We start from the raw sequence: 288,358 nt of genomic DNA, 5'->3' as shown, positions 1-288,358 counted from the left end.
CTGCTACCGGACACTGCAGGTCCTGGCTTACACTTTGCCCACAGCATATCCACCATAAGTGAGAACTGAGCACCAGCCTGCTGTAACAGGAATAAGGGTGTAGGCAAAGGATTGTTGTAGGAGAGACCGCGCAATCCCCTTTATGTCCTAATGCACCTGACAGTTTATTGTGTGTGTTATATAATGTTATACAGTATGTTATATAGTGTAGCATAATACGAATTGGGGACAAGGTACTGTACTGTTTTGATATAAAATTTGAGTACTCTGTTGCATGCATTATAGCAGACGTTCAATGGGACATAAGGGGGTATTCCGCCAATGGAAATAGCGGCACTTTCCTATTCAATGCTTCTGTTTCTGACAGAACTGAGGACTTTCAGATTCTGCATTTTTAAGTTCGAATATAAATTGTCGGAAATTTACTTTTTTTTGTCTAATTCACGGCCGATTCCGACAATTTAGCATCCATTTCCGACAAAACACTGTCTTTCCAACACTCGAAAGTTGGAACATTGAATACCAACTGTCGAGTTACAATTGGAGCAGGTTGAAAACGGCCATGAGTCCGACTGTAGGAAACGTCATATACACATAATGTAAACTAGGGCACTAGTATGGTGCATAAAATAAACTAGGACACTACTATGGCACTAACATTAACTCAAGCACTTCTATGGTTCAGAAAAAGAACTAGGGCACTGTTGTGGAGCAGAATATAAAAAAACTGCACGGAGAGGTACCTCTGGAAGCATTGAAACAGGGGCCTCTACAAAATGTTGCTATGGGACCCACAGTGTTCTAGCTGATCTCCACCGCCAGCGTATATAGTATTTAAAGAATACATTTTTGACTAGTACAAGAGTTGTGTGCACTGTACATATTCTGCGATAGTCATTCTATTTCAGTCCAACATTGTCCCCTTGTACAGTAGCATTGAAATTAACAGTGAATCCATAAAATTCTTTGTATACATCGATACCACATGACAAAGGTTTGGAATGTATTTACCAGGTGCTCTCCTGTGATCCGACTATGTAATCATGTCTAAACCCGTTTAGCCATCTGATTACAATGTATAAAAGGTATATCGACGACCTGATTCTAGTGTGGTCGGGTACTCAGGAGCAATTTGCTGATTTTGTGAACTATATACATACGAACACCTATAACCTGTCTTTCACTTTTAAGTTTGAGTCAAACACTGTGGATTATTTGGATTTAAATATAAAGGCATTCGAGAATCCAGAAACTAATGAGTTTGGAATTGAGACCTTCCTAGCACAGCGCCTACGATATTCAGTCGTATTGGCATCGTATACATTGTATAGCATCACATGCCATATGTGTGTTTGTATAGAGCCCAAAGCGTGGGGAGCGCAGCGAGCGCAGCGAGCCCAGAGAGGGGACGCCTATTACTTTACATATATTCCGCATCCCCTCGCGGGGCTCGCTGCGCTCCCCACACTATATAAAATCAACTCCACGCCGACGTGGAAGGTGGGGGTATGAAAAGGTCCGAGGACGTGTACCGCCGCCCTTCACGGGCTCGCTGCGCTCGCCACACTTGGCGTTGATAGTAGGGGTGTCGTGGGGGTGATTTTAACATTGTAAGCACCCATTACGGTGCTTATACAATTAATAATCTTATAGGGGGGCCATTTAACATTGAAAGCACCCATTAGGGTGCTTATACAATTTAAAATCGTATACTATCGCATTGTATGGCATTGTAGGCTATATACAATGGTATACGATTTTAAAATTGTATAACATCGGGTGCCATCGCGTCACCGTCTGTGGTTCTGTGTGATTTCTTAAATAAACATCGCTTTTTTAACAAGTGGTAATTTGCACTATTGGAGCGCCCACATTGTCTTTATATATATCTATATATATATATAGGTATAGATATATATATATCTATATATATAGATATAGATATATATATATATATATCTATATATATAGAGAGAGAGAGAAAGGGAGAGGGAGCAGGGTGGCATTCCACAAATAAAACATCCTTTAGCAGGGTGGCACTCCACAAATAAAACATCCGGTGCCAGGTCCATATAGGGAACGTATAAAGCACTTACCCCCCCCCCCCCCACACACACACACAGTGAAGAATCCAGACCGGCACTCAGCAGCAGATGAAGAAAGAGGTTTTTTATTCCATGATGTGCAGAAGCAACAAACAGCAGCTGTACCCGACAGCCGTTTCAACTGGAATATATAAATATAGATATAGATATAGATAGATAGATAGATAGATAGATAGATAGATATATCTGTCTAGTTCTGTTTTGGAATATGTTGTATTAGGACAAAATGTAATGTAATTATAAATAAATACCCCTGAGGAAGTGTCTTTCGAGATGAAACGCGTTGAGTTTTGCTACATCTATGAGAACAAACAACTGTCATTAAGAAAGAATCACTCCAACAACAAGGAGCCTTTAAAATTGCACTTAATTATTGTACTTTTTAATAAATGTTTTAATACTTCTTAAGTTGTTGTCATTTTTGAAAGGATCTCGTATATATCTAAAGAATTACGAGGCGCTGATAATACTATTGTTTGTAATATTTAATGTTTGGGTTCTTACTAGTAGAGAACCAAGTGTTAATAGCGACCACAACCTATAAGAATAGTGCAATCCTAGAGAGTTCTTCACAAAATCAGGTCACATATTTATTTATTTATTTTATTTATTAACAGTCTCTTATATAGCGCAGCATATTCCGTTGCGCTTTAATCAGTCAGTCGATATTCAAGACACATGCAGCTAAGACATCATAGTCACAGCAAACTGCATATATATATACCGGTATATATATATATATATATATATATATATATATATATATATATATATATATATATATATATACTGCAGATATACTATATATATATATATATATATATATATATACATACATACATACATACATACATACATACATACATATACATACATACATATGTATATGTACATTTTAGGGAAACTACACTGCTTTAGGCTTCCTGAGAGGTTTAATGAGATTATGCTAATGAGACATCTTTCATTAGATGCCCTAATGCCCTTAATGTTCTTTCATTTCATTGTTGCCTACCCTCCTGCATTCTGCAGGAGACTCCCTGAAATAGCAGCAATCTCCCTCTCTCCCTCTCTCCCAGTCTAGCAATCTCCCTCATTTCTTTTAGCCCACATTACACTGTTCAATTTTTTGGTGGAAAAAGGAATGAGAGATAGATACATTTACATTGCATCATCAGCACCATTTCCCAGCACTTTACCAAGTATAGTAGCTCTTACTAACTGCATTGGGGATCATCTACATTTGGATCTAAGTCAGTTTAAAAGATTCCTCTCAGATGTAGCAGTACACACCCACTAGGTGCCACATTCACAATCTCTTTTCACAATCTCTTCATACATGGAACTAGGCACGCCCTTTGGGTGGAGCATGACACACACCCTCAATGGGGCACTGTGAAAATGTTTATTACCAACTATAATCTCCCTGAAAGTAGTTTTCAAAAGTAAGCAAGTATGTTTAATTTCCAAGAACCAGTTCATATAATTCATCAATATCTGAATTATAAATGGAATATATTTTCCTCTCCAACATGTCCTGAATATCACACACTAGTTTGTGACATGTGACAGAATGCTCCTGCATGGGAGACTGCTCATCAGAGATTCATATGGTTTCCTGTATTGTTTAGTACACACCACATAGAGATCTGCCAATGTTTGCTGCTTTATTCTAGCTCACTGGAAAGTTAATCTAGTTTGCATCTAGTGCCACATCTAGAGAGCATGCATATTGTGTTTCATTAGAGAAATAGAGAATTTGAGCTCGCATCAACCTCCCACTATAACATGTGGGTTTCCTTTACAGCTATCGAGTCTTCACACCGCTCAGAGCATGCAGTTCGCAGAAGAGCTGTCTACAAAAGACTCCACATTCACATTTTTAGCATATTTACCGTATGAGATGCTCAATTCTTTGAAGTGGATAGCCAAGCCTGAAAAACCATCTCCAATAGTTTCCATAATTATATACAGATAACTACAATGTAATAAATAATACAGTTTAATAATAATAAAACACTGGCATAGAGAAAGAAACGTGTGTGTTTTTACAAGCCCTCGGACTGCTAACTATTGTCATCCTCAGGGAATAGTCACCGGACCTGCAACTTTGCCTTGTATTCTTTGCAGAATTGCACTATTCGGTAATTAAGAAGCATTAGTTACTGTACTAATATCTTAAGATTCATCAAGACACGCAATTACATCACAGCAGACTATATGGCAGTATATCCAGTGAGCAGGGCCGCCAACTAGGGGGGTGTCCTGGGTACAGCTGTCCCGGGCTCTCGAGGGGACCGGGCAGCTGCCCACAGACACAACAGGCACAATACACAGTGCAGCCTGCAGAGCGCCGAGCCTAGTACACAGAGTGGCTCGGCGCTCTGCAGGCTGCACTGTGCAGTGGGCGCGCCGGACCTGACTACTGTCACTGTGGACACTGAAGGAGCCGGAGGACGATGTGCCGTGAGTGATGGTAAGTAATGGGGACGGGGTAGGGAGAGGCGGGGTACTGTCATGCGGGGGGAGGGGGCGTGGCGGGAGTGTTGCGGGGGGCAGAGGTATGGCGCTGTGCTGCTGGGGGCCCGGACTGTAGCTTAGTCCCGGTCCCCAAAATTTCTAGTGGCGGTTCTGCCAGTGAGTGATATTACTAAGATTGGATTTATATTTGAGTTTACACTAAACTTTAGCAACCAATTATACATTTCCTATAATAGACTAATTTACTCTAGACAGATAACTGACAATTGCTGATGGGTTACTATGATGTGGTGTGAATGATAAAGATATCCTCTGTGGTCCAGGTCAGATTAAGGAACATTGACCACTCAAGCTTACAAAAGTAGTTTTAATTATTTTAATTTGTAGTATGATTCTCCATTTAAAGCCACCTACATCTGCGCAGTGAGAGCTAATTTATATTTTTTGTAGTTTGCATTTTTTTTTATTGAGCTTTATATTTAAATTCAAGTCTGATAAAGTCATTCAAATCCTTATCTTCAATGAAATCATAAAAAAATGTTGGAGTTTTTAGTCAAGAATTTTCTACTTAACAGACAATTCCTCTCTTTTCCTGATCATCTATGGTCTGCAGAGAGAAACGAAAACTGAGGAGATGACAATTAATGACCTCTCCCACCCTATCAAAAGTCATTTTTCATATTAGCCCTTAGCAACAACCAGCGGTTCAGCTAATATTATTATCTACAGACAGATATAAACTATATTGAAGCATAACCTCATGAAGTCAAAGGTAATGTTCCACACATGAAAAAATGTCACATTATCTCTGCAATGGTTAAATGTTTTTAAACTGTGTGGTATCTGTTACCCGAAACAGCTTCTTGTTTCTTAGAATAAAGCTGTAAGTTCATAGAAAGATCCGGCAGCTCTTTATCTATCCTATACAGAGGAACTATGTCTGCTTCTGTGAAAGCATCACACCCTCTATAATCAAAAATACACTGCCTTTGTGATTATATATATTATATAAAACCACACTGGCCTCATTACGCACACACTCACAGTACTTTTGGATAGAAGAATACCGATATACTGTTTATGCGCAGTATATCTTTGGGGGCATAAATGTAAATGGTATAAATTTGAAAAACAGTCATTTTTTATGCAAATGCATAAATTGGTTGTTTTAGTCTGAATGTAGATGTAAAAGAATTCAGCGGTGCAGCTAGGTGTCACGGTGCCCGGAGCAAGGGCATGTTTCGTGCCCCACACACACACACACACACACAATTTGTAGCAGGCTTTCAGCAGGATGCCACCTCCCCCCCCCCCCCCCCCCCCCAAAAAAAAAACACCTGCCCCCTCTCCCCCCCAATCAATGATTATTACATATACCTTTTTTTATTTTATTTCAGGAAGCAGTGCAGCACTAGCATGTGACTTAATATGTACACGCTTGGGAGTGTGTGCCGAGGGAGGGGGAAGACCGGGGAGTACATGGAGCCTTTAGGGAGTGTGTCTCCTGACTCCTGCGCCGCCTGGCCGTGGCTCACACAGCCGATATTGTGAGCCACGGCCGGGTGGCACAGGAGTCAGGACACAGGAGACAGCGGGCAGTGGCACACAGCGCAGGCGGGGAGCACACAGGGCAGGGGAGCGGCACACAGGGTAGGGATGCCTTTTGCAGTGCATGGCTACAGCGGGCAGCGCCCTGTGAACTCTTGGCGCCCGGAGCTCAGGCTCCGCCTTCGCTATGCCCCTGAAAGGATTATTATATTTTTATTTTAAGCTGCAAGTAACTGAAAAATGTTTATGGCAGTCTGCATAAGGATGGAGGAGGGCGCAATTCATTAGGAAGTTGTCATTAGGTTGGTGGTTCCCAAACTGTGCACCAAGGCACCCTGGGGTTCTACAAGGCTCTTGCAGGGGTATCGCTGGTTGTGCTATGGGACCAAATCAAATAATGTATGGTTAAAGTATTAAGCAAAACCAGTGCTAGTGGCTGGCAACCATATAACAACCAGACGCACAACTGTACATAACTGTCCCAAGGATAGCAGGTGGGCACAATTTACTTAATATAATATTTATTCCCAATAAAATAAAAAACTTTTATCCGGGGGTACCATGAACAAAATGCTGATACTCTATGGCACCATGATTCAAGGAAGTTTGGGAACCAATGCATTAGGTCCACATTGACAATGTTGACATTCATAATGTCAACACCACAATGTCAACAACTATGGCACATACATTGCTACATTATTGACAGGCAACATGTTGACATTCTTAAAAAAGTTACAGAACAAGGTATGATATGCTTCTCAAAGTGCGCTCTCACCACCTGGACCAATAGTTGAGAACATAGAATATAGTCAGTTCTTAATTTTTCTTTGTCCCTTCTGGTTTTCTTCAAATTCTCTTCCTAAGGTTTTTCATAAAAAACAATGAAAAGAAGATATCATAGTATAGCAAGTCTGATAGAAATGTTATGGAGATGTTCCCAAAACCGGAGCTGAATTATTCCACTATGGATCGTGAGGCTGGTTTTTATGGGACCGCCGTTATGTTAAAATAGTAACAGCTGCTTACAATGTGCTTACATTAAACCAGATATCACCATACATATAAAGGTATCTTTTTTCAATACACGCCTATTCCATAGGGTTTATAAGGATGCTCACACGTATGCTTACTTGCTTTCTTTTAGGTCCTAAAATAAACCATTATATGAGGATCCACGGTCACTCCAAGTAAAAAAAAAAAAAGCAGTACGTATCCTCGGTAACAGCCCACTAGAGATATTTGATTAATTGAATGGGATGGAAATCCTTCTGCCCATGCGCAACTGGCTTAAGCTGTACCACTCCATTTTAATTGGCATAGCACTGGCCTCTCATAGAGATGGCGACAAAGTCTCGCCTTGAGAAAGCGACAATCTAGACATTTTCCATGAAGAGATGCTGGGCAAGCATTATTGCGCCACTAGAGGCTACCGAATAGCACTGATTACTGCCGGACTGCACCCCACCTTTGTTATTAACATACAATATAAAAGTTTCATACATATCACATATATACATATACATTTTTTGAACACACATGAGTAGTTTCTTAAGCTTTATAGGCAAATACTGCAGATGCCACAACTTTCCAAGAAACTATTTTAAAGGTGTGTACACACGGGGGAGATTTTGTATAATATCGCGGGAAATATGGTCGCTAAGCGACCATATTGCCCGCGATGGGAGTGTGCACCGGCGATATATATCGCCGGGTGCGCGCTCCCGTTTTTACCCCTGTAGTGATCGCTGGTCGCAGGAACATGCTCCTGCGACCAGCTGATTACCACTGCCGGGCTCCCCCCGGCAGTTTCTTTTTCATCAGCGACCATCTCTGGTGGCTGATGAAAAGAAGAAACTGAGCAATATATTGCTCAGCCATATATGTCTGAGCAATATAACTCCCCCGTGTGTACGGGGCTTTAGACTGGTTACAGGCTAAGCCTGAAAAAAATAACATAATAAATAGAATAGACAAAACATGGGATTGAAAATGTGAACATTGCTTGTACGGAGCACCTTGTAGAGAGCAAAACTAATCATAAGAAAAACACAAAGCAAGAAAAAAGGGTAACTAAACAAACATATACATATGCTTTTTTGGATCACAATTTATGGGATTTCTCTAAACTTGTGTTGACACGGCTAGAGACTGCTTTTATAACTGTATTGCCTAACTAGATAGGATTATAATATCTTGACATTTGGTGTATATGAGGTTGATTTACCACAAATGCATTTCCTGATACTAACTACACGACAAAAAATCAGGTGTCAAACGTTATTTTCTTTTTAAACAAGGACTGATGTAAAAATATATCAGATTAAAAAATGTGGTGAAAAAGCATTAGGTTAGACACTACTAAGCTGTAAATTTACCAGCACAGGTGAACTGGAAGGGTAGTTATTTAAAGGCTGGGTAGCCAATCACATGGAGTCTTAATTCCAGCCTTCTAAGGAATGACCAAAAGGACCTTAGGGATAGCCCAGGGGCGAAAAAAAAGCTGTTGTGTTTCCTAGGCAACCTGCAAAGCTGCACAGATGCTTCCACCCAGTGACATGAGAGGGCAGGGAATCGCCTTTAGTGTAAAGAACAGTGATTACGATAATGGGCATATATAAGGGTCAATTTACTAAAGCAACCAATCAGATTCTGTCTATCATTTCTCTATTGCATCCTAGAAAAAGATAGAAGCTGATTGGTTTCTATGGGCAACATCACCTCTTCTCATTTTTAGAACCTTTATTAACCCCTTCCCGACATTTGACGTACATTTACGTCATGGCCGGGAGGTACTTCCCGACACATGGCATAAATGTACGTCATGACTTCTAACTGTCACTGCGTCTAGAGACGCAGTGACAGTTAGGTGATGTCTGCTGTCCCTGACAGCAGACATCCCCCCTCGCCGCCCAGGGGGGGCAGGGGTGCCCCCCCCGGTCGGCGATCGCTGTGATTGGCTGTTCAAATCTGAACAGCCATTCACAGCGTTTCCTGTGTTACCGGCGGCTAAGCCGCTCGGTAACACAGGGATCGGTGGTGATCGGTGCTGTCAGGTACAGCACCGATCACCACCGATGTGCAGCCCACCCCTCGCACCCGCCGGGCACTCACCCGGCAGCAGCAGCGGCTCCCACGGCTCCCCCGGAGCGTCTGGAGCGCACGCAGCGCTGCCCTCCTCCCCCCTCCCCCCCGCAGCAGCAGCAGCAGCATCAAGCTGCTGAAAAAGTTGTAAAATAAAATATATGCACTGAAAATATATGTATGTATATATATATATATATATATATATATATATATATATATACACACACACATATATATATATATATATATATGTGTGTGTATATATATGTATATATATAAATATATATATATATATATATATATATACACATATATATATATATATATATATATATGTGTGTGTGTGTGTGTGTGTGTGTGTGTGTGTGTATATACCCCACCGATCGCCAGCCCCCCCCCCCTCCCACCCGGCAGCCCCCCTCCCTCCCACCCACCCGGCTGCCGCAGCGCCAGCACCCCTCCCACCCCCCCGCCAGCCGCAGCGCCAGCCCCCCTCCCAAAGCTGGTGACTAAAATGGGGTCACTTGTGGGGGGGTTCCACTGTATTGGTGCTTCGGGGGTCTTGCTAATGCGACATAGCACCCACCATTCATTCCGCCACCAAAAATCACTCCTTCCCTTCTGAGTCCTGCCATGCACCCAACTGGTATTTTTTGGTCACACGTGAGGCATTGCCGTACTCGGGAGAAATTGGGGCACAGATTTTGGGGTGCTTTGTCTCCTTCATTCCTTGTGAAAATAAAAAATTTTGAGCCAGAACTGCATTTTTGTGTAAAAAATTACATTTTTTTACACAAAAATGCAGATCTGGCTCAAAATTTTTCATTTTCACAAGGAATGAAGGAGACAAAGCACCCCAAAATCTGTGCCCCAATTTCTCCCGAGTACGGCAATGCCTCACGTGTGACCAAAAAATACCAGTTGGGTGCATGGCAGGACTCAGAAGGGAAGGAGTGATTTTTGGATTTTGCAGCACAGATTCTGGTTGAATGACCCCTGAAGCACCCATACAGTGGAACCCCCCCACAAGGGACCCCATTTTGCAAACTACACCCTTCAGGGAATTCATCAGGGGGTATAGTGTACATTTCAAACCCCCAGGGGTTTCACCAACTTTGATACAACTGGGCAGTGAAAATGAAAAATTACATTTTTTTACACAAAAATGCAGTTCTGGCTCCAAATTTTTCATTTTCATAAGGTACGAAGGAGAAAAAGCACCCCAAAATCTGTGCCCCAATTTCTCCCGAGTACGGCAATGCTTCATGTGTGACCAAAAAATGGCAGGACTCAGAAGGGAAGGAGTGATATTTGGATTTTGCAGCTCAGATTCTGGTGGAATTTTGGTGGGTGCTATGTCGCTTTAGCAAGACCCCCGAAGCACCAATACAGTGGAACCCCCCCACAAGTGACCCCATTTTGCAAACTACACCCCTCAGGGAATTCATCTAGGGGTATAGCGTACATTTAAAACCCCCAGGGGTTTCACCAATTGTGGTACAACTGGGCTGTGAAAATGAAAAATTACATTTTTTTACACAAAAATGCAGTTCTGGCTCCAAATTTTTCATTTTCACAAGGAATGAAGGAGACCAAGCACCCCAAAATCTGTGCCCCAATTTCTCCCGAGTACGGCAATGCCTCACATGTGACCAAAAAATACCATTTGGGTGCATGGCAGGACTCAGCAGGGAAGGAGCGATATTTGGATTTTGCAGCACAGATTCTGGTGGAATGAATGGTGGGTGCTATGTCGCATTAGCAAGACCCCCGAAGCACCAATACAGTGGAACCCCCCCACAAGTCACCCCATTTTGCAAACTACACCCCTCAGGGAATTTATCTAGGGGTATAGTGTACATTTCAAACCCCCAGGGGTTTCACCAATTTTGATACAACTGGGCTGTGCAAATGAAAAATTACATTTTTTACACAAAAATGCAGATCTGGCTCAAAATTTTTCATTTTCACAAGGAATGAAGGAGAAAAAGCACCCCAAAATCTATGCCCCAATTTCTCCCGAGTACGGCAATGCCTCACATGTGACCAAAAAATACCAGTTGGGTGCATGGCAGGACTCAGAAGGGAAGGAGTGATTTTTGGATTTTGCAGCACAGATTCTGGTTGAATGACCCCTGAAGCACCTATACAGTGGAACCCCCCCACAAGTGACCCCATTTTGCAAACTACACCCTTCAGGGAATTCATCAGGGGGTATAGTGTACATTTCAAACCCCCAGGGGTTTAACCAATTTTGATACAACTGAGCTGTGAAAATGAAAAATTAATTTTTTTCATTTTCACAGCCCAGTTGTATCAAAATTGGTGAAACCCCTGGGGGTTTGAAATGTACACTATACCCCTAGATGAATTCCCTGAGGGGTGTAGTTTGCAAAATGGGGTCACTTGTGGGGGGGTTCCTAACTTTTAGCATCTTATGGTGCCTAGAAACCTACATGGTGCCTAAAAAATAATCTCATAAAAAGGAGGCTCCAAAATCAAGTAGGTGCTCCTTCTATTATGAAGCCTGTGGTTTGGTCACCGTGCACACTAGGGCCACATATAGGATATTTATGAAAACAAAAGAATTGGGGGAATCAATTTTTAGTCACATTTCTCTAGTAAAATCTACTGTATTCGTTAGAAAAATGTATTAAAATTGAAACTCTGCAAAAAAAAAGAAATTTTGAAATTTCACCTACACTTTGTTTTAATTCCTGTAAAACACCTAAAGGGTTAACAAACTTCCAAAATGCTGTTTTGAATACTGTGAGGGGTGCAGTTTTTGAAATGGCATCATTTATGGGGGTGTCTCACATACAAGTCCCTCAAAGTCACATCAGAACTGAACTGGTCCCTAAAAAAATCAGTGTTTGAAATTTTCTTGAAAATTTGAGAATTTGCTATTCATATTGTAAGCCTCCTAGTGTCCCAAAAAATTAAAAGGAAGTTGAAATAATGATGTCAACATAAAGTAGACATATGGTCTATGTTAGTTATTCACTATTTTGAGTGGTAAGATTATTTGTCTCACAAGCAGAAAATTTAACATTTTGCAAATCGCAAAATTTTCCATTTTTTTCCGACATTTTGGTATTTTTCACAAAAAAACACAGACTGTATCGACGAAAATTTACCACTAACTTGAAGTACAATGTGTCACGAGAAAACAATCTCAAAATCACTGGGATAAGTAAAAGCAAAAAAAAGTTATCCCCACTTAAGTGAGACATGTCAGATTTGAAAAAAATGGCTCTGTCAGGAACGCAAAAACTAGCTCTGTCAGGAAGGGGTTAACTTTGTCCCCTATACTCCGGTCTTACAATTGAAGTTATAAACAGTTAATTAACCCCTTCAGTGGCACTCCCGAGAATTTCCCGGGGTTTGCTCCAGTGCGCAGACTGGCAAACCTGGAAAATTCTCGAGAGTGCCACTGCCTGTGCTCCCTCTTGCCAGGCAGCGCTGCTGAGCTGAGCGCTGAGATCAGCGTCGCACTCAGCTACAGCGGCTGCCCGGCTCCTGCTGCCCAGCCCTGCCTCTCTCCCTCGGCTGTGTGCGGCCTGACCCTGTAACGTCACGCCGCACACAGCCGGGTTGCCGGAGGCAGGGCCAGGATCGTTAATTTATTAAAGGGTTACATTTTACTGTCAGTTGCTCCATGGCCCATTGATTTAATGGTAGTAAATTGGCCAAATCATGCAACATAGCACATACAGACCATCAGCTGATGTTAGCACTACATGTTCCTATGATACTATATCACAGTGTAATAAAGCTGCTTTCTTCACAACTGCTACACATACCTCTGCTAATGTTTCCAAAAACCCACATTAAAAAATCAACCAGAACCACGGAACCACAGAACCATCAGGTTCATTTGCAAGAATTGTATTTTAATTTAGGATGCATTACACCGTGCACTCATTTGTCTCTTCTAGTAGATATGCAATGTTTATTGGCATTGGTTACAAATACATATTAAAGAAATACAACATATCTGAATGTCATGCATTGTAAAACTAGTAAGAAAAGTGATGCAAGATGTATCAGAATCCTGCGCCCTACTTTTCTTTCCTGGGCCGCTTTGAGGCACATTTTGCAAGTTGAATATAATCATTGCCAAACTGTTACTGTAACCTGTGGTTTAGGAATGTTAGCTTTGGCTGTTATATTTTTTACTAAAACAATAATCAATTCACCAATGATAATGCTGCATAAGAGAAGTAAAAAAGATTTTCAAGGACAGCATATTTTATAGAACAAGACGTAAATAACCCGCGGCTGAAGTCACTAGAGCATGCTCAGTGCCTGAGGCTGTAGCCTAGCATTTCAGGACTTGTTGGCCCCATGCAGTTGCCGCCTGGGGAATAAATTAAGCTAGAATTAATTCTGTGGTGGTAGTTACAGAGTTTAATTAAAGATACTTGTTAGTTATCTATCCAGAGATGGTGTCAGAGGCATACCTAGTTATTCGTAGGCCCCATAGCAAAAGTTTATAAGGGCCCCCTATTTAGCAATTGATGGTGATAAATGTATGTAAAACATATTACTTAGACAGCAAAGATGGGCCCCCTTCACCTCTGGGCCCCATAGCAGCTGCACCCCTTGCACCTATGGTAGTTACACCTTTTGGATGGTGTTGTGGGAAGTTCTCATAGTGACCATGTAACTTAATGGTCAATGTATAATAGATGGAGTGTATGGTGTACATGGGTCCTGGGTCCATGGTGGCCAATAATACATATCCTGCACTCATATTTTCAATACTTACCTCTTTAAAGTCCTGCATTGGCAGCAGTAGTGCTGCACAAATCATTGGGACATTTTTGATAGGACTATTTTCCCAGTGTTTTTATGCATGTGAAGTACAGTAGGAAACCCCTGGGAAAATGGCTACCACAACATTTTTCCCTGAAGACCCTAGTATGCGCTGTAGACTCTAACACAGCACCAGAGCCACAGCACCAGAGCCTACTAGTTTGGGCTAAGTGCTACCAGCTGGGGAGAGGATGGGGCTTAACAAAGACTGCACATGGCTCCTCTCTCTCTGAAACCGCCCGTTAATGCTACAATATTTGCTTTATTAACATCGTGCTACATCGCCATTTGGGAAGCCAGAAGAGTCTTCCTTGTATTCCTCAGAAGCCAAAGTCTCCTTCACACTGGTCAGAGACATCTTTTCCATTGGGCTCAATGGACAGTTGCTCAAGGGCCCCAGTATTCCAAGGGCCCATGACCAACATACAGGGCCCATACAGGGGGGACCGCGACGCTGCCACTCTCTCTTTCACTCTAGCAGGGAAGTGTTCAGGCAGCTGAGAGCAGAGTTGGGGCTAAGGCAAGGGGGAGGGAAGGTGGGATGCAATGGTACCTAGCAGCAGCACACTTCTCCCCCAGGCTGCAAAGCCCTATCATACAGATACAACTTACACTGTAGTAGGCACATTATTCTGCATCATAGTGCCAGGGCTGGTGCAAAGCATCTCAGATAAGAGTTGCTCCACGAGGGGGGGGGGGGGGGAAGCACCCTATTGCTCACCTGCTCCATGGTGGGAGGGGTGTGTGACCACGGCCGACCTGTTAAATCGGCGAGTCACTCCATGGACGGGCAGGGGGTGCTCACCCGCTCCCAGTATGGGACCTGTTCCTCCTCGAGTCATTCCACAGGAGGCGGGGGTGCAGACGCCCCACTGCTCACCTGCTCCACGGGGGGTGCTGGGTGCAGCAACCGCCGAGCTGCTACACGGGGCCGACCTGCTCCCAAGTGCCACCCTCCAAATGACTAAAGCTGCCTAGTGGTGGCGCCGGCCCTGCATAGTGCTGCTTCGCCCACACCCCCTACCCTACACAAGTCTGGTACGTATTTAATTACTACTTTAAGGAATATAAGTGCAAGGTAGTTATAGGACAATGGGATAGAATTTAGCACCGGGTTTGTGTTCATAAGTGTAGAAGCAAGATAATGGGCATTGCAGAAGAAGGAGAGATCCTAGCAATGCATGTGGTAAGGTAGTGGCTGGTCCCATAAAACAGCCAGCACCAGCCACCAACAAGTGGATCAATAGTAGGCTAGACTCCAGCATGCAGGACACAATCCAATACCCCCCCCCACACACACACACACACACGCCAGTGCAGTTAGTTATTGTTATTTATATTAGGTGCAGCCCCTGTCTCTACAGATGAGGGCTGTGCACTCAAAGAGCCAACTGGGAATATCCACAGCCCCCAGCCGGTCCAGTCTGATTCCGCATGTAAATATATAGACTGTTGTATATGAAAATCCCAGTAGAGTCTGTGACGCTCAAACTTCCCCATCTGGCATACTTCCCATTTCGGTGTTTGGTCTATTTATTTATTTATTTATACATTCACTAGCCACAAATGATACTGTATGTTGTCTCGCACAAGGTGCTTTCCAGAGTAGTTTCACAGTTATTACCCATAACTCTTTGTAAACTAGCCTATGGTCAGTCTGTAGAATAATTCCGTAAACACCCCAGTCTGTTTGCCCCTCCCCTTTAGAATTGAATTTCTCACAAGCAGGGCCCTCTCTCCTCGCATGCTTGTCTTAGAATAGATCTTTGCTACTTTGATCATTTACGTCAGTGTCCTCTCCCCTGCTGCAACTCTCTTTATTTACCATGTGCTTTTTTTTAAACTAATTTACCTCATATAGGCCCTTATTCTGATCTCGGCGGTACGGCCCGCGTGCGGCCGTACCGCCGATGTTTTCACTCTGCACATGCGCAGAGGTCACTCTGCGCATGTGCAGGCGAAATCGCCGCACAAAAATTTTATACGCCGCAAAGGGGGCGTATAGGGGCGTGAGGGGCTTAATAGCCTCATTTCCCTATGCATACGCCCCGCGTTTCATGGGCGTTCCCATGCAAACGCGGGGCGTATGCATGGTAATGAGGCTATGACGCCAGTGATGGGGGCGGAAAGCTGACATCGCCGGATGTCAGCTCTCCGCCCCCATACAAGCTTTCACACGGACGATTGTCCGTGTGGTCTAAGCTTGCGGGAGCTGGTGGAGCGTGCGGCCCTGCCTTCGATGGTCGTCGACCATCGAATGCAGGGGGCAGCTCCCACCATGGTGGAGGCGTACGCCCCACCATTTTCATGCGGATCGCCAGCCGTCCGCGTACGGACGGCCGTGGCGATCCGTCTTGTAGGCGGGGATTGGTTTGTGCGGCCGGAGCAACGTATGCGGCTCCGGCCGCACAGATCAGAATAAGGGCCATAGTAATTTGATATTTTCTTGTCTTTTGCTCATCTATGTATTGTTAGGCGCTGCGGAACCATTGTGGCACCATATAAATAAAACGATAATAATAACCAGCTCAATGATAAATGACAACCCCATTACACAGTCGGCAGAACTGAAAGGTTTTATGTTTCTATTGACACTCCCTTGGATCAAGGCTCACTTTCACATCACTTTTACATCACTTTCACTTTCATACGTTTAGCACAAAGAAACATTCTATCACTCCTTTGATTGCCTGACTATCAACAGTTTCCATCAATTGCAGGGTTGCCTAACCTCCTGGAAAGGCCGGTAGGCTCCTGAAAATCGGGTCCCCCTCCGTCCCCCAGAAAGGTGGGCAACCCTCCCGGATAGCGCCAGACCCCCTGTATCTCCCTCGCCTCAGCACTAAATTAACCCCAGTTGAGTGTTGAGGTACCTGCTAATTGCGGGATTTTCCATACTGGGGCGGGGCTTGATGATGTCTCTATCAAGCCCCGCCCCCAGAAATGCTACTGACAGTCTCCTCCATGGCGTTCTCCTGGAGAGGAGACTTTAAAAGTAGGCAAGTATGATCAATTGTTATATGGATTATAGTATCCAGACAAGCTCTTATTCTGGGACTTTTTAAATGTAAAAAAGAAGTTCAAACTTAAAAGGTATTGGTTTATTTATAGAGAAATCATAGCATAGCACTACAATGTGAACAACCTTTCTACGACTGCAGACAGTGGGGCCGATTCAGTCCCGTTCGTTTGGGTCCGAATTCAGCTCCAACCCAAATGTTCGGGGTTTGTGCATCCGCAAACCCCGGGATGAACGGCTTTGGCAAGTTTCACACTGGCCGAGCATCATGAAGGGAGGGCCGGGGTGGGCAGGGGGGTATAGCAGAGGAATGCTCAGCATTTTATGAGTGTCCCTAAGGGCGTGTCCATGACTGCTCGGGGCAGGCAGCTGACATCTCATGACATCAGCACCCCCCCAAATTCGGCAGATAGCGGCCATAATAATAGTCAGACTAGACCGACTTTTATTACCGAAGGGGAGAAAAATCATTCAATGGGGAGCGACCATCAAATGACTTCTCTACCACTCAGCCGCATGCGAACACATCCCCTCGCATGTTAGAGAGGGGATTAGCACGTGGGGTGGGGGGCATTCGGTCAGACAGCCTTTACCTGTTCACTAGGTTGCAAACATCCACAGCCTAGCGATCAGGTCTGAATCAGGCCCTATTGCTCCTGATGTGCTGCATAATAAAGGATATGCTGCAGTGCATTATTATCATTTGTATGGTGCCACAAGGGTTCCACTTAGCCCAACAAAGTACATAAAAAATGAGCAAAACAAGAAAATAGTGACTTACAGTACAAGTCAATGTAGGACAAGTACGTGTTATATAGCTACTGCTGCATCAGCGGACCTGTCACATGCAATAAGTATCAGTATAGGAGAAACCAAGGGTTAGGTGCCGTTGTATGCAGTGCTGTAACTAGCGCTTGCAACTCCCTGTGCAGGCCCCGCCCCCTTAGCATGTGACATCATGCACAAGGGGTGCCGTGCTGGCAACTGTAAACCACAGCAGTGCCCATACATAGCTACGGTTTTTACTGAAATAAAATCTAGGCAATCCAGTGACAAAGAATTAGAAGGGATTAGGTAACTACTGGAACATCCGGACCCTGGAACGCTGTAGTGTCGTAGAAAAATAGGAATATTTACTAGAGCCCTCCCCTCTCATGCTTATCCTTCTCTTACTACTGTCTTCTCCATACTCCAAATAACCAGAGCTGTACTGAGGTGCGGGAGAAGAGGCTCCTTGGGTGCACGTAAGGGCGCCGACAGGTCGGCCGGGCTCCAGTAAAATGGAGGGGGTGTGGCCAACAGCAGGTATGGGACTTCTGGGAGGGGACATGTCCACGCCTCTTTGGAGAAAAAATGAGAGGGAGAGAGATGACAGGCTGCCACTGAAGCTGTCTCACAGCACATAGCACCAAGCAGCGTGTGCTGAGCTGGAAAAAGAGGCTATGAATCCAGCAGACCTAGGCCCGAGTGAAAAGTACCCACTTCCCACCCCCCTCCTCTCAATGCCAATGGGCGCACTACCACCTGCCCCAATGTCCGCGCTTCTATCTTGCAGGTTGCAAGCACAGTGGCGCAGACTATGGACACTGCTGTGGTTTACGGGTGCCAGCACTGCACCCCATGTGCATGATGTCACATGCTAAGGGGGTGGGGCCAGCAAAGGGAGTTGCGAGCGCTAGTTACAGCACTGCCTACAACGGCACCTAACCCTTGGTTTCTCCTATGCTGATACTTATTTCATGTGTCAGGTCCACTGATGCAGCAGTAGCTATATAATCTGTACTTGTTCTACATTGACTTGTATTGAAAGTCACTATTTTCTTGTTTTGCTCATTTGTTTATGTACTTTGTTGGGCTATGTGGAACCTTGTGGCACCATACAAAATATAAGAAGACGAAGAAGAAGAAGAAGAAGAAGAAGAAGAAGAAGAAGAAGACTATTGAATGGCAATTAGTTTAGCAGCAATGCACCTACAGTATAATATATACTGTATTTATATCAAAATGAAAACTCCAGTAGTACAACTTTAATAGAACTGTTATTTAAAAAAATACAAGTTTGTTTTGCTGTATCATGAAGAAAATAAAGGATTGGGAATGATAGCATTGCTATATGTTACAGCATTACAGCATCTGGCTAGGATAAACAGCAGGGCCAAATGTAACGCTGTACTTGTGTATGAGTATAACTTGACAATTCCTCGTGAGAAAAACAAACATAAGGAGTACAGGACAATCTTTGTAGAGTGTAATCACATCACAAGACTTCTTGTGACATTGTTATGAAAAACAAGTCTTTCCAGCACCATTGGTATCCTTCTCACTCACTTGACTACTGTGCAGAATATTATTTGATACGGATGGAAATCTGTTGCGGTGCACCGCTGATTTTTATACCTTTATGGTAAGATGACCAACTTTTTTACAATGAAAAGGAAAAATATTGTAAATAAAAGAAACAACGAGCAAACCTATATAGACTAGCAGGGTGGGCAGTGGCAGAACTAACGACTCGTAGGCCCAGATGCAAGCATATGCTTTGGGCCCCCAGCAACCCATACCTCCCAACTACTAATCCACGGCAGGAGGGACATCAATGCGCACTGTGGGCGCGTGCCTGAAATTTGGGGACGTGGCCTGGTGGCAAGGGACGTGGCCTACAAACCCAGTCAGTGAAAAATAAGAGCAAACCCCATTTTGTACCTCCCCATTTAAAACATTTTTACATATCAGCATTGACAACTACCTACCCACCCACCACCACCTTTCCCATTCTCTGTTGCCCCATCTCCAATATGTTCGCTGTGCCCTGAGCAGTCACTTACCGCCTCCTCTGAGACAGGGCCTGGGCTGGACATGCTGCGCAGTTAGCTGGAGTCTGTACTCAGAACCGCCGGGTGCTGCTGCTGTGGGCGGGTGTGCGCAGCAGCTCCCACGTGGCAATTACATTATGACCACATACAGTGCTTCTGCGCATGTGCAGAAGCACTGTACATGGCAATAATGTAATAGTATTATGGTTGCATACAGTGCTTCTGCGCATTTGCAGAAGCTACTGGGTTTGAGCCCACGAAAGGAACAGCACTGTGTAATGAGGGCGATCTGATCACGGAAGCCGCCGCCGCCGCAGCAATGTTATTATGGGCCATAAAGGAGGAAATAAAGGAGGACACTATCATCCCTAAAGGAGGATGGTTGGTCACCTTATTTATTGGTATGTGTGGAGTGAATGGGGCAAGGGGTAGAGTCACAGAAGTCTGTTGTTGTTGTATTGGAAGAAGCAGGGTTCCCCAGTAAGTATATGTGACACATTCAATGTGCAATCTATAAAGTAGCTCAAAGTGATTTAGAGATTTGAATACAGGATTTAAAATTCTCAGGGATGAGCAATATTTGTATATTAGCTTTATTACATTTACCTTATTATTACTTTCTTTTAGTATCATTTGTTTTTAGCTCATAGTTTCCAAGAGGCAGCCATATTGGTGTATCAAACACCATAAAGCCATTAGTTCTTATTACAATATCAACAATTGGTGGCTTATTTTGTCATACAATAAGTGAAATGTGAAGGGTCATAGCAATATGCTGAGCACATGAAAATCGCAGGCCAGAAAATCGCTCAATGTATACATGCTGAGCAATGATTCGGGAGTTACAATAGCCCAATGTGTATGGGCCTTTACACCTTGATGAAGAAGTTGGCACTGCAGTGGTGGAGGCCCAGAGTATTAACGATGAGTGGAGAGAGTTGGCAGTGGGATAAGTATGAGCAGGAAGCAGTAAGAATTGAGCTGGTCCCGCTTTGCGCATATCTAATGAGCGGGGACCCAGTGCAGTGCATATTTAATGAGCGGGTCCCTGCCTTTTGCATATGTAATGAGCGGAACCCGCTCATTAAATATGCACTGCACTGGGTCCCCGCTCATTAGATATGCGCAAAGCGGGACCAGCTCAATTCTTACTGCTTCCTGGGTCGCCTGTCAGCTCAGCCAGAGGAACCTGTAGTCCATCGCCTCGCACTTTATTGGGGGGGGAGGGGGGGGAAGGGGCGCCGGAATTTTTTTGGCTGGGGGAGAAAAATTTCTAGGTATGCCACTGGTACCCATGCTGTCCATTGATATTATGTTACCTGCCACAACTGCTATAGTTAGCATCTGATCCAATCTATCTGCAAGAGCTCTATCAGATACAGGTTTCCCTTACCCATAAACACGACTCGCACAAAACTTTTTATATGTATCCATGCCACACTCATGATATTACCAAAAGTTAGGTTGGTTACACACAATCGCATTGCAACCACACAGTTCACACAAGTGGCGTAACTATAAAATTTGCTCCCCCAAGCCAAAAAAAGGTGGGGGTGACACATGGGCAGAATGCAGAAGGAGGGGGGGGAGGGGTGACAGGTACAGAACAAAATAGTGGGGGGACATAAGAACAGAACACAGAAGGGACAAAGGGTCAGAACCCACAGCAAGACCTCAGTAGGTATGCTAATCAGCCTACTTGCACTTACTGAGCAGGGACCAGCTGTGGGGACTCAGGGCTTGATGGAGGCCTTAACTTGGAGGAGCATGGTGTGTCCAGCAGCAGCAATATGAGATGCTGCAGGATATAAGGGGTGGGAGCTGGCTGTAATTGTGGGGCGGGGGTGGGGGGACAAACACACATAACTTACTGTAGATGGAAAAGGGGTATATGTCTGAACTTATACAGCTGACTTGGGTGCACTAATTAAGTTTTGCGAGTTGCCATCCAGTAACCACACCTTCACAACTGAGAATATAGACCTGCTCTGACAGCATCCATGTGACATCACACCTAAAACTATTTTGTATCATAACAGCACATTCTAATTTTAAACATTTTATAATAATTCCAAACATTTCTATTACTGAAACTTGAAGTTGATTGATCTAGGTCAGACATTCCCAACCACGGTCCTCAAGGCACACCAACAGTGCAGGTTTTAGTGATATCCAGGCTTGAACACAGGTGACTTAATTAGTACCCGAGTGATTCTGATTAAACCATCTGTGCTGAAGCCTGGATATCACTAAAACCTGCACTGTTGGTGTGCCTTGAGGACCGTGGTTGGGAAAGCCTGATCTAGGTGGTAACAGCGTTGCCATTAGGGATGTGCATCGGTCACTTTTCGGGTTTTGGGTTCTGATTACCTTGAGGTTTTGGGTTCTAATGGGTTTTGGCAAAATACCTCCTAAGTGTTTTGTGTTTGGATTTTTGGGGTTTTGGGTTCTGATTTTTTTGTTAAAAAAGCATAAAAACTGCTTAAATCTCAGAATTTGGGTTTTTTTTTTTGCTCCTACGCTATATTGACCTCAATAACATTAATTTCCACTCATTTCCAGTGTATTCTGAACACCTCACACCTCACAATATTGTTTTTAGGGCAAAAGGTTGCACCGAAGGAGGCTGGATAACTATGCTAAGCCACACAAGTGTGCGGCACAAACACGTGGCTCATGTAAGAGTGGCACTGCAGTGGTAGATACGGCAGTACTAGGCACCAGACAGGTAGATACGGCAGTAATAAGCACCAGACAGGTAGATAAGACAATACTAGGCACAAGACAGGTAGATACGTCAGCAATACTAGTATGTGCACCAGCAGAATTTATAATAATTAATTTTATTATTAGGTACTGCTTGGCAGTGGCACTCAGTGGCACACGTCAGTGCACCAGCAGCATGGAATTATTTTTTACAGTCCCACGCAGCACAGGTATTATTTTTTAATTAAATTATATATAGCAGCCTAGTATGTAGTTGTACTACTAGGTAGGTACACTTAGGCAGTAACACTGCCAGTGGCAACAGTGGACTGAGTAAATAATACTGGCAACCTCTATTCACAGTATTCAGTGCAGGCAGCACCAGTGGACTATATATAATTCAATTAATTATTAATAATATAGCAGCCTAGTAGGTAGAGAAACTAAACTACTAGGTAGGTAGGCAGTAGCACTGCCAGTGGTCACCACAAAAGGTAGTTACACACCACCAGTAGCATTATGCAGTGCACCAGCAGAATTTATAATAATTAATTTTATATTAGGTACTGCTTGGCAGTGGCACTCAGTGGCACACGTCAGTGCACCAGCAGCATGGAATTATTTTTTACAGTCCCACGCAGCACAAGTATTATTTTTTAATTAAATTATATATAGCAGCCTAGTATGTACTAGGTACAGATGGAGCCGGCCTTGTCTTTGCAGGGGATGGCGGCAGAATCGCCAGCAGCCATCCCCCGCCAGCCGCCATCTGCTCTTCCGACGGCGCTTCCCCCGGGTCCCCAACGCCTCCCCCCCGCCTCCCCGCTCCCCCCCCCGCCGCCTCCCCTAACCCTTTTTCGTCTCCCTGAAGCGGAGACGGACAGGGTTCCCGTCACCCCACCGCCCGGAAACTGAGACGCGCGTGCGCGTGAGACGCACGCGCGTCTCAGTCAGATGGAGCGCCGGACTGCTGGCGGATCGCCAGCGGAGACAGTCTGGCGATTCGCCAGCAAGAGGGAGCCCGGCTCCATCTGTAGGTACACTTAAGCTGGGTACACATATATACAATCGTCGGGCCGTTCTTCCAATCTGGGGGCAAACGGCCGTTCGATTGTATAGGTGTGTACGCTGTCCCAATTGCTGCTGTGCGACCGATAAACGGCCAAAAACGCTCTTGGCCGTCCACGGTCGGTCGGTCGAAGGTTCTTTGCTGCTTAATATTTCATCCGACAGGACGGCTCCATATCGGAACAAAAGTGAAGTGTGTACGCACGTTCGATCGATATGCTTGACAGTTTGACAAAGCACGGTGGTATGCTGCATTATGAGAGACCCTGTAACCCTTTGCCTGCTGTTTTAACTAATGTGTGTTTAATGCCTCACTGCTCAACACTTTAGAGGCATCACTTTAAGACATTAATCAATGTTGAAGTTTTAATAGAGTGGACTGGAAGCTCTTTTTAGGGCACCATAACACACTATTAAAACTTCAAAGTGATGCGTCTAAAGTGTTGAGCAGTGAGGCATTAAACACACATTAGTTAAAACAGCAAGCAAAGGGTTACAGGGTCTCTCATATACTTCTTCTTGCGATTGTTTGGACGGGAGTACATCGGACGTCGCAAGTAAAATTGTACATATGTGTACGCGCAGAACGGTCGTATGTTTTGGACGGCCGAAAGTGTATTCGGTCGATCGAACGGTCGCAAGAAAAAGGAAATTGTACATATGTGTACCCAGCTTTAGGCAGTAGCACTGCCAGTGGCAACAGTGGACTGAGTAACTAAATAATACTGGCAGATTCAGTGCAGGCAGCACCAGTGGACTATATATATATAATATAATTAATTATTAATATAATATATAATATTACAGCACAGCACCAGAGGTAGGCACCAGCGCAGAGGAGACAGTAGTACTACAAGCAGGGGCGGATCCAGGATAAAATGACAGGGGGGGCACCATGATAAAAGACGGTTTAGGTGGGGGAGGGGCGGTGTTAGTGGTGCCAGTGTACATGCTAAGAGAGCGGCAGAGAGAGGGTGGGCATGGGATTGAAAATAGGCCCTGGCATTTAAAATACGCAGACCCACCATGGCGACAAAAGCGAAGGATGTAGTTGTGTGCGCTCCAGAAAAGGGGATGTGGCCACTCAACAGGGGGCTTGTCCTTGAGTGTAGTGTACAACACCATATACAACTTCTACACATTATGCAACAAAATACTAGACTCCATTATACTTGCCCCTTACACATGATGCCAAATGGAATGAGCTAAAATTCACATAATGCCACATGGATTGAGCCAAAATTCAAATAATGCTAAATGGATTGTGTCAAAATTCACATAATGCCACACAGATTGAGCCAAATTCAAAAAATGGCATACGGATTGAGCCAAAATTCACATAATGCCCCACGGATTGAGACAAAATTCACATAATGCCACACGGATTGAGACAAAATTCACATAATGCCACATGGATTGAGACAAAATTCACATAATGCCACACGGATTGAGCCAGAATTCACATAATGCCACACAGATTAAGCCAAAATTCACAATGCGCTTCATAAACAGGGACATTGTTCACCAAAGGCGTGTATTAAACATTTACACCATAATGTCCATTACACATTAAGGGCCTTATTTTGGTTCATTCTTTCTGACAAAATCCTTCTTAGATGGGCAAAACCATGTGCACTGCAGGTGGGGCAGATGTAACATGTGCAGAGAGAATTAGATTTGGGTGGGGTTTTACTTCAAAGTGAGATCTATATTGCAGTGTAAAAATAAAGCAGTCAGTATTTTCCCAGCACAGAAACAAAATTACTCACCCAAATCTAATTCTCTGTGCACATGTTACATCTGCCCCCCCTGCATTGCACATGGTTTTGTCCATCTAAGAAGGATTTTGTCAGAAAGAATGAACCAAAATAAGGCCCTAAGTTACACGCCATTATGTCCATTATGTATTATGCCAAACACCATAATGCCTATTAAAAATCATGCTACATAAGTGCATCTTATCTATATGCTCATTGCCAAGGGTTCCATGCTAGTTGCCATGTGGGATTACATGCTCATTGCCAAGGGGGAATACATGCTTGCGGTAAATGGGGGAAAGCCGCCGCCAGGCAGAAGTGATAGCCACTGACAGTGGCAGAGCCTGGCTGTATTCAGATCACTGCAGGTCCCGGCTATTTGAAATAATACCCCTTTCGCACCAGAAAATGCATTCCCAGGTTGGTCCCTTTTACACCAGCCTAGTCCCTGCATTTTCTGGTGTGAGGGGGAGAGAAAACCACCCCTCCCCTCTTTAACCAGTTATCTCATTTAACCGGCTATATCTCTGGTACCAACTGACCCATTTACATGAGACAAGTATCATATTGAAGAACTTTTGAGTGGGCTTTGAATGATGTTGGTCCAGTGAAACTGGAACGTTTGGTTCCAGAGTAATATGCCCTCAAAGAACATGAACAGCCATGAAATTACATTTCAAAAATAAATAAAATCGGTTTACATGCAATATCTCTGGAACCGATTGACCGATATGGACCAGCCTGGTATCATATTGAAGGCCCAGCGATTTGAAATTGAATGAGATCAACCACAAGCTTCTGTGATGCCAGGGGGGGAACTGGCAGCCGTCGGAACCGGGTGGGGGTCGGAATTAACGGGTCCCATATTATCCTATGGGGAAAAACGTTATAGCTTTGCCAGGCGATATCTCCGGTTCCCGGGGGGCTAGAGACACGGGGCTGGGCTCGTTGGAAAGCCCTGGTCCTCAGCTACAAAATAAAATGACAGGGGGGGCACGTGCCCGGGTACCCCCCCCTGAATCCGCCAGTGACTACAAGTACACAGTTAGACTGTCCTCCTTGCTAGGGAAATCTCAACCTAAGCAGAGAGGAGAACAGAGTACACAGCAGCACTGAGGGAGACAGTCCCAGCTAATAAAATAATTACAGCACAGCACACCAGAGGTAGACCGCACAGAGGAGACAGTAGTACTACAAGTACAAAGTTAGACTGTCCTCCTTGCTAGGGTGATCTCACCCTAAGCAGAGAGGAGGAGAACAGAGTACACAGCAGCACTGAGAGACAGCCCCAGCGAATAAAAAATAATGCGTTCAAGGTCAAGCTCAAGCTCAAGTTTAAGCCCCAGCAGCAGCACCAACACACCCTCTCCCAACCCACTACTAGACTGGAGTGAAGATGGCGGGCGCAGCAGCCGCTATTTAAAGCGGCTGTTTTCCCTCGTGGGGGGTCCACGACCCCCATAGAGGGAGAATAGAATAGGTGGCTCGCATAGCGAGCCACCGTGCCCGCAGCGTGGCGAGTGCAGCGAGCCCGCAAGGGGCTTTGTTGCGCTCGCCATGCTGTCTGGGTCCAGCCAGTCGGGATCCAGACGTCAGGATAATGACTGTCGGGATCCCGACTGTCGGACCCCTATACCACACCCATTTATTCTACAGATCAGCGCCCAGTGCTCACACATGTCAGTGCTCTCCCCATGCTGTCACTACTACATCAGACACACAGCAGCAGCAGGTGTCCCTGTGTACATCTACAGCAGGTCTCTCACCTTGGAGCTCCTCGGTCACCTGCCATATTCTCTGCGCCCAGTTCTTGGCAAGCTTGAGGTTCTGGTCTTGGTCCCTGGAAGCCTCAGTGCGGAAGGTCCAGGCGGGAGATGCGCATGACTGCACTGGCCGGGCAGAACATGGCACCCTGCTCTCCTGGCCCAGCCGCCACTGAGCGCCGGGCAGCCGAGAGGGAGCACCGGGCAGCTGCCCAAATTACATAGAGGGAGCGCCGGGCAGCCGAGAGGGAGCACCACACAGCAGCCGCCGGGTTACATGGAGGGAGCGCCGGGCATCAGGGGGTAACATCGTCTGCTCCTCCAGTGGCCACCACAGACCCCGCTCCTCCAAGCCGCCACGGGGCCTGCCGCACGGTGGCTATGCCACTGGGTCACACCCAGAATACCTGTGAAGCCAAGTTTCAGGGGACTTAAATATATTTGCATCTGTGCATGCTCTGTATGCAAACACTCGCTGCTTGTGTCCATGATGACCGAATCAGCCCCTAGGCTAGAATTGTTCATTGCAAACAAAGGATTGTGCATCTCCCAAGGTTCGCAACAAGCAGCTAGTGTAAAGTTATATCTTCAGGGTTTTCCTTCCCCTTTCACCACTATAAAACACACATCCAAATACAGAACTAACTTATCCGGCTATTCCCCTGAATAATATATGCCGCTACTTCATTATGTTTTACTCCATGCAAATTTTAATTGTTTAATAAATGAGCTGTGCTTCACTATATTATCTCTTCCTTTACATTGCATGTTTAACTGGATACGGAGATATTGGACCTTATTCTGGTTCACTCGCAAAGGCAAATTCCTTCTCAAACAGACAAAACCATGTGCACTGCAGTTGGGGCAGATGTAACTTGTGCAGAGAGAATTAGATTAGGATTTCACCCAAATCTAATGCTGCTTTCACACTGCCAAGCCGTTTAATGAACCGGTATTTTTGAATGGTATTTAAAAAGGGTATTAGCTTTCACATTGCAGGAGATTACCATTTCAAATACCGTTTAAGTACCATTCACATCACAGTGAAACCGTTTAATCCCCTAGTGTCCCCTGGTACCTGTCCTGCCCCCCCCCCCCCCGTACCTGCCAGCTGGTACCCTCGCTTGCCCCCCCCCCTGCCCTGGTACCCCCTCCCCCCCTGCCCTGGTACCTTGCCCCCCCCCCCCCGCCTCACCTGGTACCTGGCAGCAATCCATCCAGGCAGCGGGGCAGTACAGTAGGCAGCTGCATGCCATGGCTCCTAGTCGGCAGGTCCCCCACTGATGCAGGAGCATGATTCAGGAGGAGGCTGCAGTTGGTACACAGACAGCGGGGGCACTGGGGATCCGGGCAGGTCCGTGCTCAGGAGGAGGAAGCAGAGGAAGGTCCATTAGGAGATTGTCATTTCATCAGCGGGGGTCCCTGCCGCGAATGGGAAATAGCGGGCCCGAAAATTACACATGCACATATCTAATGACCTGCTAATTAAATATGTGCATATTTAATCAACGGCTTCGCTATTTCCCATTCGCGGCAGGGACCCCCGCCGATGAAATGACAATCTCCTAATGGACCTTCCTCCGCTTCCTCCTCCTGAGCACGGACCGCGCTGCCCGGATACCCAGTGCCCCCGCTGTCTGTGCACCAGCCTCCTCCTGCATGATGCTTTCATGCATCAGTCTGGGACCTGCCAACTAGGAGCCCTGGAATGCCTGCTGCCTACCCTGCAGCAGGCATTCCAGAGGCCTTCCTGAGAAGGAATTTGCCTTTGCGAGTGAACCAGAATAAGGGCCATTATAAAGAAAGGCAACGGACTGGAAAAAAACAAGAATATGAGCGCTGGATAAGTTATTTCTGTAAATTTGTTCTTTATTCTACATGAACTAGTTGTTTCTCAAGCGACATTCATTAGTCTTTATAGATGAAATGGTTTTAAAAGTTAAAAGTAAGAATTCCTTCTTTCACCTTTTTTCCACATCGTCTGCAAGGCTCTTCAACTCTATTTTTGGTTTCAGTAATGTGTTTATAGAAAAGGAGCCAATCAACATGTTGATATATGCTGTAAGAACATCAACATTACCCCAAAATGTACTCTCAGCACGCATTACATTTACAGTGTAAATACTGATGTAAACAATAAAATGAGTGTTATACAGAGACTTGTTCTTATGTTTTTGTGAATGTTTTTATGAACTGTGCAGGCATATCCTCTTCAGAATTCCCATTTATGTGGTGTGCATATATGCACTTAAACTCCATGATTCCGAATTGGATGGATTTCTGTACACGGATGACTATGCACCTGTATCACTGGACTGGAATTATACAGCTGTACTACTGGACTGGAATAATACAGCTGTATCACTGGGATGCAGTTAAAATCCCGGCGGTCGGGATCCCGGCGTTCAGAATCCCGACGCCGGAATCCCGACCGCTGAAATCCCGACACATTCTCCCTCCTGGGGTGTCCACGACACCCCTGGAGGGAGAACAAATTAGTGTGCCGAGCGTAGCGAGGCACCGGGCCCGCTGCGTGGCGAGCGCAGCGAGCCCGCAAGGGGGGGCGATCCACGTCCCCCCCTTGTCGGGATTTTGGCTGTCGGGATTCCGGCGTCGGGATTCTGAACGCCGGGATCCCGACCGCCGGGATTCAATACTGAATCCGTATCACTGGACTGGAATTATACAGCTGTATCAGTGGACTTTAACAGCAGTATCACTGGACTGGATTATGCAGCAGTATCACTGGACTGGAATTATGCAGCAGTATCACTTAACTGGAATTATACAGCTGTACCACTGGACTGGAATTATACAGCTGTATCACTGGACTGGAATTTATACAACTTTATCACTGGACTTTAACGGCAGTATCACTGGACTGGATTATGCAGCAGTATCACTGGACTGGAATTATGCAGCAGTATCACTGGACTGGAAATATACAGTTGTATCACTGGATTGGAATTATACAGCAGTATCACTGGACTGGAATTATACAGCAGTATCACTGGACTTTAACGGCAGTATCACTGGACTGGATTAGGCAGCAGTATCACTGGACTGGAATTATACTGGACTGGAATAGGACTTTACCGGCAGTATCACTGGACTTTAACGGCAGTATCACTTGACTGAATTTATGCAGCAGTATCACTGGACTGGAAATATACAGTTGTATCACTGGATTGGAATTATACAGCAGTATCACTGGACTGGAATTATACAGCAGTATCACTGGACTGGAATTATACAGCTGTATCACTGGACTTTAACGGCAGTATCACTGGACTGGATTAGGCAGCAGTATCACTGGACTGGAATTATACTGGACTGGAATTGGACTTTACCGGCAGTATCACTGGACTTTAACGGCAGTATCACTTGACTGAATTTATGCAGCAGTATCACTGGACTGGAAATATACAGTTGTATCACTGGACTGGAATTATACAGCTGTATTACTAGACTTTAATGGCATTATCATTGGACTGGAATTATGCAGCAGTATCATTGGACTGAAATTACAACTGTATCACTGGAGTGGACCTATACAGAAGCACCACCAATGGACTTTTATGGCAACACAGGACACCAGCAGCACTAGGTAGCACAGGACACCAGCAGCACTAGGCAGCACAGGACACCAGCGGCACTAGGCAACACAGGAGTGGATTTATATACACCAGGTCACCACCCCCACAGACCACCACAGATCACCACAGACCACCCCAGCACCGGAGAACATCCACCCATTACCTTCTCCAATGCCGGAGTGAAGATGACGGCGACAGCGTGGGACTTATATCGAGTCCAGATCTACGGTGCGATGATGATGTTTTGGTTCGACCTGGGAACCGATCCTGGTGGGAATCCCCAAACAGTGCTCGGGTCTGTACTCAGATCGGGGTGTGCGGCGGTATTCAGATTCCAGAAAGCCGAACACGCTCACCCCTGGGTGATTTTGCCCAGTGTGTATGCTGACCGATGATGGGGAAAAATCGCTGGGCTGAAAACGCTCAGTGCGTACACACTAAGCATTTTTTGGCCGTTTTCGCAATTTTCCTGGGAACTTCCCATTATATGAAGCTATGGAAAGCCGTCCAGTGCCGGTAATACTAACAGATGAGTAGCCGGGCCAGCGATAATGCAGAAGCGTACATCAGCGCTCACCACTCATCGCTGTACCCATACACAATGGGCTGCTTTCGAGGTGAAAGCAACTTGAACGAGTAAACTGTACTGCTTTCAGCTCAAAGTCACCCAGTGTGTATGAAGCTTTAGTCTGTGTAGTTAAGATGCTCAACACTGGGCACTTCTCACTCTTGCCAAGCATCTCACTCCATGGTATATTGAGTCTAGGTGTATAAGAACAAATCTGTAGTAATTGAATCAGGTGAACTTACATATAGTGGTTTATTGGAGGGATGAGTTAGCAACGTAATTTTGCAAGTAACAGACAGTGGGGGAAATTTACTAATGTGAATACAGCTATTTTAGGCATATCCGTAGGCAGTCATATTCAAATACAACTGTCTACACGTATTTTCGGCATTACTCTGCCCAAAATACGTCAATTTCGTATTCATGCCACATTCATATTCATATTTAGGAATACAAATGCATACGCAATTGAAAGAATACGAGTAGAAATCACCATTCAGTAGAATGTGATTCCTAATTTGCTAACCAGCCGTATGCAATATGGGGCCGCTAATTGCCATGAAAATACGCCTGGAAAATACAGCTAATTTCCAGGCGTATTTGGCTTTAGCCAGCACAGATTAGTAACATCCGTGCAGACTTCAATGTAAAAAAAAATAGATTAAATAAATAAATATTTTTTTAAAAACGGCGTGGGGTCCCCCCACCACGGCCATAGCCAGCCCCAGGCTCAAAGAGCCGGTCCTGTTTTTAAAAATGTAGAGAACAAGCCAAAAAGTTGCTCCTTGTCATTTATAAAACCAGCACCAGGCTCAAGGGCCGGTCCTGGTTCCCAAAATATGGGGGACAAAATGACTAGGGGTCCCCCGTATTTAGAGAACCAGCAGCAGGCCCAACCAGCCAGCGGGCTAATACCACAGCTGGGGGGAGACTTTTAATACAAGTCCCCCAGCCAAAACATGGGTATGGATCATTGGGTAGACACCATGATGATCGACAAGCATTAGGTCGACACCGTTAGGTCGACATGCATTCAGGTCCACATGCAAGAAGGTTGACATGACTGTAGGTCGACATGGGTTAGGTTGAAAAGGTCATTAGGTTGACATATACACATATCACAGTCACCTGCCTCCAATCTCTTGGCTCATTGTTTATTGCCAATCGCTGTGACAGTCGTCTACCGACACTGGGGCAGATGTATTAAGCCTTGTGAAGAGATAAACTGGAGATAAAGTGGAAGGAGATAATGCACCAGCCAATCAGATCCCAACTGTGATATTTCAAACACAGCTGATTGGCTGGTGCATTATCTCTTCCAAGTTATCTCCACTTTATCTCCAGTTTATCTCTTCTCCAGGCTTAATACATCTGCCCCATTATCTGCTGTGCTGCAAATAGTAACTTGGAACTAAAACACTTGGTTCTGGCTATCCAGGTAACTATACCATCCATAAGCCCTTGCAATATTCCAGCTTTCACACTTCCCTAACAGCTAATTACAAAATGAAATTAAAATGCAGCTTTAGAATTTCATTTGCACATGTCTGAACAGATCAGCCTTATTCCCAGCCAGCAGAACAATGGTAACAGATTACCAGAGCTTTCTTTGAATCATTATTATTACACGTGTTTTAAAATCTGGTTTGCCATGTGATACATGTGATACTGTTTTCATTCCTCTGACATGAGGTTGTGGCATGCTTTTCTATCAGATTCTTTACATAACTGGGATTGCACAGCCGTGTTGACTGTTGACTATCAAAGAATGAATACTAGTATTTTCCATTTATCTGACAGTAATGATAAGGACAAGGCTTTCTTGGATTTAATTCAGGGTTGCCTACTTTTGAAAAATAATTTCAGGGAGAAATGTAATAGCCGGGGTGAGCGGGCCTTAGGCCGGTTTCACACACTCCGGCTCCTGCCGGACGGTGATATCCCGCACGGCCAGGGAGCCGTGCCGCACACATTAGTTGTGAATGGACACTATTGTGTCCATTCACACGGGACGGCCACGGCCCGGCCGCACGGCTGCAGCCGGATCCCGCCACTGGAAGGGACGGCTGCCGGGCTGTGGCCATCCCCTCCATGATAAACTAGTGTGTGCGGCACGGCTCCCTGGAAGTGCGGGATATCACCGTCCGGCAGGAGCCGGAGTGTGTGAAACCGGCCTAAGGCCCGCTCACCCCGGCTATTACATTTCTCCCTGAAATTATTTTTCAAAAGTAGGCAAACCAGCCTAACGCATGTGTGAAACCAGCCTAACGCATACCTCCCAACTTCTGTGCTGATGAAATAGGGAGCGGGGCGTATGCAAATGAGGGTGCAGCTTATGCTAATTAGCCGCAACCTCATTTTCATACGAGAATAGACGCTGTGCGCATGCGCACAGCGTCTATTCTATTAGATGGGGGGTCTCCCAACTGCCACCCCCCGCAGCGGGACAATGCCTGCCGCGGGTGGGACAGGACCCGAAAATCGGGACTGTCCCGCTGTGATCGTGACAGTTGGGAGGTATGCCTTACGTCACCAGGGGGCGGGCCTTACATCACCAGGGGCCAGGCCTTATGTCACCAGTGGGCGGGCCTTATTTCACCAGGGGGCCTCTACAGTATTTTGATAAGCAAGCCACCAGATTAGTAGTGTAGACAGTGCTGGGAGACCAGGCAGAGGGGGAGTCAGGGGGAGGGCAAGGAATAAGTAGTGTAGTGGGGACAGTGCGGGGAGACCAGGCAGAGGGGGGTCAGTGAAGAAGGCAAGGAATGAGTAGTGGGGTCAGACTAGTAGTGCTGGGAGAGCGGGCAGAGGGGAGTCAGGTCGGAGAGAGGCCGGGCAAGGAAGAAGTTGTCATGGGGACAGTGCCGGCCGCCGGGAGAGAAACAGAGCGCCAGGGAGTGAATACACTTACCCCGCCCCGTAAGACACACTGTTCTTTCCTCCTAAGTTACTGCTCAGGCAGCATCATCTCGTTGACAGCACCAACGCGCTGACGCCGGTGTCATTATGACGGCGGCATCTAGCGCATGTGCACCACATAACACGCAAGCGAGACGGCAGCAGCTGCGGGAGAAAGGGGCCCTCTTCTGGGAGTCCGTGAGATGTCCCAGGATTCCGGGAGTCTCACAGAAATTCCGGGAGAGTCGGCAACCCTGACTTAATTGACAAGCGATACTAGACTATACCTGGGGCATCTGGGGGCAGTGTTTACCCACATGCAGTTAGGTTGCCAGTCACTGAAAGCTTTATTGTAGTAGAGGATGGGATGAGATCATTTAGTCTACAGTGTCTAGGTTGACAGTCGAAAGGTCGACCACTATTGATAGAAAGTCAAAAGGTCGACATATTAAAAAGGGTGGACATGCATTAAGGTGATTTGGTGAAAGGTCGACACAAGCAAAAGGTCAACATGAAAATGGTCGATATGACAAAAGGCAGACATGAGATTTTCATGATTTTTTTTTTAAATCGACTTGTTCATTCTTTACCATCCCAGTGGGCATAGAGGGAGAATAAAAAAGTGTGCCCAGTGCAGCAAGGCACCGCCCCCAAAGCAGGGTGATCGCCGCTAGCCATGGGAGGGGACGCAGTACACATACAGTGTCCATGTTGGCATAGACACAAAAACCGTGAAAACTCCATGTTGACCTTTTCCCACGTCGACAATTTCTATGTCAGCCTTTTGCTTGTGTAAACCTTTGTTGACCTAATGCATGCTGACCGTTTGGATGTGTCGACCTTTTGCCTGTGGACCGATAGTGGTTGACTTTTTGACTGTCAACCTAGACACTGTTGAACTAACAACCAGAAACCGTAGCCTAAAACATTAGAACATTTTTGTTATTGTCGTAATTCATGGAGAAATAGAATTTCTAAAGTACAACTGTACTATTAAACTATTAATAATATATGGAAAATGTGTCAAGCACTCCAGGAACATGTGGAAAGGACTTTTTTTTTCTAATTGTCTGACACGTTTTCCTAACATATGACACACTGAAGCCAGCAGTCTCAGGTTTCCTCTCTTGTGGCTTTGCTACGCCAGAGCTCAAAAGGCAATGCCAGTATATTCCACAGGACATCATTACTGAATGGGATTTAGGGGCCTATTTAGCATCTAGTCTGTGTCACCTTTATTATTTTGTTCTGATTTATCTATGTTCTCTGACTATGCTTGCTTGATGAGACAGAGTTTCCTATAAAATGGCTGTCCATGGGAAGCACTTCTTCCATTGTGTAACATACCTCCCAACTTTGAGGAGGGATGAGGAGGGACAAGGAGGGACACTCACATGCATGCCGTAGGTGCGGCCAGCATTTTGGGAGTGTGGCCTAGCAGGAAGGGGCGTGGCCTATATTAGCAACGCTCCCACGAGGCCATGCCCCGTTTTCACCACTGTGGGGGCCTGAATAGACCGCACAGCGTCTATTCACGGGTGACAGGGGGGACTCCCAACTGCCCCACACACACCGCGGGACACTGCCGGCACCGGCCGGGACGCAGGAACATCCCAAAAAAATTCACGCTTCACGTTCCCATGGAAAGACCGCAGCAGACATCTCCAATATCTGCTGCCATCCATCATTCATACATTTGGGGCATTCTTAATATTTGTGAGTGTCCCCTAAAAACAGGCATTTTAGGAGATATGATGTAAGTATTCAATAATAAATAGGGCTCTAATTAAAATATTTTGCTTTCTTTATGGCCGTAGCTTCCAGAGAGAGGTCAAAAGATCTACTACCAGCAATACTGTAGCCCGCAGGAAACAATGATATATTAAGCCTTCACAAGAGATAAAGTGGAGGGAGGTAAACAGATAAAGGACCAGCCAATCAGCTCCTAACTTTCATATTCCAGGCTGTTTGAGAAATAATAGTTAGGAGCTGATTGGAGGGTCCTTTATCACTCTTTATCACCATCCACTTGCACTCTTGTTAAGGCTTAATACTTTGGCCCAGAGTCTTAATAAAACCACAATCACTATTTTAAAAGTTGACTGAGAGTGTGGATCTTAAATGTAAATTGATCAGTTAGTCAGAGCCACAACTAGGGGAGGGGACAAAGGGGTGCTGGATGTGGTACCCTAATGTGCATGCAGGGGCGGATGGACAGAGCGGAGCCAAATAACTACCCGGTTCGCCCACTTTATTTGCAATGTGAGCGGCTGGATACAGAAGCTCTGGGATGTTGGGTGACTTCTGGGGGGGCAGGAGGGTCATACGATTTTCAGGAGAGTAGGCAAATATGGCATCATTAGACCTGCAATAAATGAATTTGTGTAGTTTTGGTCTGTGTATGTACAATCCAGTAATTATAAAAAGTGTGACTATCGGAGTCCATGATTTTTCTGCACTTTTTACTTTATAGATATAGGGAAACAAAATATAGGCTAAACTCATACTTGACTACCCTCACGGAATGGCCAGGAGGATCCCGAAAATTGTGTCCCCCTCCCGGCCCCCTTGGAAAAATGGGCAAGCTTCCACCATGCTCCGTCGTGTCAATGTAGCCACGCCCCCTCATCATAGACCCAAGAATCGCAGCATTTACTGCAATGGGGCAGGGCTTGATGATGTCAGGTTCATTCCTGCCCCCTGAAGTACAGCTGAGAGCCTCCTGGAGAGGATTTTAAAGAAATATGGTGAAAATGATGGAGAAAATGTCATTTATATTTTGTTAATAGACTCCTTAGCCATTCCTGTGGAATAAGACACAAAGCAAACAATACAGAATGAAAACATACACTGTATGAATACACTGTGACCACTAGCAGACATGTACTGCGCAGGCTGTACTCATAATACCTACATGCCATCTGCTGAGCGCTGGGTTTATGTTTAACAACCTTTATCTAGCAGGATGTGTCTAATCTTGTAATGACTGTAAGTAGTCCAATTTACCGTTTCCTTATTTGCTTAAGTCACAAGCACAGGTCTGACCTGTTAGCATGACACCTGTAATAATTCATAGAGAGGCAGCTGCATCACACTAAGCAGCATGTTCATTTTCTACTATAGAGGTGGACCTAATAATGCTAAATGAGTCACAATCAGCAATTTACTCATCTGGTTTGGAAATGCAGTCATTAAGACATTCAGTTTGTCAACATGAACATTATGTCAAAAGTAAACATGTCAACAGTCACAATGTTGACATTACACATTTAGGATTATGACCAGTGATAGATGTACACTTAAAGGTAAGTTGCAGTTAGATTTAGGCTGTGGTGAGGTTCATGGGGCAGTATGGATGGTGTAATGTTAGCATTACTGCCTCACAGCACTGAGGTCATGGGTTCCATTCCCACCATGGCTCTAACTGTGCGGAGTTTGTATATTCTCCCCGTACTTGCGTGGGTTTCCACCCACAATCCAAAAATATGCTGGTAGGATAATTGGCTCCAAAACTAAATTAACCCTACAATGTCTGTGTGTGCGTGTACATGTGGTAGGGAATATAGATTGTAAGCTCCACTGGGGCAGGCTCTGATGTGAATGGTCAAATATTCTCTGTACAGCGCTGTGGAATATGTGTGCGCTATAGAAGAAACTGTTACTAAATAAATAAAAAAATGGTACAGCTTTAATAGTAGAAAAATATTATGCAGACTAGTAAGACCACAATGACATCCTAATTGACCTTATTGGATACCACACCTGTGTATTGCACCAATACAAATGTATTACAGATTGTTATTTATGATATGCAGTAATTAGGTCAGCATTCAAAAGTGCGACCACTAGTGGTCAACACATGAAAAAAGGTCGACATGATCAAACGGTCAACACAAGCAAACAGTCAACATGGAAAAAGGTCAACATGAGTTTTTCAGGATTAATTTTTTAAACCAACTTGTTCAATCCTTACCTTCCCAGTGTGCATAGAGGGAGAATATAATATTGCATTGGGGCACCATGCCCGAAGCATACTGAGTGCAGGGGATGTGGTACACTTATACGGTGACCACGTCAACCTATGCCGACATATGCACCAAAAAAAGTGAACAGTTATGTCGGCCTTTTTCCACAGTAACAATTTTTCATGTGGACCTTTTGCTTGTGTCGACCTTTTGACCATGTTGACCTAATGCATTTTGACCTTTACCATGTGTTGACCTTTTGTCGGTTGACGAATAGTGGTCAACCTGTTGACTGTCGACCTAATGACCCCTACCCGGAAGTTATTGGGTTATGTATTTATTTAACATGCTCTATTTTAGAATTTCCCATATAAAGCTGCAGTACCTGTTTGTACATTTAATCTAAGTTCATTGCTTAAAAATGGCTCAATGCATATTATTAATGGGCACAGGTACCAGTGATATATTAAATAAAATGGCATCACACAACCAAAGATGTTTATATATAGATGGTAACAGAACGTAACTATTCTATCTTAGTACCTGGGATCATTAACCCTTTAATTGTCAACGTTGCTGTGAGAGATCCTCAAACTATCCACTAAAAATGGCAGCATCGCTCACCGAGATTGTGATTTCAGTACAAATAAACACACATACAGCCAAGTCAGCTAATGGAAGTTCCGTTAGATATTGCACCCAAAAAAGAACAGTCGCTGTGAGCGGCTCTGGCATTTTTAGCGGATATTTTGAGGATCTCTCCCGGCAACATTGGCACTCAAAGGGTTAACTGGTGTTTAAAAAAAATCAGAAAAAATTCTTCTCATCAGTTAATTCATTCCCACAGAATAAGCGATGCCGTACATATTAGTACCAGACTGTACTTAGCATATCGCAATTATTCCATAGTCTACAGCAAGTACTCAAATAACGCAGGCAACATCTGCACCTGACAGCCCTAGGGAGGCATGGCTTCTAGAAGATAATCATTGCCAATGCTGTAATCACTTATGAGAGGAAGAAGCCTGTGTGCTGCCTTCTCTCCATGTGCCCCATCCTTTCTGTCAACAGCAGCACAGGGCTATAGAGTCTGAGCGCTAGAAGGCTCAGACTCTAATGCGCAGATCTCTGGGAAAATGCCACCATGGTCACTTTTCCATCAATTTCCGCAGCACTGCTGTTGTCATCACAGGACTTCGGAGGAGTATTAAAAAAAATTAGTGCACCGTGTGCCCCCATTATAATACGCCATTGGCTATATTACATATTGTAAACAGCTTGGCTATGTGCCTTTTCAATTCAATACAAATTAGCTGCAAGATTTAGGAAAATGTGAGACGGGATAATAAAAGCATTGCATAAATGTGAATAAATATATAGAATAGCCAATACCAATTCCTAGAGGATGCCTGCAGAATTGTATACCTTCACAATGCCCATGCTAATAATAATAATAATTTATGAAAAATTAACAATGCTTCCAAAAAAAAAAAAAAAACGGTTCTAGTGAATCAAAGAGACGTTGTGAAACATTCTTCTTTGTAAAGTTTCTTGTACAAAATCTGAAACCCTGTACTCTTCTCTTAAAAATCAATCTTCTCCTTTGAGGATCAACAGACCTTAAACATCCTTTACTCATTTATTTATTTATTTATTTACAGTTTCTTATATAGCACAGCACATTCCGTTGTGCTTTACAATTGGAATAATGGATTTAAATCTGAAAACAAAATTCTTGAACCAACACACCCATGCAAGAAGGTCGAAGGCCACACGTTAGAATACTCAAATAAACTTTATTTTAAAAATATTTCAAAAAGTTCCAAAAATAAAGGCCCCTATCCGCTAGCAGGAGGTATAACATGTGATACCTTGCATGCGATACCCTGCCAACTAACCTGACAGGTCCCCAATGTATTGGATGCGATAGAGTCTTGGCTGCGGAATGCGATGAATATTCATGGCGATCTGCGACTCTGATCTGAGGGCCACAAGAATGTGCCTTGGATCGGAGCTGGAGGAAAATGCATACGAAATGGCCACTTTTCATCTGATCCCTCGTTCCGGGAAGCTCTGAATCGGATGAAATTGGCCATACCGGACTAGAGTTTACATAAAACTCTGTCTTCCCAAAAACTTGGGAATAAGATATTTTATCCTTCTGTCCACCTTTTCCAGAGTGTCAGCTCATTACAGTAGTGACCAATTTTTGCACCCTTCCCCCTTATGTATTTCGACTTGCACATGATCTCATCAGGGGTCTTTATCAGTAATTTGAATGTACTGTACCTTTAAATGTTAGTAACCAAGCTGGTTGGCTCATCTGTCCTAATGCAATCAGACATTTATTTTACAAAACAAGGAACCAGAATCAGTTTTTTCAGATAAATACAGAGCTGTGTACTGGGAATGTACATAGCTGGGAATGTACATATTATATATTTGGGTACAAGAGTGAATGAGTGCCAATTGGAATTCCAACAGAGTTCTTTGCAATAGGACCTTAATGTCAAAGCACAAGACTGCACCATACCCAACCGATTCGACTCACACATGTGTGGAATCTTGGCATTGTCCTGGATGGTGGCTTGATATATCAGCCACAATCGAATCCTCATTTTTTCATCTGAGGAACATAGCCAAGTCAAGCACTTTGTTCCTTCTGAAGATCTGCCAAAAGTCATACATGCATTTGTATCTTGTCGATAAGACTACTGTATTGCTATTCATCTTGGTCTCCTGTCTAAACAATTGCACCGCTTACAGCTGGTATAAAATGTAGCTGCTAGGCTGTTAACCAACCAGCCAGATCCTGGCTGCCTGTAAGTTGGCAAATCGTCTTCAAAATTGACCAGGGCACAAGGTACCGGAATTTCTCAGAAAGAGTGAAAGTAGAAAAGTTAACATGACAACATCATTCATTGGTGATGGGAATAAGTCCCCAGCTCACCATTAAAAACAGATATTTAGGTACTTATGTAGTAGCAGGGCGCCCACTAAGCAAATTGCTTAGCGGGCGATTCTGCATAAGAAAATCGCATCGCATGCGATTTTTGCATGCAAGGGCAATGCGATTTCCCTATGTAATTTATTCACTTCACTCTGGCCGTGGGTGTGATGCGATCACATTGCATGCGATCGCACCACACCGCAAAATCGCATGCAATCACATGCGATTTTATAGGGTGCGATGCTATTGACTTTGCTATACATGAGATGCAATGAGATTTAGGCACCCCCCCCACTATCCACACCACCCCGAAGCATGGCGAACACAGCGAGCCTCGCGAGGGGCGAGGGAACACGTCCTCCCGACCTTTTCATACCCCCACTATCCAAGTCGTCGTGGAGTTGATTTTATATAGTGAGGCGAGCGCAGCGAGCCCGAAGTGCGGCGAGCGTAATGAGCCCCGCGAGGAAATGCGGAATACATTTGAGGTAATCCACGTCTGCTCACCCGGCTTCGGGCTTGGTGGCTCGCTGCGCTCGCCACACTATATAAAGTCAACTCCACGCCACCCCCCCACTATCCACGCCACGCTTTGGGGTGGCGTGGATAGTGTGGGGGGGTGCCTAAATCTCATTGCATCTTATACAAAAGTATTGCAAAGTCAATGGCATTGCACCCTATAAAATTGCATGCGATTTTGCGGTGCGATACGATCGCATCGCACCGCCCGTGGGCAGAGAGCAGTGAATAAATTACATAGGAAAATCGCATTGCATCGCATGCGATGCAATGAGATTTTCCTACAGTGCCGTACGTATGCTAATTGGGCGCCCTGATAATACATAAGTACCGCAGCTTCTGATTCCTTATGGCCCACTGTATTACTGAGATCTGTAGATGGACTTTAAGAAGTTCTTAGAATCTGCTGTAATTCATCTTGGGGTTGAGGTTTTAGCACTGCAGCTCTAACTCGATGAAACACTCTTCCTGGCAGAGACTAAAGACTTTCCTGTTTATTCAAGCATTCCTTTATGTCCCCTAAGTATCTCCATGTTCTTTGCATTTTTCTGAAAACCTTTCTGTACTTTATTGGTTCTGTTCTGTATTGTGTTGATTATTTTAAGCACCTTGAGTGGGGGGTGATTCTGGTTGGTTTGCAAAATCAAACTCCTTCTTTAATGGACAAAACCATGTGCACTGCAGGTAGGACTGATGTAACATGAGCGCAGGAACTTTCTGTACATGTGCCAGCGTCTGAACTCAGGAGAAGCTGCATGGGCTGCTGGGATATAGTGGGCAGGGCGAGAGCACAGATGGCCTGATTTGTACTTACTTAGAAATCTCATGGTCCTATGAGCTGCTCATGTCAAGACCCATTCTGCACTAGTGCCAAATGGGTCATGTGATATCCCTTGCGATCTTCCTGCCAACTCTTAGCTGTAACTCTTAAGGCCCCCATACACTACGCGATTTGGCCCCGATTTCACCCGATTCTGGAGGATTGGACCGAGAAATCGGGTGAAATTGGCCAAATTGCGTAGGGTATGACATCTGATCTGATCCGATGTGCAGTCCCGTGCGCATCGGATCAGATCCAGATGTCGGACGGTCTGCACATAAGATTAATCATGTGCAGCCGTCTGGGGGGGGGGAGCATCAGGAGCAGGCTGGGAGTGGGTACCTGTCCGGGGAGCGGCAGGAGCAGGGACTGGTCCGGGGAGCGGCACAAGGTGTAGCGGCAGGCAGAGAGCGGGGACCGCGGCGCAGATGCTGAGCAGAGACCGGGGGCGCCGCGGGAGAATAGAAGGAAATCCTATTCAAAAGACTGAGCGGCCGCTGATTGGCTGGGAACTCAGCCAATCAGCGGCCGCCCGGTCTTTTGAATAGGAAGGTTTCTATTCTCCCGCTCGTCGTGGGGACCGCAGAGCGGCGGGAGAATAGAAACCATCCTATTCAAAAGACCGGGCGGCCGCTGATTGGCTAAGTTCCCAGCCAATCAGCGGCCGCTCAGTCTTTTGAATAGGATTTCCTTCTATTCTCCCGCCGCGCCCCCGGTCTCTGCTCAGCATCTGCGCCGTGGTCCCCGCTCCCTGCCTGCCGCTACACCTTGTGCTACTCCCCGGACCAGTCCCTGCTCCTGCCACTCCCCGGACAGGTACCCACTCTGGGCGACAGGTACCCACAACCATCCGCTGCCTGCCGCTACACCTTGTGCCGCTCCCCGGACAGGTACCCACTGCCAGCCTGCTCCTGATGCCTCCCCCCCAGATTTTTACATGTGATAAATCGCATCCGATTTATCACATGTAAAAAATGGCACATCAAGTGCCAAAACTTATCAAGCTCCCCCGTGGAGCTGCCCGGGAAGCTCAGGGGAAATCGGGGCTGACTTGTCCTTAGGACAAGTCGCCCTAGTGTATGGGGGCCTTTAGAGTTATCCTATAGATTGTAAGCAGGGCCCTCCTACCTCTATGTCGGTTTGTTTCTATAATCACTGTTGTTTCCAATTGTAAAGCGCAATGAAATATGCTGCGCTATATAAGAAACTGTAAATAAATAAACATACTGCTGCATTGGGTGGGGGGCATCAAGCACCATTCACAATCGTGATTGTGATCTGAGGCTGCGTCCTCAGACGCACAACGCCGATCCACAGATGCATGCTGTAAGCTTCTATCTCCCTTCCTGCTGCATTTGAGGAATGAGGCTTAGAATCTTTTCTTCAAATCATTTATAATTGTATAATTCCACCTTAATGTACAGTATATAGGGCTTAGTTCAGAGGTGAAGGTAGGTACATCTAAAATCTTTTCATATTAATATGCATGCACAGAAGCCACGCTTATCATGTGCACATCCGGGGCAGCAATGTCCCTTACCCTAGTGAAGGGACAGCGACAGGCAGTATTACAGAGAACAGGAGTGATGGCTTAGTGTTCTGAGCATTCTGAGCCCAGGGTTTGTCTTTGGTAGGAGCTTCACTGACTTTAGAAGATTGAGGGCCAGATGCACTAAGCTTCAAAAGTGAAAAAATGGAGAGTGATAAACATCCAGCCAATCAGCTCCTACCTGACATTTTTCAAACACATTTTACAAGAAAAAATCTCAATGTCACTGACAGTGGCGCTTGAAGATAGTAATATATGTTTACTCTCCTGTATATGTCTTTGTGGGATCCTTTTCTCCACTTTTGTGGTCGTTCAGTCGAGTATATGTAAAATATAAACACACAAATATCCTTGTGTAATATTGTTTGATATTACTTATAAGTATAGGAATTTTCTTGGAAATAAGAGGTATATAATCCACCAATCAAGATGTACTATATTGCGGAGGATACCCTCCTACACCAATTACTCACAGAAAATCAATGTAAAGACAGCATATCTGTGGGATCCTTTTCTCCACTTTTGGGGTCGTTCAGTCGGGTATATGTAAAATATAAACACACAAATATCCTTGTGTAGATGACACCAGCACGTATAAGAAATTAAAAAAGGACCCCACAACAGAATTCCTACAGTCTCTGGGTAACCTAGTGAAGAAATATGAAATGGACACCACCCTTAACCAAAATTAATGCAAATTCTTAGTGATGGAAAATCCACAGATCCCGGCGATATACATTTTGCCGAAAATACACAAGGACCCAGTTAACCCCCCGGGACGACCCATAGTCTCGGGGGTGGACTCATTAACGGCTAATTTGTCTGAATTGATCGATTATCATCTGCAACCACTGGTACTCACCAACAAGTCTCACCTTAAAGACACCGGAGATGTAATCAACAAGTTGAAGGACATCCCGTGGGAGGGTGACTATTTTTTAGTCAGTGCAGATGTAAGTAGTTTATATACTATAATCGAACATTCACAAGGATCTACAGCAGCTAAAGAATACCTCACAAGAACAAACTTGAATCCATCCTTACAAAATTTTATCCTAGAAGGAATTTTATTTATCTTAGAGCACAATTATTTTACCTTTAAAGGAGATTTTTACCTTCAACAGAGGGGGACAGCCATGGGCACTAGGTTTGCCCCATGTTATGCAAACATCTTTATGGGTTATTGGGAAGAAACTATGGTGTGGAACAATAACCCATATAGGGCAATGTCAGTAACATTGAGATTTTTTTCTTGTAAAATCTGTACTTTCCTGGAGGTGTGGTGGTACCTCCTAAATCTCTTTTTGACATCAGGCCGCTATCCTTAGCGCAGATATATATATATCCTATCTTTCTTCCAGTATTTTTCAAACACAGCCTGTGACATGGCAGGTAGGAGCTGATTGGCTGGCTGTTTATCACTCTCCATTTTATCACTTTTGAAGCTTAGTGCATCTGGTCCTATATTTCCAGCCATGGCAGCCGAGAGGTATGCTGGGCCCTGGTAAAATATTGGGCCGTGGCATAATTGTGGGCATCATGGCCACCACCCACGATTAGGCCACGCCCACAAAATGTTTAAAGGGGGGTGAAAAAACACACTAAAGTCAAGGGGAGTGTTACTGTGTGTCCCCCCACCCAGCAGCAGTACACACCTACAGCATGTGTACACATCTACAGATGCTCATGCTGAGCCTGTTGTCAGCAAACCACATGCTGTAGAGGTGTGTGCTGCTGCTGCCCAAGAGGGACGGGGGGGGGTCGGACCAGGGCCCCCAACCGGCCCCTCCAGCAAGCCCGGGCCCAGGTAATTAGTACCTGCTCACCCCTCCTCTCGACAGCCCTGTTTCCAGCCATACTGAGAAACTGGACACAGCAGTGGATCACAGCAGCTGGCAGGAGGCTTCTATTTACACAAGACGCATCCTGTGCTTTAGAATACAAAGTCATAGCGGTGGTGTGATCTCTATACATCTCTGAATCAGACCCATAATCCATAACAATTATAGGGCTTGCTCATAGCATCTGTATATTGGATTGTTGTCCAGCTACAAAATGAATGTGTATATATAGTTATAGTTCAGGTTTAAGGAAGCAGCATTTAAAATATTTATTATGGTGTCTATTCATGTATTTTTAAAATTCTATAAACACATCACACTGCATATTATTGCCAAAGTATCATTTTATTATATTATGTGTTGTGTTACATTGCATATGCTGTTCATGTGGCTAGGTCTGGCTGGTAATGAGTTTCTTCATTTATACGCCTCTGGACGCCTGCTCGAGAACAGGACCCAATCTGCACAAGGGATTCATGAGTTCCCATTACATTTGGTGGATTCTCCTGGAGAAGAGAACTTAGAGGCACCAGGGACAAGGTAAGTATATGTGAGTGTGTCTATTAATGGTATATGCTCTGTGTGTGCTGTATTTATGGGGAGACTATAGGTACAAGTTCTCCAAGTACCGGCGTGTGGGGGACACCTTCCGCGACCTGTACTCCTTTTGTAGAAGACATTATTATTCTACATTTAACTGAAATGCTATCAACTCAGCACCCACTGCTCACAGGTTCCGGAGATATCCCTAGGATTTAGCCCAGGCCTTGGGTGCCCTGGAGAGGGGGACACCTTTATTAGGGTGTTCCCACTTCCCCAGTACTCCCCAGCCTGGGTTGACCCCTTGGCCAATGCCGAAAGTAGGATCTTTGTCACACGGGGTGACAACAATACAAATAGTACAACAAATCACTTGCAGAAGCGAGCACAGCCGAGATTGGCCGCATTCACTGACATTCTGCTGGCTCCTGCTTTCTGCTTGCCAGACTGCCTACTGTGGAGTGAGTGCTGGCTCTAAATGAGCATTCAGCTGCGGACAGCGCGCAGAGGCTGTGCATTGGCAGATCATTCAAGGTGATTGACACCTATGAAGTGTCTGTGCCCCAGCTCTGTCCGGGGTCTGCCTCTCACTATCGCACAGCTCCCATTTTCATCTGACAGTCTGGAAGTTTGCACTTGTAATGCAGCTGCTGGCCGAGTCTACCCCCCCCCCCCCCCCCCCTTCATGCCCATGTGCATGTAACGAAGGTTATACAGCTGGCATGTAGGATACAATGCTGGTGACATTCTTGCCTACTTTGCTAAATGCCTCTCCGGGAGAAGCCTTGGTAGGCAAGTATGGCTTGTGGTGTGGGAAGGAGGCTTTGGCTGTATGCTGCTCGGCTGCTGATGTAGTACAATGTACATAAAGTAATGGCTCTATCAGTAAGTTACATTGGCAAGCCATCTGCCAGTCACTTTAAGATCTTTACTCCCTCCCCCCCCCCCCCAATCGGGATGGGTGACAGCTAAGAAGCAAGGAATAAATCAGGCCTTAATTGTATTCCTCAGCTGTCACCTGTAAGGCAGAAGAGCTGGCTGCAGTAACCCAAAACCAGACATTATGGGCGAAATGTAATAGGCTGCGATTTTTGGACGAGTTCCAAACTCGCCAGAAATCGCACCTTTAAAAATCGCATTTTTAGACGCTAATTCGCATATGTAATGAGATGCGAATTAGCGGCAAAAGAATGCGATTTGCCGCGATTTAGGTCGATTTTTAGTCCTGAAAATGTGTGCATTTTCAGTCCTGAAAATGCGCGCATTTTCATATATGCGATTTTGGTTGTAAAAAAAAAAAAGGAAAAAAAACGGCGTGCGGTCCCCCCCCTAAGCATAACCAGCCCCGGGCTCAAAAAGCCGGTGCTGGTATAATAAAATCAAAGGAACAATCAAGTTGGGGTTCCCTGGATTTTATAAAACCAGCACCAGGCTCAAGGTCCGGCGCTGGTTCCCAAAATACGGGGGACAAAATGACTAGGGGTCCCCCGTATTTTAAGAACCAGCACCGGACACAACCAGCCAGCAGGGTAATGCCACAGCCGGGGGGAGACTTTTTATACAAGTCCCCCCGGCCAAAGCATTAACCCCCTGGCTGGTCAGCATGGGCAGGGGTCCTGGGGAAGTGGGGACCCCCCCAATGAAGGGGTCCCCCCCCTCCAGGACTTACCAGCCCATGCTGATAGTCCGGGGCTGTCCTCCATGCCCCTGGGCTGTGGGCATGGAGCTGATGCTTTGTGTAAAAAAAAGAATGTAAACTATTGTTTTACACTGGCGAACTATCAGTCCCAGCAAGCCTACCCCGCATGCTGGGACTTGGGGAACCACAAGTCCCAGCATGCGGGGCATTAAAGTGCCCGCTGGCACTTGTAGTTCTGCAGTGTAAAAAACAGTGCACAAAATCACACTGACACCCTGTGAAATAAAACTTTAATACACACAAAACACACTGATACTTACCTACCTTGAGCCCGTAGGTCGGTCCCTGGATCCTGGATTCGTCCTCCGGGGCTCCAGGGCAGAAGAGTCCGGTTCCGGGGCCTTGGTCCTGGTTCCGGGGCTGGTCCTGGGGTTCCGGGGCTCCTGGCGTGAAGAATCCGGGGTCCGGGATCCGTGGTAGTCCAGAGGGGTACCTAAGGAGGAAAATCCTACTCACCTGCTCCCCGGCGGCGACCTCCGGTGACAGCGCTGCTCCCGAATGGTACCCGGCTTCAAGGACTTTGCCCGGCGCTGAGATGTTTCCTCTTCGCCGTCTGTGAACAGAATGATTTCTCGGCCAATCAGGAGCCGAGAAACTCGGCTCCTGATTGGCCAGAAATCATTCTGAATATAGACGCCGACGGAGTAACATCTCTGCTCTGGATGCGCTGAGATGTTACTCCGTCGGCGTCTGTATTCAGAATGATTTCTGGCCAATCAGGAGCCGAGTTTCTCCGTGGTAAAACTTTTTCTCGGCTCCTGATTGGCCGAGAAATCATTCTGTTCACAGACGGCGAAGAGGAAACATCTCAGCGCCGGGCAAAGTCCTTGAAGCCGGGTACCATTCGGGAGCAGCGCTGTCACCGGAGGTCGCCGCCGGGGAGCAGGTGAGTAGGATTTTCCTCCTTAGGTACCCCTCTGGACTACCACGGATCCCGGACCCCGGATTCTTCACGCCAGGAGCGTCTGTGCATGTTTCTGATAAAAGCGCCAGGCAGAACCTGGTCTATTTTTTTTGCGATTTTTAGTAAGCTTTACTAAAAATCGCAACCCATTAAATATGCGACTTCTATCCTTTTTAATGGGAAAACATCTGGATGCGATTTTTAGTCTAACTAAAAATCACACCTTTAAAAAATGCGATTTTTCCCGCAAATCGCACCCTATAAAATATGCGATTTTCGGGAAATGGGCGAAAACGGCATATTTTGTGGGAAAAATCGCAAAAAAAAAAAAACGCACCCTATTACATTTCGCCCTATATCTTTTTTGCAGAACTGCACAGAAACTGCCCCTAGCTGCGTGTCCCTGCTAATGCCGTGGGAAATGACCTTGTTGCCTGAAACACAAGGAGGCAATGTGACTTATGCAACTTCATAAGTTCACCTGCTGGTTTCAATACAGGTTTTCTAATTAGTCTATGAAAGTCCCAGTTACAGACAAAGGACTCTGCCACTTCTCTATCACCCTTTGTATAGCCAGCTCAGCACCTTTATATAAACACTATGATTTTCTGTTTAACCATCTATTAGTAATAGCTTAAATAGATCAGACATTGGTGTGAATAATTAATTTGCTTACATGCCTCTGTGATTGTAAATACCAGCTCATGTGCTCTCAGTGATTCTATACAATGATGCCCCTTTCAGACCGCACTTTTAAAACGGTAAATTGCCGTTTTTTTACCGTTTTAAAACGGTAATGTGTGCGGTCTGAAAGGTCCAGTCCCACTTAACCGGTTAGAAAATGCCGTTTTTTCTAACCGGTTAAAATGCAGGGTCCTACCCGTTTCTGAACCGGTATTTTAGCGCAAAAATCGGCTCAGAAACGGTATTTAGGACCCAGCCAATGAGCTGGGTCCTAAATTCAGCACAGTGAATACTTAATGAGCTCTCATTAAGTATTCACAGCACTGGAGCCCCCACCCCCCGCGCGTGTCGACGCCCCCCGCGCGCGTGTCGACGCCCCCCGCGCGTGTCGACGGCCCCCCCGCGTGTCGACCCCCCCGCGCGTGTCGGCGCCCCCCCCGTGTCGACTTACCCCGTGCCGGTATCTCCGTTGTGGTTCCCGGCACTGCAGCTCAGTATGCTCGGAAAGCACTTATGAAAAAAGTGTCTTTCAGAAAATGGCTGCCCCCCATACGGAAGACAGTTTTTTTAAACAGGGTTTCCTATGGGGCAGCCATTTTCTGGAAGACACTTTTTTCATAAGTGCTTTCCGAGCATACTGAGCTGCAGTCCACAACGGAGGTACCGGCACGGGGTAAGTCGACACGGGGGGGGGGGGGCGCCGACGGGTGGGGTGGGGGGGGGGCGTCGACACGCGCGGGGGGCGTCGACACGCGCGGGGGGCGTCGACATGCTCTCGGTCGACACGCGAGGGGGGGGGGGGGAGCTGCACGGAGGGGAGGGCTGAAGGCTGCACTGGCTTTGACCCTGTATTTGGAAAGTTTCCAAAAACGGGTCTGCCAGTGTCAAAAAATCGGCACTTAAACGGTAATATACCGTTTAAGTGCTGCGGTGTGAAAGGGGTTTTATCTGGCAGACCCGTTTTTGGAAACGTTTCCAAATACAGGGTCAAAGCCAGTTATGCGGTCTGAAAGCAGCATGACTGTCAGCCATGGTACGTGTGAGAAACGTGCCTTCATATCTATATCTTCCGTCATAAACATGTTTGTTCATGCTGCAGTGTTCATCCTACTTTAATTATATTGTACTATACCTTACGCTTTAACCAGGATGCACAGACTTACAATATCAGCATATAAATATATTATAGTACAAATTGTGCTTGATTCTGAATGTGTTCTCTGCAAAGTTATTGGGCATTAACGGATATAACGATAAACAGTGTCTAAATAGTCAATAGATGAACACCAGATGGACAACAGTCCGTAGGTCACAACAAGTTACACATGTATTCCTAAGCGATAAAAAGAATGGACAATAAGAAATGGTACATGCTTAGTAAGTTTAATAATTGATGTGTAGTTCACTATTGTGTTTTATTTTATTTTATTTTGGGTCAATTCCTATAAGAGAAGAAACCGAACATTCATTCTTTAAAGCGCCTAGGAATACATTGGTAACTTGTTGTGGTATTGTAGTCTGAAATTGTGAAATAGGTAATTTCACAATACCAATACTGTACCTTCAAGACATTTTTTCCCTCAACACACTGAGCAATGCTAGTAACCAATCTAGAACACTACATGATAATAGAATTCAGAGATATTGGTTACATATACCTGCGCAGGTGTATGCTATGCCCCCAAGCCGCGTCAAGGCTTCTCTGTATATTGGGGGTCCCTAGCGCTATATCTAGGTGCAGGGTGCGGCACCCCAAAAAACCATCATAAGCTGGGAAGCCCAGCGCGGCATGCCAGTGATATACTAAGTGTTAATAATTAGTGATAGGAAGCCGAAGCTATATAAAAAGAGAGATAAATGAATGTAATTAAAATAGGATAGAGATAGTGTTAGTGAGGGAAAAGTGTTAATAGAATGTAAGGGCATGCCGCACTAAAGCCACCCAGCCCATCCAGTCCAGGAGCACCGCACCCCACACCACCGTTACCCTAAATTGGGTCTACGATTAACCAGCAAGGAGCCACATGATAATGGCTCCTTACTTGATATATCCAAACTAAGAGCTACCTACCTTGGAGCAACCCCAGACTACTCCATGTGGCATATCAGGACCCACATCTCCTCCTAATATGGGCTCCCTTCTGCCTCTAACAACATACATACAGGTAGTGGTAGATGCTCAATTAGTTCAGTAGCATTTCCCAGGTGCATGAGGGAGGGGTTAAATACTGGGTAAATAAAACAAGAAATTTTTTCCCTCAACACACTGAGCAATGCTAGTAACCAATCTAGAACACTACATGATAATAGAATTCAGAGATATTGGTTACATATACCTGCGCAGGTGTATGCTATGCCCCCAAGCCGCGTCAAGGCTTCTCTGTATATTGGGGGTCCCTAGCGCTATATCTAGGTGCAGGGTGCGGCACCCCAAAAAACCATCATAAGCTGGGAAGCCCAGCGCGGCATGCCAGTGATATACTAAGTGTTAATAATTAGTGATAGGAAGCCGAAGCTATATAAAAAGAGAGATAAATGAATGTAATTAAAATAGGATAGAGATAGTGTTAGTGAGGGAAAAGTGTTAATAGAATGTAAGGGAATGCCGCACTAAAGCCACCCAGCCCATCCAGTCCAGGAGCACCGCACCCCACACCACCGTTACCCTAAATTGGGTCTACGATTAACCAGCAAGGAGCCACATGATAATGGCTCCTTACTTGATATATCCAAACTAAGAGCTACCTACCTTGGAGCAACCCCAGACTACTCCATGTGGCATATCAGGACCCACATCTCCTCCTAATATGGGCTCCCTTCTGCCTCTAACAACATACATACAGGTAGTGGTAGATGCTCAATTAGTTCAGTAGCATTTCCCAGGTGCATGAGGGAGGGGTTAAATACTGGGTAAGTAAAACAAGACATTTTTTCCCTCAACACACTGAGCAATGCTAGTAACCAATCTAGAACACTACATGATAATAGAATTCATGGTAATTAGGAAATAGGTAATTTCACAATACCAATACTGTACCTTGGCTGCTACGGCGCATGGTATTTGGTTTAACATTTTCTTTTTTGAACGCTCTGTAGGTGGACAAGATCAAAAGTTTGACAGTTAAATAGTTGACACGGACTTAGGTTGACAGTAACAAAAGGTAAACGGGACCAACGTGTCGACAAGCAAATGGTAAACACAAAAACATTTCAACCCATTTTTTTTGCTTAACTCTAACCATCCCCTTCTGCAGTCAAACCCTAACCCTCCTCCAAGTACCTTACTCTATCCTCCACATAACTCTAACCATCCCATTCTGCAGCCTAACCCTAACTGACCCCTCTGGCAGTTTAACCCTAACCATCCCCTTCTTCAGTTTAACCCTTATAGTGTGTATACACGTTCCGATTTCCTTTCCGATGTTGACGATATAGTCAACATCGGATCGGAATCGGATGCAGATCGCAAGGGTTTTGCTGCACATACTTTTTGTACTAGCTGGTTATCACATCGTATCGCATTGCATGCACACTGCATGCACAAGGCATGCAATGCGATGCAATGTGTACTATATAAGTCCCAAACTGATCCGTTAAATGGACCCTGAATGGGCAGCTTAACCCTAACCATCCCCTTCTGCAGTCTAACCCTAACCATCCCCTTCTGCAGTCTAACCCTAACCATCCCCTTCTGCAGTCTAACCCTATCCATCCCCTTCTTCAGTTTAACCCTAACCATTCCCTTCTGCAGTCTAACCCTAACCACCCCTTTCTGCAGCCTAACCCTAACATCCCCTTCTGCAGTCTAACCCTAACCCTCCTCCAAGTGCCTTACCATATCCTCCCCTTGGTGCCTAACCTTAACCATCCCATTCTGCAGCCTAACCCTAACTGCCCCCCCTGACAGCCTAATCCCAACCCCCCCTGAGTGCCTTACCCTACCCCCCCCACCCCTGATGCCTAACCCTAACCATCCCCTTCTGCAGCCTAACCCTAACACGAAGAATTATGAATAACAATGTGTTTGATGACATTTGTCCATATCAACCATTACAATTTTTACTCTGTGGACATTTTGACCTTTTTGCATATTGACATTTTGACCCTGCCAACCCTGTTAGACCTAGGTCCATCCAACCATTCAACTTTCAACATTTTGGCCCTGTCAACCTACAATATTGACTGTTGACCATATACTGTCAACCAATTGACAAACTGGTTATCTTTCATCTTGATACCTAGAAAAAGTTTATATTGCAGCATATAATTATAATAATAAATATAATAGATTCAGGGATTATTGTACTGAATAAAAAATTTAGTGGTAAAGAATATCCTGTGGTAGATGTGTCTAAGCCTTGGAGAGAGATAAAGTGCAGAAATTGACAAAAGCAACCAATCAGCTTCTGCTTCTAGCACAGTCCTTGAAATAAGTTAAGTGACAACATGTATACCTTATAACTTTCCAATGCTTGCTGTGTCTCTTCCTTTGTCTAAAATCGCTCTCCTGATAAGTGCTCCTGCCACTTATACCTGCTTGTGCCTTTATAGACCTGACTGAGCAGGATTCTAAGGTAGACTGAGTACAGCAAACATAAATAATGAATGATGACCATGATGGTAACCAGCACTGCACTGTGCTTTGAGAGCTGGCCAAAGGCTCCTGGAACTCTGGACATGTACCACTTCTGATTGGCTGCTTGTTGATTAAAAACAATGAATTTATTTTCTTATTTGCTCAGGAGGTTTTAGCTATTGGTGCATAATATTAAAAGTGTTTGTTGTATGCATATACATCAAATGGTTAAAAACATGGCGGTGTAGATTATAAAATGCCTAGATGACAGTCAACAGATCTACCCCAAAAGGTCGGCCTGGTCAAAATGTCGACATGAAAAAGGTGGACGCGTGAAAAGGTCGACATGGTGTTTCCGCTTTTTTTGGTGTGAATGTCGACAACTGTCAACATGGACCTCCAATTAGTGTCATGCGTACCCTCGCATGGTCCAAAATGTTTTGGGATGGTGAAGTAAAAACAAAGTGGTTAAAAAAAATAATGAGAAACTCATGTCAACTTTGTCATGTGCCTAACTTTTTTTCATGTTGACATTTTTACCCTGTCAACCTATTGCAGGTCATCCTTTTATATGTAAACATTTTTACCCTGTTGACCTTTTGGGGTAGACAATTTGAGGCAACACTGGTAACACAGAACTGCATAAAAACAGACAGCAATAGGGCAATATCCTATTAACACCAGTAAAATGTTAGTTTTTCACTATTTTTTCCCAATGCAAGAATAAAAGCACAAGTTCTCCTGAAAGCACACAGGTTCGCTGGCTTATATATAATATCCATGTGCTTTTCAGAATGAAATGCAATCACTGTCATTCATGCTTGTGTTCAATAAACGTGCCTTAATAGCTATCTGTACAGTCATTAACATGTTTGTTACTGGTATTGTGCTAATAAACATAACTTGTTAATTAGAAGGATGCTACTCTGTCAGTGTTGCCCAAACATTCTATCAGGAGTGTGAACGGATTCCAGATCTCTAGCTGCCTAGTCATGAATTTAAATGAGCAGTTTTAAAATGGCAAAGCTAAACTCTCCTTACTTATTAGTGCAAAATGAACTAACATATCAGCACATGTATAGCAATGGAAGCCATACTATTAGGTATGGTATAACTTACCGACAGTCGGGATTCTGATGGTCATTGATTCGACATCAGAATCTCGACTGTCAGGAGCCTGACATGGGGGCGAGTGCATTGAAGCCTCTTGCAGGCTCGCTGCACGCTCACCACCTATTCTATTCTTCCTTTATGGGGAGTGTGGACTTCCCCAAGGGAAAATAGCCCATGTAAGTCGGTATTCCAATGTCGGCTCCTGACAGTCGGGATTCCAGTTTCAGCAAAAAACAAACACCGGAATCCCAACTGTCGTTAAGACATCCAGCTCCCCTACTATTTCAACAGCTGCATGTCCATTCACAGCCACTGTAATGACTGCTGTATCTGCCAGCCTCCAGGTGGCACACTAGGGGGCAGTACGGATGGTGTAATGGTTAGCATTACTGCCTCACAGAGGTCATGGGTTCAATTCCCACCATGACTCTAACTGTGCAGGGTTTGTATATTCTCCCCGTACCTGCGTGGGTTTCCTCTGGGTACTCCAGGTTTCCTTCCACAGTCCAAAAATATACAGGTAGGCTAATTGGCTCCCAACAAATCAACCCAAGAATGTCTGTGTGCGTGTACATGTGGTTGGGAATATAGAGTGTAAGCTCCACTGGGGCAGGGACTGATGTGAATGTTCAACTATACTCTGTAAAGTGCTGCGGAATCTGTGTGCGCTATATAAGAAACTTTTAATAAATACATTATATATCTAAATGGAAACTTTAACAGGGATCATTAATAAGTGATGTTATAAACTCATTTCCATATACTGGACGAAACAGAGAAATCAACACTTTCAACACTATCACAATTTTTGGCTTAGATACTTAAAATAAGATCAAAACAATAAAAAAAAGCAAACATTATGCCGACTCTGACCTATAACTGCATTTTTGTTTTCACCACAATTATGCTTCTCACAGTTTACACAAGAGCGGTATTATATGTATACAGTGCTCCCTTCATGGCTGCATGGCAGCAGGAATCCAGATTAACTCATATGACACTTTCCAGCGTTCCATATTGCCGCTACGGCACAGGCAGCACCAGAAATACATAGAGCGCTTCTTATGCATTGGAGATTGGAATCTAACGTCATTGTTTATAGTTCTATAGCTACATGATAATGGCACACTGGATTAGTAGCCATTTCTAGTTGTTAATGTAGTGAAGATTTAGCCAATGCTATAAATGATTGTTAGAGTCCTTATGCATTTCATCACTTCATCAGAGGTACCACTCCGTAAGAAGCTGTTGCTGTCATTTAAAGAAATCAGAGCATCCCCTAGCTCTAACCGAGGATTGAGATACAGGGGTCTATCCACAGAGCAGAGAAGAGCCCTGTGTTCTATGCTTAGTGCCATTCACAGAGTGGGTTTCCTTGGAGAAGTTCATTACTTGTCAGCAACACCCCTTGTCTGTGGCTGATCGCATCACCATACTTTATTATAGTGAATGTGAAACATTAAAGGATGCAAAGCAGAGCTTCTGTTCTCCTGTGTGTTCAGATTGGCCGTTTCAGGATGAAGTACTCTGAAAACTGTGATGGAACAGACAGGGAAGTTAATTACTTTCTGGTCTTATGAACGGCATCCGTTCTGGCTCCACCCCCTTGACATCCCAGCATCCCCTACAGCATACTTGCCTACATTTAAAAACTAGTTTCAGGGAGATTATAGTTTTTAGTATAATTTTACACAATGCCCCATTGAGCGGGCGTGTCATGCTCCACCCAAAGGGTGTGTCTAGTTCCATATATGGAGAGATTGTGAAAATGGCACCTAGAAGCATGGGTGTGTACTACTACATCTGAGAGGAATCTTTTAAAATGATTTATATCCAGATGTAGATGAGCCCCAAAGCAGTTAGTAAGAGCTACTATACTTGGTAAAGTGCTGGGAAATGGTGCTGATGATGCAATGTAAATGTATCTATCTCTCATTCCTTTTTCCCAAAAAATGTAACAGTGTAATGTAGTCTAGGTGACATGAGGGAGATTGCTAGACTAATGAGGGAGAGAGGGAGATTACTGCTATTTCAGGGAGTCTCTTGCATAATGCATGAGGGTAGGCAACTATGCACTACGGCCTCCCCTGAGCTCTGCCACCAACAAATAGGGATGGCATATCGATGCAACTGGCTATCGATAGTGGCATACTATGCAATGGATGACCATCAATGTTTTTACCTATCGATGGTCATCCCTTTTCTTTGAATCCAGTGACACTTTTTACATGGGAAAATATATCCCTTAAAGTGTGAATGAGATCCCTATCTGACATTACATTGTATGACATTTACAATAAAGAGAGTGTTATAATATGTTTTTCTACTTTTACGCTGTCAAACTCTGGAGGAAGAACATAAGTCTGTTTTAGTGTGTTCTAAGGATCCTGCTGTGTATGATTCAGCAAATTCTCAGAATATCTTAGCAAATTGCTGTGTCATTCCTGAATATACCATCCATAGTGAACAGAAAAACAGGGTTACCGTCTATAGGGCCAGATGTATCAAGCTTCAAAAAGTGATAAAATGGAGAGTGATAAGCTGCCAGTCAATCACTTCCTAACTATTATGTTACAGGCTGGGTTTGAAAAATAAAAGGTAGGAGATGATTGGCTGGCTTTTTATCACTCTCCATTTTATCACTTTTGAAGCTTGATACAGCTGGCCCATTGTCTTTAAGTGGCATACACGGGGCAATTGTAACCCCGTTTCTTTTTTCTTTTTTTTTAACTCTTTATTTTCTAAGAGAATCAATACAAAGTATAGTCATATTACATAAAAGGAAAATACCATTCTTTTTTTTTTCCATATTAATGCTAGAGCAAATAAAAAGGAAACCATGAGGGAGGGTGCAGACAGGAAATGGGAAGATATATATATTATCCCATACTATGTTGGAATTATCCTGCTGAGACCAAGAATCAAGCATGGAAATAATTCACAAAATATGTGCAGGCTATGATACATAATAAAATAACCCTAATAAGGGCATAGAAGGTCTATGTGGAAACAGACTCATTCTGAAAGTATGAATACTGCTACAAATGTATCACATCTCTGTTACCCAGAAAGGGAAACAATTGTAACAACACACATCTCCTGGGCCCTTATTCTGATCTGTGCGGCCAGATCAGAATATGCGGCCAGGACCGTGCAGGCGAATCCCCGCCTTCCATACGGATCGCCACCTCCGTCCGTACACGGATATGTGGCGGTCCGCATGAAAGTGGACGGGGATACGCCTCCTCCATCTTTGGAGCAGCCCCTGCATTCGATGGTCGCTGACCATCGAATGCAGGGCCGCACGCTCCACCAGCTCCCGCCACCCTAGACCACACGGACACTTGTCCGTATGAAATCTTGTATGGGGGCGGGCAGCTGACATCCGGCGATGTCAGATGCCCGTCCCCTACACATGCGTCACGGCTTTATTACCATGCATACGCCCAGCGTTTGCATGGGAACGCCCATGAAACGCGGGGCGTATGCATAGGGTAATGAGGCTAAGTAGCCCCTCACGCCGCTCTCCGCCTCTGTGCGGCGTCTAAAAAAATCGTACGGCGAAACCGCTTGCACATGCGCAGAGTGACCTCTGCACATGCGCAGACGAAAAACATCGGCGGTACGACCGCAAGCGGCAAACACCGCACCAACCAGAATAAGGGCCCTGGAGAGATCACATTTGGACTGTCTGCCAAACTGGCCGAGATAAATAAATAGCAACGTACTGTAGCTATAAATCTCTGATAAATACCAGCACTGATCCTCCATTACCACATTCTGAAATAAATTACGGCTAAAAAATCAGGCTCTGCTTTTTAATACTATTTTCACTTTTTCATTCCTATTTTGAGCACATCTTTGTGTTATGTGTTGTATCTGTATGTGATTTGAATCTCTTATTTCACCTGGATGACTCTCATTCCCTTGGTTTAAACAAATAAAGATTAAAAAAACAAAAGGGATTAAAAAAAAAACAATAAAAGCGAAATATTAATTATTAAATAAACCACCCCCTAACAAGCTTAAACTGTAAAATAATTGACCATATTCCCCATAAACCAAACACACATGGACCCAATGGGTTAAATGAGAAAATAGCCTGGAATATATTTTTCTAGTTATAAAAGTGAATATACCCATCCTTAAGCTTTCTGTCCAGATTAAGGGGGATATTCTGGTTCACTCACAAAGGCACAATCACTCTCTAATGGACAAAACCATATGCACTGCAGGTGGGGCTGATGTAACATGTACAGAGAGAGTTAGATTTGGGTGGGGGGTACTGATATCTATATTACAGTGTAAAAATAAAGCAGCCAGTATTTACCCTGCACAGAAACAATAAAACACCCAAATCTAACTCTCTCTGCACATGTTACATCGGTCCCACCTGCAGTGCACATGGTTTTGTCCATTAGAGAGTGATTGTGCCTTTGTGAGTGAACTAGAATAACCCCCTAAATTCATAATATAATCAAACTCTCCTCCTGGTCCTAACAAGTAAATTAAATAATTAAATGATATATTTAGATTACTTACTCTTGTTAGAAAAAATTGTCATACAGAATTATATATAGATATTTCACATTCTAAGTATATGTATGTTTAATCTATTTGGTATGGAATAAGAATACATGTCATTGATATCAGAACAGTGACATTTTTATATTTTTTTAAATATTTAAATATGGTTTGCACATAATATTTTCCAACTATGATATGTTAGTCTTAAATAATCTGTTTTTAATGCACTTCAGTCCATGATGCCAAAATGGGCGGATACCCAGCAAGCTCTGTCAGAGGCCACACTCCATGGGTGGGCGGACTCTGCCGTGCTCCCAGAAGTGGCACGCACAGACGCCAATATCAGAGAACACCCACAGCTACTTCTGATATAAATGGTATGTAGGTTGTATGTTCTGTTTGTCACCTGCAATAAGCACCTACTGCACTGTCTGTAATCCGTCCTGATAAAAAGCCTTGAAACGTCGACCTGATGGCTATTGATTCAGTGTAAAAAAACAATGTTTATTATGAAAGTCCGGTGAGTGCCACTTGCTTTATTTAGCCCAAAAGGGAGAGATAAAATTAGATGTATTTTCTATGTGGAAGGCACCTAGACTCCTTTGTTGGAGTTGTTCGGAATATATAGATATATTCCTTCAGTAAATTATAGGTACTTTTCATACGGCACTTCCTTGTTCCATTGGAAAGCAAGAAGATCTCTATTCAGAAATAAGACAGATGGAACAGTGAACTTGTATCTTAACACAATTTTAAGAAAATACCTAAAGGTACATTTTTATTTCAATGTATGTCAAAGACCGTTTGGTACTTGTGTATTATCTGGGCGCCTGATTTTTTCATTGCATGCCTCAATCTTAAGGCATGCAATGCAATGCGATTTTTCATTTCAAAGACCCGATTTTTAATTGTATAGTCATCTATGGGTGATTTCATACCCCCACTATCCAACTACGCATGGAGGTGATTTTATATAGTGTGGCGAGCGGACGCGGATTACTTTACATGTATTCTGCGTCCGCTCGCCACGCTTCGGGCTCAGTGGCTCGCTACACTACATAAAATCAACTCCATGCGTAGTTGGATAGTGGGGGTATGAAATCACCCATGGGTGACTATACAATTAAAAATCTGGTCTTTACAATGAAAAATCACATTACATTGCATTGCATGCCTTAAGTAGTGCGATGCGATGCAATACAATGAAAAAATCGGGCGCCCAGATATTACACAAGTACCGACCGTTTTATTTACTCAAACTGAAAGTGTGTATTTCGGTCAGGGCAGCAGTACATGGGGAATAAAATATCCAGTGCCAGAGTTTACTGTGCATCTACAACAGGGGATCTCAAACAATTTTGCTTTGGAACTTCTCAGACGATAAGCATTACTACAGAATCCCATCAAGTTACTGTGAAATGGCCACCTCACATGCATGGCAGCTTGGCAATATTTACTAAAGTTAATTTTGACCTTCTATACAGCAGTCACTGGTGGTCTCCATTCAGTTGTAAACCCTGAGTTCTCTAAGACTTCAAAGCACTACCTCCCTCAAGAGGAAATTTAGCACCATGGACCAGTCTGACTTCACAAAAATGGATTTTTTTTTTTTTTTAAATAATACATTTTTATTAGGTCACCAAAACATAGAACAAAAAGTCACGTTGTACAGATACAAACCATATGATAAATTTACATATTGCAAACATCCAGAAGTACATGTGATAAAACCCGCAACTATCTCTAGGTGAAAGAGCCCCAGAGATGTCAATATCTAATCTAAAGTTGGGGACCTAGGTTATTATAAGTAATAGTTTGATCTAAGGAAAGACAAACACAAAAAGCTTAAAGAAAGAGAAAAAATGTAAAGAGGGAAGAGAAAAGGGAGAAGAAAAAAAAAAAGAGGAGACGGACAGACACATTAGGGGAGAAGATACCAAATAGCTCACTAGAAACCTTCATATCCATACATAGAGCATATGTTGAGGGGAAAGGAAAAAATTTTAAGTTATGCGTCAGGTGAATGTGGAGGGGAGTTGAGGGCTGACATTCCCCAGACGTTGTCACTAGAAAGGGAAAGGTTGTGGGATTCCCTATATTCAGACCATTTGAACCACTTAAAGTGAATCGATGAGGCCTCAGAAGAGTATTTGACGTTTGCAGTCTCAAAAAGAAAATGGCTATGGACCTTATTAGCCACATGTCCCACTGGCGGTATCACTGGAGTTTTCCAGAATTGGCCGATAACAGCTTTAGTGGAAATTAAAATATGTCTCAAAATGTATAGGTCACTGCCCTTCAGCTGCTCAGTATGATGTAATAATGCTAATATTGGGTTAGGCGGGACAAGTACTCTAAGGACCGTACTAATAAAGGCAAAAATCTCCGTCCAAAAGGGATGAATCACTAGGCAATCCCAAAAAATATGATAGATAGAACCCACATCTCCACAGTTTCTCCAGCACAGGTTAGAGGCACTTGGCCATATAGCGTGTAATCTTTTTAGGGGTAAAGTACGTCCTATGACAGAGCTTAAAAAACATTTCAGCATGTTGAGTACATTTAGACATCCTAAACCCAGAGTATAGAATAGAGTCTCACACTGCTTCGTCAAAGGTGATATCGAGGTCCAATTCCCATTTTAACTGAGCAGGTAGCTTGCCCTGTTTAGAGCTAGCTGTCAGGTAGTCATACCATCTAGAGATACCGCCTCTATGCGCCTGAGGGGACAATTTGGAGGACAGAATTTTAGGAATAGGAGTTACTACAGCGAAGTCCCTATGTGCAGCCGAAAGCCAATGCCTAACTTGCAGATACTTCTAAAAATCATTTTTAGATATTCCATACTTCTCCTTAAGAGAAGAAAATTGAAGGAGAGACCCTCCCCGCATCATATGGCCTAGGGAGGTAATACCTGCGGATATCCAACCATCTAAAGATAGATTAGGGATAAGCCTAGAAATAGCTTTGAGGGATAGGTCTGCACTAGGTAAAACAACATCTTTGTTGGCAGCGATCGCCCCACCCCACACCTCCAGAGTTGCCTTGATGGCTATACCCAGCCCCTGCCAGCTCGGGACAGCCCGGGGAGGGAGCCATAACAGATCGACAAGTGGTATAATCGGGGAGAGCGAGCGCTCCAACACTACCCAAGGTTTCGGCACTTTAGGTTCAAGCCAATCTCTTGTCTGACTAAGTAGGCAGGCTGTGTGATATCTTTCAATATCCGGATATGCAAGCCCACCCAGACATTTTGGTAGGGCCATAATCGCCCTAGATAGTCTGGGTTTTGATCCCTTCCAGATATATTTTGAGAATAAGGCATTGATTTTACAAATCAAGGATTTCGGAGGTCTTCTAGGTATAGCTCGAAAAAGATATAACAGTTTGGGGAGAAGGATCATCTTAGAGGCAGCTAATCTGCCCAACCAGGAAATTTCGTGAATGAACCATTCAGTTATTATTTTTTCAAATGATTTAAGAAGTGGCAGGAAGTTGCATTCAATCAGGTGGGCATCTCTTGCTACATGTACTCCCAAATATTTAATTGACTTAGTTTGCCAAGCGTATCTATATTTGTCTTTGAGACGTACTACCACCTCAGCTGGGATGTTTAATGGGAGGGCCTCAGTCTTGGTAGTATTTAGCTTATAATAAGACACAGAGGCATATTCCTCCAGAACTTCATGTACAGCGGGGAGGGAGCTCTCAGGTTCCAGAAGACACAGGAGTACATCGTCCGCAAATAGACAGATTTTATGTGGTATTCCTCCGATGCTCGGACCTTTAATATGTCAAACTGATCTAATTTTTTCAGCGAGTGGGTCCATTGCTAAGACAAATATTAGCGGAGATAGGGGGCACCCCTGCCTAGTTCCATTAGATATGTAAAAGCTAGATGAGAGGCAGCCATTTACAGAGACCCTCGCGGAAGGGCAAGAATATAAAGCAAAAATGGAGTCTAAGATTCTGCCTTCAAGGCAAAATCGTAATAACACCTCCCGCAGATACCCCCAGTGCAGACTGTCAAACGCTTTCTCGGCGTCTAATGAGAGGAGCAGCAAGGGGGTCTCAATACGGTCACAAACGTCCAATATGCCAAAGACCCTTTGTGTATTGTCCGGGGCCTGTCTGCCGGGGACAAACCCCACCTGGTCAGCTGCTACCAATGAGGGAAGCAGAGGCGCCAGTCTATTGGCTATCAGCTTTGCGTATAGTTTCAAGTCCGTATTTAATAGGGCGATAGGTCGGAAATTCTGAACTGAAGTGGATGGCTTGCCAGGTTTTGGGATAGTGACTATTCTTGCCTCAAGCATTTCCTTTGGAAAGCTCTTAACAGAAGAGGCTTCATTAAAGACCGAAGTTAAAAGAGGGCTCAATTCTGGTTTAAAGCATTTATAGAAATTTGATGAGTAAACGTCAGGGCAAGGGGCCTTATCATTTGGCAAGCCATCGATAGCAGCCTCAACTTCAGAAACCGACCATGGGGCGCATAAAGACTGACAGACCTCAGGATCCAATGCTGGCAGGCTGATACCATTTAGAAAGGCCTCTATGTCGGCTTTCGTGGGTTGGGGGGTGTGCGGGTCAGTATTAAGATTATATAACAACGAGTAGTATTCCGCGAAAGTGTCTGCAATCCGGAAAGGGTCAACTACTCTAGCACCGTTAGAGTTAATTAAAAGATTATTTTTTGCCTTAGCCCTTCTACCCCGTAGTTTCCTCGCCTTATTGCCAGATACATAGAAACGTTGATTCATTCTGGCAATATTTCTCTGTATTTCCTGGAAGGAGAATGAATTGACCTTATCTCTGACCTGCACTAATGATTTATGTAGGGCCCTATCAGAAGGGTTAGCTTTGTGGGCCATCTCTAATCTAGAGAGTTCTTTCTCAGCGTCTATACGGTCTCTAGTATATGCCTTCTTCAGCCTAGCCGCCGCCTGAATTGCGGAGCCTCTAACCACCGCCTTTAGAGCGCACCAATGATTAAATACTCCCGTGTCTTCTGGGACGTTGGTTGAGATGTATAGGGAAAGAGAGTCTTGAATGGCCTGCTTTGAGTCGATATGCGACAAAGCCGATCTCCCCAGTCTCCACGGACCTGGGGGGGTTCTAAAAGACCCCTGATCCCATACCAAGAAAAGCGGGGAGTGGTCAGACCATGTAATAGGCAGTTTAACCACCTTACGTAGGGAAGCTAGTGTCCACTTGTCGGTAAAGGCTAAGTCTATCCTAGAGTACGTTTGGTGAGGATGTGAAAAAAACGTGTAATCACGCACCCCTGGGTGCCTAGCACGCCAGGCATCATAAAGGTCGTGCTCATTAATGAGCTGCCTAAATCTACGAGAATAATCTGGAGTATGTAACTCGCTTAATCTAGAGGGGCGGGACCTATCCATAGCCGGATCTGGAACCAAATTAAAATCTCCTAGTATCAATAGGGCACCCTTAGCATATTTCATTACAACTGAAAGAAATTTCCTACAAAACAAAACTTGCTTAGTGTTGGGGGCATAGCAGGTAGCCAGAGTTACTTCAACTCCATCCAAATGGCCAACTAATATCAAAAATCTACCTTCGGGATCAGCGTATTGCACTGCAACCACAAAGGGGCAATCGGCAGATAATAGAATCGCTACTCCAGCTTTCTTGAGAGGTCCATTCGCCGTGAAGCAGTGTGAGTATCTATTAGCACAAAATCGGGGAGGGGCTGATTTAATGAAATGAGTTTCTTGAACTGCTACAATTTGTGCTTTCTGCTTATGAAAAGAGGACAGTGCAACCTTTCTTTTTTGGGGGGAATTAAGCCCCTTCGCATTCACAGAGAGAATATTAACCATTATCTAAACCTAGAGTTAATGTAAAACTAACACTGTGTATATCCCTGAACAATGGAAAGCAATACATATACACATATCTGAAGGCATATTGATCAACATGAAGGGGAGGGTAGGACACAATAGGGAGAGACATAGGGAAAAAAGGAAAGACAGAAAGAGAGAAGAATAGAAGAAGCGACTCTAAAAAGAGCCGCAATGAGGGACCTACTAAGGGTGCCTCAGTCTGAATTTTTTGGGGGGTAGTGGCAATCCACCCCATGACCACCACAGCGAGGCTATAACTGCACTAATCGGTAAGTTAACAGGCAGAACTTATCTATTATGTACGCATTGTCGAGAAGTAACAATAGGTAGGAGAGGACATTTTACATATACGTAGCTAGACCTATGACATTTACGTGACCTGCGAGAGGTCTCCCTAGTATCGAGATACTGAGTAGGCTTAACTAGACTGATAATAATAGAGGAATACTTAGTGGGAGAGTACAAACCGCTGCATCCGTGTATCCGATATACACTTAAATCAGTCTAGTCCCAAAGGTAGGTCAGCTATAGAGCCGGCTTAAAAGATAACTCAAAAGATTCTTGAAAAGAAAATATAGACGGTTTAGTAGTGGGCCTAGAACAGTATCGCTAAGCAGTGTGGAGCCTAACATTATAGCCTACAAATAGACATCGAACATAAAACCACGTTAGTGTTCATACAACCGAAGCCTGCAAACAGCTAGATATAGCAAATATAACCTGAGCTTCATCTTTTGTAAGTGCTACTCCGCTGTCGACCAGTCCTGCTGAAGCCGACGGGGAGGAGAGGCACTAGGAGATGGATCCGTTAGTTTCCATCTAGACAGCAGCTTCAGACCTTCACGTTGAATAAGAAGACGAGTCGGGAAGCCCCAGCGGTAGAGAATGTTTGCCTTCCGCAAAGCCGACGTAATAGGTTGCAGGGCACGTCTTTTTGCAAGAGTCATCCCCGACAGATCGCCAAACAGCTGGTAAGGGCCAAGAGCCGCAGCAGACTCAGAGTGAGGTCTGGCGGCTTTCAAAAGAGCTTCCTTAATATGAAAAAAGTGGACTCTCATAAGGACATCCCTCGGGACCCCCTCAGGAGCATTCTGAGCTCTGGGCAGTCTGTGAATACGATCCAGCAGGAGGTCAGCAGATGAGGCTGAAGGAAGCAATTTCTTGAAAATGTCCAAGACAAAGTCATGCAAACTGCTATTTGAGATGTTGTCTGGTATGCCCCGTATCTTAAGGTTATTCCTGCGAGACCTATCCTCCAGATCAGCCAGCTTGTCCCGAAGGGTTTGGACCTCTTCCTCCAGCGCTGCATGGGAATCGATCAGGACATTGTGGGAACCCACCACTTCGCCCATCTTAGTTTCGAGAGCGTCAGCACGTTCGCCCAAGTCATCAATGGAGCGTTGGCAGGACTGGAGTGAAGAGCGAATCTCTGTGGATACATCATCTTTCATTTGGGTAAGTAGGAGCTTCAATGTGCCGACTGTCAAGGCAGCATCGTCCGCGATCTCAGTATGGACCAGGGGATCCCCAGCTGGCCCCGATGAGGTGGACGGGGTAGGAAGGGAGGATTAGAGGTCTCCGTGATCGGGCCTGCTGATTTACTGCCAGCTCCCCTGGGAGATGGTTTAAAAAAGGGGACCTGAGGGACAGGTTTGCATACCTTACTCCGTCGGGAAGGCATGTCAATAGCGAATGATTTACAATATTGAAAAGCTATAATAATGCTGGGGTCAAGAGGACATGATAGGGTCTCAGAGCATACGACTCAACTGCCCTCACTCATGAAGAAGGCTCAATAAGCTCAGTACATCTCAAAAATGCAGGTGGCCGTGGGGTGAGAAATGGTAACTCATTGGAGAGGGTGAACCCCCATAGTTTTCACTTGGGGATCGTGCCCCCAGTAAGCTCTTATAAGTTGCAAACGTTGGGTAGCTTAGGTGGGACTGGAGTGCCGTAACTGCCCGGCCACCCCTAACCTAAGAGACAGCTCAGGTCTTATAAGCCAGCCCCGCAATACACTGAGGGTGCATCTGCTGGAGCAGGGCCACACAGGGAGGAGGCTGCCCCTTGTCTGCCCTTATTTTAATATGTGGCAGGGCTGTGGTGACTCGATGCCTGTGGAACAGACAGGCTGGAGGGCAGGGGTGGAGAGCACTCCCCCACTCCGCAGTGGGTGCAGGCAGGGAGAGCTGTGTATATACGCTGCTGCTGCTGCCGAATCCAAGATGGCCACCGCGTCTGGGACTGGAGGAGGACGCCTGGCTCCCCTCTCCCGATTTCAGCCAGGGGAGCAGGGCAGAGGCACCAGGAGAGGTAGGGGCACCCACAGCTTACCTCCCACTTGAAGGGCTGCGTGAAATGCCGCCTCCGGGTGCCGTATTCCGGCGTGATGCGGCCGTGGAGCTCAGTTGCCGGGCTCAGGTGCCTAATTGAGGCCGCGGCTTCCAGTGAGGAGAGGGCCGCAACCTGCATGGTTGGAAGTCTCCTTCCCCCGGCTCCGCAGCACACTCAGCCTCGGTCCGGAAGGGGTAGGTGAGGCAGCTGGGCTGCTGTATATGTTGTGGTTGTGCCCCTGGGGCAGTAGAAAGGCTTTTTTTAGTGATAAGTAGCAGGAGCTCTCCTAAAGTGCGTCCTGCTCCTTGCTCGGTTAGGCCAGTTTTGTAAATACAAACATTATAAAATAAACAAAACATAAACATAAACATTTACATGTGTGGTGCATCATTCAGAGAATAAGTACTGTACAACCAAAGGTGTGTCTACAGTGTAACATTAGTCACCCGGAATCGTAGACGGAATAGGGAAGCGTATGGGCAGGCACTGGGTACAAGCGACAAGTCTTCCGTTCTAAACATATAGATAATATTGATGAATTATGGGCCAGGGTCTTGTAAATACAGTGCAGAGGTCTGCCATGGGTTCCAAATTTTACTGAATTTTCCCAAACAGTTCCGTTTGGTATACATAAATCGCTCATGGGATATAGTGGTGTTAACAAGCGCAATCCACATATTAGAAGACGGCGGGGCAGGGCTCATCCAGGCTCTAGCAATACATACACGGGCCAGGGTGAGAAGATTGTTAACATATATTCTTTGATATTTAGGGAGTAAATCTTCCATATCCAATCCAAAGATACAGATACGAGGGTTAAAAAGCGGTACCTGCACACCTGTAACCCGAGCCTTTGCCAGAACTGTTTCCCAAAAGGAGTGTACCCGTGGGCAACACCATAACAAATGCCAGAAGTTAGCCCCTGGCCCCAGACATTTGGGACAGGCATCAGACCCGGCACCACCCATCTGCATCAATCTGTGTGGAGTCCAATAAACTCAGTGCAGGATATACAGCTGAATCTGCTGGAACCTGGCAAATGCCGTGGCACCCCTAGGAGACCCCAGCATATGAGACCAGTCCTCGTCCTCAATGGGCCCAATATCCACCGTCCGCTTAGCTCGTAAAGCACCCAGTTTCTCAGCACCAGAAAAGGTGAGGAGAGGAGAGTACAGAGCAGAAACCCTTTTTCGGTCCGGCAGCTTACGGATCATCGCGCAGACAGGACATTCTACGAGTTCAGGAACATTCCCCCTCCACTGCGCACATATCGCGTGTCTAAGTTGGAGATATTTATAGAAGTAGTGGCGTGGAATTGCATACATAGACACCAATTGTTCAAAGGAGTGTAGTACCCCATCCTGGAAAAGATGACAAATTTCAGAGACCCCAAAAGATGTCCAGTCCGGACCAGCCCCTAGTTTGTGAAGTTCAGGAAAGTCTTTATTTCTCCAGATAGGGGAACAGGAATCCAGCACTGGGTTTCCCAATATGACCCCCACCGCTAACCACACTCTACGGGCCTGTTGCAAAAGGAGGGGAAGTGCGGTCAAAGGCGTTCGTGCCAATAAAAATTGCAGAGGTGTAAAAAGTAAACCCACCTTACTTAAGAGGGCAATAGGTAAGTTCCCATAATGCGCAGGCACAACCCATTCCACCAACTGGGCCAGCTGGGCTGCTAAATAATATAATCGCAGATCAGGCAGTGCCAGACCTCCATCATATCGGGACCTGTATAGGGTTTTTGCCGCTATCCGTGAACGTTTGCCTCCCCAAATAAAGGAGACAATATATCGGGTAATAAGCTTGAATTGGGAAACTGGAACATACACCGGGGAGTTTTGAAGAATATATAGAAATTTGGGCTGGACAATCATTTTGATGAGGTTCACTCTACCAGTAGTTGATAAAGGGAGCGTCTGCCAAACCCGAGTTTTTTGGCGTAATGAATCAATTTGCGGGGTCAAATTTAGAGTTATAAAGTCAGAAGGGGAGTGGGAAACCTGTATACCTAAATATTTAAATTGTGTACACCAGCGAAGAGGATAATTATATAGAGAGGGTTGCTGTGTGGTGGGAAGCAAAGGAAACACAACTGACTTATCCCAGTTAATTCCCACCCCAGAGAAACGGGCATATTCCGTCATCAGGGTAAGGAGTGCTGGTAAGGAGGAAGCCATGTTAGACAGATACAGGATCATATCATCAGCGTAAAGCCCAATTTTTTCCTCACTGCTCCCAATGGGGAAGCCCTGATACAACATGCCAATGGTTCCACCGCAAGAGCAAAAAGTAGGGGGGACCACAAAAATGGATTTAATCATCATGTCAGCATTCAAACTGTCAACATGTGAAACGTGGATATTATGTAGAATGAAAATGCAGTTAAGCTAGCATCACACTATTTTAATTTTCGGTCATTCCGACAACTGGGGCGATTTTTCAGCAACTGTAGGGGCTTGCCATGAGCAGAACAATTATTATATATATATTAAAATTACTGATTTTCTTCCACATCACACTGAATTTGCATTTGTCTGCCAACAAGGAGAATGAGGTAATCAGGTAAACACAGAAAGATATATTGACAAGTTACATCTGCCCCACCTGCAGTGCACATGGTTCTCTCCATTTGAGTAGGAATTTGCCTTTGCCAGTAAACCAGAATAAGGGCCAAAGTGCCAAGTCGATGAAGGACTCCTAGGGAGCAGGAAAGTTCCAGGGAAAACTGGTCTGACTTGTGCCTCAGACAAGTCAGACCAGTGTATAGGGGGCTTTTATAGAAAATTAAACACACGCTCTGAGCTGCTGCGCTGGGTGCTGACTCCTAAGGGCGGCAGTCAGCATACCCTCCAACTGTACCATTTTAGCCGTTACAGTACAGTTTTTCTTTTCTTTAACTGCCTGTATGGCTAAAACCTTTTGTACAGATTGTACCAGTTATTCGCCCTTTTTAGCCGCAACATCTCTCTCTCAGCCGAGGAGCCGCAACACCGCCAGCTGTTCCCCAGGTAGCGTGAGGAGGAGTCTACGGACAGGACTACAAACTCCAGAGGTGCACCACTGGGGGAAGCGGGCCAAACACAAAGCATGGTTCCATGTGTGTAATGTATACCGGTGACTGTACTACTGTGAGAACAGAGAGAACTGGCTCCGGGCGGGGGATGTGCAGCAGGACAGGGCAGGTAAGGTGACAGTACACAGCATAAGTGGAGATCATGGCACAAAACAGTTACATAAAATGATCTTGTGCAAATGCATTTACAATAGGGCTGCTAACGGGATTGAGTCCTTCTGTGATTATCTCAGTACATTAGCTACATTACAGATTTTACATCTGCCAAAGAGCCCACCACTGCTTTTGATCTGATAAGTTCCAGGATTGTGCTCATTAGCTTGATAGTCAATTCCTGTGTATCATAATTAGCACTGTGGGGGCATACAGCATATGTAACTGGCACCATGGGGGCATACAGAATGTGTTATAAAGTAAAGGCCATGCCCACTTTTCCAAGAGTTACACGCGCATGAGGGGTGCTTTGACATTTCATGCTCAGGGCACTGGTAGGCTTGGAGCCGGCCCTGCCTCTCATGCACACTCAGAACCATCCTTCTGTGACAGATTCATTTTCAGTTCAAAGAAGACAAAAGGTAAATAGAAGTAGTCCCACGAGTCTCAAAATGTAAATGTATTTATTAAACAAGGGCACATAAGAAAAATATGGTATATCCTAAATATAAAAAAGCATAATAGAATATATTATTATAATAAAACACTTACAGAGATGCCAGACCTCTATGGCGTGTAGGAATCAAATATAATTCAGCATAAATATGAACTTTGCCCAGTTTAGATTACACTGATAACATGAAATATTTATCAAAAACTTCCACATTTTTCAGGAATTTACAACACAAAATCTGCTGGTGTCAATTTCTTTCTCCACTAAGATACTGCCTAAAAAGGATAGTTTATTATGGTTTCAATCAGGCTTAGGTGTTAAGACTTAAGCTGGGTACACACTTGGCGATATATATAGGTAACGATATGGATGAGATATATATATATATCTATATCTCAAATTGTCCAACGTGTACACTCAGTGTCATTAAAGATGCATGCTCCGGAACATCCCCATCTGTACATGTAGCTCAATGGGTGATGTCACTGGCTGATTTCGGTCAGTGTGTATGCACTATATCATGACTCCCGTTACACCCCTCCATATATATATAGTTAACACTATCGGCTGTCCCAGGAATCTCCTAGCTTGTACCCAGTATTAGAATTTTTTTTGTAAACATTCACAGCTATAGAAGTAAAAGTCTCCATAACTTAAGAGTGCCAGATGAAGAACCACCACGCAACAAAGTGCAATGAGCGTTCTTTTTAATCCAATAGATGGCTACTATGCATAGGGAGAAAGAACAAGACTAATCTGAACTATGTAGAGCAGGTGTATTTTACATATAGCCCTCCAGATGCAGTGGAAGTACACAACCCAGCATGCCAGAACACTTTTAGCAAGTCCATGTTCCATGTAGTTCCACAGTATCAGGAGACGGACATGTTGAATTCTACTGCTGCACAACATATATTAACAAAACACACATTACCTAGACGTCCTGACTAAGACAGAACAGTTCCTGTTAGAGGGCTCTTTACCACTATCAGAGGACGCTGGGAGGAATATCCCATTCACCACCCTGCTCAGTCACGCAACGAATGGATACAATGAAGTGGTGTTTGGAGGGAAGGTAGGTGGCTAATGGGCAGCGGAATGTTTTACAAATGCTACACACCCCCCCCAGAATAAAGCAGCATCACCCCCATTGTGACATGACCACACCCCCTGTCACAATACACTGATCGGTATTGTTGGTAGGTATATATCCAATCTACAGTTTCAGACAGCAATTAGTTCTCACAAAAGGAGTTTGGCCATCTTGTGATCACATATACTGCAGGCATAGTGCTTTCATATACAGCATGTTATATATATTATATTTGTTTTGTAACAATGTTCCTAAAGAATACTGAAAATGTAATCTATCAAAGCTTCATTCCTGGCTAGAGCGAATGAATTATATATAAAAAAGTAAACATAATAATCAAATAATCAGCCTCAGTCACTTCATTCAATGAAGTACTGTATGTAGGCTGGTACTGTACATGTAGCAAATCTCCATGAAGTCCCATCAGTCCTCTCTCTCAACGCAGGCTGAAAAAAGGAAAATCTGGGTGGCAGCACAGACCAGTCAGAGTGTATAGGTTCTAGATGGTTCTTACTGACACCCATTTAAAATGGTGGCCAATAACATTTCTTTTGCTAAAACCACACAAATGAAAACCACAAGAAAAAAAAAAAAAAAAAGGAGATGAAAACTTTGGATCGCTACAGTGACACAAATCGTTTAAAAGTTAAAACATTACTTGTATATTCTAAGAGACATTTAAAAAAATAATCTATGACAAACAATACTATGTAAAGTTAGCATGATTTGTTTTTTTGTTGTTTTTTTATTATTATTGTTTTGTTGTCTGTGCCTTGCCACTTCACAAATCAAACTTTAAAATCAGTCAATCCACCAAGATGGATGCATAACAAACAGTTCAAAACTGCCAATGCTTTCAGTAAGCTCAATGGCACACTGCCTTCCCATTTTAAAACATATCAAAAAGATACAGAAATGCCAAGAGCAATAAAAAAAAAATGGCAGTGAAAAATTCTTCTTCTGTATGTATTGAATAGTTCAGTCCTTTAATACAAGGCTGATGCGTTATGGTCCACATCTTCATGTTTCCATAGTCCACAATTTATCTTACTGCCAGGAGAAAAACTAATCCAGCAATCCCAAAGCCAGCAGCTGCAATCAGGGCATTGGAAAAGGTACCAGTCTCTTGTACTTGGCCAGTCTTGTTTTTGTTACAAAATGTGTGGAAACCATCCTGAAAGTAAAGAGGAAAAAGCAGGGTTACAAATATAGAATTGGATCAAGTATTTACAAAGATATAATAATTGCAGTACGGGGGAAACCATAACTGGAGTATCATAGAAGCAATCATTAAAGTACCAATAGTTACAGATGCCTCGCCCAATGCTGTCCGTGTATTATGAAAACTGCATGAAGGTGATGAACTTGCAGGACCTCAGCTAATCATGCTCTCCCTTTATGGCTGGGTACACACTTGATATCAGACATAATTCACTGTACTAGCCCAATTGCCAGTTATCCTAGGGTGCACCCAGCCTATGGGGTAAGTATTCTAAGATGGGATATTGCCCATACCAACCAATCAGATTCTACTAATTTAGCACCTTGTGGAAGAAGAGATGCAATCTTATTGGTTGGTATGGGAAACATCCAATCTCCAATAGAACTCCCACTTCAGTAAAGTTACCCCAAAAGATTCAGGTGATTCCATCTTGAATAGAACTGACATCTTAGTAAATTTACCCCCTTGTATGTACAGTCAAAGGTTTTCCCTAGAATTTGAGAAGGGATTTAGGGTACATTCAAGTGATGCTTGCCATTGCCTCTGTCTTAAATTGGCTGTAGATTACCCCCAATATAAAAAAAAAAAGTCTCAGTCTACAGCAGGGGTGGCCAAACCGGTCCTCGTGATCTACCAATGGTCCACGTTTTCCAGGTTACCTAGCTGGTGCACAGCTGTAGTCATTACTAACTGTCACATTTTAAAACATGCTGCATTCATTCCAACTGTAGTTCCACAGGTTGCCTGGAAAACATGCACCGTTGGTAGATCTTGAGGACAGGTTTGACCACCCCTGGTCTACAGGTCTTCCGGTGATAGTGGAAGAGGAAACAAAAGTTGTCACCTTAGTCTGCTGTCATACAACGGTACAATGTGCCTTGTATTTCCAGTAACAGAGCAGGATGTGATTAATGACAGCACCACACTGACCAAGTTGTAGTTAAAGTTATTTTGCTGGGAAATTATATTTATGTAGCCACCAAATCTTTTTTTGACATACATTTAGCAAAACTAGTTTCCCTTCCAACAGAGTGCTGCTCTAACCTGGTCTCACAGGCATTAACTTGTATCATCAGTACCCAGTGCAGCCTGCTCCAGATGAGCACACCAGAGACTGCATTTCAAGAAGCACTGATTGAGAGAAAACAGCAGCTGTTTACCGGTTCCTTACTCTGCATAATAGAGTAGGGAAGCAATAGCATCCAGATGGTTATGTTTGAACGCTGCTTGGCAGATAATGTGTAAACAAGTTATACCCTCAATACCTTCCGGAACTTTGCTCTTTACAATTAATTTGTGCAAACATAACTTTTCTGCCTTGTGGTTTCCATTAACCTCTTCCATGCCAATTCATACAGCAATCCATGCCACTGCATTTTATTGTGCCAGTACTAACCCATGTTTAACATCATGTCTAGTAGCCGTTGTCTCATTTACCCTGAATGGTATGCTAGAGAAGCAATAAATAGAAAATATGTATTTTCTATATACCCTATATAGTGTCTGAAACACTGCCATCTGCTGGCAGAGAGTGAAACTACATCTCTTTCTCATACAAACACAGAAAGGTAGCAGACTAGCTGTCGAAGCTTTTGCTTTAAGCGGGTTTACTAGTACAGTATATTCTTACAGGTCTGCACTGTCAAAACGTTAATGGGATTAAAAGTTGTAGAACAGTGTAGTGTTGCCAATATGCCACTACATAATCAGACACATTGCGGCCATATGCTACATCTCCAACTGTAGCGTCCAGCCCCTATTGCACTGCCTACTACTGTATATCCTAGTGTAGTAAGCAGTGCCCATGCACATATACTGGTCTAACATAGCTGCTGGGCAGGGACTAGGGATAGCTGCTGGGACAGGATGCGGTCATCTGGTCTACAGCATGATGGTCGACACCATTATGTCAACATGGGAAAAGGTCGAAAGGTCATTAGTTAAACAATGTCTAGGTCGACATGGGGTTTTTCACTGTTTTTTGAGCAGACAGGCGGTATTTCATGCCCTACCATCCACTAGGGCGTGGTGGGAGAATAAAATAGTGTGCCGAGCGCAGCGAGGGGATGCGTTGCCCTTGAAACGGTGTCCATGTCGACATTCAGGTAAAAAAAACTGTGAAAAACCCCATGTCGACCTTTTGACTGTCGACAGACATTGTCGCACTAATGACCTATTGAACTAACGACCATTTGACCTAGAACCATGTCGACCTTTTCCAATGCCGACCTAATGGTGTCGACCATCATGCTGTAGACCAAATGATCCCAACACGCTGGGACAAAGCTTGTGTACAGCTGGATTGCACATCTATGCTGTAAATGACAAATATATTGTTCAAAACAAAAGTTAATGAAACCACAAGACTGTATACACCTGTGGGTATAGTTATGAAAATTGTCATTCATTCAGTGAAGAGTGGAATGTTCTATACATGGAAAAACCCTTTTATACCAACCTACAGATTACAAAAATTAGTGAGATTATTTATATGTTTCATGTCACAGAAACAAGAATTCACGTGGGTGACTTTCCTTTCCTCATTTACAAGAAGCATGGAAAGTCCCAACATGTAAGGCACTGGTCCAAAACTGGGTACCGATGGGCACTGTCAAAAGGTGTCACAGGTTATCCAGGACCAAGTCAAATTGCTCATAGTCATTATTATAGGATGAAACCAGTGCTGGGGTCTGCCAGGCATAAAATATGTGGAGAAATAGAAGCGCACCCTGTCTCCCACCACGTAACAGCCCATCAAATGCCAAGTTGTACTTTATGTAAACATTTTTGGGGAATCCCTGGTTTGTATTATACAGTAGGTGGTTAAATGGCTTTGGAATGGGAACTTCATTTATCAAACACTTCCCTTACTACAAACTATGATTTACAAATAAGAAGACCTAATGACATAGGTTACTTTTTATGGATAGGCATGCTCAGAGCAGCCTTGCACAGCACTGGTCCAGCTGATGGTTAGTTAGGAAATGTTCTAGAAGCGTGCTGCATAGCTTTCTAGTTAGATCATTCTATAGAACCCCCAAATAGGTTAAAAATGTGCTACATAAAGAGCCAGTAAGCCTTTGTTTCCCCATAAAGCACTGTTTAAGACAGTGAACCAGCTTTTGTAATGCAGTTTATGTTTAACCTTACTACTATGCAAATCTTATTCATACAATATTATGAAGGTCTGTAAAAAGGGCCAGAGATCTCTATGTAGCTCTACCTGCCATACATAGAGATAAGTGCTGCACACTTCAACAATTACACCTACTTAGCAATGCTTTTCCTATGCAACAGTCAAAATTCTGCTGGATGGGCCATCACCTGCACACAGCTCTGATTGGACAACACTAGGATACCTTGGTGTATACAAGTGGCTGCATATTTAGGGTAATTGAAAGGACACCACCCTACATAACAAAAAGCCATCAATGTAGGTCTATAACATGTCACAAATAAAATTTGCTATACTATGTTTATTTGACCTGTCAACCTAATTTATTTGTATCCAAAGCGGAGGTGATTGAACTATAAACAGCTGGCCCATCTATCTCTCCCATGTACTGCAGGAACATTGAAAGAGAACCCGCTTTCATATAGTGTAAACTGCTTAAAGCCTGTTTGGCATATGCAGTACTGTCACTTTGTGAAGTCAATATCCTGGAGTAAACTAGTTACTGATCTCATGGTCTATTTGCTCAAAAGAAACAAGGGGGCAAAGCTCCAGAAAGCAGTCACCCAAAAGATGAGCAATTTCCACATTAAATATTTTACATATGACTCAGTGGAACTATTGCACAGGGTTGGGCAGGATTGGCCTGGAAACTCGCACACATCCACCCACCAGCTCGCACACTCATCGTAGGAGCTCCATAGAAACGTGGGAAAGATGCGTGCATTGTTCAGGCAGCCAGTGCTTGATGCTAGCAGATGAGATTATTATATACTGTAGTGTACACACACACACACATATATATGAGGACTTTGCTGTGGCCTATGCAGGCGGGTTGGGGGCTGGAGAGAAGCACTAATAGTAGTAATAGGAAGTATTAGGTTATTACCCAGCCTCCGTTCTCCTGGAACCAGTCTCTGTGATCCCCGAGCAGGAATTGGCTCAACACCGCCGCCAGTTCCCGTGGGGTTCCCGTTTTGTGGTCTCCCCGGTTCTGCAGCAGGGTCCCAGCGAAGACGATGAGCACGACCACACGCCCCCAGTTCAGCCCCCCCTCCTCGGACATGTGGGCAGCCACGCGCTGCAGGATCACCCGCGGGTCGCACTCGCCCGGGACCTTCTCGCAGGACTCGGAGTAGAAGGCGCGGTTCATGGCCAGCATCTCTTCCGACACCCTCCACAGGGTCTCTGCTACCGGCGACTGGGGCGCCCGGGGCTCCTTGCACAGGCGGCGCCGGAGGTAATCCTCCAACAGGCCGGTGGTGTACTCCAGTTGCCGCTGATCAGACATGGTGAGGATGGATCCAGAGTACGGGGTCACTCCATACAATGACTGCAGGGAACCACTCCCACCACCCGCACGCCGATGCTGCGTCCTGGCTATCTGTCTGTAGTGCACAGGTGCGGGAAGCTGTCACAGTGGTCACACGCAGTCCCTGGCTCCCCGTTGCGATCACTCCTCCGGCCACAGGCAGCTCTCTCCAAGCCACAGCAGCTGCAGCACCTCCACCTTTTGTTTAAAGTCCAGCAGCAGCAGCGTGAGTTCCGCCCCCACTTCCCCCGGCCTCTGATAGGCTGACAGCACGGCGCCGCCCACTGCCCATTCATCAGCACAGCACTGGCTGAGTGCATTCATGAAAGAAAGAAAGAAAAAGTCACACTGCACAGATAGGAGACAGGGCAGCTCAGTGTTCTGTCATTGCTCATGGCGGCGATGAATCATCGATGGTAGATGGCCATCCATTCCCTAGCTCTGTGCTCACCATCACTCCCGCTTATGCTGCAGCTTCTCCCCATACAGACATGACACAGTGCCGGGTACAGAATACATGTCAGCTGTGACTTGTGTTACACACTCTCTGTGACACCTATAGGGAGCGGCCATAGTGTCCCCCCGGGCATTGCTGCTGTCAGTGTGTGCTGTGCGTGTGACTGCACAGTGCACACGGATTCTCCCAGCCGAGGACACGGAGTTCCCGACCGTAATTCTTGACTGACACCAGGTCACAGTGTTACTCACATAGGCACGTGATAGGGCTCGGGCCCACTAGTTAACTATTTACACGCGCACTCCTCATTGTTACACTGTGTACTCACAGTATTGCATTATTTTTTGCCATCCCCCATATGTGTGCAAGGCTCCTCTCCCCTGTAGGAATGTGTGCGCACATTTATTTAACACTGCTCATATCTATTGGGTTATGGGTCATTGGGTCAACCAAATTAAGGCCGACATACATTGGGTCGACCACTGAAGTTTGATAGGCCTAAGCTGACCATACATCTACAGATTTATTGTCAGATCTGGCTGGTTGGATCAAATAAACTAGACTTGTGTGAGTCCGCACATAATCATAGAAAAAGTTATTGTCTCAAATCAGAAAAACCAACATAAAGTACATTTCAGACAGTGTTCTGGTTGATCACGGGGTTGGTGGTGCTCCCAGAACAAGTTCAGGAAAACATTGTTGTGGGGGGGGTTGTTCCTGCACAAGGGTGCAGGAGAAAGACTGATAGTGTATTTTCCGGGGCACTCTTTATTAATAAATTGGTGTAATTGTGTTACTTAAAAATTAGCTTTTATTAGATATGCCTTAAAACGAGTTGTGCTTAATTATCACATACAACATCATTGAGATAATTATTTGTTGCTCAGATTATTAAATAATAATCAATAATATCGGAAGGGGTTGTTAAATCTCCCCTATCTGAGTCCGATGACCAGCCGGGGGGTGTGGGGGGGTGTGGGGTGTGTGTGTGTGAGTCCGATGACCAGCCTGGTAATAGGTTTTCCGCACCTCCCAACTGTCCATAATTTTGTGTTTTTTTCGGGGGATTGTCCAGCTTTCCACCCGTGGCTGGCAGACCCACTGAGGGAAATGTTGGGAGGTATGGTTTTACCTATGTGTCCTTATGACAAGTCGGACAAATGTATGGGGGGCCTTAGACAGTGTCCATGTCGACATAGATGCCCTTAAAACACTTAAAACTCATGTTGACCTTTTTGATGTCGACCTTTGGACCCTGTCAACCTTTAGAACCTGTCAGCCTTTTGACCCTGTCCACTTTGTGACTGTCGACCATTAGTGGTCGACCTAGACACTGTAGATGTTTCATACCATAACCGTTTCTTTACCTGGTGGTGTTGTCATCTCTCTCAGTTATATGGAGCACTTTCAATTTTGCCTTTAAAACCCATTAATTTCCTATAGATGTGTAACTCCTGTAGGTTCACTTACACCTTTTCCCTGCCCCATTATTACCCAATTATGGCTCTGCAGCTGTGAGTGACAGATGAGATTGAGTTCTAATCGGTAGATGCATGTGCCGCATGCACCATGTGAACACAAACAGATCTGTCCATAATACAGTCCTGCCTGCGACTCTTCATCATCCCATATGTTTGCATATATTTTCAGCACTGTAATGTTGGCAGCCCATTGTGGAAGAAGAAAAATGTTACCTGCCCAGTAACCCATCCTCATGTGTTGAACAGAGCAGAATACAACTCAGTTGGAAATGTAAAAGGAACCTTTTATGGCCATATCATGGTGAATGCTCAGCTAAGCCCAGATGCCGCTTGCAGTAAAGTTTTCCCTCTTTCCTCTATTACCCCTTCACCATGCAGGGACCCGAGAGGCCATCAGAATGGTACTCACAATTACTATATAAGTCTGATAACTTTGGGGTAAAGTTACTAAGATGGGAGTTCTATTGCAGGTGAGATGTTTCCCATTGCAAACAATCAGATTCTATCTACTGTATTATCTATATGCATAAAAAGTAGAATCTGATTGGTTGCTATGGGCAACATCCATCATCAATACAACTCCCATCTTAGTATATGTACCCCTTTGTCTTTGACAAAACCAAGTTCCTGCAGATGAACAGCAAAGCCTGGCTGGTGTGTACATGCCCCATTCTAGAACACGTCACTTAACCCCTTCCCGACATTGGACGTACATTTACGTCATGGTCGGGAAGTACTTCCCGACACATGGCATAAATGTACGTCATGGATTTAAACTGTCACCGCGTCTATAGACGCGGTGACAGTTTGGAGATGTCTGCTGTCCCTGACAGCAGACATCCCCCCTCGCCGCCCGGGGGGGCAGGAATGCCCCCCCCGGTCGGCGATCGCTGTGATTGGCTGTTCAAATGTGAACAGCCAATCACAGCTATTTCTGTGTTACCGGCGGCTATGCCGCTCGGTAACACAGAAAACGGTGGTGATCGGTGCTGTTAAGTACAGCACCGATCACCACCGATCCGCGGACACCCCCTCCCTCCCACCCGGCAGCACTATATCTTACCCGGCACCCGGCAGCCGTGTGGTGATCGGTGCTGTTATGCGCCGCAGCGCTGCCTCCCCCCTCCCTCCCTCCCTCCCTCCCCCCGCCAGCAGCAGCAGCACTAGGGACATAGTAAAAATGAAAAAAAATAAAATGAAATGATTATATATATATATATATATATATATATATATGTGTGTGTATGTGTGTATATACACACACACACACACACATATATATATATATATATATATATATATATATATATGTGTGTGTGTATATACACACACACATATATATATATATATATATATATATATATGTGTGTATATACACATATATATATATATATATATATATATATATGTGTGTATATACACACACATATATATATATATATGTGTGTATATACATATATATATATATATATATATACAGATAGATATTCCCGACCGAAGACGTATATATACGTCATGGTCGGGAGGTACTTCCCGACCGAAGACGTATATATACGTCATGGTTTTAAACTGTCACCGCGTCCATAGACGCGGTGACAGTTTGGAGATGTCTGCTGTCCCTGAGCCCCGGTCGGCGATCGCTGCGATTGGCTGTTCAAATGTGAACAGCCAATTGCAGCGTTTTCTGTGTTACCGGCGGCTAAGCCGCTCGGTAACACAGTGATCGGTGGTGATCGGTGCTGTTAAGAACAGCACCGATCACCACCGATCGCCAGCCCCCCCCCCTCCCACCCGGCAGCCCCCCTCACTCCCACCCACCCGGCTGCCGCAGCGCCAGCACCCCTCCCACCCCCCCGCCAGCCGCAGCGCCAGCCCCCCTCCCAAAGCTGGTGACCAAAATGGGGTCACTTGTGGGGGGGTTCCACTGTATTGGTGCTTCGGGGGTCTTGCTAATGCGACATAGCACCCACCATTCATTCCACCACCAAAAATCACTCCTTCCCTTCTGAGTCCTGCCATGCACCCAACTGGTATTTTTTGGTCACATGTGAGGCATTGCCGTACTCGGGAGAAATTGGGGCACAGATTTTGGGGTGCTTTGTATCCTTCATTCCTTGTGAAAATGAAAAATTTTGAGCCAGATCTGCATTTTTGTGTAAAAAAATTTAATTTTTTACAGAAAAATGCAGTTCTGGCTCAAAATTTTTCATTTTCACAAGGAATGAAGGATACAAAGCACCCCAAAATCTGTGCCCCAATTTCTCCCGAGTACGGCAATGCCTCACATGTGACCAAAAAATACCAGTTGGGTGCATGGCAGGACTCAGAAGGGAAGGAGTGATTTTTGGATTTTGCAGCACAGATTTTGGTGGAATGAATGGTGGGTGCTATGTTGCACCAATACAGTGGAACCCCCCCACAAGTCACCCCATTTTGCAAACTACACCCTTCAGGGAATTCATCAAGGGGTATAGTGTACATTTCAAACCCCCAGGGGTTTCACCAATTTTGATACAACTGAGCTGTGAAAATGAAAAATTTTTTTTTTTTATTTTCACTGCCCAGTTGTACCACAATTGGTGAAACCCCTGGGGGTTTGAAATGTACACTATACCCCTAGATGAATTCCCTGAAGGGTGTAGTTTGCAAAATGGGGTCACTTGTGGGGGGGTTCCTAACTTTTAGCATCTTATGGTGCCTAGAAACCTACATGGTGCCTAAAAAATAATCTCATAAAAAGGAGGCTCCAAAATCAAGTAGGTGCTCCTTCTATTATGAAGCCTGTGGTTTGGTCACCGTGCACACTAGGGCCACATATAGGATATTTATGAAAACAAAAGAATTGGGGGAATCAATTTTTAGTCACATTTCTCTAGTAAAATCTACTGTATTCGTTAGAAAAATGTATTAAAATTGAAACTCTGCAAAAAAAATGAAATTTTGAAATTTCACCTACACTTTGTTTTAATTCCTGTGAAACACCTAAAGGGTTAACAAACTTCCAAAATGCTGTTTTGAATACTGTGAGGGGTGCAGTTTTTGAAATGGCATCATTTATGGGGGTGTCTCACATACAAGTCCCTCAAAGTCACATCAGAACTGAACTGGTCCCTAAAAAAATCAGTGTTTGAAATTTTCTTGAAAATTTGAGAATTTGCTATTCATATTTTACGCCTCCTAGTGTCCAAAAAAATTAAAAGGAAGTTGAAATAATGATGGCAACATAAAGTAGACATATGGTCTATGTTAGTTATTAACTATTTTGAGTGGTATGATTATTTGTCTCACAAGCAGAAAATTTAACATTTTGCAAATCGCTAAATTTTCCATTTTTTCACGACATTTTGGTATTTTTCACAAAAAAACACAGACTGTATCGACCCAAATTTACCACTAATTTGAAGTACAATGTGTCACGAAAAAACAATCTCAAAATCACTGGGATAAGTAAAAGCAAAAAAAAGTTATCCCCACTTAAGTGAGACATGTCAGATTTGAAAAAAATGGCTCTGTCAGGAACGCAAAAACTAGCTCTGTCAGGAAGGGGTTAAAGGACTACTAATGAGGCATGGTTTATTCCCCAGGTGGCATATTACATATCCCAACAGTCTATTACAGTGGTTCCCAAACTGGGTGCCTAGGGATGCTTGCAAGGGTGCCTCAGGTTGGGGGGTGCACCACTGAAAGAAAATTATTTATGCTCAAAGTGATAGGCAAAACTAGGGTTGGTGGCCATAAAATTTATGGACATTTAGAACCACAGCTATGTTGCCCACCACATAACGGAACCTGAGGGTGACAGTTAAGCACAATTTACTTTATTTTTTATTTATCTATAGGAAACTTTTTGTCTATGGATGCCTTGAACAAATGCTGATATTCTAGGGCGCCTTGGTTCAAGAAAGTTTGGGAACCACTGGTCTATTATAAGCAATTGTGTTGCTGTGAGGAGATCACTATGGGGGTTATTCTAGTCCAGTGGTAGCCAACCCTAGCCCTCGAGTGCTACCAACAGTGCACATTTTCCAGACAACCTAGCTGCTGCACAGCTGCACTCATTAATCACTGACACATTTTAAAAGATACACAGATGGAGCTAATTAGCTGACTTGTGATTCTGTGAGGAGACCTGCAAAACATGCACTGTTGGTAGCTCTCGAGGACTAGGGTTGGCTACCCCAGTTCTAGTCCATTCTTTCTGACAAAAACCTTCTTAGATGGACAAAACCATGTGCACTGCGGGTGGGGCAGATGTAACTTGTGCAGAGAGAATTAGATTTGGGTGGGGTTTTTCTTCAAAGTGAGATCTATATTGAAGTGTAAAATCATGCTGTCAGTATTTTCCCTGCACAGAAACAAAATAACTCACCCAAATCTAATTCTCTCTGCACATGTTACATCTGCCCTCCTGCAGTGCACATGGTTTTGTCCATCTAAGAAGGATTTTGTCAGAAAGAATGAACTAGAATAAACCCCTATATGTGCACTGCACATACTGTATAGTGATCACTGCATACAGTGGAGCCATTAGGACAGGTTTGTAAACTGTTGATTGAACTTGGGGGATTGAAGGGACCATTTGGATAGAATACACTTAGCTAGAAAATGCGTATTTTGAAGGATGAGGACCAGGCCTGAGTTCTTCTAGGTTGGGATCCATTCACTTATTTTTCTCTCTATATACTTTACATTCAAGACTATACTCACTATGATCAAATGGATGGATCAGGAGAACCACCAATTTGACATTTTATTACGGTACACACAATTGTATGAAGTAAAATTGATAGGCTACAGCTCAGAAATTGTTTTGTAAGATATGCATTTATTTATTTATTTATTTGTTTGTTTAGATATCTATAGCTACAGTCACACACAATAAACTTCAACAAAATATATCCTATTAATGATGCCTTTTTCGGAATAATAAATTAAGCTAAGTGAACAAATCCCAGAGCAATTCAGTTTTTGGGGTTCTCTACTGTGGTTTGGGTGAGCAATCAACTCCAATATACCCTCGTATCCAGTGACATCCAAGGTGAAATTTAGAAAGGGATCTTCTGCCTAATGTCTTTAGGCCATGGGTTACATTTATCATAATTGTAGATTATATATATATTTTTGTAAATAAATTTTAAAAAATCATTAAGAACCTACGAAGAATAGATACCATTGATACAAATGAGTGACTGGGTTTGTAAAGGACAAAATACATTTTTTTAATAGTTGCCAGATAAATAAAAATTCCAAATTCTTTATGTTATTAGACTAATAGATTGCTGCCAATAAGCCAACTATTGTCATTTTTTGTCTGTCAATTTTTTGTTCATACATTTATGAGAATATAATCCTATTAAAAGTTCTCCTTTCTGTCATTCCCATTTTTTCCTAATTGTGTTGTGTACTTGACTGTATAACATATAATGTGTAATATTATAAAATACAATCCCAACAAAGTGATTCACCTTGTGTCACCTTCCTTATAAGTTGTCCAGTTCAGTGAAGCTTGTCCTTGGGGGTGCTGAATATTTTAGCACTCTGTATTTCGTCTGCCAGTTGATTACAGATATCAACGTCCTGCTACAGGAGTCAATGATTCTACTTTATATTTAGAATGTGCTGATAGTAGCAATGTCCTTGTGATTGTTTTACATACAATACCCATTTAAAGCAGAAGGTTTGTTTTTCAAGGGCAGTATATAGCTAATTTAGACTACATACACAAAACGTATCCATTTATTTATTTTTCGGAATACTTCTGCCATTCAATCATTACTACAAACTGTTCATTTACAATGTAACTACATTGCATAATATTCATTTATGTTCAATTACTCATATTCCGCAAACACCACAGTTTCACATGAGACAGACAGAAATGAGTACACCTTTCTCTACGCATTCCTGGTACTTATAAAGATCTTGGTGCCTTACTGATACAGTGTGTGCCATATGATCATATAGGAAGTACTTCTTATTATCCTAATAACTCCCTTCTATACTATTTAAGAAATAAACTAATATAATACATACAAAATCCATACAGGAGGGAAATATTTACAACAAATTCCATACAGCAGGCAAATATTATACATACTGGGGTCATTCCGGTAGCGATTTTTGCAGGACACGTTCTGCACAAATCGGTCCTGCTGCATAGAACGCAGGCCGGCATTAGACTGTCAATGATTGACAGTCTGATGCTGCATCAGGGATGGGGACGGGGTGGCAAAGGGCTCTTTTTGGAAGAAAAAACACTGAGGCTTGTCATCGTCATTTAGGGGTTGGGAGGAGGCCAGGGTTCTCTGTCTTATGAAGGAGTTTTCCTGGCCTCTGTGATGGGCAACATGGGCAGCCTGCTGTATTACAATACAATGCTATCACTGTTGCAGAGATAGCTTCATATTGCAGCATACTGTATACATGGGTTGAATGCTTTCTTCCTGCGTCCATCACACTGATAGCTGCAGCTAATACACCAATTGTGCTCCAATCTCTACCGCATGTGCGAAAGGTCTGGAGACATAGGTTACTTGTATATTACTGCTCATTCAAGGCATACATATAGCACATAGGGAAATATAATGATTAGGTGCAATAGATATGTGTGATGAAAGAGGCCTACTTTTACATGTAAAAATAAGTTCACAAATACACATAATAGTATATGCTACATAATGCTACATGCTGCCTAAGATAAGAAATGTCAATCATTATACCCCTAAGTGACCTTATTATAAGGTTGGCAGGTAAGGTGTTTGGAAGTATCTGGATACACATCAGAGTTTGCTGAAATAAATATAATTGTGATGAAATAATACATACTATATGATACAGTACAACATTGCATATGCACCCATTGTGATATAGTGTGACATTGTATATACACCTTACATGATACAGTGCAGCATTGCATATACACCCATTGTGATATACACCCATTGTTTCTTGTCATGTTTTTTAATTACTTTTTTTGGACTATAAATATGAATAGGCTTTAAGAGCACGAAGCAACTTACCTACTTTTAATTAAACTGGTCTCAGAGATCCCAGATGGGAAAGCAAAGGTGGGAGCGGTGGGCGGCACGTAAAATAAATTCATTGTTGTGCTGTCCATCACAAAGATGGACACGATGACATGGTTCACAGCAAAGCGCTCCACACCACCCACTCCACCAATGCTCTAGGTGGCATTTGGGAGGCTGCAATACTTTCCTTGAGAGTCCGAGAGAGTTACTCAAAATATGTGAGTCTCCCGGGCACTCCTCTCATGGTCAGCAGCAACCTGAACCAATGGCAACAGAGAGATTGCTATATTGGAGAATTGATGAACTGAGCCATATGAAACCACTGACTTCAGTGTGATAGTTCAGAAAATACTGCTCTTCAAGTTTTGCCATCAATAAATAAACAGGGATAGTACCATTTACAAGCAGCCGGGCCTGGACATGTTCTGTGGAGTCTGTAAACTTTAGGAAATACATCTGGAATAACTGAAAACTGAGGAAAGTGATATCATATTTTGAAAATAAAAACTGTAGTTTTTCTAATACAGGGACCTGCAGTCGTTTTTGCCAGTACCGTGAGTTGCTTATCAGTTTTTTCTTCACAAAAATGAATTATGCCCAAATCTGTGGAAAAAGAAAATCTCTTTAGTACAATGAAAATATTTGGAGGTATAATATACTACAGTAGTGCAAGTTCAGTCCTCGGAACACAAGAGCAGTTCATGTTTTCCAGGTCTCCTCGCAGAATCACAAGCAAAATAATTTGAACCAGAGGAATAAATCAGGGTGGGAACCCTGCGCTTCCTATTGGGGTAAACAAAAATATTTAAAGGAGATGTTCTCCTTTCCGTGATCTTCTTTTGTAAGGGATAAGTCCTGTTCTTTAGCTTGAATTCCTCAGTATGGATCACCTCGGAAAAAGAAGAAAAAAAAATCTAATGGTGCAGATTTCCTGGGTACTAAGTGCACACACGACATTGAATAACACAAAACTGAGGGTACTCGTACCATGTGTGGGCCTCTCCTTTAGAACAAGAAATTAAGCATAGGTCTGGGGTCACTTGTACAATTCAGGGAATCGTTTTCTTTTTAGGTCCTGTTTTCTCGTTTCCTCAGAAATATATAAGGGAAACACTCATAGCGTAATCAACCAATATATTAATAAACACACAATATAGGATGTAAAAACAAACAAACAAAGCCAGGTACCGTGTCTGGCCTTTCACCAAAGGCTGGTTTAGGAGCATATGGGGGGGGGGGGGGTCAGATGTAATAACCCGGGTGGACCCCTGCATAGGTTCTCCAAAAGCTGATCCCGGTGTATAGGTTTCCAGGCAGGTTCCCAGGTGCCTCAAAAAACACCAACGCGTTTCGACTGTTAGAAGTCTTCCTCAGGGTGTGTAGAGGCAAACACACTGTATCGGTTTATATACCTAGGTAAGGACCTCCCACCCAGTTTGTACTTCCTGGGTTATGGGGTTCCTTTCTAATGCATTTTACAGAAGAAATGGGGAATAATGCATATCGAACTCTCTGTCTCTGGAGCTGCACAGAGACACGGAGGACCAGATTATGTACATATCCCGGAAGTAACAGACGATGCATTCCAGACGTCGGTACACATGGAGCGCATACGTCACTTCCGGTCCCGCCGTTACTGGGTGACGATAGCCAGCGTAATTCAGAGAGATCACTTGCCCTCATTTGGAGTCTCCATCGGACACCCCTGCATAACAAATAAATGTACATCTACGATTTATACAAGCTCCGTAGGTTTCCTATAAGAACACTATGTAAAGGCCGTGCGTTCCACCGTGTTGGAACGCATGACCACTTCCGGCGGATGTGTAACCCCGTAATAAGGCTTTCTTACGGTTTTTACTGTGTTTATTTGAGCTATTTTTCTGACATGTATCATGGAATTCATATAGTGAATGTTTGGGCTGGACTTTAGCCCACTTCTTCTGTAAAATGCATTAGAAAGGAACCCCATAACCCAGGAAGTACAAACTGGGTGGGAGGTCCTTACCTAGGTATATAAACCGATACAGTGTGTTTGCCTCTACACACCCTGAGGAAGACTTCTAACAGTCGAAACGCGTTGGTGTTTTTTGAGGCACCTGGGAACCTGCTTGGAAACCTATACACCGGGATCAGCTTTTGGAGAACCTATGCAGGGGTCCACCCGGGTTATTACATCTGACCCCCCCATATGCTCCTAAACCGGCCTTTGGTGAAAGGCCAGACACGGTACCAGGCTTTGTTTGTTTGTTTTTACATCCTATATTGTGTGTTTATTAATAAATTGGTTGATTACGCTATGAGTGTTTCCCTTATATATTTCTGAGGAAACGAGAAAACAGGACCTAAAAAGAAAACGATTCCCTGAATTGTACAAGTGACCCCAGACCTATGCTTAATTTCTTGGCCTAAAGGAGAGGCCCACACATGGTACGAGTACCCTCACTTTTGTGTTATTCAATGTCGTGGTGCACTAAGTACCCAGGAAATCTGCACCATTAGATTTTTTTTTCTTCTTTTTCCGAGGTGATCCATACTGAGGAATTCAAGCTAAAGAACAGGACTTATCCCTTACAAAAGAAGATCACGGAAAGGAGAACATCTCCTTTAAATATTTTTGTTTACCCCAATAGGAAGCGCAGGGTTCCCACCCCGATATATTCCTCTAGCATATATCTTGTAGTAGGTGGTACTACTGGGTGCCCAGCAGCATCTGTTTGGACGCGCAGACTATTTTGCTTTTTTCTTTTTATATCCAAAATAATTTGAACTACCCGTTGCACTTTTGTGACAAAATGTGTCAGTCAGTAATTGACCCCTGTTGTTCTGCAAGGCTATATAGAAAATATGAATGGTTATTTTGTGAGGGAGCGTTCTGGTCAACGCAGTGTGTCACAACTGTTTTTGGGACAGTTTGTGGCGGCTGTGTCACACAGCCGCTGCTGCAAGACAAAACATGGTAGCACTGCATCTGCCTCTGTATCCAGGCTTTGCAAGTAGGGGAGTAGCAGAGCAGTCTGGGCAACGCAGTGTGTCCAGACTTTTTTCGTGGGCAGTTTGTGGTGGCTGTGTGACACACACAGCCGCCGCTTCAAGCCAAAACATGGTGGCCCTGCATCTGCCTTCGTATTCATGCTGTACAGGCAGTACCTTGAAATGTACTGGGCAACCTCCAGCATGTTAGAGACAGCAGTCACAGTTTTAGTTTTAAAGCAACACTGCAATTGATACATGCCCTAGATTTGGGAAGGTGTGTGGTGCCGTCAGGGGGGCCCACCCACCGCACACGTTGCCTCTCCATTGGCCTGGAACTGGCAGCAACGGAGCAAAAATCAGTTGGAAAATGGGTACCATGTGCAAAAGAGGTGGCCTCGGAAATGCGGTGCAGTCTACTTCACTATGGAAGAGGAAGGGGCCAATCGGAGCCTGCACACGGGCCCCTTCTCTCTTAAAGCACCTCTGTTGAGAAGCTCTATGCTACATAGTGAAAGCTTGATTTTGGATTTCTTGACATCCCTACTATGCATAGAGATTGATGAATTAATATTATTTTAGACAAACTGGGGTAGATTTATGAAAGCTTCTAAAAACAAACAAGTAGTGATTTTGCCCATGGCAACCAATCAGATCCTAGCTATCAGTTCTCTATTTAATTCTAGAAAAAGATAGAATCTGATTGGTTGCTATGGCCAACATTACTACATGCCTGCTTTAGAAGCTTTAGTAAATCTACCACACTGAGGTGAATTCAATAGTTTCTCCCCATAGCCGCAACAAGAATGCTCCGTTCTGGCTCAATGAGGTCAGGGAGACACATTTCAGCTCGCAGCCCCCTGACTCTGTGAGCTGTAATGTGCAAAAAGTGACCCATTTGGGCACCTAAACTGCACTTTTTCGATGACACCCAGGACTTTGGTTGGAATTAGCTGTTTTACATAAAATAACTGAATCACCCCCCACTGAGTAGATACATTTTCATCTGACACAACCTGTTTAAAAACACAGAATAAATATCATACTTTACATTCTTTCATCATTTCCCAACACTACATAGGTACATGACCTTATGTGAGAACAGGGAAGTCATACAAGCTACTCAGTGAATGTAGTTGTGACTAACTTGTAGGCTGGGTTCCTGCAATCACATGGTCATATCCATTTTATTAATGTTTACCCACAACTACAAAATCTTTTTATTTGAAGTTACTGAAGACAATAAGACTAACCCTTAGAGTGTGATCCCATGACCCTGAGGAGAACGCTGTCCCATCTGGAGAAACACGCAATGTGCTCACTCTGTTCTCATGCCCAAACAGAATGGAGACTCGGCTCCCTTTCAGGACATCCCAAACGTTGATTGTGTAGTCATTGTATCCCGCAAACAAGAGGCGACCTAAAATTAAAATAAGAGAGAATAGATAATAGCAAATGTAAAAGGTATTTGTTGCCAAATGTGACCTATGAAGAATGGATTAAATATTACGACTGGGTGAACTGATTAACTTCAATGTAATATTATATTACAAAACAATACACTAAATAAAACATCCCATGCCGGAAGCTTTGTTATACACCTATAGTAGATGTAGAAATCTTCAGTTGGGGACGGGATGCACTAAACCTCACCGATGCATCCCGCCACACCCGCATGTGTATCGCATCCATACTAATTGCATATGTGATTAGCAACACAAAGGAGAGCACTTCCGATAAGAGTTGTCCTCTGCAATGCCGGCCCGCCACTGGACTTCCTAGTTCATGACCCGGGAGTTCCTCTGCGCATGTGTAGAATAACACCGGCGGACATGGGGCATACTGGGTGGGATCCGTGTTGGGTATTGGGTAACGCCAGATATAGCTGACATTACCCTACGCAATAAAACCCCAATATCTGGGATTTAGTGCATTTGGAAATGCAGTAAAAACTCAGAAAAACTGTGTTTATTGCATTACACCTTTAGTGCAACATGCCCTACATCAGATATTGGGCCTCATTTAGAGTGCATGCACTTGTATCTGCAGCTACAATTTTGATCACAACAGTTTTGCAGAAATCTTTCAATGACTCAACTGCAGCCTTGTGAACAGAGGCGCCTGAGTTGTTATCTAATATCCGCTGTTTGAGTACAAAAGGAGACCATCGGTCGCACCATTAGTCCTCACAGCAACTCTATGCTGTCTCTGCTGGGTATGAATTTGCAGTGGCCAGAAAATGGTCACCACCAGAGGTGGATTTTATCTAGGGGCTGCAAGACTGCAGTTCCCACACCTGGAAGTAGAGGGCCACATATGGAGCGAGCAGCTGTAGTCTCAACACACTTCTGTTAATCTAACTACCTCTTGTTACCTCCTCCAAGTGCTCACAACTTGTCAGTCACATTGTGAATAAATCCTCAGTGCATCTGCAATCGATAATTAATCACTGCATGTGCACAGTGTGGCTTTGACGCATGCGCAGTGGCAAAACAACACGTCCAACATTGACATTGGGGGCATCTCTGAATAAGGCCCAATATCACATCAGTCAATAACACATCTTAGTGGAAAATGCAAGATTATTATAGAATTATTTGCAGTTATCATGTTATGCCCTGTTCCATATATTGTCCAGGATACACCAACCTACTAATCAAAGCGATTTGTTTAAATATTGCTGTTACAGTTGGAGAACTCCAATATGTATGTGGTATTATATGAGTGCAGACGAATTTCCCCAGTCACAGTATGTGATGTAAGCATTAGACACTGCTCTGGCAGTCGCCGGCCTCACTGTACAGTACTGGGCAAGCTGGTGACAGCTGTTTTCATGACAGAAACAAAAGTGCTGAGTAGATGCAACTGTTGTAGATGTTTTACTGAGTAATGAGCTCACAGCATAAAAGGCCAGGAAGAGAACCCTGAAACCATCCACTGACACAGCAGACTCATCTCACAAAGACACATTATTTGCCGAGTTCTGTTTTTCGGTTAAAAAAATTTGTACTTTCCAGCAGATTCCGACATATCTGACAATACCTTACAACAATACATTCTATAGCATACAAGAGTTTGTGTACAGTACGTGCTTTATGCTGATCCGTCTATCTCTTTCTAGGGGCTGTTATAACAGTCATATTCTAATCTAGACAATTATTAGAAGGGAGATAGATAGATAGATATCATTATATGTGGTAAGTGACTTTGTGCGCTGACACCTTCCCAGTGAGTAGGTGACCGTTTTATACAGGTGAATAATTCGTGGGTAAAAGATAAATAAATGCTACTGTACTTCCCTTCTTATATAGATCTTCACCTCTCAGCGAGGCTCGCCAATAATATAAGAGATGGGGACATGGGGAAGATGGAGAGACAAGATAGTGTAATATTGCCAGGGATAACAATTTATTAATACAAAAACACTCAAAACATAATAAAATATTTTTTACACAAAATAATAAAATTTGGACCAATTTGTAAGGTCTCCTTAATGTTATGGGTGGGGGTTTACCAGATCATGGTGATTTTGAAAGCCTGTAGGAAAGTTCTTTTAATCCTTGGAAGGCCCCTGGTTCTCCGGATAAACCTGGGTCTCAGGTACTTCCCAAATCTCCAGCTCTGGATGCCTCCTTCCCATAATAAACACTCCAACCTCCTGCAGGAGTGTTTTTTATGGGAAGGAGGCATCCAGAGCTGGAGATTTGGAAAGTACCTGAGACCCAGGTTTATCCGGAGAACCAGGGGCCTTCCAAGGATTAAAAGAACTTTCCTACAGGTTTTCAAAATCACCATGATCTGGTAAACCCCCACCCATAACATTAAGGAGACCTTACAAATTGGTCCAAATTTTATTATTTTGTGTAAAAAATATTTTATTATGTTTTGAGTGTTTTTGTATTAATAAATTGATATCCCTGGCAATATTACACTATCTTGTCTCTCCATCTTCCCCATGTCCCCATCTCTTATATTATTGGCGAGCCTCGCTGAGAGGTGAAGATCTATATAAGAAGGGAAGTAGCATTTATTTATCTTTTACCTACGAATTATTCACCTGTATAAAACGGTCACCTACTCACTGGGAAGGTGTCAGCGCACAAAGTCACTTACCATTTCTACAAACCGATCATGCTCAGTTACTAGGGAAGTAACTATAAGCGACTAGTGCTGCAGACACTTAAGGCCCCCATACACTAGGGCGACTTGTCCTTAGGACAAGTCGCCCCCGACTTCCCCCTGAGCTTCCCCGGCTGCTCCCCGGGGGAGCTTGATTAGATTGGCACTTGATGTGCCATTTTTTACATGTGATAAATCGTCTCGATTTATCACATGTAAAAAACCCGGGGAGCAGGGGGGGGGGGGGCCTACAGAGGTGGGAGCTGGTGGGAGCAGGGGACGCTGCGGGGGACACGTCTGTGTCCCCCGCTGCTGGGGACGCTGCGGGGGACAGCGTCTGTGCGGCGAGGCGGTAGAGGGAGCAGGGGGCTGGGGACGCTGCGGGGGACACGTCTGTGTCCCCCGCTGCTGGGGACGCTGCGGGGGACAGCGTCTGTGCGGCGAGGCGGTAGAGGGAGCAGGGGGGGCTGGGGACGCTGCGGGGGACACAGGCGGCATAGAGCCGGGCAGGGGGAGCCGGCGGGAGCTGTCAGTGCTAGAAAAAAAAGCCTATACAATGAATGGGCAGCCTGTGATTGGCTGAGCGCTCTCTCAGCCAATTGCTGACTGGCTGAGAGAGCGCTCAGCCAATCACAGGCCGCCCATGCATTGTATGGGCTTTTTTTTTTTTTTTCAATACTGACAGCTCCCGCCGGCTCCCCCTGCCCGGCTCTATGCCGCCTGTGTCCCCCGCAGCGTCCCCAGCCCCCCCTGCTCCCTCTACCGCCTCGCCGCCCCACTAGGTCCCAAGTCGGGTGGTCGGACGTGCAGCAGGTCCGACCACCCGACGCAGATCCGATGCGCACGGGACCGCGCATCGGATCTGAGGGGACATCAAAACTAGCCGATTTTGGTCCGATTTCGGCCAGATCCGACTGATCTGGCTGAAATCTGACCAAAATCGCCACAGAGTATAGACTCAAAAACCACAGTATACTAAAGATATCATTATATCTATGCATCTATTTATTTATTACCAGTTACTTATATAGCATACACATATTCTGCAAAATATTTGAACATTCACATTAGTCCCTGCCCCAATGGAGTTTACAATTTATACCAAACTTGCCGACATTTAATGTCTCCTCTCTAGAGAAGCACAGATAGGAGACTTTCAACTGGAATTAGGGGGCGGGGTCAGAGCCCTACATCATCCCCCCATTGAAAACAAATGCAACAATCTGCTGTGTAGGTGGAGGGGGCAGGGCTAAAATGACACCAATCACAGGATTTTACCAGCAGGGTAGGAAGATGTGGGGGAGGCTTGCCCAACCTCCCGGGAGGCCATGAGGGGGATATGATTTTCGGGAGCCTCATGGACATGCCGGGAGGGTAGGCAAGTATGATTTATATTCCCTACTTCATTTGCATGCACACAAAGATATTCTAGAGTTAAATTGTTGGGAGCCAATTGACCTACCAGTATTTTTTTGGATTGTGGGAGGAAACCAAAGTACCCAGAGGAAACCCACAGAAGAACAGAAAGAATATACATCTATATATCTATCCATAAATATGTAACATATATACTAAGATATATGACTTTTTTACCACTGAGGGAGAAATCAACACTTGAAGCTCCAAAGATGATGCTCTCCTTAGAATAGATGGCTACCTCCCTATCTGCTCGGAGGTCATACATTCGGCACTACAAATAAAATATATAACAATCACAGTATAAACAGCATATAATATATAACATAATTCCAAGAACTTCAACAAGGTTCTGTATAATTTTACAGTATTCAATTACTCTTTACCATTGCTTAATATGGCCTGTAATTGTGATTACTGACTACAAGTGCAGGAAATGTCTGCACCCAATGATCACAACTTTCATTTTAAATATTTTCCCTTATGATAAGCTTCTAAAACTTACACATATAATATATAATTGTGATTTTTACACGTCGTTCTATTATAGACTAAGGGGGGTATTTAATAAGAGCTGATTTTTCAGCTAGCCAAAAAATTGGCCACTCAGTATTCAATTGCGGGCCATTTTGTCTGTTTTTGAGTATATCTTTGTCCATGCCTTTTTAATGGGCAAGGGCGAAAACAGACCCAAAAGAGGGGAGAAGAGGCCTGCAAATTCGACCTAAAGCGGTCGATGCACATGGTTTTTGACCATGCCAGATATTTCTACCATTTGAAAAATCAACACAGACATTGAATAGGGCGAATCCAATTCGCACTTAAAAAACAGCCGAAAATTGCAGATTTACAATTAACAATTGACAATAGGTCCTTTTAATCAAGCAACATTTAGTTCACCAACTATGGTGCTATTAACTACAGATTATATGATTAATAACAATGCTACCAGGGATGATACTTATATCACTATTACATACTTTTTGGACACTTTCTACAGCTTCATTCCTGCTTTTATATAAAAGTCATTGATCATGGCTGTGAAAATCAATGTTTTATACGTAACTTTTTAAAAAATACCTATATTACAAATATTCATAAATATTTACTAGTTGAAAAATGTAGTGATTACTAATAAAATCCACAAATATAGAGGTAATGTAATAAAATAAAAGGGTGCGAAAGAGCTGTACAACATATACTGTCCGATTACCCACAAGATGCTACACATTTATAAAAGTACCGTGGCATCATCTGAGCCAGAGGCGAAGGCATCTCCACTGGGGTAATACCTGCAGAATAAGAGAGGCGGAGCCAGTGCATACACAGAAATACAATTATGTAATATACATTTATATTATCATAAAACCTTTGAGAATTTTATTTTAAGTAGTGAAATTATTGTTAATAGGATGTACATAAAAAAACAGTATTGGATATTTGGAATGATTTGACATATAATAAGGGAGAACACATCCCCAAATGTGTACAAGATAAAAGCTATGGTGTGGTTTTGAAGGTTATCAGGTTGCGGCTTCTTTTACTTCTTTTGTTAATGAATAACACATTAAAGACTGTTAATATCCTTGTAATCTACTACAGCCCATGCCAAGCACACGTCAGCTGCTAGCTGTGTACTTTCTCAGCAACCTTTAGCCCCAATTTGCACAAGTACTTGAGCTTGAATATAATAATAGCACAGTTTTTAAACTTCGGTAGCGAGCTGTAAAATTTCCTAATACAAAAACATACATATTTGCACAACTTTTTGCACTGCGCATCTTTTGTTGCAAACGTAACCTGAGACTCAGCACCTCTAGGGGGCAGTACATTAGCGTGTAGGCATAGGCAATGGCCATGCAGATGTAGACTAAAATGACCAGCAAACCAGCTTGATTGCATCTGCCTGGAGGCAAGTGGCTTGCAGGTGTTGAAAGTTGAAACCCTGGCACAAGTGGATCATTGCTGATGATAATAGAAGTATGGATCATGCTTCACATTGGACTAAAAGGCTCAAACACACACTTATTAATGCAATTATAATTGAACTGCTGCAACAGTGTTTTCAAAGTAAAAACAGAAATACATATGTCCATTTATAGGTAGTGGTTCAATTCTTTGGTACTCTGGATGATAATAATATGCAGCTACATTTATATACGGCAAATTTTCAAATATATTGTGTACCACTACCTGAGGTAGTATACTGGGTGATGCAGCTATATACAAACAACTCTGAATATACAACTATTTGTTTATCTTTTACAAACAATTTTTATCCCCATTTAATGTTATCATTTTCACTGTACTTTCCTGGATGCTGTTTCAAACTCTTGAATGTTCACCAAAATGGGATCCATATAAGCAAGACATTTAAAAATATATATATGTTTCGGTACTTGTGTAGTTTCACGGCGCCACCACGCGCACAGTCTCTCATGAAACTTGGCAGTTTGCCAGACTCTGTTTACTGTGCATGTGCCGCTCTAGATGTAATGTACGTTATCAGCATAGCGCTGCCCAGCGCTGACAGGCCATTGTGGTACTTGTAGTTCCACACTGGACACCACGGCACACCGCTAACAAACGGGGCTTCTAAATTAGACAAGCCGGCACACCGCTATCAAAGGGGGTGTCTAGATTTAGACGCTAAAGTGTCTAAATCTAGACTCCCTAAACGGGGCTTCTAAACAAGACACGCCGGCACACCGCTATCAAAGGGGGTGTCTAGATTTAGACACTAAAGTGTCTAAATCTAGACTCCCTGCAAACCTCTAAGAAGGGGGCATCTAAATTTAGACGCTAAAGCGTCTAAATTTAGTTGGGTCTAGGGGTGCACTGTGCAAAACACTATTAAACCTGTTCACAATGACACTAGTCGACGTAACAGCTGTCGACTGTGTTAATTCCACTTTCCACACCACCCCGAAGCGTGGCGAGCGCAGCGAGCCCCGCGAGGGGACGCGGTACACGTCCGACCGACCTTTTCATACCCCCACTATCCACGTCGGCATGGAGTTGATTATATAAAGTGTGGCGAGCGCAGCGAGGAACCGTGAAACTACACAAGTACCTATATTTCTTTATAATGAAGTATGTTTTAATGTTAGTGACGAGCAGTGGTCTCCATTCACTGGGGAAGGTAACACCAGTTTAATTTAACTATAACTAGCAGGGGTTTTTATTAGTGTGCCAAGTATAACATTTTATAGCAATCGCTCCGCACAGAGCATGGTCCACATTTATGTCTCTCTCCATAATTTCTGAATGCAGGTGTTGCCAAACATGTTGGCGATGCCCTCAAAGAATATGCTTCCCGATCATCCCGAAAGATCTGCACCATTGGCATTGCACCGTGGGGTGTCATTGAACATAGAAATGACCTGGTTGGAAGAGATGTGAGTATAGTCCTTCTTATTGGTAGACATGGAATAAATTCAACAGCTGCAGTATAATATGTTTTCTTCTGGTTAGGTTATTGCTCCATATCAAACCTTGCTGAATCCCCTGAGTAAACTCAATGTTCTTAACAATCTCCTTAGAAACTCCATTCGATTAGCGTCTAACACTGAATAAGGCCCTATGTATATATTGTACATAACATATGAATATATTTGGTGAAAGGCAAAATTGGTTACCCATTCCAAATTGCTTTGCTTCACAGCCCACAATTATTTTTTTCTAATTCTGTCTGTAATATTATATATGGACATACGCTTCTTTTTTCCTTCAAGAATAGATAGAACGATTGCATGTTACAAAATGAATCAAAGCACGTACTGTATATGGCCTCTATTAAATGTTGTTTCAAGTGATATGCACTGTACATGGAGCCAGTATTTTCAGGCGGAGCGCTGTGTGTTATACCAGTAACCAGTACTGACCTGACACTGTTGATGTCAGATTCGTGAGTTTCGAACGATTGAATGCACTGGCCAGTGCGCATGTCCCATACCATTGCCTTCTTGTCACAGCCCTAAATAAACCACAAGAAGCATGCTGGTTAATTGCCTCAGTCCTGGAAAAGGTTATATTGTCTTCATTTAATGCATATAAATAGGCAAATATAAGATGACATTTCTTTGGCAGAACATTTTATTTCCTAACTTTAATTCATATTACGTCTAAGGGGAAAAGGTTTACTTCCAAGGGTTATGGCACTTACTCCAGACACAAAAGTATTTCCTGTTTCAGAAGGTGCCAGATCCAGACACAAGACATCAGCTCCATGTCCATGAAAGCTCTGCAGCAGCTGTCCGCTTTCCACATCCCAGAGAGCACATGTCCCATCTCCGCTGGCTGTCAGGATCTTAATGTATAGACAAACACAACATGCATCAGGTACAGTATGGGCGCACTGGCAATGAGGAGAAATCTATAGTGATCATGTCACATCAATGTCCAACCACCCACACATCTCTTATAATTACTGTACATTTCCCATTGTAATACAATGCTGAAAGGTTATGCTTTATCTAATCCTTAAACAAATCATGCCATAAAGAATCAGGACACATGTTTATTACATGTGTAATGCTTGTGTGTGTGAAACTTTTTAATAATTCCTTGGCTTAGTAATGCCCTTCGGTGCCATGCATCTAACAAGATTGGTGGAGAATCACAACTGCAGATCATGCAATCTATTGTTATACACTGCACAAAGCCTGCTGCTCAGCGAAGGGCTGGTGCCTCTTTTGGGGTAATTGGGGACAGGGTGAATTTTGTGTTAAACAGCATCCATTCCCTCCAAAAACCTCTAATTGGTGCTCAAGAGCTGGTGCCTGTATGGGAGGCATTTGATGATTCTCTAATCATGTATTTGCTGAGTAGCCTTTCTTATTAAGCCTCTACAACAAACAAATGTTTAGTAACTTAGGGGCATACTGTATTTACTAAAAAACAGGATTTCGGAACCAATCAGATTCTACTTATCTAGCACCTTTAAAAAGATAATAGCTACGATCCGATTGGTTACTATGGGCAACATCTTCACTTCTGAAAACCTGCACGTTGCTAAATATACTCCCTAGGGTCAGATTTACCTCAGTGGAGCCTCAGTGCACACAACCTTTCAGCTCTAATCCTTATGCAAGCTGATAGCCAAACTTATATTTTACATAGAACAGTCTGCAACTTTGCTTGTTGTTGTTAGGAGCCGTGGTCGCGGCTCTCCTTCCCCTGCTGCTGGTCCCAGAGAGCTGGCCCCGGTTGTTGCTAGGCGGCTGAGGCATCATAGCACTTTCGGGTCCATACTTACGGCGGGGGACGGCGTAGCTGTGGCAGTTGCCGGGCAACCTGGACGCCTCCCTCCGCCTGCAGACCCGCTTCCGCAGCGGTTGCCTAGACGACGGGCATGCCAGGCAGCCGCTGCCTCCACAGATTTGGCGGGCTTCTGATGCAGCACACAGCTGCACTCATTAATTACCTCCAGCAGGGCACTTGCTATTATTGGTCAGGGAAGCCTTTTTAAGACACTCTATGGGGGCAGTCCAATGCTGGTTTTAGCGTTTGGTGTGGAGAACTCTCTGTCTGCCTTACATGTGTATCCGGTCCCTGTTGCAGTTTACTCCTGGTTTGCTCTGTCCAGAGTTATTCCCTGCCTGATTACCAGCTATGCTAAACGCAAGTAACAGTACCTACTTATGCAGTTCATTTATATCTTGCTAAATAGAGTGTCCAGCGTTTCTCTGTAGTATAGCTTGTGTTCTTTGCTGCTACAGATTTCTCCTATGTGAGATTTTACAACTGCAGGAATGTTGAAGAACAGTTACATCTTTTGAGCGTTGTTACTCATCTAGATCTATAGAGGTATGTGACAAGGATCACACTTATACAAAAGCAGAACGCTGGGGAAAATGCTCATTACAAAAAGCATTGTACATGATTATCACATATACAGGAAATGGTGTAACCTGCATTTTTACAATGTGACGTTATCTTGTTCCTGCCACGTATTACTAATATTTGTTTTAAAGATTTATTTAGAGTCGGAGTCGGATGTGTGACATCACACATCCTCACCTAAAACGCTTGGACACACCTGCATTTTCCTAGGGACCCCTGCGTTTTTCCTAGATCTCCCACTAAATGGCCAGTGACCACCCCAGAAGCTTACTTCCTGTACCTTGCAAACTGCTAGCGAAGCAAAAAAGTAGCAACATTTCTTTGACAGCAGGTGCATGCCCAGTGGTAATCGGCCCCTGCGCAATCAGGTCTGAATCGGGCCCCTATTTCATACCTAATGTTAATTAACCCTTTTAGTGCCAACATCTCTGTGAAAGATGCGCAAAATATCTGCTAAAAATGCCAACATCTCCGTGAGAGATATGCAAAATAAGCAAAATATTGGGTAAAAATGCCAGTGTTGCTCACATTTGTAAATTCTGATAAAAAATGTTACAGTATATTTCGTATATAAGGTAAACATTACAGGTAAAATGTTTGCTTGGCAATTTTCACACCCATTTTGACAAATTCACTTGGCACTCAAAGGGCGGTATTCAATGTGACCGGCGAGGGGGTTTCTGCAGCGAGGATGGCATGTTTACCACTCACCTTATTCTATGTACCAGAGGAATCCTCGGCGGCGAGGATTCCCCCGAACGGCAAGGTTTGCCACTAATGCAGCAAGCCCGCTGCGTATAGCGGCGACTCTCGCCATTTTGATGCCCACACTCGCCATTTCCACCTCGCTGGGAAAACCCAGCGAGGTGGAAATGGCGAGTGTGGGGGGATCAGTTGAATACCAACCCGCGAGCCGTGACGGGGAGCTATCGGCACTGTTCGCCGTCACAGCTCGCCAAAGGCATTGAATATACCCCAAAGAGTTAAACTATTTTTGTGAAGAATGGATATAACTAAAACCTGGACTGTTAGTGTGCCTTGAAGACCAAGGTTGGGAAACAGTGATTTAGATCAGCGGTTCCCAACCTGTGGTACGCGTACCCCTGGGGGTACGCGTCCACACGCTGGGGGGTACGCCGCGGCCCGGCCTGTAATGGCGGCCGCGGCAGTCAAACAGGTCGCTGGAGGCTGGGCCGCCGCGGACAGCGCCACCGCGACCTCGGCGCGAAGGAGCGTCCCCAGGCTGACTGACAGCGCTGGGGACGTTTGGGGACTGAGAGGAAGTGAGAGAGAGGTCAGGGGTCGCAGCATGGGGAGAAGAAAGCGTGAGCAGAGCGGGGCCAGAAAGAAGCTGCTGATCGTGCACCGCGCAGCCCCGAAGCGTCCCCGGCGGTGATTGACAGCGGGTGCCGGAAGCAAGACCCGGCGCTGACTGACAGCCTGCATCCAGGCTGAGTGGGAGAGAGGAAGCCGACGCACAGTGAACAGCGCGCGGCAGTGATAGACAGCGTGGAGGAGAGGACAGCGTGCAGGGAAGAAGACACCGGGGGAGTTGAACAGCCGGCGGGGAGAGACCTTACGCGGAGCGGAAGCAGCGTGGCTGAGTGGGGCAACGCTGCAGTAGCAGCGCCCCCACTAGCGTGCTCTCCTGAGGTAGGGGACCAGCAGCAACCGTTCCAGACACCCAGGGACCCGATCGTGACGGGTAGGAGCCTGCATCCGGTAGCCGACACCAGGTACCCCACTTGCTGGTGACCCCAGTACTCTGCCTCTCAGTACCCACTCCCACATCTGCTCCTGTCCTTCTAATCCCCAGCAGCAGAGCCGGCCTAAGAGCATTCAAGTGTGCCTACCTCCGGCTCTGCCTCGGCAGTGTAGTATGTATGAATCAGAGAGGGCAGTGTGTGTAGTATGTATGAATGAGGGCGGCAGTGTGTGTAGTATGTATGTATGTATGTATGACAGCGGCAGTGTGTGTAGTATGTATGTATGACAGCGGCAGTGTGTGTAGTATGTATGTATGACAGCGGCAGTGTGTGTAGTATGTATGAATGAGGGGCGGCAGTGTGTGTAGTATGTATGAATGAGGGGCGGCAGTGTGTGTAGTATGTATGAATGAGAGCGGCAGTGTGTGTAGTATGTATGCATGTATGTATGACGGCGTCAGTGTGTGTAGTATGTATGAATGAGGGCGGCAGTGTGTGTAGTATGTATGCATGACAGCGTCAGTGTGTGGGGCATACTTGTTGCTGGCACTGTGGGGCATTGCTGGCACTGTGGGGCATACTTGTTACTGGCACTGTGGGGCATTGTTGGCACTGTGGGGCATACTTGTTACTGGCACTGTGGGGCATTGCTGGCACTGTGGGGCATACTTGTTGCTGGCACTGTGGGGCATTGCTGGCACTGTGGGGCATACTTGTTGCTGGCACTGTGGGGCATTGCTGGCACTGTGGGGCATACTTGTTACTGGCACTGTGGGGCATTGCTGGCACTGTGGGGCATTGTTGCACTTTTTTTTTTTCTCGTCATTGCCAGTATGACTTGCCCCTGTTAAGCCACACCCCTTTTTAGGCCACGCCCCCTAAAAATTTCACGAGGGGGTACTCCTAAATGAAAAGCCTAATCAAGGGGTACGGGAGACAAAAAAGGTTGGGAACCACTGATTTAGATGCTTAAATGTATTAAAATGGCAATTCTACAGGTAATCCTAATACATTAGCAATGCTATGGGAACATATCAGGAAACAGATAGCAATGACATTTATCAATGAGATTTGGTTCACTGGCTTTTCATTTGTATGTACTTCTATCTGTGTATAAGCTTTCACTATAAGGCCTTTTATATTAGTTTTTTTTTTAATAACACCTATTACTTTAATAACTATGATAAAATGTAAATATATCCCATGTGTGTAGCCATGTTGTTTAGCAGGATAACATGGCAGCATCCCAGTGTGTGGCTCTCCTTAGGGACAGTGCTGCTTATACCCCATTATGGAACAGATGTTTCCAGCTTCTACTTGGCTCCTACATGTGGCTCCCTTGCCTGATGTGATAGCAATCCTTCCAATAACACAGTGGAGTAAGTCATGCACAGATCACCATGTACCTGCATGTCGGAGTTTGTGAAGCTGCAGGCAGACAAGTAGTTGGTATGCATTGCCACTGATTTCTTCTTTGACGCCATGTTTTCATTCTTATCAAATGTCAGGGGGTACACAGAGCACTTATTGTCAAGACCCCTGCATGGGTTAAACAAAGATAGATAGTCATTCACTGAGAAACAACATAAATATCAGTGTATTCAGTGTTAAACTATGGCAGATGTGTATGACATCAGAGTTGTATTGACATTTACTTGTCAAAATCCATTTCTAACATACTGCATATTATTTGCACACAATCACATCATCTTTGCTCTAGACCAGTGTTTTTCAACCACTGTGCCGTGGCACACTAGTGTGCCTTGAGCTATTCTCAAGTGTGCCCCCAGATCTAGAGATGTCCACACCAGTTTACAGCCACTACCAGTTCAACTGTTATTTACTGGTCTCTTCATTTCATGTAAAGGGACAATGTATTTTATTTTTGTTACCTGTGGGGGCCATTGTGTTTTTTTATGTGGGGACCAATAGGTATGTTTTTTTCCTGTGGGGACCAATGTGTTTTGGCCTGTGGGGATCTTAGGGTGTGCCTTAGCAATTTTGAAATCTTATTTAGTGTGCCGCAAGGTAAAAAGGTTGAAAATCACTGCTCTAGACCAACCCATTTCTGGGAAGTTCTGGTCTTCATGCAACAAAATTGAGACTTGGCAAAATAATAGCTGAGAGAGTATCTCAGACAATTCAGTTGTGTTAGGACAATCTTGGAGAAAATGATACTACATCAACATTTACACAAATTTGTCGCTTTGTGAGAAAACGTCCATGCCAACTCCGACAGTCACACCTTACCCCTAACATAACTATGCTTTAGTGCAGGGGTTCTCAAACTCCGTCCTCACACTGTGGCCCTTATTCTGATCGGTGCGGCCGGAGCCGCATATGCGGCTCCGACCGCACCAGACGAATCCCCGCCTTCCATACGGATCGCCACGGCCGTCCGTACGCGGCCATGTGGCGATCCGCATGATTGTGGACGGGGATACGCCTCCTCCATGGTGGGAGCAGCCCCTGCATTCGATGGTCGCCGAACATCGAATGCAGGGCCGCACGCTCCACCAGGTCCCGCAACACAAGACCACACGGACACTTGTCCGTGTGAAATCTTGTATGGGGGCGGGCAGCTGACATCCGGCGATGTCAGATGCCCGCCCTGTACCCACGCGTCATAGCCTCATTAGCATGCGTACGCCCCGCGTTTGCATGGGAACGCCCATGAAACGCGGGGCGTATGCATATGCAAATGAGGCTTCGTAGCCCCTCACGCCCCTATCCACCCCCTTTGCGGCGGACAAAATACGTGTACGGCGATTTCGGCTGCACATGCGCAGAGTGGCCTCTGCACATGCGCAGACCGAAAACATCGGCGGAACGGCCGCAAGCGGCCGTTACCGCTTCAACCAGAATAAGGGCCACAGTTCCTGATTTCCAGGTCACCCGACAGGTGCACTCATTACTGACTGACGCATTTTAAAAGATCCACAGGTGTAGCTTATTATTTCACTTGATTCTGAGAGGAGCAGAGGCGTAGGGAGGGCGGAGCCACCGGAGCTCACGCTCCGGGCGCCGATTGGACGACTGGCGCCGCCGGCCCGCCCCCCCTCCGCAAATGTACTATACTAAATAGTACTAACGGCGGGCAGCATGTTCCGACGGGTGGCGTTTAATAGGGAACATCGGGCAGTCACACTCACACTGACTGTCAGCCCGCAGCCCCATCACCCGATTCTCTGGCAGCGGCACAGCGCTGTGTGCAGCCCCAGCGTCCGTGATGTCCTTCTGCGCATGCGCCGCTGCCAGCCTGTGCTTAAAAGCACAGGCTGATTTAGAGCTCTAGGGTGCGCACGAACACAGCGCTCTGCCGAGTCTGATGTGTCTCAGCAGCAGCGTAAAGCACAGGCTGGCCGCGGCGCATGCGCAGAAGGACAACACGGACACTGGGGCTGTGCCGCTGCCGGAGAATCGGGTGATGGGGCTGCCAGTCAGTGTGAGTGTGACTGCCCGATGTTCCCTTACTATTGAAAGCCATCGTGTGGCATTGGTAGGCTTTGAGGAGTTTTTTCCTCCCTGGCCTATGCTGCTGCCAAGGGCTCAGGCTGCCCTAGCAAAGCCCGGCCAGGCTCCAGCCCATTGATTGTGGGCCCACCCTCTTGAGTCCTGTGGCAGCCACTATGTGGCTGTCTCTGAGAAGCCTAAATTGCCCCCATGGCCCCTGCTGCCCTAACTGGGCCCTCCTATTTGGCCTGTTGTCCACCGGGAAGGCTGAGTGACACTGACACCACACAGGTGTCACTGGCTGCCTGTCACAGAGACCCCAGACAAAGCATGAAACCCCTGGCATCGAGCATGAAACCCTTAGCAACGAGCATGCAGGTAAGTGGCACTTATGTGGCATAATATGTAATAGGCAGTACGTTGTGTGTTATTATATAATGGGCATTACGGTGTTTGGTGTAATGGGCATTACTGTGTTTGGTATAGCGTGTAATAGGCATTACAGTGTTTGGTATAACATGTAATGGGCATTATGGTGTTTGGTATACTGTGTAATGGGCATTACGGGGTTTGGTATACTGTGTAATGGGCATTACGGGGTTTGGTATACTGTGTAATGGGCATTACGGGGTTTTGTATACTGTGTAATGGGCATTACGGGGTTTGGTATAATGTGTAATGGGCATTACGGGGTTTGGTATAATGTGTAATGGGCATTACGGGGTTTGGTATAATGTGTAATGGGCATTACGGGGTTTGGTATAATGTGTAATGAGCATTACGGGGTTTGGTATAATGTGTAATGGGCATTACGGGGTTTGGTATAATGTGTAATGGGCATTACGGGGTTTGGTATAATGTGTAATGGGCATTACGGGGTTTGGTATAATGTGTATTGGGCATTTTACGGGGTTTGGTATAATGTGTTTTGGGCATTACAGGGTTTGGTATAGCGTGTATTGGGCATTACGGGGTTTGGTAAAGCGTGTATTGGGCATTACGGGGTTTGGTATAGCGTGTATTGGGCATTACGGGGTTTGGTAAAGCGTGTATTGGGCATTACGGGGTTTGGTATAGCGTGTATTGGGCATTACAGGGTTTGGTATAGCGTGTATTGGGCATTACGGTGTTTGGCATAACATGTAATGGGCATTATGGTGTTTGGTATAGCGTGTAATGGGCATTACGACATGTGGTGTAATAGGTATTATGGTGCGTGGCATAATGTATAATGGGCATTATGGCATGCGGTATAATATGTAATGGGTGTGTGATGACATCAAGTACATGGTAAAAATAGTGTTGTTTTAATTCAGCATGGTGACTCCTCCTGGAGACTGCTATAACCATGTTGAATTAAAACAACACTATTTTACCAACATGTCAGTCAGTCTCCGAGCGGGGGGGGGGGGGGGGGTTTGCGAAATATGCTCTTGCTCCGGGCACCATGGCACCTAGCTACACCGCTGGAGAGGAGACCTGCAAAACATCCACTGTGTGGGGTCCCGAAGACCGACTTTCAGAATCTGTGATTTAGTGACAACAGTCCTGTGTTTTTTTAATCATATAGACAAATAACATTTTCATTACTACTAAATGTGCACAACTTACCCACAAGCAATGGCGCAACCAGACGGGGCATATGCACAAGCCATCACCCAAGTGCAGGGCATGGTGACTGCATGCTCCTAGAATGCACCAAAAACCAGATTAGCCCATAGAAGGCCTGATTACTATATAACAATGATCACTTCCTTTTTCAAAAGGTCATGGATACACTTTTATTTCATTATAACTTAAAGAAGACCTGTCACCATTGTTTTAGTAAAGCTGGCAATACAAAGTTCCCAAACCCCTCCTCCTTACTTTGGTTCTCTTAGAAGAATACCAGATAGACATTGCAACTGTCTCTCCTTCACCAACCCTTTGCTTCAATTGTCACTGGTTTTATGTCTTTTAGATTAGGGTGGTGACTGTAGCTGTGATCAGCATGCTGGCCGGTCTTTTTAGCATGCAATCCAGGTCATCTAAAACATAGCAACCAGTATGCTAATCATAGGAGCCACCCAGCTTCTCTTGGAAGAAGGAGGAATAGGGAGATGCGTAGGGTAGTTTATTCTTTTTCTAAGGACTTTTGAACACATATATTTAACAAAGAGGTGACAGGTCCTGTTTAGAAGTTAACACATTATTTGAAAGTGTGGTATTGGTGTTGCAGTTAAGATTATCCAAGATGGTAGCCACAAATATCTTTGGAGTTACGCATCAAGCCAACAACTAGAAAGCCACAAGCTACATTAGGCCATAGGCTTACATGGCTTATTGCTGTGCTTTAGGGCCTCCCAGAGGCAAATTCTTTCTCAAATGGAAAAAAGCATGTGCACTGCAGGTGGGGCAGATGTAACATGTGCAGAGAGAATTACATTTGGGTGACTTATTTTGTTTCTGTGCAGGGAAAATACTGACTACTTTATTACACTTTTACACTGCACTGCATTTACACTGCAATATAGATCTCACTTTGAAGTAAAACCCCACCCAAATCTAATTCTCTCTGCACAAGTAACATCTGCCCCCCCCCTGCAGTGCACATGGTTTTGTCCAGTTGAGAAGGAATTTGCCTCTGAGAGTGAACCAGAATACGGCCCTCTTTTTGAACGCTGTACACATAGTGACACAAGTGACGATGCTGCAATGTAGCTTAATGGAGATAAAGTAAAACAATCCTGTATTTAATAATAAGTATGTTATTATTGCTAGCTGTGGCTTTCAACACACAGGTGTTCTGTGTATGAGATCTATGGGTGTGTGTACAATATCTGTGAGGTCAGTGCTTTTGTGGTATTGATGTGGTTAATATACTACCAAGTGCCTATGCATTGTTTAGTTTTGTATAGTTGTTTAGAAGTTATACAGTACAGTCATCATAGGTACGGTCCTGTGATGTGTCTATTTCTCATGGATATTATGTAATAATCTCCTCATGGATTATTTTCTTGGTAATAGGACATACAGTACTGTGAATAACTTTATGAATAAGGTTCTTACATTTGTGGGTTTATGCTACCTGCTCTACCAGCTCTGACCGTGGGAGCATTAAGTTACGCCGGCGGGAGCTGACGTAATGCTGCAATATGTTTACCCTTATGAGAGAAAATACGACTTTATTGTATCAGGGCGTGACATTGTGATTGTGTTAGAGCAGTGGTAGCCAACCCTAGCCCTCGAGAGCTACCAACAGTTCACATTTTCCAGACAACCTAGCTGCTGCACAGCTGCACTCATTAATCACTGACACATTTTAAAAGATACACAGATGGAGCTAATTAGCTAACTTGTGATTCTGTGAGGAGACCTGCAAAACATGCACTGTTGGTAGCTCTCGAGGACTAGGGTTGGCTACCCCAGTGTTAGAGGAATTGTTTGTGTGGTTGTCCTTGTTGTATTCCTATATTAGGTTAATGATGATCTGCACAAATTAACCAACTGTTATGGGGCATTGAGTATAACAGTTGTCAAAAAAGGCTAAAGAAATAATGTAGAGAAGTTTTTGATTACTGGGGACAGATATAAAATCTTGTCTCCAGGTTACTAAAGAAATAATGTAACCTGTATTGTGTAAGTCTATAGTTGGGAGACACGGACCTCTATGCATCTAAGCAGAGGTTAAGCATTATGCTATGGCAGCTACTAGATACTGTAATGTATGCACAGGTGGTGCGGGTGGAAGGTACCTTGTTTGTTGTAAAAGCATCCCACACAATCACTTTTCCATCCTGCATAATAAGAACACAAACAGAAAGGTATTAGTGCAAATAATAAGGATGTACATCCAAAAATAAGAGAGAAGAGGTATCATAAGCCCGCCCCTACAGAATGGCTGTGTTATACTGGCTGCAATAAGAACATTCATTATCAGATGTATAGTAGCTATGGGGTGGCTGTTTGCAGGTGAAGCCACAGGACAGAGAGCCTAATTCTCAGGTGGACACAATTCCAATGTTTTTGTCATTGGACAATGTTTTTGTTTCGCTATAGATTCAAGACAGTGGTCATAGTGTAGATTTGGATGCAGAGTGATTGACAGGTAGTGAGCATTTGTGGGCGGTAATGATGGGGAGGAGGAATGTTGCAGCCAGCATCTGTGTCCTTGTATGCAGTGGAAGTGGCCCTGGTGTCTTAGTTCCAGCAATACTGTCGGTATTAATATATCTTTTCTATTCTGCAGCCTACAAAGATGCCGACACGGCTGCTACTGTATCCACCTCTGAATCAGGACTAGGGGGGTAGATGTTCTCAAGGGAAAATGCGGTAAACAATGTTATTGTGTTTTTTACCGCATTTGCCCATGTTCTAAAACCAGATCGTTGGGTTTTTGCAATATAGAGCTTTTGCTGGCATTACTCTATAGTCTATGAGCTTCTGTCCACCGCGGTGTTAGAGGGACCCATCACAGATCCCTCCCAGCATGCCCTGGAGCCAGCGCAATCACCAAATGCAGGTGATGTGGGGCCAGCGGATGTTAGTGCATCCTCCACAGAGTGTCTATTGTTGGTGCACTGTAGAACCTTTTCCAGCTTCGAGGTGATATACAAACTACTGGTAAAATAGACATCCAATGCAGTAGCGCACGCAGGGGGGGTTTCTGAGTACCCAGAAACCCCCCCAGGAGTCTAAGGGTCCTAGGCTGAAAGCTGAGGGTCCCCTCTTTCCAGGGGTACAAGAATTTTAAAAATCGGCCCTTGGGAACCGGAGATATCTGACTTCAAAGCAGTGGTCCCCATCCAAGCCTGTAAATTGCTCTTCCCAGTCAGATATTTCAGGTTCTCTCTGACCTAGAGTTTTTCTGAGGGTATATTCCAAAAGTTGGGATTCTCCCCCTTTGATGGACACTAGTAGCTTGTCTCTACTGTTTCCAAAACCAGAGATATCAGCCTTCCAGCAGCTGGTTACTGCTCCAGCTCCACACACCTGGTATGTAGTTTTATATACTCATTGGCAGATTGCTCTGCCCCCTGAACTCTGATCCCCTAGTCCCCAATACCATTTGGTAGGTGGGATTCTCTCGTTTTTAATTCCATTAAAATCTAAGAAATCTATTTCCGGGAACTGGAGATATTTGCAGTCAAGCAAGCTGTCCTCCCACCAGAAAATTATGAATAATAAGCCCACTCCACTATACACCCCTCCTCTGCATATTAAACATCCTCTACCACCCTGGAAGTTATGTATCAGGGCCCCTTCATTCAGACCGATGCCCCCTTCTCCCACCCCATCTCCCACCATCTGTGCAGTAAAGGGGTAATTAGTGGAAATAACTGATCCAGGCCTTACATGCTGAGCGGTTGATATAATACCCCCTACCACCTGCGGGACATCAAAGCTTCCGCTCATAGCACCCCCTACTCCTACCGCTGGAGGATCGGTAGGGGCCTCAATACATTACTATGCCCAGGGGTCTACACTGCTGTTGATGCCCTTGTATGTATATATATATATATATATATGTATATATGTATATATATTTTATTATTATTATTATTATTATTATTTATATACATTTGGTCTATCTATAATACTTTAACTGATCCGGCATATACTGGGTCACCTAAGTGTCCATCTCTGTGCTTTGCTCCGCCCCTCTGGAAACCCCCTTCTGAAAATCCTGCGTTTGCCCCTGCAATGAACCATTGCCACATTATCATATAACTTACAGGACACTCTCAGTATAAAAATATCTCAAACAAATGAAATATAGATGTCATTTTGCAAGTATTTGTCTGTACATGTGGCAGTGATTACCTGCACCAGGCTGCGGTTTCCTAAATGCCTTGCATGTGACTGCCGGTGTAAATACACTGGCGCACCCATAGGCGGGCATGGGTTTTTGCGATTGCATTGCCACACAATAGGTTCACTAATTTAAAGATGAATTGGCCAATATTCTCAGACCAGATATATCTTTTGGTAGCAATGATGGTTGTTTGTTCTCCATTGTCCATCTGCATAAAAATGATTCAGGTGTGTTTCCAGCTTACGATGCTCATATCTTCATGTGTTATGCAATCTATGTTTTTAAATGTTTTTCTACATTTAACTATAAGCAGTGCCGAATTTACCATTAGGCACGTGAGGCACGTGCCTAGGGGCGGCACATGTTTGGGGGCGGCACTTGAATGCTTGTGATAGCAAAATTGTGCAAAATTTTTGTAGCACATTCTCAGCCGGACGCCGGCTTTCTGATCACAGGCATCTGCTTTTTAGCAGTCCAGCGATCAGGTCAATAACCCCTCAGGTGTGGTATAAAGATACATTCTAAACTTACAGTCTTTAAAATCTTAGGATATTACTGAATTACAACTAACTATATTATCTAACAAATACAGTATAAAACAAGAAGGTTGTCATTATCGTCCAGTTTCTGATTATGGTTAAAGAGAGGCTTGTATAAAAAAAATCTGTACTACAGTAGCTTTTAAAAGGCTAAATATTTTCCACTGCTGACAAGCATTACCTTTTGCTTAGCAACAATAACAGTCAATCACCCACATATTTAAATGCCTGCACTTGTGGGTAAATCTACATATTTGTATCTTTGGAATGTATGAATTATGTCATTATTAAACAGTGTGAGATGTAGGAGGACAAAAATGACATTTTGACAGCTTTGTGTCCACTGTTCCCAGCCACTCCCTTGTTACACAAGAGTGAAGCTTACCTGAGATGAGCTCACAATTCTTCTCTTGTCTTTACACCAATCCATGCAGAGCACTTTATTACCATGGCCCTTCAGTGTCCTCCTTGTTTTCATGACAAACTGTCCAAGAGAGTCCACGCGTTCCGCCACCTGGTGCACTGCAGAGGAGAAAAAGAAGCGGTGTAAAGTCTTGTAAGTAGTGCTGTGTTGTCAAGAAAGTACCAAAGTTGACTGCACCCATCAGATGAACAATGCCACACTCAGTGTGATTATGTTCATGCTTGCTTTGACTGGTAAAATAGGCTAGATGTGCAACTGTAGATGAACTTTAAACAGGAACTGCAGGGCCTAATTCAGATGGGATCGCAAAGCGGTAATTGTATGCAAATCGGTCAATGTTTTCCTACTGTGCATTCATCTAAGCCGCAGTGCGCGCATGAAATGTGATGGTGGTCAAGAGATTAGATGCAAAGTGACTGACAGGAAGACAGTGTTTGTGGGTGATAAGGGGTAGTGGTCGGATAAACATAGGTATGTCACGGACGTTCAGATAGCTTTTTCTGGGCATGCATAAATTACCCGTTTGGATCTAACTTGCTACTAGAGAGCCCTCTGTGTCCCAAACAGCAGCTCAACCTGTGCATCTTCAAAGGCACTCAGAATATGCATCATGCCCGATTGGCTACACTGTACACCATTGGACGGAAATGATGTGACAGCAGTGGGCGCCCCTATGCTCAGGTTAGCTTCTGTCCATATTAGCGTATAACTGCAATTGCAAACTGCAAAAGATAGCCACAGCAATCACATCAGCAGCCACATGTAAATCAGGCTCACAGACACTAACAACAGCCAAAGTTACAGTATATAGAACAAACCAATGTATTGTTAATGTCATACACCAATACCAGTTTTCTTTTTTATTGCGTCAAGCTAAGTAAAGCACGCAGACATACGTATGAAAAAGGAGAGGTGGTCTGCAGATGAGGTATTTTTCTGTTACCAGTAATTTATATAGCACACACATATTCCATAGAGCTTTACAGAGAATATTTCACCATTCACATCAATCCCTGCCCCAGTGGATTTTCAGATCTATGATCCTAATTCACACTGGATAGCAAAGCACATTTTTTTTCTCTAATGGACAAAACCATGTGCACTGCAGGTGGGGCAAATGGAACATGTCCAGAGAGAGAGAGTTAGATTTGGGTGGATCATTTTGTTTCTGTACTGGGTAAAAACTGGCTGCTTTATTTTTACACTGCAATTTAGACTTCACACCTTACCCAAATCTAACTCTCTCTGCACATGTTACATCTGCTCCACCTGCAGTTTACATGGATTTGTCCATTAGAGAAATAAAACTTGCTTTGCAATCCAGTCTGAATTAGGTCCTTTATTTCCCGCCACATGTACACACACACACACACATCTAAACTAGGGCTAATTTTTGTTGCCAGTCAATTAACATATCAGTATAGTTTTTTGAATATGGAAGGAAGCCTGAGTACCCGGAGAAAACCCAAGTGCAAAGAGAATATACAAACTCAACACAGTTAGGGCCATGGTGGGAATCAAACCCATAACCTCAGTACTGAAAGGTAGTAAGGCTAACCAATATACCCATCTGGAGAAAGACCCAGGGGGAGATTCTCTAAGCGAAAAATGCGGTAAAAACCCCGTTATCGGGTTTTTACCGCATTTTGGGATGCTGTAAGCATCCCCCGCCGGGTTACCGCGGCGGGGGGCATCGCCAGAAAAATGTGGCGATGCCCCATAGAAGCCAATGGGCTTCTACCGCAACCCTCCGCCGCCCTGCGCCGACCCCCCGCCGCCCCCTCCCCCCTCACCTGTGTCCGGGCAGCACAGAGCTGTGCTGCCCGGACCTGTGACCTCCTCCCTGCACTGATCCTCTTCCGGGTGCAGGGAGGAGGAGAGCCCGGCGCAGCAGCAGCAGCGCCGGGTGTGTGAGGGAGGGGGGAGCCGCCGGGACCTGCTGGGACCCGGCGACTCTCACCGCAAAGGACAGCTCTTAACGCAAGAGCTGTCCTTTGCCTTAATTATTGCATATGTTACAACATATGCTATAATTAAATATGCGATGGGCGGCGAAGGGGGGCGGAGATTCTTAGAGAATCTCCCCCCCAGTCTGTTGACATAAGCAAGTGGATGTGAATCTGAGCTATAAAAATGCACTAAAAGGTGATGTGTTTGTCAGATTAAGTGGAATTACTTAATTATATATTGCTTAGCTTAGTTGACAGGGTTTAAGTTACAACATTTCAAAAACAATGAAGTAATCATTAAAGGGAAGTATGCCCATAAGGTATTAAGTCATAATTTCCTGGCAGCGGGAATACAAAATGTGATAATATGTCATGTGCCTATGTGATGATAGGGTAATGTCTGTCAGTACTGTCTGGTACAAGCTCAAATAGTTCAATTCAGGGTTTGCACAATAGAGAAAGAAACCCACAACAAGCCTAACAAACTAGTGTTATGCCTCTCTATGTTGGATGGGGCAAGCTTCCATGTTGGACGGTGATGTAAAAATACCCTTAAGCTGGGTACACCTTAGGCAATGTGTACCCAGTGCAATATAAGTGGTGACTTGCTCCAGCGGGGTAGCTGACATCTACACTTGCTGATGCTGGGTGTGACAAGCGACAGGTGTGGTGAGTGGGCCATGCTGAATCCATGCTAGCGATGTCCTCCGTTGGCCTGAGGAAGTGCACATCAATAGGGATATAGTGCATACACACTAGAATATATTTATTTTATTTATTAAAAATTCCTTATATGGCGCACACATATTCCGCAGCACTTTACAGAGAATATTTGAACACTCACATCAGTCCCTGCCCCAGTGGAGCTTACAATCTATATTCCCTACCACATGTACACGCACACAGACATACTAGGGTTAATTTTGTTGGGAGCCACATGTACACGCACACAGACATTCTAGGGTTAATTTTTTTGGGAGCCAATTAGCCTACCAGTATATTTTTGGATTGTGGGAGGAAACCGGAGTACCCGGAGTAAACCCACGCAAGCACGGGAGAATATACAAACTCCACACAATTAGAGCCATGGTGGGAACCGAACCCATGACCTCAGCGCTGTGAGGCAGTAATGCTAACCATTACACCGTCCGTACTGCCCCAATGTCATTAATAATGGTCGTTATCATGCTTATCGTGTAAAAAAAAATGCATAATGTGTATGCACCTTTACAGTCCTGCATAACCAGATAACACCAGGGGCATTTTAAGAGAGGAGAGGACCTACGTACAGCCTGAGCTGCTGGCCCCTTCCTCTCTGACAGCTAGCACACTCCGGCATTATGCTAAAGTCTACTGAGCATGTGCAGGTCTCAGTATATGTGTATGCGCAAATCACTTGGAAACAGCCATGGCTGCTATTTTCCAACTGATTTGTGTCTGCGGTGCAGATATACAGACATTTATTAACAAGGCTATCTATGCGGAATAAGGAAAGTTTCATATTAATGTATATACCTTATGGTCTGATATTTGAAATACAAGTGTTTATTGCCATGGCTGTCTATTGGTTATCTTTCCATGTTGTATTGCGGTATATAAAGTATACCATCAGTTTTGCAAACTTCCAGGTCATTATACTGTAAATTCCAGAAACATGCAAACATGCATTCAATGGGGTTTATTTACTAAGATGGGAGTTCTATTGAAGATAGGATGTTGCTAGTGGCAACCAATCAAAGTAGATTCTGATTGGTTGCTGTTCAATAGAACTCCCACCTTAGTTAATCAACCCCATGGTGCTTTGCTCATAGTCATCCTAAAAGAAAAGAGCAGGGAGCTTTGAATGTAAAGGAAGGACAATTTGCCCTATATATTATCTAGCTGTGACTCATTGAAGAATTACCTTATTCAAACCCACGTTTTGTAATAGCTTGAACCCTCCTATATTACATAATAATTGTATGTAGTATGAATCTGCTCTATACAATGGGTGGAGGTATTTTAAGAGCCTACACAACCCTCTGTTACATAATTGTATGTTATTATTACACTACAATAGACAGTGTGTTTTTATTACTGTTATTTAGCCCTTGTCTGAATATTTTATTTCATTTTAGAAATCTATAATATCTGCTAGGGAAGTGTGTGTGTTTAATGTCACTATTGACACATAAATACAATCAATAAGCAATTCATCACTGTGATGAAAACTACAGATACTAGTTTAAACGAGGGCTGAATAAGCCCAAGTGCAGTTAAGAGCCTGTGAATTGGGCTGTGTAAATAAAGTTCAGTGATAGTGATAGGGCATAGAAGGAGGGGTTAACCCAGGGCGGGAAGCCCCCACCAATGGGGGGCAAAGGGGGTTGCACCCCAGGTCAAGGGTATATAGGTTAGGGCAGCAAGGGTATGCGCCCTCTTTGATTCTTTGATCTGCAGGGATCAGCGTCACGGAGAATAAAGATAAGTAAAAGCTTGCAGCATCTTACCTCAAACATGTCTAACAGACCCAGAAGGAATGCCCCACCGCCGCGCTGGCTGGCGGACGCCGCGCGCCCGCTCAGCCATGTCCCTGGGCGTGGGGATGTGAGTGGCCGCCCGGTGGTGCTGGTAGCTGGAGGCGGTGGTTCGCGGCCTGTGTCACCCGCCGCTCAAGGTGGAAGCGGGTCGGGCGCAGGGACTCCCCCTCCTGCTCCCTCCGCGGGTGGTTTGCAGTCCCAGGGTCCTGGGAGCGTAATGGCGGCGGGCGGCGGGGATGCCGGTGCGTCCGGAATGGCGGCCGCGGTCTGCAGGGAGGGAGAGCCGGGAGGCGCGTCAGCTGTCCCCTCGCGCTCACCCGGCTCTCTTCTGCACGCCGGAGACGGCGGCAGCCTGGCTTCCCCCTCGCGTCAAGCAGCAGGGAGGGAGGGGAGTGTCAGCGGGGACGGAGACCGCGCGGCTCCCTGCGCGGTCTCGGTGCCTCAGTCAGGAGACAGGGGGACAGCAGCTCCCCCTGCTGGCTCCCCTGGATATAGCGGCAGCATAAGGGCAGAAGCTCCACCTGCTGGCCAGGCCGCAGAAGCGCAGGCACAGGAATATGAACAGCCAGGAAGGGAGGCCAGGGATGCAGGCTCACAGGGTGCCAGCAGCCAAGCTGGCTTAGTGGAAGTGGGGGAGGGTCGCCCGGGCAGGGGGCCTAGCCCCATGATGGTCATCACAGGTGGCCCCATACCAGGGCATTTTAATGCACCGAGGCCCAGGTTTTGGCGTATGCAACCCCCATTGGCGGGAGGACATTACGGGCAGGGTGCAGCACACCCCCCGGCCACGGAGATGTTTTATGAGGAACAGGGTCGGGGAACAGGCTTTCAGCATCCCCAGGGAAGTGTGGCTCCAGGTTTAAGGGATTATGGGACCCATATTCAACACAATTATGAGTCAGGCCCACAATTTAACAGGGCCCAGGGAGGCCCAACACATTTTTCACCTCAGCAATTCATGGGGCAACAGGGGCAGGGGCAATGGCCCATGCAGTACCAGACATTTGGGAGTTACGGCGGGCCTCAGTTCCCCTACTGGGGTTCTGGGCCCGGCCACTCTGTCAATATAGGCATGCCAGCATACAACCCTTACATCCAGCAAGGGGGATATGGGTACCCGGGATATCAAATGCAGCCGTACGGGGGCTGGGCGCCGCCGCCAAGGGGCCATTTCGCGGGGAACACGGACAGTCACCTGAGGCAGGGGGAGGTTGCGGCAGAAATGCATAGGTCTAGCGCTCGCGGGCCGGCAGTGCAGGTAGACATAGCGCCAGCGGAAGTTTTAGATCTGGCTGCGCCTTCACCCAGTCGCACAGTCATTGACGCCCCTTCTATTTCAGCCTCTGAAGCACGTCCAACTTCACCGGTGCCGTCTTTGGGGTCAAGGTCTCGTGAGGGGTCAACACGTACAGTTACTCCGCGGTCGACTCTGGGGGAGAAAGCATCAACTGTCAAGGCACCCAGGAAAGCAGGAGAATCCTCGGCCGCAAAGGAAGCACCGGCGAGCGAATCAGTGGTTGAAGTTGACGAGAACACGTCGCAAGAGGGAGATGGTGAAGAAGAAGGGTCGTCTTCGGGTGAGTCAGGGTCTTCAGCATCGTCAGGGGGTAGTGATGAATCAGGCGCTACCAAACGCCCGCGCAAGCTAGCAAAGCTAGTCGCGAAACAAGTGGCAAAGGAGGTGCAGGGAAAAAAGCGCAAGAGGAAGCGTAGCACACCAGCAGCGCCAGCGGACACTGAGGCATCGCACTGCTCTAATACGGCGGTAGCTCGAGGGCTCAGGAAGGGAGTTAGGGAAAAAATCCGCAAAGGGAAATTTATCGATTTCTTCACCATAACAACAGAAATGAAGAAGGAATTCGATAAAGCAAAGAAGGCCACGCCCAACGGCGAGGCTGCCTTTAAGGGTTTCCATAACTGGTTAAGGGGTTTCCTGGCCTTCTCGTCATGTTACTTAACACTAAGACCCACCGAATACTTGAACGTGATTAGATACTTGCATCTCATAAATGAGACTTTTATAAGTTATAAGGGCCCGGCGTGGAGGGAATATGATGAGAAGTTCAGGTTATGTCACGAGGGCACCCCCATCATGCCCATGGGCTCTAAGCATGTCGAGATCTGGTGGGAGGTTATAGGAAAAAGCCAGCCCATGACAGAACCCGCCGGGAAGAAGTCCTTTCAGGGGGGAAAAGCATCGGGAAAATCAGGGGGGAAAGGGCGTTGTTTCGCTTACAACGACGGTAAATGCGACAGAGGGGCCAAGTGCCGTTTTAAGCACGAATGTAAGATCTGTGGAGCAGGCCACCCTGCCAAGTCATGCAAAGGGGGTGGTAAGTCGGGGGACACCGGAGAGGGAGCGGCTAGCTCTAAATAAGGCGGAATCCCCTATAATCATAAGACAGTTGGCCCTTTACTTAAAGGAATACCCCAATAAGCCCGATGCAGAGTTTTTGTTGGAGGGTTTTGTTCATGGTTTTTCATTACCCATCCCAAAAAGTTTTTACACATCCACAAATAAGAATTTAAAGTCGGCCAGGGAATTGCCGGAGGTGGTTAGGGACAAGGTGCTAAATGAGGTCAAGCTGGGCAGGATGGAGGGACCATTTGAGGTACTCCCCATACCTGACCTATGCATATCACCGCTGGGTGTGGTGCCCAAGAAAACGCCAGGCAAATTTCGCCTGATACAGCACCTGTCCCACCCACCCGGCAATTCCGTCAACGATGCCATTCCAGAGGAATTGGCAAGCGTTCGCTACCAGTTATTTGAGGAAGTTCTTAGTTTGGTTAAAAGTTTCGGCCCAGGGGCCCTTATGGCCAAGTTGGACATAGAATCTGCTTTTAGGCTGCTTCCACTGCACCCGGAATCGTTCAGATTTATGGGCTTTAAGTTGCAAGGGGCCTATTACATAGATAAATGTCTCCCCATGGGGTGCTCGATATCTTGCTCATATTTTGAAAAATTTAGTACTTTTCTTCAATGGTGCATCCAGAGGGAGGCTGGCTCCAGAGGGGTGGCCCACTATCTGGATGATTTCCTCATAGCAGGACCAGCAGGTCGAGCAGAATGTGGGGAGACATTGCAAGTAGCTTTAAGAGTTTTCAGTTCTTTAGGAGTTCCCATAGCCCACGACAAAACAGAGGGACCGGTGACGGTCCTGGCGTACCTCGGCATTGAAATAGATACCGGGGAAGGTTGCTGTAGGCTGCCAGCGGACAAGGTCCACAAGCTGCGGGAGCTGATAGACGATTGCGAGGTTAGAAAGAGGGTCCAGCTACGAACGGTCCAGTCCCTACTGGGTTCTTTAAATTTTGCCTGTAGGGTCATACCCATGGGCAGGGTTTTCTGTAGGAAATTGGAAAGGGCCACGGCAGGGGTCAGGGACCCGCACCACACAATTCGCTTGGGAAAGGAAATCAAGGAGGATTTGAGGACATGGTCCGAATTCTTGGTAGACTTTAACAGGCGTCTAATGTGGCAGTCTGAGGCGGCCTCAAGCTGGGACCTGCAGCTCTTTACGGACGCTGCGGGATCATCTGGTTTTGGGGCTTTCTTTCAGGGGGAGTGGTGCTGTGAGAAGTGGCCCCAATCCTGGATTGACAGAGGGTTCACGGTGAACATGTTATTACTGGAACTCTTCCCTATTATAGTCGCAGTAGAGCTATGGGCTGGCCAGCTAGCAAACAGAAACATCATCTTCTGGTGCGATAATTTAGGGGTTGTTCACGCGGTGAACAATCAAAGGGCAACAGCGCCGGAAGCATTGAGATTGCTGAGGCACCTTGTCCTTGTTTGTTTAAAGAACAACATCAATTTCAGGGCTGAGCATGTACCAGGGGTGGACAATGAAGTGGCAGACGCTTTATCTAGATTTCAGTTCACTAGATTCCGCGCCCTAGCTCCAACAGCAGCCGAGACCGGCCTAAGTTGTCCAAATTCTGTCTGGCAGGTGATAGAGCCGGCATGACAGAATTGGCATTTCGGTCACTGGCGCCGGCGACTCGTAGGGCATACGAAAAAGCCTGGGAGGATTGGTGTAGATACCAGCAGCTGCCGGAGGCTAGGGGTAAGTCTGTTGACGACTGCCTCCTGGCTTTCGTTTGGGGCAACTACAATAATGGCAGGTCCAAGTCGGCTATGGCGGCGACATTGGCGGGAATAGCTTTTCATTGCCTTTTATTTAACATGCCAGACCCAACGAAGTCTTTTATCCTAAGTAAAGCGATGAAGGGTTGGTCTAGGGTACAGCCAGTTCAACCGGATACTAGACGCCCATTGGACGAGGCGAAGTTGGTAGAGCTATTACAGGGCTTGGCATCGGTGGCAGAAAATGCCACGGAGCTGGCACTTTTTAGAGTGGCTTACGCCTGGGCTTTCCATGGCGCATTTAGGGTTAGTGAGCTAACCGCGCGCAATAAGAAGGTACACTCAGGAATACTTTGGGAGGATGTGGTGGTTGGCAAGGATCAGGTGCTATGCAAGCTGAAGAGGTCTAAGACAGACCAGCTAGGCAGGGGCACCTGGATCACGCTAAGACCCCACCTGGTGAAAAGTATTTGCCCAGTCACTCTAACTGGGGAGTATGTGGCATTGAGACAGGGTGCAGCCGCACAATTCTTAGCGCACGCTGACGGATCGCCGCTAACTAAGTTTCAATTCACTGCAGTGATGAAAAAGGGCTTAGCAGCGATAGGGCTAAGGCCTGAGGATTTCGGAACGCATTCGTTCAGGATTGGCGCAGCTACGTCAGCAGCTGTGGCGGGCTTGCCACAAAGCGCAATCAAGGCCGTGGGCAGGTGGAAATCCAACAGCTTTAGGAAATACGTTAGAGTTGAAATGCTTTAGTTATAAATATAAGTATAAGTTAATCATAAGTTAAGTACAGTAATATAAGTTCATTATAAGCTAAGTATAGCATGCGCCTGTTGCGCGGGTCCAAAAACGTATCGTTTACAAACGGTTGGGGAACGGCTGGCGTTCCGCAATCGTCGGTGTGGAGTGAATTTTTTATTTTTCCTCTAAGAGGTGCTCAATTCAATCTGGCCCCAAACAAAGAAGCCCTCTAGAGGTTTTTGAGTTTTTCACCTCCACTTGGACCTCAGTCTAAACCAGTTAATTGTTACTATAGAGCATAAGTATGGTTACTAATCATTAGGTTCTGCTTTCTTTTCAGCCCTTCCCCTTCCCCTTGGCCCCACGGGGGTGATTTGGTTTGTAGGTCACTCATACGTTTTCTGGGCAGAAAGAAATATCCTAGCCAGAACAGCGCCAGTTTTAGCAAAGGCAAAATCGGTGAGGTGGTTAGGTGTTAGAGGCATGTTATGGAAGGACTTGTTGGGGTTTTTGGAAAAGAAGAGCAGCGGTTTTGTCAAGCCAGATACCTTAATTATACATCTGGGGGGCAACGACCTGGCTAAAACTACAGGCATTGCTCTAAGGATAAAAATGGAGAAGGATCTGTTGGTTTTGTTGCGCAAGTGGAACGGCTTGAAGTTGGTGTGGTCAGACATTGTACCACGTTTTTCATGGAGAGGCGCCAAAAACCTAGTGGCAATTGAGAAGGCTAGGAAAAAGCTGAATCACGCTGTGACTAGATTTGTCTTAAGGCAAGGGGGAAGGGCAGTCAGACACCCGGGCATTGTGACGGAGAAACCAGGCTTGTACAGGCCAGACGGGGTGCACCTCTCAGAGGAGGGCATGGCAGTTTTTCTGGAAGATATTTTTAAACAGTTATGTTAGTGGGTGTCACTACTGTGGGGTATGGCGGGGCATTGGTACTAGGTGCTCAGGGCAGTAGAGAAGTACCATTGCTGTGGCGGGACAGCACCCTCGACCAGGATTCTAGAAGGGCGTCAGGTGGTCCCTGCGTGGTATTACCCCTCTCCTTGCCAGGAGGGCGGACGGGCCTCGACTCAGCGCGGTGGGGCGACGAACATTTAGGCGGATATGTTCGCGTCAGGCCTTAGAGGCGGGGGGATGTCCACGCAGGGCGGGCTGTGCCTTTGGTAAGGGGTGTGTAGGAATTTGGGAACGACCTGGTCGTTGCCCGGGGCAACACCCCTGAACGGTCTCTGGTCTCAGGTGCCTGGTCTTTGCCATCCCCTTTATCGGGGGTCATACCACTTCTTAAATAAATAAGTATGACAGTTTAATCTAAGCTTTTGGTGTCGCGTCTTTATTTTAGATAAGTGTCTACGTGTGAAGTTATTTCTAGGCCGTTATGCAGTTATTAGAGTACAAGCAACATATTCACTAGGCTACTTAGTTTAAACGAGGGCTGAATAAGCCCAAGTGCAGTTAAGAGCCTGTGAATTGGGCTGTGTAAATAAAGTTCAGTGATAGTGATAGGGCATAGAAGGAGGGGTTAACCCAGGGCGGGAAGCCCCCACCAATGGGGGGCAAAGGGGGTTGCACCCCAGGTCAAGGGTATATAGGTTAGGGCAGCAAGGGTATGCGCCCTCTTTGATTCTTTGATCCCCACCCTCCCTTCCCTTCCTTCTAAAGGCTTTGCCTCACAAAAATTTGAATCAATTGGCTATTATAAGTTTAAAATTGGCGGGACAGCACCCTCGACCAGGATTCTAGAAGGGCGTCAGGTGGTCCCTGCGTGGTATTACCCCTCTCCTTGCCAGGAGGGCGGACGGGCCTCGACTCAGCGCGGTGGGGCGACGAACATTTAGGCGGATATGTTCGCGTCAGGCCTTAGAGGCGGGGGGATGTCCACGCAGGGCGGGCTGTGCCTTTGGTAAGGGGTGTGTAGGAATTTGGGAACGACCTGGTCGTTGCCCGGGGCAACACCCCTGAACGGTCTCTGGTCTCAGGTGCCTGGTCTTTGCCATCCCCTTTATCGGGGGTCATACCACTTCTTAAATAAATAAGTATGACAGTTTAATCTAAGCTTTTGGTGTCGCGTCTTTATTTTAGATAAGTGTCTACGTGTGAAGTTATTTCTAGGCCGTTATGCAGTTATTAGAGTACAAGCAACATATTCACTAGGCTACTTATTTTCCCTCAGCCTACAGGAGCTACTGTATGTAAAACATCAAAAGCAAAAGTTAAGCTGGGTACACATATGTACAATTTCATTTTTCTTGCGACCGTTCGATCGACCGAATACACGTTCGGCCGTCCAAAACATACGACCGATCTGCGCGTACACATATGTACAATTTTACTTGCGACGTCCGATGTACTCCCGTCCAAACAATCGCAAGAAAAAGATTGTACCACCGTACACACTCTCCCGTTCTGGCTATTCGCACGATAAAAATGAACACAGCATTATCATAATGGGCTGGATTAAAAGAGCATACCAAAACGAGGCGTGATCACAGAACAAAGAATCGTTCGTGTAGTACAGTGAATAGAGCCGTGACTATTCAGATCATTGCTAGCTGTACAGGATATACGTACGTACGTTTGTCTATCGGTGCATTTGGGCCTTTTTACAAACAATTTAATTATGAGCTTGAGGAGAAGGAAGGCTCGTGCGTGCATTTTGGCTGCTATGGCCATTAGATTGCAGGCTATTAAAAAAAGAAAAAGGACCAAGAATCGGAGCTGCTGGACCAGAGACTGGCTTCTGAGGAGAGACACCTTCTCCCACATGCCATTGCTACAGGATATACGGGAGAACAATCCTGATGACTTCAGGAATTATCTCCGTATGGATGACGCTACCTTCATGGAGCTGCTGGCACTCGTTACCCCTTTAATAGAAAGAGAGGACACCTATTTCAGGGGGCCTATTTCTGCAGAGCAGAGACTGGTGGCAACGCTGCGTTACCTGGCAACAGGCAGGACCCTTGCCGACCTGAGATTCACCACCGCAATATCATCGCAAGCGCTGGGGCTGATAATACCAGACACCTGTGATGCCATCGTCCAAGTTCTACAGGACAAATACATGATGGTAAATATGGAAATTACATACATGTCCCCCATATGTATAGCTGTGCACATACCTGTACCCTATATGTATATCTTTACAATGCCTGTTAATTTAAACTTTTACACCAGTGGGTGGGGGGTCATTTTGATAAGGCGGGTAATAGCTTTGAGGCTGCAATGGGGGAGGGCTGATGGGTCTAAAATCAACCCAACAGATTATTAATACGCATATACTTTTATATTGCAGTTTCCATCGTTCAAGGAGGAGTGGCAAATTATTGCACGTGATTTCCATGATCTTTGGAATTTCCCTAATTGTGGTGGAGCTATCGATGGCAAACACGTCAGAATCATGCCCCCTGCAAAGAGTGGCTCTTTTTATTATAACTATAAGGGGTTCTTCAGCATTGTTCTAATGGCCATTGCTAATGCCCGATACGAGTTTGTATTTGTGGACATTGGGAAAAATGGTAGAGTTTCAGATGGAGGAGCCCTGGAGAATACATTTTTCCATGACAAACTGAAAATAAATGAACTGAATCTGCCAGAGCGGACTGAAAATGAGCACGGTTTGAACTTTGTTTTTGTGGCGGATGAGGCCTTTGCATTGCACCCTAATGTCCTTAAACCCTACCCACAAAGGGCACTGAACAGGGAACGACGCATTTTTAACTATCGCCTGTCACGTGCCAGGCGAGTGGTTGAAAATGCGTTTGGGATTCTGAGTAATAAATTCAGAATTTTTCACAGTGCCATCAATCTGCGCCTAGATAAGATTGACAAAGTGGTGCTGGCCTGTTGTGTGCTGCACAACTACATGCGCAGAAAAGCGGTGCACACACAACATCTGGGGGCTACAGTGGACGAAAGCCAAGTTGTTGACGAGCCTATTGGTCTGACAGCTTTGGCAAATAATTTAAACACCAGAAATGCATCAATGCATGCAAAGTTGTCAAGAGACGAGTACTTGAATTATTTCAATGGTGTTGGGGCTGTGGAGTGGCAGAATGACATGATTGCTTAAAAATGTACGTTTTTGTCATTGTAAATATATTGTTTTTTGGTGTGTACAGTTACAAATCAATATTTTGTCAATAAAATTTGTATACTCACAGTGCCGCACAAGTTGTCCTCCGCGTCTTCTTGCAGCAAGGAGGAGGAGGTGGAGGCGGTAGCCTGGTCTTGGGCCAGATTACTGACCGAATCACGGCAAGTGAGTGGTAGTACTCAGGTGCCAGGCATTCCTGGAGGGCACAATGCCACGACACCTGGAGTGCAGACTGTACCCAGTACTGGTGTTTATGTACTAGCAAGTAGTGGCTCCACCACACCTATTTCTATGCCAATTTCTCCTGGTACTTTTGTACAGTCTCCAGGAGCAATACATGAAGGTAAATATTGAAACAACATACATGTACCCCATATGTATATCTGTGCCCTATAGTCACCCTGCATGGTAAATGATATTTTCACACGGACACCAACTAGATTACAGAATGTTAAATTTTTATATAAATTATTAACTTATAAACTTATAACAAATATAACATAAATAACAAGGAAATAAATAATAAAGAAATACTTAAACATAAAAATATTTAAACTATATTATTAAAACAATTATGCAATGAAATCAACTATATACAATTTTTACATTTGGTGGTAAACTTGTCCCACCCCATAATCCCCTGTATCCATCGCCGGTTGTGAGGGAGATGGACTTTCCAATAAACACTGGAAGGGGCCACCAGGTGGACCTGGTGGGAGTGTATTAGCTGACGGTGTCGGTTGGTGCTGCCTTTGCCCGGTTGGTGGCTGGAAATGCTGGTACTGCTGATATTGCCCCGGGTGAAATAACGGTTGTTGGGGTATAGGGGCAGGGCTGATGGGTTGAAATTCAACCCTAGGCAGAGGGGTGTCATCGGTGAGTCGTGTGTGCCGGGACAGAGTCCCCACACGGGCCCGGTACAGCGTTTCATAAAAGATCCGCTCTACCTCAACCCTTGTAGCCGGGTCTAACTTTCGCAAATTGTCAGCTAATACACTCCCCACACGGTCCGCATCATCTTCCTCCATGGACATCAATCTGTTAGCAGACTCCAGGATCTTGGTGGTCGCCACGTCCGCAGCATCTGGAGTCTGCCGCGGCCTTTTGCGCCCTCTTCTTGATGGTGCTTCTGGTTGAGGTTGAGCGCTGGGGGTGGCGGTTGGTGTGGGGGTGGAGCAGAGGGCCGGTGAAGGCAGCTGTGATGCAACCTCCAGCGATGCTGAAGATTCCTCCTCGGCAAATAGCGATGGCTGTAACAAAACAAGATGTAACAATGATGTATCACTATCGATTTTTAAGACTTCCATATATTTTTATATCTACGCAGAAGAACGCAGCCCACACACCACCATGTTGCTGCCATGGATGAAAGTGAGCTAGTTGAAGCGGCGTTAGGACTGGCATCTCTGGAAACTAATTATTTAGATACCAGAAATACCTAATACTAATTTAAATACCAGAAATGCATCTATGCGTGCCAAATTAACCAGGGATGAATACATGCAGTATTTTATTGGTGTTGGCACTGTGGATTGGCAGAATGATATTATTTCGTTAATTTTACATGTTCACAATTTTTATACTGTACTTGTTGTTATATTTATCTGGTTTAAAAAAAAAATATTTAAAATAAAATCCGTCTACTTACTGTGCCGCAAATGGTGTCATCAGAAACCTCTTGGTTGCACGAGGAGGTGGAGGGGGCAGGCTGGTCCCTTGCAGTATTGCTGACCGATTCCCTGGGCAGCTCCTGGTCCACCGTGAAGGCCAGCAGGTCGTAGTACCACAGCCTGGGCACATAGACTTGGTCTGCCCCTGCCCCAGACCGCTTTGAGGACTCAACCTTATTCAGTTCTTTTTTAAAGACGGTCCTCATATTGGCAATCCGAGTCCGGACCCACTTTACATTTGCTGTGGGGTAGTATGTCTGGCTCACCCTCACCAGCTCCTCCAGAGCAGCTAGCCTCTTCTGCCGATTGGAATGGTCTCTGGATTTTGTGTTCCAGAGACAATTTTGATCCCTGTAGGCCTCAATGAAGTCCTTCATGAACTCGACATTTTTCTCTGCCATGGTGGAATTTCTGTTCCAAAAAATACAATAAAAAGGCATATTATTTTCTTGATACACAAAGCACAGCATAAACCATTTAATGTACAGGTGTTCAGTCTGTGGGCCACTAGATATACTGTAACTATAGTACAGGAGTTGAAACTCTGTGGGACATAGGATACACTGTCACTACAAGCCCTAGCATACCCATGGGCCACAGATTAAAGTCCCTGTCATAGAAAACTCCACATTTTGTTTTATTACTCACCGAAATAAATGTCGATATACAGTACGGAAAATTCGCAGCGCAGCTCCGATCACTCGAACAGCAACGACGGAATATTCTTTCGTGCTGAACGTGGCTTGAAACCCAGTGATTGGATGAGCGCAGGAATCTCTGCCCCACTCACGTGCTTGGTGTCACACAGACACGGGACATCGAGGAGCCATGTCGGAGGGTCTGGCGCCATCGCATATGGTGGAGACGAGTACAGCACCTTTGTTTCCCAATTCAGCACCGATAATGACAACAGATAAAGAAATCGCTGAGAGACAGGACAACAAGGAGAAAAAAGTGACGCGCGCCTCCGCCATGTCATCTGCAGAGGTGGAACTGATGGTAAAAATGCTGGATAGAAGGGACTACGATTGTTCGCGGAAAACATACCCCAAGACGAATTATAGAAAAGAAATTATTATGCAGCGTGTATGCAAGGAGATAAAGGAGAAGTTTGGGAAAAGAAGGTCCAAATACCAGCTACAGAAACGGTGGTCGGACCTGAAGCACAAGGAGCAGGCCAAGCTAAAGAAAATTCGTGGAATTATTAAAAGAAGTGAGTACAATGCCCTAGGTGGCTTAATTAATATACTGTCTTGATCCATTACATTTTGTGTGTTTTGCTGACATGTTGCTTGTTTTTACTCAGAGGAAATCCAATCCAGGAGAAGACATGAGGAAGGCAGAGACAGGGCCTCCAACCTGAAAATAAAGAAGGAGAGTACAACAGGTAAGGTTTTGTACCAGCACACCACCACAACAACACATGTTTTATACACAAAACAAGGGGTAGTAATACGTCACTTTACCTTGTCACTGTAGATGATATCCAGGCAGCGCAGCCGATGGAAGGGACCACAGAGGGCCACCAAGTGATTGCGATCACCAGCAGTGTAGATGGTGAGTGTATACTGCAAATCATCTTTATGGGATAGTGACGTATCATTTGTGGAAAGGTAAACATTTCTTTATCTGTACTTATTATAGATATCATCGAGATTTCAGATGTCAGTGCAGAGGGGGAGAAGAACACACCATCACCTGACACGTCCAGCGACGAAAGCACAATGCAAGAAAACATGACACAAGTCCATAAATGTCTACAAGAACTAAGCGGAAAAGTCCATACCGTAGCCCAAAAAATTTCAAAAATCCAAAAAGGCGTAGCAGTAGTACACTCTTTATACGAAAAAATTTATAACGGTTTGCATTATAAAGTCAAAAAATAGTTTGTGTACTTTATTTAACATTTTTTCTCCTTCTTGGTTATTTGGAGGCCAGCAGCATGCACCTTAAAATGGTGTATGTCGTGGAAAGCAGTCTCACGGCAGCAATGCATCCCATGTGAGCAGGCCAGGATGTTCCCATGTGATGCGTTGCTGCCGTGGGACCGCTTTCCACTACATACACCACCATGTTCCAATGTGTTTGATGTTTTTTGGGTGGGTGGGCGTTCCTGCTACACCTTCTCGTGGCACCTATGTCATGGCATGCAGTCTCACGGCAGCAATGCATCCCATGTGAGCAGGCCGTGATGTTCCCATGTGATGCGTTGCTGCCGTGGAACCGCTTTCCACTACATACACCACCATGTTCCAATGTGTTTGATGTTTTTTGGGTGGGTGGGCGTTCCTGCTACACCTTCACGTGGCACTTATGTCATGGCGAGCAGTCTCACGGCAGCAATGCATCCCATGTGAGCAGGCCGGGATGTTCCCATGTGATGCGTTGCTGCCGTGGGACCGCTTTCCACTACATACACCACCATGTTCCAATGTGTTTGATGTTTTTTGGGTGGGTGGGCGTTCCTGCTACACCTTCACGTGGCACTTATGTCATGGCAAGCACCTGTATGTGACACTCTGTTCAGGTCCGACCACCGTTTTACCTCAAATAAACAAAGTGTTCAGTATTTTTTGTCAGTATTTTTTAATAAATGTTAAGTGTTTATGCAGAACAATGAACATCACATATCTATCTATCTATCTATTTATCTTCTATAACTATATCTGTCAGGAATGCACACACAACGATTATTTATTTCAAAAGGAATGCACACACAACGAATATTCTTTAACAGCATGGCGCGGAAAGTACGGGGGAGAAGACTTCCTGTTGTTTACATGCTGCGCTGATGGAGGGATGACGCAGCTAGTCAACACCCACATGGGCGTACTGCTTTTGGGAGGAATGAATGCAGGAACGGGCTGCATATCGATCGAACGTGCGTACACATGTCACTTTTCTTTCGATATGGAGCCGTCCTGTCGGAAGAATATTAAGCAGCAAAGAACCTGCGACCGACCGACCGTGGACGGCCAAGAGCGTTTTTGGCCGTTTATCGATCGCAACGAAGGGATCGGGACTGCGTACACATATATACAATCGAACGGCCGTTCGTCCGCAGAACGGAAGAACGGCCCGACGATTGTACATATGTGTACCCAGCTTTACAAAGCAAAGTTTAACAAAAAGTTTGCTTTTTGTTATACTTTTGTATTGCCTAGGTGATTAATATCCAGCGTGCTGGATAAATCAAGGTAATTGCCAGGGTTGCCGGGATGAGGGTCAGTGTTCTCACCGGAGAACACTGGGCCTGACAGATCGGGGAGTATAGGGGCTGATGCTATTCTTCCAGGTTATAAGATAAATAATACATTTTATTTTTCTATGCGTATTTTAATGTGTCTTTGTTCCGCTGTGCAGACCCATAATGGGGGTGGACAAGATGAGAAGTCTGACAAGATGTGGAGGGCCAGAGCCCCCCCCTCACTTAAATTTTGACCTTCCTTTTGGACACATGCAATTAATGCAGTATACGTTTACCAATGTTCAAACATGTATACAGGATTCTTTTGAACTGAAAGCAGAACACATAAATGAAGATGACCTACTTATTTGACCTGCTTTACTTTCAAACTACACTGCTGTGATTGGGTTTATATACCGGTAATACAGGACAGAAATACAGGAACTGACTTTAGGCAAAGTATTATGGGGCCCACACACGGGGTGATTTCAGCCCAATTTCTAATCGATCTGACTAGATCGCTTAGAATTGACCCTACATCGCTCCGTGTGTAGGGAACATAGTGTTAGCGATGCGCGGCCCCATGTGTCGCTATCACCGGGCGATTAAGATCGTGCATGCAGGATAAATCTAGTCAGATCGCCAGTCAGGGCCTGTGTTCTCACCGGAGAACCCTGACCCTGGCAGATCGCTCAGCACACATCACTGACCTATTGCTGTACAACGCTGTGTGCTGAGCAATCTTGCTGAGCGATCTAGCAAATGTGTTCTAAGAACCTCATGTTTATTTAAATATATGACATTATATAGCAATAGTTCTGCATTCTTGTCTTGTATGTGTTAGAAATTTGGGATACTATTCAATAGAAAAAACTTCTTTGTAGTATATTTCCATTTGTTCTACATCCTTAACTGTAAATGAGGAGCAAGTAGATGATCTTCAGATAAGTCACTGTACATCGGCACATGCAGTACTTTATGATAACATGGGATGATGCGATGGCTGAAAGACTATGAGCTATCACATGCTTTCATGTGACCTTGTTTATACACTAGAGAAGTAGCAGAAGTTACCCCAGCAATGTTATCTGATGTGTGCTCTTTTATTATTTGATAGATGTTTCATACAGCTGCATAATATTACACATTGATGTTTCTGTACCGGTATAATCAGGGGCATGTACTGACATTACTGTTACCTGTCTCACTTACAGTAGATGAGAAGTTAATGCTACCAAAGCAATAACCATGATTGTTATTAGACTGCTGGAATTCCTCTGCCTGCCATCTCCTGCTCAGTGTGACGCATGGATAGGAGATTTTTGGGTCAAGGAAAAAATGTTGCACTTCCACCCCTAATAATAAAAAATAAATAAAAAGAAAACTGCCAGTAGATGGGCCTTCTCCATCTCTTGGCAGGGCTGCCATCAGAAATTGTAGGGCCCTGGACTGACAAAACAGGCAGGCAGGGCGCCTCTGAGGGTGCAGCTGTGGATAATGTGAGTGAAGCTACAGTGGGGGTGGTGCGTAAACCAGTTTTATCTAAACTAATTGTCAAAGTTTGGGCTGTGGGGGTGGTAATATGTAGGTAATATTGTAATATGTAAATTATATGATTCCCTAGCCCTGCCACAACCACCTCCATATTTCACATGCTGCTCCCTTTTCTGGAATTCTCTACCTCTCTCCCTCAGGGTTACCACCTCTGTACAAAATGTCAAACGGGCTCTCAAGACCCACTTCTTCACAAAGCCAAGACAAATCTCACCCTAGCCCTCGGTTACATGCTCACTGTCTACCCCATCTGTGTCACTCCTGTCTGCCTGCTTTTCCCGTTTAGAATGTAAGCTCTCACCAGCACGACCCTCTTCCCTCATGTGCTTTCCCTTCTCTTATTTAAACCATCTTTTATGGCACCAAATCCTGTGGTTTTCTGCCACCCTGATACTTATTTCAGTGTCCTCTGCTGATGCAGCTATGGGTATGTACCCTGTACTTGTCGTGTATTGTATTCAGCTGTAAGTCACTGTTTTGCTTATTTGTTTATGCACTCTCTATACCTGGCCCTGCCCCAGGCGTAATTCCCATAATCCCCACTGCATATGCTACTGATAGGTATGGCACAACACATATATCTTATGAATTTTTCAAGTGTGCTGCCACACTTTGCTCTGGTAACCTGTCTGCACATCTGTATCAGTGACCCTTTGCCAGGTCCTTTACACCCCACCCATTTGCTACACTCATGCTGATCCTCCAGGAGGGGGCAGCCATGTCAGCACAGTGGGAGAGACAATGGGGGCGTAGCTTCAATTAAGGAGCAGTGATGAAGTGTGACTCAACAAAAGGGGGCTTTACATGGGGGTGTAATGTGTGATCGTGTCATTGTGGCCATGGCCCCCACTAAGCAAAGCAGATATTACTGCCATTGGACAGTGGCGAGCGTGGCTACGATGACTCGATTCACTGCAAATCGAGTCATCACCTGCCGGGAGAGCTCAGGTTGCGGGATACTTGCCCATTCTTCTAAGGGGGCCGGGAGAATCCTGGCCATTCCAGGAACGTCGGCGAGTATGCACTCATACTCTTGGGCACAAACCTACCACATGCTACCATGCTCCCTGTTTTGTGCAGAAAGTCGGCATGTGAAACACCACACTCTGCACAGACTGACATCATCAGATTGGTTAGGTTTAGGCTACATGAGGGGAGGTTATGGTTATGCTGTGAGAGGAGAGGTTAGGGGTAGGCACTAGAATGAGTGTTACAGTTAGGGGCTAGGTAAACGCTTCTGTGTGTGTGTGTTTGGGGGTGTATATATATATATATATATATATGGGTTTGTGGGTACTTGTGAGTTATCCGGACGCCCGATTTCAAAATCGGGTCGGATCGGGCACATCGCATCGCATCGCATGCGACCATCGGATGCGATGCGATGCGATGCGATGACCCGATTTTTCCATAGGAATCAATGTTAAAATGGACTGAGTCCATTTTAACATGGAATTCAATGGGAAAAAGGGGTCTTTTTCATACCCCTACTATCCAAGTGGGCATGGAGTTGGATATAAACCTGTGGCGAGCGTAGCGAGCCACCGAGCCCGAAGCGTGGCGAGCGTAGCGAGCCCCGCGAGGGGACACGGAATACCGTCCCCTCGCGGGGCTCGCTTCGCTCGCCACGCTTCGGGCTCGGTGGCTCGCTACGCTCGCCACAGGTTTATATCCAACTCCATGCCCACTTGGATAGTAGGGGTATGAAAAGGACCCCTTTTTCCATAGGAATCATTTTAACATTGATTCCTATGGAAAAATCGGGTCATCGCATCCGATGGTCGCATGCGATGCGATGCGATGCGATGCGATATCGCATCGCATCGTATCTGATTGTATGCCTTAACTTAAGGCATACAATCAAAAAATCGGGCGTCCAGATAACTCACAAGTACCGGTTTTTGTGATGATCAATATCATCTAACTCTATACGAATTACTATACGAAACAACGCTATAAATCTGAAATCTGTTTTATTGATGTTTTAATAAATTGTACCATCTCCTTGTCATACTCAAACAAGTGATTTATTGCCATCCTAAACAAAGGTGGTGGTGGTGGCTTACGTGAAGGCGCACTCTATATTCTTGTTGTCCATACATATATATATACACGTTCTAGGGACCGGCACTCACATTATCCACACTTCAGAAGCCAAGGTGCTCGCTGTCAATAATATGCATGATTCTGGATACTAGCGGTACTCCCATGGACTTTCCCAAAAGATAACCAGGACACAGAGCTGACACTGACGTTTTGGTATTTAATTCCCTTTTACACGTTTGTTTGCTTTGAAAAAGGGAATTAAATTCCGAAACGTCAGTGTCAGCTCTGTGTCCTGGCTATCTTTTGGGAAAGTCCGTGGGAGTGCCGCTGGTATCCAGAAACATATATATATATATATATATATATATATATATATATATATATACACACACACACACACACACATACATACATACATACATACATACACACTTACACATATAAATATATTATCAAACAAAAAAGCTTGCTGGTTTTGTGTGACATTGTATAAGTAATACATAATAACAATACATTGGTATTACATGCTTTTCACAAGCCGACTACATACTCCAGCAGCCAATAGGGAAGGATAAGCTGCATACAATCTCCTAGACTGGAACAATAGCTTCCATGCACTTACATTATTGTTATTGTCATGCACAACAGTGTCACCCATCTGTACTAGGAACTGTCTCAGTTATACCTATACACAATTCCTTCTGTCTTCATGACTCATTATTCTATATTCATAGTGAGAGAATGATAACACATCTGACACATAAGAGATGTGGCAATCAGGGCTGGCTGCTGACATAGGGGTGGGTATAATTATTTGGCACAATACAACAATGACAGTGTAACAACAACACTCGAAGATACAGGGTTATACTGTAGCTTGTAAATACAGACTGTTTATCACGAGGAACCCGGCTTGTGCCCATAGCTGGACTGTTACATAAGCCTATGTCTGTGGCATTGGAGTCCTCCTCTGCCACCTCCCAGCTGTGTCACTGCCCAGATGTCAGCGAAAGTCTCTGACATACTCACACTCCACATCATGCAGTTTGGCTCTCTCCTCCTCCAGCTTCCCCTTCAGGCTCTCTGCTTCATTCTTCAGGGAGGCCAGGGTCTCATTTTCCTGCAATCCCTCGGTTGCCATCTTGGGATGAATAAGAGAGAGAAGGTTGGAGGAGAGGAGGGAGGTGGAAGGAAGCAGCGTATGATGATGGGGATGGCTCTGCACTATCAGGGATGCTGTAGCAGCAGCTGCTTAGCAGAAGCCAAGTCATTTTTTTTTTTTTGTTTAAACAAGAACAGCTTTATTTGTTGAGATACAAAAGAGCCTGGTGTCAGTGCAGGACAGAGGCAGTTTAGTAATAATCTGCAATTAACAGTTATGATTCTATCATGTTTAGTATTAAATTCATGCTAATATATTTGTAAAAATTATATCATGTGGGCTCATTAAACTACACATCAGTGTACATCGTCAGCTAATGCACAAATACAGTGAAACACAGTTTTCAATACCTTTATTGGCTGTTATGTTTACTGAATACGTTAAAATATTATTATAGAGTATTTGAAAGACGGATCATCTTACTGTTACAGTTTGGACAACAACCTTATCTGACTTTGCAGCTACACGGGTCATGAAACTTGGCATATACATATTGCAGAAACACTTTGTGGTATATTTACTGAAAAGAGGTGATGTTGCCCATAGCAACAAGGTCCTGTCTATCATTTTCTAGGATGCAATAGAGGAATGATAGATTGGTTGCTAGGGGCAACATCACTACTTGTCTGGTTTAGAAGCTTTAACCCTAGACTGGCCACAGGGATCACTGGGAATACATGGATTTGGGGTGGGTGGCTGGAATGCGTTTCAACCTTTTAGTTCAAAACGCTTCGCATGTAGTTCAAATCAAACCATGTTTCTTTTGGCATGCGATGCAATGCGCACTCCCACGCATTGCATATTGCAAGTCAACAAAGTGCGTAGACAGTACTTTACTTTATTTACTAGATTGCATCTAGTTCAAATCGCACACTGTTGTAGCATATCGCATGCGATTTGAACTAAGGGGCCAATTCAGGCGTGCAGCGGGAAGGTGGACGGTACTGAATCAGGCCCTAGATGTGATCCAATCTAGTTCAAAGCACATTGAGCATACATCTCACCGTGTGTTAAAACTAAACTTTTTTTTAACAATATTTTGAATTTTATAAGCTTATAAGCTACCCCTTACATTCAGCACAATATCTAGCAGATTCTGATTATTGGTAGTCGATTAAACAACAGGAAAGATTCTATGCAGATGTGCTACACCTCAGAGAGAGATAAAGTGGAGAGAGACCATCTGTAACATGACAACTATCTTATTGACTGGTACTTAAGCTTTCTCCATTTAATCTCTCTCCAAGGCAAGTGTTTAGGGGATACGGTCACTAGGTCTAACACCATTAGGTCGACACCACTAGGTCGACACGCATGAAGGTTGACATGACTGAAGGTCGACATGCATGAATGTCGACGTGACTGAAGGTTGACATGACTGAAGGTTGACATGACTGAATGTCGACATGACTGAAGGTCAACATGGGTTAGGCCGACAGGGTCATTAGGTCGACAAGCATTAGGTCGACATGGGGAAGGTCGACAGTCAAAAGGTGGACATGGGGTTTTTCACTTTTTTTTTTGAGCCAACATGTGCCGACAGGTGATATTTCATGCCCTACCATCCAATGCCCTACCATCCACTAGGGCGTGATGGGAGAATATAATAGTGTGCTGAGCATAGAATGGCGAGCGCAGCAAGCCATGCGAGGGGACGCAGTTCTTCGTTTCAGTGTCCATGTCCTCTGTGTCGACATTCAGCTAAAAAAAAATGAAAAACCCCATGTCGACCTTCCCCATGTCAACCTAATGACCCTGTCGACTTAACCCGTGTCAACCTTCAGTCATGTCGACCTAGTGATGGCAACCTATTGCTTGTTGTTTAGTGATGACAAACCTATTATGTACATGCCTCTTGCAATTTAGAAATGTGCCCAAGGGCTTGATTTTGACTCGGACGTGTCCACAAATATGTGCATACTGCATATTTGCTAACCCTCACGGAAGCCATAGGAGGCTCACGATTTTTGGGGTAGTTCCTTGCTGCCCTGGAAGAGTAGTCTGATCTCCCGCAACCTGACTGCCGACCTACACACTATCTATCATCCAGTTACAGTATGAGGGTGGCAATGCTCTCTGTCTAGGCCCCTTCCCCTAAACCAGTGGTTCTCAAACTCAGTCCTCAGGACCCCACACAGTTCACGTTTACCAGGTCACCCGACAGGTGCACTCATTACTGACTGACACATTTTAAAAGATCGCAGGTGGAGCTAATTATTTCACTTTCTGTGAGGAGACCTGCAAAACATGCACTGTGTGGGGTCCTGAGGGGCAACTGAGAACCTGTGCCGTAATGACATCATGTCACAACTTGTGGGCAGTGCTACCATCTCTGGGAAGTAGACCTCTGCCCAGAGTGTCTTAAAGATGCACCAAGCAACTTGACAGAGTGTGGGGTGCCTGCCCTGAAAGATCCATGGATGTTCCAGGTGACTCTACAGTAGTGCTACTGGCTACACGGTGCTGTTCCATGGGTTAATGACTGTGCTTCCACAGGGCCCAGCATCACCTTCATACCCCTAGTTCGTCCCTGCATGTGAGGGTCATGGGCATATAAGATGACTAGCTTGATGCAGGTGGACATCTGTTTCATCCAGACCATTTGCACCCAACATTGATCTGGTGTAGTCAGATGATGGTTGCATACATAAGAACAGGTGTGGATTATTAGATAGACAGTGTATAGATAGACAGTCAATAGGATGACCCCAAAAGGTCAACATGCAATAGGTCGACAAGGTCGATGATGTTAAAAAGTAGACATGGAAAAAGGTAGACACGTGAAAATGTCGACATGAGTTTATTTGAAATTGTGTCAATGTCGAATTTCGGGCTCTGTGCCTTGCTATGCTTGGCACATTATTATATTCTCCCTCTATGCCGACATGGATGATGACATAAGAACAAGCCAGTTCAAACAACAAAAACAGGGATGGCAATGTGGCGCGGTCCCTGGACTTCCGGGACTGAGACCCAGGAGTCCCTCTGCGCATAACTCGGCTGTGACCTGCAAGCCCCCCCCCCCCCCCCCCCCCCCCCCCGATCCTGGTGCCCTGGGCTGCAGCCTAGTTAGCTTATTGATTAATCAGGCACTGCTTCTCATTAGATGGTGCACACTTCTGCCTCTTCGCTAATGCTGGCCTACTGTTCCAATAACTTAAATACTTAACAGGAGATGTATCAAACCTTTTAAAGAGGACACTGTCTATAGTAACCAATTCGATTTTAGCTAACAATTTATATAATGATGGTTACTATGGGTAGTTCTTCATTTGTTATCTTAAGAAGATTTGATACGTCTCCCCTTAAGATAAAAATAATCACACTTGTGCAATCCAGGCTTACAGCACCTCTAACCAGGATTTGTGCTCTACCACATTATGAGAGAAATATATGAAGTTTGGAGAAGTGGCATCTCTCCCCATAAAGAAGTTTAGGTGCAGGGTGATAATGCACCAGCCAATCAGCTCCAATATGTAAATTGGCAGTTAGGAGCTTATCGGCAGGAACATTATCACCTTGAACATAACATTATTTATTGGGATATATACCACTGCTCCAAGCTTCACACATTTACCCCTCAATGCACTATGTAGGGGATCAAGGGAGTTAAAGGAGTGTGGACTACTTAATAAGAAATGGGTAATTTAGAGGGGCCTGGCTAAGGCCCAGGTTATCAGAGCCCTGATAGGCAGTTGGTCAGATGAGGGCAGGTGATTCTTTTGTTTTGTCTTTAACCCCTTCCCGCCCGCGGACGTACCTGTACGTCACGGCAGCGGGGTAGTTCGCGCACCTTGCCGTACAGGTACGTCCCCGCTGTGTCATGTCGCCTTGTCAAGTGACAAGGCGACATAGTATAGATGGCTGCTGTCATCAACAGCAGCCGATCGTGTCAGTGCGCCCGCGGACCAATCAGAGTGGTCCCGCCCCGCCGATCGCTGTGATTGGTCAGTCAGTCCTGACTACACCAATCACAGCCTTTCTATTGTAAAAGGGGTGTTTTGCTTCTCTTCCCGGGCTCTAACCCTCTCACTGTGTTAGAGCATTGGAAGGAGAAGCTGTGTCAGAGCTGTGTTAGAGTTTAGGCTGTGTAAAATTGCGCTGATCACCACAATACCCCTGCCTATATCACCCTCCCTGTGGTCATCTGTGCAGGGATCACCCTCCCTGTGGTCACCCCTGCCTATATCACCCTCCCTGTGGTCATCTGTGCAGGGATCACCCTCCCTGTGGTCACCCCTGCCTATATCACCCTCCCTGTGGTCATCTGTGCTGGGATCACCCTCCCTGTGGTCACCCCTGCCTATATCACCCACCCTGTGGTCATCTGTGCTGGGATCACCCTCCCTGTGGTCACCCCTGCCTATATCACCCTCCCTGTGGTCATCTGTGCTGGGATCACCCTCCCTGTGGTCATCTGTGCTGTGATCACCCTCCCTGTGGTCATCTGTGCTGGGATCACCCTCCCTGTGGTCATCTGTGCTGTGATCACCCTCCCTGTAGTCACCACCTAATTTTGTGGGTTGTGATCCGTATAATTTTTCTGTACCTTATCCGTACACCATAATTTTTTTGTGCGTTATTCATACCCCATAATTTTTCGGTGCATTTGTACCCCATAATTTTTTATGTGCGTTACTCGTACCCCATAATTTTTCGGTGCATTTGTACCCCATAATTTTTTCTGTGCGTTATTCGTACCCCATAATTTTTCGGTGCATTTGTACCCCATAATTTTTTCTGTGCGTTATTCGTACCCCATAATTTTTCGGTGCATTTGTACCCCATAATTTTTTCTGTGCGTTACTCGTACCCCATAATTTTTCGGTGCATTTGTACCCCATAATTTTTTCTGTGCGTTATTCGTACCCCATAATTTTTCGGTGCATTTGTACCCCATAATTTTTTCTGTGCGTTACTTGTACACCATAATTTTTCAGTGCATTTGTACCCCATAATTTTTCAGTGCATTCGCACACCATAATTTTTGCAGTGCATTTGCACATTGTCAGTGCTACAAAACCCCACACGTGTTGAAGCACCTCATAAATACATACACCAATAAAACTATGGCCCAACGAACATATACTGCCGAGGAGGCATATGCGTTTCTGGCCTCTGAAACTGAGTCTGCTAGCGAGGATGAGACAAATTTCCGTTTGTCATCCTCTTCATCATCTAGTGACTCTGATGAACCCCCGAGGAGGCAACGCAGGACTCCCACTGCAGTAGTCGAGTCCTCTGACCCCACATGGACAACCCCTGAAAACTACGTACCCCAGGTCCCTGAGTTCACAGGGAATCCAGGAATACAATTTAATTCAGCAGGGTTCAGAGAGCTGGACTTTTTTAAAAAAAAATTTAGTGATGATTTAGTTGATCTAATGGTCACCCAGACTAATGTTTATGCCCAACAATTTATTGAGCAAAACCCCACCTCTAATTATGCCCAGCCCCGCAAGTGGACCCCTGTACATAAAAATGAAATGGTTATATTTTGGGGCCTTGTACTGTGCATGGGGCTAGTGAAGAAGCCCACGATTAGGTCCTACTGGAGCACAGACATCTTATACAATACACCAATGTTCCGTGTGGCTATGTCAAGGACCCGCTTCGAAGCGATCCTTAGGTTTCTCCATTATAGGGATAATGCACAGTGCCCACCCCGGGATGACCCCAATTATGACCGGTTATATAAACTTAGACCCCTAATAGACCATTTTAGTACCAAGTTTGCCCAGGCATACATCCCCGAGAAGCACATTTCAATAGATGAGTCCCTGGTACATTTCAAAGGGAGGCTCCAATTCCGCCAGTACCTGCCAAGTAAGAGGGCAAGGTATGGCGTGAAGATGTACAAGCTGTGTGAGAGTACATCAGGGTACACACACAAATTTAGGATATATGAAGGTAGAGACACAAAAATAGACCCCCCACAATGCCCCCCCTTACTCGGAATTAGTGGGAAGATAGTGTGGGATTTGGTGCACCCACTGCTGGACCAGGGATACCACCTGTACCTGGATAATTTCTATACCAGCGTCCCACTATTCAAAAGCCTCGGTTCCAGAAGTACTGTGGCATGCGGCACTGCACGTAAAAATAATAGAAGCCTCCCTAGGTCGCTGCTTGGGCAAACACTTAGAAGGGGCGAGAGCAGGGCATTATGCAGCGACAATGTACTGTGTGTCAAGTATAGGGACAAGAGAGATGTCCTTATCTTGACAACAGTGCATGGCCATAGCAGCACCCCTGTCCCAGTGCGGGGCACAAGTACCGAAACCCCAAAACCCAACTGCATTGTGGATTATAATAGGTACATGGGGGGGGTCGACCCGTCAGATCAAGTGCTGAAGCCTTACAGTGCTATGAGAAAAACAAGGTTCTGGTATAAAAAATTAGCTGTACACATAGTACAAATGGCACTGTACAACGCATTTGTACTACATCGATGTGCAGGCCAAAGGGGGACATTCCTGGAGTACCAAGAGGCAGTAATAAAGGCCCTTATTTTTGGCAACCAGGAACAGGGGGGCCCTAGTACTTCTGGAAGCGAGGCCTCGCGAATTGTACCAGGGCAACATTTTCCGAGTGAAGTCCCCCACACTGGAAAGAAAGGAAGGTCCCAGAAACGATGTAGAGTATGCTACAAAAAGGGGATAAGAAAGGACACAACTTACCAATGTGAAACCTGCCCCACACAACCTGGCTTGTGTATCAAAGATTGTTTTAAGATATATCACACTTCCCTTGAATTTTAATGTACTCCACACAGCTTGTACAAAGAGCCGCATGCCATTACCTTCCCTTCTGAGTCTTGCCATGTGTCCAAACAGAAATTTACAAACACATATATGCTATTGCCATACTCAGGAGAAAAAGCACCCCATAATATGTTACACAATTTCTCCTATTAACCCTTGTGAAAATGGCACATTTTGATCTAAAGTTACATATTAATGGAAAAAATTAGTTTTTTTTTTTATTTTCACAGCCCATAACAATTTGACAAAACACCAGTGGGGTCAAAATGCTCACTACGGCCGTAAGTGAGTTCCATGAGGGGGGCTAGTAACAAAAAGGTATCACTTGCTTGGGATTTCCACTGCACAGGTACAATATGGGCTCTGCAAATGCAAGATGGCGCCCGAAAACCATTCCAGCAAACTCTGTGATAAAATGGCACTCCTTCCCTTCTGAAGCCTGCTGTCTGCCCAAATAGCGTTTTACAACCATATATGGGGTATTGCCATACTCAGGAGAAATTGTGTAACAAATTTTGGGGTGCTTTTTCTACTATTGCCCTTTGTGGAAGTATAAAATTATGGGGTGAATCTACAAATTAATGGAAAAAATGACATTTTTCATTTTCACGTATCGATGCCTAACAATTTGACAAAACACCAGTGGGGTCAAAGTACTCACTATACCCATAGATGAGTTCCTTGAGGGGTGTAGTTTACAAAATGGTATCACTTGTTGGGGTTTTTGACTGCTCTGATACAACAGGGGTTCTGCAAATGCAACATGGCGCATGAAAACCATTCCAGCAAAATCTGCGCCAAAAACGCCAAATGGTGCACCTTCCCTTCTGAAGCCTGCTGTCTGCCCAAATAGCGTTTTACAACCATATATGGGGTATTGCCATACTCAGGAGAAATTGTGTAACAAATTTTGGGGTGCTTTTTCTACTATTGCCCTTTGTGGAAGTATAAAATTATGGGGTGAATCTACAAATTAATGGAAAAAATGACATTTTTCATTTTCACGTATCGATGCCTAACAATTTGACAAAACACCAGTGGGGTCAAAGTACTCACTATACCCATAGATGAGTTCCTTGAGGGGTGTAGTTTACAAAATGGTATCACTTGTTGGGGTTTTTGACTGCTCTGATACAACAGGGGTTCTGCAAATGCAACATGGCGCATGAAAACCATTCCAGCAAAATCTGCGCCAAAAACGCCAAATGGTGCACCTTCCCTTCTGAAGCCTGCTGTCTGCCCAAATAGCGTTTTACAACCATATATGGGGTATTGCCATACTCAGGAGAAATTGTGTAACAAATTTTGGGGTGCTTTTTCTACTATTGCCCTTTGTGGAAGTATAAAATTATGGGGTGAATCTACAAATTAATGGAAAAAATGACATTTTTCATTTTCACGTATCGATGCCTAACAATTTGACAAAACACCAGTGGGGTCAAAGTACTCACTATACCCATAGATGAGTTCCTTGAGGGGTGTAGTTTACAAAATGGTATCACTTGTTGGGGTTTTTGACTGCTCGGATACAACAGGGGTTCTGCAAATGCAACATGGCGCATGAAAACCATTCCAGCAAAATCTGCGCCAAAAACGCCAAATGGTGCACCTTCCCTTCTGAAGCCTGCTGTCTGCCCAAATAGCGTTTTACAACCATATATGGGGTATTGCCATACTCAGGAGAAATTGTGTAACAAATTTTGGGGTGCTTTTTCTACTATTGCCCTTTGTGGAAGTATAAAATTATGGGGTGAATCTACAAATTAATGGAAAAAATGACATTTTTCATTTTCACGTATCGATGCCTAACAATTTGACAAAACACCAGTGGGGTCAAAGTACTCACTATACCCATAGATGAATTCCCTGAGGGGTGTAGTTTGCAAAATGGGGTCACTTGTGGGGGGGTTTCACTGCATTGGTGCTTCGGGGGTCTTGCTAATGCGACATAGCACCCACCATTCATTCCACCAGAATCTGTGCTGCAAAATCCAAATATCACTCCTTCCCTTCTGAGTCCTGCCATGCACCCAAATGGTATTTTTTGGTCACATATGAGGCATTGCCGTACTCGGGAGAAATTGCGGCACAGATTTTGGGGTGCTTTGTCTCCTTCATTCCTTGTGAAAATGAAAAATTTTGAGCCAGAACTTCATTTTTGAGTAAAAAAATTTAATTTTGCATTTTCACAGCCCAGTTGTACCAAAATTGGTGAAACCCCTGGGGGTTTGAAATGTACACTATACCCCTAGATAAATTCCCTGAGGGGTGTAGTTTGCAAAATGGGGTCACTTGTGGGGGAGGTTCCTAACTTTTAGAATCTTATGGTGACTAGAAACCTACATGGTGCATAAAAAATAATCTCATAAAAAGGAGGCTCCAAAATCAAGTAGGTGCTCCTTCTATTATGAAGCCTGTGGTTTGGTCAACGTGCACACTAGGGCCACATATAGGATATTTATGAAAACAAAAGAATTGGGGGAATCAATTTTTAGTCACATTTCTCTAGTAAAATCTACTGTGTTCCTTAGAAAAATGTATTAAAATTGAAAATCTGCTAAAAAAATGAAATTTTGAAATTTCACCTACACTTTGTTTTAATTCCTGTGAAACACCTAAAGGGTTAACAAACTTCCAAAATGCTGTTTTGAATACTGTGAGGGGTGCAGTTTTTGAAATGGCATCATTTATGGGGGTGTCTCACATACAAGTCCCTCAAAGTCACATCAGAACTGAACTGGTCCCTAAAAAAATCAGTGTTTGAAATTTTCTTGAAAATTTGAGAATTTGCTATCTATATTTTAAGCCTCCTAGTGTCCAAAAAAATTAAAAGGAGGCTGAAATAATGATGGCAACATAAAGTAGACATATGGTCTTTGTTAGTTATTAACTATTTTGAGTGGTATGATTATTTGTCTCACAAGCAGAAAATTTAACATTTTGCAAATTGCAAAATTTTCAGGTTTTTTTCCAAATTTTGGTATTTTTCACAAAAAAACACAGACTGTATCGACCAAAATTTGCCACTAACTTAAAGTACAATGTGTCACGAGAAAACAATCTCAAAATCAGTTGGATAAGTAAAAGCATTAGAAAGTTATTCCCACATAAATTGACACATGTCTGATTTCAAAAATAGGGCTGCGTCCTTTGGGCCCAAATAGGCCGCGTCCTTAAGGGGTTAAGACTTAGGGGGGTATTCAATCCAGGGTCACGATTGTCAATCCGTCCTGACAGCCGTGACCTTGGTCCAATTTATTTTTTGCTCAACAGCATATCGCCAGGCAGGATTCAATGTCCCGCCTACCGATTGGCAAAAAGGGGGCATGTCCGTGAAAACTGCCGTGGATTGTCGAGATTCAGCCATTATCGGCAAAACAGGCACGACAGCTTTTAAAGTCGATCTGCCTCTTCAATGCTGGTGGGCAAGACAGCATTGAATAGAAGACCGACGCTATTTCCCTTATTGTTTTATTTTGTAACTAGTGACAGAGGAGGGGGCAGTGGTCAGTAGATTATGGTGGTGGAGGTGAGGTTGCTACTGCTTTGGGAGTCAAGAGGACGCAAAATAATCGTGGCATTTACATGATGGGGGCAACCAATAATGTTAAGCCTAAGATGGCCTGAGCCCTGTATTCACCCCTGTGTTGTATAGCATGGTTATGATTTATAATGTTACTATACCAATTCTACGCATAGCGAACAGACAGTCACTGGCCCAGCCTTGCTGTATATGGTCCGTAATGGTCTTTCTCTGGTGCATTTGGAACAAGGGCCAAACAGGACAACTAGGAAGGTTTGATCACACATCCTTCTGAATGGAGCTGGAAGAGAAAGAGACAGACAGAATTATTTCCCTCCTCCTCCCTTCTATTTCCATACCAGCTAATGACAATGGGAAATAAGGAGCTCTGGGCACAATAAGCTGCTTGTCTATAATCCCTGTTGACTCATTGACATCATTCTTTAATATCTTGTGTAAAAAAGTAAAATTGAACATCAGTTTATTTGATTTTAATAAAGAAATGTAATTATCTTATTTTATGTTAGGATCCTCTATTGCATTGGATATTTCATGACAGGTACTTGCCAATGTTACTCGTATGCTGTATGCGACTAAAATGTCATCACACACTGAAACCAAACACCAGACATATTAATAGAAGTTTATAGCCCATTGGTACCATTGGTAACTTAGGTGCCCGCGTACTGGTATATCATCATTACCAGTGAAGCTTTTATCTCTTTGTTTTTAAGAAGTGAAAGAAACTGATGTTTAACTTTTGCTTGGTGGATAAAATATGAAATACTGCAGTAATTATTAACAGTTTGACTAAATAAGATGAAGGAAACCTGACCGGAAAAGCAAGACATTACCAGACCATTTATTTTAAAATGATCCGGTTTGCAATTTTGAAAAACTAAGAATAGTATAATGCAGTGGTTCCCAAACTGTGTGCCGTTGCTCCCTGGGGTGCCTTGGGACACATGCAGGGGTGCTGCGGCTTGGTGGTCCAGGACCAACTCAAATTATTAATGGTTAATTATTTATGAGCAAAACCAGTGCTGGTGGCTGCCAATCATAGAATGTGTACAAACAGAAGCAAATCCTGCCCTTTACCACATAACTGCCACTAAGAATTGCATATAAACCCAATCTAATAAAAAAAATTTGGACCTAGGGGTGCCATGAAAAAAATTCTGATTCTCTAGGGTGCCGTGAATCAAAAAAGATTGGGAACCCCTGGTATAATACATTCCCAGCATAATTTTAAGGTGTACAGTTGTTATCATTAATTACATTCCTCAGAAGTTGTAACTCAGCACATCCATCTAACGCAGGGTATTTCCTGCTATGATACCTCACGGTGATCATTTGGATGCCAATAAGCTGGCAATATGAATTACAATTTGAGAAAGAATGTTTTTGGGGCACAGTGAGAGTTCACCAACCAGTTCAGTAATCATTATTAATACCTTATTCATGGTAATAAAGACAGCTTATTTTATGCAGACATGTGAAAATGACAGAAAAAGAAGACTCTAGAAAGCTTTAACAAGCAGTAAGTGTTTACTTATACAGTATGTGGTCTCTAAAGCTCTAGGGCAGGGCTGGCCAAACCTGTCCTCGAGATCTACCAACGGTCCACGTTTTCCAGATCACCTAGCTGGTGCACAGCTGTAGTCATTACTACCTTTCACATTTCAAACCTGCTACATTCATTCCTAATATAGATCCACAGGTTGCCTGAAAAACATGCACTGTTGGTAGATCTTGAGGACAGGTTTGGCCACCCCTGCTCCAGGGTCTTGATGGCTAACCTTGACACTCCAGCTGTTGCTGAACTACACATCCCAGCATGTTCTGCAGATTTAGCATGGCCAAAATAGCAAAACTGAAGCAGAGCATGCTGGGATGTGTAGTTCTCTACAGGCTCTAGGGCATTAACTGGGTTTGTTACCGAATTTAGGGGTCAGGCCGCCCCTAAGCACAACATTTTTGGCCGCCCCCCCCCCCCCCTATTTTAATATAATCATTATTAAGGTATAAGTCTATCTATCAGTCTGGACTGCTAACTGTATGGAGGACCCGGACGGAGGGAGGGTGAATTAACTTTATGTGCAGTCTAAGTCAGTCTCTCTCACACTGACTGACTGCAGGGAGGTTCGCGCTGCTCAGCATAGCTGCTTTCCCCGCCTACGGCAGTGAGCCAGAGCAATTCAGCTCAGCTCACCTAGCGGTGGAGCCGGACGCGCAGGGGGACCGTCGGAGATAGCCGGTGATGTACTCTGCATGACAGAGCGGGTGGGCAGCGGTCGGTGACGAGCAGGGGGACCGTCGGAGATAGCCGGTGATGTACTCTGCATGGCAGAGCGGGTGGGCAGCGGTGGGTGACGAGCGGCACTGCCGCTGACATATGATGAATCATGTCGGTGGCGGCGCTGCTTGTCACTTGCCGCTGCCCACCTGCTCTGCCATGCTGCTATTTAAAAGAACGTCAGCCTGCTGTGCCGCCCTTGATTGGTGCCGCCCTGAGGCCGGTGCCTCATGGGCCTAGGCACAAATCCGGCCCTGATAATAGTGTCGAAAGTAGTGTTTATTAACGATGAATTTATTATCGATGGTCAGTGGTTTTATTCCATAGAAGATTTATAGATAGTTTGCACTTTGCACATGCGTAGTCAACATCTGTACCTGAACAAAGCACCTTTGTGATTCGCCAACAGGCTTAGTTATCACTATTGTACCATTGGTAGCTGGCTATTAAAGTCTATATAAAGACCATCAACAGTTACTAACCCATCAATGGTCAATGGCCCTCTCTAGACAGAAGTAGAAAACTGAGAAAGGTAAAAAAGTGGATAGAAATTGTCTTTAACACATATTTGATTAACAATATTTTTGGCAGTCCCCTGCACCAGTGGAAGAGAGGCTGCATCTCCTCCATCCTGCCCACTTCCTAGTGAAGTGGCCAAGATAAGGAGATAAATGGATCCTTGGCAACAAATTGTGGGAGTGGGGCAAAAATCATTTGCATAATTTAGCCCTGCCTCTACCACAGACCTGCAAATCACAACATTTTGGGTGCAGGGATTAGTTGCATCACAATAAGGCCCAGCACCCCAATGTGTCAGGCAGCCCCTCCTCTGGGCTTCTCTGGAGAGGAGATATTATAAGTACTGTAGGTAAGTATGCTGTAACATGGTGGTAAATTAAATGCATGTAAAGGGAACTGAGACACACTTAACAATGCATTAGTAATAACGTTAATGACTTGTTGTACCATGGGTCTCGTTCAGAGATGGACATAATGTTGGTGTACACAATGCAGCCACTGCGCGTGCATCCAAGTTCCACAATGTTCTTGAGACAGTTGCTGTAGCGTAAATATATTCAAAAAATGAATGACAGTCAGGAGACGGTGTCAGTGGAAATAGGGAAGTGGTGACTTAATCACAAGTGTGTTGTGACACAGTAAACATGGACCCTGGTATTAGGGATAACATGGGCAAGTAAGAGAAAAAGGGTCATGGGTAAATGAGCAGGGTCAGCTGGGTGGTAAATAGTGATACTTGGTTAGGAGGGAGACATTTTGTTACAGTGAGGAGTAGGAGCGCAATGGTTTTCAAAATGGGTCTTCAAAGAAAAGAAAACAAAAATGTGCTGCTCGAACATTTATATGTGGATCAGTGGCACAAAAAACAAAACACGAGTTTGAGAACTATTCTGTGTGATATTCACTAATTTAACCCTTAAACAAATTGAGAGTATAAAATAATTTTTCCTGGGGTGTTGACATGTCTTACTACTGGCTCCGGTGTCTTACTTCCAGCATTCATAGGATTAATCAGTAGGCCGATACTTGACTTGTGGATCTTAGACGCTGTCAATTGCATATGTTTGCACAACCACCTCTGTCTGTGACATAGTAAAGGATGTCACTGTGGCTAATAAAGCTTCATGCTGGGGGAAGGTGTACTTTTTACACAATCGAGTAGATCTTATTGCTCCCCTGGGCCATCTAATTAGCCCGAAAATCCGGCCATGTCGCAGCTTATCGGAGATATTTAATTTGGCTCAGGTATGCGAAGCAAAATCCCTGAAAACAGTCCCATTATCCAGTGAAACAGGGCTGTGGATGCTGAAAATACACAGGTTTCACTGAACATATGTGTTTTTTTGAGATCCATAGATAGATCACCATGGCCTCCTTTAAATATGTGAGGACTTTCTAGGTCTGTCATTAACAAGGGATAAGAACCCATTTTGGCTATTTCCAGAGTAACTAATTAGCAGGACTTAGTGCCTGGTTCCTGTGGCACTGTTGTACATGGCCAAACAAAAACACAATTTCTTGCATACCAATGGTTGTGGTTTACAAGAGGCACAACAACACATTGGTAGACACCTCGTATCAGCTCTAGCGATAATTGGACCACCAGAAAACAAAGTTGTAGGTTTCCAAATGATTTAACATTTTGGTATTTAAACAATTAAGTTAACTATTTTCTTTTTGTTTATTGTGATTTTTAGGGTGTAAGTGTTAACAATGTGATTTATAGCATTTTAGCTTTTCCTAGGAATGCAAATAACTGCACAATAATACAATAATGGAAAAATTGGTTAATGTCCGCATATTAAAAGAAATAATAATAATATTGTCATACTTACTGTGTGGGAGATTCGCTGTAGAACAAAGGGCAACTGTGCTTTCAGCAGACAGGAACAGAATGACAGGCCTTCTGCTAGTAAGCTACTTAGCAAGGCATTAGACCTCTGGTGTCTTTACAGAGAGAGAGAGAGAGAATTCCTATAAGGCCATGTCAAGTACATGATTACTCGACCATCAGCCAGATCTCAGCAGAAACTATTAAACCATGCAAGTGCAAGTGTGTCCAGGATAGTCCACCACTAGAGGAGATAAAGCTGGCTCACTTATACTAACGTGGTTTTTGCAAGCTGAATCTGAGACTTGTGGCCATACCTGGCATTGCTTAAATAAAAAGAGTGAATCTGTGTGGAAGGAGTAGGTAAGTAGGTAGGAGGAGGCAGGTATTTTATTGTTGCTAGGCTGAATGTGGTGTCTGCAATACAAATATTTCCAGATACCGTGTTCTAGCAATACTGGAGCAATTAGAAATAGTATATAGTGAAGTGAGTGTGCAGAATTCAACAAGTATAGAATCGAAAGCTTACCTTAAGCTTGAGATGTCATAAGCACCCTGTTTTTTGCAGGAAGAACAGAAAAACAGTAGATGGGTTTATCTGGGTAGGTTTTGGATTAGTTAATGGTAGTGTCAGTCAAATAAGTTAGAACCAATGAGGATGTATTTGGGGCAGGGCTCTAGCAGCATATATAGGTCTTGGCTGAGGTGACTACTTCCTCTTGCCAAGTTTTGGATTGCTAGTATCCAGGCCAAGCTAAGTATTATTGAATTGTGCTCATATCCTTGTCCCTTTATTAATTTAATTCTCTGTCTCTCTATCTTTTTTTTTTCCCAAATTAAGATTTTATTGAGTCTTACAAAAAAAAAGGAGCAATTTACAGAAGGGTAACGGTATTGCATTAAACAGAAATACAATGAACAATGATGAGCAACATAAAGGCAGATCAATTAAAATCAGTACATAATCTGTAATATGATTCGTCACATCCTGTTCTAGTAGGCAAGACTTACATTTAACAAAGATAGGTTGGGGAATAGGAGCAAAAGGGAAGAAGAGGGTAGGGGAAGGAACAGGGATGGGTATCTCAACATATTATACGATACAATAGGAAATATATGAAGGGAGCCAAAATCACTCATCAGTGGAGTGTGGTGGTGAGGAGAGTACTGTGAAGTCCAAGGGTTCACTATGGAGTACAGTTTGACCCTGTTTTTCTCTGTATTCGCTCCACTTAAACCATTTCAAATGGATTGAAGTAGCAGAAGGTGAATATTTGACGTTGGCTGTCTCGAGCAGAAAATGCTTATTGATTTTGTTTGCTATGTGTCGGATTGACGGAGTAACAGGAGATTTCCAGTGTTGGCCTATGGCAGCTTTAGTTGCTATCAGGATGTGACCAAGTATATATAGATCTCCCACGGCAAGTTGTGTGTTATGATGTAGCAATGCAACTATCGGGCAGGGCAAGATGTAGATTCCCAAAACGTCGGCTATGAGGAGGAACACTTCAGACCAAAGCGGGCGTATTATCGGACACTCCCAAAAAATATGGTAAATGGTGCCGATGCCTCCACAATTCCTCCAACAAAACTTGGAGACGGAGGGCCAAATGCCGTGTAGCCGCTGAGGGGTGAAGTATGCCCTCTGGCACAGCTTGTAGAACATTTCCGAGTGTTGGAGACATTTGGACATTTTAAAGCCGGAATAGGAGATAGAATCCCACTTCTTTTCAGTTAAAGTGATAGAGAGGTCTGATTCCCATTTAATATGTGCTGGTAGCTTCCCTTTTTTGATTTAGTTATTTGATATTCATACCATCTGGAGATTCCTCCTTTATGTAATGGGGAAGTCAATCTAGAGAATAGGATTCTAGGGAAGGCTGGGACCTAAGATGTAGATTTAAAAGCATTGGATAACCAGTGGCGTATTTGAAGGAATTTGTAGAAATATTGCTTAGGGACATTATGTTGCGACTGGAGAGTGGAGAATTGTAAGAGAGTACCCTCAGGGAATAACTGTTTCAGGGAAGACAGGCCAACTATAGTCCAGGTGTCTAACTGAAAATTAGGGATTAGTCTGGCTATGGCTTTAAGTGTTAAGTCCGGACCCGGTAGGGATATCTCCTCATCGTCTTTGATAGTCCTGTGCCAGACAGATAGTGTAGCTCTAATAGCTGCCCCCGGTCCGGACCAGGTTGGGGATGCATGTGAGGGGATCCAGAAAAGGTCAGTGAGATGGAATTTAGGTATAAAAGAGCGTTCCATAATTACCCAAGGTTTAGGAGAGTGAGGTTCGAACCAATTCCTGGCCTGACTGAGTATAGATGCCATTTGATATGCATCGATATCTGGGTAGGCAACACCCCCAGAGCGCTTGGGGAGGGTAAGGGTCTTCCTTGAGATTCGAGGCCTAGCACCCTTCCAAATGTATTTAGAAAACAAGGTATTGAGTTTAGATATAATAGTTTTGGGGGGGTTCCTAGCAATGTTCCCTCTAATTTTACGAAGGCTGTGTGCGGCTAAAGATTTTGGCTGTGCAACTTTGGAATGAAATTAAAAATTTTGTGCGTCACTTATATATAACTGGAAAATGACATTCAGCATTTGTGTTAACTTTACTTCAAAATGATATTAAACATTTAAACATTCAAAATATCAGTACACAATGTAGTTAATGGGTGAAACACACATTAATTGAGTCCACAACTGCAAAAAGGGACCACTTCTGCTTTGTGCGCTCAGTTGTAATGTCTGTGCGCACGCTCCTCAAGGTGTGTGCGCGCGCACGTGCGCACAGCTTAGAGGGAACACTGGTTCCTAGGGATAGCACGGAAAACATACATGAGCTTGGGCAATAGGACCATCTTAGAGGCCGTAATCCGGCCCATCCAGGAGATCTCATGAAGAGACCACTCTGTAATAAGCTTTTCAAAGAAATTAAGTAGTGGTATAAGGTTACATTCATATATATCACTGTCCCTGGTCACATGCACCCCCAAATATTTAATAGACTTCGTCTGCCAAGCATATCAGTATCTGTCTTTCAGTAACACGACAGTCTCCGGAGGGACGTTTAGGGGGAGGGCTTCAGTCTTGGATGTGTTCAGTTTGTAAAAGGAGATGTTAGTATACTCGGTACTTATGTAGTATCTGGACGCCCGATTAAAAAATCGGGTCCATCGCATCACATCGCATGCGACCAAATCGCATGCGATGCGATGGACCCGATTTTTCCATATGATTCAATGTTAAAATGGACTGAGTCCATTTTAACATAGGATTCTATGGGAAAAAGGGTCCTTTTCATTTCCCCACTATCCAACTACGCATGGAGTTGAATATAAACCTGTGGCGAGCGTAGCAAGCCACCGAGCCCGAAGCGTGGCGAGCGCAGCGAGCCCCGCGAGGGGATGCAGAATACTTTTTAACGAATCCGCGTCCCCTCGCGGGGCTCGGTGGCTCGCCACAGGTTTATATCCAACTCCATGCGTAGTTGGATAGTGGGGAAATGAAAAGGACCCTTTTTCCCATAGAATCCTATGGAAAATCGGGTCCATCGCATCGCATCGCATGCGATGCGATTATCTGGCGTCCAGATACTACATAAGTACCGTATACTCTGTTAAGACCAAGTGTAGTGCAGCAAGAGATTTTTCTGGATGTAGTAGGCAGAGGAGTATGTCGTCAGCGAATAGGCATATTTTATGTGGTATCCCTCCAATAACTAGAGGTTCTATGGCCAACGCAAAGATAAGTGGGGACAAGGGGCAACCCTGCCTAGTGCCGTTGGAAATCTTAAAGTATGAGGAGAGGCAGCCGTTTACAAACACCTTCGCAGATGGGTACGAGTATAATGCGAAGATAGAGTCTAGGAACCTTCCTCCAAAACCAAACTTTAACATTACGAATCTGAGGTATCCCCAGTGTAGTCTGTCAAAAGCTTTTTCGGCATCTAGAGAGAGCAGTAATAGAGGTTCTTGGTTCAGATCACAGCTCTCTAAAACATTAAACACCCTACGCGTATTATCCGGGGTCTGTCTGCCCGGAACAAATCCCACCTGGTCAGCCACCACAAGAGAGGGAAGCAGAGGAGATAACCTGTTAGCTATCATCTTTGCGTAAAGTTTTAGATCAGTATTCAATAACGCTATGGGGCGAAAGTTCTGTACTGATGTGGGAGGTTTACCTGGTTTTGGAATCGCCACAATCCGGGCTTCAAGCATTTCTTTTGGGAAAGCTTTTGGAATCGGAAGCACTGTTAAAAACTCCCAATAATATAGGGGCCAAATCTGTCTTGAAACATTTATAAAAATTAGAAGGGTAGCGGTACTTGTTTCCTAGAAGGGCGCCCACGATTTTGATCTTAGGCATCGCAAGGAAAAAAATCGCGTCTGTCGCATCGCATGCTGACAAAAATCGCATGCGATGCGACCGACGCGATTACCGCGATTTTACATAGGGAACAATGTTAAATGGCCCACAGACCCCAAATACCCACCCTGAAGTGTGAAATGCCCCCCCCCCCAATTGTTAACGCCACCCCACGATCAACGTCAACCCGAAGCGTGCCCACGAGGGGCGGCGGTACGCGTCCTCCAACCTTTTCATACCCCCACTATCCACGTCGGCATGGAGTTGAGAATAGAAAGTGTGGCGAGCGCAGCGAGCCACCGAGCCCGAAGCGTGGCGAGCGCAGCGAGCCCCGCGAGGGGACACGGATTACTTAACATGTATTCCGCGTCTGCTCGCCACGCTTCGGGCTTGTATTCCGCGTCCGCTCGCCACGCTTTCTATTCTCAACTCCACGCCGACGTGGATAGTGGGGGTATGAAAAGGTCGGAGGATGCCTACCGCCGCCCCTTGCGGGCTCGCCACGCTTCGGGTTGACGTTGATCGTGGGGTTTGCGTTAACAGTTGGGGGGGGGGGGGCATTTAACATTGTTCCCTATGTGAAATCGGGTCAATTGGGACATTTAACATTGTTCCCTATGTGAAATCGGGTCAATTGGGACATTTAACATTGTTCCCTATGTAAAATCGCGGTAATCGCGTCGGTCGCATCGCATGTCATTATAATGGCATGCGATGTACATGCGATGCCCGCGATGGGCGCCCTTCTAGGAAACAAGTACCAGGGTAGCCATCGGGGCCAGGGGCTTTATCTCGTGGCAAGGCATCGATGTTCGCCTCTACTTCGGACAAAGACCAGGGGGAGCACAGGGACAGACAGGTCTCAGAATCCAACCTCGGGAGATCGATGCTGCCCAAAAAAGCTTCAATGTCGGCTGGAGCAGGTTGAGGGGTATTGGCATCCATATTTAGGTTATAGAGCTGGGAATAGTATTCCGCGAAGGTGTTTATAAGGGATCCACAACCCTAGTTCCTCGAGAGTTATGTAGAAGATTAATTCTCGCCTTAGCTCTGTGACCTCTTAATTTCTTAGCTAGGAGTCGGCACGCTTTATTCCCAAAAGAGTAAAAATGCTAATTAAGTCTGGCTATATTCCGCTGAACCTCCTGAAGGGAGAAAGTGTTCACCTTATCTCTCGCCAGCATAAGACGCCTATATATAGATCTATTAAGGGGATCTGCCTTATGGTCAGATTCTAGTCCGGACAACTCCGTTTTGGCTAATACAAGATCCCTAGCGTGGGCCTTCTTTAATCTAGCAGCGGTTTGTATAGCGGAGCCGCGGATCACCGCCTTAAGGGAGCACCAATGGTTAAACACATTAGTGTCCTCTGGTTTGTTAGTAGAGGTATACAGGGATAGGGAATCCTGGATAGCTTGTCGGGATATCAAATGGGACAATGCCTGGTTACCCAGTCTCCAGGGGCCTGGAGTGACTCTATAAGAGCTTTGATCCCATGTAATTAATAAGGGGAGTGGTCGGACCAAGTCATAGGCAAAATATCAACTTTATGTAGGAAAGCTAGCGTCCATTTGTCAGTTAATGCCAAGTCGATCCGTGAGTATGACTGATGTTGGTGGGAAAAAAAAAGGTATAGTCCCTAACTGCAGGATGTCTGGCCCGCCAGGCATCGTGCAGGTCATATTCACCCAGGATCTGGCGGAACCCAGTAGGATGGTCTACTGCATGGGGGCCTCCGTGTCTACCAGGACAGGATCTGTCGACAGTTGGGTCAAGGACCATATTAAAGTCTCCTAGAAGCATGAGTGCTCCCCTTGCGTGTCTCTGCACTAATGCGCATAATTTCCTATAAAAGGAAATTTGCCTTGTGTTAGGGGCGTAGCAGGAGACCAGGGTAACTTCAGTATTGTCAAGCAAGCCAACTAGTATAATGTATCTCCCCTCCGGGTCACATTGTTGGGAGGTAACTGAAAAGGAGCAGTTAGCAGAAACCAATATAGCTACCCCTGCCTTCTTAAGAGGGCCATTGGCAGTGTAGCACTGGGGATATCTATTATCGAAAAATTTTGGGGGGGCTGATCTTTTGAAGTGTGTTTCCTGGACGGCTACTATCTGGGCTTTCAATTTGTGAAATGAGGCTAACGCCATTTTACGTTTCTGGGGAGAATGCAATCCTTTTACATTTAACGAGAGGATATTAACCGTTATTCAGAAACAGAAAGTGATGCTTATTTCCTTGGAGCAGTATATCAATCACATGGGGCATACATATGTTGAGTTGAGGGGTCCCAAGAGGGAAGGAGAAACAGGGCACAGAGAGGACTAGGGAGAGGAGGGGGAACAGAAGGACAGCGGCTCTAAGAGTCGTAGTAAGGCGCCATAATAGATACGCCTCACCCATATCTTCAGGGGGGTAGTGGCTGCCACCCTGCAGTCTCCTAGGTAACAAGGGAATAATTAAATAGAGCACAAGGTAAGTGAACCAAGGTGGTATCTAAACGTAGTACCATTCCAAATGCTAAATCAGATCTAGTTATAAATATACTCAGTGTTGCATCCCATGGGGCTCACACACAAATATAAGAAGAATAAAACTAGATAGGTCCCACTGCTTGTCTCTGTTAACTCTGTCCCAGAAACATAGCCACCCGGGTACATCCCAGAACGCCACCAAAGGACAATCGCCACTATGCACATCAATTAACGAAACACATATTAATGAGTACCTGCGACCCTCCCAAAGGCCACATCAGTGCATGCCCCTCAGTGACGCCTCGCAGAGGCACCCAAAGGTAGGGGGCTTACGAATCAGACACCCAAGCAGTGGGATGCAAAATATAACATCCTGTATGTGAAACTCCTATCTAAACACAACATAAATGTCTCTTAGGGCTATCAACTGCATGCCCAAATAACATGTACCGTAAATGGAAGATACAACCTATATAACCATGTTATGTATATAGAAGGTAGAGCACATACTGTATAACATGGATGACAGAGAATTTAGGGGAGGTATGAGTCTCTGCGTACTGATGGGTTGCTACTCCGCCGCCGACCTGTCCCGCTGAAGTCGACGGTCAGGAGAAGCGTCCGGGTGGGAACCAGATAGGTTCCATCTGTGCAAAAGTTTCATACCTTCATCAACCGAAGAAATGGAGATCGTTGACCCCTCACGCATGATCAGAAGGCGAGTTGGGAAGCCCCAGCGGTAAAGTATATTTGCCTTTCTGAGAGCTGTGGTGACAGGTTGAAGAGATCGCCGTTTGGCGAGGGTTGCCTGAGACAAGTCACCAAACAGCTGGTATGATTCCAGTGCCTCAGCAGTGTCAGAAGTAGGTATGGCGGCCTTCAGTAGCTCTTCTTTGATGTGGAAGAAATGTACCCTCATTAGGACATCTCTGGGTACCCCCTCAGGTGCGTTCCTCGACTTCGGGAGTCTGTGTATCCGGTCCAGGAGCAGGTCAGAGGATGAGGCCGAAGGCAGGAGTTTTTTAAAGATGGTTATAACAAAATCATGAAGGCTACTGTTGGAGATGTTATCAGGGATGCCCCTGATTTTAAGGTTATTTCTGCGTGACCGATCCTCCATGTCCGCCAGCTTATCTTTTAAGGCTGCAACCTCACCCTCCAATGCGGCATGCGACTCGACCAAATCGTTATGGGAACCAACCACTTCCTCCATTTTAGATTCCAGGGCGTCTGTGCGCTCCCCCAGTTCATCTATGGAGCGCTGGCACGACTGGAGAGAAGTACGGATTTCTGCCGTGACATCATCTTTAACTTGTGTCAGCAACATTTTTAATGTGCCTACTGTCAGCGCCTTGTCATCTGCTACTTCCATGCGAATTGGGGGCCCCACCTGGGGGGGGGGCGTAACTGGGGAAGTCACACTCAGCGTTGGGGGAGGAGTCAAGCTTGAGGTTGAGGGTTGAGTGCTACTAGTGGCAGAGGGTTTAGGTGATGGTTTGAAGAAGGCCACCTGCGGTACAGTTTTGGATACTTTGCTTCTCCGTGAAGGCATAGTGACAAATGTGAAATGCTGTAGTTGACACTGGGATATGGTGTACTATAGGCGTGAGGGGTCTGACTGAGATATTATACAAACACTGCCATTTACTGATGAACCATCTGTACCTGGCTCTTATGATCAGTGTACGTCCTCAGACTGCAGGGTGTGGATACACAATACGAACAAGGTATTTGGAGCTAGATGTAGGTACCCCAATAAACAACAAAAATAATGTGATATGTTTTATTTTTGCAAATATTTTATTCTTTATATATAAATTACATATATTTTTGTAACAGAATATACTGTTATTTCCAGCAAGGTGACGCTTAGAGTGTAAACCTCAAAACATGCGGCAACATGTGCAAAGTCCTTTCCACATAACTCTTTGCTTTCAGCTGTTACACAGATTATTCCCTTGAGTATTTAATGAATTGATGTATCAAGTAGTGAGCAGAGTAGAGAAGTGGGCTTGTGGAGGAGTTGCCCATACCAACCAATTAGCTTTAAGGAAGCATTTATCAAGCACATTCTATAAAATGAGAAGTAGATACTGATTAGTTGCCAACTTCACCACTGGTCCATCACTCTGCTCTGTGCACTGCTTGATGCATCAACCCCCAATGTAGTTTAGGATTAATTGCATGTATAATGTGGCACATCAAGTGCCAGATCGTAAGCAGCCTCCCGGGGAGCTGTAGGGGGTCTTTCAAGGGCAAACTGGTCCGACTTGTCCTTAGGACAAGTATGGGGGCCTTAAGTTTTTTTTAAAGGGGCAAATCACTTACAACGCAAAACCATGCCTGATACGTGATTGCCCGTTTAAAAAAAACACATCTCAGCGAGCATCCTGCATGACCACCGAACTCGGGCTAGATTACATCACTCTAATTGTTTTTCATGATTTATTTTTTTTCAGGCACCTGGGCGATGATTAGGATCGTGCTACAGGAGATGACAGTGTGGGTTAGGCACTAGGGGAAGTGTTAGGGTTAGGCTAAAAGAACCCAAAAAATAATGTGTGTAATTTTTATGTGTCAACCAAAAGTGTCGACCTACCCACTATTGAACATTAGCAGTCGACCTAATGACTGTAGACCTAGAGTCAATCTATCCTGAGTACCAATACCCAATAGATATATATAAGAAGTGAACATATTTACTAAGATTTTAGATGCTTCAGGTATTTCTCCTCAAACTCTCTGCATTCAGGATCAGAAACCTACATTTAGAAAATATGTCCCAGTTTAACATGACTAATCTATATACTATATAGGCAACCTGGGTAATGTAAACCAAGGTAAATAAAGCATACAGTAAACAGCAGTCATTAAACTGACATAAAGTGTATAAAAAAAAAACAAGATGGTCTAAATAAAATTATGTCTTCGATCTTTATGATACGAGGTAAAAGATTGCAGAAATTTGCTAGAAAAAAAAGGCATTTCTTAATTGATGAATGTAATAAAATATTCTTCAAAAACATAGCAATGCTCATTTAAAATGAAAAAATCATTATAAAAATATCACCATTTGCCTACAGAAATCAGCAACAATCAAAATATTATTTCCATTGTTATTATCTACAAAAGATACATAAAAAACACATAAAAAAATAAAACAATTTAAAATGCAAATATTGATACAATCTTACATAAATAATACATCTTGATTGTATTATATTTGAACAAAGTAACTCATTGGTTACTATTGTTGTTTGGCTAGAAATGTTTCTGCACCTCACGAAATATTGAGTAAAACCTTTTCAATAAATGTGTAATTGTAATATCATACTAAATAAAAATATACAATATAGTGCAAAAAATAGTGTTGTAAATGGTTGTGGAATCAACCAATCAGATAAGCTTTTTTTTAACAGTCTAGTGAGTTGAGTCAAATGAAAGCTAATACCTGATTAGCTGCTATTAAATGTATATTTCTGCAAATAGCCGGCATTTCTCATAATAATAAAAGGAGAGAGAACGGAAAAGAAAAATTTAGTTTTTCTAATGTAAATAAATATTACTAATTGCTGGCAGTTAATATGCAACCTAGCAAGTCTTTATAATGTAATGTGGCATTGTTGCCTTTCCTAAATAAATCATATTTTAGTTATTTTATAGCTTAAAATTTAAATAATAATATTTGTACTAGAACATCCTACTTTTGGAGACAATCCTTCATTGAATAGAAATCCTTGGGACACAAATACACTAGTAGTAACACAAGCCAACATTAAAAATAATTGTACTTAGAGACAAAATAGTACACCATTGATCCACAGATGCATTACTGTGAGTACATGTGCTGTGATTAGAGGACAAGCAGTCTGTTTATGTCCTAGATCCTCTTTAGGAAGCCAAGCTTGAGGCTGCTGGGAATTTGGATCATTTCCAGTGCATGTGGAGATGGGCTGAATGGGAATGTCACTTGGAAGAGATATTTGCTATCCAGCATTAACTGGGAACCATCTTCGCGATTGCTTAGCATGGACTGAAATAAAAATTATATTTTTTTTCACAATAGGTAGGAAAAGGTTTATGTCTGCATACTTTTCTATTGATAAATAAAGTACATGATTCACAATAAATCATTGGAATTATTCCTAAATTAGTAGTTAACACTAGAATGTTATTCCAATATGTTGGGTTTGACACAATCTTTATTTTTCACTTTTTTTCCCTGTGCCAGCCTAAAGGTTTTGAGCAATGCAATAAATGTGGTTAATGTCAACATTAGACATACAATGCTAACATTTCTGAGTAAAATACAATAATACACTTTTTCCTGTGAGAACATTTTAGGGAGGGGGCTGTAGTGGGAATGTCAGTTTAACCTTTTATCTTCTAGATTATGTGTTTCGATTGTTTCCTGTATTCACAAAGGTGTTGGAACGGGTGAAGCAAGGGCTGGCTCACCCTCCTCCAAATATTTTAGAGGTGCCAGTTAATATACTGGGTCATGGGGCACCATATAGTGTTTCGACAGGCAGTGCCAGTATGGAGATAATCTCCTTTCCGGCTACTAAACTTTTTCCCTCCGCACAGCCCTTCCCTGTCAGCCTCCAGGACCTGCCCTGCACCAGCTTTAGCCCCTACAGTATGTGGCTATATAATGTGCACTGGCCCCTCCTCTGGGATTATCCTTGTACCCTTCTTACCTCTTACTTTATATGTTCCACGCCCTCCCCCCTCACAGCATCCGATAGATAGATAGATAGATAGATAGATAGATAGATAGATAGATAGATAGATAGATAGATTGCTGTGGTGCCCCTGGTGACCTATACATTTGCAACCTGTGTAGTTAATAATATTAAAAGATAACTACAAATAAATCCTGCTACCATTTTACTACCTTGGTGACACATGAATAGAGCATGGGCTATACAGGGAACTGAGAGGACAGGATCATGCTACTTTACATAAGGCTACACATGAACAAATGCAACAACGTTCACTACACCTGCAGATGGTGAGTAAAATAACTGCTCTACCAGGTGTTCAAAAATACATTGTAGTATTCAAGCTATAGTACCGGGATATAACACAGAGGGGTCAGTCCTAGTACAGTGCGGCCACAGCCGTGATGAGTCATTGCGGCTAATAGGATTGACCCCCATAAACTTTACTTAGGTGAAAATAACAGCATATTACAAAGTATAACATATTCATAATGGTGTGATTTTGTTACAGGTGAAGTCCTGGACCTATGGCTGAGGCTGTGTGAGCAGTGTGCCAGCTACAAAAAAAAAACTTTAATGGGATTTAGACTGAGCTAGCTGTATAGATAATGGGCCTAACTCAGGCCTGATCGCAGTACAAATTTGTTCTTAAAATGGGCAAAACCGTTGGCTCCACTAAATATAGACCCATTGATTGCCTGCCTATCTACGTACTAGGGTGGGGGTTTGGAGCAAGTTACCACTGACTGGCTGGTAAGGTGAACTTGATCAAAATGGTCTTTCAGCCCAAATTGCTCTGTGTCTTGCAACAGACTCCAGTTTATATTCCCCAGAAGATTTTTCAGGTGATTAACGGTCTTGTCTCTTCCTTGGTCTGGGCTCGTAAACGCGCCCGCCTAAACCTAGCTATCCTCACACGAACAAAAGAACGAGGTGGACTTGGTCTTCCCACATTTAGGACTTATTATTATGCCGCTCAGCTTATATTTGTGTGGTCCTGGCTTAATGACCCGACCCCTCTGCCTTACATTCCCACATTCTCTCACAGTCTTTCCCAGGGCTCTCACCCCTGCAGCTTCTGCTGACTGGCAGCAGTAACCCCTCTACTATGCCTTTAATTAGGCAGGACATATGAATTTGGAAGTCGGTTCACACCATGATGAATGGCCAGGGATGGGATACAATGACACCCCTGCATAACCCTCTTTGACTCCCTGAACTGTCCAACCTACAAATGAAATCCACTTGGGGTAGATGGGGGGTTTCCACATTAGGAGATTTGTGTAATGGGACAGTCTTTAAATCATTTAAGGAGCTCCGCTCTGACTTGTGTGGTATAGAGGTCCGACAGTCGGGATCCCGACAGTCATTAGCCCGATGTCGGGATCCCGACTGGCCGGACCCAGACAGCATGGTGAGCGCAACTAAGCCGCCATGATGCCGGCATGGTGGAGCCACCTATTCTATTCTCCCTCTATGGGGGTCGTGGACCCCCACAAGGGAAAATAGCCGACGGTCAGTGTTTTGACAGTCGGGATCCCGGCGTCCGGGTGAATGCCTTCGGGTTCCCGACTGTCGGGACCCCGTCCGGAACCCGCTCTGACTTTTCTATACCACACTCCTTTCATTACAGGTTTCTCCACTTGAGGCATGCTTTTAACACGCAGTTTCAGGATGCTCCCCCAATAATCACAGATTCTCCAGTTAAGGCCCTTGTGTTGGGAACCCCGTGTAGTCACTTAGTATCTAACTTGTACTCTAATATTCACTTCTCGGTGCACTCTAGTAACTTACAACTACGTAGGGCTAAGTGGGGACCTGATCTGGGATCCATGACTAGACCTAGCCAGTCCCCATATTAGTACTATGACTGTTAGATTTCAGCAAATCCAATTTTTTATAGTCCACAGAATATATTATACGCCCGATAGTCTGTTTCACGTGGGTATCATCACTACCCCACACTGCCCTAAATGTGGAGCCCGTGAGGGTTCCTTCTGGCATTTGATATGGTCATGTCCCCATATAGAGGCTTTTTGGACAGAGGTTATGGATATTATAACTAATACTGGTATCCCAAGGGATGTTCTGTCACCCACGGTTTGTCTCCTAGCTGCCCTGGATGAGGAAACTGTGGTAGACGGTATGTGATGTGGAATCTGCAGTGGAATGCTGGGTACACACTGTAGCAATCACTCAGCTGATTGGGTAATTGCTCCCCATAAGTCAAGAAAGTGACCCCAGTTTGACCCCTGTGTGTACTCAGCTTAATGCACCCGCACAAGACGTTTCTTCAAATTCTTTGGAACACTATTATCTAGATTTTTTAGTTTACCCAATTTTTTGTTTTTGTTTATTTACTTGCTGTATATTTGATGTGATTGATCTCTGCACCCTTGCTAAAGTATGTATAGCAAGGACTTGGTTGGCTAGGAATTTCCCGGCTATGGGCTCATGGGTATCACTGGTTAATGACACGATCTCACACGAAAAATGTATGTATCTGGCCAGGAAAGCAGATGGTTAGACTCCCCCTAAGCAATACCTAGAGTATAATTGTCTTACTGTCCCTTCCTGACCTTGAAACTCACAGCTGACCACCGCCACATTTACCTACCATTCTGTATATATAGTTATACAGGAAACCACTGCTGTTTGCCACTATGCAACATAATAACATGTCTAGTTATCTCTATGCACCAATGTTAAGTCATCAGTTATGTACACTTTTGATAACCGATATCATGAACGAGACAAAACAACACCACTCAATGCTTAAAATTTGCGGAAATACTTCTTTTTATTTTGCAGAATTATTTTTTTTATTTCTTGGATTTATTTTCTTATTGTTAAGATGTTTGTGTGTATTACAATTTGAAAACCTTTAATAAAAACTATTGCATTTAAAAAAAAAAAATGTGCAAAACCATGGGCAGGTTAAGACCTGATCGCTGCTGACTAGAATAAATTGCATGCTGTATTTTTCTATGAAAATGGATTAGTACTGTAGAGTGATATAAGTTCCAGGCAGTAAAAGAAGAAGAGCTTATGCTTCTACAGAGAAAGCTGCTGGTACTCAGATCACACAGTACCATAGAAAATGTTTCCATATATTTTGCACCCTTTTCATGTAGATATCTGCACACCTTCATATCAGTATGTACATAGGCGTGCGCACGGGGGGTGCCAGGGGTGCACAGGCACCTCCTAATGACCGCCGGCACCCCCCGCATGATTACACACAAAAAGGATTTCAGATCCGTATTAGCAGCACTCATTGGCCGGCGGCGGTCGGGACTGCATTGCTTACCAGCCGCCGCCAGTCTCCTGCCCGCACGCCGGTCTCCTGCCCGCATTCCAGTCTCCAGCCTGCACGCTGATCTCCAGTGCAGTGTTGCTGCGGCGGGCGGATATGTGCTGACTCAGCTTCATGTCAGCCCCCGCGCCTACTTAGAAGTGCAGGAATCGAACCTTGTGCTTGCTTGCGGCGCGTGATGCAATGATACATGCTGGCAAACATCATTGCGCCACCCGGGCTCTCTCCCCTCCCCCCCAAGCCCTAGTCTGTCCTGCACTGCCTGTGCTGGTGAAGGAGGAGGGAGGCAACGCCGCGAGAGCTGTCTGACTGGCTTTAAGGAGATAGAGCTGTCTGGGCAGGTCAGTGGCTTCCCGCATGTTGCTTAATAGTTACTGTTACTGTTGTCGGTTGGGCATGTGTGCCTGCTCTATATGCAATGCAGGGGTATGAAGGAGGCTGGGTATATGCCTTGCTAGTGGGATGGTGGTATGTGCCAGGCTGAGGTTTGTGGAGGGGTGAAAGGATGCTGGTGGTATAATGTGCCATTATGGGGCTTGGGGAAGGAGGCTGGGTATGTGTCAATTTGGGGGAAGGAGGCTGGGTATGTGCCATGCTGGGGGTTGGGGGAAGTAGGCTGGCATAATGATCTTAGCTATTCGCTAAACAGGAAAACCAATCTACAATATATGCTGATTTGGGGGTAGCTTCCAGGTGCCAGTGAGCACCCAGGCTTACAGCTTTTGCCATTACCAATCATCTGCATGAGTGCCAGCCAACACCATACACTCTATTTAATATAATTCCCTATATTAAGGTTGCATTGACGCCCAGTAGGCGGTGACAGACACACCCAGTAGGCGGGGATAGACACGTCCAGTAGGTGGTGCGAGACACGCCCCTCCAATGATGCACCCCCTAATAAAATGGGCTGCGCACACCTATGAGTATGTACTGTACCCGAAATGTTTCACACAAATGTATCACTGATGCTACAAATTATTCTTACCTGAACTTTTCGAACAAATGAGGGTGTTACTCGTTTCTCAAAATCATCAATTGGAGTGTAAGAGTTCAGGATCTTCACAATCTAGGAAACGCAGCAAGAGAAAACAACACTGTGACTATGGAAAGCACATGGCAACTGAGTGAATGTTACTTTAACAGAGAAAGCAATTGAACTGGGTAAAAAATGTCCAGTAACCACATAAAAATGGGGTCTGTACTGACCATTAGCTCCCTGACAATGTAATCTTCATTCCCAACTAGCCAACAGAGAATGGGACACGCAGAGCATCCAGAGAATGCAGTCTGTAGTGCACATAAGTCACCGCGGAATGCAGTCTATACAGCATATTATCAGCCAGCAGAGAGTACTCTGAAGTGTATATTATACCCCTTTTACACTGCCGCAAAAACCCAGGTTTTTCCCTTGTGGACCCGGGTCAGCGGTGGTGTAAAAGGGGTCAACCCGTGTTTGGTTTTGCAGTGTAATTTTTTTGTTGATAACGGCAGCGCTGCTGCCTTCTTCGTGGGGCTCCGGAAGGGGTTAGTATTAGAACATTGGTGCAGTGTGGGCACCCCTGGACTCAGGGTTCCATGTGCACCGCGCACATTGCACCTATTATAAATATACCACTGTGTGTATGTCAGTTTTGGATATTTTTTTAATACACATAGGCCCTGATTCATTCAGTCCCTCACGTGTTCGCAAGGGGAATCGATGATTGTGCGCATGTGCAGGGCTTCTGTGCAAGTGCCCTCACCGACCATCAAATGGTTTTTCCGGCTGCGGGCACATGCGAGGGGATGTGTCCTTGTGACACATCCCCTCGCATGGTTGGAAGGGGAAATGGCAGAGAACGTGTAATCGCAGGGGTGGAGTTACAAGGACTCGGTAAGTTGGGAGCTTCGCAACTTACAGAGTCAATTAGAGTCAATCATAACGTAGTATTCCAGAGATTTTTACATTTTATTAAAGTCTAAAGGTAAAACATATTTTGGGTGTAGTGTATGTGATCCTATATCTAGCGTACACCTGATGTAGATGATGCTGCTGGGATGCTCATTTCTAGCAAAGTGTGAACTATGGACATTGCACATTTTAGTCTCTTTGTTCCCTCCAAATTTCCAGATTACAAAAGAGGTACAGTAGGCACTGGCATGTTCAGAAGATTCACCCCACTTTCCCATATTCATAGATGTTTATAACTCATGCATTTTTTTCTCTATTTTAACCATGGTTTATATTATGGGTATAAGTATTGTTTCTTAATGAAAAATCATTTTTGCACTCATACCAGGTCTGAAAAAACATCCTATTCTGCCACCTGTCACTGCATAGATTAAACCTGGACAATGTCCGTGTGATTTGCTTCCCCAGTGAGGTCCTAAACAATGGTCTTGCTTATTCCATCAGCAGTGATCATGCTCCTCTCGGGATAGCCATTGTGTTCACCTGATATCTTCAGAAAGCATGGAGCTAGGGATTGCCATTCCTACAGTACATGGAGCTGATGCTGGCAGCACCTGGCATACAATGCAGTTCTGAGAGATGGGAAGCCAGAAGAAAGTGTCACCCGACCCAGGAGGAGGGAACAATGGTGGGTAAGATGAGGCTGGACTTATCTATCTGTATAATAAAGCAGTAATAGAGAACATAGAGTAAGTGTACCTGGACTGTGGACAGTGCTGTACAGCGCTCAAATATCTCTGTAGCATCTTCATCTTTGATTTTCTTAACCTGCAATAACCATGCAGCCTGGGAAAGAGGTTCCAGAGTTTCCTTGGCAGCACTTCCTTGCAGATTCTTTCCTTGCAGCCATTCTTCCAGATAGCTTATATTGCATCTATGTAAATGATACAGACATCCTTTAAATGATAAACATTAACTGCAAAGCAATTTTGAAAAACAATTCATATACAGAGATGTGGTCATACATTTGGACAACGCAGCCATCAGTAGCTATGGACTCGCAGTGCTGCTGGACATTACATATTACATGGTTACTGTCCATACCTTATCTGCATTCCTTTCCTACAGGAGCACATATCCTTGCGCAGGAAAAGACTATTCAGTGTGACGGTGGAAATCAGGAAGAACAGTTGCTTCACTGCCTGTTTCTGGAGCTCGGGGTCCATGCCGTGCTGGCACATGGTAGTGTAGAAGTAACTCAGCTGCTGGAGTATTGAAGTCATAGTATAGGCATCTGTGTCGTCGATACTCGATGAGCGTTTGCGGAATCCTGTAGGTTTAGCAACAGATATTCCATGCAGACTTTCATATTCCAACATGCCGGGCACTAGAACAGGGTATATGTTCAATCAAAAGTTAGTTAGCCAAGTCCAGGTTACAATCAAGCTGCCCAACATCAAGCAACGCTTCAAACTTCTGCTACAGATGCTAGCTACAACTGAATGGACATCAACTGGACTGTAACACCTATATAACAGACGCTATCTGCATTGAGTCACAAATAAACATAACAGATCCTGCTGACCAGTCACCAAAATGAAGTGAGAACATGAGGTGGCAGTGCTTTCTATGGGACAGTAGACCAGGAGAATATCATCCTCTTGAGCAACTGCCAGATGAATATTATTTAACAAATATAAATGGAACAAGTAGCTGTGTCCCACAGACAGTAGAGACAGACATTTGATGGCGTGAATTACTATACTGTACATCACAACGCAGCCTAGCAAGTCACTAAGACCTGCACTAGTTACAGTCAACAATACCAGGCTAAATTATGCTTTAGCCTCAATTATGCCCCCATTGTGAAGGAAAGGCAACCTTAGAAATTTAAGGCTAAAGAGGGAAGCCACTGCAATGTCGGTATTTGGTACATTTATTAATGGTATTGTTAAACACAAATGAACAATATTAGACTTAGCTCAATGATATACTGGAATTGTTTTGGAGGTGGCCAGTGCACCAGTATGTCCGCATAAGTCAGATACAACCAAAATTATAACCAGTATTTATAAAAAAAAGAAAAAACGTCATGTACACATCACTGCTTGGACTGATGAGTAGACGCAGAAGGTTTGTTTACATTCTGCGGCTCTTCCCTCGAATAGCGCTATTGGCCGCCTAGTGGCCAGTCAGGAGTCGCTAGGCAGTCAATAGCACTATTCAGGGGAGGTGCAGCAGAATGTATACAAACCTTCTGCAGCTACTCAGTCTGTGCAGGGATCGGTACATAGCAGTTTGGTTTTTTGCCAAGTAAAGTGGATGCCTACATGGACTGAATAGGATGTGATCTACGCCAATGGAGCCTGGTTTTCTTCCACAGGAGGTAAAGTATGTACAATTGTATATCAGTATTATACTGACCATTTAAAAAAAAATACATATACAGATGGAGCAGCTCCCATCGGAGCTACTCCTGGTGATAGAATCGGCATCTGCCAGTCGCCGCAATGGGGCTCGCTGTCCCCGTTCCAACAGAGCCCTCTGCAGCTCCCCCGCAAGGCCGCACCCCCAGCTCATTCAGATCCCGGTCCGTCTCCCTAAAGCAGAGACGGACAGGGAAAGCGATCCCTGCTGCCGTGTTGACGGGGACGCGCGTGCGTGTGAGACACTTGCGTGTCCCCGTTAGATGAAGCACCTTTCCACCAGCCTGCATCAGCTAAGGGAATCTAGCGATTACCTCCCCCGCAGCCCCACCCGAGTGGGTATGGCTTAAGTCTCACAAGAGTCCACATCGAAGTACCAGACAATAGGGTAATTTTACTGATGGGGCAGCCAACAAATTTAAGTGTGAGGAGAATATATATGAATTTATTTGGCACTTAATATAAGCAGAGGCAGGGTATCATAATGGGGAGACCCAAGGCCAAAATGTATTAAGCCTTAACAAGAGATAAAGTTGATGGGTGATAAAAGGGGCAGATGTATTAAGCCTTAACAAGATATAAATGCAAGGATGATAAAGAGAGAAAAACGTCCAGCCAATCACCTGCTAACTGCCATGTTACAGGCTGTGTTTGAAAAAAGTCAGTAAGGAGCTGATTGGCTGGATGTTTATCTCTCTTTATCACCCTTACATATATCTCTTGTTAAGGCTTAATACATCTGCCCCAAAGTACCCACCGATCAGCCCCTAACTGTCTCAAACACAGCATGTGACGTGACAGTTAGGGGCTGATTGGCTGATGCGTTATCATGCACCATTATATCTCTAGTTAAGGCTTAATACATCTGCCCCCAGTTTCAGAAGATAAAAGGTGGTAGCCTGGGAGAGGCCCACTGTTAGCATTTTGTGTTGATGTCTTGTTAGTAGAATAGGAATGGGGAATATATGTAGCCGAGGGTTCCAGAAGATACTACATTATGTCATTATGTCAGAGGGGATTGGTGTACATGGGGGACCCTATATTATTAGACGGAGGGAGGGTATGTTACTGGGGCCAGAGATAGTGAAGAAAGGGGGTAACCTAGGGAGACCCTATGTCAGTAAAGGGTGCTGAGGGAGGGGGGCACGGAAGGGATAAATGTCAGCAGATAGAGGTGGAGGACAAGCAGGGGGATACATGTAAGCAGAAAGTGCATTTTACAGGGGATGGCAGATACAGGGTGCAGGGGTGATAATTGCAGGGAAGGCAGGTGCAAGGGGCTGGGGGACAATAGCAGTGGGTTTAAAATACCTTAGAGGGGGTGTAGCAGCAGGCAGGTATCTCAGAGACATACAAGGGCCCCATAGCAGCTGCACCCCCTGCACCCTCAGTAGTTACGCCACTCTATATTTCTGTCCAATGTCCCACCAGAACAGGAAGACCATTGATCAGGTTTGAGTTTGGTGCACTTTAATATAGACAAGACAGACGTACGTAGGAGCAGCTATCTGACCGGACAAACCCAAACCTGTTTCTGCAACATGACGTTATCACCGTACAGCTTAACAAGATGACCACGGATTTCAGCTGCTGATGTGCTCTTTAGGCACAGAAATCTGATGACACTATACATCTCATTGTTTGACCATCTGTATATCAATGCCACCACCTTACGCCTGATGTTGGTACAGTATGAATGATATGAGGTGCAACATAATGGCCGTAAGGGGAAACAGTGGTCTACCTGCTCAGGCTTGAAAGAAAATTAGAATGAAAAAAGTCTTGTTACCTTACTCATTGAACCACCCTCATATTTACAAAACAACATTTTTATTAAGTGCACCGCTGCCATGTTCCATGTTCCATCCACACATAAAATTCCTTTCAGAACAACTTCTCACCGATCATTGGCTGGATATTATTCTCCATCACTGTAATAAACTGATGGTAGATACGAATGGCCAAGTCACTGATGATCTGCCTATATTCTGATAAATCAAAGTTCTTCAGACAGTTTTTGTTTTGCAGTGGTAGATTGTACTTCATGAACTCCTGCAGGTGAGAACAATGGAAAGATATCTGACACGTGGCCTAATGGTATGCTTATATTATTTACTGCTAATATTACATTGCAACCTTGTTAAAAATTAAAAATAGATTCATCTAAATCTCCTCACAGATATTAAGGACATGCCGTAATGGGATATCATATAGGTTACAAATGCAGTTATTGCCAGAGAGATGAAAATATCAGGGTAGGTGGAACGCTTCTGTTCTTGCTGACTACTGCTGGACAGTGACCAGATTTTCCCCAGAAGAGGAGCACCAGCGACAAGCATAGAGAAAGGGATTTCAATGAAACAACTTATTTATATTGTACCTAGAAAATTACAGATTATTTTACAATTGCTTTTCACTATTCCTATATCACCGAAGTAGATATAGTGCATGCAATGTCCCTCAAAATCTAGAGCTAATGAAAACCTACTGAAGTCATATTCATTTTTCTTGAAATTAGTAAAGTATGACTATTAAAAAAGTTAACAAATTTCAAGTATTTCATTGTTGCACAGTGTTTAGGTCTACTCGGGACAGATTAAAAAATAATTTATCCTGCTATGCTGTGATTTTTTTTTTAATTAGGAACTTTAGACAGGATAAACAGGTCAAAAGCACACAAACACACTTTACCATGATCCACGCCAAACAGTTATTACAGTAATTAGTGTAATGCAGGAAATGTTCCTCATAATGGCCCTTATTCTGATTGACGCGTACTTTCCCGCATACTTTCGGATCGCGTATTTACGGCGTCTGCGCATGCGTGGAGAACGCCACGCGCATGTGCCACGCCTTGACTCCGTACCTGTTCGGCCAAATCCCGTACAAAACTGGTCACCGCAATCATTCGGGAAATATGGGCGTATTATGGGCGTCATGCGGAATGACACATGGGCGTAGTTTCAAAGTGGGCAAAACGGGGCGGAAACATGGGCGGACACGGGGGAGTACACTTATGTTGGGGGGCGTGCATTCGGATAGCACTCCGAATGCACGCGAACAAAAAGAGAAGAAATGTGCGGTGTCCAAAAGGCCACTATTGCTTTGCGGACACCACTCGTTCCTGCGGGAGGCGAACGGACCGCCTAATGACTACAAGCATTAACACCTGAACCCAATAAAATCGACTCCTTTACTCATTACTCACTAATAGGACGCTTGTCAGTGCTTTAATTGAAACCATTGCTGCTTCAAGGAAACCTTACTAATCACCCACATATGCTGTACTTCTGACACACTTTAAACCTGCTAACAATGGACATGACTGAATATTAATACTAGCAATACACATGTGTATGCGACATGTACTAATTAAACCACACAATTGTTGTAAAGTAAAGAAATTTATTTATATACATTTCACAGTCAATGCCACTGTGATGCAATGACAAAAATAGAAAAATACCAAAAAAAACAAACCATGGCAGGAATGTAACAAAATAAATTATAATACAAAACAAATATAATTGCACACAGATGGACTCCAGCACCTCCTATGTGCCACTGCACATGCAGCCAGTGGGAAATGAGGAGGCTGCTGGCCCTTCTACAGCAGGCCAACCTGCACCTGACCATTCTACAGCAGGGCAACCTACACCTGGCCCTTCTGCAGCAGGCCAACCTGCAGCTGGCTCATATGCACCATCAGCAGAATCATTTGGAACACAACCGGGGACTTAGCAACATCACATCAAGTGCAGCTGACAGTAATGGCAGGCAAAAGAGGGCAACAGGGGAACCAAAAAGGACATTTGAAGCAAGGGCTCATCTGGTTACCCTCAGCACGTGATTGGACACAAGAAGCTGACACACACAGTACAATGGAAGATTTGGGATGAGATAACGGTGGAGATTAATGCAGCCACAACTTCATTTTCGACCACGTTTGGCCTTGGTAGGCTCCTTGGCCTGTGCAGCAGCTCTTCGGGCACGGCCAGATGCTGGGGCAGGTGGAGCAGATGCTGGTGAGGGGTTGGCTGGTCTACCCCTCCTGCCAGCAGGGAGTGTTGCTGGTGGTAATGCACCAGAAACGGATGACATTAGGACCCTGTTGCTGGTAACTAGCTCCACCATAAGCTCATTATGGTGGAGGAGGAGATCATTTTGGCGGGTGGCTTGCTCGGCCAGCACCTGAGCACTTGCAGCCATGGCCTGATGCGCCTCAGCCATGGCCTGCAGGCTCCCAGCGATGGCCTGCTGGGTGCTGACCAAGCTCGCCATGATCTCCTCGGTCCTATGCATCCGTTCTGATGCCAACTCTCCCTGCTGGTTTATGTCCCCAAGCATCTGGGCCAACCTGGCCAAATCGGCTTGGGCCGATGGCTGCTGCTGCACAGGCCTACCACTGGGGCCAGGTGGCACGGACTCCTCCACCTCCTGACCAGAGTCGTCACCAAGCAGTGGGGTGTCTGTGGAAAATGAAAAACACAATTAGGACACATTCTAAGATAATTACTTGCACAAGTTTATGGCATGACAAATATTTACCTTCAATAAAAGACGCAAACACTTCAGCTGGGGCCTCGCTATCCATCGTGCTCACCCCCCTGACCTCCTCAAGTGATACACAGCTCTCGGCCATCAACTCCAGGGGGGTGAACTCTAGCCCTGATGGCATGGGCCCGGCCCCAGATGTCTGGCTGTGTTCCCACCGCTTGGTCATCTTCCTCTTCAGGTTGGTTTTGAAGTCCTGCCACCTGCAATGTAAGTTGACATATTAATACATGTCACTCCAGATGTTTGCTGTTGCTGCCATTGCTCTGTGCTACATATTACGACATGTGCTTAATGTCCAAAAGATAACATTACATGCAACTATGATATCAACCGTTACAATACACATTCACAATCACCCTACTCTAACTCTCAACCAAATAACATGTCAATAATGTCTGTGTATGGTAACAACCTCACCGGCCATTTGCAAAAACCATCTAAGCATGAATTCAATCATTACTTGTCTATTACTGGGCACATGTATCACAAAACAACTTGCCTCTTCTTGACATGGTCGGCCTCACGAACTTGTGGCGCAACTTCATTAATCTCTGCCGTTATCTCTTCCCAAATCTTCCATCTGCGTGTGTGTGTCAGCCTCTCTGATGGACACTCAATCAAATCACGTGCTCGGGGAACCAGGATGGCAAGCTCCTGTGCTTCATATGCCTTATTTCTTGTAGTTGGTTCCTCTGTTGCCCTCTTTCTCCCCTTGCCACGTCCATGGCCACGCCCCCTGGCACGTGTCGCTGCACTTGAAGTGCTGGCCATGGTACTATCTTGTGAAGTCCCCGGTTGTGTTCCAAAAGATTCTTCTGATGGTGCATATGAGACAGCTGCAGGTTGCCCTGCTGCAGAAGGGCCAGGTGCAGGTTGCCCTGCTGTAGAATGGTCAGGTGCAGGTTGCCCTGCTGTAGAAGGGCCAGCAGCCTCCTCATTTCCCACTGGCCGCATGTGCAGTGGCACATAGGTGGTGCTGGAGTCCACCTGGTCAAATAGTTGCTGCAGCTCCTGGTCCACCTCTGGTTGTGATCCAGACATGTTAGCAACAACATTGTCACATTCTAATACACCTTTATATACTGTTTGTGTATCCTGTTTGGCGGACATCAGCGGCAGCTGCGTTCCGTGCACGAGCGTACGTCGCTGTTTTTTCGCGCCGCATACGGTGGCGGAAATTCCATTGTGTAAAACCTGGCGAAACTTCTACATGAAATACTGGTCACCAATTCTAACATTGCATAGAATCTTCTGATACACCTGTGACTATCGCACAATACACATGCTATTTGCTAGCATGACATGCCATTTGGTTCATGACTACTGTGGTATTGTGGCGTTTGATTGCAAGCTAAAAGTAGCCCAATCCCTTAGAAATTCCAGGCCACAAGTCATGCAATACTCATCACTACTGTTATAGACCACACATGTGACAGGCCTATAAATAGTGAGTTGCTGCTAGAATCATTTGTCTCCAGATCTGGACTTGTCAGGGTCTAAGGTAAGCTCTTCCATGGTCCTTGTAGATATGATATCCATTAACAATGTAAGTGTATGAATGTATGCACCATTGCCTCACTGACTACAGATTGTTGGGCCAGCAAAGTCTTTGTAGCATTATTGCAACATGTCACATGTTCACTATTTCACTCACAGGTCTTAAACCTGTGTGTGTTCATCTATTGCAGGACAACATGTCCCAGCAATAGCTGGAATGTCTCATAGTACATGATGTCGGCAACAAATGCAGACACCTTTGATACTCAAGTAGTGTTTAGTAGTTCGATGTTGTAAGCATCTGTGTGTTTAGGACGGTGTGTATTGAGTTCATATTATTGTTACATCATTATAGAGTCTAATGGATCTTCGGGATTTTACAGGGCGGCCATCTATTGTACGTATTGAAGCCTACAAATCTATTTGTAGTGGGATATGGCCATTATGTGCATAGGTGCATCAGTATTTATGTTCATTTCTTTATAGGTTGCTGAAGCAATGATGCGGGACATGGAAAGGAGGCTAAGGGCACTTGCGGCTCTCCCCACTCGTCGCCCAAGGAGGCCAGGACGTGCTAGAATCTATCGCACACGGGTGACTCTGTTTGCTATGCCCGATGATGAGGTACTTACTAGGTACCGGTTACCGCCACATGTAATTCTGGATCTGCTCTCGTTAATTGAGAGTGATCTGGAACCTCTACACGGGATCACGACAGCAATTCCGCCTCACACACAGCTGCTGGCGGTGTTGCATTTCTGCGCCTCAGGATCATTCCAACAAGTAGTGGCAGTACTTGCTGGAATATCTCAGCCGGCCTTCTGCCGAATCCTGAGGCGTGTGACGTCGGCCATGTTCAGGCGCAAGGGGCACTTCATGGCCATGACATTTGCCACCGAGACCCTGCGCAGAAGCCAGCAGGCCTTCCATCAAATTGCTGGCTTCCCTAATGTGATAGGGGCTGTGGATGGCACCCATGTACCATTTGTGCCTCCATCTCGAAGTGAGAAGATATATAGGAACCGCAAATTGTTCCACTCACTGAACGTGATGGTGGTATGTGGCCCATCCATGGAGATTCTCGCCTTCAACTCGAAGTTTCCCGGAAGTGCCCATGACTCTCATGTCATCCGACAAACCGGGATATGGCAAAGACTACAAGAGCTGGAAGGCCGTGATGCGTGGGTTCTGGGTGACTCCGGTTACCCATGTACGCCCTGGCTACTTACGCCGTACAGCTACCCAGCACCGGGCCCACAGGAGGCATTCAATCGGGCGCATGTTGCCACCAGGCAAGTGGTGGAGCGCTCAATTGGCCTTTTAAAGGGTCGATTTAGAGTGCTCCACCGCACTGGTGGTGACTTACAGTATGCGCCTCAAATGGTGTCGAGGATCGTGGGCCTGTGTATATTTTTCCACAACATTGCTGTGCGGCGTGAGATACCCTTTGATGAGTGGGAGGTACCATCTGAGCCGCAAGATCCGCCCATGCGCCCATCCCGCGCCCCTGAATGCCGGAGGGGATACCAGCTGCGGGACTCTGTGGCGCAAAGATACTTCAGGTACATTTTATCTAGTGGACCAGAACACACCAATTGTTGTAAAAATCACCCCTTCAAATAAGTACAGTGTGGTAGTTGTCAGTGTTACAAAACGACAATTAGCCAGCCTGCCCTCCTAATGGCAAAGAAATAGTAGATATTTATCATATGTGCTTAGTTTTGGGGGAAGTACAATATAGGTGCTCATTATTATACCTTGTACAAGGGATCTTATGTGTTTGTTATATCTTCATTATTGTAGTTGATACTATCCCTGATGACTGGTGAGTACATTGATTTATTCTCTAATGTGTTGGGGATTTTTTCCTGTGTTGATGTATGATTTGTTTGCAGATATATATATATATATATATATATATATATGATATTTCAATTTATTAACATGTTTAAACATTTCAAGGAGCAGGCAGGCAGGCAGCCAGGCAGGCAGGCAGGCAGGCAGGCAGCGCTGGTGTATAATGCTGGACTCAGGATACCTGCAAGTATGTGTATGTGTCTTTTAAACATAAATGTACGCATACACATAGATGCATAGAGTAAGTAATGCTAAGTACAGCTATGCGTTGCTAAGCTATAGCACGCGTTGCTTGGCGGAGCGAGGCCTTATTGGATTTGCTAAGTGCATACACACTGTGTTTTATATATATCAGATTTGCTCATTCCCATACATCAGCACTACTGTTTTTAAGGCATGCGAATTTGTCACCATTTGTGTTGGCGCAGAGACGCTGTTCATGTAAAGATGAACAATAAAGTTATTAACACAAATAACTGTGATAAACCAATGACACCACCTGATTGGTTGATTGATGCCATTGTTAACATGGCGGAGACACGCAGGGCAGAGCCATTTTCGCCTGCGGAGCTCAGGGCTCTGGTCTCCGCCATGGAGACAAGGCTGGGCCGTGCGGGGCCCTTCATCACAAATGGCCAGAAGCGGCGGGCATATGCTGCGGCAGGGCGCCGGATTTACGCCCGCACCCGGGTGCGGAGGAGCATCGGCCAGCTCGAGAGGCGGTGGTCGGACCTCCGCAGGCGCCAGCCCCAGCTTCTCCAGCAAATTAGGGGCGAGATAGCTGAGTGTGAGTATTTTAGCTATGAAATTTCGCACTTACATCATACCATCTATAAACAATAAAATGTGTCTCATGATAAGTGGGTGTCCATGGGTTTACAAGTCCATAGACTGTTATGTGTGCTTCTTCCTGGTTAACATGCAGTCATGTGGCTTTTATATGTAATGACATAGCATTCATGATTCAGATGCATACAATGTGCCAGATCTAATATGTGTTCAACATTGATAAATGCCTGGGTTGTAATGATTGAACAAATTACTAACAATCACATAATAACTTAAATGTCACATTTTGGAGTCCATTAACAGTAAGGAGCTAGTTTCAAGCATCGTTTGCCAACATTATCACCCTTCCATGTATGTCTTGTTATGGATTACTACATGTGCCCCAATGACCCGACATTGACCATGATTTTGTTTTCTACCACACAGCACGAGCCCGAGCACGACAGGCACGGGAGCAGGCCGAGGCAGCCCTGGCGGAGGAGCAGGCGCAAGAGCGTGATGAGGAGGTGGCGGCGAGGGTGGAGGAGGAGCAAGTGGAGGAGGAGGAGGAAATGGTGGAGGAGATGGTGGAGGAGGTGGAGGAGATGGTGGAGGAGGTGGAGGAGGAGGAGGAGGTGCCTGAGGAGGTGGTGGTGGAGGAGGTGGAAGAGGAGTTGGTGGCAGAGGAGGAGGTGGAGGAGGTGTTGGTGGCGGAGGAGGAGGTGTTGGTGGTGGAGGAGGTGGTGGAGGAGGTGGTGGTGGTGGAGGAGGTGGTTGTGGCGGAGGAGGTGGAGGAGGTGATGGTGGCGGAGGAGCTGGCGGAGGAGGTGGCTGAGGAGGCCACGGTTGCCCCAGAGGTGTCCGAATCGGAGGGGGAGGAGGCGTGTGAGGCCCCGGAGTCCCATCAGATCGGTATGTTTACATAATGCATCATTCATGAAGTAGTTGGACTGGTATTTGTTATGTAGCACTGGTGATTAAAAATTTTGGTACAATACTATTAATACAGACCCCAAAGTGGGTAGCTACAGATACAGGTACGGGTTAGATGGGGTGTCCAAGGCATCCCTTTCATCCAGGACACCTCTGAATTACACAGGTTTGTGGGATGGCTTGGAGCTCCATTTTGACTGCCACATAACCGTTGCAGTTAAACAGGATCCTGGAGTAAAGGGATGAGTGGATCATTTGTGGATTAAATTCACCTGCTGCAAGCGTTGATTATGACCCATCAAATAGTGGAATCTATATTTTTGGTGAATGGTATTTATAAACTATAGGATGTATGCTATAAATGGAGTATGGCCCGGCCTACCTTGGAATGGAGTCACAAGTTGCCAGTGTCCCAGGAGCCTCCTCTACCTAAACACCCCCTGTAGTTCAGATTGTTTTTTTGGCCTCACAGAATTGTAGGTTGGTTTAGACTGAATTATGATTTTGAGGATGTGTACTGTGCATTCCTGACATTTGCATAACTCCCATGCCACGAACCATCACTGAACTTAGACTGAGGAGATTGTGACAAGTTCTTATTGACGGAGGCCATGACATGCTTGTCATTGGTTAGTCATGGGTGGGTTGTAAATGAGAAGAAACACTATGACTTATGTCTTCTGCAGAGTAAAGGGTAGAGGGAAAAAAACACAGTATGTAGTAAATAAGTTTGCATGTATGTATATATGTGTGTGTCATATCTATTTATCTATGTGTGTCTCTATCTCTCTACATATATATATATATATATATATATATATATATATATATATATATATATAGATATATATATATATACACATGTCACCTAGCATTTCTGCAATTTATGTAGCAGTATGTGAAATGTATGCATGAATATCATGACTAATTTTTGCCCCTTTGACATGCCCACAGATGACACAACACCGGCAGATGAGGGGGTTCGTGGGGCCCTCCTGCGGGCAGAACACCATTTAAGATTATTACTCGCGGATCTGCAGGACCTGCGCGATTTACTTATTTAATTGTTTTTTTTTTTTTTTTTGATATTTAATTGTTAATTGTTCCTCGTAATAAATAATTTATGCAAGTTCAAAGTTGTTGGTTTTCTTTGCACATTACACAGTATATGTGTAGATTGTTTATAATATTTTACACAGGGTCTAATACAAACCATTGCACTTCAATTGCTGTAAGGGTTAATGTGTGCAATGCATGTGTTAGGCATGCTTGTAAGGATATATTGGAATCTAATTGATTCCAATTCCAAATAAGCATTTTTTTATGAGGATAGGTAATTGAATAAGTGGGTCATGTGATGTATTGCAGAATTGACATAATAGTGGGTTGTTTGGCGTAAATACTCCGCTTACGGGCGGTAGCACCGCTTGGCTCCCGTTCGGATGCGGTATTCCCGAGCATACTCTGTAATACTCTGTAATACCGTGCAGAATCGGAGTGTTTCTCCCGCACACGCATGGTTTGTATGTCGTCCGTAAACACGCCCTGTTCTTAAAGAGTGAGTCCGTCCGAATGCGGAGGACACGTGGGCGTTTCTACGGACGATGGCCGCACGCGGCAGAACACCGTGGCGTGCGGACCGCTCCGTAAGAATGCGGGAATATCCGCACCGATCAGAATAAGGGCCAATGTAACTGGCTAGCTCTCCTCAGTGGAGAATACAGTATGTGTGATTGTGCAATGTCTTGTGCAGTTATGGGGCCCAGAATAAGTACAAGTACAAGAGTCATAAGCGGAGCTACAAATTATTAAGGAGATAATTAGTGGGGAGAAGCACGGTCAACATTGGGCATTCAGCACAGAAGTGGGGTGTCATTAATGACCCATAGGAGCGTGCATCGTTATCAATATTGAGTGTACACACTGAGCAATATTATAGACAATATTGCTCAGAAGGGCCAATAAGAGTGATATTGCCTATAATATAGTGTGTATGGGGCTTTAGGATCAAATATATTGTAATCTGTTATTTTAGTTATAGATTTGAAGTACTCTGGAAATGGCAATAATGACTGTCATGCCTTTCAGCATAGGCTTCTGTTGTGTTCATTTGTTTCTGTGATTTGCATAGTCAACTCCCTCCATTGGTCAACACATATCGATCTCAGAAGTACTGTAGTTTGTCCCACTTAGCTCTCTGTGGCTAGTTTAGCAATGCATTTTAGGCCAAAGATGCAGCCATTTTTCCATTCACATCACAGACATATCTCACATGGTCCTGGTACAGCATTCGATGGTGAGTTTATCACACAAAGCTGTCACCATGAACCTAATTATACCCCTTTTACACTGTGTAACCTGACTGACCCTTTCATTCTCTGTCCTGTAAATCTGTAGCTATTTGGGAGAGTTCCCAAAAACTGTTTAAAAACGTTAATTGCTGCCATGAAGCAGGGGAACATATAAATGCAGCAAAAAATGAATAAATTAAAAAGTTGCAAGGAAAAAGTGTTATATTAAGAGCTGTAATGTCTTAAATATATTATATCAAACACAGCTTAGAAAGTTTCTATATATAAAAAAAGACGGTAAAGCTGGAGTCCCCTGTGACACAGACAGGTGTATATAAAGTAACAGTTAGTTTGGCTGAGATGGGACCACTGAGCTGTACAGTGAAACAAGTTTATATTTTCTTAACCACATCGTTCCTCATACACAGAGATTTGCATAACAGGGATGTAAGGAAACACATACCTCTTCTCCACTGTACTGTTTTAAACAGTTGAGGGTATGGTGAACATTGGAGAGCCAGAATGACAACATTTCAAAGTCATCTGCATGTTCCTTAGTGACACAAAAAAGACATTTATAATAATAATTATAATCATAACAATTATAATAATAATAATAATAATAAAAATGGCCTGTTTAGAAAATGACGTTGGCACTTGATATTTAATATTCAATTTACTATACAGTCTTATTTGATTAAACTGGGGTCAAACATAAAAGTTGTTTAAAAATCAAGAATAATTAACTGAATATGAAGAGAATATCCTAAACAGAGTGTTTTCTCTGCTGCATTTCCTGTAAGAGGTGACAATACCTGCCGCTGCCTATCCATCTGCATTGTTATGTGAATAAGATGTGCATGTTATACTGCTGATTAAAATGTAAATTAATATGCGGCATGCCAATATTCCGTGTGCGACTACATCTGTATCTGCATAAGAAATGGAATGAAGCATTTTGTATGTATATACAGCTGTGATCATGCACTGCACAATGAAGCACAGTACCCAGAAACCCCTCCAGGAGTCTAAGGGCCCTAGCCTGAAAGCTGAGGGTCCCCTCTTTCCATGGGTACAAGAATTTTAAAAATCGGCCCTTGGAAACCGGAGATATCTGACTTCAAAGCAGTGGTCCCCATCCAAGCCTGTTAATTACTCTTCCCAGTCAGATATTTCAGGTTCTGTCTGACTTATAGTTTGTCTGAGGGTATATTCCAAAAGCTGGGACTCTCCCCCTTTGATGGACACTAGTAGCTTGTCTCTTCTGTTCCCATAACCAGAGATATCAGCCTTCCAGCAGCTGGTTACTGCTCCAGCTCCACACACCTGGTATGTAGTTGTATATACTCGTTGGCAGATTGCTCTACCTCCTGAACTCTGATCCCCTAGTCCCCAATACCATTTGGTAGGTGGGATTCTCTAGGTTTTAATTCCATTAAAATCTAATAAATCTAATTCTGGGAACTGGAGATATCTGCAGTCAAGCAAGCTGTCCTCCCAACAGAAAATTATGAATAATAAGCCCACTCCACTATACACCCCTCCTCTGCATACTAAACATCCTCTATCACCCTGGAAGTTATGTATCAGGACCCCTTCATACAGCCCAATGCCCCCTTCTCCCACCTCATCTCTCACCATCTGTGCAGTAAAGGGGTAATTAGTGGAAATTACTGATCCAGGCCCTACATGCTGAGCGGTTGATATAATACCCCCTACCACCTGCGGGACATCAAAGCTTCCCCCACCCCTACCGCTGGAGGATCGGTAGGTGCCCCAATACATTGCTATGCCTAGGGGTCTACACTGCTGTTGACGCCCCTGTATGTATGTATGTATATATATATATATATATTTATATGTATGTATATATATATATATGTGTATATATATATATATATATATATATATATATATATTTTATTATTATTTATATACATTTGGTCTATCTATAATACTTTAACTGACCCGGCATATACTGGGTCACCTAAGTGTCCATCTACGTTCTTTGCTCCGTCCCTCTGGAAACCCCCTTCTGAAAATCCTGCGTTTGCACCTGGAGTGGGACCTGAAAATATCCCTGTCCCCTTGTACAATCTGTCCTCTGATGCCATCTGCAGTGGACATCAGATATACTGTAGAAACTAATCACTGCAAAAATATGCTTTAGGGAATTTAGTCCAGTCGCTCAGGTCTGAATTCGCTACCCCGCCCGATGTTTGGGGTTTGTGTATGTGCGAATATACACACTCGCTGGGGGGTTCACATGGGGCAGATGCAGGGGCTGCCCAGCAGTCAAAAACATTGGGCGCATCCATGGAAATGCTGGCTGTACCCCATGCCTCCTCGGGGCGGGTGGCTGACGTCACATGAGGTCAGTGCCCACCCCCACTTCGGCCATCTCCGTCCAGGATAAAAGGGAGTATAGACTTAAATTTATCCACGAAGGGAGGAAAAATGATTTGACGGTGAGTAACCATTGAATAATTTTTCCTCTGTGTGTCCGCATGTGAATGGATGTGTAAGCGTACGCCTGGGGCGCTCCGGTGCCTTGCACCGGCCCTGAGCATATGTGAGCAATGCAGATTACCCTCCTTTACAGGATTAAATCACACAAAATGGGCAAATACTCCGAGCCACTCACCTTTATCACTTGTTTAATGCCATTAATAGAAGCGTTCATTAGAGATTTGATTCTGTCTGCTTCATTAATGTAATCTGTGTATCTAACACACATGAAGAGGATGTGAGCGGGCAGGCCTGGGATCATGTTCACTACTACACCTCGTGGTTTCAGATCTGTCATAATGGAAAATAAAGGGTCACATGCCACAGGAAATACCATCGCACATACAGTATTTACACCATGAGTGGTTGCTGTCATTTAAACAATCTACATGTGTACTTTGTAGGATTGGGAACAGAAGATATCGTTTTGGCAAAAAATGATGTTCATATACACTTACAATATTATGTTTGTGCATTTAACCTTTTCATGACCACTTATGTTATTTATCGGATTTAAATATTAACACTGTACTCCATACGGTATCCAGTGTATAAAAAGACCAATGTTCAGGGTCGTGCCTAGGTTCTTCTACCGCTCCCCCAGACTCCTGTACTTGCTGCAATGTTCTGCAGAATGGGAGATTGTAGATGGCATTTGGAAATTCCCTCTAGAACTCCTGTGATTGCCACTGCGACTGTCTAGATTGAACAAGGTACTTCAGTTTTATTATCAGTTCATTCTCCAGCAGATTCCCATCATAACGTCTTTTTATTTACCACTCAACTCTGTGGTATTCATTCCCTTCACAAATTACATTTCGTAATATATTTTCACTTTCACATTATACGTAGCAATGATGTTATATACCTAGAATCAGGTTGCCGATGAGTTTTGATTCATCTTCAGGTGTGAACTCCAGCATTCCCAAATAATCCTTAAAAACACTTGAGATATTGGATTGGTTCTCTGTGGGATTATAAATTAGTTACATACAATTGTATAGTGGTATGTAATATAATGTTTTCATGCATGTCACTTCATGCACTTTTGGGCTTTCTACAATATATATACCTGTATCCATGGTTTTTGTCAGAGCTTTGATCTGATCTTGCAGTTTCTTGATAATTCTGTCCTTTTTATCTACTTGTTCCTCAAAGTCCTAGTGAACAAAATAAAGTTCTATCTGTATATAAACAATTGTCAAATGTTACAGTATGCTAGTGTTTCACAGGTGCATGATTTCCCTTAATGCTAATAATTAATTATTGAACCAATATACCTAACCAAACTGAAGGGGTTATTCAGATGTGATCTCTGTGGTGCGAATTCCAAGGCAATTGATTATCGAACAACTGCGTAGGCATATGGATCTTATCGCTTATGCACGAGGCAAAACAGCGACATAAAACAGCAATTATTATTTTCCGCAATCCCTTGACTGACAGGAAGCCACAGTTTGGGGGTGGTTACCGACCGTTTTCTATGATTGTCGGAAAAAACGCAGACGTGCCCAGACGTTTCAAGGGAGGCTGTGTGATGTCAGCTCTGGCCTCAATCAGCCTGTCTCTGTCGCAGAGTTGTGGAAGGGGCAGCCAGGTCAGCACAACTGTACTCCATAAAGTATCCAGTGTATAAAAAGGCCAATGTTCAGGGTCGTGTGGTTCCGTCAGAGGGGGGGTGGTCCGGCTCATGATAATGTGATTGTATCATTCTGGCACTGCTATAAAATGCTCAAATTACTGGCATTATAAAGTGCCTGTGTGTGTTGGGGCTACGGTGACACAATTTCCAGAACAGCCACTTTTTATTGCAAAACCACAGGAATTTAGGCATTTTCTCTGTGGTTTTGCATACTGGCAATTTACTTATGTGAACACCAGACTTTAGAACCGAAAAAGCCAAAACATGCTATCCTGATCAATTCCGCTTTACAATTATATATACCACCACATTTATCATGCAGCTGTTTTTGGTATTGCCCAAAAAATGAGTAGCCACCAAGAGGCGTGGGTTTTATCGTGTTGCTCAATAGGGCAGCATTTGAAAACTGGCAAGGATTAATTGTGGCATTAGTTTAGATTCAGAAGGTAAAAACTACTTGTAGTAAAGTCTGTGAGCTTGAGCATGAACTCACCTTTGATCATCTACAGGATACTCCTTTTCCAAACCTTGGCAAATTAATGAGTCAAATTTGCCAATGGTTATACAGTACGTGTGCTACTGCGGTGTGACAAGCAGTGAACACAATAGCTCAATAAATGAATTAGACTCTGCTTTATCAGTCCAGCAAGCCACTAGTCATAATATTGTCTATCTACCCTTGCAGTTTAGTGGTAATGCAATTGTACAATTTACTGGCAAATATCTGTTGTTGATGACACACTCGTTAATAATGTGTGGTGTATGTTTTGTGCCCATTAACAGTGCTGCCATTCTGTAACTGTAAGAACAGCAACATATTAGACAGACTAGATATTTTTTACTTTTGGGAAATGTAGTATTGGGTGGAACTATAATGTTTGCAAGCTGCACGATAAGTTGGGTATTGTAGGGGTCATACAGCATATTACAGGGCCCAAGGTCTGCCAGAGGTCCACTAAGCCTTCACCTGTGGTTCCTTGGTTTCCTTTGCCTTTATTTCTCTTAGAACCATTGCTAATTTTTGTACTCCATTGGCCCCAGCTTCGAATAAATGATTTGTGTCCCACTGAGCCTCCCAATCTATTACTTGGTTAAGTGGGGATGCTGAGGGTGGTTTATGGGTAGTGGGAAGTCAGAGATTTGTTTTAGAGCTAACCAGAGCTGCCACAAAATTTTAGGTTGGGGAGGGGGGAAGATAAGATATAATTTTGGTAACCCTAAATTGCTGAATGTAGCCCCCTGAGGGGCAGCTGGACTTATCCATCACAGCATCTACCTGACAGAGAGAGATAGACAGAAAGATACTATAGATCTGTCTATTTATCTATCTATCTGGTGAGGGTGGGTGTGGTGAGGTGGGAGGGAAAATACAAAGGGGAATAAAGGATGAACTTATGGGGCAAGAGGTAATAGGGTGCCTTTTTAAGATGTGTGATTTTTTTGGCCCAAAAAATGGCAAATCCGCACGTTTTCAAAAAATCGCACATACAGTATCGTAACGTGCGAAGTGCAGTAAAATGTTCACGTTTTGACCTGTTCAAAAAATTGCACATAAATTGCAATAGCACCAGCCCTATCCTTCATCCAGAAGTTCCCTCTGAAAGCAAGCATATTATGAAATAAAGAAAAATAAGCATATCCTATAGTTCCAAAGGGACATCTATTATATACAAAAAAAAGGCTTGGTTGCATATTCTATCTATCCAATGTGCAAATTGAAAGCAAACATTTATTGCTTGTATGGACATCTACTGTATACATTGCACTCATCACATAAGGAATTTATATTTTCAGTCAAATTTTATCCAATACCTGGCTGTCAATTTCATTGTCTTCCTTCAAAAGATTATTGTTCTCCTGAGTGTGTTGGATTGCGCCATTTAGTTCTTCATTCTCACGCAGTCTTGTCTGCCTCTTCTGGGGTCTAAAAAATGAGGGAAAAATAAAAGACGACTATAAAATAAATATGGGGGGGGGAGGGTTCAATTGTGTTTGGCATTTAGACTCCTTAATGGCCCCCAGAATTGCCTCTGCTCTTACATGTTCCTATTGTTAGTGCACTGTCCACTGCCTGTCAGAAAAAGACTGTTGTTCCCTTTCTTTTATATCAGTCAGTCACTCAAGTCTGACAACTTGCAGAGGTGTAACTAAAGGATGCATTTAGCATGTCGGTGAAATCCCAGCCGGCTCCTGATTGGCCGCTGGCTGAATGGTGATTCCTACTCATATTCTTTCGATGGCATATGCATTTGTATTCCTAAATACGAATATAAATGTGCCATGAATACGAATTGGTGTATTTTCAGCATAGTAAATGCCGAAAATACGTATAAGCAATCGTATTTGAATACACCTATTTCAGCCATATTCGGCTTAGTAAATTTCCCCCAATGTGCATAAACATGCAAAGCAGACTGAGGTTCACTCTAAGCATTGCGGAACTTTCTGGATAACTGGAAGACTGAAACCAAGGTTTTTTTGTGGGATTGTGTTTTACTTTACTAGACTATACAAACGTCTAATTATTTGTCAAAAAAGATACCATGCAACATTCTGAAAATGGGTCTGGTCACTGAGCTGTAAACAGTCTCTGGTCAGGAATTGGGTTAGATAGTATTTTTCCCACACAACACTTATGAAATATATCTAGCTAGCCAAGTATTTGTTTTTGCAGAGATTAGTAAGCAGGCAGGTATGTAGTATGTATGTGTGGATGAAGGACACAGGGTGGAACACAGAGGGAGTGTGTTAAATTGAGTAGTAAATAACTTACTTCTGTGAGATTTCTTCCTCATCCAGATAGCTATACTTGTGGTAAGGTATTTTCTCTCCTTTGTCTGCAATGATCATCGTGTTATGTAATGCATGTGTAAAGAAGAGTAATGGGAAATAATAAGTGTGTTGTCATAGAACAACATGTCACAAATAATCCATACAAGCAAAATATGTCCCCAGAATTACAGAGTGGGAACACATCCAAAGAGCAGACGACGTTCATCAGTCACAATAGTAACACGGTAATTGTCTGGGCATGTTTCCAGTCTTGTCTAGCTTCTAAAATAATACAGATGAATCTTATCTTACAATAATAGATCTCACTGAGACACAACCAATACAGATAAACAGGGCCGGTGTCACATAACCAGATATGTGATGCCCCTTAAAGCAGTGGTTACTTCGTTTGGGCTCAGTAAACAGTGGTTTCAGTTGATAGATCGACAGTGTCCAGATATACAGTCCATAGATCTACCCAAAAAGGTTGACATGCAATAAATCGACAGGGTCAAAAGTTCTACATGCAATATGTCGACATGGTCAAAATGTCAACAGGGTCAAAATGTCAACATGATTATTTTTTAACCGGCTTATTCTTACTTCACATGCCTGATCTAGAGAATATCTAATAATCCACACCCAGCAAACGGTATCCATTCATTAGATCTACAGTGCCTAGGTCGACAGTCAAAATGTCAAAAGATCAAAGGCCAAAGGGTCGACATGAAAAAGGTCTGCAAAGATTAACATGAGTTTTTATGTTTTTTTTTGTAAAAAAATAAATTGTTCATTCTTTACCATATACGTGGGCATAGAGTTAGAGTCTAATAGCGTGCCTAGCGCAGCACACATATGGTGCCCATGTCAACATAAACACCAAAAGAACATGAAAACACATGTTGATCTTTAGACCATATCAACCTTTTGAATTCAACCAATAGTTGTCGACCTTTTGACTGCAGACCTAGACACTGTGGATCTCGTATACCATAACCTCAGTAAACAGATATACAAATAATGCAGCATAAGAAAATATTAGCATCCTGATACAATGACAAAAGAAAAAACAGTATTAGAATCTTTAACATATGGTTCATATGGCAATCTAATGTTACTAAATTCCAAAGCATGTAAAGCTATCCTAGACATCACAGAATAATATAGACTATATTATATCATATATATATAGGGGACCAGGTATTCACTACACCCGATCGTGCATATGTAATGATTGGGTGCAGTGAAAATATGAATATCTAATGAGCGGCTCGGCTCCTGGCCCCCTGCTGGCTGCTCTGTGTAAAAAAATTTTTTTTTTTATTACAGCACATGAATAAAAATAGCATGCCCCTCCTCAGAATAAAATTCCTGATTTTTTTACACCCAATGTAAAAAACAAAACACTTTATTTTAAAAGTTCACCTTCCACTTCACCATAAAAAGATAGCGATTGCTACTCGGTGAATCATGGCGAAAAAAACCTTGAAATGTATTCGCCATCTGGTCATTGAATAGGGTGATTCACCGTTTTAGTAAAAAAAAAAAATCGCTGTACAGCACGAAAATAGCACAAAATCGCCATAAAACATGGCGAATCAGCCTCATTGAATACTGCCCAATAAGTAGGTTTTGATGTCACCACTTCAGTGTTCATTAGGACTAAAAAGAATACATTTTGGGGAGCTTTGTAGAGGTCAATGTGAGGATTTTTTATTATTCAGTGTGATTACACTGACATTACAAACAATGGCATTTGGACAGTAAGTGTACAAAAATCAGATTTTTACCTGGCATTTTCATGCTCTGTTCATAAAGAGAGCCCTGAAGATCCATATTTTGTTTCTCAAGATCAGAAATTTGAGCACTGAGAGATGCTATAACCTGGGAGATAAAAAAAACAACCATGTGTATATGTGGCACATTAACCCACTCAACACATATCCTATACAGTACCACCATGGGGATTTCCAACATGTTGGATTTCACAGATCCCCGAGCCAGGCATTAGGAGATTGGCAAATTGCTGCAATCCATCGCAGATGTATGGACCCTAAAAGACTCTCCAACTCCAATGTTGTCCATTACAGAGGACCACACTATTTGCTATTTCAAAACAATGACACAATTTCTTACAACGTTGATTGTCACTGCAGCCAATCAGCATTGTCTACACACTATTGCTGATTGGTTGAACTGACCAATGATCATACAGCAGGATAATAGTATTTGTAAATGGCGGTGTTACAATATAACAGACAACTGCAGCTCTGCTTGTGCTAAATCAGATGTAGATGGTAGGTAAAGACCACATTTCTAATCTCATAAGACAACTATAAATGATCATCCACCCAAATAAAGAAAAAGCCACATATTTTGTTACTTCACACCTTGTTCTCAGAGGTCAACCGTATTATCTCTTGCCTGAGGGCATCATTTGTTTCTTTCTCGTCTTTCAAAGACTTCTGGATATTTTTTATGTCACCACTGAAATGATTTACTTTAAAATTCAACAATTCAATTTCCTTTTCATAACCTTCTTTCTGAGTCTGGTAGTGATTTTCCAGTATTCTACAAGATAAGGCAGTAAACATTTTTTAATGCATAATCATCAAATATCAATCTACAGAGGCAATTATATTATAGATCTTTACCAGATGAAAAATAAAGATTTTTCAGACTATTTGGTATGACCCTGTGAGTAAAAATCGTAACAAATAGACAGCAGGTGAATCTTTGCTTGAGTTGTGGCGAATGAAAATTAATATAATCAAACACTGCAGACAACTTATTTACAAAAGTTTCCAAAGATGGATTCAGTAGGATTCCTCTCAGTGTCCCCTAAACTTGGAAGACCCCTCATTGCAAAGGTCAGCCCTTTGCTATTTTAATTTGCAATTGTACATGCATGCGATTAAAGGCCCATACACACTGGGCGACTTTGAGCTGAACGTCGCTCAAAACAGCAGGTTTGAGTGGCTTTCAGCTCAAAGCCACCCAGGGTGTATGACTCGGTGATGAGCGCTGCTGCGCGCTCCCGCAACATCGCCTGGAAAGCCGTTCATCTGCTGGTTATACCAGCAGATGAGCGGCTTTCAGGACGGCTTTGCATAGCGCTCCGCTATGCAACGCCGTCCTCCCCCCTCCGTCGGCGCCGGGCAGGGGGAAAGCCGCTCAGAGTGTATGCACTGAGCGGCTTTCCCTGCAGCGATGATTGTCATCAACACTGTCCATACACGCTGAGTATAGTCGCCCAGTGTGTATGGACCTTAAGTGGCATTGTTTGGGAGAAGAGTTTTCAAGATCTCATACCTAGTTGCTTTTTTCAAGCCTTCGTAGGCAAACCAAAGTTCTCCATCCTCATTTAGATTTCCCAGATCTTCTTGAGCAAGTCTAAAATGAAATGATGAACATTTATAAATATTAAAGACTTCAAGCTGTTTGTTAAAATGTCAAAATCCCTTTATTGAATCACCCTGACATGTTGGGATGATACAAGTTTTTTATTTCAATTCGTATAAAATGAATCTAACAAATTAGAGCATATGACCAACTGTCACGTAATACCAAAATCTGATCTACTTGTAAATCCAGATGGCCAAAAGCAGATGGAAAGAGCCATCAGCTGAGCAAAGGTCAGGCTACTTGATACTGTATTTGGCCACAGAACTGATTGCATATGGGCAACAACATCTTATATTACCTTCTACAATTCAATATTATAGTCCATTACTATATACACTTTTTCAAAATTTATTTTTTCACAATGTTACTTTCTAACTAAGTTCTTTCTGAAAGCATTTATTTCAGGTTTTATTTATTCAAAATAAATATATTTTTTTTTTTACAGAAATGCCTGCATTGCCCATGTTTCACGTTCTGCCAATTCATTATGTCTTTAACTTTGTTACTAGCTATATTAATAATAACAATAATACCTGAATAAATATCCAATTGCTGCTATATAAATAGATTGTAGTACGATATATTGTCAGCAGAGAATGAAGAATTCTGGTACAGTAGTAAATTACTACAGGTTGAGTCTTCAATATTATAAATGCTTCAGACCAGAAGCATATCAGATATTGGATACTGTTGAACTTTGGAATACCTGTCAGGAGAGGGACCAGGGTTACTCCAGACATGAAGGGGGGAATGGGTGTGTACAAATGGGGTGTTAGCTGGTGCTGAGGTAGTATGATGTGTGCAGCATGGGTGTTCCGGCAGGTGTCGTGGGAGGGTCATCAGTGCCACACGAGGGTGTGCTAGGTGCTACAGGGTCTCTATTGGGAGCCATGGAGGGTCCAGCAGGGTGGAGAAGTGCAGGCAGGAATGGGGACAAAGTTCCAGGTGAGGGCTGTAAACCGGAATGGCCGCTTAGCCATGCCCACAATCATATGCTATTGCTTACACCCCATGACATCACAGGTTACCGAAAACAATGTATTTTGTCTATCAACCTAAAATATTTGGGCTTGGATAGAGTTTTACAAAATGAATATAAATGAATATAATGATAAATTTCACTTAATTGTAATTAGTCCACGTGATTGAGTAGGCAGCTGTCTCCAACCGATGCCTTCTCCATATTGTGAACGGAACACGGGTCACTAGACGCAGGTTACCCGTTCACACAGCACAGCAACCCTGGTCATGGCCAAGGTTAAAATGCCAGGTTCCTCAACCTGGGAAACATGGCTGTGGCGATTTCAGACCGCAGATCAGCCCGGGTTATTATGGCAATAACCCAGGTTGATTTGGTGGTCTGAAAGGAGTATTAGACACTGCTGATGAGTAGAGGCAAGTTAAAAAAAAGCAGCCTGATCTGCAGAGGACCCTAGTATTCACAATGAGGTGTGGCCATGTGTCTACTCAGTACACTACTCAGGTGTGGCCATGTATCTACTCAGAACACTACTCAGGTGTGGCCTTGTATCTACTCAGTATACTACACAGGTGTGGCCTTGTATCTACTCAGTACACTACACAGGTGTGGACAGGTATCTATCGCAGTACTCTTGGCAGCTTTTCTGTTGATAACTATACTCTGTACAACTTTAGATTTATTTACACTATGTAAGCAGCAATTCATTCTGATATACCTGTTTTTAACATCTTCCACTTCAAAACTGTCCAAAAGCTGTTTCGCCATTTCAGACATCTTTTCTGCAATAAAAAAACAACAAAATGAAGCGGTGAAATAAAGAAGGGCACATGTAATAATATACCAAAAGAGAATTCAGTGTTGTTCTGATGTTTCACTGTACAGTAGTGCTCTAATTTCTCTAAGCTTTAGAGGTTGGCAGAAATATTACCCTCCTGTGTCACCAGAAACATGGCTTCCAGGGACAGTCATGTACTGAAATCAATGTGAAACATCTACAAACAGAACAGGCTAGCTTGTACTACACTTGCACCCCTTCCACACCAAGCCTTTGACCCGGGAAATTGATACTTCAATGTGTATCAATGTGAAAAGATCCACCTGGGTCATGTGTGCCAGTTCTGTGACCCCAGTAATTATTAGGGTTATTCCCATGCCCGATTTGGATACTCTGTGGTATGAAATTGGGGTTAGTCTCACAAGATGATTTTGAACATGTCATGACAGTGAATGACTGACTGTATAGCAGGGCACCTGAATGTAAATGATCCTTTTCCATTTGCTGCCAGACCGTCTGTCTCACAAATGCCTCCACCACCACATTGACAGACCCTGCCCCCCGATGCACCAGTCATCAGTGTGTAGATTCCAATTGCCTCAACATCCATATTTTGCTATAACTTTCTCCATATAAATAACATAGATAGCAGGTAGAGTCAGCACAGGAATCCCTACTGGTGATCACAACACCGGCACTGGAATATAGACATCATTGCTGGTTTAAGGTGCGGGAGGGGGAGGTTAAGGTTAGGCTTCAGGAGGCGTGTGTTAAGGTTAGGAGTAGGATTAGGGGGTAGGGTTCAAAAACTTACTATGATCCTTCGGGATTCTGACTGTCAGGATTTCATACCCAACCCATCAGCCCCATAATTTCTGAAAAATATTATTTGTTTGTAGTCATCTAGCTGGTATAATGAAACAAAGTGCTAAATAGGTTGTACCCAGTGGCACAACAATAGCCCTGCATACCCCGCAGTAGCGAGGAGGCCTTGTGTAAGTGCGCCCGCGACCCGCAGATTTACAGAATTACCTACTGGCTTCTGCTGCTATGAAAACGGACCATCATAAAATGTCTGCCCCCATACAGCTCTCTGAAACTGTCTGCTGTGTGAGGGCATACATTTTGTGATGGTCTGTTTTCATAGAAGCAGAAGCTAGGAGGGGAGCTGGGACCGCACCGAAGACTGCGGGTCCCTGCTACGGAAGCTCTAAGCTGAGGGGTAAGGCAAGGGGGGTTTGTTAACTTTACTGGGGGGGGGGGGGGGGTGTGTGCATATATGATAGTTGCGCCACTGGTTGTACCTTTTCTTCAAAACACATTAGGAAAAATTACTAAAACACTTTTAAATTTTTAGTGCTTTTTAGTGCAAACTGCCTGGGAAAAGAAAATGTAGGGGAAAATTTGCTAAGAAGGCCGATTACGGCCTATCCCGTATACAAACGGGTACAACATGAATGGAGAATACAGCAAATTTACAAAGTTGTCATATTCTCCGGATTTGTATTTTCCAATGGTGAAGTCATTCGTATTTGGGTGCCGAACTGGGGGACACATTTTACATAAGGTCCCCCTGCCAAAGCATGATTACCCTGGCTGTCAGCCTGGGTATTTGGGTGCCACATCTGGGGGACACATTTTACATAAGATCCCCCGGCCAAAGCATGATTACCCTGGCTGTCAGCCTGGGTCACCCTGGCTGAAGCCCGGGGCTCTCCCCTGCGCTGTGGGTGGTGGGCTGATGGCAAAAAAAGTGTAAAAAACAAAATAAAAATATTGCATTCTGTTGTGGAACTACAAGTGCCAGCAAGCCTCTCCCACTTAGAGAACGTCTACCTTTTGTGCCGAAGTTTAGAATGAAGTCACTTTGTTCTATTATCCTGACTCTGGAACAAGGAGAATTCATGGCATATCTGGATATCCAGGATGCATTCTTGCACATTCCCATCAGGCCTGACCACCAGTGTTTCTTTTGGTTCTCCATTCTGGATGACCACTTACAATTGCAAGCATTACGCCTTTGGCCTGTCAACTGCCCAACAGTGTTCACCAAAGTGATGGCAGACATGGCTGCGCACCTCCGTCGTCAGAGGTTCGCATTGTGCCCTACCTCAATGAACTGCTCTTATTGGCCAGATCTCCATGACTGTTGCAGGATCAATTGCGTTTCACCATAGCACTTCTACAGTCACATTGTTGGAAGACCAACTGGAAATAATCATCACTAATGAAATCCCAAGAGATACTGCACTTGGGAGCTGTGCTGGACTCCCATGTACAGAGGGAATTTCTTCTTCAGGACAAGATTATCTTTGTGCAGACCAGGATGAACTCTTTCCTACATCACCGCAGGGTCAAGTCTATTCTGTATGAAGGTCCTGGGAATAATGGTGGTTACCTTCGACATGGTGGAATATGCACATTCTTGTTCCTTGCAGCTACATGTTGCTCACGTCAATGTCCAGACCATCACTCCCTCATAAGGGGGATGGTGCACAAAAACATTCCCAAGGCTTCCTCTTTTGGATCCTCGACTGGGTCTTAATAATCACAGACGCCAGTCTCTGTAGATGGGGAGCAGTTTGCGACATTCCAGGATCGTTGGGAGTTTCTGGAATGTCGCCTACTGTTCAACATCCTGGAATTTAGGGCAATATTCCATGCTCAGTGCTCAACACTTCATCGAAGGAAAAGATCTAGACCCACAATGAGCTGTGAGCAGAAATCAGCTACTGAAAGCTAATGCAAATAACTGTCAGCTACCACACATACCTCTTGGCTCCACCCCAGTACATGCTCTGTGTATGTAGTAGGGCAATAATGTGCCATCAAAGTAGTCAATGATGCACAATATGTTGGTCATTGCAGGGAATGACATGCTATGCTAGTATGCTATGGAAAGAGTGGATATTTGTGTAACAAAACACAGTCAGGCAAATAGACATTTTGTACAGCCACATACTTTACACATGTTCATTATTGGTACTAAGTTATCATATTTCAAGTCTTATCCAATTCCTAAAAACGAGGAAGATATCTTACCCCTCATTTCTTGCCGCTGCATCAATGCCTGGTTATCAGACTCCTTTACTTGGGTTTCCAGAATTTCAATTTGAGTTTCAAACTCCGGTATTTTCTGTAGATGACATGGGGAAAGGTAAGTACATCAATGACACATGCATTCATTGAAATCATATATCTTTTTACATACTGCATAAAGTCTTCTGAATGAAGTCTTGGAGACTGTGCAATCATGATGCATGTTAAAAAAAAGAGAATAGATGGTGAGGGTCAGACAAAATAAGCACTTGTAAAAGGAGGGACAAAGCACAAAACATTTAAACAAATACTGATGCCCACCAATACTAAATACAGATCCTCCTACTGCCCTCATATGCATGAGAACATGCATCCTGACCCAGGGCTGTATGTAATTCCATCTGCCTATGGCTCTTGCAGAGCTTTAGCAGACTGAGCATGCATTGGGGCTTGGAACTTAGAGCACATACAGTGCTTTGCAAAAGTATTCACACACACACAAAGTATTCACACACACACACACACACACACACACACACCACACACACACACACACACACACACACACACACACACACACACACACACACACACACACACACACACACACACACACCCTCCCCTGGCTTTATACAACCTGTATTTAAATGTTTTTTAATCTGAATTTTATGTGATGGTTCTGCACAAAATAGTCTAAGTTGGTGAAGTGAAGTAAAAAAACTATATATAAAAATGAATTGTTATAAATAAAAATCTGAAAATTGGCATGTGCATATGTATTCACCCCCTTTACTATGAAGCCCCTCAAAAGTTCTGGTACAACCAACCTACCTTCAGAATTCACATAATTAGTGAAATGAAGTCCACCTGTGTGCAATCTAAGTGTCACATGATCTGTCAGTATAAACACACGTTTTCTGAAAGGCCCCAGACGCTGCAACACCACTAAGCAAGGGGCATCACACCATGAAGACCAAGGAGCTCACCAAACAAGTCAGGGACAAAGTTGTTGAGAATTACAAGTCAGGATTGGGTTATAAAAAAGTATCCAAATCTTTGCTAATCCCATGGAGCACCATCAAATCCATCATCTTCAAATGGAAAGAACATGACATGGTACCACAACAAACCTTCCAAGAGAGGGCTGTCCACCAAAACTCACAGGCCGGGCAAGGAGGGCATTAATCAAAGAGGCAGCACAGAGACCAAAGGAAACCCTGAAGAAGCTGCAGAGTTCCACAGCAGAGACTGGTGGATCTGCGCATGGTACCACAATAAGCTGTACCCTCCATAGAAGCTGGGCTTTATGTAAGAGTGGGCAGAAAATAGCCATTACTTAGTGTTAAAAATAAGAAGGCACATTTTGAGTTTGCCAAAAGGCATGTGGGCGACTCCCCAAATTTATGGAGGAAGGTGCTCTAGTGAGATGACACTAAAATGTACCTTTTCGGCCACCAAGGAAAACGCTATGTCTGACGCCCAACACATTCCATCACCCTAAGAACACCATCCCTACATTGAAACATGGTGGTGGCAGTATCATTCTGTTGGGATGTTTTTCAGGACTAGGGACTGGGAAACGGATTTGAGTCGAGGGAAAGATGGATGGTGCTATATACACGGATTGGCGCTGCTGAAATTTTCAGTGGGGGGGGGGGGGGCGCGATTTTGATAGTTACGCCACTGCCCGAACCCTTACAAAATATTTTGTACTTCACCAGTGTTTTGAGTAATAGGAAATACTGTGACAATGAATGAGACACCAGTACAAGGAAATAAAGCTATATTGGTCATTGCATGTAAGAGGAAGCACTTTCATTATCTTACAAATAATACAGTACATAGATATGAGCTATGGCAGACACTGGTCTCATTTATCTGCTGCTGTTTCCTGCTGTATTTGCCATTACTAGATTAATGATAAATCAGAATTAGTGGGAAAAAGGAAGAAAGCTGCTCTATATATTAAAATAACCCAGCACAGGTTGTGTCAGTAACATACCAAATAGTTATCTGTAACAACATGGGTCTAATTCGGAGGAGGATGCTGCTGGTCAGCTCTACCACCTGCTAACTTGCTAGCGGGAGAGGACCTGCACTGATTAGCACTGCCAATCCTCCATTGGGGCATCATTGTCGCCACCACCAACACTTGTCTCTGGCTGTATATAACCTCTTTTGAAGCAACTGTCTGATTATGCAGCAGGCTTGCAGTGACATGCCCCAGCCACTCCCATACACACCCATATGATGACTTTTTTTGGTACTCCATAGGGGTTGCTAGAATAATTTGGGTACTTGTTTCCTAGCACGGCGCCCATCGCATCATATACCATAAGCCATACAATGGTATGCGATGTTGCAAGATGGCAGCCAATGTTATACAATGTTAAATCGTATACCATCGTATTGTATGCCATATACAATGGTATACGATTTAAAATTGTATAAGCACCCTAATGGGTGTTTTCAATGTTAAATGGGCCCCCTATAAGATTATTAATTGTAGAAGCACCGTAAGGGGTGCTTACAATGTTAAAAGCACCCCCACGCCACCCCCACTATCAACGGCATCCCGAAGCGTGGCAAGCGCAGCGAGCACGCGAGGGGCGGCGGTACGCGTCCTCCGACCTTTTCATACCCCCACCATCCACGTCAGCGTGGAGTTGTTTTTAGATAGTGAGCCTGAAGCGTGGCGAGCACCGTGAGGGGACGCGGAATACATGTAAAGTAATACGCGTCCCCCCGCGTGGCTCGCAGAGCTCGATAACGCTATATAAAATCAACGACGTGGATAGTGGGGTATGAAAAGGTCGGAGGACGCCTACCGCCGCCGCTCGCCATGCTTCGGGTTGGCGTAGGAGTGGGGGTAGCGTGGGGGTGCATTTAACATTGTTAGCACCCATAAGGGTGCTTATACAATTAAAAATCGTATTGGGTGCTTAAATCGCATCGCATGCGGCTATATGGCATGTGATGCGATACAATGCATAAGATGCCATACGACTGAAAATCGTGGGCGCCGTGCTAGGAAACAAGTACAATAATTTGTGCATGTGCAGTAGCAAGTGATCTCTTGTGACACCGCCTTATAACTTTTGAATTGGGCTCCTGCTCATTCTGCCCATGTGCCAGATGAGGTATCCGCACACACATGGAGAACGCTGCTGCATATAGATTAATCCGTTTGTAGATGGACCACATCATTTATGAAAAAGGCATCTCTGTGCAGTAACAAGGCAGCTATCTTGAGATTGTTCAGCTTCATGGGAGAGTTGTGGACATGTCGGACGACTTCCCTGCTCATTCGCAGCATGCAGAGATGTAGAAGGACAATCTGTTTTAGCCAGATCTTTTGCACCGAGCATTGGGCTGGTGTATGCCCAAAAATGTATACAGCAGTGGACATAAGGACAGCGGGCAGGTTAGGCTTCCACGTGTACATTTGTAGATTTGTGCTGTACACAAATACGTGGCCAGAAGGAAAAGTGCTTCCTACTTCAAATCCAGAATGTGCATAATGACTTCTACCAGTTATTAAAAGAAAATCTATGTCTAGTCTCAAAAAGATAACATAGAAGGTTCACCCAATACAATAAAGGTGCCCACACACTAGAAAGATCTATGATATTAAGATGTGCGCATAAATTAGCCTTCAAATCTTTTGTCTGTCCTGGACAAAAGATTTCAGGCAGGCAAGCGCACATCTTTACCATAGATTTTTCTTAAGATCCCATATGCATCGCCTTCTCTCGTGTGCAACAAGTCCCCCCCACCACCACCACCCTCCCTCCTCTTTCCCTATTCTATCTCTCTCTCTTCTCTTTCTCCCCCCCTCTAAAAATTGTATTAAATAATTACTTAAATGTTTAGATTAGTCTATTCAATGATATAGACCTGCAATCTATAGACAACTAACAAGAACAACAGTTTAAACAGGATCCATACATTTTTCTCAAAATGATACTGTATACTATGTCATGTATTGTCTAGACTGCAGGTCATGCATCTTCTATAAGTGAAGTGCTACTACTTCACGGTTGACGTGTTGTCCGATCTTCATAAACCCAACGAATGACTATGTAACACATTGTTTGACATGTCTCAATGTTCTATATCTGAAAATGTCAAAAACCCAAGAAATACATTTTGGAAAAAAAAAAGATCCCGTGTGCGTTCCTATGGATCTTTTGTTAAATCTTCTGATCTTTCATGCAGCACGTAAGATCAGAAGATTTAGCAAAAGATCAACGGGAGGGCGCATCGGACCGAAATTGGCTGATTTTTGACCAATTATCGGTAAACATCGGACGATATAACGGACGATTTATTGGAAATCGGCCAATCGGCAAAAAAATCGTTCTAGTGCGTGGGCACCTTAAATCTAGAATTTGGTGAAGAGCACCATGATAAGAGTAAATCAATAGATAAATAAGGAACAGGTCGTAACCCTACCCACTTGATGTCAAGTGTATTTACAATTCTTTCAATGGGGGAAATCTGATTAGTACTGGGTATGTTGGGTGGCAAAAGTTCTGGGTTTTAGCATACGGAGCTATTCAATAAAATGTCCTTTTCTCAGGTTTTCTATGATTTGGTTTCCCCACGATTTAAACAACATTAAATGGTGACTTTTCTAACATGAACTTGGGACCTTATTCAGGTCCATTCGCAGTGCATGGGTCAATGTTTTCTCATTGCGCATTTCTGGGTGCATGCGGCCACGGCAAACGCACTGTTCGCTGGGTGCACGCACCCAACCTTGCGGCCGGTAGGCAGGGGGCAGGGGTACTCACCCATGGGAATACCCAGCATTTCATGGGCGTTCCCATGAAAACATTGGGCGTTCCCATGGTATTTGGCCAGTGACGTGGGCCGGCAGTTGACATCACCGGATGTCAGCTGCCCGCCTTCATCCCTTAGAAAGTGCACACACATCTAAGGTTGCTCTGAGCAACCTTAGATATGTGTGCACGTTCGAAATAAATCGATGGTCGGCGACCATCGAATTATGTGGGTGTTCCCCCGCAGGCTGCGAATGGATGTTTATGTAAAACATCCATATGCAGCCAGTGCGTGCGAACGCACGCTGCGAATAGGTGGCGGCCAGGCCGCCATTTGCAAGGCGGGGTTTGGTTGACTCGCTAGGATGTGAATTAGCATCCAACCGAATCAACCAAAATAACCCTCTTAATTTACGGAAATCCTAATTGATACAAATTAGCAGCAGCCATAATTAGTCAATTTCCCGCAATGTGTTCTAAAATAGACTGACCTGCAGATAATCTATGTACATGTCTAGTGTCCATTTGTGTGTCTCCGAAACACTGCCATCTTTTGGCAGCGAGTGAAACTACATCCCTGTCTCTCTCACACAGGCACAAACACAGAGGTAATCACAAGGTAGCAGGCTAACTTTTGAAGCATTCGTTTCAAGCGGGCTTACTAGTATGCAATATTTGTCAGTCATGTGTAGACATGAAAACTTTCTTCTATTAGCAAATTTACTGAAGATTAATACTGCTGCCTTATGCGATGCATAAAGCATTCCCTAATAACTAATTAACTTACTGGAAAGTCAATCAAGCAAAAACAAATATATTTGCTCGACTAGTTAATTTGCAAATTCCCCTGTTAATGGTTGATAATACTGGCAATGCCTGGGGATTTTCTGTTACATAAGGACAGTATCTGTGAATGCCGGAAGTTTAGCAGGGGAGATATATAACATTCCATGTGCTCTCCATGTTAGGAGGAAATAACAGGTGTGAGGGGAATTCCAGCCGTTTCATACTAGCAAAACACATAAAAAACTGTAAAAGCATTTCCACTGTATAATAACAATGTGGCACACAATAAATCTGGTGTTTGTGTACAATACTGCCTTTGTGTTTGTACAGTTGTGTGTTGAGCTAATTCATCTTAGTGCTGATATTTTGACAAAAGGGAGTAAGCAGGGAGCATGGGTCTTGAGACCCTGATCAAAGTTTTGTAAGAGAAGTGGAGAGTCATGGAGGGAGAGAGTTCCACAGGTAGGGAGCAGCACATGAAAAATCTTGAAGGCAAGAGGAAGGATTCAGCATGTGGTGCTGTTTAGTAAAGAATATCATTTTTCAGAATATAGTAGAAGTAAAGGCAATGGGAGGACAATGTGTGTGCAGGAATATGATGTATTGTACTGTGCAATGTAACAATGGGTAGGAGATGTGAAGACCTCCACATTCTTACCTCACATCATTGTGTGTCTAGAAGAGATTATAATGTAATATATGATGGTATTGTGTAACACACTGTAGGGAATACATATTCTCATTAGCCTGCCCTATGGTATTCCCATGGAGACTACTTGAAGTAGAAGATTATACCTAACTACCAGTGATGGAGATACAGATATAGCCTTGATTAGTGATAGTTCTGTATACTATACTATACTAGTAGATAAAGTTATATTCCTGACAAGAATTACTTGTGGAACTAGTAACCACGAGTAGGAGAGGAAGTGGTAATATTGACATGTCAGTTTTCTGATGTTTTTTTTTTTTTTAAATGCAGACATTTTTCTGTTCCCCAAATCACTGCAAAGACATTGATTTGATGAAAAACACTTGCTCACTGTCAATTTTTAACCATTACTAAAAAGTGCAAAAATCATCTATTTGACACATTTGAAGAACCTCTATTAAAAGACTTTTTTATGACCCTGGTATAACAGTTGTCACTGTTTTGGGGCCCAGAAGTTTCATTAAGTAGAAAATTTACACAACCAAATTGACATTTCTAATTGGCTCTTGTATTTCTCAGGTGCGCACATATGAAACAAACTCGCACCTAATTGGATTAAACCCATTGTTTTGAATAAAGGGATTTTCCTACCTTTGCCTGGCTGGACAGCTGAGCCATCTCCAACTGCAATCTGTCAGTAAATTTTGTCTGTTCTTCTATCTGTTTTACAAGTTTCTTGTTTTTCTCTTTCAGAACATCAATCTCCTCTTTCATCTGCTTGATCTGTTTTTCATAATCCTTTTTCTGGATTTCAAAATGTTTTTCAAGCTTACTGTGTAGAGAAAGCAATATCAGTAGTGGAATTAGTTACAGCACTGACAAAGCTGTCACCTTGACAAAGCTTATTGCGAAACGCGTTGGTGAAGGGGAGCAGGGACACCCCTACTCTACAGACGCCCCACGTTTTTATCACCCTGAAACCGGACCAGTCTCCAGAATCATTCTTCTCCCAGGAACCAAGCGGCACCACCATCAAGCCCACCAGGTAGAGCACCTCGCTCCATCAGGAGCTCCCTGGTCAGGAGAGTTACATCTCTCCCACAAAGGAATCAATTGGCAATAACATCAAGCCCACCAGGTAGAGCACCCGCAACATCAGGAGCTCCCTGGTTTGGAGACCCACATCTCTCCCAGTACAAACACCTTTGGCATCCCTACATAGGACGATTATCTGGGAGACATTATAGGAACGGATAAAGGACACTACTACGGCTGGACTGTGGGTAAATATCCCTGCTCTCTGCATTTACTTGTGGTACCCCAAATCTTTTTAATTGATTTATTTTATCATACTTTTTTTTATATGTATTATTCATAATAAATGTTTTAACTACACCTGTTGCATGCTTCTTAGCGAGTGCGGTCTCAAACCCCCCCTCTTTTCCATTTGAATAATACCATTTCATTACATCATCAATTAATGAACTATACGTACACTCTTTGTTTTCCTTCTTTTTCCACATCTGAAAACAGCTGGTTTGTGAGTTCATTCATTTTATCTTAAAAGAAAAATATATACAGTTAACTACATCTTTTAAATGAACGATATGATCAAATTATACCCCTTTTACACCGCCGAAATATCCGGGTCAGCGGCGGTGTAAATGGGGTCAAGTTGTGTCCATTTACACGGGTCCTCGTAGAACACGGTTAGGACCCGTGTACAGGCTGGTGTAAATGGTCCCGCTGCGGGTTGAGGCAGCAATGGGGTCCGTGCGCGGCATGCAGCGCTGGGTAAGAAGCAGGGTCCCTGCGGCGGATGGGCAGTCAGTGGCGGGGTCCCTGCAGCGGATAGGAACTAGTAGTGCTTCCCATCAGCCACAGGGACCCCGCCGCTGATTCCCCTCCGTCTCCCCCCTGCAGCAGCAGGGAACAGCTAGCCCCCCCCCCCCCCTCAGCAGCCGGAGACACCCACCTCCTCCCACAGCAGCCGGGGACATAACATCTGCCACACACACACATAACCAGTCAATGTATGACAAATTATTATTTTTCTTTCTCTTCTGCTTTTTCCTACATTTCTGTATAAGGTTTTTTTTTTCTAGGGGGTGACTCTCCCGACTGTCCACTCAAATTATACATTGGTACTTGGTCAGGACCATGGATGAACATGGGTGCTTGGACCACGGATGAACATGGGTGCTTGGACCACGGATGAACATGGGTGCTTGGTTTACTTCCGAAGAAACTACACCAACATCCAAAGAGCATAGTCACAACCACCACCCTGCACTTGTTGGCCGTGGGATATAGCTTGATAAACACAGTTTCTGCCTGTGATTGGACTGGCATTGTTGATCTACAAGAGTGGTTTTATATATATATATTTATATATATATATATATATATATATATATATATATATATATAGATAGATAGATAGATAGAGAGAGATGCATTATTGGGACCATAGGCGTGCGCACGGGAGGGTGCCGGGGGTGCACAGGCACCTTCTAATGACCACTTGCACCCCCCACACGAGTGCACGCAATATGTAGCTTCCAGCAACAGCAGCACCCGGTTACTGCCTGGCAGCAGACCGGGATGGGTGTTGACGCTGCGAACCCGGCTTCTTTGAATATCAGCCCCGCTCACGTCCCCGGCACAGATTACACTGTCACAATCCCACCTGAAGCCGGCGTTGATTATGACGAGTCCCAGCGTAGGGGTTTGGCCCCCCCGCAGACCATGTTGAGAATCAGCGGGGGTGAACTGGCCATGATGAGACGGGATATCAGGACCTGGCTGCTCCCCCCTCCCTGTCCCGGCGCCTGTCATGGTACGATCCAGCGTGGGACCAGGAGGACATGGCAGCCCGCCTCCAGCCAGTGTTGAGATCCAGGACTTGGCAGCTCCCTCCCCCGGCATCTGTCACGATGAGACCCAGCAAGTGGAGAAGGGCAGGACTTGGCGGTTCCCCTCTCTGCCCTCCCCAGCGACAATGTGATTTTCAACAGTAACAGCTGAGGTGCTGCAATGTGTGTGACCCTGGTAAGCTAAATGAAAGGTCAGTGCTGCCACCACCCATCCCTAGCCCAGTGCCCAAACCCCCCCTCTAGCCAGCTGCGCTAGCCCAGTGCCCCCCCCCATCTAGCCAGCTGTCCCCAGCCCAGTGCCCCCATGTAGCCAGTTGTCCACGGCCCAGTGCCCATTATGTAGCCAGCTGTCCCCAACCCAGTGCCCCATGTACCCAGCTGTCCCCAGCCCGGTGCCCTTTATGTAGCCAGCTGTCCCCAGCAGTCTCCAGCCCAGTGCCCCCCATGTAGCCAGCTGTCCCCAACCAAGTGCCCCTCATGTAGCCAACTGTCCCCAGTGCAGTGCCCCCATGTAGCCAGCTGTCCCCAGCCCAGTGCACCCCATGAAGCCAGCTGTCCAGAGCCCAGTGCACCACTATCTAGCCAGCCGTCCCCAGCCCAATGTCCCCACATTTAGCCAGCCGGTCCCAGCTTAATGTCCTTCCATTTAGCCAGCTGGCTAAAGCCCAATGTTCCCCCATCTAGCCAGCTCCCCCCCCCCCCCCCCCATCTAGCCAGCCCACCCCATCCCAGTGTCCCCATCTAACCAACCAACCATGCTTCTTTTCCAGCCCGGTGGCCCCCACCATCCCTGTGTCTCTCGATCTGCCACCTTGCCCCCCCCCTTTCCTTCTTGATTGCCTAACTGCCCACATCTCATTGCCCTCCACTTAACCTCCAACCAGTACATTTACATTACCCCCCACAGAGAGTCCCCCCTTTTCCAGACTGGTGATTGCTCCTTACAGTTTAGTGACCCTAACTGCTCAAAGGCCCCCCATGTGACTCGCACTCCACTTACTACATTAAGCTGCACATAGTTTAACATAGGGAAGGAAGATGACCGACTGTGGGGATGCCGGTAGTCAGAAAACCAACACTGGCATCCCAATGGATGGAATCCCGACAGTAGGTTTACTTACTCCCCCTCCCCCCCCCTAAACCCTCTGTGTAAGCTTTACCAGTCTCTATTCTGTCTGGTCTTGCCTTTACCTGTGTCATATCCCCTATCTACTATTTTGACCCCCAGCACCCCTTCCTTATTCTGGCAGAGTGCTGGGGGGACCTTTCAGAATTTATGCTATGGGGCCCAGACAGTTCTAGTTACTTCCCTATCTAGAACCCTTTTGGCACTACATAAATAAACGATAATAATAATGTAGATAAGCTTCACTTATGTGCGATAATATGTAATAGGCATTACGGTGTGTGGTAAAGTTTGTAATGGCCATTACAGTGGGTGGTATTATGTGTAATGGAAATTACGGTGTATGGCATTATGTTTAATGGCCATCACGGTGTGTGGCATTATGTTTAATGCGCTTTACGGTATGTGGCATTATGTTTAATGGGCATTACAGTGTGTGGCATTATCTGTAATGGCCATCAGGTGTGTGGCATTATGTTTAATGAGCTTTATGGTGTGTGGCGTTATGTGTAATGGTTATTACAGTGTGTGGCATTATGTGTAATTGGCATTACAGTGTAAACTTTTGCAGCGCGCATTTGGCGTGCACTGTCCATTTCTGCTATGTGTGGGGGGGATGATTCATTCTGAAACCCATATACATACAGTAAATAAGTCACCTATTTAGTTTGCATTGATGTCCATTACGCGGTGAAGGACATGCCCAGTAGGTGGTGGTGGACACACCCCTAAATTGGTGCACCCCCTAAGAAAATGGGCTGCGCACGCCTATGATTGGGACTGTTTTTTATGCTTCATGTGCAAATTTGTTACTGGCCCCTTATAACTCATTTCATACTTTTAGCGAAATGAAGAGTTTGCAGAACCATGAAACACAGAAAATGATTGGATGAGTTTCATGGTTCTCCCAAGTGACAATGGGCCTGATTCATGGATTAATTTGTTATTTGGATTGGTAAATGCACAAAAGACTCACTGCATAGGTGCAGATCTTGGGCGGCAATGTCCCTTACAGCATGACTGTCATGCTGCTGGTGTTTGGGGGCGTCAAAAAGCAGAGCTGCATAAAATGAGGGCGTGTTGGCTCCATTTTATGGGGTGCTGAAGCCGGTAACTCATACTTGCCGACTTTTGAGCTCCGGGAGAGGGCAGCCAGCTCTGTCAGGCAGGGGGGCGGGGGCGTTTTCAGGACTGGAAAAAGAGGCGGTCCGGGGGTGTGGCCACACACATGATGCCCTGTTAGGGGCGGGCCTACAGCGTCGCATCATTTTAGCCCCGCCCCCGCCGTGCAATGCCAGTATTTCAGTCATTGCCCTGCGGGGGGCGGGGCTAAAATGGTGCGATCGCAGCATTTTACCTGCGGACCCCCCCTTCGCAGGAGCTGGGGGGATATGCGGGAGGATTGCCACCCTTTCCGGGGGACCGGATTTCTGGGACCCTCCCGGCCATTCCGGGAGGGTAGGCAACCCTGCGGTAACTGCATCCTCAACGAACATCCTGAGTTTCCGAATTTGTTACTCGGATGACTGATGTTCACTTAGATCATCCGATGCTGCATCCTTAGATGCAGTAGATGAACAGAGAACCCGGGAAAATATGTCTATTGATCATATTATCACACAGCCGATACGTACAAAGACACAGCAGCAGTGTTAACTGCATCTGTGAATCAGACCCAATTTCCAAAAAGTATTCTCTATTAAACCACTTATCTGTGTTAACATCAATCATAAACACAAACAGGGTCTGGTCCCAAGGGCATAACTACCATAGGTGCAGGGGGTGCAGTTGCTATGGGGCCCAGAGTTGAGAGCAGCCCACTTTGCCTGTCAAAGTATCATGTGTTATATACATTTTGCAGAATTAGTTGATGAATAGTGGTCCTTACAAACTTTTGCTATGGGTCCCACATGTATCTAGTTACGTCATTGGTCCGATTTACTCACAAAAGCAAATTCTCTCTCTCTGCACATGTAACAACTACCCCACCTGCAGTGCATATGGTTTTGTCCATTAGAGTGAGAATTAGATTTGCAAGTGTACCACAATCAGGCCTACAATGTTATACAGGTTGAGTATCCCGTATCCGAATATCCGTTATCCGAATTATTCCGAAAACCATACATTCCAGAAAGTGAAAAAAAAAAATTTTTTGCTAAAAACTCACTGGGGACATTTGTAACAACATTACTGAGAAAATGATATGTAACGGCCATTATATATGTGCAAGACAATGATTGCTTGGCATTCAAATTCAATATCTGAGATAGTACACAAATTTTGTTTTATGTTTTGAAACCTTGTTTTTTGAACAAATAAAATATATATGTGTGCATTTCATGTGTTTGATGTGTTTATACAGCATAAATGCAAGATACTTCAAAATACATCATTGAAATATTAAAATATTCCGAAATACGGAATAATCCGTTATCCAAAATTCTCTTGGTCCCGAGCATTTTGGATACGGGATACTCGACCTGTACATCTGAAACACAGGCCCTTATTCTGGTTCATTCGCAAAGGCAAATTCCTTCTCAAATGGACAAAACCATGTGCACTGCAGGTGGGGCAGATGTAACACGTGCAGAGAGAATTAGATTTGGGTGGGGTTTTACTTCAAAGTGAAATCTATATTTCAGTGTAAAAATAAAATAGTCAGTTTTTCCTTGCACAGAAACAAAATAACTCACCCAAATGTAACTCTCTGCACATGTTACATCTGCCCCACCTGCAGTGCACATGGTTTTGTCTATTCAAGAAGATATTCCTGAATCCTTTGTGAGTGAACCAGAATAACCTTCACAGAGTGGCTGGCTGCTGGGAGTTAATCTTCTAGCAATAGCTAATCACAGAGAGTCCTCCCGACCCCTATGTATCCTGTACCCTCCGCAAGTTGCTGATCAGTCAGTATAGCAGGCCCCCCACTCAGAAGTTGCGCAGAGGAGCAGCCATCTGGGAAATGTAAATGGAGCCCCCTTCAGCACCAGTGTGTTCCCGAGGACTGCTCCGATAAGTAGGCACTGGGGAAATCAAAGTCACAGTGGCCCCAATGTTGATTGTGACTGAACCGATGTTTAAAAACTGATATTTTACCAATATTATTATTTTTATTTTCATATAAAATCTTGGTTTCATAAAAAATGTTGGTTATGTTTTTTTTAAATGTGTTCTCAATGTAATTCAATGCTTTACCCACTAGGTATTCAGATTCACAATGGCATGGATCAGTTCTTGGATCCCACCATGCAAAGATTTTCCATTGGCACCTGACCTGGGAAAAGTCACTTTAGGAATGAACATCGACCATCCAAGAGTAGTATTCCTCAATATTTACCACTGATGTATTGGTGTATGTAAGAGCTCTGGATTGGTAAGTTGGGCTGGTTTTGTTATTTCTCTGTTGGCTTTATTTGTTCATGAAACATGTCTGCATATGATCAGGTCAGGATCGCATGCCATTAATAAATATTGAGGGTGCAATGCACTATGCATCATCTAGGATGAAATGCATAGCACCACTTATTGGGTACATACCACTGTTAATAACACCAGTATGTACCTATCAGATATAATTTGACACCCTTACACTTTAAGGGATGGAGTAGAGAGAGATAAAGTGCCAGTCAACCGCTCCTAACTATCATGTTACAGCCTGTGTTTGAAATATATTTAGGAGCTGATTAGCTGTTGCTTTATGAGTCTCCACTTTATGGGCGGGATGTATTAATATACATCGCCGCCCTTCGCCGGCTGTCCGCTGCAATGCCAGCGCATATGTACTAACATGCGGCTAGCATCGCGATGCGGTGACAGAGTCCCCCCCCCCCCCCGCGATACCTGTACTCTGGTGTGCGGGGGGTCTCCGTCACCTCCCTGCCGCCTGGCTCTCCCCTCACGCTAAGCAGGCTGTTCCCGGCCCCTCCTCCTCCCTCCTGCAGCCGGAAGGACGTCCGGGTGCGTTACTAGGGGGAGGCAGGAGGACCTGGACCAGGTAACCCAGAGGGAGGGGGAGAGGGGGGTCGGCGGGTTTGCGGCGGAGGCATCGGGTGGCGAAAAGAAGCCCATAGGCTTCTATAGGGTATCGCCACCCAAAGGTGGCGATACCCTTCCCTGCGGTAACGAGGTGGCGGGGTTTTAATACATAGGAAAATGCAGTAAAATGGGGGTTTTACAGCATTTTCCCCTTAGTACATCCCGCCCTATACATCTCCAATGCCTGGTATGTCTCCCTCTATATATTTTTACAAATATAACAAAATGTCCATTGAACCTAAAGGTTATATATTTTCAATAGACATTTTAATTTCCCAATCCATCACTGTGTTGTACATATTACTAAGTATATGCTTGCAGCATGTATGTTGCATTGTGATGTCATAGAGGCAGCTGTGATGTCATAGAGGCAGCTACCCCAAAGCAACTGACAATCTAGAGCACAAGTTAGTGTGAGCCTAGGAGTGGAGGAGATAGGACACAATACGGTGATAGAGAGATTTTTCTCAAAGTTAACCAAATTAGCACAGACTGATGTGTACTACAAAAGAGAACTGTAAGTTCTCAAGTCATGGACGAGCCCCAGTATTTATGAGGACGTCTTCAGCGACTAAGAGCTCTGGATTGGTAAGTTGGGCTGATTTTGTTATTTCTCTGTTGGCTTTATTTGTTCATGAAACATGTCTGCATATGATCAGGTCAGGATCTCATGCCATTAATAAATATTGAGGGTGCAATGCACTATGCATCATCTAGGATGAAATGCATAGCACCATTTATTGGGTACATACCACTGTTAATAACACCAGTATGTACCTATCAGAAATAATTTGACACCCTTACACTTTAAGGGATGGAGTAGAGAGAGATAAAGTGCCAGTCAACCGCTCCTAACTATCATGTTACAGCCTGTGTTTGAAATATGATATTTAGGAGCGGATTAGCTGGTGCTTTATGTTTCTCCACTTTATACGTCTCCAATGCCTGGTATGTCTCCCCCTATATATTTTTACAAATATAACAACATGTCTATTGAACCTAAAGGTTATATATTTTTAATAGACATTTTAATTTACCAATCCACCACTGTGTTGTTCATATTACTAAGTATATGCTTGCAGCATGTATGTTGCATTGTGATGTCATAGAGGCAGCTGTGAGGTCATAGAGGCAGCTACCCCAAAGCAACTGACAATCCAGAGCACAAGTTAGTGTGAGCCTAGGAGTGGAGGAGATAGGACACAATACGGTGATAGAGAGATATTTCTCAAAGTTAACCAAATTAGCACAGAATGATGTGCACTACAAAAGAGAACTGTAAGTTCTCAAGTCATGGACGAGCCCCAGTATTTATGAGGACGTCTTCAGCGACTAAGAGCTCTGGATTGGTAAGTTGGACTGATTTTGTTATTTCTCTGTTGGCTTTATTTGTTCATGAAACATGTCTGCATATGATCAGGTCAGGATCTCATGCCATTAATAAATATTGAGGGTGCAATGCACTATGCATCATCTAGGATGAAATGCATAGCACCACTTATTGGGTACATAGCACTGTTAATAACACCAGTATGTACCTATCAGAAATAATTTGACACCCTTACACTTAAGGCAGGCTTTCCCAACCACGGTCCTCAAGGCACACCAACAGTGCAGGTTTTGTAGATATCCAGGCTTGAGCACAGGTGACTTAATTAGTACCTGAGTGATTCTGATTAAACCATCTGTGCTGAAGCCTGGATATCACTAAAACCTGCACTGTTGGTGTGCCTTGAGAACCGTGGTTGGGAAAGCCTGCTTTAAGGGATGGAGTAGAGAGAGATAAAGTGCCAGTCAACCGCTCCTAACTATCATGTTACAGCCTGTGTTTGAAATATGATATTTAGGAGCGGATTAGCTGTTGCTTTATGTTTCTCCAATTTATACGTCTACAATGCCTGGTATGTCTCCCCCTATATATTTTTACAAATATATCAAAATGTCCATTGAACCTAAAGGTAATATATTTTCAATAGACATTTTAATTTCCCAATCCACCACTGTGTTGTACATATTACTAAGTAGATGCTTGCAGCATGTTATGTTGCATTGTGATGTCATAGAGGCAGCTGTGATTTCATAGAGGCAGCTGTGATTTCTTAGAGGCAGCTGTGATTTCTTAGAGGCAGCTGTGATGTCATAGAGGCAGCTACCCCAAAGCAACCGACAATCCAGAGCACAAGTTAGTGTGAGCCTAGGAGTGGAGGAGATAGGACACAATACGGTGATAGAGAGATTTTTCTCAAAGTTAACCAAATTAGCACAGAATGATGTGCACTACAAAAGAGAACTGTAAGATCTCAAGTCATGGACGAGCCCCAGTATTTATGAGGACGTCACCAGTGATTAAGAGCTCTGGATTGGTAAGTTGGGATGATTTTGTTATTTTTTTCTGTTGGCTTTATTTGTTCATCAAACATTTCTGCATCTGTGACCAGGTCAGGATCTCATGCCATTAATAAATATTGAGGGTGCAATGCACTATGCATCACATCTAGGATGAAATGCATAGCACCCCTTATTGGGTACATATCAGTATTAATAACACCAGTATGTACCTAGAAATGAGCACACGAAGCCCTCTGAATGTACTTGAAACCAGGAGACCTCCGCATACACAGTCTTACATGGTGGCCATGGAAGTGCTAGGAGGGATTTATTTGGATGCACTTCAGGGGAATTTTGAAGAGTTACCCCATAGGCCTCTACCTTGTAACGCCAGCTTCAGCAGGCCTTACCCACCCGGTCCAAGCTCCAGAATTTACTGCATTCCAGAGCTTGGTATATATGGGAAATGTGGCCAAATGGCACTTTTCAGCTTTATACCCACATTTTCCAATTCTCCTTTCTCCAAGCATTGATGCTTAGGCCACAAAATGTTGGGCCCCTACCAGTGTTCTGTTGTACTGTACCCTTATTAATATTATTATTATTATTATTATTATTATTATTATTATTGTAACCGTGTCCTTGTGTTGCAGATATCTGTGGATTACATCCCACCAGAGTTAAAAGCAATCGGTAAGCCTGCAACCCTAAACCTCAGGCAACCGGGACGCAGGATAAACAACATTATGGTTCCCCATCCCCCGGGAGAGAACACCCTGAGGTTTCCTTCCCTGCAGGTAATTATATCACATTCTGACTTTGTACACTAATTATAATTTCCACCTATTGCTAATTTCAGGCAAAGTCCCAGCTTTAAATGATTTGTCCCTGAATGGTTCCTGTTATCTGATAGAACTGACCCAGTGATTAGTGTGATGACGTTTCTATATCTGGAATGGGATTCTCGCTATTCGTATTCCCTGGGCCTTATAAGTTAATATTTATTGAACATAATTATATGGATACTAGAAATGTACATTCTGTGGCTGATGCAGGGTGAGGATACTGTTGTGTGTCATCATTCTGCACAGACCAGATATGTGGTCACTCCTGTCATACACCGCTCTCATATGGAGACAGTAATTACTATGGCATTAACTGTGTTTTTGTGTTACAGGCAGCGAATGGAGGCTTAATACAGCCCAAGAACATGAGACACCAGGGTACACAGACCCCGAGACCTGGCCTGAAGTACCGTCTACCTGCAGTTGAAAGGGCACCATTTCTTCCCACGATAGAGGTAAATATATTATAGTCTGACTTTGTGCCACAATATAATTGCCAGCAAGGTATAAGCTATTATGCCGGCCTACCAGCTGTGATTCTCCCCACATTCCCAATAATGCCATTAATCATTTACAACCACCCATATTTATTACACAAGACCGTTAGAAGCAAAGGTGATTAATAGCAACCAAAATATTATATAGAATGCAATAGTAAGGGGCATGGCCTAATGACTAGAGCATGGCTTCATGGGAAATGCTGTTCTCTTGACCCCATTTTGGATCAGTGTTGGGCATGCCCATTGCTCTGAGGGCTGCTGACCATGCCTCCAGTCCTGATCTCTCTGCCTTAAATAGATGCCTTACACATATAAACAGCAGGTGTTTGCTAAGCAGAGCAGCGAGTAAGAGAAGCAACCCCACTCCACCATGGGGCACTGGTCCGCATGTGGGGAGGAGGGGTAGTGCCAGAAAAACAGGACTGTGCTGACAAGATTGAGACATTTAGGAAGTATATGTAATATGGCCGCTAGAAAGACAAATGACAGAGATGAGATGATGTGTTATCTTGGTCACTCTGGGGCAGATTTATACCCCTTTTAGACCAAAACGCCGGGTCGCACCCGGCTTTTTGGACCCTGGTTGAAGCCGGGTGCGACCCGGCGTTTAGGGGCATTTACACCGGACGGGCTTAAACGCCCGCACCCCCCTCCAGCCCCTTCCCGGCGCTTGAAGATGACAGCGCGATGTCATCTTCAAGCGCCGATCGACGTCGCCGTACCCGGAACGCTGCTGGGGGCAGCCCAGCACTAAGGTAAGCTGCTAGGCTGCCCCCAGTCCCCGCGCGCACCCCCCCGCCATTGGACAGGAGGTGAATGGATGCCGCACACAGGCATCCGTTCACCTCCCTCCCCTGCCGCCGCTGCTGTCTGCAGAGTATAGCAGACAGCAGCGCCGGCTGTCAGTGTCAGACTGACAATCCGTCCAACCTGCGGACGCTGCGGTCCGCACGTTGGACGTTCCCCATTCATATAAATGGGAGCTGGGTCATTTCTAGCCGCCATCTACCCAGGTCCTAGCCGTGTTCTACCCAGGTCAGGACCTGGGTAGAAGTCCCGTGTAAAGGGACACGGCGTTAGGGATTTACACCGCCGAAGATCCGGGTCTGACCCGCCGCTGACCCGGATTTTTCGGCGGTGAAAAAGGGGTATAATTAAGTTTGGAGAAGAGATAAACTGGAGATAAAGCGGAGAAAAGATAAAAGGAGATAAAGTGCCAGCCGATCAGCTGTGTTTGAAAAAGACAGTTGGGAGTTGATTGGCTGGTGCTTTATCTCCTTTTTCCTTTTCTCCACTTTATCTCCAGTTTATCTCTTCTCCAAGCTTAATAAATCTGCCCCTCAGTGCAGGACATTCATGAGTCTCATATGGAGAAAATATTGGTAATGCAGTAATTATGTGCTTACATTGCAGCTGTCCCAGGCAGGATTTATTACCAGCAGACGCCCAGCGGACATCATGGTGATTGGGCATTCCATGCCAATTAAAGAGAGAGCACAGCGACCTGTAACTACCAGCGCCAGGATACCTCGCCCTCCTGGGCGTAACAAACAGGTAATTATTTTACATTCTGATGTTGTGCCCCATTATAATTGCCAGCTGTCCCTAATATCACGGTCACCTGTTTTATATTTAGAACTGGCTGAGCGGTGCGCTGCCTTTTCCTATATCTGGCATACCGTTTCCATATGTAAAAGGGTTTCCCGTATAGGAGCTGATTCTGAATCGCATGTACTTGCTGCAGACTCAGAAGCCAGATTTACTATCTCATGCTAATGTGAGAATGTATAGGACTTATATGGGGTTTGTGCATAAAGCCGGCTCTGCCCATTCATATTACTACCGTTATGTGAGTGCCAGCCTTTCCTCCAGTGTGATAGACCTGAGTGGCAGGAAGGCGTTATCACCAGGGGAACTGTGCTAAATACAAGAACACTGTCTTACCGTGTGTGTTTTTGTGTATGTGTGTGTGCGTGCCTGTGTATTTATGTGTATACATACTGTATGTATGTGTGTATAAATGTGTGTGTGTGTGTAAATATGTAAGTTTATATGTGTATCTTTGCATCTAGTCTTACGCTGCACTGTTTTCATATTACAGGACAGATGTGCTGCAAAAGCCGCCTGATCTCAGGGCTCTGGGAGCAGATTTCCTGCCATCTAATTCAAGATGCAGAGGACACAAAGAGGCAGACAACACCAAGACCTCTTTGCTGCATTTATATTGTTCATGCCTAACTATTGGACATTTGAAATAACATCTTAGTAAATAAAGATCTAAGGGGTTTATATACTGAGATAGGAGTTCTATTTCAGATGGAACGTTGCTGTGGGTAACTAATCAGAGTCTATTATTTATTTAGCACTGTCTAGATAATTGATAGATCTGATTAGTTACTCATAGTAACATCCCATCTGAGATATAACTCCTATTTTAGTAAATTAACTCCCTTATATTTACTACACATATGATGCAAATAGTCTTTATTACATTTTACTCTTAAACTCTGCTTTAACTAATTTATCACTGGTACTTGCTTTTCCCAATGGACAATAAGGTAATCAACATTTCAATTCATTCTGACAAAAGAACCATATGGGGAATAATGTCACAGCTCGCGGGACACAGACAGTGGCACTGAGAGTGGTCTGGTCCCCTGCTCCGCTCTCACCCTCCTCTTCAAGTCTCTAGTCAAGCAAGGGTGCTGTGCGCTGGGCTGCTGTGAGTGTAGGGAACTTTGCCTGCAGGGTGGTTAGTGATCTTTGTGCCCCTCCCCCCCTCTTGTGCACCAGCCAAAGGAAAAATCTCGAGAAGTGGCCTCATGTAGGCGGCACCAAATCAAATGCAGGCGGTAGTAACATCGGTACTTCTTTACTTTCACGGCGCCAGCTTCGCTCGCCCACGCTGCGGGCTCGGTGGCTCGCTACGCTCGCCACGCTATTTAAAATCAACTCCATGCCAACATGGATAGTGGAGGTATGAACTATCCATGTTGGCATGGCGTTAAGTTCCTTTATTTTACATAGTTTGTGGCGAGCGTAGAAGCCGGAAGTAGCACGGCGCCATGCTGGCGCCGTGAAAGTCAAGAAGTACCGTAACATCAAAATAAATGGAATGAATACATCACTACACCTGTGAGGAAGCCATTGGAATCACTGTGCTCTGCAGTCTAGGGGGCCTCAAGACCTATAAGCTGCCGTGACAAACCACAAACCTCCACATTTTAAATAATATCCCATCTCCTCCATTGATACTTAACACAGGCACAAAAACCTCTATCAAGCAAACAACTCATTACCATATTCCCCCAATAGCAAAAAAGATCCTAACCCCTCCCCAGAGGAACCCAGAAACCGCCCAGTAATTGTTACACCATGGATAGCACTCACTCCTGTCCTATTAATAGATGTAATATTACACATAGATGGGCACCTGCCTTAGATGAGTACTTGCAACATCAGGTACTCTGCTCCGTGTACGAGCATAGGTTGTTTGTGTGGTAGCGTGGAGGGCACGAGGTCATAACTGACAGCTGACCTCCCAGGTGCATTGGCCTACCGAGAATCTTCCCTGTAAAGTCTATAACCAATCCGCCCCTGGTTGTAGGTGACTGTACAGGCTACATCTTTGAAATACCAAATAAGCAGCAGTTGTTTCATACTTGCCTACCTGTCCCTCTCCATGAGGGAGAAAATGCTCTGTTCCTGGGCTTCCCTGGTAATGTATGATTGCCATCACCTGTGGTGAAACACCTTTCTTATCAATTACCTAGCTCCCCACAGGTGCTGGCAATCATACATTACCAGGGAAGTCCAGGAACAGAGCATTTTCTCCCTCATGGAGAGGGTCAGGTAGGCAAGTATGAGTTATTTCAGTCAATGCTTTACCCACTGGGTATTCAGATTCAAAATGGCATGGATCAGCTCTTGGATGGGGATCCCACCTGTTTCACAATTTTTTTGTGAATCTTCAATGCAAAAATATTTTTTATTGGCACCTAACCTGGGAAAAGTCACTTTAAGAATGAACAGCGACCATCCAAGAGTAATATTCCTCAATATTTTACCACTGATGGTTGGTGGTTTGCTAAAGATGACAGGGGTGCAATGTTGGTGCATTAAATGGGGCCTTTTCCAGATGTGTGTACCATAGCCCTGCACTACTCTCAATTTGTTCTTTTGCCCCTATCTCCATCTCCGATTGGGCCACAGCTGTCATTTCCACACTTGCAATATTGCACTGTCCACCAATGATGCAACCATTTATGATTTTACATTGTTGGTTTCCTACCATCAACGGAAAGTACAGATGGCCATCACTAGTCCCTTAATCTAGTATAAAAACAAATTCAATTTGGGCAAAATAAGCTAAGAACACACAAATCAATTATTACTATGACCTCAGTACAGGAAATACTGTCCCAGTAACATTGCACATGTAAGGTAATTGGCAACGAGCAATTTCACCCCCTTTGGCAATGAGCAAGCATTGTTAATGACATCCACAAAAAAAGCAGGGCTGACCCAGGTTCAGTGTAAATGGTGCAGACCCAGGTCGAAGTGCTGTGTAAATGGGGTATGAAGCTGGGTCCGACCCTAGAAACTCCAGGTGTTCAAAAACCAGGGTCCGATCAGGGATTTTGGTGAAAAAGGGGTATTAATCTGTAAAGGTCAAAGAACATAAATGACGTACCCTTCATTTCTTGAGTCTTCTCTTCTAGTTTCACCTCCAACTTCTGCTTCTGATCCAGAAGTTCAGTATTTTGTGTTTGCAGTTTGCTTATTTTCTGATATAATGCAAAATAGCAATTATTTATATAAAATGATTTGCTACAACCTCTTATTATTAATTAGAAAACAGACATATTACAGCTGTAATAGCCTTATTTTACAAAGTGCCAATTTTGTAGCATTGTGCCACAGAATTTACCACTTGATATACTGCTGCATAATTGGGACCTGTTACATTTGTCCCAATAGGTTCTCATTCCACTTTCCTGAACAACATAACTGCACTACCTAACTGATATTATCAAGAGCATATTAGATTCAGATTATTACATTTGTAAACCAAAAATGACAGCACATTTGTGATGACTTTAATTTATAAGTATGATCAGCTGGGCCACCGCCATCATCCTGCAGCTGCGTAGGGCACAGGGATCTGGGGAGGTGCCCCTGACATCCTTGTTGGACAGTGGGTAATGGTGACAGTACAGGATTGGGGGGGGGGGGGGGCAGTAGAGTGAAGTTCTGCCATCTTAACACATGGGCTTACTGGGCAGCTGCCCTAGGGCCCAACAATTTTAGGGGCCTTCAAGTAGGGGTTTGCTGGTGCCTCTAGAGTGAGGCTAGTAGAGATTGCTGCCTGGCTGCTTTGGTTGTGAATTACACAAAATCAGAGCTGCTGGGTGGTTTATGAGTCCGACTGCGTATGAACACACCTGCTCACTTTTCGCAGACTGGCCCAGTCATGTGACTGGACAGGGCACATACCTGCTTAGTGTATGCCGGCTGACCCCGTCATGTGACTGCACAGGGCACACGCATGCTCACTGTATATGACTGACACTGTCATGCGACTGCACAGGGCACACGCATGCTCACTGTATAGACTGACACTGTCATGCGACTGCACAAGGCATACACCTGCTCACTGCAATGTACACCAACCGATCCTGTCATGTGACTGCTCACTGTATACTGACTGACCTTGTCATGTGACTGCACTGGGTACAAACCTGCTCACTCTCATCCTTGTACTTCTTCCCTTTTTCTTCCTGTGACTTCTTCTGCGTGACAGATTTTTCCAGCTCTGATTCCAGTTTGTGTAGTTTATCAACATCATGTGAGTGTGTGGCTGCTAAACTTGTCAGCCTTTCCATCAGTCCGTGGTTCTCTTTATTCTAAATGAAAATAAACTACAGGTATAACTGAGGTAGCATGCATTAACTTATATTTTCAGAATAGAGGGTAAATGTGAATGCTTAGCAAGTCATACCAATAGGACACAAATGATCTCCCAGAAAATGTCTATACCCGAAAAATATATTATTTCTGACAGTATTCATTCAAATGGCAGCACAGCTGCATCACAGGCCTTTGCAGCATACTTACCTACCCTCACCACCCCCTGGAAAGGTGGGCAAGTGCTCCGCAACCCCCCAGGGAAGGGAGTCTGTAGGGACCAGGTGATATGATTCATGCTAAATCAGCTGTGTAATTGTATACCACGGTTATCAGGAATGCGCAATCCACTGTAATCCAAATAGATGTAAGGTACACAAGGTTTTTTCATCACTAAACCTTGCTCCTAAATGAAATCCCCCCCCCCCCCAGGCTATCAGCGGTAAAAATTGGCATATATGACTGTTACGTACAGTACATGAAAAAAATATTTCAGTTAAGCTTATATGCCAGGATAAGCCTTGCATGCAGTATGGATCGTTGTACAGCAGTATTCACTGAAGTGAGATGGACAAATGATTTTACATCAACAGTGAAAAAATTTTAGTATTTGAGCAAAACATATTATGCCGTACCATATTAGTAACATATTATACGCTAAAAGTTACTTTCTTTGAATTGATCTATTTTACCTGCACTACTACTGTATCTTTGAATAGATTTTACATAAATCTCTGAAGTGCTAGTGAACTTTTATCATCTTATTTTGACCTGTTTGCCAAGAAACTCCCATTAGGTGGAATACCTTCTAATTTCTGTAGAGGTTTTAAGAGAGGGCGCCGTGCATTAATGATGTAAAAAAATACTTAAAAACAGATGTCCACTATGGTGACCTTGACGCATGAAATAATAGAGTGATTGCTGTTTCTTTTGTTTGACACTCTACAACGTTAACCTATATTATGTAAATGTTATCGCTTCTGGAGATGATTAAATCCAGAAGTTAGAATCTACTTTTCTTACGCATGAGGTTGCTATGAAATATAGGAATGAACCGCTTTTTTTGTGCCCACAAATCTTTCAATTTTTCAGGTGAAAACAAATAGGATCTGTGTTCATGCGCTTATGTGTTTTCGCGAATGCAACCCCTAAAATTGCTTGCCTCAGGCAGTGAAAAACAACCTAGACTGGTGCCAGATTTTGGGGCTAATTGGCTAGCCTTTGGAAGATCAATTAGCTGCTGTCAATCACAGCAGCCATTGAATTAGCCCCAAAGTGTTGTATTGAAAGCTATTTATGTTTTATCTATTAAATATAAGTGTATGTATATATATATATGATATATATATATGCTGCTGGCTGGCACTGAAAAACTTCCAAACGTTCAATAAACACTGGACAAGTGTATCGGGCTGTTATGCCCTTCTTGTCTTGATAAAGGGCATAACAGTCAGAAGCGTTGACTTTAATACCTTTAATACACTTGTCCAGTGTTTATTACACTTTATAAGTCTTTGAGTGCCAGCCAGTAGCATTGATATATATATATATATATATATATATATATATATACACACATATACACACACACACACACACACTATATATAATTTATTTAAACACAGCATTATTAATCTAACTAGATAGGCAAGTCTACCTACATTTGTTTTACAACACTTAAACAGACTGTTTTTCAGGCTTAAATGAAAATGCAATATGCTGGCATCCTAGACTGGGAAACGTATACTGGTTTTATAAGTTGTTGGAACATTACCTGGTCTTCAAGCTTCTTTTGCAGTCGTTGTACCCTATAAGAAAGCTGTATGTTCACCACAAAGCGTCGGATATTCTGGAACCTGCGCCGGGCCAGCCAAGCACGAGCATACTTCTGCAGTATTAAAGCCTTGTGCTCCTCCCGCATCTTTAAAAGAAATGATCACCAAGGAAACTGCATTATTTACCTGTCTGCCATATGGCATGATCTTCTTAAGCTTACACATATTAAGTTATGTGCTAAACAACCATTAAAAAAAGCAAGAGAGAGGGGAAGCTCGGTCGGAAATTCCTACTGATATTTGGAGATATACATTATTATATGTCAATAATATATAAGACAATCAAATCTCATGATGTATTTATTTATTTGTTAAATAAGAAAACATCAATATCCTTGGAATATGTGAATATACTTTATAACTGATATAATAAAATGTGTTTGAAAAAAAAAAAGATAAAGATTTGTCATAAAACTAACAAATATGCTTAATTAAATCTCAGACCAATATTTAAAATACACATAATCAGTGGCGGTTTTTACCTATGGCTGCAGCTCCCCCAGGTAAAATCCGCCACTGTATGAAGCCAGATGCAGTCTATGAGACTGCTCTGGCTTCACTGTGACTGGCAGTGACTTCCTATTGGAAGTCTGACCTGCCAATCACACAAGGCAGTCCCCATTAGGAGGTGTACCCTCCTTCCGGGATGCCTCTATGGGCTGCCCATAAAAAAAGGTTCTGCGCATGAGCAGTACTGAGGACGATACTGATCATGCGTCGGACCCAGGACCGTAAATATGCTTCTATGGACTGCTGCCGAAGCAGCCCATAGAGGATAGGGGCCAGAACATGAGCAGTACCATGAAAGCTACAGCGCATGCACCGGTCCAACAACCAGGGCAAGATTGGGACCGATAGTGGGGCCTAGCAGGCAGTGGTGGAGGGGACCAGCAGGCTATGGTGGGGGGGGGCAGCTACGGCGGCAGAGGAGGGGAGGACCAGCAGCGGAGGGGGGGGGGGCCGACATCACATATAATACAAATGCTAACAAGCCATAAAGTTAAGATATCTTAGCTACAGGTTCACTTACGATCAGTGTTAAATTTGTCAATGAAAATATTGACAACAATGAATCCTCAACTACAGTTTATTTTATGAATGAAGTTGGATTAGAATGAAAAAAAAAAGATCCACTGGCTACATTTTCAGTTAAACAAGGCAAAAATTGACTAGGAATAACACTAAATTTTAAATCCTTGTCAAAATTAACACTGTTTTCAAAAGGCGAACAAACACTAATTAATATTCTTAAAAACTTGCATTTCCCAAGCATAAACCATAGGGCCTGATTCAGAGATGGAGACAGTTTACATAGTTAATGCCTTATGGAAGCACAGTGAGGATAATGCAGCAGGAGACACCTTGGGTGACATGTAGTAGGATACGATTTTCTGACTTTTGAGATGTTTGGTCAAAAAATAATTTGCACATGTAATAGTATGCAAATTGCGGTATCAATGACACGTTTTCCAGTGACATCGCCTGCCACATACTTTAAATCCCATTATAAAGTATACAATTCGCAAATGTAAGAGGGTGCAATTCTTGGTAAATGTTTCCAAAATCCGCAAACACAAAGGACCAGTTTCAGTCTGGCGATTTTGAGAGTACCATGCACATTCTTCTTACAGGTGAACTAGATTTATTTATTTACAGTTTCTTATATAGCGCAGCATATTCCGTTGCTCTTTACAATTGGACATGCCTCCCATGCTGGGTCTTGTCGTTCTCCTGTATAAAGCAATGTGATTGTTATCTATTTTTTACACTCATCAGCCCGGTCCTCACCGCCCAGGGGGGCTGGGGACAGCATCGTACTTCAGCCCTGGGTGGGGGACCTCCTTTAATGGGGGTGTTCCGCCTCCACCCAGGGACCCCATCTAGGGCTGATCAGCCACTCTGCTTATGGTACGGCCAGGGGACCTTGTAAAAAAAGTGTCCCCCGGCTGTCGCATGACACTGCTGGCTGTTGGAGCCCAATGCTGGTATCAGAAATAAGGGGGACCCCTATGCTTTTTGTCCCCCATATTTTTTGTACCTGGCTTTAGCATTAATCATCCTCTTGCACAACTTCTTGTACTGATACTGATGTTGCCTGTGTCCCTAGTAAAATCTAAACCACTGATAACATAGGAATAAGTAGTAAAAATTATAGTGGGAGATTACAATGCTGGAACCGCACCACCTGGCAAATATGAGATTAGTCCCATAACAAATAAAGTGTAGTCACCCTACCTTGCGATACTTCTTTCTCGCCAGATGACCCCGAGTGAATGCCTGTATGGTCACCGCAGCTACTAGAATAAGCTGATAAATGCGACGGACCAAGAAACCTCGGCAGTGCTTCTGGATGACGATAGCAGCCCACCCGTGTTTAATGGCAGTTGCGGTTATTGCTTGCCTGAGAGGAGACAACAGAAAGATTCTACTGAGTGATATATCACTAAAATGTCATATTATTCGTGCAGGTTTGATCCTTTTATTGAAGTTTTTGGAAAAAAATTTCATTTGTTGCTGCTCATTAGTTGTGGGTAGCAGTAAAAGTTAACATTGAACATGTCGGCGTCTGTAGAATGTGGACATGTTTTACAATTTCGACATGAGATATTGAATTCTGCGTAGACCGCCAAAAGAGGGTTAGGGTTAGGCACATTCCGCATGTCCGCATTACAGTCATGTTGAAATGATGAATCTCAACAAAACTACCAACCCCACTGTACTAGAATACAATAACCCGGCTTGGTTACCTGACTTTCCGCTGCCCCCTGAAGTACTGCTGTATGACGATTGCTGCCTGTCTCGCTTTCAAAAATTTCTTGCGCTGAACCCATCCCCGGATATTCTTCTGGATCATAACACAGGCATTTCTCAACTTATCAGACCTTAATTTTTCTAAGTACGCCACTTGTCCAGCTCTGAAGAAAATTTTAGTCCTTCCAAATTCATATTGGTTTGAATCCTGAAAATACATCCACAAAATTGATATTATGCAGTTAATATACAAAGTAATATAATGAGACACAACCATAGAAAAGAAGGTCCAGATATATTTATCTTAAAGGAGTAGTCCACTTTTGGGACAACTATTCCAATACAGATACATAAAAAGGCAAATGCATTGACACTGACATTTATTTCTTTTTATTTATGAATTAGCGCAAGATTTCACATTTTAGCATACACTTAAGAATAACAATGAATTACTAGCAATTTGATTTAAATGGGTTTTAACTCTGTGATCTTTCTGTGAGATTAAAACTTTGATAGTATCATGATATAACTACTAAGCTTTACTAATATAATAATTGAATAAAAAATCTAGGGGTAGATGTATGAAGCAATGATAAGGGAGGAAAAGTGATAAAGTGCCTGGTACTTTATCGCCTGCCAATTAGCTAATAACTGTCGTTACAGGCTGGGTTTGAAAGGGGACAGTTAGGAGCTGATTGGCCGGTGATAAAGTACCAACCATTTTATCACTTCTCCTCCCTTATCACTGCTTCATACATCCACCACCTGACTTATCTAACATAGAAATCTGAAAGGACTGCTTCCAATACCCATTCTTCCTATATTCCTACCTTTTTTCATGAAAATCCACTTGACTTTGTTTTCTGTATGTATTATGTGACTGTGTACTCTTATAGAGCCAGATGTACTAAGCTTGAAAAGTGATAAAATGGAAAGTGATAAACAAGCAGCTAATCACCTAACTACAATGCTACAGGTTGGGTTTGAAAAATGAAAGTCAGAAGCCGATTGGTTGGTGGTTTATCACTCTCAATTTTAGCAAGCACATTTGGCTTATTACATCTCGCCCATAATGTTTTTGTATCACAAAAGCTCTGGTCTTTTGAATCATTCAATATATTCTTTCAGGGAAAAATATGAATGTACATTTTGTTTTTAGGGCCACCAATATATAAAGACAGTAGACAAGTTTACATAATTAATGTTGATACATGCAAAGCCTAAGAAGTTGATTGACTGTATTAAATCGTATTGGTTATATTTCCCACCCTATCTATTTAAATAGTAAAATAGTGGGGGTCCAATATCCAGGGACCCAGTGTTCATGAGATACTTATCTCTCTGCAGATCAGTAGCAATCATATACTCCTTCTGAATGTGACTGAGTACTGATTGGATGGCTGCCATACCCACAACATCCAATCAGTGTTTCTAAACAAATCAGGAAAAGATGTTCCCCATATTTAATGTGTGGAGGGATCTCTTGCTAGCATAGTATCACACTGTCAGTAAACTGGAAACACCACAAGACATATCGCATATGTAACACACCTGGATTAACCTCTGAAGCACAACTTTGCAAATCTGTTTCTTATCATTCAATTGTAATTCCTGCTGTGTCATGAGGATGCTGTAGCGACCAAAAAACTCAATGTAAGTCCACCTACAAGGAAAGAAAAGCATTACAGTATAGTCCAGGCAAATCTGCCGAGTGTCCAGTGTGTGTGGGCATCTGATCAGCTGACAACAAACCTGGAAGGATAACTTTGTGCACTTATGCGGATGGTTTCCAACACACCACATGCCCGTAACTGCTGGACAACTCTGATGGAGTCCAATCTGGAACAAATAAAACATATATTTAGTCTGCAGAAGTATTATTTTCAGGTCTGAAGAGAATGGAAAATGTGGATATAATGTATTACAGTTAAACATAGAAATAGCAGATATTGTTAGCAAATATGATATATACTTGTATTGTGACATAGAGAAAAAAAACACGATCAGTTTTAATGTATTGTGTTTACATATTGACACTTTCATTTTACACTTACTCAAATGGGAGCTTTTCATCGTTGGGCTTTATGCACCGGACATAATGAGGAGTGGTGGCATTAAGGGTCTCCATAAGTAAACACAGAGAGCTGCGGAACTGCAAATACAGAAACAGACACATGACATGGACCAGAGAATGTGAGGCATAAACTGCACAACCCATAGCACGCCATCAACTACAGTCACTGGCACACAACATGCATCTACAGTCACACCTCTATTCATACTTCTAATGCACAGGGGCTGCCGGCAGCATTCACAATGCCAGGGACAGATAGCTTTAACACAATCTCCCTTGGTGTTTATTTACTAACATGGGAGTTCTACTGAAGATGGGATGTTGCCCATAGCAACCAATCAGAATCTACTTATTTACTATTTATTTTGTACCTTCTAGAACAGGGCTGGGCAACACCGCCCCTCCAGATGTTGATGAACTACACATCCCAGCATGCCTTGCATCAGTTTTAGCATGGCCCCATAGCAAAACTAATGCAAAGCATCCTGGGATGTGTAGTTCATTAACATCTGGAGGGCCGGTGTTGCCCATCCCTGTTCTAGAAGATAATTGGATCGTATTGGTTGCCCATTGCAACATCCCATCCGTAACAGAATTCCCATCTTAGTAAATAAACCCCTATGTATCTCAGTCCCTCCTAATTTTTCATGGAGTGCCCAACACTTACAGTATCTCTGTATTGGGGATGCAGTCACTTTCCCGGTGGTCAGAATCCCGGCGGTCAAAATACTGACGCCGGAATCCCGACCGCAGAAATCCCGCCACTTTGTCCCTTTGTCCCTCTGTGTCCACTTTGTCCACTTTGTCCCTCTGTGGGTGTCCGCGACACCCACAGAGGGAGAATAAATGAGTGCACCGAGCGTAGAGAGGCACCAGGCCCGTTGCGTGGCGAGCAATCCACGTCCCCTCTTGTCGGGATTTCGGAGTCAGGATTTTGGCTGCTGGGATGCCGACTGCCGGGATTCCATACCAATCCCGCAATGGTACTAACTATCAATGAGCATCACAAGCCCTGTTCAACAGTTAGACAAACAAGTAGCAGCAGCGGCCAAGTGTAAGGGAACAGCCGTTGAGTCTTAAGGAAAATAATTTGATTTATCAGCGCTTTTCAAAGTCACTACATCTTTATCGGTTTTGGCCACTGGATTATAAAAACAATAACATTGCATGCAAAACATGCCAGATTTTGTATTTGATATTACTACTCTTTTTAACCCAGCCTCCGAGACTGTGACAGCTTTGAAAAGCACAGCTTTGTAAATTTACCCCCAAGTTATCAGGGACCAGATTTACTAACAATGTATCATCAAAAATTATTTTGTTGTAACGAACAATTAATTGATAACAAAATAAGGGTGAATGTGTAATTATACGGGCAGCAGAGAGTGATCATTGTATAGTAACATTGTCTGTGTATAATTTATACTTGTGCATCGCACACACACACACACACACACACACACACACACACACACACACACACACACACACACAGTACCTTGCTGCCAACTGTCATTCTGAACTCTTTGTTTGCTGGTTTGATGGCTGGTCTTGCAGATTTCACCTTTATAGATGCTCCGTAAGGAGACGTGGTTGCAGTACTGTCTTGGAAAAAGTTAGCGCAGAGCTGGAACTAGGATTGGTAACAGAAAGAATGCAGCTTTCAAGACTCTCGACATGCTTATACGGACATACAGTAGGATTTAGGTGAATTGTAGCCAAAACATACCCACCAGAGATAAATAGCTATAATCACACAAGTCAGAGGGAATAATACACTGCCCACACATTTTAGCCATGTATTATATTAAATGAAGGTAAAGCTTGATGACTTCAATTTTATTACATAATATTACCAGAAATGAAAACCAAAGGCGCTAGTTTACAGTTGTATCAGTGCAAATAAATAAAGTGAAATCATACAAATGATAAACATACAAACCTTACTAGTTTTTAGCAGGTCAATCAACACTTCATACACGGTATCACGATTTTTCTCCAAAAATCCATCACATCTGTATTCTACCTACAGATTACACAAGATCAGTTCAAATAAAATCCTGTAACTGTGATCGTTATGACCAGAAACATAGGGGGAAGTTTACTAAGACGAGAGTTCTATGTCACATGGAATGTTGCTATGGGCAACCAATCAGATAATATCTTTTATCTTTCAAAAGGTGCTAAATAAATAAGTAGATTCTCATTGGTTTCCCATAGCAACATCCCATGTGAAATTGAACTCCCATCTTAGTAAATTTCCCTTGATTCTGAGTTGGACAATCGTCTTTTCCATACAACTGTGACAGCCTACTTTGTCATATTCTAATGTGAAAATCCACCTTTGTCTAGTAAACATCCATGCCGCTGCACGCTGAAGCCTATTTCACCCACTGCTTTTTCCCTCTGCAGACATCATTGGTATTAGGACATACACCAGGGCATCCTAGAAGCAGAAGGTCCAGCTGAAGAAGCCCTACGGAGGGCATGACCATAGAAGCCGGCCAACACACCCACATAACTCTCCTGACACTACCAGGAGTCAGAGGAGCCACCCAGTTTCTGATTAGAAATGCCCATTTCATGAAAAGTGTGGTCCATCAACAGATAGATCAATCTATGTTAGCAATCTCCCTATTTGTGCAGATAGCTGATCTGGCTCATGGGCAGTAGACAGTTTAGAATATGTGCAATTTTCTTGGAATCTGTGAGGTACAGGGTATGTGTACACTGCAACTTGAGTGCAACTCAGAGTCAGTCCAGAGATGACCACAGGACTGCCAATCACAATCTCCTTAACATTTACAGTGGTGTGTTTTAGAAATTACTCTTGAGTACTTTTACTCAGAATATACACAAAGAAAAGGCCTTAGGTTATTTTAATCAAAATATTGATAGCTGCATATTTGATGTGAACCCTCTGCACAACCGACAAGCTTACATAAATGTTTCCCATCTGTTTTCTTCAGTTTGTCCTTTGTTTTACTGTATATGTAAAGCACTGTTTATTTAGCACAATGGCCCTTATTCTGGTTCACTCGCAAAGGCAAATTCCTACTCAAATGGACAATAACATGTGCACTGCAGGGGGCAGATGTAACATGTGCAAAGATAATTAGATTTGGGTGAGTTATTTTGTTTCTGTGCAGGGAAAATACTGACTGCTTTATTTTGACACTGCAATATAGACCTCACTTTGAGGTAAAACCCCACCCAAATATAATTCTCTCTGCACATGTTACATCTGTACCCCCCCCCCCCCTTAGTGCACATGGTTTTGTCCATTTGAGAAGACATTTGCCTTTGTGAGTGAACCAGAATAAGGGCCAATATCCAGACTGGATATTTATGCAGCACTGGGAGATGCTAGGTATCCCACCACACATCTGGTAATCAATGGTTGATTACACTACACAGAACCTATGATGCAATGACTGAGAAATAACAGCTGTATATCAGCCACAGATTATTTACAATTGTTGCAAGCATTTCATTACTCATTATATCAGTTTACCTTATCTGCAAAGTGTTGGATAATAAATGATCTGTTGGACATTCTTGGCTTTTCAAACAACGGATTCTTTTGAATGTAGTTGTTGTACAGTTTTTGCAACCAGTTTTCATCTGTTCCTTGTGGTAACTGTGGAATACAATGATGTTAATTATCTAATGTCCACCAGGGGGTGCACTGCAATAATTTGGCAGCAGAAGAAGAACCACATTTTTTGCACATTTGAGTTGTTTTGCCTGCAGGTAACATACACCATTTACTTTTTTTCAATGTAACAAGTAAAATACTTTAGTATGATTCAAATATAACTTCCTATTGGAAGTGCTACCTGTCAGTCACAGACACTAAGGCAGTCCCATTGGGAGGTGTTCCATCCCACTCGGAATGCCAGTCCGGGTGCAGTATCAAACGGCCCTTTACCCACATCCCTAAATGTGTCATTTCTATAGCCAGTGTATCTTTACATTTTGTATATGGTTATTAAACATAAGTGCCTCAAAACGAACGATCCAGAGTCAAACACCGAACAATGGGGCAGATGTATGAACCAGCGTTAAGTGCAAAAATGCACTAACGCTGGTTAACTGGGGGATTACGATTTCCCTAATGTATCACTAGCGCACCTAACGCAACCTATTAACAGCCTTCAAGGCGTTAATTCCCCCCCGGCCGCTTCACCAGCTCAGGGCTAGCATTGTCCTATCCCCCACTGTGGGGACAACGCTAGCCCTGCGTCTGGCTTGGGCTGCGCTGGAGATATCGCGGTTTTAGCGAGATCTCGCGCATGCCCAGAAAGCCGACCAGGTGGGGGGGACTGCGTGTGCGCATGTGCGGGGCGGTGAGGGAGCCGATAAGGAGAGCCGTTCACGCTGGGGAGAAAGGCTCTCCTTATTGCTTAATACATCTGCCTATAACGTTTGCCCGCTTCTCCACGTTATGCTGGAGAAGCGGGACTTGTTATTTGCCAAACATTATAGGCAGATTAATACATCTGCCCCATTATCGTTAACGATATAGTTCAGTGACGTCACCTGCTGAACATGCAATCACTGACGATATTGTAGGTGTAATCGTTAACGATCCGCAGGAGTTTGCATTGTCGTTACACACTGAACAATATCATTAAAGATATCATTATCGTGCTTATCGATAACGAATATTGTATAGTGTGTACCCACCTTAAAACTGATAGACATACTATTATTAGTATTAAGTAGACAAGGGGGGAGGTGTAGCATACCTCCCTACATGACCCTCTGCAGGAGGGACACATTGCTCCTGGACTTTCCTCTTAATGTATGATTGCCATCACCTGTAGTGAAACACCTTTCTTATTATTAAACCTGTTCAACACAGCTGATGGCAATCATACATTAAGAGGAAAGTCCAGGAGCAGAGTATTTTGTCCCTCCTGGCATGGCTCATGTTGGGAGGTATGGTGTAGGCATAATTGGGGCCACATGTAAATACTGTGGATGGAGAATTTTACAAGGGAGGTGTTTTTATTAATATCAGATCAACTCGAGTCTTGCTTTATGATAGTGAACCTGGAAGACATTTTTTCTGGGCATAGGAGGCCTACAATGGATTCTAATACTCTGTTAGTACTGCAAAAAAGCAACCTGATTTTAATTCAATACCATGAAAATGATCAGCTTTCCACTGCAATCAGCAAGTCTGTAACCAAATTCTAAATCAATCCATGCAAATGGCCAAACTGAACATACTGTATCAGGCAACACACAGATTTAACAACACAGTGATATTCTTGTTATTACTAATCTTGAATGGCGTCCGAAACAATGAGCTCAGGTCATGTGTTTGAAAAGTGACAGGTAGGAGCCGATTGGATGGAGCAACAATTAAGATTAGTAACAAGTGATAACAAGAATATCACTTGTTAAATTTGTTCTATAGAAAAGGAAATATTTAGTGAAAAAAAAAATTAAAGTAGAATGAAATTCCAGAAAGAAACATAAGCAAATTGGGACTAATAGAAAACACTTACCAAACATTCCTCATCTAGTAGTTCCAATATACCCATCTTTGCTTCAATGAGGTCAATGACAGATTGATTGTCATAAAAATCTATAAGCGTCCATGGGATATCTTCCTTCATGTATTCCTCTTGTTCAAGCTTGAAGACATGCTAAAGAAGAGTTCAAAGAATTATTCAGTATATGTGTAAAAACATGAAAATCAAACAAACTGATTTACATTTTAATGCTAATGTGTCTACACCAATTGGCAGTAACACACATATTAATGTACAGGGTCTTGTAGTTTACAGGCCCTCTCATCTCCTTCAGTAACGTTGTTAGTGCATACATATAGATAGAAAATATCCCTAAATGACACAAGGGCAATCACCAGGTTTCAGATATAATTCTAAGTAGCAGATGCGATATGCATTCCAATCAGGGAATGTTCTGTATGTGGAGGATTCTGTATGGTCGGATCTTTGTCAAGACTCAACAGAACAGCAGCACACCATATCCAGATGAAGAAAGGACATGTGTGGACACTTACCTACATGTGTCCTCATACATGTAACCTCAATACGCCATACAGTCCACCAAACCCCGACCGGCAAATGCCGGGCCGCCTGCCCCTCCTCCTCGCAGCGTGTGTTCCCACACACAGGCTGCAAATTGATGTTTAACATAAACATCCATTCACATGCTGCGGGGAACACCCACATCTTTCGATGGTCGCAGACCCCATCATTAGGCACTAATTTAATAAGGGGAAACAAGGCACAGTATAACTCAGTGGTTCCCAAACTGGGTGCCATGTGGGACTTACAGGGGTGCCCTGGATTGATGGTCAATTCAAATTATTTATGGACATTGTAATGGGCAATTTGTGGTCAAACAGAAGGGAATCTTGTCCATTATTACATAACTGACCCTAAGGATAAGACATAAACACAATTTACTTAAATCTGACTTTCTCAATGAAAAGCAGTGCCATGAAAAAAGTTCTGATACTCCAGGATTCCGTGATTCAACAAAGTTTGGGAACCACTGGTATAACTACTTAGCAACCACTAGATGGCACTACACTCTGTAGCAAATACCATATTATAAGCAGCGAGAAATACGATTCTGTAATGTTGCATTTAACTTTACTATATATTATATCTGGTGAATTCAATTAATTGTTGCTTTTTCAAAATGTTGTTAATATGGTACGTATTAAAATTGTTAAATTTAGTTGTAAAAAGCATACAACTTTTAGCGCTGTTTCATTGTACAGTATATTGTTTTCTGAATATATCACTGGAAATATGGCGCCACAGAAATCATCATGTACTGGGAAGTCTGTTGTACAGCAGCTACAGTGCTCATATCTGCATAAAGTATGTTTGGCTTCTGCAAGGACCATGCCACGTACCCACAGATGTGTGAGTGCAGGCCTGGCCAACTTATTGCTCTCCAGCTGTTGTGAAACTACACATCCCAGTATGCCTTGCCATAGTTTTAGCATTCCCTAATAGAAAAACTGTGGCAGGACATGCTGGAAACTTGTAGATTCCCAACACCTGGAGAGCCACAGGTTTCCACACTGAAAAGGAATTGTGGAGACAGGATTAGTAAAGAGAATGAAACACTGAAGAGGGGGAGACAAAAGCATTAGAGAGATGATTTTTCCCCATCTCATTGAGTGTTTTCTTAAAATTACCTCCTCCGTGTGCAAGAGAGTACACACCACACAATGACATCTTATGCCATCAAAGCAATCAACTCTAACCATATATTAATATAAAAAAATATACAAAAACTTCTAGCAACATTAAGACAATTTTGGCATAGAATAGCTGCGGTGTTGCACTGTGTTATTTTGCAATGTGTAGGGATAACCTACAGAAATACTACAGAGAATATAATATGCATATACCTAAATCTAATACACATCTATAAAAGAAAAAGTGAAAAAGAAACTGGAATTTCCCTTTACACTCATGGTGTAAAACAACGTCCAAAAGGATTACAGCTATTAAGTTGTAACTAACTACAGACTGTCGTCTTATCTTGAGAGCAATCACCTAACCCGTTAAACTGGTTTATCAGCTTTTCCATGGTATCCGTAGTATGCAATATCCACTAGTTTTCCACACTCATTAAGGACAGTAACTTAAGTAACCTGTGCACATGAGGACAAGCGCAGGATAAAAAAACATGTCAACTTGTTCTTATTGAAATATGTTTACATGTCTGCCCAAAGGCATATACCTAGTGTCTGTCCATAGGAGACAGACTTATAAACTAGAAATACACCTAAGAATAAACTGTGGGACAATTGAAAAGAGCACCACAAAGTAAACTATGTTCCTAAATGACATTATCACCACTCTATTATCCAATTTAAATAATCTCTCTGTGTAAAGTGACACCTTGTTTTGTACTACACAACAGAACTCACGACTCCTCCCAACCTCTTCTGCTCTGCTCTATAAAGTAGCCACATGCTCTGCGTCAAATCTAGGAGCACCTGTAAATCATGGTTTATGGTTCCACCAAAGAGAATTTTAGACTTTTAGCTATTTAGAAAGAATAACATTGTTTTGCCTAAATAGAATCCTTTGCTTTATTCTTTTATTTATTTTGTGTAATTTTACAGATGCCTGAGCATGTCACTCAAGTATTGGCTTTGAAAGGCATATCCATAGAGCACTTTAAAATATGTGTGAGTAAGAAAACATGGCATGACTAATAACTGTATTCTTGTCTTGTTTAAATATATTAATATCCAGGCAATACAGAACATAATAAGGGTAAGGATATTTATCAGAGAAACGCTACATAGAATCAGGGCCGGTGCTAGGGGGTTCGGCGCCCTCCTGCAAACTATAAATTTGTGCCCACCCAAGCTTTACAAAGGGACAGTGCACACGGAAAGAAAAACGTGTGATCTCACAAGGAATCGGAATGGCCACACAATAGTACTCCTACTCCACATTACACCACACAGTAGCACAATATTATTCACCTTACACAGCTGTAACTAGCCATTTTGGTGCCATGAGCTAAAAAACAGGGAGAGTTTGCGCCGTAGGCGCGCGCAAAAATGTAGGAGCGTGGGTTCACGGGGAAGGGGCGTGGTCACATAAAAGTACCAATTACACCGTAATCCCCATAACACATTATGCTTCACACCTCAATGCCCATTACACATTATACCACACACAGTAATGCAAATGATACATTATACCACACATTATGATGCCCCTTACACAATGGGGGTTATTCTAGTTAATTCTTTCTGACAAAATCCTTCTTAGATGGACAAAACCATGTGCACTGCGGGTGGGGCAGATGTAACTTGTGCAGAGAGAATTAGATTTGGGTGGGGTTTTTCTTCAAAGTGAGATCTATATTGCAGTGTAAAATCATGCAGTCAGTATTTTCCCTGCACAGAAACAAAAAAACTCACCCAAATCTAATTCTCTCTGCACATGTTACATCTGCCCCCTGCAGTGCACATGGTTTTGTCCATCTAAGAAGGATTTTGTCAGAAAGAATGAACTAGAATAAACCCCAATATGCAGTACACCATAATGCCCATTACACATTATGCCACACACCATAATTCCCCTTACAAAATATGCCATGCACCATAATGCCCATATGACATTGACACACATTATGCTACACATAATGCCCAAAGTACTCCTGCATATGCCCACATTTGTAGCATTACTTATTCATAATGCCCACACCAGTTGCCAAAAGTATTTGCTCTGCTTATACATAGTGCTCACACCAGTTGCCGACATTATAAGCACTGTGTAACCATACAGATGGGGCATGGCTCATCTTTGCAGGGGAAGGGGATGGCGACGCCAGCCGTCATCTGTATAGCGAGAAGGGGACGCGCGCGCAGCGATTCCCCCGGGTCACCCGGGGTCCCTGCGGCCTGCCCACACCCCCCCCCAACCCTGTCCGTCTCCCTGAAGCGGAGACGGACAGGGTTCCCGTCGCCCCGCCGAAGGAGATTGAGACGCGCGTGAGCATGAGACGCACGCGCGTCTCAGTCAGATGGCGAGCCGGGCTGCTGGCGGGTCGCCAGTCGTGACGTTCTGGCGATTCGCCAGCAAAGAAGAGCCCGGCCCCATCTGTATGCCCACACCAGTTGCCGACAGCAGTAGCGCTGCCTATACACGTGCCCACAGAAGTTGCCGACATTAGTATTGCTGCCTATACACATACTCACACCAGTTGTCGACATTAGTAGCGCTGCGTAACCATATGCCAACACCAGATGCCGACATTAGTAGCACTGCCTATACAAATATGCCCACACCAGTTGCCAACAGAAGAAGCACTGCCTATACACGTGCCCACACCAGTTGCTGACATTAGTAGTGCTGCCTATACATAACGCCCACACCAGTTGCCGACAGTAGTAGTGATGCCTATACATAACGCCCACACCAGTTGCCGACAGTAGTAGCGATGCCTATACATAACGCCCACACCAGTTGCCGACAGTAGTAGCACTGCTTATACACATGCTCACACCAGTTGACGACAGTAGAATCGCTGCCTATACACGTGCTCACACCAGTTGCCGACATAAGTAGCGCTGCCTATACACATGCTCACACCAGTTGCCGACAGTAGTATCGCTGTCTATACACATGCTCACACCAGTTGCCGACAGTAGTATCGCTGTCTATACATATGCTCACACCAGTTGCCGACATTAGTAGTGCTGACTATACACGTGCCCGCACCAGTTGCCGACATTAGTAGCGCTGCCAACACACGTGCCCACGCCAGTTGCCGACATTAGTAGCGCTGCCTATACACGTGCTCATACCAGTTGCCGACATTAGTAGCGCTGACTATACACGTGCCCATACCAGTTGCCGACAATAGTAGCGCTGACTATACACGTGCCTACACCAGTTGCCGACAATAGTAGCACTGCCAACACACGTGCCCACACCAGTAGCCGACATTATTAGCGCTGCCTATACATGTGTCCACACCAGTTGCCGACATTAGCAGCGCTGTCTACACACGTGCTCACACCAGTTGCCGGCATTACTAGCACTACCTATACACATGCCCACATCAGTTGCCGACATAGTACACTCACACTGTAGTATCCTGGCAGCTGCTCATCCTCTCCTGTGTCCACTGTCTTCAGTCTTGCTCCCTCATAGCTCCGCCCCTTCTGCTCCGTATAGCCCTGCCCCCTCCGCCGTGTAGTCCCGCCCCTTTTTGTCCGTACTGCTGACCAGTGACCTGAATGTTTAGGAGCCTGGAGGGAGCTCTGTGCCTCCGGCGCTGCTGCGTTCCCTGCAGTGTGACAGGCGCAGCAGCAGCCGGCAGCCACAGAGACAGACAGCAGGGGATGTAGAGCAGGACAGCACCTCTCCTGCCCAGCGCCTACCTGCTTTGCATCCTCTGCTGAGCCCTGCATAGAATCCTCTCCAGAGATGTAACGAAAGACTTTAGTGACTCGTTCAGACTGAAAAGTCTATAAAAACCCTACTTTTACCCGCCATTTGAATACCAGGTCATTCTGCCAGGTGAGGTCTGACCCCCTTGTTCACACTGCATAGCAAATTATTAGGCCAAGAATTTCTACCCAGTATTTTGCCTTTCAACACTAGTGTGAAAGGGTCAACCTGGGTCAATGACCCTGCTTCCGGATTGTCAACCCGGGCTGACCCTTTTACAGTAGAAAAGTACCAATGCTGAAAGGCAAATTACCAGGTAGAAATGATTGACCCAGTAATTTGCTATGCAGTATGAATGGGGTAAGAGATAAGAAACAAAACGTATACGCCTTAGCCCTCGGATGTAATTAAGTTATACTGAATGTTATATTAAAAGCATTTATTTCTCTTTGCCTTTGCTCACTGTCACCCCTTTCACACTGACAAATATTTCCCAGGTTATTGCACATGAACGCTCAACAACCCGGGAAACCGTTCAGTGTGAAAAAGGGTCCTGGAAGATTGTCCCAGGACCAATATTCCATCCCTGGTCTTGACCAGGATTGGACCCTGGATGGTCGCAGGTCCAGGGTCAGTGCGAATGGGTATCCCGGGTCGACGCGACCGAGTCCCGTTCACTGCACTGTAAAGGCTCCACTGGGAGATGCCGACATCTCCCAGCGCCACCCCTGCCCTGCCTCCCAATTACTTCACCTGCCCGGCTTTATCCCTTGATTTTGGACCCAGCTTACTTCCCGGCTTGCAAGCGCTTTTCAGTATGAAAGGGATATGAGTGGTTGCCCCAAAACTGCAGCTGTGGTCCTCCCACTGACATCATAGTTTAAACAAAACCTGTGACTATACTACACATACCAAGTTGAATTGTTGTTGTAGTTTTTCATTTGCATAATTTATGCAGAACTGTTCAAAACTATTAATTTCAAAGGTTTCAAACCTGCAACAACAAAAAAATTGAATTTTATTATAACCAACATGGAATGAATCAAACAAATATGCAACAACAGAACAGTAGATATAAAACAGTAAATTATAACAATACCTGGCACAAAAATATATTAATCATGGGCCTTATACCAGAGACTAGATGAAGTAGCCATACTAAACAATGCAGTAGGAAGGGGGGTGCGTGTCAGGGACAGTGTGGAGAACACAAGGACACATTTTTATGCCATTTAGCTGTGTGTGTAGACATCTGGAAATCTCAAACAAACAATCTTGGGGTAAATTTACTAAAATGGGAGTTCTATTTCAGATGGGATGTTGCTATGGGCAACCAATCAGAATTTGCTTATTATTTATGTAGCATCTTCTAGAAGATAATAGATAGTATCTGATTAGTTACCCATAGCAACATCCCTTCTGAAATAAAACTCTGATCCTAGTAAATATTCCCATCGGTGTGCAAAGTAATAGCAAATAGCTGCTCTTTATGTGCCAGGTGCCGTGCGACTTGGCCGCGTATAGAGTCTTTCATTCTAAAAATGGTCATCTGTTTGTATAAACCAAAGAACACAGAGTGACAAATCTTCTTTGCTACATTACACTGATTAATGTGATGTGCAACATTTGTAGGTCTGTGCTACAGATGGAGCACCTCTCGTTCAGCGATGGGGATCGGCAGAATGTCCCCGCTGGCGATCACCAGCAGAGAGGCTGGCGATCTGACTGGGACACACGAGCGTCTCACACGCACGCGCATCCCAGTTTTTCAACAGCGGGGGACGGGGACCCCTGCCCGTCTCTGCTTCAGGGAGACGGGCAGGGTTGAGGGGGAGAGAGGCAGCAGGGACCGGCAAGGAGGTGGCGGGGACCAACGGGGAGCTCTGTCGGAAGGGGATGCGTGAGCGTCTCGTGTGCGCGCGTCCCCTTCCGGCGGCTGGCGATCCGACCCCCACTAGACGAGGCGGGCTCCATCTGTACAATGCAGCGGCCGCAGATATTTCTCATGACAAGTTCCATTGTGCTTCACCAGTGATGTCAAACATGTTTGAAACAAATTCTTGTGTAGTTAATGTTAAGCCCAGTGTCTCTGTTACACTTTAAATGGTGTCTTGCTGGGTGTGTGTGACGCAAATAAGACACACAATTTAACAAAAGAAAAGGCACGCTACACCTCTCAGAGTGGTTCATTTGCAGTGGGAATCACGCACCATATGACATATAGAGGCCAAGTGTATTAGGACACATCTGTTTGTCTACCTATAGTTGAGAAGGGGACTGGTACAGGCAGAAGTGCTGGAGGTGGTGTTATTTTACCACATGCATTTAGGAATTGGGCTAGTTTGGAGAGGCAACAAGAGTAATGATGGTGTGTTAATCATACAGTTCATACAGTGTTTCAGTATGAAAACAGTTGACATACCCATAAATATCAAGAACCCCAATGAATGTATGCTGTTTCCCTTGGAACTGCAAGGCTTTGTTTAATTTTTCAGTCACATAGTCGAAGAGATGGGAGTAGATCTTTTTGGCCAGAGCATCCCGTCCGTTATCAGCTTGAAGTTTTGTCATGGGTTTGATAACGGTGTCTGATGTAGTAACTATTTTCCTATTGCACAGCCACATGGCCACCTTGTCCGTATCCAGGTTCAGAAGCTCGCAAAATATCCGCAGGTGTTTGTCGCTTCTCTACAAAGACAAACTGACAATTAGTATTGTGAAATGACACAACTAAAGCAAGCCACATACGGTAAAGTGGCAATAGGATGCATACTCAGGACTGATTCCACAAGAAAAGCTGTCGTATTGCATTCCCGAATATACTTAACAGTATAGAAATACAACCAGTGTGACCGGTGCAAACACAAAACATTTGAAGTTTTGTTTATTTAGCTGGCTTGCTATAACTTACATTAACTGAAGATCTGTCATCACTAACACGCTTGATCTGTACATTTCCCAAATGCAGGGTAGCCGCCAGAACCTTGAAGACATCCATCTGAAAGTCAACATTGAAACCTAAACATCGAGCCAGTGGCCACAAGACAAAAAAAAAAAAAGGAAATTGATGTTAATCTGGAATAAAAGAACATATTTGTTCCGTTTATTGATCAGAGCTGTTTTCTACATAAATCAATGAGAGTGTTTACAAGTCACCACGTAAAAACACAACCAATAGCGAGAGGAGAAGACAAAACAGAAGAAGAAATAGCTGCTGTAGCTTATTGGGGATGCAGTTACAATCCCGGCGGTTGGGATCCCGGCGTTCAGAATCCCAACGCCGGAATCACGACCGCCGAAATGCCGACACATTCTCCCTCCGTGGGTGTCCACGACACCCCTGGAGGGAGAATAAATTAGTGTGCCGAGCGTAGCGAGGCACCGGGCCCGCTGCGTGGTGAGCGCAGCGAGCCCGCAAGGGGGGCGATCCACGTCCCCCTCTTGTCGGCATTTCGGCTGTCGGGATTCCGGCGTCGGGATTCTGAACGCCGGGATCCCGACCGCCGGGATTCAATACTGAATCCGCTTATTGTGCATGTTACATAATGATAAAGAGCCAGGTATTTGCATCAGGAAAGAGTGGAAAACTTCTCACAATAGCAAGTAAGCAGCATTTAGGTATAACCAGTGGCGGATCCAGAGGAGGGGCTGCAGCACAGTCCAAAATTCAAATTGGGGAGCAACAGCCAGTAAGACAGTTTGGAATGACAGTTGGTGGGAGTTGCTCTGCCTCCCCTACTTGAATTTGGAACCGCACTCCAAGTTCTTCTCTGGATGTAGTAGATTAGGCTGCCAATATCTAGGTCACAATGTCTAGGCTGACTCCAAATAGTCTACATGCAAAAGGTCAACACATGCAAAAGGTTGACAAGGAAAAGGTTGAAATATGAAAAGCACAACAACAGTTTTTCACTTTTTAGGTGTCAATGTCAACACATGAGTATATGGCTCACTTCACTTGCCATGTTCTGGCCCAATCGGAGTCCACGTGGATGGTAATGTATGAAAAAAAGGGGGGGAAAAGGGAAAAAAAGCACCAAAAACATGTCGACCTTTTCATGTGTTGCCCATAGACACGTTGACTTCTTGAGTGTGTTGACCTTTTGACTATGTCCACCATTTGCATGTTGAACATATGTGGCAAAATGAAATAGCCTCTTAGTTTGGCAGCTGTGCGAGATGCCGGATAAACTCAGAGGTTTTTTTTAAAGGAACAATCATTCACAGGGCATGGTTTTGCCTTGTAAATGACTGCTCCTCTAAAAAATAAAAAAAACCTGCTCGGCCGCTAAACTCTGAGGCTATTTCATTTGGCCAATGATGTTGACCTATTGACTGTCGACCTAGACCAGTGGTAGCCAACTCCAGTCCTCGAGAGCTACCAACAGTTTGCGTTTTCCAGCTCACCTTGCAGGTGCACAGGTGCACTCATTACTCACTAACACATTTTAAAAGATCCACAGGTGGAGCTAATTACTTCACTTGTGATTCTGTGAGGAGATCTGGAAAACATTAACTGTTGGTAGCTCTCGAGGACTGGAGTTGGCTACTCCAGACCTAGACACTGTTGACGGTATCCGGACTGCTCATAGACTGACTCATGATAGACAGTCATATGGTCGACCACGAATGGTCGACAATCAAAAGGTAGACAGGGTCAAAAGGTAGACAATCAAAAGGTCGACTGGGTTTAAAGGTCGACACACCATAGGTCGACAGGGAAAAGGTCGACATGAAAAAGGTAGACATGCATTTTTTTACAAATTTCTCAGACAGGTGGTATTTTATGCCCTACCATTCACTAGGGCATGGAGGGAGAATAAAATAGTGTGCCGAGTGGGAATTATGGCGAGCGCAGCGAGCCATGCGAGGGGACACGGTACACTTAGACAGTGTCCATGTCGACCTATGTCAACATAGACACCCTAAAAACATTAAAAAATCATGTCGATCTTTTTCCATGTCAACCTTTTGTCTGTCGACCTTTTTCCTCGACCTTTAGAACCTGTCGACCTTTTGACCATCTACCATTAGTGGTTGACCATATGACTGTCTATGATGCACACCATAACCACTGTAGACATACCTTACATACATACTGCGGTATTCTCTGCATACACTTTTTTATGCAAACCTTTATTTACAGTCCAATATAAACCAACATCTGATTCAGACCTGCTCGCTAGGCTGCGTATGTTCGCTGCCTAGCAAGCAGGTAAATGCTGCCCCAGCAAATGTCAGCTCCCGCCCTCACTGAATCCCCTCACTAGCATGAGAGAGGATGCACTCGCTTAAACATCCGCTCGCATGCGGCAGCAAGGAGGAAAAGTCATTCCATGGTCGCTCCCCATTTTTCCACTTCGGAAAGAAAAGTCAGCCTGGACTGACTCGTCTAGCGAATTCTGGATGGGCACTGATGTCAGGTGAGGTCAGCTGCCTGCACCAAGCTGGCATGGATACGCCTGCCTTTGCAGGGTTATACCCAGCATTTATTTAGGCGTGCCCACAAAACGCTGGGTGTTCCCCAGCTTTTGCCCAATGCCCACCCCCTTCCCGCCCACTATTGAGTGAACGCCTTCGTCGTGCACATGCACATATTCGCACACGCCCAAACCCCAAACATCGGCTGGGGGAACCCATATTCCGCAAACACCTTTATTATTTGTATGTACTTACCTAGTAACTTAAACGTTCTTTGAGTATCTATCATATCTTTTCTGTCATCAACTCCGTCAATAGCTGTGCAGCCACCCATACATGTGTAGTTAAAGTTATCTGCAGTTGCTGAAAGAAATAAAGACAGAAAAATGAAGAAGAATGAAACATTGGGGGGAAATATTTATAATAAACGCATGTATTTTTTCATCCGCTGGGCATACTCAGGTGGAGGTGCTTGAATTCAGGTTGGTCGGCAGATGCGCAAAGCTGGTAAAATATGTGATAATTTCTCTCATTATCTGACTGCAAAAAAATAAATAGAAAGAAAAAACACAGGCTCTTATATAAGCAATGTATTCACAAATACCTAGGACAAGATGTAATGTACAGTATTGGCTTAAGGTGCGTACACACGGGGGCGATTTAGTGCAAAATCGCGGGAAATATGGTCGCTGAGCGACCATATTGCCCGCAATGGGAGTGTGCACCGGCGATATATCGCCGGGTGCGCGCTCCCGTTTTTGCCCCTGTGGTGATCGCTGGTCGCAGGAACATGCTCCTGCGACCAGCTGATTACCACTGCCGGGCTCCCCCCGGCAGTTTCTTTTTCATCAGCGACCATCTCTGGTCGCTGATGTAAAGGAAAAACTGAGCAATATATTGCTCAGCCATATATTGCTCAGCCATATATGGCTGAGCAATATATCTCCCCCGTGTGTACACAGCATTAGGGGTAAATTTAGTAAGACGGAAGTTCTATTGAAGTTGGGATATAACATAACAGCCAATCAGATTCGATAAATTTATTTAGCACCTTCTAGAACATAATAGACAGAGGGGCAGATGTATTAAGCCTTAACAAGAGATAAATGCAGGGGTGATAAGGAGAGATAAACGTCCAGCCAATCACATCCTAACTGCCATGTTACAGGCTGTGTTTGAAAAAAAGTCAGTAAGGAGCTGATTGGCTGGACGTTTATCTCTCCTTATCACCCTTGCATTTATCTCTTGTTAAGGCTTAATACATCTGCCCCAGAATCTGATTGGTTGCTATGGGAAACATTTCATCTTCAATATAACTCCCATCTTAGTAAATTTACCCGTTAGATTTTATAGGAACATATTGCACTCACCTGAAACACTACCCTGGATTTCTCAAGAAGGTAAGTCCTCAGATTTGCACCAATTATTTGGTATCGCCTGTCAAAGCTAATTTCTGTGTATTTTCCAAATCGGCTGCTGTTATCATTTCTAGTGGTTTTTGCATTTCCAATGGCCTGTGAACAAAACAATCAGTTGGTTATCTAAAGGCCCATACGCACTGGGCAATTCCAGGGCTAGATCGCTTAGAAATTAAGCATGGACTGCCCCGTGTTATACCCCCCCAGCGATGGTGATGCTCAGTCGTGCAGCCAAGTTGGGCAGAGTTTAATAGAGAGCATGCTTCTAGTAGGAAGCCACACCCTGTCTTATCATCAGCCCAGCTTCTAAGTGCTGCAGCCAATTTAGTCTAAGGAAACTGGTGTTTTGCATAAGCGCAGTCCTGCCATCACTTTTGCGCATCCGCCAGTCCTGGCACCTGCCAGATCCATTGCACTGGGACCTAGCTTTTCAGCATATACTGTAGGTACAGTAGCAGTAGCCCCCTCCTACAAACAAGCAGGAGCTGCTGCTGGTTTCCAATGCCACAACCTGCCATCCAGCCCCCCCCCCCAGTGATAAATAGGCCACTTTCTCTATTACCCTGTAAAGGTAATGAAAAAACTTTATGGCACCCTATAAATAAAATATAATGATAATAAAATAAAACTCAACAGTATTTTGCAACTGACAGAAGCAATTTATCAATATAAAAAAAAGTCATAATGTTTGTAGTAACTAAAATACTAAATTTATTTACAGGTTCTTATATAGCGCAGCAGATTCCGTTGCGCTTTACAATAGTAGACAGTAAATAGTAAACAATGTAGTAATGTCACAAAAAAAGATGAAATTGAATCCTGTGGTGAATAAGGTATATAAAGATGGTATGTAAGACCTGCTGTCTAGACCAGGAATGTCCAAACTGTGGCCCTTCAGCTGTTGTGAAACTACACATCTCAGCATGCCTTGCTATAGTTAGTTTTATCATACCCAAATAGCAAAACTGTGGCAAGGCATGATGGGATTTGTAGTTTCATAACAGCTGGAGGGCCATAGTTTGAACATGCCTGCGCCTAGGGAAACTTAAACGCACAGAAGCATTAGCTTTGCTATGATGTAATCTATGTAAGCCTGTTCCCTACTGTTTACCTCAGTTATAGGATTTGATGCCAGCACTCTATCCTCCACATTTGCTTTGCTGCTTGATTTACTGACTGTGGCAAAGTAGCGCATGGCATATCTTGCAGACACTGTCTTCCCGGCTCCAGACTCTCCACTCACAATAATGGACTGATTCCTATTGTTCCTGTTGTTGGAGGAAATCCATTAGAAACAAGGTCACTGTAAATGAACAGCCGCTGTGAGGTGCTTATTTTACTTTCTTTTAAATAGAAACCTAATCCAAATCAGGAATATGGGCAGTATTCAATGAGAAAAATTTGCCCTGTTTTATGGCGAATTTGTGCTTTTTTCGCCTTGGACGGAGCATTTTGCTCTCCAAAAGCGAGCAACCATATCCAATGTGAAATATTCGCCGTCTTTCTAAGTGATTTTCGCCGTCTCTCTCCGTGTAGCAATTCTCCATCTTTTCATGGAGAGCTGGAATGTGAACTTTTAAACTAAAAGGTTTTTTATTTTTTTTATTTTGGTGTATGTAAGGGGCATGCTCGAGCCGCTCATTAGATATTCATATATTTACTGCATCCGATTATTACATATGCACGATCGGGTGCAGTGAATACTGGGTCCCCCGCTGGCTATAGGGGGGGGCAGCTTGTGCTGCCTGGGTCCCGGGGAGCCCACCTCCCCTCCACATATGTTCTGGGGCAGCCAGGGAGACTTTAAATCTCCCTGGCTGCCACCGTCCCACGGCTCCCTGCAAGCTCCCTGCCGCGGACGCTCGTCCGCTGCAGGGGTTAAGACTCGCCGCGAGTGGCGGCGAGTCTTAACCACATTAAATAGAGGGAGCAGGAGTGGCAGCGAGCCCTCCGGAACAGGGCGAGTGCATGGCGAGAGAAAAAATCTCTCGCCATGCACGGAGAATTTTTTTCATTGAATACTGCCCTATGTCATAAAGGATGTTTTACATGTGTTAGATTTATACCCTGCCCCAGCAGAAAACAAAACTGCTTCCAGAAAGTAAGATTGTCTAGCAAAGTATTTAAAAATGACAGAAACTGATTGGTTTGCTTTGGCCAATTTCTCCACTTTATCAGTTTTTGAAGCTTAGTGCCTCTGGTCCTTGGAGAGAGATAAAGTGGAATGATAAACAAATACCCAATCAGCTCCTGTTATTTTTCAAACCAAAGCTGTGACAGGAAGGAGCTGATTGGCTGTTTGTTTATCACTCTCCACTTTATCACTGATTAAAGCTTGGTGCATCTGGCCCAATGACTTGATACATCCCTGCAGACGGGGTCCCATACACATACTGACATCACACTCCAAGAGCAGTATGATTGAGACCAGAATCAAGTGGACCGCTGAACCTCTTGCAGTGGGGTATGGGTCATTGGGTTGACCCAATTTAGGTCGAAATGCATTGGCTCTACCACTGAAGGCCTACAGGTCTTAGGTTGCCACCTGAAATAGGTCGAGATGGGTAAGGTTGACAGGGTTGGAAGGTCAACACAAGCATTAGGTCGACAATGGGGAGGTAGACACGTTTTTTTGTCCCAATTGTCAACACAGTCGACATGGACACCATGCTTCAGGCACGGTACCTCGCTGCACTGGTTTGGGGGGGGGAGAGAGGGGGATTAAAGTTGGATATCCCGTGAATACAGGGATTAGGAATTTTTCTATTCTAATTCCCGGGATTGAAAAAATGCACCAAAATTGGCATCCCTAGTTCACACATTGTCCAGCATATTGGTGCGCTATTGTAAAAATAGCAGCGCCAATAATGATACATCTCCTCCTTTATACATGGGATGCAGTATCAGTGCACATAATACCCCTTTCACACCAGAAATGCAGCGACAAACCGGGAATTAAATTCCAGGGACAAGCAGGGACATTCCTGGGTTGGGACCCATTCACACATGCTTTTGAAGCTTTTGAAGCAGGGACAACCCAGGTCGGCACCTTTCACACTGAACCCGGGATGCCCCTGCATTTCTATGAGAATAGCATTGAAAATGGCCTTTTTTAGGCTCACATTAGATTATTGATTATTAATAATTACACACAACACAAAACATTTGTAGTGTTTCAGCCTTTGTTTACTTGTATAAAACAAATTAAAAGGCAAATGAAAGCATCTTCCCCTGTAATGATTAATAGCTCTCTCACCTCCTTATTTGTCCAAGACATGGCACACATTGCAGGCTTTCAGGGGTTAAAATGAACTTCTGGGGTCTGTGGTGCCACAGAACATGCACACTGTCTCCCTGCACGCTGTATGCTGCCTCTGGGCGTGTCTGTGAGTGTCCACAACAACAGGAAGATACCCTTCTAGCTAATCAGCATTAGCAGAGGCAACACGGGAAGCAGGGACATGTCCCTGCACCTTTCACACCAGCCAGTAACCCTGGATGGACCCAGGAGCAACCCTGCTACCTAGCAGGGTTGAATTGCCAGCAAATTAACCCGGGAATTTGTCCCTGGAACCTTTCACACCAGAGCTAGCCCGGGTTGTTCCCGGACCCAACCCGGGAATTTAGGCTGGTGTGAAAGGGGTATAACAGTGCTGATACCACATCTCCCCCATAATGACTACTAATACATCTACCTGACTTCTCTTCTGCACATTAAGTTGTATTGTGTACAAATAGGGTAAAGCGTTTTTTTTGCATTTGCTACAAACACAGTCAATCCTACCATAGGAGAGAAATGCTGATGATTTGTATTTAGGTTACAAAATTCACCCAACTCTAAATGAGTCCCTATACTGCAGGGTTGCCAACCCTCCCGGAATGGCCAGGAGGATCCCGAAAATCGGGTCCCCCTCCCGGGGGGCAACCCTCCCGGATTCCGGCTGTCCCCTTCCCTCCTCATGAACCTTGTGGCGGAAGCATTAAATTGCCGCGATTTGCGATGCAAATTGCGCATATTTAGCCCTGCCCCCTAATAGGAGACCCGCGTATTGCGGTATTTGCATTATTGGGGGCAGGGACTGATGATGTCTCCATCAGGCCCCGCCCCCAGAAGTGATGTTGAAAGTCGCCTCTCCGGGGTTCTCCCGGAGAGGAGATTGTAAAAGTCGGCAACCCTGCTATACTGTATGTACCAAACTTCTAGTATGACACAGCCTTACCCTTACTAATTGCAAAAAAGTAAATCGTGGCAGACCACAATCAAATTTAATGCACAAAGAGACATTAACACTACATAGTGAGCTGAAACAATATGGGTGAAATTAAATAGGATGAGAGCTTCAGAAAGTGAGAGATTTGGAATGAAATCTCCAGGTTGTTTTTTTAAAGAGGCAATTATTTACACTTCAAAATCAACTGGTTTTGCAGTGTAAATGATTGCCGCTTTAAAACAACTGGAGATTTCTTACCAAACCTCTCACTTTCTGATTCTCTCACCCTATTAAATTCCCCCCATTATGTGGGAATAGAACCTAAGGTATCCAGTACCTAGGCTTCTCAAGAACTTTGTGCTGCAGGCACTCATTCCTTTTGGGTAGATAGGACGCAGCCTTATAAATGTTAGTTCAGACTACAAATCCCACATATCTCTACTATATGTGGGTGACACTTTCTTCACCTCATTCACAACCATCCTATAGAAATCTACACCTGCCTACACCAGGGTTGCCGACCCTCCCGGAATTTGCGGGAGTCTCCCGAAAATCGGGTCCTTCCTCCCGGCCCCCGGAAGGGTGGGCAACCCTCCCGGAATCAGGGGGACCCCCACTGAGCCCCCCGATCGCGGCATTTATATGCCGCAATCCGCGGGTCTCAGGGGAGGGGGCGGAGCTAAAACGGCACAATCGTGACGTTTTAGCCCCGCCCCCTCCATGGATAGCAGTTATTACTGCTATATGATGTAATGGGGGCGGGGCATAATGACGTCACAGTTAAGCCCCACCCCCAAAACGCGTAATGCCAGATTCCTCTCCGGGCTTCTCCCGGAGAGGATTTTTTTAAAGTCGGCAACCCTGGCCTACACTTTATTAATAGAACACAGATTGTAATGGAAAGTATAGAAGGCCTAATTCAGACCTGATTACTGCTGTGCGAATTTACCTAGTGGCCATTTATTGATACACTGCACATGCGTCTGGGTCACAATGCGATGCCCCACAACAATGAAACCCTGCTATTTTTTTCCTTCGCCAGCTGTTTGCAAGGTGATTGACAGGAAGCCGGCGTCTGGGGGTGTTAACCGGCTGTTTAGTGGGAGTGCTTAGAAAAAAGCAGGTATGCCTAGGAAAACATGGGAGTGGCCAAGTGCTTTAGGGGAGGGTGTGTAACATCTGCTCTGGCCCCAATAAGCCTGTATTCATGGCAGCCGCTGAATAAGTCCAGAGCTATGCGGCGCTTGTGATCAGTGGTGACCAGTGGACAAATCAATCGACGTCTACGTGCATATTCACTTGGCTGCACATTCTTTGGTAGCCGTACACATCTATTCACATAGCGAGCACAGTAATTCTCAAGGTGGGATTTCAATATAGGGGGTGGCATCTACCTTAATGCTAGCTGCTGCTAATTCTCACAGCAGCGATCAGGTCTGAATTAGGCCCATAGTGTCTAGATCAGTCCCTGCCCCACTGAAGGTACCTAGCCATCTGCTTGTATGCCTCTTCTGCAACAGCAAATATATGCGGATCCATGTCTCCCATATTCTGGCCACTGTACGCATGGATAATGGCATCTCCGTATATCGGTAGCTCCTTGTAGGGATTAATTGCAACCAGAATAATACCTGCGGGGAGAAACAGTGTTTTGTAGCAGTCCCCAGATCATGAGCACAGCTAGAACCTAAACATAGTGATCAATAATTCACATTACATCCAATAGCTGAATGCACCAGGAGCAGCTGATGCCGGCACCAGAATTAATCATTATCATTTTATAACAACTGATTCATTGCTTCAATCTTACGAAACATTTACAGAGTTCCCCAGCTGCTATGACTTCATGTTTACTTACCACTGTAGGTGTAGATAAGTTTGGATTCCATGAATCGCACCTTGAGGTTGTGTAGAACAGCCGGTTCATGTAAGTAACTGAGAGCAGTGAGGTCATTTTCACCTACTAGAATGTCCGGATTTCTAAGAGGCGGCAGACCCTTGTCAATCACATACTTCAGGTTCTACAATAATCACAGTGATAAATGATAAATCATGCCTACTTTTCCCAGCATTACTATGCTCCCAGGTTAAGAAGACACTATTAAAATGTACATTGTTACTTGTGGGATAACAGATTCAGTGCTAGATACATTTAATGGTGTCCACACTACAATTACCATTTAAATAATATTTTAATTACTGACAAATTCACAATAAATAAAAGTTCTGACTCAAATGTCCTGATCAATTCTCCTTTGTTCCCTAATCGAAACGAAATAAATATAAGTTGACCCCTCGCACTTTAACAAATGAGAAATAATAGGGAAGTACCAACAGTGGTGCGCAATTAAAACAAAGTGCAGCTAGTGTGATTACACCAAAAGGTATAACATCCAGAATATACCCAAAATGGAAATACAGTCGATACAAAAGAAGGTGTTTCACACACAGCGCTCAATGTATAACCTCATGAAGCAGTGAAATAAATCAAAGTTAATATCACCATTTGTTTCCAACTGATTTCTTAAATGGAGAATTCAACAGGTAGCCTTGGTGACCTGAAATGATATCCACCCAATCTCACAATTCATGTGAGTAGGTGAAATAAGACACAATATAGTGCAAATTATCCTTTGGTATAAACAGTATTTAATATAAGTCCGCACTTACACAGTGTAGACTTTTAAAACAGCATGAGATATCAACCCCAAGGCAAAGCTGCTAACGATCAGATGGATAAAGCCTATCAAGGCAACAATTCAGGTGGAGGAATTCAACAAGCAGGTTTGGTGACCTGGAATGATATCCACCCAATCTCACAATTCATGTGAGTAGGTGGAATAAGACACAATATAGTGCAAATTATCCTTTGTTAAAAAGAGAATTAAATATAAATCCACACTTACAAAGAGTAGACTTTTTTAAAAGCATGAGATATCAACCCCAAGGCAAAGCTGCTAACGATCAGATGGATAAGACATAACAGTCACAAAAACACTCAACGCGTTTCGGATTACCTTCTTCAGGAGTGTATAATACACTCCTGAAGAAGGTAATCCGAAACGCGTTGAGTGTTTTTGTGAGGACTCCCCAGGAAGAAGAGGCTTATCAGCGATCCTATCTGACATTCCCTAGTTCCGGACTGATATATGGACCTGTGACTGTTATGTCTTATACATCTGATCGTTAGCAGCTTTGCCTTGGGGTTGATATCTCATGCTGTTTTAAAAGTCTACTCTGTGTAAGTGCAGACTTATATTAAATACTGTTTATACCAAAGGATAATTTGCACTATATTGTGTCTTATTCCACCTACTCACATAAATTGTGAGATTGGGTGGATATGATTTCAGGTCACCAAGCCTACCTGTTGAATTCTCCATTTAAGAAATCAGTTGGAAACAAATGGTGATATTAACTTTATTTCAATGCTTCATGAGGTTATATATTGAGCGCTGTGTGTGAAACACCTTCTTTTGTATCAACAAATGAGAAATGAAATAACAGTTTTCAATTCTGTCAATTATAATGCAACAGAAACTGATCGGTCCTATAACACAGATTCAGTTATTTGCCGATTGGGTATACAGCATGTACCGCTTGACATATATGACATATATGGAAGAAAAGAATCACACAAGTAGGACAAGGTGTTCACACAGTGTGATTTTGCTTGCGATTCAATCCCGTTTCGATTGGGGTCGAACGGCAAGCAAAATGCATTAGATCTGTACTATATAGTCTTGTCTGCACAGTCTATATTTCTATTAGATTTTGATGCCGCGGGGCTGGAATCGGCTTCTAATGCGGCTGAAAACCATTTGATTTCAATCCGATTTTGCTTATATAAGCAAAATCAAATAGAAATATAGACCAAATCCAACCTTGTGTACGGGGCATAATTGAGATGAGAGTGAGGTTTGGGAAAAATGTGGTGTGGCTCAGTGGGTAACAGTCATACACTGTAGGCAACCTACACTTTGTCCACTGATTGGATAGTGAGGATAGATTCTATGGAACTGGAATGAAACTTTTTTGTACTACTTTATTCCATTATAATGTTTGGCGGGCTGAACCGAGACAGTTTTTGTTTTGTTTTTAATAAATAGGAGATTGTTTTTTTGTTAGGTTGACCCACACGCACAGCAATTTCATACTATTAACCCCTTCATTGGCAATCCCCAGAATTTTCCGGACTGTGTCTCAGTGTCCAGTCTGGCAAGCCCGGAAAATTCTCGGGATTGCCACTGTTTAGAGCCAGGCAGCGCTGCTGAGTTCAATCACTGAACTCAGGCAGCTTCGGCGCTGTCAAGCTCCCTCCCTCCCCACGCCTCCTCCTCCCCTCCGGGTTTTCTACTGAAGTCCCCGGCGCCAGCTTATGACAAGCCGGCTGCTGGGGACAGGGACAGGGTGCGGGTGCGCAGGTCCGGGCAGCCGCTGATTGACAGTTCAGCAGCGCTGCCTGGATCCAGGGAGGCAGTTGTGGGTTGTTTTTTTTAAGGGAGCGCTCCCCATAAAAAAAACTCACCCAGTGGGGAGTGCTCCCAAAAAAACAAAACAAAAAACACCACTGAAGGGGTTAAAACAAGAATATAACAAAAAGGACTCTTACTTGCTATACAGAATGGCATGAGTAATATGTGACTAAACCATACTTGCTGGAATGTCCAGGTAACTTTTCAGAAGTTTGGAGCATTCTCCCAACCTCTGGCAAGTAAGCAATAAACCCCTTATGCTATGTATTTAAAACTAATATGTCACATGGTTTCTGAGTAGTTTGAATGGGGAATATGTGCTGTGGTGAATGCTCCGTAACACACACACCTTCTCCATGGGCACTTTGGGTAGCCACAACCTCTGTTTCTTCCCTGATACTTCATATTTTCTAAAGAGCTGAGCTCTTCGCCAATTCAGCCTCCTCACCCATTGCAAACAATGCCACACTCTCAGTGAGTGAGGAGGTGGATGTGGTGTGTGTTACAGGGAGCAGAGTGAGGAGGTAGATGTGGTGTGTTACAGGGACCATAGTGAGGAGGTAGATGTGGTGTGTGTTACAGGGGCCATAGTGAGGAGGTGTATGTGGTGTGTGTTACAGGGACCGGAGTGAGGAGGTGGATGTGGTGTGTGTTACAGGGACCAGAGTGAGGAGGTGAATGTGGTGTGTGTTACAGGGAGCAGAGTGAGGAGGTAGATGTGGTGTGTGTTACAGGGACCATAGTGAGGAGGTGGATGTGGTGTGTGTTACAGGGACCAGAGTGAGGAGGTGGATGTGGTGTGTGTTACAGGGAGCAGAGTGAGGAGGTAGATGTGGTGTGTGTTACAGGGGCCATAGTGAGAAGGTGGATGTGGTGTGTGTTACAGGGACCAGAGTGAGGAGGTGGATGTGGTGTGTGTTACAGGGACCAGAGTGAGGAGGTGGATGTGGTGTGTGTTACAGGGAGCAGAGTGAGGAGGTGGATGTGGTGTGTGTTACAGGGACCAGAGTGAGGAGGTGGATGTGGCGTATGTTACAGGGAGCAGAGTGAGGAGGTGGATGTGGTGTGTGTTACAGGGACCAGAGTGAGGAGGTGGATGTGGTGTGTGTTACAGGGGCCATAGTGAGGAGGTAGATGTGGTGTGTGTTACAGGGACCATAGTGAGGAGGTAGATGTGGTGTGTGTTACAGGGACCATAGTGAGGAGGTGGATGTGGTGTGTGTTACAGGGACCATAGTGAGGAGGTAGATGTGGTGTGTGTTACAGGGACCATAGTGAGGAGGTGGATGTGGTGTGTGTTACAGGGACCAGAGTGAGGAGGTGGATGCGGCGTATGTTACAGGGACCAGAGTGAGGAGGTGGATGTGGTGTGTGTTACAGGGAGCAGAGTGAGGAGGTAGATGTGGTGTGTGTTACAGGGACCATAGTGAGGAGGTAGATGTGGTGTGTGTTACAGGGACCATAGTGAGGAGGTGGATGTGGTGTGTGTTCCAGAGTGAGGAGGTGGATATGGTGTGTGTTACAGGGACCAGAGTGAGGAGGTGGATGTGGCGTATGTTACAGGGACCAGAGTGAGGAGGTGGATGTGGTGTGTGTTACAGGGAGCAAAATTCCCCAATTACACCCATGTAATCCCTGTTTCTAGGTACATATAATAATGCATACAGAGATTACAATAACTATTTACAATTTAATTTATTACAAACAGCGAAAGAAACAAGAATTCCTACAAGGGGCACTCTGGACTGACATATGTGAATTTATTCAAACTATGTTCCATATTTTGTGTTTCCAGTGTCCCAAGAAAATTTTAAAACTTAACTTTTATTTATTCTATTGTTAAAAACTGCGAAATATTAAAATAAAGTGAAAAAAAGTGTATTAAGGTGATCAAAAATATTAAAATAGAGCTGTCCGTCTCCAATGTGTCTTAAATCTTTTAAGTCAAATGACTTAATGGCTCTATTGCTGTACCGCAAGAAGACAGAAATCAGTTATAATTATTCCTTTGATAGTATGGGATTTCTCACGTTGATTACTATGTGGAGAGAATTCTTTATCACTATATGTATTAGGTGGAAATAAATTTCTATGGTGTGGTCATCTGTCAATCACTAGGTACCTTGTAACTACTCAATCCTTGTAGTGTACTATGGAGTGAGTTAGGTGTAATTGTGGGTTAAATTACCCTTTTATGTTGGCATATCACCTCAGTATATGATTGAATATTCACCCAATGATGTTGCCTGATGAGTGTATGGCACCTTAAATTAGCAGTATATATGCCTGCAATTTCTCACCGAAAGTGATTTTATGTGAGTGTGTGCCATTTATCAGGGTTGGGTATTAGGAACTGAGACAGTGGTCCCTATTTAGTGATGACTGTCTTCCACACTCCACTGGAAATCAGTGGTTTAGTAAGATTAATATTGCAATGGAGGATGTATTGTTTGCCAATCCTCCATCAACTATATAGTAGGTTGACAAAGATATCTTTGTTACAATATCAAGTTGATACAATAAGTGTCAAGGCATCCACATAGTAATATCCTCTGGTGAGTATGTAGCAATAATTTGGCAGTCTGAATATCTGCAGTTTTTCACTGGACATTAGTTTTATAGTCCCATATATTACTCATCAGGGTTAGATATTAAAGTTGAGAGAAATATCCTTTTATAATAACTGATAGCTGCAGTACATATTAGACCTTCCACCTGTTTTTTATTATTATTTTATCTCTCCGGTCCGTTTTAACAAATATAATTAGCGGTATAAATACCCGCAATTACTTGCTGACAATCGGTTTAATAATCAAGTGCACAAAAGTGCCAAATAGGTGGATGTAGGTGATATTGATATCAATTCTATATATATTTTATCCTCCACTTATCACAAAGAGTTTCTGGACATGTAATATTAACCATAATTAGCGGTACAAGTATCCGCAGTTTTTTACAGACCAGGTGATGTGGATTAGGATACTGTTGTATTCAATATGTACTTTTAATAATTTATCACAGAAGGGTGCTATTCATGTTTATTATATCACTGGAATAAATTCATTTGCCAAGCCTATGCAATATTAAACACTGTGTTTTAATGGTTTCTAGAATGTGGCTGTGCTATCCTGATCAATTAATTATTGTCAGGGATATCACACAGATCGCAAGTCCAGTCTCATTCACAGGATAAATGTCAGACAGTGATTAGCAATATGGTTACAATGTCTGTGACCAATAGAGAGTCATTTGACTTAAAAGATTTAAGACACATTGGAGACGGACAGCTCTATTTTAATATTTTTGATCACCTTAATACACTTTTTTTCACTTTATTTTAATATTTCGCAGTTTTTAACAATAGAATAAATAAAAGTTAAGTTTTAAAATTTTCTTGGGACACTGGAAACACAAAATATGGAACATAGTTTGAATAAATTCACATATGTCAGTCCAGAGTGCCCCTTGTAGGAATTCTTGTTTCTTTCGCTGTTTGTACATTTATACCAATTCCTGGGAAGCACCTCCCTATATATTAATACCCGAACTCTGGGTCATAGAATTAATAGGGTGACTGATTGAAACATATATAAGACTGTGCGGATTAAATTCTCTCGCTCTCCAATTTAATTTATTACAAGAACTACACTATTTCTTACAGAGCCATCTTCCAAGCATAAGTAAAGCACAGTGTCCCCAATCTTCAAATCCTTTGTAATCTCTGCTGATTTCCAGACTTCATCTGTATCTGGGATCCAAACCCGGTTATACTTGGAAGAAAAATAAATGGTTACAATTAGACCAGTGAACTATATAAGGTGACAATAAATACTGTATATTTATGGAACACTTGTCCTACATACAATGTATAACTTCAGAGAGTCTAACCTTTCAGTCAGTTTAAACAAGGTGTGCAAAATCCACAGGGCCTAACAATTCCACAAATACCACAGCCTCCTCAGCCACCGGCTACAAACTGCTGAACAAAAACTATTAGAAGCTATATACACATACACACACACACACACACAAACCTGAATACATTTACTCTGACCTGTAAGTATTTATGAACATAGACAAACAGACTCTTATATTTGACAGTTTTTGACAAATTCTAAAATAGAATATTTTCCAATGATTTTGTCACACAATCTCCACTACTGTACAATAATAACGTAATCCAACATTTTAAAATACATATTCTATTAGTTATACTAATTTTAATGAGTTATAACATGGATTGGCTGATATTCCACCAATCCACCTGGTTTCCGACAGGTTGAAACATTCCAAACAATCTGAAAATGTAGAATTGAATAGGTCGTAACCCCTTACAACCAATTCTAGTTGGAAACTGAGGCTTTTTTGACAAGACGGCAGTTCTGACTGGAATTGAATATACCACTTAGTCTTTAAAAGGGATGTATAAAATGGAGAGTGATAAACCACCTGCCAATCAGCTCCTAACTGAAAGTTTTCAAATACAGCCTGTTGCGTGGCAGATAGAAGCTGATTGGCTGGTAGTTTATCACTTTTTGAAGCTTAGTACATCGGGCCCTCCACTGAATCACTCTCCAAGGCTTAGTACATCTCCCCTCTTGTCTGAATGTAAAATGCCAGCTGTTCATCAATGCAGAATAAGCTACATTACATGACAGACTGGGCACGATTCAGACCTGATCAAATGGCTGTGAATTCGCACAGCGAGTGATTATCGATACACTGCGCATACGTACGGGCACAGTAAGCATGCGCAAGGCTGTCCTGTGATGTCCTGTGATGGCCATTCACAAGGTGATTGACAGGGAGTGGGCGTGGAAACTGACCGTTTTTTTGGGAGTGTCAGAAAAAAAGATGGGAATGTGGAGGAAACCGCAGGCATGCCAAGCTGCCTTAGGGGAGGGTTTGTGACGTCAGCTTCAGCGCCTGCGATGACATGCCCTATGTAAAAGTCATTAGATGGTGAGCGGTACGTATTCCCACAGGTGCGAATGGATGTGCGCCCGTGCACATCCATTCGTACAGTGAGCACATTACTTGGCAAGGCAGGATTGCACTGGAGTAGGATGGCGGCTTAACTGATCGCTGGTTGCTGTCAATTCACAACCATGCGATCAAGTCTGAATGGGTATGGGTCAGAGGGTCGACACTAGGAAGGTCGACACACATTAGGCCGACCACTAAATGTCGAGAGGACTTAGGTGAGACATAAAATAGGCTAAGGTCGACATGGTTGGAAGGTCGACACAAGCATTAGGTCAACAATAGGAAGGTCGACACTCAAAAGGTCGACATTAATTTTTCACATTTTTTTTTTGTCCCAAATTTTGATGTAAGTCGACCTTTAGTGGTCAACCTAATGTGTGTCAACCGAGCGACCGCATCCGATCTGAATTACCCCACGGTGTGCTCCTTACGGTTACTGTGAGTTACACTGCCTCCCTGTCCTGTTTATGTGGGAAGCTAAAAAACATTGGGTTTTTTTTAAACAATAAACCAAGTTCTAGCAAGCCAAACACCTGTAGTGAGGCTACATGTAAAAGGTGGCTGACATGAAATACACCTAGAGTTCCAGACACCTCCAATGGTAAATGGTACAGTTCATGTGAATATCAAGGCTCGAATAGCCAAGCCTCACAAGTAAACACTGAGCTGTTTACTCAGGCACATTGCGGTACACCCTGTTTTAAGAGACCTTCCCTTAGGTGACAGAAAAATATGTTTATCATATTAGGGGTATATAAGATGTGCTGAGAAAAATAAAATCACATGTGCTGCTGCTGCCGCCACATTAATCATTTACTTCAATTGAACTCATACAGTTCAGCACGGACTCCTGCAATCACCATTAAGGAGCCCATACACTGTACAATTCCTGGGTGCGATGAGATGCGCGCTCCCGCACACATCTCATCGCACAGCTCAAAAAGTATGTGCTGTACGTACATTATGTACTACATTGTATCTCATTGCACTGCAAAATGTATGCGATGTGATGCGGTTTAGTCCAAATTGCATACAATAATTGTATCGTGTATGGGCACCTTAATAAAGTTATTTAAAAAATAATAATAATAATGATCTGCTTCAAAGAATCAGCATTATAAAGGCAAAAAGGCGATTGCAGAACAAAAGGCCTGATTCAGGTTGGATCAGTATGGACAGAATTCAGCCCACTGACCGATGTTGCGGGTCTGCGCATGTGCAAAAAATACGCATTTGCAGACCAGCTGTACGAACACCTTCGCCGAGTATCACACTTGCTGAGGCAATCACACACTCTGAGGGGTGGGTAGGGTAACACCTTGCATTTTCTGGGCATGCCCACAAAAACGGTGGGTGTCCACCTGCAAACGCAGGTACATGGATGCCTGGTCGGGGCGGGTGGCTGACATCACATGGCATCAGTGCCCGCCCTGAATTCGCCTATGTCTGTTGGAAATAAAAGTCAGTCAATTTTTTTTAGACTTTTCTTTGTAAATGGGAAAAAAATCATTAGATTTTCGGCAAACATCAAATGCTTTTTTTGCCCTACGGCCACATGTAAATGTATGCGTAAGTGCACACATCCATTCGCATTCAAATGCGGCCATTCACTTGGCAAAGGGGGGGGGGGGGACACGTTCACTTGCCAGGTGGGCCGTGTTCACCTTTTCACTAGGCAATGACCTCATGCAGCCTAGCGAACAGGTCTGAATTACGCCCAAATATCCACTGTAGGCTTATTAATCAGATTTCCCCATGTTGGTGGCGAGGCATTAAAATAATGTGGGGGTTATATATATATATATATATATATATATTCTGTGAGAGATATTAGTTTAATGCAAGAGTGCATTCATTTTTATAGTCTATTAATCTAATGTGGTGAGGGTAATAATGTAATACACAGGTTCTGTGGTAGGGAATATAGATTGTAAGTTCCACTGGGGCAGGGATTGATGTGAATGGCCAACTATCCTTTGTAAAGCGCTGTATCTCACATATACCATGCTCACGCACAGGGGTCATTGTGTGTCATTACTTTGTAATGTAAGTCATTTGCAGGCTATGCTGATACAACAAGAACTACCTGATGACAGCACAGGACATTTCTCACATGAATTAGGAACACATCAGTGTATGCTTCCAAACACCCTGCAAAAAATATAAGTAGAACGTTCTGCCATGGACTACATGAAAATGAGAAACACAACAAAGGCAGGACATTACTGAATGCCACTACTGGCTAAGCTTTGAGAATCTAGATAAAATACAGTACGTATATCTCACATTAATGGGTACACCAGTATGCCGATAGCAATATGTGGAGGTGCTCTACTTTCCCCCTTTCATTATAAGTATTAATTACCTCAGGGTTCTCTTGCAGACAGTCTGTGTGTGGCATGAAGTGTTGTAATCTCCCTCAGGTTTGAGCTTGGCATAAACTGTATAATATATTATATGAAGCAGGCGTGTGAACACCTGTTGGGTCCGGTTACCTTATTACTAAACCAAATATTGTAATCCCTTCAGCTATTTTATGGCTTCAGTGTACCATCCTCTAGATATCACTAATAAGACAGGATATGCCTTTTATGTTACTGTTTAGTTAGGAGGTTACAGAAAAGGCATGCCCTGATTGCAAGGGTTTACATTTTTTATTCATCATTTATCAAACGTATTTAATACTAGCTAAGCCCGGTCGAAGCAGAAGCTTTGAAAGCTAGTCTGCTACCGTGTGGTTGCCTCTGTGTTTCTGTATGTGTGATTTAATATCATAGAAATTTGTCATGTTTTGTTGATCATTCACAACGGCTGCTTGATGTATTATTTTTTATTTTAAGCAAAAATTATCTACAGTAGCACAATATATTTAGGAGCTGCTACTGTAGCTCTCAAGTCACCTCAGCTGCCTGTTGCTAGGTGTCAGGGATGCCAATTCCTGGTACTGGTCACATGACCAAAAATCTATTATGTTGCTCAGAAGGTTCAATGCTAAAGGAAAGATTGGATTGGCTGTTGGGTGTAAATTGACAGGAAGGCTCTGACAGTTAACCTTACAATGGGGGTGATTTAGAGGTGCACCGTGCATGCAGGGCAATTCAGACATAGCTGCTTAAGTACTGCACATGTGCCTGAGCTGTACAGCACATATGCCACAATGGGCTTGTGAAAGTGGTCACAGACAGGATTTGCATAGTGATTGAAAGACAGCAGCCATTTGAGTCGGGATACGGTCATTAGGTCGACACCACTAGGTTGACATGCAGCAAGGTCGACATGGGTCAAGGTTGACATGACATTAGGTCGACACAAGCATTAGGTCGACATTCAAAAGGTCGACGTGGGGTTTTTCACTGTTTTTTGAGCCGACATGTGCTGACAGGCGGTATTTCATGCCCTACCATCCACTAGGGCGTGGTGGGAGAATAAAATAGTGTGCTCGAAGCATGCGAGGGGATGCAGTGCACTTCAAACTGTGTCCATGTCAACTGTGTCAACATTCGGGTAAAAAAACCCAGCGAAAACCCCATGTCGACCGTTTGAATGTCGACATAAAGCTTGTGTCGACCTAATTGCATGTCGACCTAGACCCATGTCGACCTTGACCCATGTCGACCCAATGCTTGTCTACCTAGTTGCTGCAGACCCAACGATCCCAACCCTTTCAGTCAAAAGGAAACGCAACGACTATTTACGGGGCATGTACAGTATCTGCCAACAACTACATCTTCCAACACAGATTCACCGGTTCCAGCATCTTAGTTCAGATTGCCATTCTCAGAAATCTGAGGCTTGCACAGAGGTCCGATATGCGGTCAGTGTTGTGTCTTTGTATGCAAGACAAAGGACGCAGATGCAGATTGTGTGCCTCCCAGTACATAACCCAGCTGCAACATTTACATATTTAGGTGCGAAAAAAGATGCAGTCGCAACAGCAATTGGGTGCACTTCTGAATCAGATGCAATGATATCAATATCTGGCTACCTTGTTCCTGTATGCTGTACAAAGTGGACCAAATATAGGCTTGCATTTTGCTTTATCACTCACAGAGGTTTGGCAGGCAGATGCAGGACTCCACTGAGATAGGAAGGGGGACAGGGCCACCACCAGGAGTAAAAAGGGCTGAGATGTGGACGGAAGGAACCATGATGATTCCCATCATGGTTCTGCCCACATCACAGCCCTTTTTACTTTTGGGTACTTATGTAGTATCTGGGCTGCCGATTTTCTGATTGTATGCCTTACCTTAAGGCATACAATCAGATGCGATTTGACGCAATTTTCGGCAAAATCGCCTCGAATCGCATCCGATATCGCATGCGATGCGATTTTGCATAGGATTCAATGTTAACAAAGTCCTGTTCATTTCCCCACTATCCAAGTGGGCATAGAGTTGATTTTATAATCAGCGGCCGCTCGCCACGCTTCGGGCTCGGTGGCTCGCTGCGCTCGCCACGCTTTATAAAATCAACTCTATGCCCACTTGGATAGTGGGGAAATGAACAGGACTATGTTAACATTGAATCCTATGGAAAATCGCATCAGATCGCATGCGATATCGGATGCGATTCGATGCGATTTTTCTGACCCGATTTTAAAATCGGGCGCCCAGATACTACCTACTTTTGTTTGGGGGTGTGAGCAGCATTGCACAGCGGTGGGCGGGGCTACAATGACACAATTTACATAATTTGGTCCCGCAGACCCAGCCGGGAGATGGTGGTGTCACGGGAGACTGCCAGCTTCCCAGAAGGCTTGACCCCCGGGAGGGTAGGCAACTCTGGATTGGACTGCATGTTCAGATGATTGGAGTTATCGTAACGAGTCAGGGGAGCCATCATCGTCAACTATATAGTTTGTACACAATAAACAATATGCACAATTATATCATTATCAATATAGTTATTGTGTTTGTTCATGCATATTGTACAATGTGTACCAAGCTTTAGGGGCATTTTATCAAAGATTGGTGATAGACAAAGAGGAATATTCAATCATCAGCCGCTATTTCCTCCGTCAGAAATAGCAGCGGCTTCTCCGACAGCATTGAACAGGCTTCTCGGCAAAACATGCCTGACTTTAGAAGCATTCAGGCTTGTTTTGCCGAGAACGGCTGGGAATTGTCGAGCTCCCGGCCGCAGCTCGACGATTCCCGGATGCTTCATGTGGCCACGCCCCCTTCTCGGTGCTCGGCAGGTGGAACATTGAATCCCACCTGCAAATTGAGAGGCAAGCCGACCGAGAACGGGACAGGGTCACGGCTTTTCAGGCCAGCCTGACAGTCATGACCCGACACTGAATACCCCCTAAGTACCAACCAATCAGCTTCTAACTGCCATGTATGTTGCAAAAATAACAGTTAGGAGTTGATTGGTTGGTACTTTGGGTCTAATTCAAACCTGAGGACCTCATAGGACAAATGTGTTTGCAAAATTGGAAAAGCCATGTGCACTGCAGGTGGGGTAAATGTAACACGCGGCAAGAAAGTTAGAATTGGGTGGGGTGTGTTCAAACTGAAATCTAAATTGCTATGTAAGAATAAAGCAGACAGTATTTACCCTGCACAGTAACAAAATAACTCACCAAAATATAACTCTCTCTGCACACGTTACATTTGCTCCCCCCATGCAGTGCACATGATTTTACCCATTTTGACAACACATTTGTCTGTGACCAGGTCTGAATTAGACCCTTTTCCAGTGTTGTAGATGTTACAGGGCAAGGAGGAATGTTAACTGTAGTTAAAAGGGGGTCCAAAAGGAAAGTATATGTAGTATTGGCTTTCAATAAGTGAGAATCAAGATACACGCTTAAGGGCCCCTTACACTAGGGCAATTTATCTGAGGCTTGAAATTGCATCAGATTTCCCTTGAACTCACAGCAGCTTCCTGGGAGTCCTGCACGTCAGATTCTGTACTTGAGGGCTTATTTCACATAACATATATTGCATGCAATTTATCTTACTGTATACACTTGTACCACACCCAAACCCACCGTCATGTACTAAGACCTAGCTGACGAGCTGAACAACTTCTATTGCAGGTTTGAAAAAGTAGTCCACTGTGAACCAAACCATACCCTCTGTGCTGCCCCAAATGTCCACAGCCAACTCCAGTCACTCCAGGTCACCCAAGTAGAGGTGGAGGAGATGTTCAAGAGGGCCAAACCAAGGAAAGCACCAGGTCCTGATTGGGTGTCACCATCTGCTCTGAGAGTATGCGCAGCTCAGCTTGCCCCCATAATCACCAGGATCTTCAACAAATCATTGGAGCTACGCAAGGTTCCCTTCTGCCTCAAAAGCTCCACTATTGTTCCGGTCCCCAAGAAATCCACTATTACAAATCTAAACGACTACCGGCCGATAGATCTGACGTCTGTGATCATGAAAACATTTGAGCGCCTGGTACTGAACCAGCTGAAAGCTGTGACTGGCCACCAGCTAGACCCCTCCAGTTCGCCTACCGATCTAAGCGATGCGTTGAGTACGCAGTCAACCTGGGCCTGCACTACTATCTGCAGCACCTGGATATGCCTGGTACCTATGCAAGGGTCCTGTTTGTTGACTTCAGCTTGGCTTTCAACATAATCATCCCCAACATCCTCCACCCCAAAATACTCCACATAGGAATCCCTGAAGCTACGTGTTCTTGGATTGTGGACTTTCTGAGTGATAGAAAACAAGTTGTGAAAGCGGGGAAATTCACCTCCCAAGTGTGGTCCATAAGCACAGGAGCCCCCCAGGCCTGTGTACTGTCACCCTTGCTCTTCTCCCTGTACACCAACGACTGCACCTCAGAGGCGCAATCAGTAAAGATAATCAAATTCGCAGATGACACTACCGTCATTGGCCCTATCAAGGACAGGGATGAATCGGCCTACAGACAAGAAGTGGACCGATTGGCCCGGTGGTGCAGCAGCAACCATCTAGAGCTCAACCCACTGAAAACAGTTGCGATGGTAGTGGACTTTAGGAAGAAGGCTGTTGGTGTTCCTCCTCTAACAATTGCTGACAGTGTGGTGTCGCTAGTGGACTCCTTCAAGTTCCTAGGAACCACAATCTCACGTGACCTTAAATGAGGGCTCAACACTGATACTAATGTTGGAAAAGAGCAGCAGAGGCTATTCTTCCTTAGGCAACTGAGGAAGTTCAACATCCCACAGAAGTTTCTGCGCCTCTTCTACTCCGCAATTGTGGAGTCTGTACTGTGCTCCTCAATGCTGGTATGGCTCCGCCAGTGAGAGAGACAAATGCAGACTCCAGAAGGTAGTCAGAACTGCGAAGAAAATAATCGGGACGGACCTTCCCTCTTTCCAGAACCTGTACCTGTCCATAGCAAAAAAGGGGGCAATGAAGATAGGACCAACTACATCCTGGCTATGGCTTGTTTAACCTGCTGCCATCAGGCAGACGCTACAGGGCTATTCCCACCTGGTTCACCAGAAGACTAAAAAGTTTCTTCCCTCAAGCGGCTCACCTATTGACACGTGAACTCATGAACACCACACTGTCTAATCGCGCCATAACCCTTTGCAAATAGTCTAACACGGTGTCCCCTCGGAATAACTTTCTATATGACTGTACATGTTCTCCCACCTGTTTATATTGTTTATCATTTATACTGTATGCTGTTTACTTGGTACCAACCTGGCTGCTGCACAGAAAACTGAAAAAAAAAAATCCTAGTATATGCAAGTATACCTGGCCAATAAAGCCGATTCTGATTCTGATACAATTTATCTGATGGGCTGTACTACAGGGTGCTAGGGGGGCTGTACTACAGGGTGCTAGCCTAAATAGTGCTATTTTAAGCTATGTAGAAGAAGCTAGTAGCTACCATACCAATGGGGCCGATTCAGACCCATTTGGTTGTGCATGTACAAACTGTCCGTATGCACAAAGCAATCAATGGCTTTGTTTGCAACATGACTGACAGCCGATGGCTGATTTGTGGGCGGCTGGCCGGTGTTTTCTTGGATTGCCCCAGAACACTAAGGCATTGCCTGGTCGTTGGGAAGGCCACTGACGTCAGAGCCATCACAGCGCTGAGAAGTCTAGAATCAGCAGCTGCAAACAAGGTGAAATCCAGTCAATTGTGAGTGATTGCAAATGGTTTACACACTAATACCCCTTAGAAACATAGAATTTGATGGCAGATAAGAACTATTTGGCCCATCTAGTCTGCCCCTTTTTCTAGTCTGCCCCTTAACCATCAATATTCCGCTTCTAACTAGGATTTTGAACACAGTTCCAAATGGTGACAAATCTGGGACAGACCATTTTCCACAGCAGTCTCGATTGGTGTTATTCCCAATGCTGCTGGCCATTGCCATGGCCGCTCTTAGTGATGACATCATCTCCTTGAACCAGAATGTGACTCTGCCCGTGCTGTAAATGTTCACACTGCAGCTCCCCCAGGTCCTTCCTCTGTAAAATCCTGCTAGGTACCTTGGAAGGATTCCTGGGTTACTGGACACCTGTGGAGGTGGGGTATGGATCATAGGGTCGACATGACTGTCAAGACTGACGCAAGCAGAATGTCGATACAAAAAACGTAGACACATGAAAAGGTCAACATCACTTTTCCACAGTTTTTGTGTTAATGGTGACACCTGGTCACATAAAGCCATAAATAGATCACAGCGCACTCTTGCATGGCTGGCTTTGCTTGCCATGCTTCACCCCACTTTACCATTGACATGTCAACCTTTTGCTTGTATGGACCTTTTGTCTTTGTTGACCTTGTGTATGTCAACCATATGGTGTCAACCTATTGATGGTTGAACTAGACACTGTTGACCTATCATCAGGATCCTGCGGCGCCGCTTCCCCTGACAAAAATCCTGGTTTGTTGCATTCACCTGTGCAATAACCCAAGATTTCCAAGTCAGTGGAACAGGGGTATTACATTATTAAGGCTGACACTGGAAGGTGTTTCTGTCTTCACTGAATCTAATGTACACTGGAACAACCGTTCTGTTTGCTTAGACTTCACAAGAGTTTCACACAAGAAATCAGTTGGGACAGCATACGTAATACAGTAGCTCCAGATATCTTATCCCACTGATCCTGTTAATCCAGTTCTATCAGGGATATAAACTGCAAAAAAAAAAACACCAACTTGAAAATGTTATTGCACAATGACTAGCTACTTATATTAGGATAACTGTATATAGGAGCCATTGGCGGCTCTTACCTCTATGGAGAAGGGGGGCTGCTGCAATGCTGCCCCCCCTCCAATGCTGCTGCCGCTGCTGGACCCCACCACCAGTACCCGCTGGTCCACACCGCTGCTGCCGGTGCCTGCTGGTCCCCGCTGCCATTTTTGTGGGCTGCCGCTGCAGCAGCCTATAGAGTGCTTTGGCAGCAGTTCATAGAAGCATATTTACGGTCCCGGGTCCGGCACATACACAACCCTATCATTGGTACTGCCCATGCGCAGAACCCATTTTTTGTGGGCTGCCATAGCAGCAGCCTTTACGGCATTCCAGAGGGAGGGAAGGTCAAACTTCCAAAAAGGAGCAACTGTCAGTCACAGTGAAGCCAGTGCAGTCTCACAGACTGCATCTGGCTTTACACAGTGGTGGATTTGACCTGGGGCCCATAGGTAAAAACCACCACTGATAGGAGCACTGCATAAAAGCAGTCACTCACATAGATGTACCTCAGACCAGTCAGGTATACTGGTCTGTCATGCCTGAGAACCCAGCAAATGTCAGTACATTACAAGCTACAAGTAGTAGTAGCTATAGCCACTGTCAGCTGTAAAAATAATGCCAAGCAACAATAAATAATAGTAACATTAACAGACAGTAAAAACATTGCATACCATCCAGTATCCAATAATGTTAGGCTGCGGGGAGGGAAAGGTGAGGGCTAGAGTGGGACTTAGGGTTAGACACCAACGGGGGGGGGGGGGGGGGGGTCAGGTTGCGGAACTAGTGGGGAGGGCTAGGGTCAGGCTGTGCGAGGGGGAGGGTTAGGTAAAGCTTCTGCAAGGGAGGCAGAATGGAAAGTATGTGTGTTGCGCAATCAGCAGCAGTTGGCACAGGGTAGTCACTCCCCAATATTAGCTTGGAAAAAAAAAAAAAAACAATGTATGTGCCTGCGCTGGCACATACATTGTTTTGTTTGTTTCTGCAAGGGGAGGGTTGGGGTGGAGCAGAGAGAGGATAAGTATACTTACCTGACCCCGGTCCGATCCCCTCCTTCTAAATGCCTGGAAATCGGTATTCTGAGTGCTGGTCATCCGTATGTATTCCAATAGTTGCACCACAACTAGGCCATTGTCACGTTTCGTGAGCTGGCTGAAGCACCAGCCGGAGTGTAACGGAGGCTGGGTGCTTTAATGTAGGGCTGTTGCATGAACGACAGACTGGAGTGAATCAATTCAATAAAATTAAACCTTTTTTTAATGAAGATACTGCGGTACAAAGATGTGAATGATGGCACAATGAATTACTGTAGATTTTGGTTAGAATGACAAAGACAATAATAAATAATACTTATTGAAGAAGCTTACAGATGATTGGGAGATTGGATGATTTGAAGATTAGAAGATTTGAAGATTGGATGGTTTGAAGATTGGATGATGATAAAGAAGATTGGATGATTGGATGAAGATAAGAAGGAATTGAACTGAGATGAAGTCCAGTTGAAATCTTGTGCTGATTGAGGTCGTAGCTGCCAGAACCAGGGAAGCTGGCCACGGATATAACCGTCAGGAAGCTAGGAGGAAGATGACACCCTTTGGGGGGTTAACCTTGTCCTTGTCCTAATTGGCGGCAGAGGATCTCCGTGGACGGATATGGTGAAGCAGTAGACGACCAGCAGAAAGATCAGGATAGACTTTACCCAGTAAGATGAGGAGTCAGCCTGCAGCAGATACTGCAGGAGTAGCCAGGATGCACAATGCTGCTAACGAATGGACAACATTGTACTGACTGCCGGTCTGGCCCGGCTAGTCAGTATTTAAGGGTGGAGCTGACGACTGATTGGCTGTGCGAGTGACCTCACGATCGGAACCGCGCAGCATAGGCTGTGGAAACCAGGAAGATGGCCGCTGCCAGCTGTGGCGACAGAAACCAGCCGGCGGATAATGCCTCACGCTATCCGGAGTCAACACGCCAGAACACTGTACACCACAGCTGACACCCGGCAGATGGACACGGAGCCCGGGTGACAGAGGGAAAGCTATGTAACCAGTCGGTGTTGGCATCAGCAGCGGAGATGAACGCCAGGGCAGAGGGTATAGTGCCAGGAGTCTGTGAGACTGGAACAGCACAGGGAGCCAGGGTAGCCGCAATGGTGGTCGTGACAGCCATGATATGACTGTGTGTGTGATAAAATGAATGATGTAGAGAATGGGTGATGAAATGTAAGCGGAAATAGGACTACGATGTAATTCAATGAATGAGGTAGGGAATGGGAGGATGGAATGCGAGAAGAAATTATACATCTATGGTGCAATAGAAGAAATGAGTAGGGAATGGGGAATGGAATGAAAGAGGAAATTACAGTACACGGTACTCTTTACTTAGAAGGGCGCCCATCTCGGCCATCTCGGGCATTGAATGCACTAAAAAATCAGGTGCGATGCGACAGACGAGATGCCCGAGATTTCCCATAGGGAACAATGTTAAATGTCTCAATTGACCCGATTTTCCTGTTCAATGCCTCAATTGACCCAATTTTTCCATAGGAAACAATGTTAAATGGGCCACAGAGGCCAAATAGGCACCCTGAAGTGAATAATGGCCACCCGAATTGTTAACGCCACCCCACGATCAACGTCAACCCGAAGCGTGGCGAGCGCAGCGAGCCCGCGAGGGGCGGCGGTACGCGTCCTACGACCTTTTCATACCCCCACTATCCACGTCGGCGTGGAGTTGAGAATAGAAAGTGTGGCGAGCGCAGCGAGCCACCGAGCCCGAAGCGTGGCGAGCGCAGCGTGCCCCGCGAGGGGACGCGGATACCTTCACAGGTATCCGCGTCCCCTCGCGGGCTTCACAGCTGTCCGCGTACCCTCGCTGCGCTCACCACGCTTCGGGCTCGGTGGCTCGCTGCGCTCGCCACACTTTCTATTCTCAACTCCACGCCGACGTGGATAGTGGGGGTATGAAAAGGTCATAGGACGCGTACCGCCGCCCCTCGCGGGCTCGCTGCGCTCGCCACGCATCGGGTTGACGTTGATCGTGGGGTGGCGTTAACAATTCGGGTGGCCATTATACACTTCAGGGTGCCTATTTGGCCTCTGTGGCCCATTTAACATTGTTTCCTATGGAAAAATCGGGTCAATTGAGGCATTGAACAGGAAAATTGGGTCAATTGAGACATTTAACATTGTTCCCTATGGGAAATCTCGGGCATCTCGTCGGTTGATCGCACCCGATTTTTTAGTGCATTCAATGCCCGAGATGCCCGAGATTTTTTACTAACGATGCCCACGATCAAAATCGTGGGCGCCCTTCTAAGTAAAGAGTACCCAGTACACTGTTATAGAATGAATGCGTTAAGGAATGGATGATGGAATGCGTGGGAAAATTTTACAAATAAGATGTAAGGGAATAAATGAAGTTGGGAATGGGTGATGGATCGTCATCTCATTACGCAGGAATGCTGCTCTGTCTGTGCTATAAACGGAACCCTGGTCGGATGCCCCAGGTTATCCGTTCACATTGCAACTCACACAGGTCCTTCCTGTATAAAACCCAGCCAGATATCCTGAAAGGATTCCTTGGTTACTGGACCAGGGTGGAGCTGTGTCCCCTGACAAAAGCCTGGTTTGTTGCGTACACATGTTGCAGTAACCCAGGATTTTCAAGTCCGTGGAAAATAGGTATTACACTATTAAGGCTGACACTTGAAGCTAACAAAAATTTAGAATCAGGCACTTGATCAGATAATCACTTAATTATACAATTTTTCCTCTCCTTGGTGCTGTTTTTTTGGGGGATGCTCAACCCCATATAAAAGAAGAAGAAAAACAATACAGAAAATCTGCACAAGGAAATGAATTTCACAAAAATACTTGGGGTAGTATACTTGTGATATTGTAAATTATATATTTGTATATATATATACTCAATTCCTTGCACAGTTCTATATTGCTTTTTTTGACACTTGGAGGTGTTTGTTTTCAGAAGACTTATGAATCTAATGTACACTGGGACAACCCTTCTGTTTGCTTAGACCTCACAAGAATTTAGTTGAGGCAGCATATGTAATAGTTCCAGATGTATTTTCCTACTGGTCCTGTTAATCCAGTTCTATCAGGTATCTAAACTGCAGAAAAATAAACACCAACTTGAAAATGTTATCGCAGAATGATTAGCTACTTATATTTATATTAGGACAACTGTATACAGGAGCACTGCATGACTGTCTCACACATGTCAGGTGCATTCTGGTCTGTCATGCCTGAGTACCCAGCACATTGCAGCACATTACAAGCTACAAGTAGTAGTAGTTATAGTGACTGTCAGCAATAAAAATAGTGGCACTTAACAATAAGTAAAGGTAACGTTAATGCCCAGTAAAAATACGTCAGTTGTAATACGACCCAATAATGGGCCCCATTCAGAACTGATCGCATGTCTGCAAATATCTATACACTGCACATGCTTACGGTTCACAGTACACATGCTTGAGGCTGTCCTGCGATAAAATCCTACAACTAGGCGTCTAGGGCTGGAAAATGGCCATTTAAAGGGAGTACTAAGAAAGATGCAGGGGTGCCATAAACAAATGCTGGGAGTGTCTGGGACAATGCCTGGGCGTTTAAGGGGAGGGTGTGTGACCCATACACATCCATTCGCACAGGGATCACATTCATTTGCAAGGCGGGCTTTCACTCTAGTGGGGCGGCACCTTAACTAAACGTTGGCCGTGCGAATTTGCACCCGTGCGATCAGGTCTGGCTCAAACCCAATGTCAGCTGATATAGTAGTAATGTAAAATAGGCCACAAAAAGTTGCGTCCTGTAATATACAGTACTGCATAATTATATAGGCATCCTTGCTTACTTTCCCACAATGTCCGAGGGTGAGTTCTCATAGAATATCCAACATTACATAATACAATACAATGCAATACATAACTGTGCTCCGTGCACTTGTCATTCATCGGACCCAACCTCTGAGATCTCATCACATGTTGGCTAGATTCCAGCAGCAATAGCCTAGAACGGTTTCAAATGAGTCATATGACAACTGAAAGTACTGCTCGCAATAGTTATATATTACAGTCCCCACTATTCAAATCTATCTTATATTTCTGGGCATACAGTACAATCCACTACCAATTAGTTATAAGGTAACATTTAGAGGATAGCTTACATATGTTCACATAATTTGTATCATATATTATTATGATCTCCCGGAGTATTAAAAGGCTGCCATAGAGTACAATGTTCACCAGTTTGCATAGGGTCACCTGCCTGAATTCGCCAATATGCATGCTCACTAAGCAATAACACATAGCCTATATGAGACTATTAAACCCATTATTATACATGTATCAAACCATGTAAGCAGAGTAAAGTACGGAACTGTTCACACAAACATGGCCCGTACAGCAGCGCGTAATCATATGATCAGCCTGTTAGAAGGCGTACATTTTACACATTGGAAAAGCTCCGGTATGAGTACACACTGATGACTACTAGTAATCTAGGAGCATATACAGGCAATACAGGGACATATACACATTTTAAAATGTGTATAGATATGCATATATGCAGAAATACACTATTTTTATTTGCATTTTTCTCTGTGGTACTGCATGAGCATTTTACTTCCAATTTTACATTGGCTTCTGTGTGTAAAGGAAAAAAAGGGAGGCATAATATGTGAGGATGAGAAAAAAAAAGAAGTAAATAATATGATTAATGCTGGGTTTACATGCTATAATCTGGCCGTTACGCTTGATATCGGCGGGTCGTCTAGATAATTGCAACGCGTATGCAGACAACCGATCCTGTAATATCGATTGAGCGGACATGCTGGATCGTCCAGCATGTCAGTCTGATACAATATTTTGAAAGTGTCATGTTGGCCGCATCAGGCAGTGTATGCCCTGCTGTGGACAACTAACAAACATTTCCCCCTGAACAAGGGAAATGCCTCCTCCCTGGAGCATACTTGGAAGAAGAGAGATGGTCCTTGGTGTGGTGCACCTAATGAAATCTAAAATATTACTTTTATTAGGGTTCAAGAAAATAGTGATATATATGTAAAAAAATGGGATACGGTCGTTTTATCGAATGACATTAGGTCGAATGTCATTTGGTCGACCCCACTAGGTCGAATGTGTAAAAAGGTCGACATGGGTTTATGTCGAACTTCCGACTATGTCGACTGCCATTAGGTCGACTGGGGTTAGGTCGAATTGCTCTTTTTGTTTTTTTTTTGGTGCCGACATGTGCCGACAGGCGGTGGTTCATGCCCTACCATCCACTAGGGCGTGGAGGAGGTTATTAAAACTGTGGCGAGCAAAGCGAGCCACCGTGCCCGAAGCATTGCGAGCGAAGCGAGCGATGCGAGGGTCCGATTCACTATGTCAACAGTGTCCATGTCGACACTGTTGACATTTCGGCCAAAAAAAAAACAAAAAGAGCAATTCGACCTAACCCCAGTCGACCTAATGGCAGTCGACATAGTCGGAAGTTCGACATAAACCCATGTCGACCTTTTTACACATTCGACCTAGTGGGGTCGACCAAATGACATTCGACCTAATGTCATTCGATAAAACGAACCACATCCGTAAAAAACATACAAAAAACATATAGGGGGTTATTTTGGTTCACTACTTCTGGCACATTACTTCTTAAATGGACAAAACCATGTGCACTGCAGGGGAGCAGATGTAAAATGTGCAGAGAGATTTGGGTGAGTTATTTTGTTTCTGTGCAGGGTAAATACTGACTGCTTTATTTTTACACTGCAAGATAGATCTTACTTTGAAGTAAAACCCCACCCAAATCTAACTCTGCACAATTAACATCTATTCCACCTGCAGTGCACATGGTTTTGTCCATTTGAGAAGGAATTCCCAATTGCCAGAAGGAGTGAACCAAAATAACCCCCACATTGATAATTCAGAGTAAAGAGAGAAAGAAGTGTTGTTTCAAAATACGGTGGCGAGCAAGTGGTACACTGTATTTAAACTTGTATGTATCGATGTAAATAAAGTTTTGACGGTAGCCAGCATTTTATTCAAATCAATTGCAAGTACAGTATTTACATTTTGTTTGATAGATATATGTAGTGTTTTTAAACTTATTACACTTTATAAATCTTAGGGTGTCTCACACTACAATATTATCTATACAGAATGTGGCATTTACTAGGTAAACAATCACCTAGATAGCAATCCCGGGTTAAATGCACTGGTCTGCAGTGAGTAGCCTGTCTCCCACTGAGGGCCCACAATAGAAAGACACCACAAGTGTGGGTTGCTAATCAGCTAGACGGGTTAACAAAGAAAAATGCCACATATAGGGCAAGCCAGTTAGTGTGTCAAAGTGTTGTGCAGCATAGAATAACGCTAGATACCCTTATAAGGGCTACAGTAATAAATTGCTATGTAAATAGGTCTAATCTTTAAAAATTACACAGCTACACAAGTGATATATAATGTAAAGGTAGCCACGTGTATGGCCAGCCGGTTGCTATACCTTCAGTAGGTCCTGTATAGCATAGATGGTCGCCTAGAGAGTTCTGTATTCGGAGAATTGCAATGACCCTGTTACCCTTATAAAGGCTACCAGTGTCAAGCGCTGGATAAATCTGTTTAACAATCACAGTATAAGTGTCAGTGTACCACTCTGCTCACGCACCTGGCCCTGACGAAGCTGCTCTGCGAAGCGCGTGCTGGCGCGTGCTAGTCTCATTGCGCAGGAATGCAGCCTTGTCCATGTTGGAAATGGAACCCTGCCCGGATGCCCCAGGTTATCCATTCACAAGGCAGCTCACACTGGGCCTAATTTGGTTGGCTTGATAAAGCAAAATCTCTTTCTAATGGGAAAAACCATGTCCACTGCAGGTGGGGCAGATGTAACATGTGCAGACAGTTAGATTTGGGTGAGTTATTTTGTTTCTGTGCAGGGTAAATACTGGTTGCTTTATTTTTACACAGCAATATAGATATCAGTTTGCAGTACACACGCCACTCAAATGTACCTCTCTCTCTGCACATATTACATTTTACCCGCATGCAGTGCGCATGGTTTTGTCCTTTAAAGAATGAGTTTACTTTTGCGATCCCTGCTGTATCACCCCCACAGGTCCTTCCTGTGTAAAACCCAGCTAGCTATCCTGGAAGGATTCCTGGGTTACTGGACCAGGGTGGGGTCGTTTTTCCTGTCAAAAATCTATGGTGTAATAGAATGAATGAGGCAGGGAATGAGTAAGGGGATGTAAGAGGAAATGGTAGGACTATGGTGTAATAGAATGAATGAGGCAGGAATCAAGTGAGGGGATGTAAGAGGAAATTAAAGGACTAGGGTGTAATACAGGCATTCCCAACCACGGTCCTCAAGGCACACCAACAGTGCAGGTTTTAGTGATATCCAGGCTTCAGCACAGATGTTTTATCACTCAGATAGTAATGAAGTCACCTGTGCTCAAGCCTGGATATCACTAAAACCTGCACCGTTGGTGTGCCTTGAGCACCGTGGTTGGGAATGCCTGGTGTAATAGAATGAATGAGGTGGGAAATGGGAAAGGGGATGAAAGAGGAAATTATAGGACTATGGTGTAATAGGATAAATGAGGAAGGGAATGGGGGAGGTGATGAAAGGAGAAATTATACGACTAAAGGTGCATAAACACAGTGCGATAAATAAAATGAGTGAAAGTGCTAATTTTTACCCCTTATGAGCAATATCACTCAATATTTAGTGTGTATGCTGTACCCAGACAAGAGGATATGCACTGAAACTAGAGGGAGGAAGATTCAGGGGAAATTTGAGGAAGAATTACTTCACATAAAGAGTAGTAGATAAGTGGAATAGCCTCCCATCAGAGGTGGTAGAGGCAAATACAGTAGTACAATTTAAACATGCTTGGGATAGGCATATTGATATCCTTACAAAAAAATAAGGATCAAATATGGTTTGAGGTAACATGTTTAAAAAAGTGGCAGACTAGATGGGCCAAGTGGTTATTATCTGCCGTCAAAATTCTATGTTTCTATCTTTAACGAAGGCCATGCAGAATACAGCATGGCTCCCACTCCCACTCCAGCCCCACTGCCTGCCAGCACTGGGAAATGTATATGCACTTGCTGATGACGGCACCCAGTCGGGTCTGGCTATCGTCGATATTGGCCGAGGTGTGAATTGCATACCTCCCAACATGACCCTCTCCAGGAGGGACACATTGCTCTGTTTCTGCACTTCTCCCTTAATTAATGATTGCCATTAGCTGTGGTGAAACACCTTTCTAATCAATTAACCTGTGTGAAACAGGTGATGGCAATCCTACATTATGAGGGAAGTCCAGAAACAGAGCAATGTGTCCCTCCTGGAGAGGGTCATGTTGGGAGGTATGGAATTGTATTGTGTTTATGCACCTTAATGTGTAATATAAGAAATCAATGTGGTAGGTGATGGGAAAGGCAATGTAAGAGAAAAGTATGTTGTATGATCTATTTTATTTTTATTTTTATTTATTTTTTTGGGGGGGGGGCAGATTCAGTCTCTATACATTAGGTAGTAGAGTAACTGGAGATAGGTAATGGTGATAGTTGTTAAAGTCGAGTTGCATACACGCCATTTTACGATAGTATGGCCGCCATTTTGGTTCGCAGAGTTGCGCAAATAAAGTTTCCATACCCGAGTCTGTGTGACAAAGTGGACCAGAAGAGTAGCCATACTATTACACATAAATTCATAAGAACATACTGACACTAAATAAAATATAGTTAAAGGTTTAGAACGCCACACATAGCCTAGTTAGCATTGCATACATCTGTCTGTATAGTGTTTAGTACCGTTCCGTTCTGTTTCTTATGCGCAGTATTCCGGTCATTGCGAATATTTCGCAATACACACGGCCCGATAGTTATGGACATAATCCATATTCCCAGGACAGTTTCTGTTGAAAAAGGTATAACAAAGGAATCCAGATGTAACCGGTTTCTACTGCTATTTACGACACCTGACGACGAAACCAACAAACAAAGAACTCCAAAAGTTCACTCCCCTGCACCTATTCAAACCAGGTGCATCATTTTAACCCCAATCACAGAGAACCTGACATACGACCCCCGACCAATAGGAATGGCCTTTGACCTCCCCCTTCTGACCCTATAAGATAGGTGACCCAGGGCGGCCTTGGTCACTTGGGCACATCTTCCTTTCCCTGACCTTCGACCGGGCTATAGTTCAACCCTGAACGATAGCGAGCTCCGACCGGACTGCGCAGCGCATATTTGATGGGACGGTAACGGTTGCATTCACGGTACTTATTTTCATTGTATTGTTGGCTGATTGTATCCTGTATCTGTATTTTCTTCCCCTAGTAGAGCCTGTTTATTATACTCATTGTTAGACTTTTGTATCACTTGTTATACCTGTATTTTCTATTCCTGTAACCCCCTGTTGTCCGTTAGGGACTTAAATACATCTTTTTACGGAGTTCCTATCTCCTTACTTCTATACCGTGGTTGTGTCTGTTTATTCGCATAGCGATAAGGTATATTACGGACACTGTCCTTAAAGGTATATTCGCAGATTAGAGTCAGAGTACTGCGAAAGGATCTCTTAATATAGTACTGGTTCTTTGGTGTACAATACACAACAAAGGTACGCTACGCTGCGCTACGCTTTGTTCGCACGTAGCTAGGTATAAAGGGTACGCTGGTTACGGACATAATACGTAACCTGCGCTTTTCACTTATTGTTTCTTTGGTCATATTTAATCGCCATTAACATAGTTTAACACACATGTAGTGTAGCATATATGAGACTGCAAGCAGTAAACTGGAAAAACAGAGTAGATACTCTGGTAGAAGGGCAGAGAATAAACAGCACACTGGTGAATAGGACAGGGTTGCCTACCTGACCCTCTCCTTCAGGGAGAAAATGCTCTGTTCCTGGACTTCCCTGGTAATGTATGATTGCCATCACCTGTGGTGAAACACCTTTCTTATCAATTGCCTAGCTCCCCACAGGTGATGGCAATCATATATTACCAGGGAAGTCCTGGAACAGAACATTTTCACTCTGAAGAAGAGGGTCAGGTAGGCATAGGGTTACAAACTCATCCCTTTAATCCGGAACACATGTTAATTACACAGGGTCTGTGGCTGATGAAATGGAGGGTCTGTGGCTGATTAAAACCAGGTGAAATGGAGTCTAGAAGTCAGCCAGCCACAGAACCTGTGTAATTAATATGTGTCCCAAATTAAAGGGATGAGTTGGTAACCCTAGGTAGGCAACCCTGGATTAGGATTAATGCTGATTACAGCAGGAGCAATGGCGATGAATACTTGTGGCATAGTTTGGAGCATAGAATCCAAAAAGAATATTCAGTAGCAGAAATAATGGCACTCAGGAATACACTGGGAAGTAATAGAACAGATGCATTCACAGAGGACCACTTCTGACAGAGGAACAGAGAAAGACTTGAGACAACTGACAAAGTACAGGTGCCTGGGAATGGTTTATATAGGGCTCATTGCAATAGGATTGGTTACTGAAGTCATTTGAGAAGTAAAGGTGCTTACACACTAGACTGAAATATATTGGTGACCAATTTATCTTGAGCTTCCCCAGTGTCCTAGAGGAACAATATTGTACATACACACTGAACGATGCGACGAAGGATCAACGATCTAGCCAGATTCTATTGCTTTTTCTGAAAGACATCCGAAATTTGTCTGCCTGCAGAGTCGACAAACAACTGCGATGAACGACCCATGGGGTCACCATTCCTTGTTCACAGCATACACACTGAACGATATTTTGACCAATATCGTTCAGAAGGGCCAAAAGTAGCGATAATGATCAAAAAATCATGGCGTGTTTAAGAACCTTTAATCTCTGGGACGGTAATATTATCAGCTATCCTCAGGTAAGATGGCTGCGCCAATGCAGTTGGAACATTATTATTAAGCACACACAAACATTCTGAGATGACTGGCCTGGAGATATCACAGGAAGTGAATTGGCAGCACCAGGTCAGTAATGAGGATCTGAGAATCTGAGAACCTGTGTCAGGTATGAGGCAGATAATGGAAGATGAATGTAAGGGGAAATTAAATAAATTCAGTATAATAGAAGGAATGAAGTAGGGAATAAGTGAGGGAATATAAGAGAAAATTATATGACCATGGAATAATAGATTGAGATAAAGAACAGGTAAAGGGATATAATAGGAAATTATATGACTAATGTGAAATAGAATGAATAAAATAAATAATGAATAAGTCCTTCATTTCCTGACATGACCAAGATGTAATATAATAAATTAGGTAAAGTGTGGATGAGAGGATTTTAGGGGGAATGACATGACCAGGATGTAATATACTGAATAAGGTAAAGAATGGGTGAAGAGATGTGAGGGGGGGAATGATATGACCAAGATGTAATATAATGAATAAAGTAGAGAATGGGCGAGGGGATGTGAGGGGGAATAACCAAGATGTAATATAATGAATGAGGCAGAGAAAGGGTGAGGAGATGTGAGGGGTAATGACATGACCAAGATGTAATGTAATGAACGGGGCATAAAATGGGTGAGGGGGTGTGAGGGGGAATTACATTACCAAGATGTAATCTAATGAATAATGGGCCCTACACACATGCCGATGTGTGTAGGGCGACCTAGCCGTTCTGCTCCTATGTCGCACAGCACACAGAGCTGACATCCCACACACAGACCGAGCTGTCAGCTCTGTGTGCTGAGCGAGCGGACAGCGCCAGTGTTCTCTGGTGAGAGAACCCTGGCGAAGCAGATATTGATGGACACTGTTCATCAATCTCGGCCAGCGATGCGTGGGGACGCGCATTGCTGTCAATATAGCCCCTACACACCCCCCGATGTGAGGGCATTTTCTAAGCGACTTTGCCAAATTAAGCGAAGTCGCTTAAAAAAAGGCCTTAATATCTGTGTGTAGGCCGTATAAGGCAGAGAAAGGATGAGGAGATATGAGGGTGAATTACATGACCAAGATGTAATATAATGAATGAGGAAGAGAATGGATTAGTGGAAACAAGAATAAATGTTGCGTAAATGAAGGGGATGAAACAATAAAATGTACATATATATATATATATATATATATATATATATATATATATATATATAGTTCATCATTTTACAAATATATCAAATATTAGTGCCAAGCACATCTTTCCCTCTCTTGAACCTGATTATGGCATCTACATGTGAACTTCTGCATCGTACAAGAGACAGATTTTGCTGCCTGTGTGATGTAGGAATGTAACTCCTCTGAGAGCCTTTGCTGGGCACTACATGTTCAGCTACATGCTGTGCATAGGCAAACGCAGGGGGGGTTTCTGATTACCCAGAAACACCCCTCATCTTTACAAGTGCCTTAAATTAGGACAACAATAGCACTGGTATATAATATGATCAATAGAGCTGCCACCACACCATGCAGTGTAAGGGACAGAGCAGAGCTGCTGCACATGTGTACCAGCTTCTTCTACCAGATTTACTGTATGTGTGGATCTGAACTCTCAAACATCACAATGGACCAGAGAGTAGCTGCCAAGAGGAAGAGATAGGAGCCTTACCATGAGGTGGGAGATTGTGAGCTTAGAAAGTGCAGTACTGGTTTTATTATGTTTGTGTATTTATTTTTTATCAGAATCAGAATCATCTTTATTGGCCAGGTATACTTGCGTATGCTTGGAATTTTTTGTGGTAACAGTGCAGCATCAATCAGGGAACACAAAGGGGGTGGGAAGAGAGGCATAAACATACATCACATACATTTCACATGTATCTAGAAAAGTTCGAGTTAGTATTTGGTATGTTCAATACGGTTTAGTTGGTGGACAGCTATTGGGAAGAAGCCTTTTGTAGTTCTTGTCGTCATTATGATATGTTTAAACATTTCCTGACCACTTTAAATGCTTGAAACAGCCTATATTATATACCATCTGTACTGTTAAATATTAATACTGTATTCCATACAGTATCCAGTGTATAAAAGGAGCAATTTGCAGGGCTGTTACTGCTCCAATAGACTCCTGTACTTACTCCAATGCGTTGCAGAGTGGGAGATTGTGGATTACATTTGGAAACCCCCCTCTAAAAATCCTGCGTTTGCCACTGATGTGGGAGACATATCTAGCAATACTTTCTCCACTCTTCACATTTCTTCAATAACAATGTTGTTTAACTGCTCTGTATCTGATGAGTTGTCTGATCTGTCAGTTTCCATATTTTATATAGGCTGCTTCCTTGTACTGAATGAATTTCTTTGCATGCAGCACAGCCTCCCACTGAAATCCAAATGTACAAAGATCCAAAAGTTTCATAAATATCCTGCTTGATAGTGTGATAAAAAAGACTTTGGGGCACCTCACAAACGTCTACTTTTCTGCTCATTTTAATATGACGCCACCATTTATCTGTGTGACTTTGTAGTAAGCCAATCTCTAAAAATAAACCTGAAAGACTGTATGACAAATATTGATATATAAATTAGAAGTCAATATTGTAACCACTTTAAAACATAATCCTAATACAAATGATGACGGACAGAATGTAATGGTGCCCACACACAGGTAAATCAAATTATTCAGCTGAAACATCAAACTGAGGGCCTGATTCAGACCTGACCAATAAATGTGAGAATATGCAGTGGACTGTGAGGAATAAGCCACTGCCCAGACAGAAAGAGAAATCGCCCTTTGCTAAATTGTGAGAGGATTGCCAATGGATCACTAATCGCCATACACTCGCAAGTCCATACGCAATTCCTGAACCATCGAACAGTTATTGCCGTCTGCGCAGAGGCGGAACTACCATTGGTGCAGCAGGTGCATTGCACCGGGGCCCCTGAGGACTAAGGGGCCCATTGCTGTCTAGGCCAGCAGCTTGTACCCCTGTCACCCACTGGTGTGGGGCCTAAATTGTTCTTTTGCACCTGGGCCCGCCACTCACAAGTTCCGCCACTGCGTCTGCGCCAATTGAGTAGGTCTGAGACAGGGAAGTGGTCATTGCTGATGTCACAGACCCTCCTCCATAAATGCCTGGGCAAGCCTGCATTTTTTGGGGGCACACCCAGAAAATTGCAGGTTTTACCCCCAAATGTCATCTTCCTGACAGTCAAAGTCCGAACACATTACATTTACAATAAATATGCATTTTCTGTCGCTATACACCCTCGTGTTTGAGTGATACATAGGGAACGCATGTGCAATTGTTCATTACCCGCTCAATTTGCGAATTCTAATTAGCGATCAACACTGAATAAGGCCCTAACAGATCTACGTTCAGTTTTTAAAGATACAAGCGGGCCAACATGAATTAATGCGGTTCTTTAAACTGAACAACTGGATCATATAGGACCAAAACATTGTAGTTAGGCGATCACATACATCAAATGGATTGTCTGGTAAACCTTCAATATGTGGATATTCAGGGCTGGGTTTGGGTAGGATACCTGTGGGGGCTGAACACAGTGATATATGCAGAATTTAGGCAAACTGTAAAATGTTCTGCCTTTGGCCTGTGTTGTTTTAGTTGAAATCACCGTTCCACTTGTAAGTAAATAACTGTTAGTAGGAATTAGAAAAACAGACATTTCATTTATGTTTCAGTTTAAATAGATTGTAAATGCCTTGAAGCAGATATCATATTCATGAGTATACTAATATCATCAGAGGGCTGTCAGTATTTTTTACGATTATCTTCTTATAAATAACATAGCAGCAGTTAAACGAGTTGGCATAAAGAAATGATGAATCTACAAGTCACAAAATACGGGGAAAAATGGTCCAAGATGAGGGGTGAGGACGCAGGGTAACACTGGTGTTACTGTACCTTTAGAATCCAGCAAGAGTCTGTTTCCTGGCTTTTTCTGTCACTTAATGGAACTGTTTTATATTAAGCTATTGGTCAGAAAACATGGCTGATCAATGTAGCTGCCATGTATTCTGACCAATAGTAAAACACCAACTGAAAGATTGTTGTTAGATTATAGCTATAGATTACCATTGGTGTTTTTTTTTTAATGTAATCTAATACTAACTCACAGAATCCTACAGTATAATCATGCCCTCAATGCAGCAACTATCCAGAAATGACAGAGCATTGACAGAGGCACCTGCCATTCATTATGATAGATCTGTTTCTATTAAAATAAAATCATATTGGGGACAGTAAAAACCAAACATTAAACTCTGCCATCCGGGGGGTGTCTTGTCCGGGGAGATGCCTGTGATAGCTTTCAACCAGGACATGGGAAAGGGGAGACTACAGCCTCCCCATGTGGTCCTGACTGATCCGGTTTCTGCTACATGCCCGGACCATACAAGGAGGCTTTATTCTCCCCTTCCTCCTCTCCCTGGTGACAACTGTCACAGGCAGCCCCCCCCCCCCCCCCATGACAGGACACCCCCTGACCTACAAGCTCAGGAATGCAGAGTTTGATGTCCAGTCCGGCGCCACCACTAGGCAGCTTTAGGCATCTGCCTGGGGCATGGGACACTGGAGGGCAGCAGGATGGACAGAGGTGGGGAACTCCCACCTCCCCCAGTGGAGCCGCTGCCGCACCTCCCCCCCTGGAGTGACGCGGTGGCTTCACCTGGCACCCCCCCTCCATGGAGCGGCGCAGTGGCCGAATCCCCCCCCCCCCCTTGGAACGGAGCGGCGTGATGGCCGAATCCCCCCCCCAATGGAACGGAGTGGAGGCCAAATCCCCCCCCCCCCCCCAGGCGTATGAGCGCCGGAGTGCCCTGAGTCAGGCATTCGAGCTCTTGTCTGGGTCCGGTTGTTACCCATACCCATCATATTGTAAGTTTGGTGAGAACATTCCTCTACAGTGATGTTATATTGCGGATGACCAAGTGCCCAGGTAGTCACCCTCACCAGCAATAAAATGTAACATGTCATAAGATTGTAACATAGATAAGGAACCCTATGGGCAGGGGGTGCTGATTGCTACTAACCAAATGATTGAACCTTTGCTAATGTCATAGTAGTAATGATATAGTGACAATACTATAGTGACAATGCCATTATCAGTTATCCCTCACTGTCCTGCTTCTCTAGATGACTATTAAGGTTCCAGCTGCTTCTTCGCTTTTACAAGACAGTAGTACAGTGTATGTGCCAGTGCCCCTGATGGATGGACGTGTTCCCTCCCCAGGAGCCGCCTGTCACACAGGCCAGTCAGTCTTCCTGCAGAAAGTTTGTTGCACTGTGTCGCCTGCAGCACTGCCCGAGCCCCGGCCTGCAGGGAATAGGAACAGGTTCATAGCGCTGGATGATACAGAAGGGAGGGGCAGTAGTACCTGTGTGTATAGCTCAGCCAAAGCCATGGTGACCGGGGATCCGGTGCCGTCTCCGCCGCTCTACACTCACTACTTGTCCTGCTGTATTGCTTGTCGCCGGCAGACGTGGACGAGCCGCGACAGTTCAGCGCTCCCAGGGGCTGCTCGGTGCGCGTTCACGCGGTCCTTACCTGCGGCGGAGAGGCGTGCCCGCGCCTGTCCCATCACCTGAGCGGCCGCGGCGCCCCTACTGCACAGTCACCGCTCAGCAGCAGCGCGCACCCGCTGCCCCCGGGGACCGCCCGGCAGAGGAGGGAATCTCCGGCTGCCCGGCATTGTAGCCGAGGCTGGGGACGGGGGTGTGGGGCTGTTTCTGCGCTATCTGGGAGTGGAAAACATCGCAGGGTTTTATACTGATGAAGCTAAACATTACTCAGCAGCACAGTCGCGTGTGTCTGCTTTCCGGACAGGGTTAATGATGTTCTCAGTCTATCGTCTCTCTCTCTCTCTCTCTCTCTCTCTCTCTCTCTCTCTCTCTCTCTCTCTCTCTCTCTCTCTCTCTCTCTCTCTCTCTCTAGGGGACGTGGATGGGGTAACTAGGGTTATGGGTTGTAGGGTCGAGTCAATGAATGTCGATGTACATTGGGTCGACCACTAAAGGGGTCATGGCTGTGTACCGCGTCCCCTTGCATGGCTCACTGCGCTCGGCACACTATTATATTCTCCCACCACACCGCAGTGGATGGTAGGGTACCACCTGCATACCTCCCAACCAGTGGCGTAACGAAAACTTGTGCTCCCCCCCGCCGGGACAATTTCGCCGCCCCCCCCGGGACAATTTTGCCGCTGCCCCCCGTTAAAAGACCCCCCCCGGGGAGCTGGCATGGGGGTCCGTGCGGCGCGGAGGTACCTGTATTCAGGGAGAGCCTGGAGGTCCCTGCGCCTGCGGCGCTGAGTATGATGTTGCTGGGGTCCCTGCAGTGAAGTGGAAATAACGCGATATCTCCGGCGGAGATAGCGCGTTATTTCCACTTCACTGCAGGGACCCCGGCAACATCATACTCAGCGCCGCAGGCGCAGGGACCTCCAGGCTCTCCCTGAATACAGGTACCTCCGCGCCGCACGGACCCCCCTGCCAGCTCCCGGCTGCACCCACAAGCAGTGGGGAGCTGGCGGAGAAAAAATAGCGTCCGCAGACCCCCGGCGCCTCCCCGCCACCGCGGGGGCTGCGGCCTTATAGTTACGCCACTGCTCCCAACTGTCCAGATTTTCGCGGGTACCTCCCATCTTTTTTCTTTTTGGGACGTTCCTGCATCCAGCATGGGGCCGACTGTCCCGCAAGGGGGGCAGTTGGGGGATTCCCCCTTTGTCACTGGTGAATAGACACTATGCGCACAGCGTCTATTCCCGCAGCCAGAGGGGCTGGGGGCATGGCCAGCAGCTCACAGAACCACTGGCCATGCCCCACAGTGGCAAAATGGGGGTGTGGCCTCGTGGCAGTGACGTGAGTTATAGGCCATGCCCCCAAATTTTGGACATGCGCAGAGGTCCCACTACGGACATTCTGAAAGTTGGGAGGTATGCATTTATCAGCACAAAATCGGCTCAAACAAATGTGAAAAACTCATGTCGACCTTTCCATTGCCGACTTAATGATTGTGTTGACCTTCCCACCCTGTCGACCCATTTCAGGTGTCGACCTAAGCCCTGTCTATCTTCAGTGGTCAACCCAATGTATGTGAACCTTCATAGGGTCAACCTAGTGACCGTATCCCGTAACTAGTTGCCCCGTACAGTATTTCCAACAGAAAAAAACTGTTTCAGCAGCTTCATTTTCTGGCATGGCGTATGTGATGTCAAGCTGTCAAGAGGTACTACTGCTATGGGCATTATGTGTAATGGGAACTACTAGTGTGGGCATTGTGT

At 44.3% G+C, this 288,358-nt stretch overlaps 3 protein-coding genes across 3 annotated transcripts; all 3 read right to left on the bottom strand.

Moving 5' to 3' along the window:
• Positions 1-71,788: 71,788 nt before the first annotated feature.
• Positions 71,789-78,859, bottom strand: BCL2L10 (BCL2 like 10). Its single transcript, XM_083183898.1, has 2 exons — positions 78,172-78,859; positions 71,789-74,062 (listed from the first exon to the last, which is right to left on the bottom strand). The coding sequence occupies exons 1-2, from the start codon at positions 78,571-78,573 to the stop codon at positions 73,931-73,933; spliced, it is 534 nt and encodes a 177-aa protein (XP_083040024.1). The 5' UTR covers positions 78,574-78,859; the 3' UTR covers positions 71,789-73,930.
• A 7,391-nt stretch (positions 78,860-86,250) lies between these two features.
• On the bottom strand, positions 86,251-136,945 carry GNB5 (G protein subunit beta 5). Its single transcript, XM_083183897.1, has 11 exons — positions 136,725-136,945; positions 113,790-113,926; positions 110,806-110,847; positions 108,683-108,759; positions 105,025-105,157; positions 100,234-100,377; positions 99,953-100,044; positions 97,312-97,360; positions 96,246-96,342; positions 91,787-91,953; positions 86,251-88,163 (listed from the first exon to the last, which is right to left on the bottom strand). The coding sequence occupies exons 1-11, from the start codon at positions 136,834-136,836 to the stop codon at positions 88,152-88,154; spliced, it is 1,062 nt and encodes a 353-aa protein (XP_083040023.1). The 5' UTR covers positions 136,837-136,945; the 3' UTR covers positions 86,251-88,151.
• A 23,505-nt stretch (positions 136,946-160,450) lies between these two features.
• MYO5C (myosin VC) lies at positions 160,451-286,823 on the bottom strand. Its single transcript, XM_083183896.1, has 41 exons — positions 286,454-286,823; positions 258,628-258,738; positions 252,352-252,514; positions 251,980-252,124; positions 247,394-247,550; positions 246,235-246,378; positions 245,323-245,404; positions 245,120-245,227; positions 242,355-242,461; positions 241,866-242,131; positions 240,356-240,437; positions 234,038-234,178; positions 232,033-232,158; positions 230,461-230,544; positions 230,017-230,151; positions 228,499-228,596; positions 228,197-228,283; positions 227,996-228,107; positions 226,441-226,652; positions 225,929-226,094; positions 223,633-223,779; positions 221,693-221,857; positions 220,645-220,738; positions 205,737-205,800; positions 204,893-205,073; positions 198,023-198,116; positions 194,921-194,984; positions 193,131-193,211; positions 192,209-192,389; positions 191,609-191,702; positions 189,820-189,883; positions 188,859-188,970; positions 186,477-186,564; positions 186,273-186,371; positions 185,541-185,695; positions 183,360-183,449; positions 172,895-173,045; positions 169,672-169,954; positions 169,327-169,501; positions 167,662-167,742; positions 160,451-162,666 (listed from the first exon to the last, which is right to left on the bottom strand). The coding sequence occupies exons 1-41, from the start codon at positions 286,478-286,480 to the stop codon at positions 162,514-162,516; spliced, it is 5,169 nt and encodes a 1,722-aa protein (XP_083040022.1). The 5' UTR covers positions 286,481-286,823; the 3' UTR covers positions 160,451-162,513.
• Positions 286,824-288,358: the final 1,535 nt, after the last annotated feature.

The sequence above is a fragment of the Crinia signifera genome, chromosome 4, assembly GCF_055691185.1.
Source record: "Crinia signifera chromosome 4, ASM5569118v1, whole genome shotgun sequence".
Classification (NCBI taxonomy): domain Eukaryota; kingdom Metazoa; phylum Chordata; class Amphibia; order Anura; family Myobatrachidae; genus Crinia; species Crinia signifera.
Note: the sequence above shows the minus strand (reverse complement) of the source record. Positions and strands in the feature narration are given on the sequence as shown.

What these genes read in the sequence shown, in the direction of transcription:
- BCL2L10 (XM_083183898.1), bottom strand. Translation starts at nt 78,573, where the DNA reads ATGTCTGATCAGCGGCAACTGGAGTACACCACCGGCCTGTTGGAGGAT. An exon ending in TCCAGGAGAACGGAGGCTGG is followed by an intron (nt 74,063 to 78,171) that starts GTAATAACCTAA and finishes CTTTACTTTCAG; the next exon opens with GATGGTTTCCACACATTTTG.
- GNB5 (XM_083183897.1), bottom strand. Translation starts at nt 136,836, where the DNA reads ATGGCAACCGAGGGATTGCAGGAAAATGAGACCCTGGCCTCCCTGAAG. An exon ending in GGTTGCGCCATTGCTTGTGG is followed by an intron (nt 105,158 to 108,682) that starts GTAAGTTGTGCA and finishes TAACCCATGCAG; the next exon opens with GGGTCTTGACAATAAGTGCT. An exon ending in GAAATACTTTTGTGTCTGGA is followed by an intron (nt 100,045 to 100,233) that starts GTAAGTGCCATA and finishes TGGTTTATTTAG; the next exon opens with GGCTGTGACAAGAAGGCAAT.
- MYO5C (XM_083183896.1), bottom strand. Translation starts at nt 286,480, where the DNA reads ATGGCTTTGGCTGAGCTATACACACAG. An exon ending in ACAAGGATGAGAGTGAGCAG is followed by an intron (nt 220,739 to 221,692) that starts GTTTGTACCCAG and finishes GCATTATATCAG; the next exon opens with AAAATAAGCAAACTGCAAAC. An exon ending in AACAGTACAGTGGAGAAGAG is followed by an intron (nt 173,046 to 183,359) that starts GTATGTGTTTCC and finishes TCTCACCTGCAG; the next exon opens with GAGTTCATGAAGTACAATCT.